The sequence below is a fragment of the Candoia aspera genome, chromosome 7, assembly GCF_035149785.1.
Source record: "Candoia aspera isolate rCanAsp1 chromosome 7, rCanAsp1.hap2, whole genome shotgun sequence".
Lineage (NCBI taxonomy): Eukaryota > Metazoa > Chordata > Lepidosauria > Squamata > Boidae > Candoia > Candoia aspera.
The window spans coordinates 24317796-24561588 of record NC_086159.1 but is presented as its reverse complement, the minus strand read 5'-3'; the positions used below and the strand labels follow the sequence as shown (position 1 = coordinate 24561588).

Genomic DNA, 243793 nt, shown 5'->3' with positions numbered 1-243793 from the left:
ACATTGCATCATCATTTTTCTCAGAAAAATTAAGCACAAACGTAACATTTCACAAGTACCATTACCATGCAAATGCATGTTGAATTTCATTGCTGTTTTAAATCCCAAATCACAACTAGCATGCAGATTTTCCCCTACCCCAAATACTAAATCCTTGGTAATTGCACCTCTTTGGTGTAATCAGAACATTTGGGCAAGATTATACCAGTTTTAAAGAAAGCAGATGAGCAGAACCATTTTCAGATATATGTTTACACAGTGTATATTTCACTATTAAAAACAAAAGAATAGCCAAACTTAACATACTACATTCAATTTTAAATATGTCCATTGGGGAAAAAAATTTAGAGCCATCCCATTTTTTAGGAACCATCTAAAAAAGTTCCCACCACTAACAAATTGTGAAAATATGTTTTCACGTTTTTAACAGTCTTATCATTTTTTTAAAATTTTTGCTAATAAGCAAGTATTCCAGTCCTACATTCCTTAAATGTTTAATACAATGGACTGTGAAACAAGGAAGTATTACAGAAGTTACCCTATCCCCCCAAACAAGAACAGAACAGAACAGAACACTGTGTAATAAAAACCTGATGTGTTGGTTTTGTTAAAGAACTGTTCCATGGCGTTCTTTCAGGGCTTCTGCTCTTTACCAGCGCTTAGCCCATCTTCTGTTGGCATTAGCTACACAATAGCACTTCTGTATCCAGAATGTGAATAACAATTCACAGGACACTGATACCTCTTTGTAGTTCCAAAAGTGCCCAGGAGTCACTTGTACCACAACATCTTGCCCCAAAGAAGATTCAAGTAAGTGGCAGCACCTTTGGCCCATAAGCGCAATGTAGTATTCCAGTAGGAAAAGAATTATATATTTGCTCAAGATAATACAATGGCAACATATCACGCACGGTGTCTCTGATGAAGCTTCAAACCCTTCCAGAACTTTATACAATGGAGCCTTTCGAGGATGATAAATGAATTGACTGGATCCGTGTTGCCAACGTCCTCTGTAAATCTTGTAGAACATTTTGGCCGGATGAATCTCCATTTTTGTCATACAGCAACTGTTTGAAAGCTTCGTTTTCAATTAAAACCATCATATTTTTTAGAAAGTACCCCTCACAAAAAGAAGCTAGTTCTGTGACTCCAAGAAACTGAAGATGGAAAATAAAGGATGGGAAGAGAAAAGAAACACAAATAAATACAAACTGAAATTGTTCACTGAAGCTAATTCTTCAGCCCACAGTGCTTTAGGCTTATTCAACAGTATCCAATATCTCTTGGCAATTTAAGGTAAACCTACATGGATATTACAATCAATCAGTGTGACAAATGTCTCACTTAGAACACACAACATGCACTTTAATCTGTTCTCCTGATACTAATTTCCCAGAAAAATCCATTTTTATCCTTCCTGCTGAATAAGAGTTTCTCCATGATCATAGAGAAAATCTATCAAAGTGGTTGCTAGGGGTCAAAAACTACTCAATAGGACATAATCAATACATCAATCTGGTCAAGTTGTCACTATAGTCAAGAGAGTACTGGCATTTTCCCAGCACACCCTACAATATTTTCATCCTAATAATCATTTACTTGCTATTGTAACTGTTACTGTCAGAACCAGAAACAAGTGATGATCTTGTGTTTTGACTATTGAGAGGGCTTATCTGTTATTTCTCTGGATGGTACCCAAGATATTCTCTACTTTGGTGACTATTTCAACAACTGTTGAGAAAAATGTGGAAGATAAGAGAGAACATAAAAACTATTAAAGATATTTAACACTGGAAATACCATCCTGGATGCAACTTAGAAAAGAATAACTGAGTTGGAAAATATATAAAGACAGTGGTTATATGTCATGTTCATCATTTCAATGTTCTGTATACATCGTAACATTTCGCATGTCACTTTTCTAACCCGTGTTTGCGGGTTGGAAATTTCCAGCCGTGCCAGGCTGTAATCTTCTTACTGCAACTGTGGAATGTATGTTTGGGTTAGTGACTCTGTTCAAGGTTACTTTCTCAGGCCGATGTGGGTAACGGTTGCTAACACCTGGGAGGGGGTGGTTGCTAGGAGGGCGGAAGGGCGGGACTGGTTTGAAAGCAAGGGGTTTTAGTTTGTATTTCGCGCGCTTTTGCTCATTCTCAGCTTTCTCTGTATTTGCACACTATTCTTATAATAAATCAGTTATCTTGAAGCTCTGGCTTGTGAGACTGAGTATTTTGGAGTAGGCAACCATTACATTATAGCTAAAATTGATTAGGAAAATGATATTAAGATTGTTCAGGACAAAGTCCTCAAATCTCATTCTCTGGGCCAGTTTAAATACAACTGGAATATTAGAAGAAGCTGAGAAAGGCCACCCAGTTATTTTTATGGAAGTTCTAATATAGGACTGGCTTTGCCTGAAAATTATCAAGTAGATACTGAAATGTTACACTGTGTTCCAGCTTAAGCCTTGGCCAATCATTGTCAAGTTCCTTAGATTTGCCTTACAGAAGAAAAATTTGCCTTGCAGAGGAAAAATTTACAGAATGTCTGATCTGCTTGAGCAATGACTAAGGAAATTACAAGTCTCATACTATGGTCTTCTCATATTAAATTAAGGAAGGTCAATAGTGTAGACACTCAGTATGGAAAGAAACTTAACCCAATGTGAAATACTGCTAGAGAAAAGAATCTCCAATATTTCATCAGATTTACAACTGTCTTTGTTTGGAAATTAACAGTTGGCACCAAGAAATTATTTTGTAATTACTTACGTGGAAGCTGACAATATATTACTCCTTTAAGCTGCTTTTGAAGAAGAATTAAAAAAAAATCTCTAATTTTGCTATTATGCTTCTTCTATTCAGACTGTTACCTTAATTCCACATTTGCTTGTTATATATGTATCTCCTTTGCTACAGTGAAAGATTATGAATGGCAGTTTCTTATACAGCTGTAGCCTAACTTCCTTTCCCCCCTCCTCCTGTTTCTTTCCCCTCTCCTGCCTTTCTTTTTCTCTCAATCTGTTTTCACTAGAAATTTATGAATGTTTACTAAGCTAATGAGTAGAACTTCCTTCCCTTTCCTCTCCTTATTGGCTAGTTTAAGATTAACAATACCAATCACTGGATTCATTTATTAATTTATATAAGGGATAGCAAGGATGTTTGACTACCATAAGATTTATAGATCTTATTTTTAATTTTATCACTGTATTGCTAATATTTTATTGTTTTATCTCGCTTTTTTTGAGCTTGGTATTTTGGTATGGTCCAGATATGGCATGAATAGATGTGATTTTTTTCCTTGCTCACTGTTTTTAACACTGTACTATTCTTGATGTATTAGACTAGTGGGGGCAAGGGGTTTCTGCTGAAGCTGAATATCCATTAAATGATAAATGGGATTTTTCAACAGCCTACTAACTTAAAATATTTGAGGACAACTTGGGAGTCTTTGTCAGCCTTTCAAGACTGACAAGATCAGGGAACAGATTCCAGAAGAGAACTAGAATTATACTTATTGTTTCAGAATCTTGCAACCCTGACTGTGTTTTTCTTTTCCTCCTCCTTATGCCCCAGGGAGCCAGGAAGAAGCCAATCTGAGTCTTTTCCTAATCTTTCCCTGTTTCCCAGGCTCAAAGCATGTGTTTGCACATGTTGCTGGAACTGTCTCTGAACAGTTGGAGAAACAACTACACTCTGTAGCCTTGCAATGTCTACACTCTTATTATACAAACTTCACTGGCCTGTACATGAAGTTACGCATCCTGTTTTTATTTTGAAGATGGGTAACGTTTCAATACAAACATGGCCTTTCCCATCAGTCCATCCAGCCCTTAACAGCAATATTCCTCTCATATTGATTCTGGGATCCATACCAGAAGCAAAATAGTTCTGTCACTGTTTTCCATTCTTGGAAGCGGAGGAAGTAACAGCATAGCTATGCTATTAGATGTAAACCACAAAGAACTAGAGAATGACTCCCAACCCTGAGGAAATGGAAGAAGACTCAGGAGTATGGCAGAGATGCCTTGAGTAAGACTGTCTGCCTACTTGGGCATTTCATTAAGTACTTCTGGCAAGGGAGCAATTACTCTGAGAAATTATCATTGAAATAGGAAATCCCAATACAGTAATGAAAATTTGGGCCAAATTTGTGTCCAACAGATTTTGTCTGTTAAATCCAAAATCTGCTAAACTAAGGGTTTAACTGTATTAATAATATCTAATGGCTGTCTCCTGTTACATGGAATGTTAAAGGGTTGGTTTTTCTTCCTAAAATTGAACCGGAATGAATAAAAACCAGACTTAATGAAAGAGAATCTGGAAACGGCTTGGGACAGAGTGATAAGAATTATGTTATGGACTGACTCAGAAATGTGTGGAATTACGCTAATGGGAAATATAAAAAGGATGCTTTCTGGAATAATGAAGTGAAAGAAACGATGAATAATAAAAATATACAAGATAATGATTGCTGTAAAAAATGAAGCTGGAAGATACTGTGCCATGTACAGAGAAAGAAAAAGCTTCCCTAACTCAAAGAGAGCAAAGAATGCTTAAGAGAAAACACAAAGCAAGTTTTAATTTCTTTTGCTTTGTGTGTGTTTAAGGGTTATTGCGGGGCGGGGGGGGGGTCCTCTGATAATTAGTGTCCTTACACAGGTTCCATCCTTGTATCTTTGATCCAAATGGGCAACTCTTTCCATCAGAGTTACTGCTATAATATTAGTGGATCAACACTATCTTGTTATCTGCCCAGAATCTTATCCCTTTTACTCTATTTTTTGTGGAAAATTCCTATAAAATGCTGTTTGTGGCTTTACCACCCTTGTGTTTTTATTTTTCCCACCGCTGCTTGTCTTTGCATGTAAATACCTAAAGTTATAAAAGAAGTTTTATGTTTCCCCTTTTCTTATTTTTAATAGATGATTTTTTAAAAGTATAACTTGTGAGATTGATCTAATTCTTCAAAGAAGTGGGGACTGTTTTCCCTAGTCATATACCTGAAAACTAAAAACAGCCAGGAAGTGGCCCTATAGAATTCCTTTTATCATCTATTCTTCCTGCTATTTGCTGGAAGGCAAGATACTCTGGGACCCCTATGTGTCTAGGATTAGGAGAAGGACACCAGGTAAAGGCATTCCCCATGAAAGACAGGTGGTGGCAGTGGTAAACTACCAAGCACTATTCCAAGGGAGGAAGGTGGGCCAGAGTGTATAAATCCAAGGTCTTCTGGGAGATGGGCTTTGAGATCTCCAACCTTTCACTCTATAGGTTCAACTCTGCTACTTACTGCTATATTGAAAAGGGAATGGTGCAATGGATATGTATATATGCATACATTTTAGTGGTTTTTTAAAGCAATCACAGCTGCTTAAAGTCAGCAGCAAGCCTATCTGCATTGAATCCTAACCCTAATCCAAGACCTTGACTGCATTTCTTCAGGATTAAAAGGCCAAATGCCCATATGCATTATGTTATATACAATATTAATAGCCATGTCATATATAGCTACAGTGAGCCAAATCCTACTGCTATTCATTAAAATTTCACTACCCTTCCCTCCCCATCTGCCTAAGCCCAGGTACTAGTCATCAGCTGCCCAGCAGAACACATTTGGGAAGGATGGGAAGAATTTATACAACTGGACCTACCAATGCAATGTTTCAGTGTAATGGCATGGGAAGATGTAACAAAGCACAGGCAAAAATTAGGCCAGGATTTCAGCAATTAGACCTTGACACCTGTCCAAGCATATTTTCTGCTGATGCTGAGCTTGGATACTTGCATCAATGAGTAAGTATGAGCAATAATACTGGGTTACCTTGGCATGATTATAAATATCCACACAATTTTCTGTGTTGATACTTTTTGCACAGATGATCTCACAGTGACGTTGCAGTGCTTCAAGCTGGAAAAATTTAGCAGCAGATAGGAGCTGAAAAAGGAGGAAAAAGATTATTACAGGTTTTGGAAAGTAACAATTTTTGTGGGCACCAAAAGGAATGTTTCTTTTTCAACTTCTTGGTCTGTCTTTGTGCATTTCATAGTATTTCAAACAGTATCTCACGAAACTGAAGAATTTGGGTGCTATATTATTCACTTTTTTCCTGTTCCACAAAGTTACTGGGGAATGTTGTTACATGTTTTTACAGGGCCTTCCATATGTCAAAATCTATGGGTCAAAAAAACCCAAACCAAACCATGAAAAATAAAGATTATATCACCTCCAAACAAACATTTTTATTCAGCCAAATCTAACAATTTAGCATACTTGTAATAACAGTTTTTAGTGTAAGATGCCTCTTACCTCCATAATTTCATTGTTTTTAATGAGAAGTGACTCTGAACCTCCATAGTAGAGATACTGCATAATAAGCTGAAACCAAAGAAATACATAAATTACAAAAATACATTTGTTTCTGAAGTTAACACTAAGGGAAAAGTAATAAATCATTATTATTCCAAAATGGAAAACAGAAAAGAATGAAATAGTTATTAATATATTTTAATATATATTGAAAAGATATCCCATACTTAACTTTATATCTTGGAATAGTTCTTGTTGTTTCAGTTATTTTTAGCCAAGGTTTCTTGGTAAAGGAAATCTACTGGTTGCAAAGCTATAGAATTAACAAATATTTTTCCTCCTAAGAGGATCATATGATCTACTTAGCAGCAGTTTTGTGGGAAGAAATTCAGCATGCAAATGCAGGGCAAGGAAAAGTTTCACCATAATATACAAATACAACACAAGGAAAGCCTTCACCTGCTAAACCTCTGCCAGTCATGCTACTATTAAAGGCAAGATAAATCTGGCAACTCTTTAACATACCACTTCCAGAATAATTTAGGTTTCCCTTGATGTAAAGTCCAGTCGTGTCCAACTCTAGGGGGCGGTGCTCATCTCCGTTTCTAAGCCTTGGAGCTGGCGTTGTCCGTAAGGACCCGTCCGTGGTCATGTGGCTGGCATGACTGCACGGAACGCCGTTACCTTCCCGCCGAAGCTACTCTTAATCTACTCACATTTGCATGTTTTCGAACTGCTTGGTGTGCAGGAGCTGGGACTAGCAACGGGAGCTCACCCCGCCGCGTGGATTCGAACCGCCGACCTTTCGATCGGCAAGCTCAGCAGCTCAGCGGTTTAACCCGCAGCGCCACCGCGTCCCTTAATTAAGGAGCACTTTATTATTCATACTTCTGAAAACCTCAATACAAGAAATTAAAAAAGAAACATGTAATACCAGTAATTGTAGGAGCTCACTTCTGAACAAGAATGTTTGTTTGATTGATTTATTACTACTCAAGGCGGCCAAACAAATTTAAAAAGCAAAATATAAAAACTAAAGACTTAAATTGAAATTAACACTACGACTGGCATAAAACCAATTAAACAATTAAAAGCCTGGTGGAAGAGAGGCATCTTTACATGGTCTTGAAATGCTAGCTGAGTGGGAAGCAAATGCAGGCCCTGAGAGAAGGCATTCCACAACAAGGAAGCAACACAGGAAAAGGCAGAAGGTCTCTTCAAAAGGGCCTCTCTTGCAGTTCTTAACATTCAGATAGGTTCCTGATGGGAGAGATGGTCTCTCCAATCCTTAAGAAGTTTCTAAGAAGCATTTATGGTGGCCAGAGGAGGAATCCTTCAGGATCCTGAGTGAACTACTCTTCTAATTGACCTGAGAATTCAAACTTTGCTAATAATTCCACTTTCTAAACCTTTTTACCATTCCTACACAAATGTTACAATATTTAATTCTATGCCCAGTCTATAAAACAAGTCAATGTCATTCACAAATAGTTTGATTCCAATTAATAACATAATTGAAATGCTGCTATTGGAAAACAGTCATTGGAGTCCGTATTTCAGGAAATTTCTCTTGTACTAATTGTCATTTATACAGAGGTTTCTTGAGACACTTAAAGTTACCTGGAAAATGGGATACTTCACATAGCTGATCTCAATGAAAGTGCTATCAGATGCGGGTTTGCTGGACAACAGGGCTTTAAACCTATGCAAAAACATCCAAATATATTTGCTATTTCAAGACAATTTGTGAAAAAAAATACACCACCAAAAAAAAGGTCTTGGGTAAGAACTGGCCTCTGCACCAGCATGGTATAAAGTTCACATACAAGGATGATACTTATCCATTGCAGACTCACATACTCTTTTTTAATGCAGAAAAAGTAAGTTCCAGGGTCTGTCAGCAGCATCCAAAGCTATGAACTGCTTAACCAGGACATTAGATCACAAGTTGTACTAGCCAGCCTTGTTCAAACAGTCAGCCTTTGTGCTGAGTGGTAATTCTGGCAGCTGTATTTCCAGTTCATCTTGAAGGTAGTAGGCTTAGGAGGGCCAAATTAAATATACAGGACACAATGTTCTTTCCAATGGCCACTTTTCTAGTACTTTTCTGGGCTTTTTAGCTAGTACTGCTGACCAACACCTAAGTTAAAGCAATCAATTCTCTGTCTCCTCCCTCCTCACCTCCACTTCCACCATCCTTTTGCAAGGAGAAGGCAGTCAAGAAGGGAAGCGTTTCAGAGGAGAGGGCTAAGAAAATGGTAATTAGCAATAGCTTCTTGAAGTCATCTCAGGTGCCTTAAGCAACAGTCAACCCCATCTCCTGCCACCCACCTTTCCTACTTCAGAGAATAAAAGCCCATGACAAAGGGGAAAAATTGTGCTTGGCTCCTCAATACCTTACATTCATAGTTGTCAAACAACTTCCATTGCTGGAAGGAAGTGGCAGGGATTCCTGTGGTGCTGTCCAGGAAGATCTACACTCACTCAGCTCCAAGGCTGGTAGGAAAACTGGTGTCTAATCATACATACCACAATGGCTCTACACTCACAATGGCAAGCAAATTTCTCAAACTTTCATTTGGGGATGTATTATAACATTGACTTTTAACATAAGACTTTAGCATTAGAGCAGAAACATAGTTTGGCTGCTGAATGTAACTTCTCTGAGTAGACTACCACTCTTCTGACCGATTTCTATCCTTTGTCCTTATGCTTTGATGTCCCTTTCTGGATTCTATCACACTTTTCTACTAGACAAGTCTATTGCACTGAGATATACAGTAATCACAGGCAATTTCTTCAACCAATGAAGAAATATAATCTTCATTGCAAATTCCTTTTGGGTAGCCTATAAATCTGCCTACCTTATGTAATCTAAAATACCGAGATTAAATTTATGCCATATTCATCTATAAGTATGTATAAATACCTAGGAGACGCAGTAAATAATAATACTCTGTGCGCATAAAATGGTCTTCCTTCCACAAGGAATGTAACATCGGACATCTCTTTATTGTTGAGAAAATGAGGATCTGGAATCACAAAAAAACAACAGACCAAAAAAAAAATCACCCCAAAACAAACAAACAAACAAATAAAAAACAAGAGGAAGGCATTTTAATTGGGAGTAAATTAAAACACCAATATATTTGATCCTGGTTGTAAAGACAATAATTTAAGATGGATATCCCTTTGAAGTTATTTTGAAGAAGTCCTTGGTAGGGCATATACTCTAGTATGGTTGTACAAAGTGCATTCCAAGCCACTGAAATAGATTCTAAAACTATTTTTAAAGGTAACAGACGTGCTTCAGGGCAGTCTAAGATACCTTGTTGCCTGAGACAGAAGGGGAAATTATATGCCCTTTCCAAGTCCATCCATAGCACCCCAGTTAGTCAAGTTATTGTGTTACCTTGGGCAGAAAATCCCACAAGCATCTCTCCCAGGAAATAAAAATAATATAAAAATCATTAACTATTTGCTGACCTTACATGACACCCAAGGTCAGTATTAAGAAAGCAGTTTCCTCACTCTGCCTAGAGGCCTAAACTAACCCTTGTATTTTGCAAAATTTCTGAGCAGAGAGGTAAATATTGTGGTATGTTATTTTTATATTCAAGGTTATATGTTGTTTTATGAGTTTTATTTTTCCTGCATATTTTGGAGGATTATGAACTGCCAAAGTCCTGGGAAGGGGGTGAGGTAGGGTTATACATTCTATATCAATCAATAAGGGATGACTTGTTTTGACATTAAGCTAAGCAGGAAGCTGGCCACTAAATGTAGATAAAACTGTCAGCAAATCACTGTTGTGAATGCAAGTTCTGCTCAGCAGAGTAAATTCTATGTTTTCTCTTAGCTTGATCTCTGGGAGAAAAACAGGCATAAAAGCATTATTAAGGTCCACTGTATATACCCATATTCCAAAGCAGAACAATTGGTAAAGTAAATGATTAGCATTTGGTTTGGAAGGCAAAAGGAAGTCTAGTGCTGGTAAACCTTTCCAAAGGTTATACTGAATGGGATGTATTGTTTGTATTCATCTGCTGACTGTAATTATGTTTTGTGTTTAATTGAGTTTTTAATAGTGGTTTTAGTATGGTTGTATGTTTGTTGTATTTATTTATATTTTTTTATTTTTCCTGTTGTTGTTTTTAATTCTTGTGAGTTGCCCAGAGTCACATTATATGAGATGGGAGGCTATAGAAATAAATTAATAAATAAATAAATTTGACCCTGATTAGGATATCCTGTGATCTCTTCTGATTTTGGATTACATGAAATGTCTATCAAGATTGAGGCATATCTTTTGACATTTGGAACCAAAGACCCCAGACAGCACACTTACCTAAACGAGATGTCTGCTTGCGTTTGATTTCAATAAGCTTGGGAATTGGATAAGGTCCATAGCAATGGGTGAAAATGACAGCTAGTTGTTGACTAATCACTTCATTCTGAAATAAAACAAAATGCAATAAAATAAACACAAAACAAAGTTCTTTCACCCAAATGTTTTATGACTCACTCACAGGAACTGATAGAATATCATATACTTCTGAGGACCTAAAAAAGTGAGCAGATACCCTTTTCCTGATACTTTAACTGTAGTAAGATATTGCCTTAATACACTTTCCTTGAGCAATTTCTTTACTATACTATTAGAAGCTGAATAAGTCAATATTGTGGAGATACCTTATAGGTAATTACTTCTCTCATCAAGCAGAATGATACTCTTGTAAAACCAAATAATGCAAATCTAAATCTTTATGTCTTTCAGCTGAGAATTCAGGGGAAAATTAAGCCAACTTTGGAGAATTTACAGCTCAATCAAACAGTAAATGTCTTGCATACATGTTCATTTTCTGGCAATTCTAGTAAAAAGGGGATTAACAACATACATCCATGCATCGGGCATTGGGGCTGGCTGCCAATGAGAGACACAAAAGGGCTATGCCATTCTTCAAATTGGTAGGGAAAACAGTGCTATGGAGCAGATGAGGACATTCACGTATCACCTGTGACTCCTTAAAGCAGCTGTATCTTCTCCCAGGTCTATGTGTCTGCCCTCCACAGCTGTAGCACAACCCCAGGAAAATATGCATTTGGTTAAGAAGTTGGCAGTGAAGAAGGTAGCCACTTCATCTGGTGGCCTATTTCACTGCTTGACAGGTCCTACAGTCAAGAGATTTCCCCTGACAGGTAGCCTGAACCTATTTCTCTGTAAGTTTTAGCCCACTGGTACTGATCCTATCCTCTGAGGCAATACAGAATAAGTCTATTCCCGCTTCTGTTGGACAGTCCTTCAGATATTTGAAGACTGTTTTCATATCTCCCCTTATCATCTCTTCTGCAGGTTAAATATACCCACTTCCTTAACCATTCCTCATAAGATTTGGTTTCCAGACTCCTCCCTACCATGGTAGCCCTCCTCTGAACTTGATCCAATTTGTCACTGTTCTGTTTTTTGAATGCACGTGCCCAGAACTTTTCACTGTATTCAAAGTGGGTCTAATCAGGACAGAGTAGAGTGGAACAATTATTTCCCTGATCTGGACTGTATGCTCCTTGCACTCCAAGATAGCATTTGACTTTTTTTTTTTCTAGCAGCTGCATCATACTGCTAGCTCATGGTTAAACTTTGGTTGACAAAGACACCCAAGTCTTTTTTACATGTACTATTGCCAAGCTAAGTCTCTCCCATCCTATACTTGTGCCTTTAATTTTTTATACTCACAGAACTTTACATTTCTCTGTGATAAATTCCATCCTATTCGTTTCAGCTTGTTACTCAAGTCTGTCTAGATCTTTTTTCATTTTTTCTCACTCTTCTCTGTCCATCCCTGTCAGCTTTGCATCATCTGCAGACTTAAAAACCATTCTCTCAAACTTCTTCAATCAAGTCATTAAAGAACTATTGAACAGCACAAGCCCAGAACAGAGCCCTGTGGCATTCCATACCATACTACTGTCCAAGCTGAAACTGAGCCATTAATGAGCAGTTTTTGGGTGAGGTCATTTGGCCAACTGTGAGTTCATCTAACAATAGTAGAATCTAGTGCATACTTTACCATTTTATTAAAGAGAATATAATGAGAGACTCTGTCAAACGTCCAGGTAGATGTTCCCCTGATCTACTAAGCTATTAATTGCATTTTAGGTATGTGTTATTATAGCCAGTGGTTTCAAATGATCAACCAGGCTAGTCGAGGAAGTAGGAAAGGCTGCAGCAAGACAGATGAAAATAACTCTCTATTGCTGCTAAAAGTCCATTGAAATTATGAACTTGGAAGCTACAGTAGATCCTTTCTGGTCTGTAAATGAGGTATTCTTACTGCAAGAACTAGAACCCAAATGTAATAACCAACTCAAGCAGTCCGTTTAAATTGCAGTATTGAAAAAAAATGTATCTGGGCTAGCTTTTCACCACACTGTTGTCCTAACTAGCCAATGAAGACTGCCATGGTCATTCCAGAGAAAGATGGCATTTACACATTTGGGTCAACCTGGCATTATTTTTCTACTGCACTTATGTTCTTCTTGCCTTGTGGTTACCTTCCCCAACCCAGTATCTTCAAAACAAATTGTTTTTCAGTTCTTTTAGACTTGCTGACCATGAATTAATGAAGCTGGGGCGAGGCACAGGTTTGAAAAAAGTTGTTCTATTTCTGCCAAGATTAAACTAGTTCTTTCAAAAATGGACAGAAAGGCAGGTTAGGCGTTAAATAAGTACGGACCATCTAATATTAAAATGAATAAATAAATAGATGATGATGATGATGGTATCAGTAGAATCTTTCTAAATATTGTTCCGGTGAATGCTTTCAACCTCTGCACAATTGCTGAGTTTTTATGGGACAACTGCAGTAATGAGAAATGCCTATTATTTTCTTCCTGTTTCTGAGAAACCCATCCATATGTGTATAAAAACAAAATGAGAAATGGAGATTACTAATCAAAAGATCACTGTGATTCCAGGAGTTTCAATTTGTCATAAGCTACACATGATGTGATATCATCTTCATCCAGTATGCATAGAGGAGTATGAAGATAGCCTTGAAGAAGGATTTCAACAGCTTTTAGATAAACACATCTTAGACCTGGAAGTGAAGAGGGATTGGGTAAGAAATTCAAGTTCGCCCCACCTTGATTCTCATTAGTATAAGAGGGGGAGAGAGAATCTCTGCCAGGCTTTCAACTTTCTATTACTATACCCTACATTAATAAAGTAGACTTCCAGTAGTCCTTATTGAGACTGGTCTACCTCAAAGGACTGATCCCATATGGTATTGTTAAACGCAAAAAGAAGGACTGCCCCAAACTTCTCAAACTGCCTTTGGGGAGAATCTCCAGTATCAGTGTTGCATGAAAATTGATTAAAGATTGCTTTGGAAGACTGCTATCAGAAGATTTTAAATCCAAAACATCATTAATACTAGTCAACACTTGTGAGTAGGGAACCTAAGATGTTGGTGATAACAGCCAGAGGCAATATCTGCTTTGAGAAAATAGGTTTTTATTTTGACAAAACTAAGCTATAGCCCTTCCAAAGAGAATACCATTAATCAAACATGATACATAAATGTCCTTCAGTGGTTACTGGGAGTAATGCCAAGACTTGATTTGGAAAGGGTTTTTTTAAATTGGTGTATCAAAAACTCAGGTCCAGGAAAATGTTTATGGGTAACAGATCAGAAGAGGGCACAAAAGTTATAGAATCGATACTTCTTGGTTCCAATTCAGGAAGTTTCAGCAAATATTTCCTCTCCGTAAAAAACAGAAGAGGTCTTTGTGAACCCATTGTTGAAATATGTCATAGGAGAAATTATCTGTAAGGATTTAAATGCAAATCCATCAAATCCAAGGTTAGTTTCTAGATAGCGCCATGCTGCTCAATCATTTTATGTGACACTGGTTAATTGTGAGTTATATTGGCATGCCACACTGGTGTACCTGATGTTTGCCTCTCATATGAAGAATGCAAGATGCACATTTATGGAGATTTCGGGTCTTGGTTATTCTGAACTGTTTAGATAAGAAGTACTGACATTGATGACAAGCAATACTATAGGCGGCAATTGTCATTAGACCACAGAAAAATCTATCTGGGTGAGGGAGAAAGGAGACATGAACAATCTAGATAAAAGTTGATCTAATTTCAAATAATAACAAATCTTCACCAGGCTACTTCCCAAAATTGATGGCATTTTATTTCCTTGAAACAGCTTTTATATATTAACAAGCAAAATCTATTTTTCTCTGGATAATGCATGTTTCAGTATCATACTGTTTTATATTTCAAAGGATATACTATAATTCTATCAAAATAGTGCTATGAAAGAAAATATGCACTTCAATTATCATTTTCCTTTTAAGGAATTAAACCACAGTTGATTTAGACTGCTATATCTTCCAAGTCTGATCTAATACTCTAGTCTAGGAATTTAAAGTTTTTAAAGGTATTTAAGATTTTTTACATATTTTAAGTGTTCTTTTAATCAAATTACTGATTTTAATTTTTTTTATTGTACACAGCCCATTTTTATTCAACAGAACATTGTTTGGGGACTGATTTTTATCATGAGAAAAGAAATGGAAATCATATGATTAAGTAAGTAAATAAATGTTTTAAGAAATCTATTTAAGAATATGTGATATTGAACACAACAATGCATTTCTTGCTGCACTTCAGTGAATGGATCTACTCCAGGAATTGAAAACTTCTGACTTATCGGATTAATCCATTCACAATGTTTTCTCTTTCAATACACTCCTTTCTCCTTCTAGAGAACTCTAACATGAGATGTATTTATTTTTATTCATTTATTTAGAAAACTTATGTGGCTGCCTATCTTATACATGATAATCCTAGGCAGTTCACAACATTCCATACAGTAAAATCAGGATAAATATAACCCACAAACCCCACAACAATATTGCATATCACATCACAGTCCCACAACATCCCACCAACTACATTTACATTTCCACTTCCATCCTAGCCTTGGTGAGATCTCCTGGGGGGAGATCTGAGCACTGCTATACACAGCTGAAAGAAATGTGTACAACACCCTCTTTGTACTATTCCATCTGGCCAGCCAGATAAAGGGCCACTTTCAGCTCATTTGTTTATTAGCCTTTCTTGACTTGAGTGACTCCTCAGCTTTACCACTAGGCTTTGGCTTGTCATCTCTCCAGCCCTTAACTACTTCAGCATTAATCCACTCTTGCAAGAGATGGAGATCATCAGTTCAGGTTTTTTTTAAACTACCAATTCTATCCATACATCCATTTATTTACTTATTTGACTTACATCCCATCTTTATTTTGTACAACTCAAGGTGGCATACATAACACTCCCTCCTCCTACAATGCATTTGGGAGGATGCTTCTAGAAGAAGGAACTTAGTACTACCAATCAAAAAACATCCAGCAGCTGTTCTGTCTTTCCTTTGTTATCATTTTTAAAGTGGAGGTAGCAAGTACAAATTGTGGGAATACAGAAAAAATAAAGAAGCTTCCCTAACAGAGATGTCAGTTGCATCCCACATAAATGTTGAAATTTTGTCCAGTTATTACATGATAGAAGCATTGTCTGGTAACACCCACTAAGTGTCATGTATGCTGGAATAATTTTCAGGGGTTTGCTTGGCACATTGCACTAAGCCATGAGTAATTTCCTAGGCTTTGGCTTCTAATGTAGTGTGAACCCAACCAAGAGCAGCTTACTCAACAAACCATGATTACACAAGCATGGCTTAGCACATGCGAAGCCATTCACAGAGCAGCGTTTCCACGATTCTCACCAACTCGTCCTTTTGTATGATGCATTTGATTATTCATTTTTGGTGTTGTGGTGAATCATTGTTTCCCATTACATTCAAACTGGCAACCAATGGCTTGCTTACCCTCTAAACCAGTATTGCAGATCACAGTTTGAAGCTAATTTGCAATTCCAGTTTCAAGGTGAATTACACAAAGTAACTAACAAAATAAATGTTACCTAATAAGGGATAGGGAGATGATAGCAAGATGAGGCAGCGTAATCCGAAACACAAAAATACACTATTTTCATTAGCTTGTAGTACTTGATGGTTTGCTGCTATAAAGATTGCTCTACCTCAAATTGAAATATTTTAGTCAAAGTCTTACTGTTATACTTGATAACTTTTTCGTTCCATCTGTAATGCTTGTGTTTTGCTGTACAAGCTGTTTGTTTTATAAGCAGAAAAGCCCATTAGAAATAATAATTATTTGAGCTGCAGAATGACAAGTCTGCAGTGTCACCTACCTTACTTGCTTTCAATATTTCAATCATCAAAGGCAACCCTTGTGTGACGAGTTCCTCAGTGTATTCTTCCTCCTGGATAGATTTAAATTCTTTCAACAAGCACTGGATGAGAGGCCTTCTGTGTTGTTGAAAAGCAGTTCGCAAAGACTCTAACCATGTATGAAGAGTCCATGGAACACCTATTTAAAATAAAAAGTATTCTAAAAATTTGTATTGACTGTAAAAATTCAGAATCAGTGTTCTAACATGAAGGCCATATTGGCTTATGAGTGTGATTCTACATATACTGTTTCCTTTTCTGAGAGCCACCATCAGGTCTAATATTATTGTATACCTGTTATAGGCCAATATCACAAGTAGAGAACCCATTGCCAATTTCTATGGCTTTGTGTGTTTTTCCTTCTTGCTACAATCACCAGGTCATCTGCCTTTGTTAAGCAAGCAACCTGTGAAAAGAACTAGGAGGAGGAGTAACAATGTCCTCATGGTGTGTTCTTACTCTCTTGAATCCAAAAAGAGAGGCAAATGAATAAGCTGAGCAACAGTGGCAAGGAGGAAGATGGTTCTGAGACAGCAAGAGAGTGCCCAGCTGAAAGCACCTTGCCTTAAGGACTCCTAAAACTTGGAACCAACATGACTAATCTTCTCTCAGTCCTTGTATATTTATGTCTCCACAACTTTCAGACATGTAACTCTTAGCAATAATGACGCACTGTTCATCCTCTGAAACCCACCAGCAGAACTATAATTAACTCACAGTTCCAGTCTTCTCCAATCTCATCCTCCAGATATGTAGACTTTAACTCCCAGAATTCTCAGCAATGGTCATATTGGCTGGGGCATTCATGGAACTGAAGTCCTCATATCTGGAGGGGACCTGGGCAGGAAGTCTGTTCTACATAATCAAGTCATTGCAAATTTCCAAGTTTATATTGCTATGTTCTTCCATACTGTTTTAAGTGGTAAAGCTCTATTTACCTGAGCAGACATTTCAAAAATAAACTCAGTTTTTAAATGCTTATTAATTTAAATATAATTGTCCATGGAATGTCAAACACTTTCCTTGCATTTTAGAGCCGAGTACAAAATAGCTGGTTTAATTAGAAAAAACACCTTGCAATGACAGTGACAAAACAGCACCATGTCAATGTTCTGAACACATGTACCCAGAAAGCTTTGTTGTTGAGGAAAGATATTTTAGCCCTAATTAAAGGGACAACTAAAGGAAATGACAGGGCTGTGAAATGGCACCCTCCAATATGTTTGCCTGCCTGACATACTGCATTTAATTGTCCCACATCAGAATTGCACCTCTCAAAAAGAAATGGGAGAGTAATTGTAAGGGCATCTACAGTTGCAGAAACTGAGCACCATTTCCACCCATTAAAAAAAGTGAGACTTTCTGCAGTTAAAAAAAAATGAGTACAGGAAGAAGCACTGAGTAAATGTGGGAGAATTAGAAATGGATACTGTATATGGACCCTTTTCTTCCTCCCAATAAACAAGACAGGACAAATTCCATATGGAACACCTAAAGTTGAGGCTTTATATAACCCTTTTGTGCTAGTAAGAACTGCCTACTGCCTGCCAGGATGATTTTTCACACAAGGTGGTTTGCGCTGCTTGGGGCCACACTTCTCACCTCTATCATTGCTTTTGCCAGATCCTCTGTATCAGAGTTTCTCAACCTCAGCAGCTTTAAGATGAGTAGACTTCAACTCCCAGATTCCCCAGCCCAGATGCTGGCTGAGGAATTCTGGAAGTTGAAGCCCACACATCTTAAAGCTGCTGAGGTTGAGAAACGCTGCTCTATATTGCTGCAAAAAAGAGCAGGGTCACTCCTATATTGCTGGAATGTCAGAGTTCGGAATCCTGAATGACCAGGGTTCCAAATGGCATCACGATCCTCCCCATTTTAAGAAGCTTTCCTTTGACAAGTAGGAGGACACCAGGAACAGCAACAGTGGAACTGGAACAACAACATTTAGGGTAGGACTAAACGTGAAGCTCCGTTTTCCTTTCTATCACCAGTTCCCCGTTCACACAAGTAACTCATGAATTGGACTATCTAATAGAAATTCTGAGATGCTGATGTTGAGAGAGCTGATTTTAGAGCAGCAATATGTTCTTTGATATTAATAAGAGAAGATGTCTTATGCTGATCTTCTTTTGGCCTATTTTAATGTCTCAAATTCATTGCAAAAATAACTATAATTTCTGAGAGGCATGCAACTTAGGGTACTTATTGATGTTGTTGGATAATGCATGCTTTTAACAAATGCTATATATGGATATTTCTGAATTGCAGATATGTTGAATCGTATCCTTTGAAAAAGCATTGCTCTGAAAATGGGCACATACTATTTTTCTTCCTTCCAGCTGTCTTCTTTGTTTTTCTTGGACATATTCAGCCTCTGTTTTTGTCCAAGCATCCAGCCTGCCATTCAAGCATTTTTTTTTCATAAGCAGTTCCTAGTCAATTTCATTCCCAGGGTTAAAATCAGCTCCTCTGCTCTTCAAAGAGGAACTGGATTGAACCCGCTTTGCTACTTGCAGAAGGATTCTAGACTCCAAAGTCAAAGTACCCTCCTCCCAGGGATTTACTACCTATAAACACCTTGTTTGTCATCTGTTAGGATAGGCTGGGGCATTTGCTTACAAGCAGGGTGCTATACTACTAAAATTAGTATGGTATTTTTCAAAACATACACATCTATTTATTTTTAACATTTTTAATCAGGAAAGGGATGAGTAGCCAACAGCGCTTCATATGCTGCTGAACTCCTATCTACAGGAGCCACAACCAACATGGTGAGGACAGCTGGGACCTGTAGCTCAGCCACATATTGAGGGCCTCAATTCTTTACCCAATTTATTAGATTCATTTGATTTCTGTCTTTGGAGCAAGTGGGAAGCTAAAATGGATTGTGATCATTTCCATATGCATCCTTTCAAATCAGAGAACCAGCAGCCCTAGTTGGAGCCGAGAGTTCTTTGGGGGCAGAGGGAAGAAATTAACAGTCTACAGCAACTCCGTCTTAATCTACTGGGTGGGACCTAACTGCTTCCCCCCTTGTCATGGTCATGACTGCAAAAGTGCTCCCTGCTGGTCTCGGTTCCTTGGCTAAGAGCAAAATGTACTTTGCTTTGGCCCTGCAAGCCCACAGCAATGTAAGTATTTACAAATTTATGGGGGAGGGGGAGCAGTAGTTTCTCTCATATAACAAATTCAGAATAATTAAAAATATATACAGTACTTGCTGTTTTTAACATTTAAATTTCCCGTATTCCTAGACATGTTTATCAGCTGCCTGATTCCTGCTTTGACAAGAACTCAGGAACAGATCAAAAATTGTCAGTTCAATAGACAAGGGTCTCTTACATCAAACCACCTTTCTGACCAGTCATTTCTCATGAGATAGGAAACCCAAACTGACCTATACTCCTGATGTCAATGGTTACATCTACATATCCATGTTCAGCACTGTGATACATGGCCTCTTTCAGAGCTTTGAGTCTGGCCTTGCTGTTGCGGCTTGCACATAAAGGAGCAGGGGTGCTGTCTGCCAAGTCAGTTCCTTCAGCCAGTATCTCCTCCAGGGACAAGATATCACTCTTCTCCTTCTCTGGCTGAGCAAGTAGCTTACGAAACACATTCCTGTCAATCACAAACCAAAAGAGAGAAAAGGGAAGGGGAGAGGCCACCATATTGGAATTGTTAGCAGTGAAGCAGAAGCTATCTAGCCATCTAGCTAATGCTAATTCTGCTTAATTCATCCAGCTAGATCTTCTAGTAAACAAAGCTATGTTTTCTTTTCAGTACAGTACACATGAGCCTACAGCAGCAAGTCCAAAATTCAAAAACTCCATATCCTGCCCATCAACAGGCTTACATCCATATGATGCCATTAATGTTCAATGCAGTCGCTCCCAATGAACCAATCATTAGAGCAAGCAGTCAAACCCAGCGTGTATCTCTTCCCTTACCTCCCACCTACCTGATATGCTTACATCTTGCTAGCTGCGCATGTTCAGTCCTGTGGGGGATAGAATAAGCAATGTATCCAAAGCAAATGGGCTAATGGGTGTGTGTATCTGTGTGTTTTGGTCAGTTTAGAGGGGGAGGAAGATCTTTATTTTGCTATCTGAAATAATGTATCTATTATGCTATGCAATAAGAGGAGAAACATTTAATACCTCTGATGGTAATTGCAATCCAGAATTCTCCAGGTGTAGACTGGCATAGCTTTTAAAGGGTCGCTAAAATGAGTTTTCACTCAGCATCTGGGTGACTTTATTTGTGACAGATGCATCAGGTTGAAGGCTGACTCTGCCCCTGATCTAACCTCTCTCCCATCTAAACTTCAGGTGAGATGTTATTTCCCAATTTGAACAGAATCTTTCTTTTCATCATCCATCCACCTTATTTTTCTAATGGAATCATAAAGCCATTTGCAAAACAGTTCTGGGGTTGCTGAAATTATGAGAGTTGTAATTCAACTTATCTGGATATCAGTCAGTGGAAGGTAGTGCTTAACTATCTAATTATATCCCAGAGAGATAGGTGCATCCCATTCAAACCTGTAATATATATTGCAATAGCTAATGGCTTCTTTAGCTTAGAGTCAGTTCAGTTTCTGGATTTTTAAAACTAAGGAATATAATGGCATAATGGGAAAAGATCTTGGTAATTGACAAACATTGGAAATGGTGGCAAAGAGAACTGTTCAGTCCTTTGTTACCATAAATCATAGACAGCTGCCTTTCAGTGGGCTTTTTTGCACCCTCAGTTCATGTTTTCCCTTGTCCCTGATACAGAAATACTAACCTTTGCTCTCTAAGAGATAATTCTATACATAATTATTTATCACTCAATGATTTTATCATCAAGGGATGACTTGTATGTACAAGTAAGTATCCAGGTTTAGCAGCACAGACAGAAATTTTGTATGACTTAATGGCATCTTTAAACACTTCATTCATTAAGTGCTTAGCAACAAAGTGATTTACAATCACGTGTGAACTGGTTCATGTCTTTCTGATTCATATATACACATGCTTACTCCATGTCTTAAACTTGTATTATTTTCTCACAAGCTGTCCCTTGTTCTTTCCCCACACTCTGTAATTCACATCAGAAAGTGTGTTACTAGCCTAATGGTGCATTAATTCCTTATACTGCCATGGCTGCTTTCAGAGAAACTGGCAGATCTGTTATTCTGTTTTTCCTTGAGATTCCACCAGATCTTTATACTGAAGGGCTTCTGTACTATTTCCTGAGCAAACTTTGTACATCATAATCCTAACGTTTTATATAAGTTGTACATGTATGAACTGGGAGTGTGTTTGAGACTTCTCTCTATTGCAATGGTCCTGACTCCAGAAATACTTCTGTCTTTGACTTTCACTGAAACCTCATTGAAAGGAGCTCCTGCAAGGCTGGTTCAGGCGATAGAGCAGCAGAGTTACAAAGCTGAAATGATTATCAAGTGGGGGAAAGTCATGGTCTTCAAGATGTTTTTGGCTCCTAACCCATCAATTCCAGACACCACAACCCATGGCCTGGGATGACACAAGTTGCAGTCTGTTAACATCTGGACAGTTCTATCCTGTCCTAGATAGATCCTGGATTGAGATAGACACCTAATTGGCTTGCAGGCCAATTCTGTCTTTGTCCCCAGTCTGGAGGTCTCAAAACTGATATCATTATAAAACAGAAGAGGGTGTCACCAAATTCTTTGGCTATGTTTTGTTTTGTTTTGCTTGGGGGATAGTTTAAGGAGCAAAATGAGTGCCTTACACTTTAAAATACTAATCTTGCCCCTCAAACCTCCCCCAAGTGGGAAATTCAACTTGATTTGGCAGGAGGTTTAAAAAGTAAAATAGATACTTTAAGCATTTAGGGTAAGAATTTGCCTGGACAATAACACTCTTCCTGACTCTTGGCTGTTCTGGTCTGTTTTAATGCCAACTTCCAGCTTGTATCTCATTGCCACTCAACTGCATCTCAACAATGCAACTGTCAGACATACTACCTCTTTACTTCCATTTAGTTTTCATTGATGATAGCCATTCATGGAATGTATCCTTTATCTATTTAACTAAAAATAAAATTTTAATGAAAAACTTGGCAGTGCAAATTTATATATGTGAATCTTAATGTACATGATAAAAATGCAGTTCATAAGTTTTAAACATACCATACAAACAATTGTTTTTACCACTTAACTAAAAGCATGCCAATTATACCTGTGTCCATGTGCAGCAGCCTGGCTAAAGGAGTTCATATCACCTTGGGGAGTCATGGAAATTCCATTCCTGTACATTGTTCCAGTCATAGGATCAGCACCTCGCTCCAAAAGCAGACTAACCAGTTCAAAATTTCCTATAAATCAGTAACAGTGAAAGCCTTTTTAAAAGGCTGCTTCTTATTCTCTTCAATCAAACAATATTAACTAAGGTATTATGATAAGATAATCCTTACCAGCAGCTGCTGCCAGTTGCAAGGGAGTTTCTGAATAGTTTTCCTCACCATGTTCCAAAGAACCTTCTGCTCTGGCTCCTGCATCCAGTAGTAGCTATAAAAGAAATCCGTGTTGTTGATTTAAATTTCTAAACAAGAACTACAATGCTTGTCCAGTGCAGAAAGGCAATTTTCTCCATCCCAGTGCTGAGATCCATTATACTGTGAGCCCCAGAATTCTTAGCCAGAAGCTGCAGTCCCAAAACATCTGGAAGTGCCCAGGCTGAAGCAGCTGCATTCTGCAAAATACATAAATACTAGCTATCGCATATGGGCTGCAAAAATCCAAATGACCAATAGATACCAGCAAAGTGATGTAGAAAGTCTAGTTATTTGCTGCCACGTTGTGTTTTTTTTCTTCTCTTTGACAATGTATGTATCCCCATCATTATCTTTGTGTTTTGCTCTTTTTCTTTTGTTATCAATTAAAAAACAATAACAATAAATAAAAAATTATAACAGTTAGCAAAAGGGAGAGGTTAAAGTGTTTCAGAAATAGAGCATCTTTCAATGTCCCTATATTCTGGGAGGAACAGATACATGAGGATTCTTTCATGAGAATAAACAGCCATTCATGGTATTATCTCAAATTGCCCTAAAGTGGATTGAAAGGACAACATACCAAATGGTACCAACTGAACAATTTTTTCACCACCAGATAAACATCAGCTCAGATTATTATGGCTCTGGAAAGATTGAGGGGACTGAGTATGTTTAAGCTTGAGGAGAAAACGGCTGAAGAATGTGATAGCACTCTTCAAGAACCTGAAGCGGTATCACAGATGTAGGACACAGCCTATCCTCTACCATTGCAACCTTTAATCCATTTAAAAAATCCAACAATTCAGAAACATAACTATCCATTCTAAGACCAATCTTCCACTTATATGCTTATTCATGTTAAGGTGGATGCCAAAGGAACTGTTCCCCCATTCCATGTTGTTGTTTTGTTGTTGCCATCAAAGGAACTGTCCCCCCCCCGCCCCGCTTCCCCCAACAACTCTAATTTTTTCTGGAGTTTTTCCCATCATCCCGTCAATGCAAGCTTTACAATCTATAACATTCCAACAAGGATTCAACGCGTGTAACATTTCAACAAACGTTTAGTTTGTTATAGACTAAGCTATTCTAAGCTAAGCTGCTACTATGTGGTCCAGTGAGGTACGTTATCTATCAGTAGTAGAAAGCTCAATCTAGTAAATGTAACCATTTTAAAATGGATAATGTCCATTTCTTTCTTTATTTTAGAAGTCTTGTGCTAGATCAGAAGATGCCACACTTGTCTAGGAACCGGAAGCACAATGTGCTTATCGCTACATTGCTAAAGGAATCCTGTTATTGAAAGAGAGATCAGCAATAAACAGCACTGAAGGTTGTATCAGTCATAAGCATCTTATGATGGCCTTGCAGTAGGTCTTCCCTATCAGTGCCATCAAAAACAGCATTGCCATTAAGCAATGTGAAACAACAAGTGGCAGACTCTGAGAAGTAACAATCAGCCTTCCAGACATTCTTCTTGAACTTGAAACCTATTCTTTCCTATTATAGGCTAGAACTATTCTGTATTCAGATGCAGTTGAGGGTGCTAGACTGCTGACCTCCAGTGTGGTGGAAGATACTGTTCGGTCACCGACACTGAAGTAATGTCAGGTGTTGGTTTAATTCACTTCTAGATATGCAAAGGAGGCGGGTGGGTGAAAAGCATAGCTGTCCCATGCTTCAGGCACCAAAATGTTTGTGGTTAGTTTTAAGTTACAAAGAGATAAAGGAGAAGAAGAAAGACTGAAATGCATCTAGAATGCAGACACTGAATGTATCAACAAGCATAGCCGTTTGCCACAACAAACTGCCATGCTGACGTTTAACCTACAATTAATCTAAGAACCGCCTTCCAGGATCTCAGCTAAGAGAGAGTGACCAATAACATACCATTTGTAAATTCAGAAACAGGGTATCATAGAGAAATCATTCTCTGCTTCTCCCCAGCAATTGGTAATCAGAGATATATTTTATTGTAAACCGCCCAGAGTCCCCCTCTTTGAGGGGAGATGGGCAGTAATAGAAATTTGAATAATAAATAAATAAATACTGTAGCAACCTTACTTTCCAGTTTTTCTAATAACCACTGATAAACCTATCCTCTATGAAACTGTCTTATCACTTTAAATGTCATCTGAACTTAGAGCTATAATCACAGCTCATAGCCATGAATCCCATTATTCTATTATATACTGCATGAAGAAATTCTAAAGTTTTAATCAATGGAACTCATTGGATGAGGGCTTTTAGAGCCCGAAAACAACTCTATACATTCCCTAAATTCTTACAGCATTATTCTTTTTTTTTATGTCCATTCTTTTTGGCTGTGGATTTTTAAAGCAAGGATGGGCAAAAGGAGGAAAAGAAAGGAAGCTAACGTTTTCTATGACATTACAATACATTGTAAATTTGTCAAAAATGAGCAAAAAGTGCCAATAGGATATTATTGGTATATAACTTCATTTTTAATTGCCCTATTTAAACTTCACAGTGATTTAGCCCTTAATTGTATGCAAGTTTCTTAAGAGTTAATTCTAGCTATCCAATAAGGATTACTTCCTAGTAAATATGCTTAGGATTGAAGCCTTATACTTGTAATTGTATATAACAGAATTATTATATATCTGCAGAGCAAAGAAAGAAGAAACAAAAGGAACCAGTATGAAAATGGCTGCCAAGTATGGGATGATTGCCAATTAAAACCTAAAAATGAGAAATAAACATGAGATGGAGCAAAAGGGAAATACAGTAATACCTGGACTACAGGAATATGTCCATGCAACACAGCAAATGTCAGGGCGGTCCAATGACGGGTCTCAGGGTGGACGGATGGATATTTATGAGGAGTACTGACAACCTATAAACAGATAAAGTAGGTTTCTTTTATATATGACTCTTCAGCAAAAGCTACTGTATGTGTAATCAAAACAAACTTGCCAGAATGCTTGACACATCAAGGTACAGAGAAAAGAAAGAAAGCACGCAAAAGAAACTCTAGCAAATTATTTCTGTACATATTTTTTTCTTTTTATCTAATCAAAATTTTACTTGGCAAGAAAACACACTTCCTTAACCACTTCCCTTGCTTCCTTTTAATGAAAAGGCCTAGCTAGATATGATTATTACAACCAATAAGTATTCATCTGATGATCATTTGCGTACAGCAGTAGCTTCAAATTATATTCTGCAACCATAAACACAGGGAGAGATGTTATTCTCCACCTGATTCCCAAAGTATCACACTCATACAATGTTGGGCAAACTTATGTCCCCCTTTCAACCAAACCAAGTGAATCTGAAGGCTATGTGTTCCTCAGAAATCAGTTAATGGCCTAGCTTAGACACAATTCAGCATTATAAGAATAGGTTTTTGATAGCCTTGGTCTCATACACACCCTTTTCCTCCTATAAAATAGCCACAAAGAGACAGAAGAGTCCCACTTCAACTTTAGAAGAAGTGTGGTTCAGTGTGCTGTCTAAACTATCATGGCTATTGGTACCATCCCCAGGGTTAGGCAGAGCAGAGACAATGAAATGCTCCATTCACTGCTGCCTCTTCTACTCTGCTGTGGTAGCAGATAGAGAGCTGAAAGCCCCATGGCTCTTCTCTCATTCTTCCCAACAATTTTGCCACGCTCCATCTCCAGTCTGAACCCTAAACTATAATTAATTTTAACTTTGGAGCAAGCTAACTTCAGCTTGAAGTTAACATATATCTATAAAGTCAGGATTGTGAATTATATTAACATTAAAGATGGTTTAACATGATGCCTGAACAATCCAAAATAGAAAAGATTCTCTGAAAAGATATTGTTTGGGGGAAAAAGAGCCATCCCCTAGACAATGTGTAAATGTCTCTTTTTCTACTGGACATCCTTAACACAGCACAGGATTTTTAAAACTGACTTAAGCAGATTTAGATTAAGTTCACACTTGAACTAACCCTCTCAATTTTTCTCTGTAGTCTTCACTGCTCCATTACTGGAAGGAAAACACTCCTGTAGCCACATCTTTTACTATCCTGTCAATCATCAGTTGCAAACTGGCCGAACACTGTACTAGCTGTAATTGATTATTTGCTAGAACATGTAAAAAAAGATGTCTACAGATGTCAGCTTCACACAGGCATATTCTTATGTTAGACCACTTAGGAATGTTTTAAGGTTAGGCCAGGAAATTAAAAAGACACCATAATATCTAGTATGTATATTCAAATTTAGTTCTTACACTTGTTCAGTATGAAAATAATTGGATAACAGTAGCAGAAATAATTTATTTTATCTGCACTTCAGCCTATTCCAAGCCAATAAGTAACATCAAAACATCTTTATAATGCAGAGATATCTGAAATTCTGAATGGACAAATTGCGACATCTCACAAATTCACAAAAAAGATATAAGTTGCTGCACCTCACAAAAAAAGATTTTAAGAAAAAAGCCAATCCAAAACCAAATCAACAAAACACATAAAACAAATTATCATGAAGCACAGCTCAGTTTTTAAACATAGTATGAAATCTTGACCACATCAGATAATATTGATTAGATTTTCCTATGTTTCAATAAAGAGCCAGTCCAATATAATAAACTGGGGTAGCACTCTTACCATAAAAAAAGAATAATATTTTTGGCTACACCCCAACTTACTTTTTCAAATTCTAATTTTGCCAGACTGTAACTTTATACCATGTGAACAAAGGTAGAAATTACACATCTATCCCATCACCTTCCAAATAAGACTTAGTTTAATGCTAGAAATACAACTAATTTGACTAAAACAGAAACAAGATATCAGCAGGGTCATATAATAACTTTCCAATTATATTTATAGTGCTTTGGGGGCTAGATCACTTGGATTGAACAAAGAAGTCAAAATGTATGCCAAAATAAAGCTGAAAGGCAGGAAAGTTAACCACTCCTCCATCATCTCTTTATAGTCATAATTTGATTTAAGATATTCTAGGCTTTATTTTCTCCATAAAAACTTCTTCTTATCAATCTGCTTGAAATACTTTAAAAATACTAATCCCTCCAAGTAGATATATCAGTCTTAAAGCAATATTCAAAATCTCTCTTTCTGCATAAGATCATTGGGATTTTTAACCATTTATTTAGATCAATATTAATCTGAGATAAATGGTTGAATATATTTACATTTGCAGTGAAGGATGGTATAATTATTCCAAAAATACTTAGAAGAATTCAAGCACCAAGTAAACCCCCAAATTTTACCAATTTCCACAGAGACATTAGAGGTTACAGGAAGCATGTGACATTCCCATTAATTGAGTAACCTGATAATTTACTGTATCAATAACTTTTAATACAGAATGTTCATAATTAATCAGCATATAATAATTTTCTGATCATGGGTACATGACAAAGGAGATAACCTTTGCCTGCTATTTTCCTGTTGAAGATAATACTGACACACATGGCTGTTCTTTGTGAAGAAAGGAAATTACCAGATTTTAACTAATTTCTGAATACTATGCTTTATGTGACACACAGCTTGGCCCTAAGAGGGTTGTGGGATGAATTAAGCTGAATACTTTTAATTCTAAAAAGACAGGTATTCCAGGGACAGCACAAGATGTCCATAAATAAGTAGGTTGTAGGTTATATTATTGAGGATGGTCTTGTTCAAGTGGTCCAGAGGGGATGTCAAGGGGGGATCAAATGATGAAAGCAGCATCATGCCATCATGACACAAGCTCTGCTCCTTTTGCCCCTGTGTCATGACATCACATGTACTTATATATGAAAGAGACAGAGCTTGCACTGAAATGGTATGAGGTTGTTTTTGTTATATTGACAAAAGCTCAGCATCCTCTGATGTCCCCACTCTTGTTTGAAGGTATCATGCAATCTGCATCCAATTTACAAATGAAAGAAAGGGAGACTCACAGCAGCTTTAAATTTCTTAGTTCTTTACAATAGTTTTTTAAAGCTCATAGTACAATTTTTGTGCTTTTTTACCTGAACACAGTGGGAAACTAGACTGCTTTAGATTTTGGACCAACAAAGAAAGGGTTTCAGGAACCACATACTCTATATTTGTAGAGCATAGGTTGTCCATCCCTTCAATAAGTTTTAGCAACAATTCTACATTTGTATTTAGACATATTTAGACATATAAATTACACATGGACATTTTATGCCCCTTTTTTGGTACAAATAAGTGACCACTTTGTAACTAGAACTTAGTCTCATCCAGCTATTTCTATCCATTCTTTTATAACTAACTTTAAGGAAATGCAAACTCCCAATCAATCCCCTCCATAGCATGGTTTGCCAACAGGCTTTTGGTGGCATGAAGGTGGTAAATGAATGTTGTCCCATTACAGGTATCCTACTGCAGTTAATGGCAAGGTTTGATATCAACATGCTGCTTCAGCATAGACTGAAATGCAATACTACAGAAAGTTTCAAAGGTGATGGATTTTCAGATTGTTATAGCAATTGCTCACGCCAGAGAAAATACATTCTATTTTTAAAAGTCACTCTTCTTCCCATCCCAATCTGACTGCATTTCCCAATGAAGCATTCCACCGGAGCCTCTGTTGTGCAAACATCCTGAAAAACCAATTTCAAATATTTCAACAAATAGCAAACCAGACTGCATCAGTTTTCAATTGCTAACAAACCAGAAATTCAGCAGAGCAACAGAAAAGTCCAGCACTGTGTCCTATTTTTAGAATTTTGCAACTGCATTTACCTTATCTTAATCTACCTTACTTCTCCACTAAAATTTCTGAAAGCGGCAAAGCATGATTAACAACAAAGCATGATTAAATCACCTTCAATCACTCTTTCCTCCTTTCCCTTTATTTGCTTTCAGTATCCTCTTGCATGATGAAAATTATGCTCGTACCCTATTTAATTATCTTCTATTAGCCTTCAATATACATTACTTTAATATTGAGTTTGCCATTTGTCTTCTGTGGTCAAAGCCTATTAGGTAAAGGTTTGGAAAGCCATCAAATATTAATAAATCTCCCATTATTAAGTCTTGCTGTTTTCACTGCACTATCAGCATAAGTCTTCCCTGAAACAAGTTACTACTCATTGCATTGTAGGTAGCCTTGGGCAAGCTAAAAAGTAAAAAAAATGTTGCATCATCTTTTTCACCCCAGCCCAATCATTTTGGACCTTTTAAACTTGAAGAGCCTGCCTTATAAATCTTACAAACTGATTCTTCAAGATCTGTCCCAAATTATACACTGGCAAGTGTAATCAGGAGCTATATGAGTAGAAAGGTGGACAATTGTTGGCAAAGGAGCAGAAATTATGCATCAGTTCATATGGACCTCTTTTATTTATATTGCCAAACAGCCTTGTAAAGAAGCATGCAAAAATTATTAGATTGTAAATAAATGTTACTGATCTACAGGATGCTGTAGGAGAGAGATAGAGAATGATAGATGCAAAGAAAGGAGCATCTCTTCTCTAGCAGCCCATTTCAGCTGGATGTTGGAGACAGGCTGAGCACTCTGCTCCGTTTCCACAGGTCCACTCTCTACCTGCACAAAATGTCATAGTTTCTTTGATTGATTCATTGATTTATAACCCACCTTTTGTTCAGGAGCTCAAGGTGAAGTCCTAGTGACCAGACCAGGGCTTAAATACAAGCTTATATAAAAGAAACATGACACCAGACCATGTGCAAGCAGCTATCAGTCCAGAAAAATATTGTTTGATTCAGACAAATTCTGTAACTTGTTGCAAGGCAACACCTGCTTCTTCCCTCTGTTCCCATAGTTCCACCAGCAAGGTTTTTGTTGGCTTATTTCTCAGGGAACTGATCAAGTTGTGTCTGGACTTAAAATTTCAGTAAAGCATGCAGTCGAAGAGAAGGATCAAAGTGTGCAATCAAAGAGAACCCAATTTAGGCTGGATTGATTTGTATGTCATGCTAAGATGTAAGGTGGCTTGTTTGGGTTTTGGCTTACTATAAACCATCAAAAGAACTTGGTACTTGATAGTGCAATAAATTAAAAAAATTAAATTAAATAAAAAGCTTGGATGACTCTAGCCATGTTATTTAACAAATCAGGACCTAAAATATTATGATTATTAAATAATAATATGAAGTGATACCACAACTGGATGTGATACAGTAGAGGCCTGGGCTTAGCACCAGTAGGAACTAGGCATTGCTGGATAACCATGGCTGCTTTGCTCAATAAGAGCATTTGGTCTAGTGGTTAAGGCACCAGGCTAGAAACCAGGAGACGGTGAGTTCTAGTCCCACCTTAGGCACGAAAGCCGGCTGGGTGACCTTGGGCCAGTCGCACTCTCTCAGCCCAACTCACCTCACAGGGTTGTTGTTGTGGGGAAAATAGGAGAAGAAAGGTCTATTAGGTATGTTCCCTGCCTTAAGTTATTTATAAAAATAATAAAGGCGGGATTAAAAAAATCTAATAAATAAATAAATAAAATAACTGTTGGTTTTCAAGGATTATACTTTTCACCCCTCTGTGTGGGACCACAGTGGCTCAGTGGTTAAGATGCTGAGTCATAGGACCATTAAGGTTGGCAGCTTGGCAGTTCGAAACCTGAGAGTGCGAGCCGCATGACCGAGTGAGCTCCCATCAACTTGTCCCAGCTCCTGCTAACCTAGCAGTTCGGAAGCATGCAAATGCAAGTAGATAAATAGATACCACTTTGGTGGGAAAATAACAGGGACATGAAAGGAGCCCCTTCAGGCGTCCCCTGGGCAACAATGACATCACCGGCAAATCCTTTCAACACAGAAGCGCCTTGGTAGGTGCTTCTGACACGAAAAAAAAATCCCTCTATGTAAGAACCACTGCAAAATAGAGGATGTTCTACATGCACCAGAGGGCAAATGTTCCTGAGGATGGTTCAGAACAAGATTTAACCTGGATTTGACATTTTAGCTGTTCTAATAAAGACATACAGCATTTTAAAACATGAGTGTCCTTGCCTTTGGTTCAGTGTGTCTTTAACCTGCCTTCCCAGAGCAGATGCAATCATAAGAATATACTCACCTCAGCATTTAGATCTGCTCCAGCATCCAGCAACATCTGGACCATGGCCTCATCACCCCGCACACAAGCATACATCAATGGAGTCATACCCTGTGTGGACAACAGTATTCATAATCATTGATTTATAACCCACCTTTATTCAGGAGCTCAAGGTGAAGTTGAAGTGACCAAACCAGGGCTTAAATACAAGCTTATATAAATGAAGCATGACACCAGACCATGTGCAAGCAGCTATCAGTCCACAAGATATTATTTGATTCAGACAAGTTTTATTTAATATTATTTGATTAAGATAAGTTTGCTTTTTTTAATTTAAAAAACAGGGTGTTCATTGGTTCCTTTTAACCAAATATAATTTACACCACTAACCCAATCCCTGCTAAAAGTCCAGTGGCACCTAAACCCACATTTATATAAAACAAAGCCTGATGATTTGGATAGCACAGTGAGAAACGAATACTAGGCATAAAAGGAAGGGACAGCTCAATTTTATATGTGCCTTAACAACAGGACTTTCCCACTAGACCTTGTAGGGAGAAGCTGCTTATAGCCTCACACTTCCAGGAGATGAGGCGGCCAAGGCTAGAAGGTACTGCTTTTCCGAGGCGGTGTTGATATTCTGGAATGATCTTGCTATGGAGGTCATTCACTCTCTCTTTGTGGGCTTTCAAGAAAATGCTGAAAACAGAATTATTCCAGAGGGCATTCTCTTAATTCTTGTGCTACCCCTTACTTTTAATTTTTTTTGTTGTTCTTGTTATTTTTTTCTTTCTTTGCTGAGGTTTTTATGATGTGGCAGTTCATTTTTAAGTGTGCAGTGGATCTTGTTATATTGTGTACTTTGTAAGCTGCCAAGCATCAGATTGGTGTGAGTATAAGTATAAAATAAAATGAAGTAAAATAAAGGTTCAGGGAAGCTTCTCTAAAATTGGGAGAACTGAGCTGGTTGACTGAGCTGTATCCTATACTCCTATACAATGTTTCCTCTATTTTTAAGTCCAGCATATTTAAAACACCTGTTTAGGTATAACTGCTGCCGTTCCAACATCTTTACTGCAGTATCAACATACGTCTCCCTCACTGCAGTGTTATGCTGAGTTCTCAGCATGTGCTGATGCTGCAGTGAACCTTTGGCTGTGTGCATCTTATCTACTTGTTTGATGGCTACATTCTTATTTTCAAATATTCATGTAGGTGAATGTATGAGCATGGATGGATTTTCCTCATGATATTTATACCCCACTTGTCTTACACATAAGACACACCAATAATTCGTGCTGGTTTGGCTAAAAAATGCTGTTTTGACTGTTTTCCACTTGTCACTAAGACATAATATGGCGTAACAGGCTAGGTGGATTTAGACACTGTGGTTTGTACTTCATAGTTTATAGCTTAGTGTTACATCTTCAACAGTTCATACTGGAAAACTACCATGTGAGCCCAGTCACTGCCTCAGGAGCCACTCACCACTCAATCAGCCACCATACGAGTAGATTTCACATGTTCATTTATGCGGCTTCTTGAAGGACTGGGCCATCGGACTGGGAGCTAATCAGCATTCTCTTTTGCATTCTTACTGCAAGTAAAGCTAGATTCGTATTGGCCTTAGTATTATTTGAAAATTACAATTATTATGGAATTGGTTTCCCATTGCCTTCTTCCAGAAGGTTTTTTCCAACTTTCCACTCCTATCTACAGCCCTGGAATTGCCTAGTGATCTCCCATCCAAGCATTAACCAGGTCTGATATTACTCAGCTTTTTCAAGCTCAACCAAGGTTAACTCAGTGCTGCTACCTCAGCTGGATATTAAAATGTTTACCTGAGCCAAAGAACTTATACCCACAGTGGAAGAGTGGACAGGCAAATCCCACTCCATTATGTGTAAAATGTTGATGTGTACATTTCTTTGAGAGGTCCCAATAAAGCATTTCATTAAAAAAAAAAAGGACGGGGTTATACAATGTCATACAAAAGGCACTCATTTAGAAGTATAGTATCAGAACATGAGGAAGAAAGATTTGGGTTCAAATCTTTGTTCAGTCACGAAGTCATCAGTTCTTAATTAACATCACAGGCTTATTGTGATGAAAAATAGAAAGGGGATAACAATGCAGCTAATTTGCATGACTAGCATGATGGGCAGAAAAAAAAAACATACAAGGAGTGTCCATGAGTGTCCATGTCAGGTAATAACCTTGTGAGTGTGAAGTTGGTTTGTGTGTCTGTGCCTATTCATTTCATCAATTTTTTTTTTCCTGTCCGGATGAAGGTTTTAATCTCATAAGCTTTATGGAGTGTGGACTCCACTCTTCTGTTATCTACAAACAATCACAATGTTGGGTATGTATTTTGTAAAGTAGTCCTCCAGCAATTTCATGAGCTTATTTTGACAGGTTAGATTGGAACTTTATACTCTCTGCCAAAACTACTGACTACAATTGGAAGAGTAGAAGCTTTGGTATGCACACCCCTAATATATACTGATTTAATTTGAAATGAAATGCCAGGCAGCTCTGTTGAGAGTTCCTAGCTCTAGGGAAAAGCTGCCCTGTTTGGAGGAAAACTAGATTAACTGACTCTTAGCTACAGAGACTACTAACGGCAAATTTGTATTAATCTGAAATACTGAGTGCAGCTGATCAAGACATCCCTTGTGATTAGTGTTTCTTTGACAATATTAGGCACAAATGTAATCAGGAAGGGATAGTTAATCACTACACAAAAGTGTGAATGAGGAAAAGTAATTGCTTTTTGTTTGTTTTAATTAAAGAGAGGTGCACACATCAAAGAGAGAATAAATGGATGGGGCAAGAAAAAGCCTTTTGCCCACCTTCTGCAAAAAGGCCTCTTTTTTTGGTAGGGCTGAGTTTTCCCAAGTGTTTCTGGGTTCTTACAGTTTTTGTTCTGTTTTTTAGAAATTTTAAAAGCAAATATGAAGGATGATTACAATCTTATTATTTGTTTTTTGGTGAAAAAAGGACAGGAAAACTTGCCCCTGTTATTTGGCAGTTGAGATTCCTGGAGTTCCAGTGGCCACAAAGAAGGGATTCACGAGAGATGTGCAGTTGCTCCCAAGAACTATTTTAAGTAAATATTCCATCTACATTACCAATTACTGATTACTATAGCAAACTCCCCCCATAAGCTCCTATCCAAGTAAAAGGAGCTAATTCTCCTTAAGCAATCTGTTTCAAGCTGTTCTGAAAATTAATATTTAATTTCAAACGTTTTGAAAAAGAAAAGTCTTTTTTTCTACATAGGTTATAATTCTTTGTACCTGTTCACTCATGCTGTTAATTCCATCTGGCCCCAGCAAGGATATGGCCTGCTTGACCAGATCTGTTCGGCCACAGGTCAACATGCGGAACCCTAGGTCTTGCTTGAATTTTGCTTCTGTGGCTACTGCATCCAATTTCCGAGAAGCACAGAAGCAGTCATCAATTCTGTGAACCGAAGAAAATAGTTAGAAAATACTCTCTGAAGAGACTTCTGCCACTCATTTTTCCACTGCCACATTTTGCCTTTGAATGACATCCACTGCTATTGCAACAAACAACCTGAGTAACAAACTGTCAGAGAAGATTTAGATGTAGGAAATCTCACCTCAATACCATAACTATTCCTATCAGGTTCTCCTAGATGGGTTTGCCACATTTTTGCCCCCGAATTTCTTTCCCTTAATATAGAGTTGCAGTTGTGACATTTGATTGTTGCTCAGATTTTAAAGGAGCACAGTAATTATCAGGAAAAAGCAGCAACTCAGATAGATTGGAGCTAACAGACAGAGACTATGGTCAAATAGATTTGGGCTAAAGACAAGGACCCGGGTGAGCTTGTGATGGCTCATGGGCTCTCAGCCCTAAAATACTGGCTCCCAGAGCTGGGAAGAGTCACCCCCCCTTTTTTTTTTGATGAGAAAGAAGTAGAACAATCTGATACAGCAGAAGGTAGGCTTTTGGGTGGCACTTAAGGGATGGGCAGTCATCAGGGGAGAGCCCAAACTCCATCCTGCATTCAGCCAGGCAGCATCTCCAACCTGTGGTTCTCCAGAGATATGCTGTATTCCTCTAATTCATAACCACAGTTCTTCTAGATCGGGCCTCTATTCACATTCCTTACCTAGTAAACATATTAAGTTACATCAAGCCTTGTTAATATAAAGTCTGCCTGTTTGCTGTCGCTTTTGTTTTCCATCTCTTATGGAAAGATGGGAACAGGATGGAAACAGGTAAATGTTCTTTCCAACCTTTTTCCTTCATTACCCTAAACCGCTTATCAGAAAGTCCTTTTTATCCAATGTAGGCAAAACACTTTAAGTCAATTTAAATGTCCCTGTTATGATTGGGTAATAGGTTCATGTGTTGTTACCGAAAGAAAAACCACTTTTGCCCAATTTTGGGTACTTTATCCAGGTGTCATGAGTAAGGATGGCGAGCAGGGGGCTCTCACCCAGACTGTCAAGCGCATGCGTAGCACTGAGGAACTGTTCAGCCATTCAAAGAGACACAGATCGGGACCGCCTTAACCTTTGGGGTTTATATGGCTGGGTTTTCCCACGCTTTCTCAGTTTGTTAGGATTCTTGTTAAGTACTACTAATAAATATTAGAGACCAAGTCCTCGCCTCAGTGTGTTTCCTGGTAATCAGGACACCAGGTTTGGGAAGCACTGTTTATTATACCTATACATAGCTAGATTTTATTATACCAAACATGGGATTCAACTATTATTTTATTGTTCCCTCTTCTTTACAGCATGACTTTGGAAAGCCCTTGATGCAACTTAACTTTACTTTTGCACTTGGTAGGGCCCTCTTGCAGTTCTTCAGACTTCCTATCATTTATCAGGGACTGTAACTTAGGGCAGGCATGGCTTTAACACCATTTTTTCTTTCCCCCTTTTTAGATGCTGTAAAATCATTTTGACTGAAGTGTTCATGTAAAACTGTAACTCTGCAAATCACTTCATAAGCATTTAATTGGCCTAATAAAATCACTGTCTTTAAAGCGATCTGTGTTTCATTTTCTAAAATAGCCATTTTTGAATTTTATCCCTGATCGTTTTCAAAACCAGACAATTTAGAATGTCAGGACTTAGGATTGCTTTCCACCTTAATTTGAATTCCTAGAGTATACATTTTGTGATTTTATATTCTGTTTTTTGCTAAACAGCTACATGATAACAATAGTTCTGTACTAACTTGCCATTTCACAGTCACTGGGCATTCCCATACTACCAGCAATTTTCATCTCGTGAATCCTCACAAAGCCCTTTGAAACCAAATTACAATCATTGTCACTGTAAATCTCTGCCACCCTTGAAATGCAGAACATATCTATATATGAAGGATAGCTATGTTTGGGAAGGTTGATTGCAAAAAATGTAAATAAAAGTGCTGAAGTCTGAGAATGGCTTCCTGGTTGCTCTCTATTAAAAAGCCTCTGTGACTTATAAAGGTAAAATAACAGCATATGTAGGTTATTATTTTTTCAATCATTAAAACCTTAATTGCATGTTAGTATGGTGGAAGGGACTAGGGAGAATAAACAAAATTTCTAAACAATCCATACACATTGGGCACTCCAGCAATAGGATGCTGAACTTCTACTGGGGTGGAGGGATCATGCAGTGGAGGAGGCTGGTTTGAATTCAGATGCTGGGAGATGAGATGAAACAAGACTTCAAACTAATGGGAAAATGGACCACTTGCAAAGGCCACGGAACCCCAGCAATCCAAAGCAAAAGGTAACCAAATTTCAGTACTGTCTTTGCCATAGCAGAGTCAGCTGTGAAAACAGGTCCAGAGCTGATAATAAAGAAGCCCAAAACTTTGTTATAGATGTATACACTGCCTCCAAAACCCAGCTTGAAGCTTTGCCTGATAATTCTGAGAATTTCCATCATACACAAAAATAATTGCTGCGTACATCATTAACCTCTGATACTGAAAAGAGTTAATTTAGAAACATACCCACAATTTTATTAATGATTAGCTGTGGCAGCATAGCCAGTATAATAGCAGATAGAGAAGGACTGAACGAGATCAGGAATGCAGTAAGGGAGATGATATTGGAGGGCCAGAACTAACAATTTGGGTATGTGTCTGTAGGACAGGACAACCTAGGCAAGAAACCTGCAGTTAAGATAACATATAGGTTAATTCTTACTATGACTATAAGTGATCTAAACAGGGAAATTGCAATGGAATGAAAGCAAATCCTTATGTATTGTTAAGAGACAAAATAACCTACAAGATCATGCATATTCCATGCACTGGATTGCTTCCATACTATAATTTCCCAGCTTGGTGCATTGAACACAATTTCTAATAAGTCCAGCCAATCCAGACCACTGCACAAAAAATCCCCCATCAAGGAAATATATTGGTATCTTCTTGTTTCTCCTAGTAGGGCAAAATTGTTTGGTGGAGCAAATTATATTTGGAAAATGGTGTCTGTGGAAGGGCCCCAGTTCACCACTCTTCTATTATACTGATTCAATTCAGGAATTCTTAAAACTGCATTTCAGGCTGGGCAATGAAATTTAAGAATATCTAGACAAATTTCCTATCAAGTACTGTAAGTTTTCAAATCCTCTTCATCCTCTGGAATCATCAGCATCAGAAGGCTGCTGGATTGTCAAGGAGTTTGTTTGCAGCCACATGCTGGGCTGGTATTTTTGTCCTTAATTACTGCAGCTCTCTTGGCTGAAATTAGAGAATTAGTCAAAATTGGGGATGTGGACAAGGACACTCAAGGAGAAAAGCATATGAGGGAGATATTGTAACTAATTTGGTGGAAAACTAGATTGTATTACTGTATTATTAGGCTCTATTCTACTTCTTTGCTCTTTCTAATTTATTTAAATAAAATAAGGTTATAAATGCTTTCTCCAAGTCCCTTTCTTTTTAAAATCCCAGCTTGCTCATCAGGTATCTACCCAAACTATGCTTCCAGGAAGTAACTTGTGGAAGACACAAAGCAATCATGCACATATGTGTTTTACCATAAATATATAGCAGTTATAGTCTATTCTCTTTCCATTCTTGAGTAACCAAACTACAGAACATGCCATCCTTAGAATCTAGAATCCTTACCATGACCTCCAGATGTTTTTACTACTAAATCACTGTGCTATCTGGGGCTTATGACAGCATCATGGTACCTCCCCTATAGATTATTAAACCAATCAACACTTGGGTCTTCTTGGTCAATACCCAAGCATAGACAACTGCCAGCCAATCAGTACTTGGCCACCAGCCGACAACTGTTTTGACCCAACCCCTTGTGCCTAAACATACACTTCTCTTCTCCAAGTTAGAGAAAAAGATGAAAAAAAAAAAGAGAGGTTTTGTGTTGGCATAGTGGCAATTGTGTATTATTTTAAAATATATGGCAGGCAAGGATTGCAACATTTGGACTTCTTTATCAAACCAGCATGCCTACAATAGGATAACAGCTGGGAAGGAAGAGCAAGAAACACAGACTGTCTCTTGAAAGCAAGGCAGTATTACATTCCTGATTGAGGAGTGGCAAATCTCCCTTGAAACAGTTTCCTTTCATTTGTCAGTAAGAACAAAGAAACTTGGAATTTATTGCAATGGCCAGCCTCAGGCTACAACATCATCTGATCAGTGGGAGAGGGGTTCATCTCACTCTAGTAACAGACCTAAATATGAATAAGGGATTTCTGGAACATGAATCAGTGACACCAAGCTCTCATAAGTAATTATATATACTAGGAATGAGCAAAAGGTAACCTATTCTGGCAAATTTCTGGGAAGTCTGGGAAATTGGACTTTCATAGTAACTGGGTGTCATGTTCCCCATTTCAATGTGCATTGTACATCGTAACGTTTTGCATGTCAACTTGCTGATGTGTGTTTCGGTTGGGAGGGGAGGAGGATTCTTCTCCTGGGTTTGTTATCTGTATTCCGCTGTATGGAATGTGTTTGGGTTATTTTGTGTGTTCAAGGTTTTCTTCCCAGGACATCAGCAGAAATTGTTACCAGCACCTGCGGTGGGGAATTTGAAACAGCTGGGCGAGGGGAGGGATTACATTTGCACTGAGGGTTTTTAGTTTGTATTTGGCGCGCTTTTGCTCATTTTCAGCTTTCTCTGTATTTGCATACTATTCTTTAATAAATCAGATATCATTAAGTTCCTGCTTGTGAGTCTGAGTCTATTAGAGTAGGCAATCATTACATAAAGCTGAGAATCTCAAAGTTTTACCGTTAGCCCCTTTCCAGATTTATCTTGTGAGGGAGTAGAGCTAGCGATGACTGAACCTACAACCCAGACCGGTGGAAGCAAGGACACAAGTGATGGGGAACCTGATTCTACAGTTAGGAGAATAGGGAGGGACCCCACTCGAGAAATATCAGAGGTGCAGGAGATTTCGAGTTCCAGCCTGGAGGAAGAGGAGGTTGGAGAAAGAAGAGCACCTGAGCCCACCGGAGAGTCGCCAGGCGAGCTGATCACCCGGGATGAAGCACAGGGACCCCTACCAGGGGCGTCCAAGACGTCCTGGAAGCAGCGGTACCCGCTGTCCCCAATCGTGGTGAGGAGGTACGAGAGAGGGAAAGAGGACTCCCAAACCCCTGAAAGGATAAGACTATTGGAGGCAAAATTCGAGTAGATGGAATATATGCTAAAGAAGCTGTCAATGGACTGGGGGCCCCGGGAAAGGAGTAGAGGGGAATCAAGCACCAGGCATTCGTCCCCTTCTCCCCCCCTCCCCCCTCGGCGGCACCACAGCTGGAAAGGGGCAGGAGACAGCACAGGGCTGAGCCAAAATCTCACAGAGTGAGAATCTCGAGGTCCCCTCCTCGAGAGTGGAGATCTCCAGTAACCAAGAGAAAGACCGACCACCCAGATGTTGCAAGGGGGACGCCTGGGGCGGGAGTGAAAGACTTTGCTGTCAAATTTGATGGAGATCCAACTAAGTTGTCATTCTTCCTTACAAATGCAAGGAATTATATGGATGAATTCGGCCCATATTTCCGTTCCGAAAGGGCCAAGATAAATGCCATTGCCAACAAGTTAAAGGGGCGGGCTGCTGACTGGTATGTCCAGTTAAACGAGGTGGATGCTCCGGAGCTTGATGATTTTGAAGAATTCCTGTGGGCATTGAAGTTACACTTTGTAGACCCATTAGCCAAAGAAAGAGTGAAGAGGGCTCTGAAAGAACTCAGCCAGGGGCCACGGTCTGTAGCAGACTGTGCCCTGAAATTTAAGGCTTTGGCTGGGAAGGTTGATGACTGGTCCCAGTCTACTTTAATAGAGCAATTTAAAGAGGGTCTGAATATGGAGGTCCTGAGGTGGTCGTTGGGCAGGGACGACCCAGATACCTTGTATGAATGGATACATTTGGCAGGGAAGGCTGAACATGCACATGAGACCTTCGCCCACAGCAAGAAGGCGCTAAGACACGTGGCAATTAGCAAGGGATCCCGACCCGCTGCCACGACTGGAAAACCTGGGCACCATGCCTGGGAGAAGGGGAGGGAGTGGCATTATGCCAAAGGCCAGTGCCTCCGGTGTGGGAAGGAGGGCCACAGGGCAGCTGCTTGCCCAAAACCCAGGCCAGACGATCGGTCCAGAAAAGCGGCGGGCAAATCTCCCTCACTGCCCAGGAAAATGAAGGCAGCCAAGGCGGAAACCGAAGTGGAGGAGGTTCCATACTTTGGGGGAGAGGAGGAAAACAATCTAAAAGAGCCGGCGGGAAACGCCAGCCACATGCTCTGAAAAGCGCCTGTGGGCAGGTGGTGGAAGATGGGCATGAAGATGTTTCGGTGAGTGCCAATTGTCCCAAGCTGAATGTGAAGGTAAAGTTAGGCTCCCGCACAAAGACTGTTGAGGTTTGGGCATTAATAGACTCGGGGTGTTCACAATGCTTAATGCACCCCGACGTGGTGGCTGCTTTGGATCTACCCAGCTTTCCCCTGCAGCAGCCCATGGTTTTCACCCAGCTGGATGGTTCAACTGCGGGTGTGTGTGTGTGTCCAGTGACTCATTTCACAGGAACGGTGGCATTGCAATTGGGCAGCCACGTGAGGGGTTACAGTTTGTGGTAGCACCTGTGGGTCATCCCCTAGTCATCTTAGGGATTCCCTGGCTGGTCCAACAAACCCCTACATAAACTGGGAACACAGGACTCTGACTTTTTCGGATGGCTTTTACCAAGCCCCTGCAGCGGACTGAGTTCCTATTGCTGGAGTGGGGAGGGCTGCGGCGGCAAACCCCTGGGTCAGCATACCACCACTGGAAGGCTTACCGGATAAATACCAGGAGTTCGCTGATGTGTTTGGAGAGATGGAAGCGGACCAACTTCCTCCTCATCGAAAAACTGACTGTACGATATAGTTGGTCCCCAACTCACAACTGCCCAAGCCGAAGATTTATGCAATGACTCAAAAAGAGCTTGAGGCACTGCAGGATTTTGTTGATAAAAACTTGGCCAGGGGGTTTATCGAGCCAGCAAACTCTCCAGTCGGAGCCCCCGTGCTGTTCCGTGACAAGAAGGATGGCATGTTAAGACTTTGCACAGACTACAGGGGGTTAAATGCCGTCTCGATATCAAACAAATATCCTTTGCCAATAATAAAAGACATGTTAGCACATCTGTCGAAGGGGAAAATCTTCTCAAAGCTGGATTTGCGGGAAGCCTATTTCCGCATCTGAGAGGGGGATGAATGGAAGACTGCTTTTAATTGTCCATTGGGTTCTTTCCAGTATAAGGTCTTACCTTTTGGGTTGGCGGGAGCACCCGGGGTGTTTATGCAACTGATAAATGAAGTCTTACATGACCATTTGTTCAAAGGTGTACTGGTGTATCTGGATGATGTTTTAATTTACACAGAGACTGAGGAGGAGCACGAACGCCTAATTAGGCAGGTGCTTAACAAGCTTAGGAGTGCCAAACTGTATGCCAAACTGTCAAAATGTGAGTTTCACAAAACTAGACTTGACTAACTGGGGTATAGGATATCTGACCAGGGTACTGAGATGGACCCTGAAAAAATTCAAGCGATATTGGGGTGGGAACGCCCACGTACCAGGAGGCAACTCCAAAGTTTCCTCGGATTTAGCAACTATTAGCGCCAGTTCATCCAGGGGTTTGCTGAAATTGCCTTGCCCCTTACTGATCTACTACGTACCAAGGCGTTGGGGGACACACACAAGGTGAAGGACCCGGGGGCAATACTCAATTGGACTCCTGAATGCCAGGCAGCTTTTGAAAAACTTAAAAGCCTTTTCACTGCTGAACCCATTTTACAGCACCCCGATCCCATGCGACCTTTTGTAGTTCAAGTGGATGCTTCCGGTTTTTCAATTGGGGCGCTCTTACTGCAAAAAGATTCTGACAATCATTTGAAGCCTTGTGCTTATCTCTCCAGGAAGTTTTCTGAAACTGAACGGAGGTGGCATGTTTGGGAAAAGGAGGCTTTTGCAGTCAAGGCAGCTTTAGAAGCATGGCACCACCTCTTAGAGGGGGCTAAATGCCCTTTTGAAGTGTGGACTGACCATAAGAATTTAGAAGCGCTCCACACACCCCGAAAACTCAGTCCTAAACAGATTCGCTGGACTCAATTTTTTAGTCGTTTTGATTTTCAGCTTAAGTTTATTCCAGGGAAAAAAAACTTCCTGGCTGATGCTCTTTCTCGCTTACCCCAAGATTCGGTCCAAGTGACTGAGATAGTGGGTACTGTGTGGACGGAGCCCCAGCTGGGTCTCCAAGCTGTCACTTGCAGCCAAACGCGTGCGCAGCTGCCTCCAGCCTCGCTCTCGCCAGCTGGGAGGAGAGCGCCAATTCCCTCTCAATTGCAACAACAATTTATCCAGGAACTGAAATCCGATACTTGGTTGCAGGCAAATAGAGACAATGTAACTTTTGATAGTGACAGTGGATTAGTTGGAAGCAAAACCGCCTCTATGTGCCTGAGCAGTTGCGAGGGGAAATTTTAAACCGTTCTCATGATGATAAAGTGGCTGGGCATTTTGGGTTTGTCAAGACGTTGCACTTGGTGCGGCAGCAGTTTTGGTGGCCCACTCTAAGGCATGATGTAAAAGAATATGTTGCTTCCTGTCCTGTTTGTGCAATGTCAAAACGAAAAAGGGGTAAGCCGCAAGGCCTCTTGCAGCCAGTTGCGAGCCCATCCCGCCCTTGGGAGGAGATTTCTATGGATTTCATTGTGGACCTTCCTCCTAGTCAGAAGAAGACTGTAATTTGGGTAGTCAAGGATTATTTTTCCAAGCAAGCCCATTTCATTCCATGTGCTTCTATTCCGTCCGCCACACAACTGGCACGCCTTTTTCTAATCCACATCTACCGGATCCACGGTAGCCCCTCTCGTTTGGTCACAGACCGCGGGACACAGTTCACTTCCCAATTTTGGAAATCATTTTTGAAATTGATTGGCACCAAGCAGGCATTGTCCACTGCTTCGCATCCTGAGACTGACGGATCTACAGAGGTTTTAAATTCGACCCTTGAACAATTTTTAAGGGCATTTATAAACTACCAGCAGGACAATTGGGTTGATTTGCTCCCTTTTGCTGAGGTGGCTTACAATAATGCTGTCCATCAGAGCACAGGGCACACCCCTTTTCGTATTGTTTCTGGGAGGGATTTTGTGCCCATTCCTGAGCTGCCACAACCTCCCACCCAGCCTTGTTCTCCTTCTGATTGGGCTGCTCAACTGGCTGATTCCTGGCCAGTGATTCAGCAAGCCTTGGCTGATGCCCAGTCTGCTTACAAATTGCACGCAGACAAACGGAGAGCCCTTCAACCTGATTTTAAAGTGGGAGATCAGGTGTATCTATCCACCAAGTTTATAAAGTCACCAGCCATCCCGAAAGTTGGCCCCGAAATTTGTGGGTCCTTTCCCCATTGTTGGGGTTGTAAATCCTGTCACTTTTAAATTGGATTTACCTCACAATCTGAAACGTTTGCATCCTGTTTTTCATTGCAGCCTGCTCAAGCCTGTCAGCCATTCTCCCCACTGGCATCCTCAGCCTCCCCCGCCTGCTCCGATCATGATTGATGGACAGCAACATTTTGAGGTTAAGGAGGTCCTTGATTCTCGCAGGCTTCATGGCACCCTTCAGTACCTGGTTCGCTGGAAGCATTTCCCCCACCCTGAGTGGGTGTCTGCCCGTGATGTTACCGCTCCTGTTCTAGTTAGACGCTTTCATTTGGCTTACCCTTTGAAGCCTGCTCCCTAATGTTTTGTTTTGGGGGGGGGGCTGTTACAGCACCTGCGGTGGGGAATTTGAAACGGTTTGGGCGAGGGGAGGGATTACGTTTGCACTGAGGGTTTTTAGTTTGTATTTGGCGTGCTTTTGCTCATTCTCAGCTTTCTCTGTATTTGCATACTATTCTTTAATAAATCAGGTATCATTAAGTTCCTGCTTGTGAGTCTGAGTCTATTAGAGTAGGCAATCATTACACTGGGAAAGCCTAATAAAGTATCAATAAGGAGTTTTCAACTTTTTAATTGAAATATAAATAAAATCTGATGTTGGCTATTCACTTAGCTTCAGAGTTCATCACTTATAAGATAGGAATATTAGATAGCTGACTCTGGTTGTTTTTTCAGGGTAGCTATGCTGGGCTTTTCAGAGGTTTTATTATTTATTTATTTATTTATTTTTCTATCCCGCCTTTATTATTTTTATAAATAACTCAAGGCGGTGAACATACCAAATACTCCTTCCTCCTCCTATTTTCCCCACAACACGCCCCCTGTGAGATGAGTTGGGCTGAGAGAGTGACTGGCCCAAGGCCACCCAGCCGGCTTTCATGCCTAAGGTGGGACTAGAACTCTCAGTCTCCTGGTTTCTAGTCTGTTGCCTTAACCAGTAGACCAAACTTTATAGTAACATATGCAATACTATATATGATGGTTTATATTTTTATATACATACACACACAACAGGAATGGCAACCTATGGCCTGCAGTCTCAATGCAAGTTCCAAATGTCTTTCTTGCAAACCCCAGAAACTATGCCACTGAACATTGGCATCAAGTTATTGAGAAATGGCAGCATGATTTCCTGCCATTTTCAGTGGAAAATAAGCATTAAAAATGGTATAAGTCATCTTTTCAGCCTAATATGTTAAAAAAATAAAACAAAGCAGGATTATTCCTCAAAACAGAAATCTACTGACTTGGATCCAGCCTTGCCCACTTCGGTGACATCACAGATTCACTCACTGCAATCCTCAACCTCTTCCTCATTTTTAGTAGAAGGGCAGCTCTCAACTAGAGAACCAGTTTGGTGTAGTGGTTAAGGCACCAGGCTGGAAACTGGGAAACTGTGAGTTCTAGGCTTGTCTTAAGTCAGCTGGGTGACCCTGGGCCAGTCACTCTCTCTCAGCCCTGGGAAGGAGGCAATGGCAAACCACATCCAAGAAAACTGCAGGGACTTGTCCAGACAGTTGTCAGGAGTCAACACTGATTCGAAGGCACCAACAAACAAAACAAAACAAAACAAAACAAAACAAAACAAAACAAAACAAAACAAAACAAAACAAAACACAAAACAAAACCAGCTCTCAACTATCTCAAGGTTATCCACCCCTCATATATAGTGTATAGTGAGATACAATAGATTGTTGCCATTATTGTTTCCCTTACTTTGTACTTAGTTCTCAGTAGGTGACTTAAGGAACATTGAGGTTCCAGTAAACAAACAAACAAACAAAAACACAGCAACACCCTGTGAGGGTTCTTTGTCTTCCAAGGATTGGACACACCACAGCGTAGCAAATCTGTTCAAATGCTTTATTGCAGCACGCACTGTCATGAGTAAGGATGGCGAGCAGGGGGCTCCCTTCCAGACTGTCAAGCGCATGTGTAGCACTGAGGAATTGGTGAGCCATTCCAAGAGGCACAGATTGGGACCGCCTTAACCTTTGGGGTTTATATGTCTGGGTTTTCCCACGCTTCTTCAGTTTGTTAGGATTACTGTTATGTATTAGCAATAAAACATTAGAGACCAGTTTCCTGTCTCAGAGTGTTTCCTGGGAGTCAGGACACGCACCCTCCCCAGCAACAGACTATTGCGCTCCACCCACCTAGGACTTGCAAGGTGATGTTGCTATGTAACTATGTCTTTAATACTCAGTCCTTTAATACTTAGTTCAAGGATAAGTTTGTAAGTCTATAAAGTGGCATTCAACCTTTGCCCCCTTCCAAACGTTCCTACTCTTGTTGGGATGAGGTGCTGCTTCAGTGTAGTTATTCTGCTAGTTGCCACTGAGCTCCCAGTAAAGCTCCAAGCTCCAGGCAGGACTCCCATCAGGATATGCTGCTCATCATGACTTGTGGTCTTGGCAGTTGAATGATAGTCCTCTTGTCTACTTGTAATAGCTGTCAATCTCCAGACGTCGCCTCCGATTCCCTGTCTGAATGCTGTTTCTTATCACCTTTCCTCCTACACACAGCTCCCCACTCTGTCTTAGCACTTGCTTTTGTGAACTAAGAGCCTGGGTGGGGTGAGGCTGCCTCTGGACTTGAAAATGCCAGGGTGTGGGTCAATTATCACAGTTAGCTGAAACGCAGGCTTGGATGCTTGTGAGTCAAGTTGTGAGTGAGTGAATGAATGCATGAGGAAAATGGAGTGAAAAGCGTTTCTGCTCGGCTTCAGCTACTCTTCCCAGTTTCACTCCCTCACACATCCACAATCCAAAAGTGAGCCCACTTTTGGTATATACCATGCCTTATGCTTTAAAACATCATTAGAACTCTTTTTTTTTTTTGCATTGATACAAGAAATGTTGAAATCTGCTGACACATACACAGTAGACAATCCTTTTTTCATACAATGAAGGGAGATCTTGCAATTGACGGTGACACTGCTGACAAAAATATCCATGTTTATTTGGGTTTGAAATCGCTGGTGTCCAAAGGACTGCCATTTCTACTCTGCTCTGAAGCTGTTCAGCAACCAAATGATAATTCCTGCCTTGATAGATTCTTAATGCTAAACACTAGGTCATCCTGTGTAAAAGAGGGGGAAAAATATCTCACAATGCAACATGTATAAACTTCTATGGGTTTTTTTAACTTCCACATATGTGAGAACCATGGCAACAGGCTTCTTTATCAAATGCAACATATAGAATGTACAGTGGCATTATGAAATTACTAGATGCAATGCTACCTTTTATTTATTCTATTAAAAATAAGCAAAATTAATAGCAGCACTCCATCTTTTCAGAGAGAAACATCAGCATGAAAAGCAGAATCTTACAGCAGGAGCTTGGAAGTACAAAATGGGCCATCTACAGCAAGGAAGAGGAAAAAGGCAGTTTTGCAGCCTTTGAAACAGCAGCTCCAAATTTTGCAAACTGGCACAGCAAGACTGAGCTAAATTAGATGAACACTTCAGTCCCTTAGAAGAAAAACAGCATCTGATAACAAAAAGGAAAAGGCAAACAGGAATTCAAAAGAAAGGGCTTAAGGCTTGATCCAGCTAAACATGCAAGCATGTCAGCCTCACAGATTCCAGAACCAGTTTCAGTAGCTATATGGGGAAAAAAATGCAATTATCCATTTTGTGAAATGGTTAAAAATATAGAGGGATTCAGATTTGCGTATGCAATTGACCTCTTGTTCTGTGTTATTACAGCACAGCAATTTCTTCATCAAATAATGCCACTGCTTTGCACAGACTTACTTTAACTGCCGAGGTTCACAGTCAACTCCTGGAAGCAACAGCCGGGCTGCTTGTCGTACATCATCACTATCCACTGAGAAACTGCGACGGTGCCCTGCATGAGCCAGAGCGACTCTTATCCACTCCATCAGAGGAGGAAGCACTATAAACGGCCTGGAAAGCAAAACAGAGAAGCTGGTTTCCCTGTGGCAAAATGTGATCTGTGCATGACTCTCAGATAGCTTTTAACAGTTCAGACAGGGTTAAGCCAAACAGTGGAATAATAATAATAATAATAATAATAATAATAATAATAATAATGGTAGTGGTAGTAGTAATTTATTAAACTTGTATGCCACCCAACTCTCAAAGAGTGTGGTTATTATATATAATATATAATTGGAATTATAAAAAAATATAAAAATACAGGGTTTTTGGCATAGAAATTGGCTTCCTTTCCCTGTGATAACATTACCCAAATGTTTGCACATGAGTCTATGCTTTTTTCCAATCCATCTGTATTTCCTTTGGGATTTGTACATTTTTACTCCATATTAAGAAAGTCACAGTCAAAATAGCTACTCATTTTCTTTAAAGTCAGAGAAGTAGTTTTTATCAAAGCTTCTTTTTCAGATATAAACAAAGAACCAGAGTAATAGGGATAGCCCATTCCTTCTTTTCAACCAGTCTGATGGAAAGGATGCTTAAATCTTATATGATGAAATGTTAACTCTGAAAGGTGTAATGTTAAATGTTGACCAGTGTACTGAATACATGTCTGCCTGATATTAAAAATGCAGTGACCTTGAGAGAGCAAGGCAGGGGATTCCATGATAATTTTTCATGAATAACTGACACCTTTTTTTTTAGGTTGCAATCAAGAGAACGTACATTGGAATAAAATAAATTTCAGAATGACAGCCACCAGTTTCCTTCATCAGGATTCAGCAGGCTCGTGTGCTTTAATTCCAAAACTGCAACCTATCCTGTCCTTTCACTCCCTGATTACAAAGACAGGATCTGAGAGCAGAACAGAAAATACAAACAGAATGCAAAAGAAAGGCTTAGGGCTTGATCCAGCTACTTAAAAGGGAGGCACACACATATCTTGCAATCTCCAAAGAGGCAGCTTATTAAACTTTGCCTATCCAGCCTGTGTCAAAACTTCTCGTGATGTGACATGAGAGTAATTTATGATACACTCTGGGAAAAACAATAAATACTTTACTATGCGATGACAAACTACCTGAATAGTTTGCAGCATAAATTTGCAGTTAGAAATGTCCAGACTAATTATGAGCTGAGTCAATACCTCTTATGAGCAAAATCTCTAATTAATCATGCTGAAGTTTCCTGCTGAAACTTAGCTAGCGAAGGCAAAGGCAATGACAAAAGCAACGGGATTCATTGGTGAGAGCATCATTGTGGCTGTTACGCATTGTAGATATTACAGTATGGGTTACCTAGGAAGGATCCCCTTTCCAGAAATCTTGATGCTTCATTCTGCATTCTCAGCAGCATCACAGCCTGAAGAACCCTTGGAAAAATTTGATTTCCTGGACTTCCAAAAGTTGATCAAAGTACCAGCACTTAGAGTGAATTACAGAATGTTTCTCATCACTCAGAAGTAATTGATATATTACTCTAATAACCAGTATGGGTCTGCCTGGTTAGATTTAGCCTGTGTGTGTGTGAGTGTGTGTGTACATGTGTGTATCTATCTACGTATTTTCTTTTGACCTTAGTAACAGTGCATTTCTGGGACAAAGGCCTCTATGAGATAAATAGTGAAGAATATTTTAAGGTCTTTTATATAAAAACTGTTTCCAAGATATTGGGGAACCAAGAATGGTAGACATGGCAAACTCCATATAGGCCATTGTTTCTCAGCCTCAGCAACCTTAAGATGTGTAGACTTCAACTCCCAGAATCCCCCAGCCAGTACTGATACAGGCAAATATGTATGTATATCACCTGGAGGTTTTGGAAGAAAGGCAGGAAAAAAACCAAAGAAAGAAACATGATGGGAAAAAGTTAGCCAGTGCTACTTTGCCAGTTTAGTTAGTCATCATCACCCAGTTTTTATTTACTTCCTAAGATTATTGTGAAGATAAAGTGGAAGTTGATAAATAGTGCATCTGATAATAAAATAAAATAAAAATGAATTTGCTTTATGGTAATTAAATACTTCTATTTCCCAAGCTTTTTTTAATAGCCTGCTTAAAGCTTTTTAGCCATTTAAAAATAAAATTAAAACAAGGAACTGGGAAACTAAAATAAACAACAAAGTGAAAAGATAGATAACAAGGTTATTGGATTCTGTTTCAATTTTTTAAAAAGAACAATGTGTCCAAACTGTTGTTCTTAATCTGTGCTTGTTGCAATTAAATTGAGATTGCATGTGCACTTTTACACAATGGAGATTTTTGAGAGCTGCATCTGGAGGGCACTAGGTTGGTGAAGACTGCATTTACAAAAGGGTTACCATGGAAGATTTGCTTATTCACAAAAAGACTGCTGTAGTAGGAAAGGCACCAAACTCTCCTTCGCCAGAAGGAGAACTGGCCCCAAAGATGCTATCTACAGTTCCAGAGAAAAATTAAGAGGCCCCAAGACATTCCTGCAAATCAATGAGATGCTAGAGGCTGATGAGGCAAGCCAGCTTCCTATGTAATTTCATTAATTAAAATAATCTTAGAAAAAGTTAAGTGGGACATGGAACCTAGTGGGCACAAAGGAAGGGGTCTAGGCTACAGGCTGCATGAGCTAGACCAGGGTTCCCCAAGTGGTCAATATTGACCCCCAAGGGGCAATGGGACTATCCAAGGGATTGATGATGATGATGATGATGATGATGGTGATGATTATGGTCGATCACACAGTCAGCCAGATATTTAGATTGGATTTGGCATTTTTGTCCACCTACTGAGTCCTTCCCAAGGACCTGGGATAGGCAGATGTTGTAAGCTGTTCCAAGTAAGGCTGCCTTTTGCAATTGACTGATGGTGACTTCATTAATGCCGATGGTGTTCAAGTGGTGCTCCAGAAGTTTTGGGATTGCACCCAGGGTGCCTATCACTATTGGTACTATCTTTGCTTTCGTTGCCACAGTCATTCTTCTATTTGCAGGTCTTTATATTTTGTGATTTTCTCCAGTTTTTCTCTTCTGTTCTGCTGTCTCCAAGTATTATTATTATATTGTTGTTTTGTTGTTGTTGTTCATAGTACTATTATAGTTAAAGTAGTATTTATAAATTATTTTCATATAATAAATGTATGGGGGTCAATGAACAATCTGAAACTTCATGAACAGGTAAATGAGCTGAAGGGTTTGGAGACCCCTGGGCTAAACTCACTCTGCTCCTGTTCAACACCTGTCTCATTCTCACCAATCCATGTGAATAGGTTCCCTTTTCTGTCATTATTTTAAATGATCATATTGCATCTTTTCTCCCTGTTTTTACCTGGTCTTGCCTAAAGCACAGTTAAAGAGATCCCAAATTTTCCAGACTATTCATACTGCACCTCTAAAACTTACATAGCATAGCTGAGTACTATATGTGAGCCCAGCTACTATGGGTCCATGCATTTAAAATAAATCACAGTTTGCCTCAATATATGACCCAACAACTCCCTCTTCCCCATTCCAATTCCTTCCACTGCTTCCCCCTCTCCTGAACATAACGGTTCACATACTGCATTACAAGATACTGTGGTTTCTTTGGATTTGTTTTAGTGTGCTATGAATCGTGCTTACAAATCATGGTTTGGCATGCACCCTGACAAAAATCAGGAAAGTAAGAGCTGATACTGATTGCTGTGTTCTGTAATAGTTAGTATTAGTTAATACTCTTCCAGACTTTCCCACTATGGACTGTCATATTCAACTTCCTATTGTTATTCCTGTCTTCCACACAGCCTTTAAATCAGCTAGACTGCATCTAGAGCCCTGCAAATCACTTCCCATCCCAGAAGGTTTCACTTCCAGAAATGGGGAGTCATTCCCAGACCGTTCAGAGGTACCTACTCAGAGAGGAAAAAGAAAGGATTCACGCAGCACCAGCACATGAGTCAAAAACCATACAATGCAGCCCAAACTTTCATTATCTTCTTCCAAGATTCAGAAATACAAACCGTCTATTTGGGCATACACTGAATAACAAGTCAGTGTGATGCACAGTGTATCCATTCACTATTTCCTGCCATCATTAAGAGATTTGAAATCTTTTTTTATTTTAAAACTTCTTGGACTAATAATGATCCCATAAATTTACAGAGAAGAAAAAAGAAAAAGAAAGATGAGGATGCTGAAGAGTGAAAAATGTAACCCATATGTCTAATATTTTGGAGGTTACTTGAACTTAGGGTTACATCTGTAGTTAATTTAGCAAGACTGAAGCAACAAGATTAAATCAAGTTTTTTATTTTTATTTATAGTTTTAAACTGCAAGGTTTATAACATGTGTACCATCTTTCTTCAAAAGGCTTGGCCCTCCACCATGTAATCTATTTGCAAATCTCAAGCTACCTTTAAAGCCAACATACATTTTGCCCACCTTGTTCTCACCATCTAGAGATCCTAGATGCATGCAGCATGGAGTTAAACTTGCAGAGAGTATCTTCAGTCCATCCTTCCTCTAAGAGGAATGTTTGCAAAGTATAGTCAAAGAAGCCACGTTGGCAACCTCAACAATGCTACCAAATCTGCATCCATTTTTTATGTGCATCGCACCTGGCCACCATCTTAACTTTTTTTTACCATATCCTGTGGATACCTCTGATTCCTAACAAAGCCTGTACTTGTGCAGCCACTTTTCCCTTTCACCCCTCCAAACCTCTTTTTGATTTTCTTCATGCTCTTTTTCACTCTTTTTCTCTCCCCAGGAAGATATTAGGAAAGAGATGGTTGTGGTAGTTAGGTTGTGGTGTGTGTGTTTGAAGGGGACAGCAATAAATCAAACAGCCAGCCTCTCTCTCTTTACCTATCTTTCTATCTATTGTATGGGCACATTTGTGCATATTCAGTAAATTTTCCAAAGAGAAGTTAGCCACTGCCAATATATTCACAGCATAAAAGTGTTGCGTTTGCGTACATCATGTATAGATCAGCTTTCCCCAACCAGGTGCCTGCCAGATGTCTTGGATTTTGGCCATGAAGCCCCAGCACATCTGGAGAGAAAGATGGTATGCGTGTGGCTGTCTGTTTATCTCTCTGTGTGTCTATCACTGTCTTTATCTTCAGAACCCTCTCATGATTTGTTGTTAATTAAATTTTCTCCCAACATTATTGCCCTTTTACTTATGAACTGCTCAACATATTGTTCCCATATTTTACAGTGCATATTAAAGACTGAGAAATATCAATACAATAAATACATTTGAAATATATGTTAAAACATCACATGGTGTTGATCAGCATGCTGTACACACCTCCAGAAATTCCCTACATGTTAACCCTTAGGCTGAAAATTAAAGGTCGGGGGCAAATTGAAGGGCAAATCAATTAAGCCTTGAATAGCAAAGTCAAAGCCTACAGAACAATAGAATATTTTTTTGCGCAAGGACTTGGGGGGTTAAAAAAAAATCTCTAGAGAGAAAGCATTGTATGCTGCCTTGTAAAATTAACACTGATGCAGGAACTACTAAGGTACGTTTTCATTGAGGCATTAATAGGAAAAGAATTCTATAGAACAAGTTAGGTGATAAAAGATCTTGTTGATACAGTTATTTCATAAACGATGGCTCAGGGATCTCAGAAGAAGACTAATAAGCAAACAAAGATCCACTAGGCTTCACAGCTCTTTAAAGAATCTCTAAGACCTTTTGGGGGATCTTCACTATATTATTATTATTAATATGTTAATAATAGTATTTAATATAATAAGAATTAAATTATTATTATGTTGAATTCAAAACCAGAACCCATCATTTAATTTTAGTTATATTGGCCTGATGTGATTATATAAAAGAAAGTGGTTTCAGGTATGAAATAAAAATAAATTAATTTCAGTTAAAATTGAGTGCAAATGGTCCCAGGGAAAGAGCACTTACAACTGTTAATATCTGACCATAAAAAATAGTGTTCCTATTAAATATATTTCATAAAACAGGTTTTCAGTAAATGCATTATGATTGCATTCATTTGCCTTTCAAAAGAATCTATTCAGTGATCCAGGATGCCTGGTTGCCCAGTGGAAATGGTTAGGCTACTTGGCTGAAAGGTTATAATAAGATCTAATGTAATAAAAGTTCAGTTTTGAGGCAGTAGTTTCAACCTTTCTATGAGGATCATAAGTGGGAAAAGTGAAAATAATGGATTCATTGAATGATAAAAACACTTCAGACTACATTTCTAACCATTGTTATTTTTGCTTACATATTAGGAAAAATGATTTTTAAATTGCATGATTTTTATTAATTTTTATTAAGGCTCTGTAAATCCTGTTTGAATGTAGTTTTTTTTTCTTTCCACTATTAAGTGAATGGGAATGAGAAACATGCAAGGGCTAGAAAAAATTAAGAGATTAAATATTCTGAGACCAGTGAATCCATTTAAGGTAAACTGTAAGTGAAATCACAGCCCAAAGGAGAACAGGAAATTCCCACACCAGCATTTTGCCTCAACATCTTTCAAAAAGAAAGAATATGTACAAGCACTGGTGGTTCATTAAGATTGTACTATTCTACTTCTAACCTTTCTATGAGGCCAATGATAGACTGATAACAAATTGCAGAATTAAGAACAAAATTGAGAATAGCTGATTGTAGGAAAATATCACACAAGATTCTAGGTTCTTTTATGAGGAATTCAGCATTAATCCTCAAGGGTTATAAATAGGAGAAGAGTAGTTGGGCTTCAGACTGAACACAACTGGAAAGTTTTAGGCATGCAAACCAAATGCAAGCAGTCCCCTATGATTCCTGGAAAGTTCAGGAGACTTAAGCACTGGAGATAGAAAAGGGTGCAATATAAGCCAATCTATTACCAAGGCAAAAGAGAAACAGAATCATCAACAGATTGGGGGAAAAGGAAACTCAGACAAGGAACATTTTACACGAAACTGAACTTGCTATATCCTTCAGAGGTTATTGGCATTACCAACCAAAAGATGCAGATATGGATCTTTCCCATTCAAGCTTCAGAATTTAAACACAGGAGTAGCTGATATACATTCCTTTCTGGGGTGGAAGAGAAAAACAATCCACATATGGAAAGCAACAGACTAACAGCTGTATTGAACTTTGACACTGGTGATGGGACATCGTCCTGTCTTCTTCCCCTTCCTTCTTTCCTTCCTAATATAAAAGTAAAGAATACAGAACTAAAAATAATTCCTTCTTGCAAACATTCCCCCTACCCCCGAAAAAAAAGAAAAGAAAGAAATGCACTGTTCAAAAAGGGAAGTACTAGCAATAGATCATAGGCTAGAAAGAATATCTCTTTGGAGAAACTAAAAACACAAAAGGAACTTTTGAAGCACTAATAGAAGCCACTTTAGCCCATCACATTTGTGAGGCTGCATGAGAACTGAAACTCAGAAGGAAAGCATTAACTCAGTAGAGTGGAAAGATCTGGGCCTCTCCAATCCTTTGCACTTGAGATTTTCAGTGCTGAAGATCAAGGCACATCTGATCCAGCAGCAGAAGGAATCTTTGCTCATTCTAAGTCAACCACAAGTTCCTGGCAACCATACAGAAAGCTTATTCTGGCTTTGACCACATTACCACTGTTCCTAAAGTGGTTTTCCAGGGAAAGGGAATTTGTCAAATAGGGTTTAAAAAAGAACAGGCCTTCCTCTGGCTTTAATATAGTTCCAATTACTTCATAACTGCTAAAGTAGCAGCAATGTGCATAGAAATATAACTAGATTATGGAATAAGGTCATTGTCTGCCTTTTTTTAAAACTTACCTAGCCAGAATTTGGGGTTTTTTAAATTGGTGTAAAAATAGAGATGGCAATTTGAAAATAAAATATGTGCAGATTAAATGTTCCTACAGATCCACCTTGGACTTCTCACACCACTCCTGTGTCCTATACATTCTTACTATACTTTATTATCATTAAATATATAGTAGATAGTAGTAGCAATGTATTTAAATTCAATATACTGGATTAATATTATTTTTTCTTTTCTTGAGTATTACTCTGAGATTGCTGGGATGACCAATTCGTATAAAGCGTGGAAAATCAGTGTAATCCAGGTTTTCTCAACACAAGCACAGTCTGTGTACTATGTACTGCTGCAGTATGTTTACTGAGGTCTAACCACTTCTTTACTATTTTCTGTTTTTGGAATTCCAGGAGCCAGCAAAGAAGAGGGGAAGTAATTTTATTTCTGGAATGCAACTATACATGGATGAAAAGAAGGACCAGAAAGAATATCCGGTGTGATTAAGCAGTAGTCATGGATTCACCAGAGTTACATGGGTGAGCAAGAAGACGATTCCAGCTGGTTTAAATTTACTAAGCCGAAGCATCATGCAAGGGGGAATCCACCAATTTGACAGTCCCACAAATGACCCAGGGTGAAGTTATATCAGGGCATTCTGGAGCATCTCAAGAAGGAGGCCATAATTTTGATATTCTCACATGCTAAAATAGAAGCCATATCCAGATAAAACGGGGAAAGTGGGGGAACTACTAAGTGATGAAGAAAGTTTCACCTGATAGTTTTCAATAGACCTTTAAAAGGCAAAATAATAGGTACTTTTAAGTGAGAATACTTGCAGAAAACTTATACTTAGAAACAGCTATGCTGGATGAACCAATGTCAGGCTCACTTTGCACGCCTGCCATGAAACTATTGCTACATGCATCAACCAAGGCGAGAGCAAACCCATGTCAGCTTTTGCAGCTTTGCAGACAGAGAGGATCGTTAATCACATTCCTTCACAAGATGCTGGCGCCAAGGATGGACTGATAAGACACCTGGACTCTAATTAAGTCTAAGGAACTGGAAGAGGGGAGATCAGGAGTGAGAACAGGCTTGTTTGGGAGACAGGGAGGGGAGGCTATGTCAGAGGGAATGATTTAATTTGAATGCTTTGGCACCAAAACATTATTCAGAGCTTTGCAACTGTCCTGTGTAATTGGATTTTAATAAATGAATTCTTTAAGCTTCCTAATGGACTTTCTGGAGAACTTCTCAAGATCCTAGTACTGGGGCCATCACAGAAAGCTCTGAATCACCAATCTAATGGCAACCTGCCCTGAGGACACTGCCCTACCTGAGGGAGCAGTACCTTCTGCAGATCCAGTGTTGTCAAGCAACTTTGGGAACTAACTGTACTAGATGAGTGGCAAGATGAAGAACTCATCTCAGTGGCTGGAGGTGTCTCCTCAGAAGGGGTGAGACTTCCCAGTCGCTTATGACAGAGCACACACTGATGGTTTCCGAGATGGAGGATGCAGTGGGAGAGAGTAATGCTGGAGGGAATTGGGGATTTACAACAACCAATGGTGAGCAAAACCACCATGATGGACTTACTGACAGATTTTATGGGGAGTGAGCTGACATCCAACACAAGAGGCTTCCCCACTGAAGAAGCCTATGAGATGTGAGGCAAAATGCCTAGAGAGGACTTCAATCATCCCATGACAAGGCTGCAGAGGTTGGAAGCCTGACCCAAAACCTGATTCTCAGAAGTGGAGTACTGCCCAAACCCCTTGATGCAGGATTCAAAAGTCCGGTGGTCACGTGAGATCAGGCGCAGCGCAGACCCAGAGGCCAGCTGGCATGCAACCATAGAGAGAGGGTCTTGATCCAAATCTAGTGAGTGAATCAGAAGGGTGGAGCGTGAGGTGTCAGAGATTGGGAGTCGCATGTCTGGTTTGTAAGGCACAGTCAAAGAGATGAGTCAACAATTGTGGCAAATAGTCATGGCGACCACCAGGTGGAACATATCTAGAAGCCTGCGGGAAGAATATTTCTCAGATCGCTGGAGCACCACCTCTTTTGGACCCCAGCCTGCAAATTATTTACCAGAGAGCTGGGACAGTGAGCCAGTGGTGGAGGCTTAGGAATACAGGATTTGAAAGTGAAGTTTGGAGGCAACCCGAAGCAGCTGGCTTGGTTCATGAATCAGGTTCGTGGATTCATGAATGAATGAGGGAGAGACTTTCCAGATGATGAGGCTAAGATCCAGTACATGACAGCTCACTTATAAGAGGAAGCAGACGATTGGGCTGTGGACCTGTTCAAAGCAGAGGCTCCAGAGCTGGATGACTTTGATGAATTTATGTTTGTGCTGAGAACTCAATTTGAAGATCCCCTAATCACAATGTGGGCCAGAACCAGTCTGCAAACCCTTTGACAAGGGAACCAGTCGGTATCAGAGTATGCCTCCAAGTTTAAGACGTTAGTGGGCAAAATGACTGATTGGCCAGAGTCGCTGAAAATTGAGTATTTTAGAGCTGGCTTGAAACCTGAAATCTTGGAATGGTCTTTGGCGTTTGACAAACCAAACACATTGAGAGGGTGGATTTGCCTGGCTGGAGAAGTGGAAGAAACCAGTGCACAAGTAAGGTTGCAGCAACATGTTCATGCAGCAGAGAAGCGCACCTCCACTGCTACAGCAAGTGTCAAGAGGAAAGAGACACACCGAGCTTGGGAAAGAGAAAAGGAGCATCATACCTGAAGTGGAGCTTGCTTCAAATGTGGCAAAGAAGGTAGTCACATTGCTGAGTGCCCATTATCCAACACAGTTCCATGAAGGAAAACCCCCAGCCACAAGCCCAAGTTACCAGCTAAAAAAGTCTCCAGTGCCAGTTCACTCGGCACTGAGCTCACGCCAGGTAAGGGGGCACTGAGCTTGTGCCGGCAGGATTATCTGAAGCTGAAGAAAACTCGGCAGATGAAGAATTCCAGATGTCGGGAAACTGGAATTGCCTGTCCTGAATGGCACCCAAGGGCAGGCAGCGGCAACCCAACGCAATGGGCGCCCAGATCCCATGGTGAGTGAACCATGCCCAATTATGCTGGTGGGGACAAAAATCAAATCCCTACGAACTGGCAGGGGTGCAAACTTAGTTGGACTCATAGACTCTGGCTGTACTCGCTATTTAATGCACCCTGCAGTAGTAATGGGACCAAGACTGAGGGTTGGCAGATTAAAACCCCCCGTAACTTTTACCCAGCTTGATGGGTCAGACATGCAAGGGGGTCCTGTACAATTTTATACTGAAATGTGGAGATGAGGATTGGGACTCATAAAGAAACTTTGAAATTCCTAGTGGCCCCTATAGCTCATCAATCCATAATACTTGGGTTAGCATGGCTGAAACAAAGGAATCCCAAGGTGGACTGGGCCATGGGGCAATTGCAGTTCGTGGATGGGGTGTATGGAGGTTGGAAGGAGCCTGAGCCTCCCCCGGACTTAGAAACAATGTCTGGCATGGCAGAACTCCAGAAGCCCAACCTAGCCCCAGGGGAGCCTCAGATCCCACTGCCCTATAAAGATCTAGAGGCAGTGTTTGGGGAAGCTGAATCCAACCAGCTTCCTCCCCATTGAAAATCTGACTGTGCTATTGAGTTGGAACCAGGGGCCTCACTGCCTAAACCCAAGCTATATTCTATGACTCCTAAAGAGATGGCAGCCTTGTGGGAGTTCATCAACAAAAATTTGAAGCGAGGTTTCATCCAACCCGCCACTTCTCCCGTCACAACCAATTTGGCTACAAGCATCATAGATTTGGATCTTGAGATACAGTCAACCAAAAAATAATGAGAGATGAACTTGTTCAATGTCACTTCTGAATATCAACAGGCTTTACTAGCTATCTGCTACTCTCCGAAGCGTATTCTTTTGATAGTGGTTCCTATTCAGGCCCTATTTCCCAAATTACAGTTGCAGAGGTCTATTAAATTTGTAAAAAAAATACGTTTAAGACCAAACTTGTTAAACAACAAACAGAACCTCAACTTTTCCTTTCCAATACAGAGGCACAGCCAAGTGACAAACAAACAAACAAACAAATGCGCATGGCTATGCACACCCAGCATGCATGGCTGGGGAAAGGAAGATCACTCCAAAAGAAACATCTGGGACCAATCTGCAGCATGTAGCCACTGGGTGTCATTTTTGATATATTCTGTATCAGCCACAGAGGGCTTCATGGCAAACAAAAAGTATTTCAGCAAGAAGCAACTGCAACCAAAATAGACCGATTCAAGAAACTTACAGTGCTCAGCCAGCATTTGGTAACTACTAGATTGACCTGAAAGACTAGATTTTCTTTCTAAACGATGTATCCTTAAAATGAGAGGATTGTCTTAGAATTACTAAGAGTATGATTTGTTTAATTAATCCATTTTAAAAGTAACCTTAAAGGCAGGTTTGCCCATCTTTGGGGTAAATATAGTAATTAGGAAACGGCGGGTCCGTTCATCAGAAACCTTACCTTTCTGTCTGTAGTGTGACTTTGGAAGGCTCCACATTGGGGTTCTCCCACTCCATCTGTGGGCAATGCATAAAGTAACAGAGGGTGTACAGGGCCTCCGGTTCCCAGTAGAGCGACCCCTGCCGGTGATGCAGGGGTGTGGTGTTGCTGTGTTGCTTTGCACTGAGCGGCTGCAAGTGATGCATTGCCCGGGACACCAGGTCACCTGAAAAGGAGCAAAAGAGTCACTACCGTGGCTTTTCTTATCCTACTCCAGGTACATTGATACGCATTGGTAGTAAAAAATACAAGCTGAGAGTATAGGAGCAATTGAAAGAAGAGTTATAGCATGAGATTTATTAAGAAGGGGAAATATTCTATTATTACTATTATTATTATTTAAATTTGTATGCCACCCAACTCCCAGCAACTCTGGATGGCTCACAAGTAAAAACATTAAATAAGAAAAAAATACACTAAGAGAATCAAAGATGGCAAAGGTGACAAGAACTGAACAGGAACAATAAAGAAACAAACACACGCAATCCCAGGGGGCATTGCTCACCAAAGTCCTGGGTGAAGAGCCAGGTCCTCAAGCCCATTTGAAACACCAGCAGGGTGGGGGCATCCCTCACCCACCACAAACATAAAAACGACATTTGTTGTTCTCTCCCCCTGTCCCTGATTGCATAATTCACGATATGCAAAGGCACCGATGCAGCATCTCAGCAGGTAACAGCATTGGCTGAATTTGTTTGGGTTTGCAAACTATCTTGTACCTCCCAGAGATACACATGGTGGCCAGTCTCCTGGAGTTCCAGAAGTCCTTTCAGACTCTGTTCCCAGGCCTGAGGTTAGGGTGTCAGTGGAGCCCCTGTAGTGTTTTTGACTGTTTTTGTTGTTTTCATGTCCATACTGTTATGTTTTGTTATTTTTTAATTGTTTTAACTGTACATTCAGTATGTTGTAGCCACCCAGAATCTTTTATAAATATATAAATCTAAATAATATCAACAACACTGCATACTTTGATGGAAGAAAGCAATGGCAATGGCAAACCACCTCCGCATTGCTGCTGGAAAACCTGTACAATTGCGTTCATGTGGTCAGTAAGAGTGCAGTTCAACTCAAGGAAGGCTTTAGATTTCACATTTATTTTGCTTTCCAGCTAGAAAATAATCCTTTTCTCTACAATGAATTAACATGAACTTTTCCCAACTTGATGCCCTCCAGATACTTTGGGAATTCTGGCTATGCAAACCTGGGGAAGTTTGGACTAGGATATTCTGGGAAACATGTTATCTAGACTCTACCTAGATAACATGTCATTTACTGCTACAAAATTATGCTTTATGACAGCCCTCCTCAATTGGAGCTCTTCAAAATGCGTTGGATTTTAATTCCTAGTATTTTCTAGCTGACATAGAAAGATGAGGAATTGCTTTAATATACATACATTGTATATAATGAAAGTAATGATGATTTGATTCTTTATCTGTCATGCTAAATATAATATAATTCAATGATATTTTCAAGTTAAGAGACATAGTTACCCCTAGACAGAACTTCTGTTGGTCCCAAATGCCATCACCTATCTATTGCCAAGGTCTAGTTAAAAAGATATTATTCTGAGGTTGCTTAAATTGCATTATTCTCAATCAATCTGTGATCAGTTAGTTTTTGAATCCAACTGAAAATGTTGTTTTTGCCTTGAAATCCAAATGTCTTGAGACCTAGATACGTAGTTAATTTAGGTTAACCTGTGTGTCATCTCCCCTATGTTATAAATATCTGAATGCCTTGATCTGTGTTCCTCTCCCACATGAAGTAAAAGAAATGAGATATTTTCAGTTGTGATAAATACCATGGACAATGCCTTCAACAAGAAAGTATACCTAGTCATTCTTAATGGTGATGTTGTTTTTTACTCCTGGCCAAGTCATTGTTCTTTAGAGAGGCATTTGAGGCAGAAGAGCCTTTAATGCTGCTGTTTATGGGGTTATGCATTACTGGGCGTCTTGTAGTTGGAAGTACTGATCAAAATTGTTATTTATTGCTGACTGAGGTTTTTTTCCCCCTATGCTCACAGTTCTTGATCATTTTCTTACTTCTAATGTTAGCTGATTACCTTGGAGGATTGGTTTGTTTTTAAGAGAAAGAGTGGGATAAAATAGGAAAACAATAAAATAAAGAATGAAGAATACATATATGGCATTAAGCAAAACATGATAAATCTACCAAATCAATATACTCCTTTACAAAATATGTTCTAAATACTCTTGCCAACTGGAAAAAAAAAACCCTACAGTTTTCTTAGTAGAAAATAATGGCATTATTCATAAAGCACATTTTCTGAGGCAGATAATTTTCTTTAACAAAATGAGCCAGACGCATTCCAACATGCTGCTCCTGGCAAGAAATTCATTCTAGCACCCAATATTTGTTTTGCTTTTGACAGAAAGCATGTGGCCAAGTTCCACCTTTATTTTCTCTGTGTCTGCTAATTGTAGAAAATTAGGATTGCATAACTGAGATTTCTTGAGATTCCTGAAATGTTTAACAAGAACTGTATTCCATGCAACTTGGCACAGGCTTTAGAATAATAGAAACGCTAATACAAATAGCTGCAATTGAAAGAGCTGTGAGGGACCACAAGTTGAGCACCATTGGCAATCGTTCAATATCATGGGTTTGAACCTCAGTCCTATATTGGGTTTGAATCTTGGTCCTGTATCTTCTAATCAGCCTACTGAATGGTAAAAAGTGTTCAGTATCTACATCTCACTCCATGGTTTTTTTTCCTTTCTTTTTTTCTGTGTGACACAGCACACTTCAGAACAAGACATGGACTACAGCCATTCACCAGTTTTATTTTCTGAATGTCTCTGGGATTTTTTAAAGTGGATCTACAGAAATCTTCCCATCCTTATGCCTTCTAGATTGGTTGGAACTGCAGCTCCCAGAAATCGGAGCAAGAATGCCAAATTCTAACCTGAACCTGGTAGCTGCCAGAATAGGGAAGGTGAATCTAATCAACAACAGTCTATATGTAGCTGTAGAACAGACTGATAATGTATACAGAGATTGCTTCTGCTACCTCCTGGTGAAATAAGTGGCAAGGATATGAAAAAGCAGGGAACAGTTATGCACAAAATACAGTCTTAAAACCAAAACCAGGAGTTGACCACTGATCTGGAGGGAAAAAGCAAACAGAGGCTGGGATTCCAGTGTACTATAATTTCTGCTTATGTTACAATATCTTATGACTCAAACCTTTCAATTTAAAAAGTTAATTTTTCTTTTCCTACTGGTAGGAAATGACTATGCTCAGAATGAATCCTACATCCCTTAGAAGTTTGTAATTCCCAATAGGTTGAAGAGCAGGGAGTGGATTCTGTATGCAGCCAATCTGCAAAATTAACTCCAAATGTATGTGTTCCTCACTGCATAACAATCCCCTGAAAGCCTACAGTATTTTAGCAAAGTTGTATCAGACTTTCATAACAATTTAGGAAAAAGATAAGGACATCCTAAGTGTTAATGGTTCTTCCATCAGGACCTGGGCCCAGGTGAGTAAATTCTCAGGTACATTGGTCTCCTGCTGCTGGTAAACACCAGGTCTGTGCACAATAGGCTCACATCTATATATGGTATGGTGACAGGCAAGTGTGCAGATCTGACATGTGTTACTGAGGAAGGGATGTTGCATTATTGGAAACATGCCCAACTAGGTTTCAAGTCCTGCAGCAACCACAAAGTCAAGGCCAGATAGGAGAGTTTTGTGAGACTTTGTAGTAATGGGGAGCTCTGCACCAGACATGAATGGATGCAAGTGTCTGCCCGTGGAATTGGGCTGCATTGACAAGCTAGGTCTGCTACTGATGTATCAACTACTTGCCTGCCCAGCAGTTGCCTTTCTTGAACCTTTGGAACTCATCTCTAAGCTGGTGTTGAAGTTCCCAAGACTGCTAGTCTTCATTACTTCAACCTCCATACTGTGGGGAAGGGATCTAGTGTAGTTCATGGTTTCCACAATGACCTTGGGCTTGTTACAATTGCAGCCCCAACATATATTGGAAGACACCCACTGAACCTGGTCTTTACTTCGTTGCAGAGAAATTGTGATCTGAAAATTGATATTAACATCTGTCCTTTCCCCGATGAGTCGTTTTCATGACCCCTTCCTCATCAAACTGCAGATCACAGAGATCCTAAACTCCACAAGGTGGTGGACCTATTAAAATGATCCACCCCACCATCTAATGAGCCTGGAGGCTTTCCAGAGGGTACTTCTAAAACCTCCCCCATATATTTGGTGGGCAATTCCATCCTGGTCCTGGTTGGTGGAATATGAGGGTAGGCAGAGCACAGGATGATATTGCTCTAGTGAAGCCTCTGCCCACTTGCCAACCCCAAGTGACTCCTAGGTTACTGAGGAACTGAGGGAAAGGAAGTGACTGAAAAGAAATCTACAGCAACTCATCTACAGTGCAAAAATCAGAAGCAGATGTGACTGGCTAAAGTAAGAGTTTGTGTCTGAGCCTACAGAGTGGTGATAAGAGCATCCAAGTGTCAATGCTTCTCCTTGCTTATTGCATCAAGAGATTATCATCCAGCAACACTGTTCAGAGCAATCTGAACCATTTAATGGAAAGATGGGATAAGGCTCCTATAAGTACCAGGGATGAATTCGCAAATTTCTCAGAAGATAAAGTTGCTTGTATCCACTCTTGGTTGGACACTAGTTGGAAGGAATCTACTGTGGTAAGATAATCTTGTGGGTTTGCATTATGCCTCTCCTAGCATCTTCAGGTAGCTAGGTGAGAAGTGAGTGTTTGAATTTGAGAGATAACCAATGTTTTCTGAGGGAGGACATAATATTCCCTGCCTTAAAGTCCTCCCTGATCATGTTTGATAACTTCTGTCTGATTTCTCTTTTTAGGGAAGTACTGGTAGAAAATCAGATGCCATGGATCCAAGACAACATTTATGATTTGAATCCTTTTAAATCAGGAACCAGCTCCTGCAATGAGACAGAAATGCTGTTGGTCAGCTGGTGGATAATCTGCTATAGGACTGGGGAATGACCCCTCTTGGTCCTATTAAACCTCTCAGGAGTGTTCAATGCCATTGACTATAGAATCATTATGGACAGTCTGTAAAGGCTGGGAGTTAGAAGCACTGTGGAGTGGTAGTTCCACTCCCACCTGATTGGGTGGTTCCAATTAGTGGTCATGGAAGCACAGATGTCCATCGGTCAGAGATTTGTGCATTTTGCTAACAAGTAAAAGTAGTATTGTTTCAGACCTAGGTGACTGTGGGTGACATACTACAAATATTTTGTTCTTGTTGTTGTTTTACAGTCTTTATATTGTCTCTTATAGTTTTAATTTGTTTTGTGTTTTGCTGTTATCCAGCCATAAATGAATGAATGAATGAATGAATGAATGAATGAATGAATGAATGAATGTTTCAAGATCATTGGACATGAGTTAATTCTCCTTCAAAACCCTCTAATCAGTCTACTATATTCACAGTGTAGAGTGAAATCTGGATCAAATATTCATTTGGTACTTTTGGAAACTTAGCTTTGGGAAAGTATGGAATGTGTGGTGCTAATTAACTAAATCAACTAATTAATAGAATTTACTAATTAACTGAATCAGATAACCATGTGATTTTCTACATGTTTTTAAACTGAGAAAAAGAGCTGATATGATAAACTTTTTATAAAAGTATGCACAGCATCCAGAAAGAGATAATATTTTCTCTCCCTTTGAATAACTCTAGAACTTGGGTTCACTACTACATACAATTTGTAATTAATCTGCAGATGTTTCACATATCATGCTAAACCATAATGTATCAAATCCATTTCAGGTGTTAAGTTTCTTTTTCTATCCTTTTAACACTAGGCTCTTGACAGTGCATTGTCTGGGGCCCTAAGAGTTCTGGCCCCTATTCTTTCGTTACCTGTATCATGTATTTTTGTTTCTTTTTCCATCATTGTCTTGCTTTTTAACACCAAAGCAATCTCAACAAGGGACCATTTCCTATTATGGGTTGCCTAGCAACAGCAGGTCCTCAATCAAGGATAGAGCATTTACAGAACAAAATTCCAGAGTAGGAAAAGCGAATTATTATTGCTGTATATCTTTCTTGATGCATATCTGTTATTCTGATTACTACATCCAATAATAACAAATGAATGTTAAGCACTAACAAAGGCAGTCTTTGTCATACAGTAGATAAAAGTGGGGTGGGGGGATGGAATTAAATGCAACGGAAAGCTGGCATGAGGAAAAGCTAGAAAACTGGCCCAAATCGAAATACTGAGTGTTTGTAACATGCAGAGAACTAACAGTGAACTGAGAAATAAAGTGGAAAAAGAAGTCTACCCTACAAATTAGAAGCTGCCGTATCCTGTAAAATCTGCCGATCCCATGAGGAAATCTAGAGAGGAGTGTGGACCAGAAGGCAGGCCTTTTTAGCGGTTGCCCCCTAATTCCTGAATACACATCAATTCTTGTCTGACATTTTTTATTCATTGCTTTAAAGGAGATGTTTGCTGTCCACCCAGAATTGCCCTACAAGTTGGGCAGCCAAATGTGTGGATATATATGTACAGCAGTGCTTAAAAGTTTGTGAACCCTTTTGATTTTTCAATATTTCTGCATAAATATAACTTAAAAATGACTCAGGGATGTTATTGGGCTTCCTTGCACAAACTGCCCATTTCAGGTCCTTCCACAATATTTCTGTAAGAGTAAGGTCAAGAATGATTTGGCCATTCCAAAACATAACTTTCTTCCGCTTTAACAATTCTTTGGTCATATGACTTGTGTGTTTTGGGTTGTTGTCTTATTGCATGACCCACTTTCTCTTGAGCTTCAGTTCACAGACAAATACCCTGACATTTTCCTGTGGAATTTGCTGGTACAATTCAGAATTCATAGTACCATTAAGGATGACAAACTGTCCTAGTCCAGAAGCAGCAAAGCAGGCCCAAACCGTGATACTGCCACCATCACATTTCACAGATGGGATAACGTTCTTATGGTGGAACGTTGTGTTTGCCTTTGGACAAACAGAACACTTTTTTTAAAATAAGAATTTTATTAAGTTTCAAGCAAAGATAAAAGCTACAAAAAACAAAGAACTACAAAAAAAGAAAGAAAAAAATTAAAAGGTGTGAAAAACACAAGAGTAAATTTTTTCAAAGTTACAGAAAGATGTGACTTCTGAATTTTAACAGCAAGTATATCCAAAAATCTTCCACAATCAATCCCTTACTCTGTATTAAACCAAAGCTACATTATGTCTATGAATCATTCCACCTTGGCACATTATAAAAATCACTAAGTACAGTTACTCCCTCCCCTTATATTAAAAGAAACAAAAGAAAAAAATGATATAAACCTCCTAAATAACTTCCCCCTCCCCAAAGATAACATCTGTTTAATTATTCCCTTCCTACTACTATTCTATACATTTCTGTCTACTAGAATAAAAATCAAACTAAAAAGCATGTAATTTGTCTGCCATTATACTTAATAATGCAACAGTTTTAATCATCTTAATCATATTGAACCCAAAACCAAACATTTTTATTATACTTTATTAATCTTAATCCAAATCGTTAAAGATAAATGAAATCAGCCAAACCTTAAAAGCAATCCAGATAAATATTCTTAAACCCTTACCCCATTTCAAAATAAACCAGAGCATTTACATATACCCACAAGGCACTCAGAGCCTTTTTTCTTTAAAAAATCGTACAGCCCAACTGCCCCCCTCAAAAACTCTGACTTCTCTTCAGAACACCTCCCATACATAAGGACCCCTTCTTTTTCATGGCATTCCCCCAGAAGACCAATTTCACTTGTGGCTTGCAAAACTCTCTCTCCCTTAAATTTCTCCAACTCCACTATCCAATCTTCATCCAGCATCTCAAAAGAAATCCCAATCTTACTCACAGAAGAAACTTTTCTATCACTGTTGAATTCCTCAGTTTCATCCACGACATCCCCAACCAGATGACACATTTTGGACCTCATATTTTCCACAATGTCTTGAATGTCTTGCAAAAAAACTTGGTAGGAGTCAGACAGAATCTGTTTAAAATCTTGGTGGAAGTCAGAGAAAGTCTGTTTAAAATCTTCCATGTCTCATGCAGTAGATTATGCACCCCCTAGGAGCTTAACCAGTGAAAGTCGAAGATATGAAAAAGCTTCAGAATGTGTTTACACAAGCAAAAGTGAGATATTTATTTTATTTTTATTTATTTATTTAATTTTTATCCCACCTTTATTATTTTTATAATCATGACCATACCTAATACTCCTTCCTCCTTCTATTTTCCGCACAACAGTTGGGCTGAGAGAGGGTCACCCAGCCGGCTTTCATGATTGCCAACAGTTCCCAAGAGAAAGTAGAAACAGAAAGCTGAAGGTTCAAATCAGCCGATTCAACGTGTAGGAAAATGCTAATATCTTCAAATTTAGTACAAAAATAATAACAGGGAGACAATTATTTACTCTCAATCCTCCTTAATATTTGGAGGGAAAATGAAGTCCAAAACTTAAAAAGATTTTTTTTTAAAAATCCCAAAAATAAAAATAAGCACCAAGACAGCCTGCTTCTCCTTGCTGTAGAAAGCCTCTCTTGGGGTTGTTGTTTATTCGTTTAGTCGCTTCCGACTCTTCGTGACTTCATGGACCAGCCCACGCCAGAGCTTCCTGTCGGTCGTCAACACCCCCAGCTCCCCCAGGGACGAGTCCGTCAGCTCTAGAATGTCATCCATCCACCTTGCCCTTGGTCGGCCCCTCTTCCTTTTGCCCTCCACTCTCCCTAGCATCAGCATCTTCTCCAGGGTGTCCTGTCTTCTCATTGTGTGGCCAAAGTATTTCAGTTTTGCCTTTAATATCATTCCCTCAAGTGAGCAGTCTCGCTTTATTTCCTGGAAGATGGACTGGTTTGATGTTCTTGTAGTCCAAGGCACTCTCAGAATTTTCCTCCAACACCACAGTTCCAAAGCATCGATCTTCCTTCTCTCAGCCTTCCTTATGGTCCAGCTCTCGCAGCCATATCTTACTACAGGGAACACCATTGCTTTAACTATGCGGACCTTTGTTGTCAGTGTGATGTCTCTGCTCTTGACTATTTTATCGAGATTTGTCATTGCTCTTCTTCCAAGGATTAAGCGTCTTCTGATTTCCTGACTGCAGTCAGCATCTGCAGTAATCTTCACACCTAGAAATACAAAGTCTTTCACTGCTTCTACATTTTCTCCCTCTATTTGGCAGTTATCAATCAAGCTGGTTGCCATAATCTTGGTTTTTTTGAGGTTTAGCTGCAAGCCAGCTTTTGCACTTCCTTCTTTCACCTTCATCATAAGGCTCCTCAGTTCCTCTTTGCTTTCAGCCATCGAAGTGGTATCACCTGCATATCTGAGATTGTTAATGTTTCTTCCAGCGATTTTAACTCCAGCCTTGGATTCCTCAAGCCCAGCATGTCACATGATGTGTTCTGCATACAAGTTGAATAGGTAGGGTGAGAGTATACAGCCCTGCCGTACTCCTTTCCCAATCTTAAACCAGTCTGTTGTTCCGTGGTCTGTTCTTACTGTTGCTGCTTGGTCATTATACAGATTCTTCAGGAGGCAGACAAGATGACTTGGTATCCCCATACCACTAAAAACTTGCCACAACCATGACTAAATTAATGGTTGCTGAGCAAGGACTACCTGTATATTGCAGGTGGGAAATCAAAATGGCTAGTTATTCAGAATTCTGCCAGAAATGTATTTAAAAAGTGAGCTCCAAGGATAAAAAGAAGGGGAAGTCAGAAGACTGAAGTGCAGGGTGGAGTTAGATGCTAAGAGACATCACAACAAGCAAGCGGTCTAGGAAGCTATTCAAAGCATATTGAGCAGCAATGAAAAAAAGTAAGGTTATCTGAGACATGAAGGTAGAAGTCCTTTGAGCAAACTGGAGGATGAGGGAGCTGGAGCAGCAGAATTACTTGGGTATGGGAGGGCAGCCAAGAGAAAGAAGAAAAGACATACGGAGCTTTGAAGATTGATCTGGTTCCTATAGCAGCCTGGCATACAAAAATGGAGTGGGTAACAAATTACTTTTAATATATTACCCTGCCAGGCAGAGTCAGCTGATTATCTTCTATTGCATTGGACTGTATAAACAAAGGCATGAGACCTCAGTTTGTTACAAAAGAGGCCACGCAGTCAGAGGATGTAAGATGAAGGCAAAGGGCGCTCTCAAATCCTACTGCCTGTTTCCTGCCTCACCCAGGTCTCTATCCACCTGAGCTGACCATTGCAGAGCACAGCAGCAGCTTCCGTTAGAGCATGTCAATTCATCTGACTTTTTAAGAAATGTGGAATCAGCAAATAGGTGTGGCTTGGTATTGGAGGAAGTCCTTCAGTGTAAGTTAGAACAGCACACAGCTGGCTAGAACAGCACAGTTAGAACAGCACACCACTGGCTAGCCAAATACAAATACCCCATTTTGCTTCTGGCTATAAAAGATGTGTGGAAATTATGTACACGCACACATATATAACTTGTGTGCTTTTTAAGGCTCAGTGAAAATGCCCTACTCTCTGTAAGTAGTACATAACTCTTTCCTTGTCTGCCATCTTCCTGTCTCCAAACATACTATATCCAGCTCCATGACCTTGAACCAGAAGGTTCAAAAGGGGGGTCTTTACTAAAGTTTGATTTGATCTTAGTATTCTAGCAAATCAAAAATAAATTTGCACTGTTTTAGTTCATCCCTAGGTTTTATTTTCTTATGTAGCAAAAAGGTTCATCATGGCTCAAAACCTGTCTTATGAACAACTTCACCGAGGGAATACGAACTCAAATTACTTTTTCCTAACAAGTAGGTACCCTCCACAAACCTGTTCTCTGAGTGTATGTGATTATAAACTGGGATGTGGCTGCTCAAAAATCCAAAGGAGAAAAAGGTTAGAGAGTCTTATGTGCACTTACTAAGTTCTGCAATGCTTCCCACACGTGTAGCAAGCAATGACTGCTCGATGGTCCGCAATTCTGATTGGCTAAACATCTGGACATCTCCTGGCTTAATTGACCTTTGCTGTTCTTTGTGAAGATTCAGACTCTCTGGCAGGCAAGGAACACCTGGTGTTAAAGCAGAAAGAAGAGAGGAGGGAAATGTTCAGTGCAATTTTATAATCCAGACCATTGCAGATTTTCAGTTTAAAATACTGAAATATATAATGCTGTCTTACACAAAAACACAGTGGATTGATCAGTTAAGCCCATACTATGTATTCTGATTGCCAGGGACTCTAGGATTTTCCAGCCTATTGTTATAATAATAAAGTTTATTCTTATTCTTTAAGATCTTCAGCTCAACCTCAGCCCTGCTGTCCAGACGTTTCAAGCTAGAGATGCCAGAGACCAAATCTGGCACCTTCTATGGGCAAAGCATGTGCTCTGCCACTAAATCATGACTCCCTCCCAGTCCTAGCCAGCTGTTCCTAAACAGGATAATGCCCAAATGATGACATGTGTGTCATGGTATCACAACACAAGCTCCATGCAAGTACATAAGTGGTGAAGTTTATATTGTGACACACATTTTGTCACTTGTCCCCCTTGATCCTCCCGTGGTCCCCTGTGCTCCCAGTGTATCTCATGGTTTCTCATTGGGTGTGCTTGGCTAAAGAACAGCTCATAAGATTGTCTATCTTCCAAATCACAAACAAAACTGACTATTGCATCCTGAAATACTGTAGCTGTTACATGTAGATATACAAACATGGCTGGGAAATGTGTAAGGACCCTTTTTTTCATAATTGCAAAACAAAACCTAAATATAATAGAGACACTTGCAAAGCAAATTCTACACAAGATAAGTTCCCTCACCTCTTTTTCTCTTAAAATAGTCTTGTCCTGGATCAACAGAAGAACAACACATTTTCTTCTAACTTATAAGCAGTTAGCCTTTCCTTGATGAAAATGCAAACACCTTTGTCTGTGAAAAATAGGCTGTACATATGGCAATGATCTATGTTAATCTCTGAAAATAAAGTAACTGCCGATTCTCTTGCATAGTAACTAGCACCCAGTTACCAAAAGATAACCATTTGGAGATTATGCCAGTCTTGGAAGCAGTTCTGCAGCTAAATATATTTACACCACCACCATCACTACCACCCCTGTTACTGACAGGTTGCAGCAAGCAGAATTATACATCAGAAAGCTGATTCTAATCATTACGTCCAGCCATTCCATATAGTAGATTGGAATGTGTCATGCTCCCAGATCAAACGTTCCCAGAACACCTGATCAGACTCACATGCATGAATGAAGCCAACACATGTCAAGACTTGCGAGTCGGTAGAAGTGGGAGGGGGACAAGCCAGGAGTGTAAAAGCATCTTGTTTGGGCTATCTCTGGCATCCAAGGTCAAGCTGCCGGGCCATTGGAGACATCTGCACAGAACTGAACGAACTGGCATGAGAAGGGGGGCTGCATACCAAAGGAGGGGAGGGAATTGAGTTCATTGGGCTGTTTAACTTAGAGAAAGCGTGGGAACTTCTATTCACAACTTTTTCACTGTACTGCACACTGTACTCCATTAAAGAGATTTCTACTTTAACCATGTATGAATCGAATTTAATGGTAAACTGTGTAGACAGTCATCACAGAATAAACCCTGCCTTCAGGAAAGCTTTATACTGAGAATGAATCCCTATCCATCATTCATATATTCTGCAGGAAACAAGTAAACTTGGTGTAGAGAAGCATACTAAAAAAAACATTCTGAGAAATATTCAAAGATGAACCTAATTGTTATAGTATAAGCTTTTATGGATGTCTCTGGACAATTAATAGAAAAGTTTTTAAGGTGAGATGAGACTTTTCATTGCTTTTGCTACAATGGGCCACCCAACTTCTTCTCTGATAATTGTTTTTTTTAAAGTTCAGCTAACAAGCAAGAAAATCATAGGAAGAGTGATAATGGGCATATTTGTATTACTAACAAACTGAGTTAGAAATAATTATGAGTGCAAGAAACACTACAAAAAAAATTACAATTAAGTAGATTCAATCACAGGAATGTTTAATTGATACATTTTAAAAGAATACAAATATAGAATCCTTGGTTCCTTAGCCCACTGGGCAACATAAAATTATATATTCTATACAGCTCATCCAATCCATAGAGAGTTCCTAAAAACACTTATTTCCAGTCTAGTTCCTATGGTAGATCAACCCAACAATTGTTTCAGTCCCTTGGTCATTAATGACATCACACAATCCAACAACAGAAAATTACAGCGAAGCACTGATTGTGTATGACAGCTCTCTGTTATTCTGTTGGCCACTGACCAACTTCATTAGGAGCCATGCACTTCATGAACTCATCATATGCACTAGCTATTATGAATGCAAAAATTATTACTCGCATGGTATGAATTACATGGCACATAGGTTAGTGGTTTATGCTTCTGGAGGCTGTTCCAAATGGTTAGCTTGTCCTCTTTACAATTAGGCACATGTAAGAAATTGGTCAGCGCACAACTTTCACACAAAGAAACTGATTTCCAATCTGTCAAACAAATAGAAAAACCCAAAATACATATACACACCAAAATGCACGATCAGGAAAAAACAGGATGTTGACAATGACCACATATGACAACAATCTAGTAGACAGTACCAACTTAGGTGACTCACTAAAACTCAGTCCTTTTGGGAAAAAGGAATAGTTGCTTAGACTGAAGGTCAGAAAGGTTGTGCAAGCAATGGGGAAACCCATTTAGGTCTATTTTTCTAATAAATGAGAAAAATGTGAGATACTGTAAACCCTTACTTTCACATGGAGACTGCATGAGAATCCACACAAGCTCTTTCCAGAAAATGTTGACTAAAGATGACCTGTTCAAGCTGAAAACTTAGCAACCCTGGGGGAAGTGATTACTGAATATGCCTACTCTCTATTCCAAGTCTTTGTAATTTCAGCACTATCTTAATGAGCTGTATATTTTTTCTGCTTCAATAACACAGCTTAATCTGACAAAGATGCAGATATTCAGGCTCCCAAACTTAGATTATTTATTTATTCCATTTATATGGCCACCCATCTCAAATTCATGACTCTGGGTGGCTAACAATGTTAAAAGAAAACAGAAAAACAATACAAGAAACAGCAGCCCAGGGAAAACAAACTCATCTGTCATAAATCAACATAACCAATGTACAGGCTCAGCCCCACTTCCTGATCCTCAGGCCCAATGACAAAACCAATCTTTAAGGCCTTACAAAAGGCTGACAGGGTCAGGGCCAATTTGATATCTGGGAGAATCATATACCAAAGGGGAGGGGCGTGCCACGATGAAAAGGTTCTCTTCCTGGGCCCTGCTAGGTAGCATTCCTTAGCAGACAGAACCCAAACATGCCTTGTCTGCCAGACCTAATGGGATGGGTAGACCTAATAGTAGAAAAATGATCCCTCAAATAACCTAGCCCCATGCCATGAAGGCTTTTGTATCTTACAACTAGCAACTTGGAACCTGGAAGCAAAGTGGCAATCAATGCAGCTTGTGGAACAAGAAGCTTATTTTGTTTCACTAGCTATTATTGGCTTGTTTTTACCTGTCTTTCTAAATCAAAGAATCCAACACAACATCTCTATAAACTTTAATAGCAGAATCTGGTATAATTTGTCATTGGAAAATTATGCAATTAAAGTATAACTTTATTACTTAGCACAGCATTTGCTGATCAGTGTCATTCCAGATTACATTACATGCTTGAGCATCATACTTTGGCTCATGACTCTCTCCAAAAGTTCTGCATTATTCCAGTGATATATAAACTAGACTGTTTTAAGATCCAGAAAAGTCTTTGCAGATTACTCCTCTGCAATTACTGTCTTGGGCCATGACCTACACATGCTATCAAAAGAGGTTTTTTGTGTCAGGAAGGATGAGGTTAACTGCTCAGAAATCACACCTGAAAAGAGCCAACTGGAAGGGCAGTGCTGAGGGTCAAAAATATCTCCAACAGCTCTGTTCAGTAACGCCTCCACATTGTCCTCTTAGATATTACTGAGAATGAGTACTTGTATTCTCCCCTTAATGAGCAGATGAATGCACTTACTTGCTTCCCCTTCTGGAAGGTGATACACGGGCCAGGGCCTGCACACTTGTGCCCCCTCTCCATGAACCTAAGTGGAGCAAATGTGTGTGCCAGCAATGAAAATACAAAGAAAACTCTGTCTAAAAAGTTACTGTTGCTACTACTTTGATTTGAGGACCAAAGTTTGCATGTTTGAATGTTTAAGTATGCCTGCTTAGGAGAATCACTCCACGTTCAGATGGATAGAGAACAACATTTTTCTGAATTGGGATATAACCTGGTTCATCCCTTGCCTCCATATGTGATTGGGGTGCCACAAAGTATTCGAAGTGTTCCTGGGTATGCTTGTTTCTTGTGTACTAACAAATTCTATGAACTTAACTTGCAAGATTAGCATACTCACTGGCCATGTGTTGGTTAGTGATAAGCTTTAATAATTAATAGAACAATAGTTTTGACTAGGAATATGGACATGGTTTAACAGAAGAACGTATGTTTTGTAATGTATAATTATAATATATAGATCTTTATTTTAAAAACATTTTGCATGAGGGTGCTATAAATAAATAAATGAATAAATATTATAGACATCTCACAAGATCACCAAATCTTGCATGCTTTCAATATTCTTGCACTGGATTTTAAAGAGAAATATTAGAAATATTCTGAAGAGATTTCTGAATTCTTATCTGAAACTTGAGAGATGGTGGTGTTCATGAGATCTGGAAATTTCACAAGACTTTGGCCATTCAAAAAAAATTGTATTGGAAGAGTTCTTGTGGACATGGTTTTGACAATCCCTGGGTTAAAGATAAATATGTTACATTCATTGAGAATGATGAAGACCCTTAATTTAAGCTGACTACTATAAAAGGTAAAGTAGGAAAAAACAGACAAAAAACCATGCATAATTCCCAGCTTCTTCACCCTATTAGCTTATGGTTGCCAACTCTAAATGAAATCAAACCTGGAAATTCCACCATACCCAGTAAATGTGTTCATATGACACAGCTCTATAGGTATGTGATAAGTATGTAGTCATATACCTGCCAGAAGCTACATTCCCCAAAGAGGCAATGGCCAGATTAATAAAATGAAAACATACATATATACCTATCACACAATTTCACTTTGGAGTAAGCAACATTATACAAAGCACAGAAAAAGAGTGAGAAGCTCTGGGCATAATAAAGGCAGAAAATAAAATAAAATAACCCCTACACTTAATTTACATTAATGTCATCTCTCTCACTAAACCTTTCTATTCTTGCAAATAATTCTTGCTCCCACCACATCCATACTCTACCTCATACACTGTTAAAATTCTCACCTCTCTCTTTTTAAGGATCTCTTCAATTCCATTCAACCATGTCTTTCTCAGTCTTTCTTTCCTCTTGACCCATTCACTCCTCCTTCACAAATTTGTTTTGTGATTCTGCCTTTATTCTCCCTCTGTGACTGAACTACCACATTGTACTTCTTTCATAGCTTTTTTTTTAAATCTGTTCAATCATGTCTGATTCTCAGAGACTGCCAGGACAAGTCCCTGCAGTTTTCTTGGCAAGGGTTTTCAGAAGTGGTTTGCCATTGCCTCCTTCCTAGGGCTGAGAGAGAGTGACGGGCCCAAGGTCACCCAGCTGGCTTTGTGCCTAAGGTGGGACTAGAACTCACAGTCTCCCGGTTTCTGGCCTGGTGCCTTAACCATGACACCAAGCTGGATCTTCTTTCATAATAGTCACTCGCTTTTGTATTCAATCCACATTATTCATCATCCACGAATTCTTGACCTTACCCTTGTTTTACCACAGATATTTCTCAGAATCCAATTCCCACTATATCCACCTTCAGGTTTCTTCTGACATATCCAACTCTCACTTCTATATAACAAATTAGGCAGAAGTATGCTCTTATACACAGACATTTCCATTTCTTTTGACAAACATTAGTTCCTCACAACAGATCACATTCTGCCCATTACCTTTTTACCAGAATTTGTATATCTTAAAATTACTCTGCATTCCACCAAGTTACACAAATTTATCTTTTTGCTCTTATTTTTTTATCATTCACATGTAACTTGTAATTATTAACTCTAATTTCCCTGATAAACACAATTATTAGTTTTTGATACATTAATTTTCAGATCAATATTTATTGTTGTATCATACAATCTATCTAACACTTGTTGCAAATCATTCAGGTTGTCAACCAACAGCAAACATAGCCAGCGCACACAAATACTTAGATATTAAAGTCCGCAACCAACATATCTCTGATGTCACTGCAAGCATTCCTTATATATTTATCTATAAATTCAATAAGCAAAAGGGGATATCACAAATCCTTGTCTTACTGCCTAGTCAATGTTAAACCATTTTCTAAGTATTCGATTTAGGCTCATACATGGTTTATTTGCATTATATGCTACAGTACTCTTATCAATTCAGAAACCAACTTCTACTCCATATTCATGCAAAATATTACATAATTCAAACCTATTCTTTTTATCATACATTTTTTCTAAATCAACTTTCTTACATTCATACATTTCTCAATGAGCAAAAATCCCATATCAAGCATAAAGACACACAGCACTTGTACAGCAAGTTGCAGTAGTGGAAACCCGAAGTGACAAGGGTATGAGTGATGGCCAGAAGTGTGGGGAGTGAAAAAGAAACTCAAGATTCTCTTGCCTTGATTCTCTTTGGTACAAGAGGGAGGGAAAGAGAACCTGTCAGGCTTTCAAGGTTCTGTTATTACAGCCTGTATCAATCAAATATTTTTTTCCTCTGTGGTTTCTGTTACCTGACCTGTTCTGTCCTTGAAAGACTGGCATCCCCACTAACTTTGCATATACACAGATAAAGCATGAGTTTTTTTATAACTATCCAGGAAAAAGACCTTGGGTTCATAGTGAATAGGTCAATGAAGATGTCAACTCTGTACATGCAACTGTGAAAAAGGCAAGCTGCACATTAGGGATCATTAAGAAAGGGACTGAAAATAGAACCACCAACATTGTAATGCCTCCATAGAAATACATGCTTCATCCACACCAGGAATACTGAATATAGTTCTCATCACATTTGGAAAAAGATGTAACAGACTAAACATAATGCAGAAGAGACTAAGCAGGATGATCAGGGCATTCCAACACCAAAAAATGTGGAAACCATTAGCTTGGGGAAAAGGCGACTAACAGAGGACATGATAAAGTTTTATAAAATTATGCAGGGCATGAAGAAGGTGGACAGGGAAAAGGTCCCTGATGCTGACTGGAAGATAAATTAGAGAAATATTCCTTCACACAGCGCATGATAAGTATCAGTAGAATGAATTGGTTGGCTACTGTTGCTGTGAGAAACGTAATTTTGAACTAAGATGGGCCTTCACTTGATACAGCACAATCTTATGATTTCATGTTGAACTAAGGTATACCTTGACTTGATACAATATAATCTTACGTTTTCATGTTTGACATGATAGAGCTTTGATGTATTTGTTCTTTGCTTTGTGATAAAGCTTCCCACCTTGCCGACACAGAAACTGTAGTAGCCTGTTTCCTCTTTAACAACTGTCAGTTATGACAATGAAGCACAATGTTGATAGCAAACCAAACAGTGAAGACAGGTCTTTCCAATAAGGAAGTGACTAAGCATGACTGAGGTTTAGAAATATTAACTGGATGATACTTATGAACTACTGACCTCTTCATTTGGGAAATTCCATGAAATCATCAGAAGTCAAGCTTGACTCAAGGAGGCCACTTTTATCTTACCTTACAATATACAATATTTGATAGTCCTCAGAATTAACAACTCTTTACCAAAAGAAGTGGGGCTGGTCCTCTTTCAATTAGTCTATTACCAGCAGGCAAAACATTTTTAGGCAGATCCTTGATATGTAAATGGGTTTTGCCTGTAGAAGTTTATTTATTTAATTAAATTTCTCCACCACCCATCTCGTGCACTTGGGAAAATGTTGGATGTTTTTGCTGTTTTATGGATGTGTTTTTAATTGTTAGGAACATATATCTATTCCTGCCTGAAAAATCCAGAGGTAGAATTTAAATAATTATTCTTTTACTTATATTTGTAATAACATTGTTGTTTTCATTTTTGTTACTGAGTGCCATTTGTTGCCAGAAGGATGGGATATAAATCCTATAAATAAACAAATAAGTAGGCATTTAATTTTAGTGAAATCTGCCTGTAGAAATATTTTTATATGAACCACTTCAACTGATCTCTGATTAACTTTGCTTATTATTTAACAATGCCTTGGTAGTAAGGTAAGTTTGTGAATAATAAGATGCTTTCCAAAGTGTATCTAGAAATGTTTTGGTTTACAGCAGCCTTTCTCAATCTTCTGACCCTGGAGGAACCCTTGAAATATTTTTCAGGCCTCGGGGAACCCCTGCATATTCAGGCTCAGATATAGGTCAGAAGTTACAAAATTATTATATTTGTTTCATGGGTAGGCCTGTATATATGCACTAACAGCGTTCTTAAATGAAAAATAAAGAATGAAACTTACCTCTTTAATGTGAAGTTGCCCAAATTCGAAATAATTTTTTAAATAAATCATGATCTCCCAGGGAACCCGAAATGCCCTCTTGAGGAGCCCTAGGGTTCCAAAGAACCCTGGTTGAGGAACCCTGGTTTACAGTATGCAAATGTTATAAAAGTTAGTTGAAATTGCCTCAAATTGCTCCAAATGTTCATATTCAGTAATGATGCTCTATGCACGTATTAATAAATATGCACCCCCTATTCTTTTTTATTCTGTCTTTCCTTTTCTTCCAGTGCTTTATTGTTGTTCTGTGCCATGTGTGTTTCTTTTTAGAAATCACATTTCTTCAAGTAATTTGAGGTAGGAGGTGATAAAAATTCCTCACACCAGAGGGTAGTAGATTAAAGCAAAAACTCACTGTTACCAGACCATGACAGCAAATGAGTTCTAAGAACACAATGCTACTGCAGTAGATACTTTTCAGTAGAAATAATTCTCCATAAAGACCACTGGAATAGCTGATCTAAAATAAACGTGTTCTCCTCAAACTATAAAAGAGGATTTGGGGGAGGGGGTTATTTTGTCAATAAAATGTAACAGGTTTTTTTTATTATCCAGTGAAAACTGTATGATAGATCAATAACAAAGAAGTAACTCAGTATTCTGCATAAAAGTTAATTCTATTGCAGAAGTACCTGCACAGGGGAGAGGAGATGTTGAAAGAGGTAGATTACCAGTTGTGGCATTGCAACTGAACCCCCGCCCATTTGTTTATGTGTCAAAATGGCAACATACAAAAGGACAGGGCTTCAGCTGTTTTGTCTCAACTGCCATCTTGCCTTTTTGGACCCACCCACAACCCCAGAGATGCTGCTGCTGTACTGTGAGGGAGATGAAAATTGGAGTTCCAGAACTGAGCACTTTTGCCTGACAGAACATCCCTCTTGTAGAAAGATTATAAAAGCATAGGCAATCTCAGCATGTTCTAACTAATTCAGTTGCAGGTCAAGCAGGTAGTCAAGGAACTAGGGAGAATAGTGTGGTTTAATGGTTAAAAAATTGGTCTAGGAGTGGGATGTCCCAGGTTCAAATCCATCTTCAGTCACAGAAACTCACACAGTGACCCTGGGTCAGTCACTCTCAGTTCAATCTACTTTATAGGGTGGCTATTTTGGAGAAAAAATGAAGGACAGAGTGCTATGTATGCGTCCTTGAGCTGCTGGAGGAAAACCAGGATATAAATATAACAAATTAATAAAAATAAAATAGGCAACAAAATGATCCCACTGTACAATCTGGGATGGCCATGTTCTCTGACTCTATGGAAGATATCGCAGTCCTAATGTTTTACAGTAATTTATTCAGATTACGGTTATGCAGTCATTTGAAGAAGTCTTTAACTGGCTGGGCATTCTGGAGTTCCAATACCTTTGCTACTATTTTTGAACAGATAGATGCCCAGAACAAGACAACAGCAGACATCGACAAAAACTCATTTAATCTATATTTCTTTCAGGATTATGATATAATAATCCAAATACAGCACATGTTCATTGGAGCAAATGAAGAAGGAACTCAGTCTGCATTATGCATGTTCCTGTATGCTTTAACGTCCTCTCAGAAAGAGTACATTAATTCGTTGCAAGCACCAGTTTCTACTTATAGACATATGCTACTCAAACACTCCTTTACATTAAATCTAAACAAACCACTGAGCTACAGGGAAATGTCTGATTGACAGCTCTTTGAAATCTTACATAGGATAAGGAAGTCTGTAACAGTAAACATTTCTATGATTAATAATCCAGCAAATCAGGCACCCTTTATTTCAAATCCTGTTTATTCTAACTAAGCAGCAATTAGAGGAAAGAGATAGATTGCTCCTCGTTAGCATGAAAGCAATATAAATCCATTCATGTATCACTGCAATAAATAACACAATGAAATTTTTAGAACTATGTTTAGTATTTGGGTCAGGCCTAATGCCATGCAGCATTGCATTAGAAAGGAGAAAACTCTCAGTTGAAATATTATCTCACCCACCCACCCCCACACACACACACCTGTTTTTCATGAATGACTGAGTGCAAAAAAAAAATACTGTAATGCAATATATCAGTGGAACAAATGTTAGTTTGTATATTCAGGGCCCAATCTTCCATGTCAAATTTAGATATCATTTTGCCTATCCAGACCCATTTTGTATGAAGGGGTGTTAGGAAAAGTCATCACAATCTGAGTAACAAAACAGTGCAAACGCTTAGGTGACACTGCCCCATTTAAAGCAACTATCACGCTGAATGCCAAAGCAGGATAGTTTGTAGTCTTCTCAAAGGCCAACCTAATTCTGGGTTTTATAGCTATTATTAGACTTGAGGATTTATATAGGGACTATCATAGCAATCATTCTATTTTAATTTTTTCTGCCTAATAATTCCCCTCTAGTTATTTCCATCCTTGTATAGAAAGGCCATCTATATAATTGAAGTTATTCTTAGAACTATCCAAAACACACTGAGGCCTCTTGACACATTTCAACACACAGTTTTTATCTATGATATTGTACCAGGTTGCCGTCATCTTTTGCAGAATTTCAGAGACATGTAATAGAGAGATCCTGAACTTCAACTGCCTTCCTAATTGATCAAAGATACCCCACTAATCCTCCACCAGAAAGCCTCCACCTTTGATGTTGACCCAGGGCAATGACCACATGTGTTCCTTAGAGCTGTCTGCTATTCTGGGGACAGCAAGCCTTCAATTTTCAACTAGAAATTTTGAGAAGGCATCTTGTCTGCTATAAAACAAGATAGATTTTGGGAACGTCCTGCCAGTAGAAAACTTGGGTCTAGTCTTCCCACTGCTACTAACAAAATCTGTTTCCATTTTCATGCTGCCTGGCTCCCACCTCTTCCTCTCCTCCTCCTCCTCCTCCTCCACCACCACCCATCATCCTGCCTTTTCTCTAGGAAGTATGAGACAAGGTATGTTATTAATATAGGTAATAACAGAATAAAAAAATAGTCCAAACAGTTAATCCAGTTTTAGAATTACTCAGGAAACTTCAATTGTCAAATAAGGTAGTTTAAATTTTTCAGAGTTAAGTTTATACCATGAGGTGTATCTTTTTTCTCAGGTTAATACAGAGGTAGTCCCCAGTTTAAGAACAAATTCCATTCATGAGGTCTGTCCTTAAGTTGAATGTTTATGTACGTAAGTTGGAACAGAATTATTGTATAATACCGTATAAGTAGTATTGTGCAATTAACTCGAACCATTGTTCATTTAACTCAAATCATTGTGTATTTAACTCGAATTTGCTATAATAGGCTCCATCCTTAACCATGGGTTGTCCGTAAACCAGGTGTTCTTAAGCCAGGGACTACTTAAATGGCAATTTTTACTATTAGAAGCTTGCCGTCTAGGCCATCTTGAAATTAGCAATCAGACATGCCTCGTAAATTATAGAGTGTTAAGGAAACGGAATAGCCACAAAAAACTGAGTCACAAAATAATTATTTACAAAACAATAAGCCTATGATAGTATTTATAAAATGTTGGTAGAATACACTAAATTAGTCTCAAGAGACTATGGAGACATGGAAGAAAGCATTGGAATGTCCAATACATTAACGTTAATGGAAGACCACTATGGTATCTATATCCCCACAATTTTAATCTTCAAAATTAAGAATAACTCAACAAAAATACTTTATAGGACACATATGCAACTTTTTAGGAAGAAATTGGTGGGTTCAGCTAATGCTGGAAATGTGATGTTCAAAATGCAACACTGATTCATATGTTGTGGTCAGTGCTATAGTGCTTCTCTTTTGGACAAGTGACATGTAGTATCAATACAGGTAGTCCTCACTTAATGACTGTTCATTTAGTGACCATCCAGAGTTATGACAGCATGAAAAAACTGACTTGCGACCATTCCTTGCACTTACAACTGTTGCGGCATTCCCCACGTGATCGCAATTTGGGCGCTTGGCAACCATCGCGCATTTACAACGGTTGCAGCATCCTGCAGTCACGTGATTGCCATTTTCAACCTTCCCAGCCAGCTTCCAATAAGCAAAATCAATAGGGAATTGCGCGATTTGCTTAACAATCATGTGATTTTCTTAACCATGGTGATTCAATTAACAACCGCCACAAAAATGGTCGTAAAAGCAGGTCTGGATTCACTTAACAACCATATCACTTAGTGACCTAAATTCCAGTCCCAGTTGTGGTTGTTGAGTGAGGACTACCTGTAAATGCAGCCCTGATACAATTCATATTTATTGTAACTAACTTCCCAGGACTTCTACTGGTCACATTTGCACTTACATTTGATAAATTCTCTGGTATTTTCAGTTTATTGCTAGAGGATTAAATATCTTGCTTGAAAGTAGCATCCATAAAAAGAGATACATGACTACAACAAAGGTAGCGACATTAACAATGGTAAACATACATTACGCACCATATGTCTTCAAAGCAAATAACGATACAATAGGAAATAAGTAAATCAAATCACTTGGAATTCCACCTCTCCCCATTTCTGTCATGTTTCCCATTTCAATTTCTCTTTTTAAGAATTTTCAAAGCAAAAGCATTAAATAAATAAATAAAAACTCCAGGCAGTTTTGCATTTATGACTACAGTATATACATTTATTTTGAGTTTTTTATGGTATGTATGCTGCTGGTGAATGTTAGAGAGCAGGAGGGATGAAATGAAAATATAAAGAGGATTGACAGCAATTGATTACAATTCCTAGCATAAGTCAAGGAGGCATTCTAGCCAACTCTTTAACATGTGAAAATGAAGCATCATGTATGAATATGCCCTGAGTTTAGTCAAATCCTGGAAGGGCATTCAGGACGAAGAACACAGCAGGGAAGATAGTTCAGTTTTCTACCATCAGCACCATAGTAGAAAGGAAAACTCTCCTTTCTTTGCCACATATTAGAGAAGCTGCTGTTGATACCAACTGCAGCTTCTGTGTCTGTGTGTTGGGATGACAGTTAAGCCTACTTTTCCACTGCAACTATTATTTAGTTAAGGTGGAAAACAGCCACATTCAATTTAATATTCTAATAGCAGAATTTCAGAAATGGTGATTTCTTGATATGGAAAATGTAAACACTGGAGAAAAAAAGATTAGATCAGAGTAAGGCAGCAATCAGGCTTGCACCATTTGCAATGGTTTTTATTTGTTTCCTTCCTTCCCTGTATGCAAATCTCTAAAATGACTCTGAAAAATAGGATATTTCTATGTTTGCTTTTGCAAATCTATGTGGCAATCATCTCTTGTAGCTGATTGCAGATGGGGAACTATCAGGGGAAAAAATGCAAACCTAAGGGCAACCAAATCTATGCAAACTTCAAAAATGAAAGGGGAAAAAAGAAATTTGACTAGGCAGAAGAGAAAATGTATATTTTATATTTAATATTTGGCTGCTAGGCTTAGCTATAACAAATGATCTCTAGATCTGCAAAGGAACATGTCACAAAAATATATATTTATTTCTGGCTGATATAATCACAGGTGGGCATGTGAAGAAACATGCTTTCTTATAACTTGGTCCTTTTCTCTCTGATATCTCTAATATCTAAGTATACCTAGAGGAAAGAAGGAACATATCTAATTTTAGCTTGGTGAATTTCAGCATGTCCTCCCATCTGAATTTATCCATAATCCATGCTCAGCAACTTACCAATGAGACCTGCAGCGCAAAATAACTATGTAGCATGAAACTAAAACATATATTTGAAATAACTTTATTTAAGACATCACTTATGGCAAGATATACAGATCTACAGATATAAAACACAATGAAGCCAGGTTGCATTTCCAGCTATTGCCATTTTCCAAAGATGATGATATTTCTATCCTCAGTAATACTAACCACATGAAGTGCTAAGCTCATTCTTGTATTAGAGAAGTTAAGAAAGAAAGCCTTGGTTGGGTGAACAGGTTTTTTTAATTTACTGTAGGGATGAACACAAAAAATATCTGTGAATAATGGTTAAGCTTTTTGTAAGACATGGTAAGACAGAACTGCAAGGATGTCAAGAGCGTGTGCAAGGTTTCCTCATTATTGGAACATACAGTACTGTACATTACAATTTTCCCAAGATTAGTAATGCAGTGAAGCTGATTTCCTAACAACAACAATGTCTGCTGGAGCAATATTACATTCAGTAGATTCAGTAGCAATGCAGTTGGCCCAAGAAAACAATATTGTTAGTGGCTGAACAGTATGATGACCACAAAAAATGGAAGGAAAGGGAGGCCTTTCTAAGCAAGCAATTAATTTGAAGTGGCTTATTCATTTTAAAAAGTTTCTTCAGTCACACTGGTGTAATTATTGTACTACTCTTCAGTGGCTCCTAGCCCTTAAAAAAAAAAAAAAAAAGCATAGTAGCACTTCTTTTTATCTGCTGCCAGAAAATCTATCATAGTCATCAGTGTTTATTTCAGTTCTGGCATACTTTTTGCACTTTTTGCGATTACATGAAAGCTCATTTAGTCCTTCTAATGGCAGCTTAAAATAAAATATACAGAACAAAAAGATGGATATAATTCAGTACACAAAGCATAAGGAAATAATGATAATCTGAATGTTTCTTGAAGAATTACAAAAATAATGAAAGGGATGCAGTCAAGGATAATGAATCCAAAATGTTATCTATCTCAAAATAAAGAGTGTTCATTAGAAATAACCTAATTTCTTCCTGGCTTGCCACTTTTTTTGCCTAACAATAGAAGTATTACAAAGTTTATTTGCAAATGGAATGTATAAAAGTAGGCACAGAACATAACCATAATTTCCTGCCCAGACATGCTATCTATATTGATCAATTTCCCAAATGAGTGCCCTCCAAATGTTTAGGTTCTACAACTCCCAGCCAGCATGGTGAAATTCAGTCAGTTACAGCCCTGACACGCGAATTAGGCAGCCCTGTTTAAGATTACCCAATCCCTTTTAGGGAAAGAGGATCCAGAAATCTATCTACACGGATGTGCCAAGGAGTTTTCTGGGAATCTGCAGGATAAAATTGCTCAGATCCATTCCAAGTTAGACTCTGAGCATGAGACAGAATCTGTAGAGATGCCTGGGGAACGTACTTACCCAGTTATCTGGGAACAGTTTGACCCTGTTGGGCCTGAGGAAGTGGACAGGATCCTCCAAACTGTAAATGCCACCACTTGCCAACTAGACCCTTGCCCCTCCTGGCTGGTGAAGGCAGCTGGGAGGGGACAGGTGGTTGGGTCCAGACGATGGTAAATACATCCTTCAGAGAGGGGGTGTTTCCAGCAGCCTTTAAGAGGGCACTGGTGCGCCCCCTCCTCAAGAAACCATTGCTGGACCCTAGTGTACTGGACAATTTTTGTCCAGTCTTCCCTTTTTTGGGGAAGGTGGTTGAGAAAGTGGTGGCGTTGCAGCTCCAGAGGATCCTGGATGAAGTGGATTATCTAGACCCCTTTCAGTCAGGTTTCAGGCCTGGTTATGGGACGGAAATGGCATTGGTTGCACTTATGGATGACCTGTGGTGGGAGTGGGATGGAGGCAGTGCATCCATCCTGGCTCTTCTTGACCTCTCAGCGGCTTTCAATACCATCGACCATGGCATCCTTCTGGGCCGGCTCAGGGAGTTGGGGGTGGGTGGCGTAGTTCTGTGCTGGTTCACCTCCTTCCTCCAGAGCCGGTCCCAATCGGTGTTGATAGGGAGCGAGAAATCCAGTCCTTGGCCCCTTCTTTGTGGGGTGCCTCAGGGCTCGGTACTCTCCTTGCTCCTTTTTAACATCTACATGAAACCACTGGGCGAGATCATCCATCACCATGGAATGAGGTATCATCAGTATGCTGATGATACTCAATTATATATCTCCATCCCAGGTGAAGTAAGTGATGCCATGACCACCCTCTCCAGGTGCCTGGGAGCTGTGGGGGCCTGGATGGGGAACAACAGGCTTCAGCTGAACCCTGGTAAGACGGAATGGCTGTGGATTAATGGCTCCTCGGGATCTGGGAAATTGTCATCTTTAATTCTGGATGGGGTTGCACTGCCCCCAAACAGACCCGATGTGTAACTTGGGAGTTCTCTTGGACTCAGGACTCCTGCTTGAAGAGCAGGGGCAGTCATGGTCAGGAGGGCCTTTGCTCAACTTCATGTTGTGTGCCAGTTATGCCCTTTCCTGGACTAAGAGGCCCTTCAAACAGTCACTCATGCCCTGATCAACTCCCATATAGACTACTGTAATGCACTCTACATGGGGCTACCCTTGAAGAATATCCAGAAGCTTCAACTAGTCCAGAACGCAGCCACGTGGGCAATCTTGGGTGTTCCAAGGTTTGTACATGTAACACCTTTACTGCATGAGCTGTCTAAGCCAGGATCCCTGTATGAGAAAAAGCAAAAAGGACTTCCCACATTATTTAATGCTTCCAAGACTTACGTAGGAGGCAGACCAATATGATGTTTTGTCTGGAAGTAGTCACTTCACTAGCATCAGCCCTGCAGTAAGCTCTGAAAGTCTGGCTCATCCAAACAGGGGTTGACAAAAGGATGCAACCCATAAACCTTAGGGTTTTACATACAACTTCAGCTCTCACTGAGTAGACTTCGCTGCGATTCCCCAAACTTCTTGAATGGTCTACTATGTCTATTCTGTCCTGCTGTATTTCTATGACTCTTGATGGACCCTAGACATCTACTGTATGCAGCTTTGGTTCAAAAGGGCAATCTGTTGACTGAAAGTACATTTCTACACTAAAGAACTGAGTAATTTTTAGAGGTTGGAAAGAAGGGGTATAAATAAAGGGAGGAGGAGGGAAGGTCTTTAGTTCCATCTTTTTATCACTGTGGCCCTTGACATTTTTTTAAAAAATAAGTAGCCCTTGGTAGCAGATTTCCTAGGAATTCCAAGCTTTACCCCCACCCCCATGTAGAATATTGTTATAAGATTCTTCATGGTCCCAGGAAAATACAAAGAGCTTGTCCAAATATAGTATAGTAGCTGTGGAATCCTTACTGTTTTCTGCTCCATGGCAAGAAATATTCAGAATATTGAAAAATATTTTAAGACTTTCATCTTCTGAACCTTCATCCATGCTTACAGAGTCTCTCCCTGAGGGACCCCACAGTGCCATCCTGCTGAAAGTTGGTTTGTTTTTAAAAGCATGTGTCTCATTCAGGGGCAACATTCAAAGGAAGCACCATCATATCTGGCACTGCTTGAAATAGTCAACTTGACTCCATGAACTAGCTATGAAGCTGTCTATGCCAATGGCACTATATTTCATAAATTAAATATGTTCTTAATGAAAAAGTGTATTTTGGTTTTATTGCCAATCATTTGCAAAATCCTGCCACTCCTCCTATATTCCCAGGACTCTCTCTCTCCCCCATATCCGTAACTATATATATGAAGATAGGACTATTTTTGTATTATTGTACATCTTTACTATCATTTCCATATTCTTCATAATTCTGTTGTAGGAAGAGAGCCTTCTGGAGCTCTTGACAGTTAGCTTTGAATTTCATCCTCTTGGACAACTAGACATAATCCATAAATTCATTATATTAGTTGACATCCCTGATTGCAAGATCATTATGAATAATTTAAATAAATCAGTCCTATTTCTTTAATAAAAAAACAATACAGTACTTACAGTACTTAGTTTACATAACCATGCAGTTATTTTTGTCCAATCTTCCAGCTTAACTAGCTACCAACCCACAAAGGTAATTTTTGACAATCATTCTACCAAAAGTCAGCCACATGTACAATGAAAGTTTCAAAGGCTGCCATAAAAAAGTTCACGAATCACTGGCAGCCTGTGGCTACAAGTTGCCCATGCATATTCTTTCAAGACTGACAAGTTTGCTTACGGTACCATTTTATTCATCTCAAAATTCTATTGCATTCAAAGGTCCTCAATACTGGTATGTACATAAAATACTTAGCAAATTATAGAAATCTTATCAAAACCTGTTTTGAAAATATATTCTTACCTATCACATTTCTACACTCAAATGATTCTGAAAGGTTAGTAAAGCAAAAATTCCCAACATACATGTGAACTAATCCTTCATGTAGTCACATACACTTGTCTGGCACTGAGCTGGCAAGATCTCAGACATATTTCCCAGATGTTGAACTCAACACAGCTTGACTAGGCTCTAAGCTCACACTTGACTTAAGGTCCTCAGACCCAAAACGTGTTATAAATAGGTAAGAATCTTCCTTGTATACTAGGAAGAATCCTTTGAAATACATGATTGCCCTCTACAATTCTTACATCCTCTCTGATGCTTTTTCTTCCCACTGCTCCCATTGTTTAATGCACTTTTTGCTCTGTGCTTTTTGGACTTGAAATTGGGCAAACATTGGTTGTTGACGTAACTAAAATCTTTACTTTGAGAAACTCTGGCTCTCAGTTCTCACAGCTGTACTTTCCAGAGAACAGTCCAAAATTGAAGAGTTGTTAAGGGCAATCCTCTATTGGAAATATTCTTTATCTGAAAGACCACCAATGATTAGCACCTGGAGAGCAGGCTTAGTGGGCATATAGACAATTTGGTCATAGCCTTTCCCACTACAGGAAAATATATCCTATTTCTATTTAAATTATAGGAATCCTTTTTATATTTGATCTTACCTATAATATAAATCAGCACATGCTAATGTCTTCTTTTTTCCTCCTTTTGGTCTCCTTTTCTGGAAATCCACAGTTGGACATCTTACTTTCTCAGTGACACTCTGAGAGTCTTCTAAATATTTTAATTTGTACCAATCGAAGCAAATATTTGTAGCTCAGTGTTGAACTGTGGAGTACTTGGTGCTCTCCGAGCCTTGTTGTTTTCTTGCAGACGTTTCATTGCCAGACCAAAAGACCAGTACACTCCCTTGCCAGCAATCAACACTCAGATAGGCAAAAATCAACACTAGGATTAACACCAGATGAACCATCAAGCAGCACAATACACCCTAATCAAGGAACTATTAACTCAGGCAATCAACCAAGCAGCAAACAACAGCCCAATCAAAGAACTCCCAAGGAGAGAACAACTCCCCTACCAACACAAGCAGGGCAAGCTACAGTATATAAACTGAGAGCAAGGCCCTCTCCCTCTTTGCACTGAAGATGTTGCCTAGTCTGGCAATGAAATGTCTGCAAGAAAACAACAAGGCTCGGAGAGCACCAAGGACTCCACATTTTAATTTGTAACTTAGCCTTATAACTTCAGATTTTAGTGAAAGCTTGTGTATGGTCTTACAAATTTTCTATATCCACTTAAACATATTTACAGTATTTTCTCCCCCACTTTTGATCACTTCTCAGCTTTCCTTCTGGCACTGACCAGATATATTTGTGATAGACTGTGTGGGATGGTCTATCTCAGGAAACAAATTCTGTATTGCAAAGTGTAGGAATATAAAATATTAACACAGAATAGGGGTTTCTGTGAGCTACTGACTAAACCAAGACAACATCTTTCTCTGCCTTAAGTAGGACAATTGACTAGCTGTTAAAAACTGAAAAATATGCTGAAATGGCAATCTCTCCTTCCATTCTAGGGGTTTAAAAAATGAATTCTTCTAAAGGTGCTTAAAAATGAATTACTATAATGACAAAGCCACCTCATTATATCACATGCTTAAAGGTCAATTTAAGGTTCATTACCATAATGAAGCTTCTATGAACCCTACATATTAGAGTCCAGAACTGTGCACAGAGGTTTGTCTGAAATTTATGAGGATGCTGACTGTGTGACATTTATAAACAGGGGAGCTTTGCCTTTCATTATCATTTCTGTCTCTCTCCTCAATCTCTCTTCTAGAGAGAATTTCTCTAAATCATTTTTCAACATTTTTATCAGCTACTGGTATTCTTGGAATGTTATTTTAATCTCTTTTTAAAGCCAAGCAATGCATCTTGGAATTATATTCTGCAAGGATTTAGTGGAGGGAAAGACTTATCCACAGGATATAGCCAATGTGGTTCTACCTAGGGTCTGCCTAGATTTGATATTAAATAAATAGCTGCATTGAGTGTACTCTTAAAAAGTACTTTTGTTGGAGAAAGATAATTAACAGGATTGGAGAATGTGTAGAGTAGAATTCAGCTGTTTTATTTCCCTCCACCAATATGGAAGAAAATGTCTTTCCTTGAAGCATGGGAAGGAAATCCTCAGCTGTTGTCAGAGGAACATAATTTTGAATAATATTATGATATAATACATATGCTATCTGATCTGCAGTGGAACTGTAGACAGAATCCCACCAGTTGAATTCTACAGGATTCATCATATTTATATTGTGGCCTATGATACAGGTTAAGTTGTTGTCTTGGGTTTACAAATCTGGAACATGTGCTGACTGATTCCCTCTTGTGTTTTACAGTACATATCATCAACAATTGAATCCACACCAGCCACTGACGCCACCAGGATTGATTATTTTCGTACCAGTGAATCTTCAAGATTTGTTTAGCAAACCCTGTAGGAAAAGGAGACAGACTGGCGGACACACAGAATGAAAAGCACTCCTCAAACATACTGTTTCAAGTAATGGGAAGAAGGATGATGTTTTGTTTTGTTTTCCATAATGCTTTTCTCAGTTTTCTTTTGTTTATCAATTTGTTATAAGAAGATGTACCAAGATGTACATCTTCTAATAGTAAAGGAACAATACCGCTTTTCAACTTGTCTACAAGGGAAAACATATTTCATGCTTTCTTTTAAAAATCCAATTATGTTTCCCATTTGTTTAATCTAAAATACTTTCTTCATTAATTCTAGGGTTAATAAAGGAGTCTTAAGGACATCTGGATTCCTTATGGTTTGCAAGGCTATTAATCATTACCAGATAAATTTCACATGTGATCTCCTTCAGTTCTGTAAAATCATGTTATCTTCATCAATCAGACTTACTACTTTTTTTTACTTTTTATAGATTTGGATAGTTATTTAATATTGTACATTTGCTGGAAATAAGTGAGATGATAGGTGGCATATTAACTATAAATAACATACAAATAAATAAATAAACAACCAACCAACCAACCAACCAACCAACCATTGTGTCATGCGCTGCCTACCTCTGAATAACGTTCAGACGCTGGTTTGCAAAGCAGGTTCTGGTTTATTTCAGGGTAGGTACAACGTTGGTAGAAAAAAGCTGAGAGTGACAGGAGCGCGCCGGTGCGGGGTTTAAATACCCCGCGCCGGTCAGCGCCCCCTCGCTCTCGGTCACGTCACCCCCCTTTGTCCCATGCGTTGCCCTGCCATTGGTTGAGGGTTTCCGGGATCGCCCATCCTCAGGTTTCCATTCTTCTGCTGATTGCTTTCAGCTGGGCGATCCCCGTTGTATTGCCGCTGATGGCTTGGGTGGCTCCGTGATTCGTTTAACTATTGTTTGTTAGCCGTTAGTCGTTGTGGGTTGATGGCTACTTAACTTGTGCCCCTTCACTTATTTCCTTGTCATTGTCATGAGTGCCATTGCGCTGATGACTTTAGCTCAACGGCACTCATGACATACTGCCCCCTTTTCGAATAGTGTTCTCCCCCGGTTTTCTTGGTTTTCCCCGTGGAGCTGTCAAAACGCCACATTTTTTTTTTTTTTTTTTTTAAAGTTCCCGCCGGAGTAGTTGTCGCCCCTCCCTTTGCTCCTCCCTCTACCACGTGCCTTCCCAGGGTGTGTCCATGGTGCGCATGCTCGGGTTCTGACCTGGCGTGCGCATGCTCCAACCACACCCTGTTTGTTTGGCTCAGTTCAGCGAGGCGAGAGGCGTGGCTGGTCGGGTGCTGCTCAGCTCCAGGTAGGGCCCTTCTTTTCTTATTTAGAGTGCGTCGCCTTTGTTGTGTCTCCTGGGCGTTGCCCCCAGGTTGCCCTGTTGACTTGCTTGCCACTCCCCCGCGGCCGGGGGGCGGGGGGAGGGTGCTGGCGATCGTTTGTCACCACCCCGTGGGCCCGGGGCGGGGGGAGTGAGTCCCGGGGGGGGAAGGTCCACCCAAGTCGCGGGCTTGGGGGGGGCCCTTTCCCTTGGGGCACGGGAGGCGGGGGGGGGGCCTGCGCGGGGGGGGTTGGTTTTGCTGACCTTGATTGCGGTTTGTCGGGGTATGCCCGGTGAAATGCTCTGGTCAGGTCAGGCGCGTTAACGTTGTGCGCCGCCACCCATTCCGGGTGGGGGAAGTGTTTCCACCTGACCAGATAGTGTAGAGTTCCTCGTTGCTTGCGGGAGTCGAGGATGTCCCTGATCTCGAAGTGGTGTTGCCCGTCGATCATTAGCGGTGCGGGCTGTGGCGTGCTTGGGTGCCATCGGGAGGTGGTTGCCGGTTTTAGGAGGCTGGTATGGAACACCGGGTGGAGTCTCCGGAGGTTGTGTGGCAGGTCCAGGCGTATTGCTACCGGGTTCACTATTTGCGTGACTCGGAACGGCCCGATGTACTTAGTCCCCAGTTTTTTCGAGGGTTGGGTTGACTTTAGGAACTTGGTGGAGAGATAGGCCATATCCCCCGCCTGGAACGTCGGTTGTTGGCGCCGGTGCTTGTCGGCCTGCTCTTTGTAAGCAGCCTGTGCCTCCTTCAGCGCCGCCGTGATTACTGGCCATGCTTCCGCGATCTTCCGTCCCCAGTCGCTGGCGTCCACCTGTGGTTCCGGGGGTTGAGGTAGCTCCGGTATGGGGACGAAGTCGCGCCCCGAGACTACTTCGAACGGGGTTTTCCCCGTGCTCGTGTGGACGGCGTTGTTGTATGCGACTTCGGCGAACGGGAGCAGTTCAGCCCAGTCGTCTTGGTGGTAGTTCGTATATGATCGTATAAATTGCTCTAAGGTGGCATTAAGAACCTCAGTGGCTCCGTCCGTCTGCGGATGCCAAGCCGTAGATAGGGCCTGTTGGGTCCCCGTCAGCTTCAGGAAGGCCCGCCAGAATTTGGAGGTGAACTGTGTGCCCCTGTCGGTCACCACACGTGCGGGACATCCGTGTAGCCTGTACACGTGGATGAGGAAGAGTTTGGCTAGTTGTTGTGAGGATGGGACCGACGTGCAGGGGATGAAGTGGGCCTGCTTTGAGAAGTAGTCCTTCACCACCCAAATGGCCGTTTTCTTCTGGCTGGGTGGGAGGTCCACTATAAAATCCATAGAGATTTCCTCCCATGGGCGGGAGGGTTCTGCCACCTGTTGCAATAGCCCCGCGGGTTTGCCTGGTGCCCGTTTGGCCCTAGCGCACGTTGGGCAGGACGCCACGTAGGTTTTTACGTCTCGCCTGAGCGCGGGCCACCAGAATTGGCGCCGTGTTAGGTGTAGGGTCTTGAGGAACCCAAAGTGTCCCGCTTGCTTGGCGTCGTGTGACCTATGCAAGATCGCCTGGCGTTGCGAGTCCGGGACGTAGATTCTGCCTTCCCCCCATGCCAGGTCTTGCGCCATCGTTACCTTGTCGGGGTTTGCCAGGAACCAGGGGTCGGTTTTGAGGGCGGCGGCGAGGTCCGTGCGCATTCCCCCTGGTAGTTGCGGTTGGCTTCTTTCCGTCGCCGGTTGTCCCGCCATCGGCTGCGCCGTAGCGTCGAGCTGCCTCCGTGCGCCGCTTCGGGTGGTCACGGCCATTCCCAGTTGCGAGGCGGATAGGACCGTCCCAATGGTGTCTGGGGCGGGCTCTTCGTCTTGGGGCAGCCGGGAGAGGGCGTCGGCCAGGAAGTTCTTCTTGCCCGGCATGAACTTCAGCTGGAAATCAAAGCGGCTGAAGAATTGGGCCCATCGGACCTGTTTTGGGCTAAGGCGTCTGGGCGTTCGTAGGGCCTCGAGGTTCCGGTGGTCCGTCCAGACCTCGAATGGTTGGGTGGCTCCCTCGAGTAGGTGACGCCATGTCTCTAGTGCCGATTTCACCGCGAAGGCTTCTTTCTCCCAGACGTGCCATCGCCTCTCTGTCTCGGAGAACTTCCTTGACAGGTAGGCGCATGGTTTCAGGAGCCCCGTGGAGTCTTTTTGTAGCAGGATGGCTCCCAGGGAGAAGTCTGAGGCGTCGGCTTGGACCACGAACGGCCGTTCTGGGTCCGGGTGTGCGAGGATTGGCTCCGTCGTGAACAGCGCTTTCAGCTTGTCGAATGCGGTCTGGCACGCGGGAGTCCAATTCAGCACTGTGCCTGGGTTCTTGGCGCGTCGGGTGTCCCCCACCCCTTTGGTTTTGAGGAGGTCCGTTAAGGGGAGGGCTATCTCAGCGAACCCCCGGGCGAAGGACCGGTAGAAATTCGCGAATCCCAGGAAGCTCTGTAGTTGCCGTCTGTTGCGGGGCCGCTCCCAGTTTAGCACCGCTTCGACTTTTGCGGGGTCCATTTCGATGCCATCCCCGGAGATTCGATACCCCAAATAGTCTAGGCGCTCTTTGTGAAACTCGCACTTTGTAGGCTTTGCATAGAGCTGCGCCCTTCTGAGCTTGTCGAGGACTTGCCTGACTAAGGTTACGTGTTCCTCGTGTGTTTTTGTGTAAATGAGGACGTCGTCGATGTAGACCAGGACCCCTTTAAACAGATGTTCATGCAGTACCTCATTGATGAGCTGCATGAACACCCCAGGGGCCCCCGCGAGTCCGAAGGGCAGTACCTTGTACTGGAAGGCGCCTAGGGGGCAGTTAAACGCCGTCTTCCATTCGTCCCCCTCCCTGATTCGGATGCGATAGTACGCCTCGCGAAGGTCCAATTTGGAAAAGACTTTGCCCGTGGAGAGGTGGGCGAGCATGTCCTTTACCAGGGGTAAGGGGTATTTGTTGGACAGGGAAGCCGCGTTTAGGCCCCGGTAGTCGGTGCAGAGCCGTAGGGTCCCGTCTTTCTTCTCCCGGAATAAGACGGGGGCTCCGACCGGTGAGCATGCTGGCTCTATGAATCCCCTGTCTAGGTTTTTATCGATGAACTCCCGGAGGGTTGCCATCTCCTTCGGGGTCATCGAATAGATCTTTGGTCTAGGTAGGGGGACGTCGGGCAGTAGGTCGATCCGGCAATCCGTCTTGCGGTGGGGGGGTAGTTGGTCTGCCTCTGCCTCTCCGAAGACCTCGGAGAAGTCGGCGTATTGTTCTGGTAGGTCTGCTGTGGTAGCGGCGTTGTCTTGTGTGGTCGCCTCCGCTCGTCCTACCGTGGGGTTGCTTTTGCCAGCTGGTGCTGGTGCTCGATACTCGCCGTCGCCGAATGTGAAGGTGCGGGTCGCCCAGTTGATCCACGGGTTGTTTTTCGCGAGCCATGGCATCCCCAGGACTGCAATGGGCCGTCCGATGGGCGTGACTACGAACGATGTGCGCTCGGTGTGAGTGCCCATTTGCAGGGTGACCGGCTCGGTTTGTAGCGTGGCTGGTTTCCCTCCCGCTGTAGAGCCGTCCAGCTGGTGGAATGCCAGCGGCGTGGGGAGGGGGAAGCAGCGGAGGTCGAGTTTGGCGACTAGGTCGGGGTGGATGAGGTTTTTTGAGCACCCCGAGTCCACTAGTGCCGCGGCCGTGGTGGCTCCGTTGCCGGCAGAGAGTTGGATTGCTGCCATTATTACGGAGCTTTTGTCGTTTCGTTGAGGTGGTCCGCGTTGCTGTCCCACCGCCTGCCTCGCCACGCGTCTCAGAGCAGGCGGGGAGCATTTCCCGCCGGCTGGTCGGGGTCGGTATTGTCCTCTTCCCCCCAGTACGCGTCCCAGCCCTCTTCCGGTGTCGCTGTGGCCACGGTCATTCGGCGGTGAGGGGGCGGCCCCGGGTTGGGTGGTTTGGGGCTAATTTTCGGGGCGGGCTTGGGCGCGCTGGTCGGCGGTCGGTTGGCGAAGCAATCCGCCGTCTTGTGCCCTAATTTGCCACACTTCCCGCAGGGCTCCCGGTTGAACCTCTTTTTTGGGTATATGGGGCCGGCCATCCCCCCGTGTGGTGCGGGTACCTTTTTCCCGACATAGTTTGTGTCTTCCGTGGTTGTCATAAGGAAGGTGCGGTGCGCGTGTTCGGCTCTCCCCGCGAGGTGGATCCACCCGTGTAACGTTTCTGGGTCGTCGCGGTAGAGGGCCCATTGGAGAACGTCGCGGTTGAGCCCCCTTTTGAAGATTTCCAGCAGGGTGGTCTCAGACCAGTCGCAGACCTTTCCCGCGAGGGCTTTGAACTCCAGGGCGTAGTCAGGGACCGTGCGTGTGCCCTGTTTAAGTCTCTGGAGTGCGCTTTTCGCCCGTACTTTAGCTAGGGGGTCTTCGAAGTAGTCTTTCATCTCTTTGATGAAAGCAGGGAAGGTGGCGAGGGCGGGGGAGCTGGACTCGTACAGTTGGACGTACCAGTCCGCCGCCCTGTCTTGGAGTTTGATCGCCACGGCGGCGATCTTGTCGGCCTCGGAGTCATAGGAGTGTCCGTGCCTCCCCATGAATTCCCTAGCGTTGGTAATGAAAAACGAGAGTTTTGAGGGGGTCCCATCGAAGAAGATGGGGAAGTCCTTTGGGGCCCGGGCGTTTTGTGCGGCCCCGCCTCTCGCTTCCCGGGGTGTGGTGTCGGCCGCCTGTGCCGTCTGCTGGCTCTCCGCTGGCCCGTGTGGGTTCGGTGCTTCGCTCGGGGTGTGGGCTTGTGCGGGGACGTCGTTGGGTGGCGTGGGGGGCATAAGCGCCTGGAGCATGGTCCGGAGTTCCGTCAGCTGAGCCCGCATGGCCGCGAGTTCAGCTCGTGCCTCCTCGTCCACAGCCCGCGCCGCCGCTGGGGCCGGTTCCGTTGGCGCGTCCTCGGGGGTGGGTTGCCGGTGGGGTTCATCGTCCCTCCGCCGCGGGTCCGCTTCCTCCTCCGTCTGATGGGTGTCTCCGTCGTCCTCCTCCGTGTTGAGCACCGTGGGGCTGTCGCTCCACGCCCGTTGCTGGGGTGCGATGTGGGGCGCGGGGTCCTCCGCTGGTTTCGGAAGTCGTGCTGCTCCCTCCCGCGGTCGGGTTGCCTCCGTCGCCATCTCCCCTTGGGGTTGGAGCTGAGGCTCGGGTCGGGTGGGGTGGGCGTCCATGGCTCCGGGAGTCCGCGGTGCCTCTGGCCTCGGTCGGTCCTCCTCTGTCTCTTGCCGCGCGGCTCGCCCTCCTTGCCCGCGCCGTTCCGGCCTCATCTTGCTGGTCTTCTCGCCGTCTACTCCTCCCGCGGCTCGTTGTCGTCCGGTGGGGCTCGGCGAGGCTGAGTTTATGACTCTCAGCTTTATGTCATGCGCTGCCTACCTCTGAATAACGTTCAGACGCTGGTTTGCAAAGCAGGTTCTGGTTTATTTCAGGGTAGGTACAACGTTGGTAGAAAAAAGCTGAGAGTGACAGGAGCGCGCCGGTGCGGGGTTTAAATACCCCGCGCCGGTCAGCGCCCCCTCGCTCTCGGTCACGTCACCCCCCTTTGTCCCATGCGTTGCCCTGCCATTGGTTGAGGGTTTCCGGGATCGCCCATCCTCAGGTTTCCATTCTTCTGCTGATTGCTTTCAGCTGGGCGATCCCCGTTGTATTGCCGCTGATGGCTTGGGTGGCTCCGTGATTCGTTTAACTATTGTTTGTTAGCCGTTAGTCGTTGTGGGTTGATGGCTACTTAACTTGTGCCCCTTCACTTATTTCCTTGTCATTGTCATGAGTGCCATTGCGCTGATGACTTTAGCTCAACGGCACTCATGACACATTGTATTACTTTTCCTTCTAAAAGGAAGTTTCTAAGTAGCCAAGAAAATCACAAAAACACATTTACCACTGCATCAAATAACTTCATATACAGTATCAATTCTGAACTACTTAGTTGCTCCATATTCTGCCTAAATAATGGCTTCCTGATCCTTGTGCAAATTGTTCAAATAGGCAGAAGAGGTGGTCTGGTACACACAGGCTTTTAAGGGCTATCCATGATCTTTGTGGTCTGTACCATAAAAAAAGCCTTTGTATAATCAACAAAGCAAAAAACAGGCTTGTTTTTGGAAATCCCTTACTTTTTTTCCTTATCCATGGGATAAGCTTTGAGAGAGACATAAATGAATATAATAGAGGAAGGAACCAGGAAAGTCCCACTGCACAGGTAATGTCTTGGTTATTGTCCTGGCTTAAGCAATGACCACGCCGAGACAAGAAGAAAGTCTCTAGTGTTTTATTTTTCTGCTATAGTAGACAGAAAATCCTACCAAACTGAAGGAGTGTGGGGAAACCCAGACAGATAAACCCCAAAACTCAAGGCGGGTCTGTTCTGGGTTTCTTTGAATGACAGCTCAAAGTCTCTAAATTACGCATGCGTTTTCCCCCCCCGGACAGGGGCCTCCTCCTCCTGCTCACCATCTGTACTCATGCAAGTTATCTTCCTCATGGCTGGCTGGCTGGGGAATTCTGGAAGTTGAAGTCCACACATCTTCAGCTTGCCGAGGTTGAGTAACACTGCTCTAGACTCAGAATGTGAAATTAGAGGGACCTAAGGAACCTTCTTCTAATATCAAAGAGCAAATAATATTACTGCTATTAGCAAAAGAATTACAGTTAACTTCGCAAGTATAAGTCTATGTGTTTCAAAAAGGGACACAACAAGATTACATCCTGTAACATCTAGGATTTTGTTTTCTCTCGAAGTCATAAGAAAGTCAAATAAGAAAGGTGTTATTTCTATATCCTTTCCAAAAAGCCTATTATGTTTTTCTGTATATGAAGCCACATAGATGCTATATACAGTCTGCAGAGTCTCAAAATTAACACTAAGAAATCACTTAAAGGAACAGTTACACATTTCTGCTATATTAATTTCTAAATCTGTCTCCTAGTTTAAGATAACTTATATTTTCTTTCTTTTTACCATATGTAATGCACTCAGCACAAAGGCCTTGAATATACATCTTTTAAACATATAAATAAACAACCTGTATTTAGCTTGTCATGACCTGAACAAAAATTTGCAACAGTGATATTATTAACTGTGTCTGTGCAATTTAGTGATACAACTGCAAAATATAATCTTGAACAGAAGTATGGGTGGTTGAATAAAACTTATAAACCTCTGCTGTGAATTCTTATGCCTAACTTCAATTAAATTAGCCTGACCTATAATCTGCTGATGTAATATTTCTTCCATACTCATGAACTTTTCTAGCCAAAAAAACTTGCAGTTGTACCACTGCATTATAGTCAGTTGCCAGAATTACCTCAACAACTTGATTTTTTTCCAGTTGGAAAATTAATTGTATATTTGAAAATCCACTTCAACCATGTTTAGAACTGATACTTTCCCTTTTTATAGCATGAAAGGACCAGAAACAGTGAATTGGGGGGGGGGGGCAGAGAAAACTTAATGCCACTCTCCTGGAGCACTGTTGTTTCACCTATCTAGAATTACCTATAGTGGTATCAGCCCTTCAAGGTAGTCCAGGCCAGGAAACCAAAACTAAGAATATTAATATTACCTTTACTGTAAGGTTACAGTAACAGAATCTTGCAGGTCTGAAGGCATGTCCCCCCTCCCCTGCCTTTACATTCCAGAGGACTAGGGAGGGTCAATTCTGAGATGCTTTCTCCACCCCTGTTCCAGCTTTGGACTCAGATTTCTCTTATCAGACTGTTGTCTCAGCTGTGGCTCTTCCTCCTGTTTTTCAAGGTCACGGCCCATTACAAATGGAATGCAGAGATCACCTTGAAACATACAGCTATTGAATTGTTGTTGTTGTTTATTCGTTTAGTCGCTTCCGACTCTTCGTGACTTCATGGACCAGCCCACACCAGAGCTTCCTGTCGGTTGTCAACACCCCCAGCAACCCCAGGGACGAATCCGTCACCTCTAGAATATCATCCATCCACCTTGCCCTTGGTCAGCCCCTCTTCCTTTTGCCCTCCACTCTCCCTAGCATCAGCATCTTCTCCAGGGTGTCCTGTCTTCTCATTATGTGGCCAAAGTATTTCAGTTTTGCCTTTAATACCATTCCCTCAAGTGAGCAGTCTGGCTTTATTTCCTGGAGGATGGACTGGTTAGATCTTCTTGCTAATGTTTCCCCAGTTGCTGGAAAACAGACTGAACTATGGTCATGTGCTCCTGTCCAGTTTCTGAGATTTCCAGATATCTAGTTGATGACTGAGGGAAGAAAAGATTTTATTTCAGCACCCTGTGATTCTTTCTATATTCTTATCTTCAATAATTTGGGGTGGTTTAAATCCATGTTCTTAATTTCTCTGGTAACCTTGGTAAATTGTTATATATGTTCTTTCCTATTACCAGTGTTCTGCCTTTATTTCAGAATAATACAAAATGCCATTGCACAGAATATATCTGAGGATTCACAAATCCATTTATTTAGTTTAGGCTTTTTGAGCAGGTAGATAAGAACAGAATTCACTGAAAGACAAGGTTTTTTTTAATGTTTCGATTGTCAGCTTAAAAACACAATACTATTTTTGAAAAATAAAAATATCCATAAGTGAATAATAGAAACAATGCCTTGTTTCTAATAGAGATGTCACAATTATAAATTATGCTTTTAAAGTAGTAACATGGCTTCTTTGTGTTTGCTTAAGCAGAAATTCCATATGTAATGCATTTTTAGAAGAGTAAGCAATTAAAAAAATGGAGCACATTTTATTTTCTTGAGAGCGTGAGTTAACTAAAAACTGAATGCCAACACTTCTGGGTTTTATTTTTATTTGTTTGTTTTGAGAGAGAGAAGTCTTGATTTAACTCACAATTCCCATTCTCTCCTCCAAGCAATAGTAGGGCATTGTATTTAACTTCCTCTCACCTCTTGGCCTTTGGATTAAGATCAAGCATAGTATCTTCATTCAGTGAAATTGGCCAGGAAAAGAGAGAGTGACTGACTCTGGGTCATCCAGTGAGCTTTCTGGGTATGCAGAAATTTAAATCTAGCCTTCCCTGTTCTAGAGCAACATCTAAACCACTTTACTATGCTGGGTTTTTTTTTTTTTGCGGGGGGTATTATTTGATTGTAAAGGCAGTGCTGAAGTTTATAGCATTGCTGACATCTGGCTTATGATGGGCATATGTCTATTTGTGACAGAGAAAAAGAGAAGACAACAAAAGGTAAATTGCGCTCCATTTTTACGGTCTCAGTGTGTGTTTGGTTATTATTATGACAACAAATTCTTCCGTTTCCAGGAGTGATATGGTTATTTTTCTGTTAGTGTCAAATCCTGCCATCCTGCACACAGACTTCCTATATCTTACTGCATGTACTATGTAGTAGTAGTATAATTAAAATACTGGACATGTGAAAGTAGCTACAACTGAGGCAGAAGCAACATAGCCCTTATCTATATATAAGATATGTGCTTCTATACTTTAAATAGCATCCTCACCTTCTGCGCAGCCCATCGAGTCCATAAAATATACACCCAGAACTTAGGAAGCATTTCACACCCTTTGTGAGAGGTGTAATATCATAATCCTTCTAAGTCTATATTTCTGATTCTGTGCATTCCTTCAAGAGAGAGCGAGAACGAGAAATGATGTAATATTCTGTCAAGATTGAGTAAAACACTTACAACTGCAGATTCCTTTAGCAGAAATATCATTTCTGTGCAGCCTATCCATTCTCCCTCTGTGTCAGTGACATTAATGACACTGGAGATAAGAAATACCTCACAGAGATGCTCCAGCTGAACAGAGACTGAATTTAAAACAAAGAAGCAAAATCTACCAGGACTTTCTACTGGCCAAATCCCACTGGGATGATAGATAGAGCACACAGTGATATCAGACTTGTTTTTATCCACAGCCCTATGGACTAAGGGAAGAGAGTTTCCACAAGCTTGCTCTTTTGTTATAATTTATATTCTGGATATTTTTAAGTGTTATTTTAAAAAGGCACTACATATCTTAAAGCTTCATGAACAATTTCCTTTTGATCAGTAGTGTGGATCCTGGACTTGGGTGAAAAATACCAGAAACATCATAGGGGATTTTGAAAACCCTACTGAAAACAGAAGTATTTTTCAACTGTAATGAGGAAAAAATAGTATCACAGAATGATACGCTTTGACTTAGTAGTGGCAAAAAATTGTGTTCAGTTGCAGCAGTTACTCATTATAGCTGTTTCTGGTTCATTAACCCACATTCAAAATTTATGTAGATTCCATCGTTCTGCTTTCAAGTGGTTTCAAAAGGTGCGTGCAGATTTGTGTTAACCGTGCATTTGGAAGGGTTGGGGCCTAAGGACATAGTTCTGATGGGGGAGTGGGTTGTGTGAAATAATTTTTGTGAGGTAGGTAGCTTAGGGAGAAAATAGAAGATTTATTAGCTGGATTCACACAGCATATTAAGCTACAGTTTGCTTAATCACCATTCTCTGACTCAGCTATAAGAAGCAAATCCATAAACATGAAAACATAAGTCATGTCTTAGAAGGCATATTGGCTAGCAACACTCAATATACTAAACCATAATGTGGTTTGTTTGGTTTTGGATTAGCATGTTGAATGAGCTCGGGCTGCTATTTCTCTTGTTCTCAAAGCTGGAGGTATTTTCCCTAGCCAGTACCTGCTAGAAATATTGGACTATCACACTCAGTGTCACAGGCCAATGCATAAGCCAACATATCTAGGACCACTGAACTGGAAAAGGCTGAACTGATCATCAAAGTAATGTAAAATTTGTGCTGACCTAGAAAATGATGCCTATGACAAGTCTATAGATAAACTTTGAAATCAGATGAACTCAGTGTAAATCAATTTAATATAAATAGAAAATGTATTTTCTATATTGAAATAGTTCTTTCTATTTGAAATAAATAAAACTACATATTCCAGACACTTAAAAAATCTGTATTCTCTATACACAGTGATATATGCAGATCTGGTCCTAAAATTGTTTTAACAGGCAAGGCATTTTAGGGAAAAGAAAAATGAACCACTGGTCACCCAGTCATCAAGCACTGAGGAAGGTGTTCTTCATCTAATAGAAGAGAATATTCGTATGTAGCTCAGGGTTGAACTGTGGAGTCCTTGGTGCTCTCTGAGCTTGGCTGTTTGCTTGCAGACGTTTCATTACCCAACTAGGTAACATCATCAGTGCTAGTGAGGGTGGGGATTGCTCCCTGTTTATACACAGTAGCTTGTCCCTGTTTACAGTAGCTTATTTATATACAGTAGCTTTAGTTATATAAACAGGGAGCAAACCTCACACTCACTGGCACTGATGATGTTACCTATTTGGGTAATGAAATGTCTGCAATCAAACAACCAAGCTCAGAGAGCACCAAGGACTCCACCGTGTTCCTTCATTTCTTTAAGTAGACTGTCTCCCTTAGGAGTGAGCTACTGCCTATTTAATATATCTGAAGTTTTATATCTAAATGGGAAATATGGAAACCATCCTGATCCTTAGTGCCTCATTTATTGGCACAGCAACCTGTTGATGATATTTTCTTGAGCTTCACTGTATTAAATTGGAAGCAAATTACTCAAATTCCAGCATGCTGGCACTATCATTGCCATTAGCCAAGACCAAGTTTTGAAACTGTTCACAAAAATAGTTTCCACTGCATTATAAACAGTGCATATTCCAGACTCCATTTTCACAATGTGAATTCAAAGGGTACAAGTGTGCCAATTTGAGTGTGAAGATAAGCAGAGATGGATATTTGATAAAATGGGATTATACACAGATGGTAATAGCCCTAAGGGTATTCTCAGGGGGGTTCTTTTTCCTTTCTTTATACTTTTTCTCTTTTTTGCACCTTTTTCTTTCTTTCCTTTTTTATTTTTTAGTTTGTATTAGCTTTTACTGTTATAACTAAAACTTTTAATAAAAAATATTATTATTAAAAAAAGAAGGTAATGTTTTGAATGGTTTCAGCAGATATTGTACACAAAACAAAGCTGGTCAGCAAGGTATGTGATTACTGCTTGACAGATGGAAGCAGGCAATCATATGTCATAGAACTGATATCAGGGGCTATTATCATGTCCACCTACTCCAAAGGCAAACACATCAATGCATTACTCTCTATTCTGCAACTTACAATACTCAACAAGAACTAAGCATAGGGACTGGTAAACACTTTGCTACACCCCAGAGATCTGAGGTTATACACATTGCCATAAATCCTGTCCTCATCAGCATTAAAGAGAAGCCTCAAAATGGATTCACTTACCTAGATCTTTTTGGTTTAATTGTTTTTAACTGTTTGAATATTGATTGTTTTATAATACATTGTTTTACAATTTAAAATATTTTCAGGTTTGTTTTAAATTGCACCCTAACCTTTACTTCTGTGCCATTCAGCAGCATGCAAAACTCCAAATAAATAAATAAATAAATTAGAGAAAAGAATGTTATGTCTAAATCAGCCAACCAGCTGACAATTCTCATCGAACATGGCCATGTGCTTCATCTTGAGCTTTTCTTTTCTCACTGGAATATTTATTGGTCTGCAATAACACAGCCATTTGGAGGCACAGCCCTCATCACACAGCAAAGGGAACTAATCTAAGATAGAAGACTAACAGGCAGCAGCAACAAATAATTATTCTTAGTAAACAGTTTCTTTTCCTGGAGTAGCACGTGATATGTGTTTGTGTGTGTGTATAAATATATTTGTGTGAAAACTGTCCCATCCTTCAGGGAAAGGAGTTGGAACTTGAAAGGAACACCACCCTACTTTGGAGAGTCAGTAGCATAGCCAAGGATGGAAGTGGCCTTAGGTTGTTGCTGAATGAAGATCTTCATGAAAGGTGTGGATTATCCATTTCACTGCCTTGAGATCCCTCTGGGCAGACAGGTGATATATAAATTGTAGATATAAATGTATATGTATATGTATATGTGTGTGTGTGTGTGTGTGTATGTATGTGTGTGTATATATATATATATATATATATATACACATACACACATACATATTTACATATTAACCTCAGAATCTGACAAACAACCTTTAACTTCTTCAAAGAAGTCTATAACAAGTCCTTCCTTTTAAAGACCCCCAAAACAGACAGTTTGGCTTGTCGTTTTTTTTGGCAGAAGGACTAGTCCTGAAGAAATTTATCACCATGGAACTCCAGTGGCAAAAATGGAAGGGACTACTAATACCATTTGGAAGGCTCAGAGAAGTTGCCTGTGTTACGCCCATCATAATGTACAGTATACCCTTTTCTGCTTTCTACCTTGAACCACAGTGGTGATCCCATCTTCCTCCTCTGGACATTGGAAAGTGATAAATAGGTTAAATAAATAAATAATAACTCTAAACACAGCAGTAACCAGTCCCTCCAAGGAAGGTATAGCTATTTCCAATATCTTATAACTTGTTATCTTAAGTATCATCACTTTCTCCTTTCTTCCCATTTTAAACATGTGTCTGTGTGTGTGTTCTCTAAGCATTCTATTCTATAACGTTAGAGTACAATATCATGTACAATATTTCACTTGATTAATGTTGTGCCCAATCCTAATATACAGATCACAAACAAGCAATACAGATATTAGACATTCATATATCCAAGTCCTGAGTGCCTCATTGTAATGCTTTGCTGCAACTACAAATTCATGGTTAGAAGGAAATTCATGAATGCGTTATTTTAGTGCGCTTTCTATAGGCAAGGTATGTCCTACTTGCTGGGGAACAGGGTGGGGTGTGAGTGGGTAGACATAATTCCCAATATGAGAAGAAACATAAAAACTGATGTTAACGAAACCCATTCAGACTATTCACTGGACCCTGGTTTGGAGGGGCAATTTCAAAGAGAAAGAACACACAGATTTGACTCATTCCCACGGGCTCAGCAATGAGCCACTTGTGGCCCCAAAAGCCCTCCTCTTTGTTTCTGTTGTAAATATTGTACCTGTCCTGCCAAAAATCAGTGGTGGGATTTCCTGCCAATCCTATGCACTTGAGGATGAAATTTCACCCCATGGACTAGTGTAATTCCAAATAAGGAAAGTGAACTCTCCTCTTTTGTCTTCTAGAAACTCCTTTTTCCTGATCTTCTTCAGTATTCTCAAAGTGAAGGTCTGAAGATTAGAGAAAGAATTATCCCTTTTCCCAATTTGTTTTTAAACTTCTTTGATAGCCCTTGATGATTTAGTGGTTTAACTTTTGAAATGTTTTCTGAAAAGTTTGACATTATTAATTTTTTTGATAGGGCAAGGGAGCTTCATCCAATCACTATGAATGGAAGCAGAACAGTGCTGGGCCCAGAATGATCAAAACAGGTATTTGAATATTGACATTAGAATGTTTTGGCTCTAGACATTTTGCTTTCTGGAAAGAAGGACAAGAAGGTTGTATGTATAGAAATAGTTTAAACATGTTTTATTAGATAAGCCACAACTTATCTGAGTTCACAACTTGGTAACACACAACCCAACAAGATCATCTTATGGTTTACTGTAATATGTGAACCTAGCCTTTCTCTTGCAATGATTCACATATGGCCACTAAGCCCTTTTTTGGGGATTGACAGAACTCAAAGAAGTGGGTTCTGGCAGCAAACCACCACAAAACGGAGGTAAGATTTTCTGCAGTCTTGTGCAGAAAAAGACATTAAAAATGCGTAAGGCTTCTTTTACATGTCACACACCTACATACACAAATGCGCACATTAAAAAACCCTCTGAAAAGCAAACTTGTACACTCTGAGATAAATCCTGGCTTTGCTCTCTTTTTAGTGACATCATTGTTGCCCACACTGGCCCCTGACTATCCAAATAAACAAACAAAAAGAGGGATACGCTGAAGAAAGGGGGTCATTTTTTCATGGAAGGTTTTTTTACTTCTGGAACAGGCCGTTCTGAACATTTGGGAGGTACTTTGTGCATTTCCGGAAGTGTGTCTTTCAGGGAAAAAAATCTGCAAAACGAAGAAACCACTTTCTGTTCCAGAAAATGCACAAGCCACCTCCAGAACAGTGACGCTAACCCATTCTGGGGGGAAATGGAATGTTCCAGGACAAAGCACAATGTTGCAAGGGCTTTTCTGTTGCATCTGTTTTATGTACAACAGAAAATGAAGAAGGATAGCCTCAGCCCTGGGTTAGAGTCTTCCATGGCACCTTAATGGGAAGTAGATGCAACAGCACCTATAGTGCTGTCATCCAAATTATGCCATCACTTCCTACTTAACATTCATCTCACTTTGCTGCATAACTGAGCCAACGCTAACTTGGTCCATATATAACAATTTTTCTTATTCACATCTGCACTTAGTTATCTGAGGCAGGAGCTTTCAAACTCTTTCAGGTTGCAGAACCTGTTAGTTTAAAAAATAATAATCCTAGAATCCCTGATCAAGAGGCAATGTTCTAGTGTCAGAAAATTTTCAATATTGGTCCAGGGCTTGTTTAGGAAGGAAAAAAGTGGCATGAAACATACTGGAGTCATCTGCAATCATAAATAAATTGTGCGTTCCTCCATCTGTTTGAGAAAGATTATTTTCCAGTGAAGCAAATGTTGTTGTCCTTTATATTATAGTCATATTGGACAACACAAGAGCAAGCAACTGTCTAACTAAAATCAGATGCTGTTCTCCTGAGCTGACTTGGTCAAATTTAAGGATGCTAGGGAAAATACATTCAGTCAGCCTGTCCTGTCTCTGCTTTTGAAATGTTAACCCTCAGATTCTTGCTGATAGCACAAGAGCAATGACACAGTAGGGTTTTCTTTCTTCCTTTACTTGTTGCACAGAGACTAACTACATAGAATCAGGGTTCAGTTTTCAAAGCAAAGGGAACGTCTTTTCTGCAAGCATCTGGCTGTGACTGTATTCAGTTGAGATGCATCCCAATTACCTACTCCAACAATGCTGCAACAATAGGAAGCTGTTTTTGGAATGATTGAGAGGGATCCAGCTTTTGGTGAGGGAAGGGCAGAGGAGAGAGTGAAGAGATTAGGAAATGCAAGTTTCTTTTGTAGTTTCTAAAGAAGATGAGTCCAATATTTACCCTGAAGGAATAGGAACAATGCACTGTATGAACTATATGTAGGTCAGGTTGGCTGAAATATTAATATGCTATATACAAGCACAACAATAAACCAAATACATTTCCCACAATGATTGGTTTAAATAACAGTAGCTTCAATTTCAGGCAGCAAGAGCTAGTAAAAAGTATAACCTGGAGTAGTTAAATTACTAGAGGCAAATAGTTAATTTAGCTGGGAGAGTAAATGCTAAAAATTAATTTAAATTAAGATAATCTTATAGAGCCTCGTGTGGTGCAGAGTGGTAGGCGGCAGTATTGCAACCGAAACTCTCCCCGCGACCCGAGTTCGATCCCAGCAGAACCTGGATTCTCTCTGGATAGCCGGCTCAGGTCGAATCAGCCTTCCATCCTTCCATGTCAGTAAAATGAGTACCCGGCTTGCTGGGGAAGGTGACGACTGGGGAAGGCAATGGCAAACCACCCCGCTATAGTCTGCCAAGAAAATGTTGCAAAGGCGGCGTCCCGCCAAAATGGTCAGACATGACTCGGTTCTTGCACAGGAGACCATTCACCTTTCACCTTTCACAAGATAATCTGGCTTCTCAATACTGGCACTTACCCCATGGAACACCCTTCCATCAGACATCCAGATAGCCTCATTATTCCATTAATGGAATGAATGAATGAATGAATGAATATATATATATATATATATATATATATATATATATATATATATATATACATATATACACACACATATATATAATTTAAAAATAAAATAAAAACTGGACTGTTCAGGAGGTAGATATCTAAGATCTGTCATCAGTACACTCATTATTAGGTTTACTATTGTTTATAGTAATTTATGAAAGGATTTCACTAAGGATTATGAATTCTGTATTACTTTTATAATTACAGTATTATGTACACTGGTACAAGCCCTTGTGTGTGTGTGTGTATAAATAAAGTAAATTGATAAATAAAACAATGTAGATATACTTCTCAGCAACATCTAGTACAACTTTTACCAATTAATATCCTGCAATAAGCCAACAACTGTTATATCACTCTTGCAATATTTAATTAAGCACTCCTTTTAATTAAAGATAGATTAAAAGTCCTTTAAATAATTGCTTCTCCTTCTGCTACATTCCCCTGGGCTTGGTCAATAATATTGGGAGAACATGCATCAAGGGAATCTTCTAAAGTTCTTATCAGTATTGAGAAATATTAACTGGGATGCGTCTTCTGCGCTTTAACACTGTCATATTGCAAAACAAATACTACTGACCAAACTCTAAACCCAAAGTTTGGGAATGCTGACAATATTAGTAATAATAATAATAATAACAACTGTAATGTACCAGAGGAAAAGTCCTCTTTATTAACTTCTATCTCAACTTCATTCTTCATCTTCAATTCCTTTGTTGATATATAATGCAGACCAGCTAAGCTATTTTCATTACAGGCACTGCACATTTGCTGAAGAAGAAATGTACTGCAAACCAACTCCTTCCAATAATATTTTAATTACTGTACTGCACTGCCCCGTAATCTTTGCACAAAGACTTTTCCAATATGAGAGCAAGAACTGGACACAATGAAGGTGTAGATGCCAATTTCTCAACATTTACCAGAAAGGGCAGTATTTGGGGGGGGAAAACCCTGCACCAGCTAGTGTTCTAAACAGAATCCCAGAGCAAAAAATCTCTCTCTATATCTATCTATCTGTCAATAGCTTAAGAATTTCTGAGGCATACAAAGAAGTTGTCTTTTATTTATTTATTTATTTATTTATTTATTAAATTTATATCACCGCCCATCTCCCCCAATGGGGGACTCTGGGCGGTTTACAATAATAGCATTAAAACATAGCCAGATAAAAATTACATTAAAATATACATAAAAACAAACGTAAAATCCAAGTGGAGATGGATCACTAAGCGGTTCTATGGCGCCAGCCATCCCCAGGTGGAGCTATTACTCTCCCCCTCTCAAGCAAGGAGGCAGAACCAGGTCTTAAGTTTCTTCCGGAAGTCCGAGAGTGAGGAAATCTGTCTCAACTCCGGGGGCAAGATGTTCCCAAGGGCGAGCACCACTGCAGAGAAGGCTCGCCTCCTGGACCCCAGTAGATGAAATTCCTTTGCTGATGGGGTCCGTAGCATGCTCTCCCTGCCTGACCGGGTGGGACAGGTTGATGTTATGGGGACGAGACGGTCCCTCAGGTACTTTTCTATAGTGTGTGTGTGCCTTCAAATCAGTTTTTTACTCCTGGCGACTGCCTGGACTAGTCCCTGCAGTTTTCTTGGCAACTTTTTTCAGAAGTGGTTTGCCATTGCCTTCCTTCTTAGGACTGAGAGTGACTGGCCAAGGCCACCTAGCTGGCTTCATGCCTACGGCAGGACCAGTACTCATGGTCTCCCAGTTTCTAGTCTGATGCTTTAACCACTATACCAAACTGGCTCTCTCTTTTCTATAGTGCTGCCTCAATTATTGCACACCCTTCCCATGTGGCTGAGGTGGAGAACTTGTGTCTCTCTGCATGTTACTGGAGTACTACTCTGGTTACTGATCATACTTACTGAAACTGATAAGTGAATCCAATATTATCAACTGGATGGCCACAGTAGTAACAACCACAGATGTAGTCTTTCTCTTGCTGCCAAACTGAAACTTCTTGTTGATAGGTTATTAATCTTTCCCACTGTTTCAGCTGCTCAGCTGTTTAGTATGTTGATTTGACTATATATTCTTTTCTTTCCTTCTTAGCTGTAAGCTTGTCTTGTGATAAGCTTTCCATCCTTATGCATAAGGATCAAGACTAATTAACCACATTTTAACAATGAATACTTTTCACTTAGACTCAGTGATCTTTTTGCAGAATCTGCTATATCAATTCTTGTCCAGGACAAAAGTTTTCAATTTACTTAGATTTTGAAATGAATACTTATTTCTTTCATCTTTTCTGCCCTTTTGTCACTCACTGCTAGATAATATGTACCACATTGCTTTGCTCAATTAATGTAGCATTGGTTGGATTTGTCCTATTTATTTTGCTATATCACTGCCAAAAAATAGAGGGCAAAGTTGCTGGATTTAGAAAACGTTCTATGCATCTTTTCAGTCAGGATTTACTATAGTTCAACTCCAATATGACATTGCTTTTTATTTGACAGATAATTTACCTCTTTTTGGTCAGCAGATCAAAAGAGCTAGAAAGGGCAAATAGCATTTCACTGTCTTCCAACTCATGATTCTTTGTTATTAATTGTTTTCTATCTTACCTAAATATTTACATTCAGGATAATCTGACACCACCACCTCTCAACCGTTGCTCTGCTTCAGTCACCAACTGATTCTGAGCTATTATCATTCTTACAGTCTATTTTTCTAACTTCTTTCTTCTATTTTTTTTTACTGAAACAGACACCACAGCAAGGATAAAGAAAAAATACAAAATAATAAGAAAAGGAGAAAACATACAAATTAAAACTGTACTGTTTAGATTCCTTAAATTGTTAGGTAAGGTCTGCACATCCCATCTTTACTTTACAAAGGTAGACAAAATAGTTACAACATCTCCCACAGCCAAGATTGGAGGATGGAAATGTAATAGGGTGGAGATTCCAAAATCCAGCCCAATGAGAGCTGAACATAGCAATTCCCATGGAATAGTGATTAAAAGTGTCTGTGAAGGGTTCTCATGTGTGTCAAGAAGGCCATGACTAAGCAATCTAAGCCTCCCCATATGCAACCACAACCATCATCTTCACCTTTTTAGCCCCCCCCCTTCATCCACCCTTGAAAATGATAATTAATTAGAAGGGGTGGAAATAAGTTCATTTATAGATTAATGACACAGCTAGTTGGAAATATGAAATCAAGTATTCTGTACTGAAATATTTTATTACAGCTTCCATTTGAGTCTATTTTCTTTTGCTTTGTGTTTCCGTCCTGCTTTTCCCCCAACATGAGGAGGCTTACAAGAGCATCAGATGCCTGAAGCAACACTTTGTAAGAGTGGGCACTTAAGCTTCAAAAGCAGCAACAGATGAAAGGGATTTTCTTTTACCCAGCATCACCCTGGTCCACATACTCCTGTCATTTTGAGACTTTGTGGAATGAAAGAAAAACGGAAAACCTGATACTGCAGGAAGACAGAGAAGCTCCCAGAAGAGGCTTGCTGGCAGCCAGAAGGTGCAGACAAAGAATGTAGCAGACTTATTAGAACCAAGAGGAGGTCTGGGAAGGCACTGCAGGAGAGAAAAATACTAGTGTGGCAGAATTTACTTAAAGGTACACAGGAATGCAAGGGAGCAGGGCTAGGAGAGGAGAAGAATGGATCAGTGGAAGAAAAATGAAGTACTATCATGTTAAGGCTACATTTTTTATTTCAAAAAGAATATATATGTCTGTGTGAGAGGGAGGGAGGGGGAGAGAGAATATGAGAGAAATTCCTACTTCAGAAGTCACTCATGACCTAGTCACCTCACGCTTGGATTATTGCAATGCACTCTATATGGGGCTACCCTTGAAGACCACCCAGAACCTACAGCTGGTTCAAAATGTGCCCATGTGTTACCACTGCTATGTGAGCTGCATTGGTTGCCAGTTGGCTTTCGAGTGCAATTCAAGATGCTGGTTATTACCCATAAGGTCCTGCATGGCACAGGGCCTGGATACCTGAGAGACCACTTATCTCCAATCGTTTCTGCATCCCCCCAGAGATAAGGATGGCGCCCTCTCTCCTAGGGTTCCCAAAAGCCTTGAAAACCTGCCTTTGGTCCCACGCCTGGGGTTGATGTTTGTCATTGTTTAATGGCCCCCGTTTTGTTTTGTAGGTTTTGTTAGCTGTGCATTTTAGCCTGTTGATTTCATGTTTCTAGCTGTTTTTATGTTTCTTAGTTTTGTACACTGCCCAGAGTCCACTGGAGTTGGGAGGCCAATACATTTAAATAAATAAGCAAACAACAACAACAACAACACTTCTGCCATATATTCACTAAGTGTCTTCTGGTGAATGAAATCCCCACTGAAGCATGAAGCTCAAATACAATCCTTGGGTCAGTCACTTTTCCCCAGTCAACTCTACCTCAAAGATGTGCTGTGAAGATAATGTGATGCCATCCTGAACATTTGAGGGAAGGTGGGGAGAAGGAAATGTAACAAATATCAGCACTCCAAAAATGAGACTATGTTGGATCTAGAATCAGTAGTTCCTAATCTTATTTTCCCAATTGCCTTGGACTTTATATCTCACTATATTCAATCACAGGTGGATATGACAATTGTGGATACTGGGAACTGTACTCCAGCAGCTGAGAACTCAAATTTGGATACCACTGATACCACTAGATAATCTCAGTCATCTAAGAATGTCTGGAGCTGAGTTGCCATCTTTATTTTGGCCAAGAAGATGCACAGGCACTTGAATCCAGAAAAAGTGCTTTTGAATATCTAATGCATCTTAAATAAATGAGACTAGTATTAACACAAGCAATATTGACACAAATAAACAACATCTAAATGGACTGCTATTTAACATGAATCAGAGAGACGCCTAAGATTCTTAGGCAGGTGCTGATTGAACGCAAAAATGCTCATGACAAGGATTTCTGCAATGTCTTCCATATTTTCAATAAAGCTCAAGCATTATTCTGCCAAAATGCACCAGTGACTAGGATAGGATGAGAAACAAACTTGTCTACTCTGCCACCAGCCAAGCTAAAATTCAAATGTAGACTAATTAACTTTCATTTAAATATCACCTCTATTCCATCTTTATGTTTTTTTTAAAAAATGAGATGAAATGCTAGGTCAGATAGCATTGAAATCAGCTAGCCAGGCAGTTGGCCTGAACATTTCTCCCTGTAGGCTTTGCCTCACAGGAGATTCCTGTCCTCTTCCCCTTCTGTTCTAGTGCCTCACTCCACCCCTTCCCTGAGAGACCGGCTATTAAGCACACTGCATTGTAAACAGTGAGATGAAATGACTTTGTGCAGTTAAGCAATGAGGAGCAGCAAGAAGCTAGCAAATGCATGTCACTCCTTCCCCATCTCTGATTCCAGAGATGAAAGCTGAATTTTCTGCTTGATTAATGGAACTCTGCTCTTTTAGCATAAGAGGAAAAGCTTTCTTCTTGAGGGCAGAACACAATAGCTCCCAGGCTTAAAATATTCTAAGATGACCCATGTTTTCACACACTGCAGGTGAATTTTCTCCTAGCGTGTTATGTAACTATGATTTTTAAATCTTGGGTTATGGTTTAGCATATTGTACAAACCCAGTTAATTATTATTTATTCAATAAACCAGAAGTCAACAGGTCAATAACCGTTTCAAGGTCTGGGCACTGCCATCCAATGGTACACATATTTACAAATACAGGTAGTCCTCATTTAGCAACCACAATTGGAACCGGCAACTCAATTGTTAAACAAAGAGGTTGCTAAGTGAAAAAGTGACTGTGCTTATGATTTTACTTCAGCTTTCCTTTGCTTTACAGGCCTGCGAAGGTCATAAATGAGAGGATTGGTGATAAAGTTACTTTTTCATCACTGTCGTAACTGTGAATGGTCGCTAACCAAGGCAGTTGCTAAGCAAGGTCTATGTGTATCATATTTACAGAAATGGGCAATACCTTACAAGATTTCCTCAGTCTCACCACTGAGATCTCCATATCATCTTTTCACATGAGAACACTGAAATCATGTCAAGATCTTGCAAGATTTGAAGATCTGACAAGATGTCAACTAAATGTATAAATGAATACTTGTGGGGTTTCTTTGAAGCACTGTGGACCTAGACTACAAACCATGATTAAACAATTCTGTGGTTTTAGTGCAATATGCAAATCAACCATTTTTTAAAATAATTTGGTATTAGTTTCTGTGTTACTCCAAAACCTCAACATTTCTTTGTAGCTTTAGTCTAAAACCAATATAATTCTATTCCAAGTTAAGAAAATCTTTACAGTTCTAACAATAGTGAATGCACCAACATTTATAGAGGGAATCAGACCATTAGCTGATTAAACGCTATAGATCATACTGCCTTTGACACACTCAGAACATTATGAGTACACTGTGTCAAGAAAGATTCCAACATAACCAGTGTCTCTGAAATTGCTATAGCTACAGTTAATAAAACTTCATGTTAAATCGTTTTTCAAGTTTGAAATGCCAACAGGCAAAGAATTTATGGCAGCCTTTAAAACTGTCTTTTTCAGAAATGAGTTATTGGCACTGACATTCACAAAACAAAACCAAAGCAGAAGGCATTGTTCTAAGCCAGAAAAGTATATAGATGACACACACACTCCAGTATATTTACATAATCAGAACAGTTTTAGCATAAACTTTATTTAAAGGTAAAGTCTCCTTCAAGTTAAGTTCAACTCCTAGTGACTTTATGTTTTTTTTAAAGAACTTTATTGATTTTCAAAGTATAGCTAAAATACAAAATATAGAGTATAGATAGAACAAAGTACAGGACTAAAGAAAACATAAAAACTAAAAGTGCAGAACTAGATAGAAAGTGGAAAAAGAAAGTGACTTCCGACCTTCTCCAATACAGATATAAACGCATTTTATACAGATATCATCTCTTACCATTAGTTAAACCTTAGTAACATTATTTCTATAAAATCAAACCATTTAATCATCAAAATCCAAAATCAAAGCTTCATTTTTTTCAGATACAAGCAAATAAGCTAAAAGTGGTTGCCAAGTAGAAACAAATCCAGACACGGTATTTTTTCTTATCGACGCTGTTAGCTTAGCCATTTGGGCCAGTTCCATTAATTTAATCATCCATTCCTCCACTGTAGGGATTTGTGAGTCTTTCCATCTTTCTGCATATAAAAGTCTTGCTGCTGTTATCATATATAAAAGCAAAGTTCCATGTTGTTTCTCGAGCTGTTTCTCCATCGATCCCAAGAGAAACAATTCTGGTTTCTTTTGTAAGTCCACTTTAAGAATCTTTTGAATATTAACACATATTTTAACCCAGAATTTTTCAGCCTTCTCACAAGTCCACCAAAAGTCCTAATGACTTTATGGATGCATCTGGCTAAACGGCTTGCAACCAGCGATAACCTACTTTTATTACAGATATTATAAAAACCCTAAATAACAAAGTAAACCAGTGATTGCAAAACTCTAGGTTGCATCCCCAGATACAAATCCTGTATCTATTTCCCTACTCGTACGTCATAATACACTGAAAGCCACTTGTTTCTCAGCGGGAGAAGTAATTGGTACCTCTACATTGTTATTGTACCAGACCAATCTGGTCTCCAGCCATTTGCTTCTGACCACGCTCTTGCCCTCACACTACCCATGTAGTTTTCTTGGCAGCAATATAGAAAGGGTTTCTGGGCAGGCATCTTTTAAACTTTAAACTTTCAGACAGACAGACAGACATCGTATGGCATAGCAGTTCATGCTGCTTTTTTTTTCTTGCTGGGAAATCCTTGTGAGGTCCAGCAGCCAGATGTGTAGACTATTTAGCCATGACAAATCACATTGCCTGGGGTGCACCACGAGGAGGCTAGTCTACATTGCACCGAGTAGGGCTGAGAGAGAGGGACTGGCCCAAGGTCACCCAGCCGGCTTTCATACCTAAGGCAGGACTAGAACTCACAGACTCCTGGTTTCTAGCCCAGCACCTTAACCACTAGACCAAACTGGCTAACTTTAAACTTTCAGACTTATAAAAAAAGGTATTTATTTAAGCAATATAAAAAGAAACTGCATACAGCTCCATTTCATTCATATTTATTTACCATATCAATTTATATAGCCACCATCTCACAACTGCAAGAGATGCTTTGGTAAGCAAACAATTCCACTCAGTCCATTTAAAAAAATAAAATGAATCCATATGCTTAGTCATTGACTTGCTATTATTTTGATTGCTTGTTAAGTATCTCTTAAACTGATCGATGATTATGTGCAATCTAGTTGGTGTTGACTCTTACTGAACACTTACATAGATTTTCTCCGGGAGGATCTGTCCCCAACCTAGTCCTTCAGATCTTCTAGATCTGGTCATTTGTGCCTCAAGTGAGAACTCAGAATTGATTTGTTTGATGGGTTTCCGGTGAAGGAGTATGGCGGCTGGTCGAGCCTTGTAACAGCTCGGAAAAATTAATATCTACCATGCGGAGGTTGAGAGTTCTGCGGAGTCGGAGAGAGACGGGCAGACCTCATAGGCAGCGCTAGAAAAGGAGCGCTGCTGGCAAAAGACTCCAGCGGCTTCGGAGCGGCAGGCGAAAGCTTTGCTTTCTATTTCAATACTTCACTTTTGCCGCAACAACAAAGCAGCCAGGAAGCCTGGAGGCACATCTGTAGAACCCGCGTGGGTAGCCTAGCTATCTAGGCAATTCTGCAGCCCCCTTCATCTCTAGTAAAAGAAATAACAACTTTTGACTACAAAAGTGAAAAAGAAGAAACTTTCTAAGCGGAGGGGAAAAAAAACTGTTCTATACTTTGGAGACAAAAAAACTTTACTGCCAGTCCTCACTTAAAAGGAACTGAATTAATTAACTAATTTCTAATGCCATATTGGACTATATGGCAGATGTTTATAAGATTATTTTGAATTGTATGCTCTGTATGTTTTGATATAAATATTATACATTGTTTTATATAGATAAATATAACATTAGGTGTAGTGATTAAGATAGGTAAATAAAGATTTTTATAAGAACAAAATGAACACAAGGAGACAGAATAGGAGAGGCTCAGAAGCCGGGGAAGGAGAATGGCTGAAAGCCATGTCTGAAGATTTTATGCAAAAAACAATTCAAAATATTACTCAAAATTTAACGCAACTATTAGAGGAGAAAATAGATGGCTTTGAAAAAAGGTTAGATCATAAGTTAGAGATAATGGACAATAGAATAAAAACAGACATTCAAGAGGTAAGAGAAAGAGTGGAGAAATTAGAAGTAGAAAACGATACAGAATTAGACCAATTAACTGTGTTAGAGTTAAAAGAAAAAGAACATTGTGTTAGACTTAGAGGTGTACCTGAAAAAAAAGAGGCGGAAATAAGAGAAATAGTGGTTCAAATGCTTGCAAGTTTAATTGAATGGGAGGAAGAAAGGCTAGAAGAAGATATAGAAAAAATATTCAGAGTTAACTCGAAATATGCAAAAATTAACTGGAAACCAGGAGATATAATAATTGAATTTGCTAGGAAAAAGACAAAAGAATTGATAATACAGGCCGCCTGGGGGGAAAAAATTAATGTCAAAGGAGAGGAGATTTTGATATTGAAAGACATACCACTGAGAATATTAAAAAAAAGAAGAGATTATTTCTTTCTCACTGAGGTCCTTAAACGAAATAAAATCCCCTTTAGGTGGGAAGTATTGGAAGGAGTGAATGTCACATTCCAACAACAAAGATATAAACTGAAAACTATTTTTAAGGCTCAGGAATTTCTCAGAAAATATAAGAAAGATTTAGAATCAGAAACAGATAGAAGGGAAAGGCCAGAAAGTAAAGAAAGTAAAGTGAAATGTTTAATTATAGAGGAACAAAGTGCAGAGGAACTAGCTTCAAGTTCTAAAGAATTTGCAATACTCCTTTCCAATGAGTGAATTAAAATGCCTTTCCTGGAATATAAATGGAGCCATACCCCAGCTAAAAGGAAAAAAGTTTTTCACTATTTATACAAATTAAAACAAGATATAATATGTCTTCAAGAAACTCATATTGCGAAAAAAGATAGTAAATATCTGGTAAATAACAAATTAGGAAATGAATTTATAGCAGCAAATGAAAAAAAAATAAATGGAATTGCAATATATGTAAAGCCCCATCTAAATCCTAAATTAATAAGTGTTGATAAAAATGGGAGATATTTAATAATAGAATTAGAACTACAAAACTCTAAAGCAATATTGGTTGGAGTATATGCCCCTAATGATAATCAGAATAAATTCTATCAAAATTTATTAAATGAACTTTCCGAATTATCTTATAACAATTGGATTATGATGGGAGATTGGAACGGAGTTACCTTACCAATTATTGACAGAAAATTTGAACAACAAATAAAAAAAAATCAAGGAAAATTGTCCCAATCTTTTTTTGATATGTCAGAAAATTTGGCTATTGTAGATGCCTGGAGATATAAAAATGGTACGGCTAGAGATTATACATTTTATTCAGACAGATTCAAATCGTTCTCCAGGATTGATATGATATGGGTATCTAAAAATTTGGCAAATAAAATTTTAAATGTATCAATTTTCCCCCAATCCTTCTCAGACCATAATCCAGTTCAATTGGCTATAAAACTCCACCCAAAAAGTTATAGGTGGAGATTAAATGAAATTTTGTTGAGAAATAAAGAACTTGTAGAAGATTGCCAAAAGAAATTAAAAGAATTCTTTGAATGGAATTTAAATAATGAAGTGAGTATCGGGACAGTATGGGATACTAGCAAGGCATATATGAGAGGATATTTTATGTATTTAAATAGTTGCTTAAAGAGGAAAACACAACAAAAAATTCAAACAGTTCTTGATCAAATTAAGATAAAAGAAAAAAATCTTCAAATAAGACCATCAGATGAAGGTATAAACCATCAAATAAAAATTTTACAGCAGCAATTAAAAATACTTACAACAGATGAAATTGAAAGAAAATTGAGATATATTAAACAAAGAAATTTTGAATATGCTAATAAAGCTGGAAAATGGCTAGCATACAAATTAAGAAAAGAAAAGGAAAAAAAATTATTACTAAAATTCGAGAAAATGGGAAAGAATTAGTTGACAATGAAAAAATTAAAAAGGCATTTCATGATTTCTTTACAAGTCTATATAAGAAACAAGAAATTTCAATTGATAAAATTGAGAACTATTTATTAAAACAAAATTTAAAGAAATTAACTAAAGACCAAAAAGCATTAATTAATAATCCCATCACAACCCAGGAAATTATAGAGGCAATTAGAAAATTGCCTCTATAGGCAAAGTTCCAGGTCCAGACAGATTTTCAGCAGGTTATTATAAATATTTTCAAGATCTAATTTTGTTACCACTTAAAGATTTAATGAATGCGATTCTGTTAGGAAATCCAATACCAAAATCTTGGTCAGAGGCAAATATCATACTAATCCCAAAAGAAAAACAAGACCCGTCACTATGCAAAAATTATAGACTTATTTCGTTATTAAACAATGACTATAAAATATTTACTTTGATTTTAACTGAAAGACTAAAAACAATACTTCAAGAAATAATTAATTATGATCAAAATGGTTTTTTACCCCAAAGATACATCAAAAACAATATAAGGACGGTTTTAAATATAATAGAATATGCTCTATTTCATAATGAAAAACAGATTATGTTGTTATTTTTAGATGCTGAAAAAGCTTTTGACAACCTAAATTGGAATTTTATGCTTAAGACTTTAGAATTTATGGATTTTGGCAATATATTTATAAAAGCAATAAAATCAATTTATACATTTCAAAAAGCCAGAATTGTGATCAATGAAGAGATAACACAAGAATGTCAAATAGAAAAAGGAACAAGGCAAGGCTGTCCGCTATCTCCTTTATTATTTATATTGGTATTGGAGGTTCTAACAGAAGCTATCAGAAAGGATCATTGAATTGAAGAGATAAAGATTAAACAAGAAACATATAAATTAAGAGCCTTTGTGGATGATTTAGTTATCACTTTACAAAACCCGTTAATATCAATTGATTACTTATTAAAGACTCTACAAGAATATGGAGAATTAGCTGGTTTTAAAATAAATAATCAAAAAACGAAGATGATAAATTTAAATATGCCACAAAATAATCAGAATGTATTAGAAATTAAATCAGGATTTAATAGTGTTAAAAAAGTTAGATATCTAGGGATAGAGATTTCAGCCAATACTAGTGATTTATTCCAAAATAATTATGTTAAAATATGGAAGGAAATTAAACAAGATTTATTGAGGTGGGAAAAATTAAATTTATCACTTATGGGACAAATCTCTGCAATTAAGTTGAATATTCTGCCGAAGATGCTATTTTTATTTCAAACTATTCCAATATTTATAACTGATAAAATTTTTAAATTATGGCAAAAAGATCTTTTAAAATTAATTTGGCAAGGGAAAAGACCAAGAATTAAATTTAAATTACTACAAGAAGATAAGGAAAGAGGAGGCTTGGGTCTTCAGGCTATATTATGAGGCATGTGGTCTATTATGGTTAAAAGAATGGATCACCCTACAAGATCATAAATTACTAAATTTAGAAGGACATGATTTAAAATTTGGATGGCACGGCTTTTTATGGTATAACAAATTGAAAGTAAATAAAACATTTAACAATCATTGTATTAGACTGTCTATTCTTAAAATTTGGGAAAAATATAAATCTATTTTAACATTGACAATACCACTATGGATTTCCCCACAAGAAGCTTTTGTAAGGCGAGAAACAATAGGTAACCATAAGTGGCTAAAATATTCGGATTTAATAAAATTTGAAGGGACCAAATTTACAATGAAAATGTCATGAGTATGGATGGCGAGCCGGAGGGGGCCCCTATCCAGGGGGAAAACGCATGCGTAGTACTGAGGAATTAAGCAGCCATTCAAAGAGACACAGATCAGGCCTGCCTTAGCCTTTGGGGTTTATATGTCTGGGTTTTTCCCACGCTTATTCAGTTTGTTAGGATTCTGTTTATGTAGCAGTAATAAGCATTAGAGAACTACTCCTCGTCTCAGCATGTGTCTAGGACAGAAAACAAGAGAAGAACTAGAAAATGAAGGATATTCATGTCAATGGTTTACATATATTCAATTAAAAGAACAATTTAAAATAGATGCCAAAAGTTACAAATTTACAAAAAAACTATCTTGGTGGGATGAACAAATCTATTTAGAGACCACATGATCTCTAAAATATATAAAATGTTATTACAAATGAGAATACTAAATGTACAAATTAAGCAATGTATGAACAAATGGGAAAATTTTTTTGGATATAATATTGAATACGATGTTTGGGAAAGAATGTGGACTAAGGGATTAAAATTTACATGAAATTATAACTTAAAAGAAAATTTTTATAAAATGATGTACATGTGGTATACTACCCCTGAAAAATTATCGAAAATGTTTCGAAATACGTCAAATGTTTGTTGGAAATGTAAAAAAGAAATTGGAACTTTATACCATATGTGGTGGACCTGTAAAAAAGCGAAAAAAATTTGGTCATCTATACATAATATAATTTGTAAAATGTTGGCAGTTAACATTGATAAATTACCGGAACTCTATTTATTCGGCTTTATGAACAAAGATTTGGAAAAAAAACTACCGAAAACTTCTACTGTATTTGATTACTTTGGCCCAAATTATCTACACTGCAAAGTGGAAAGAAAAATTAATCCCATCTGTGGAAGAATGGATATTTAAATCCCTAAACTTGGCACAAATGGCAAAACTAATAGACCAATTAAACGATAAAAATATGGAAGATTTTCAAAAGGACTGGACACCCTTTTTTAAATATGTGGAATGGACGCAAAAAGTTAATATGAATATATAGTATGTAAATAGCAAATTACTTTAATTGTTTAATCTCTTATTAGAATTAATGAAGGCAATCTAGAGAATTAAGGAAAAAAAAATAACACGCTAGGATGCTAAGCTGTACCGTCTAGAAAGTTGGAAACCCTAATCTTTCTATCTATTTATTTATTTATTTATTTATTTATCATTTTATCCCCCCCCTTTTATTATTTTTATTTATTTTTTTTCATTTATTTTTTCATTTATTTTTTTTCCCCTCTCTCTTCTTCTCTTCTTCTCTTTTTTTTCTTCTCTCTTCTTCTCTTTTTTGTATTGTAAGATATTATTGTTTGTATGTAATTTTATGTTTATTTAAATAAATTAATAAAGTTAACAGATAATAAAAATTGACTATATGAATTAATAATAAAAAAAAGAATTGATTTGTTTGATGATCCATTTGTTTGTTTTCTTGGCTGTCCAAGGTATTCTTAGGGTCCTTCTCAAAAATCAAAGTTCAAAAACATCAATAGTCTTCCTATCCAGGTACTTCAGAGTCCAACTTTCACTTCCATAGAGTGTCATGGGGAAAACCACTGCCTGCACAATTCTGATCTTTGCACATCTTGGCATCTGTGTACTTTTTCCAAGTCCTTTATGGCTACTCTACCATGTGTTAGTCTGCAGTGTACCACTCAGACTATTTATCTATCTTGCCAACTATTATTTACTATAGTTTTTCCTAGCCCATTGTTTTCCAAATATTTTAGGCCTCAGCCCCTCCTAATTCCCACACTTTCATGGATAACTGCCCAGAATTCCCCAATGGGAGGAGATGGGCAGGGATAAATTGGATGGATGGATAGATGGATGGATGGATGGATGGATGGATAAATAAATAAATAAATGTTAGTCTATTCTATTTAATTGCAGTTCTGCAGAATAGCAGATGAGACCTTTTCTGATTCAGTACTTTCTACCTGACCCTTTATCAGAAAATGTCAGGCTTCTCTGCATTCCACCCATGAGCTATGTGCCCTTCTTTTATGGCAGTCTTCCCCAGCTTGGTTGCCTTCAGATGTACTGAGATGACTAGCTCTGAGAATCTGGGATGTTTTCATTCCAAGTTGAAGAAGGCAGCCTTATTGAAATCTCTTCTTCTGGTGTTCTAGTGCCAAGTCAACATGCCCCTGCAAGTATTTAACATGTAGGGTTCAGAATTTGTAATGAATGTCCCCTTGCTGTCTATATATTTATCTTATCTACTTATTTCCTGTGTTATTGTTATTTATTTAACTTATTTTGTAATGGATTGAGCATTGTAGTTACAATGAAGGTATGAGGTACATATTCTCAGAAATTAATTAATAATTTCTTTCTTCTCTTGCCTTTGCTAGGATAGAATTTGTAAAATTGCAGTTCCAAATATATGTGTTTTCTTCTGCATTAATGGGAGAAAGGTATCAATTCTTTTAAAATATTCTATAATAGCTATCCAGGGTGTTTTTAGGGACATACTACCTTCTGCAGGAGATCATGCAAGGAGTTGTGGAGGCAGAGAACTCAGGAAATGTAATGGGATATGTGAATGTAAGCCATCCCTTTGGCTGAGAGATTAAGACCAACTCTGCCCTTAATTGTCTCTTGTTACTGAGAAAGTCAGATCCAGAAATGCACATTTAAGTTGGTTAAGGATTCATTGCACTTGATCAGTTAGAGTTTCATACATTTCAGTATTCTAAACTGCTGTTATAGAATAGGCTGCCTCCTTTTTTTTAATGGGAGATTAATGCAGGAAAAACATACCTTATAAGTGTGGTGTTGTCAAATTTTATGTGTAAACTTTTAACAAAAGCAATCATATCAGGGTTGTAAAACTTATTTTACACATTAAGCTTTTAACTAGGGCAATCATATCATGATTGTAAAAATCTGGATAACCACAAGATGGCAGCATAGAGTTTAAGTTTTCTGTATTAGTGCCAGGTAGTGGCTGGACACAGTTTTACAACTCAAATACTGTATAGTATCTCCCAAGGTAGATTTTCAAGATGTTGTTCAGAATATATTCATCAGATTGAGCCTACCTATTCAACATTTATTATTCAACACAATCTAACCAACCAGGAGATGAATAGCATGTCTTCAACATACATGGCTAGAAATAGATCATTTGGGCTTTTTACTTGGATGTTGATGGGCAAGCCCTCTTCTTCCTTTTTTATTCTCATCAGTCTTACAGAATGTAATGGAGAATAAGTAAGCATTTCTTGGGGGGTGGGATGGGACTGACTGTTGCTTTGCCAGATAAAGGAAAATGCTCCATCTCTGAATCAGAAGATCTGAAAGTACTTAGTGGCTAAGCTCACCTTCCTAAAGTCCTGTGGTGAATGATAATAGCACTGTCCAGTTTTCACAAATTGTGCCATCATACAAACGGAATTACATGGACGATGTTTTGGGGGTAATTAAAAGCCAAATTCTATTTATTTAGGTTTTTCTGCATGGGATCAATTTATCATTGTGCAATGCTACCCCCTGCAAGGATTTGTCATATCTTTGGTCACAGATATAAACTTTTCTGTGTCCAATAATTTATTCTTTATTTTTTTAAAGGCAAGGGATTATAAATCCACTTATAAATTAACTCTGTAAATCAGCCAAATCCTCTCTACTGAAATCTTTTGGGGATAATTTGAAACCTTATAAATTTAAAGCTGAAAAAAAGAAAAACTACTAAGCAGTTCACCTTACTGCAGAATCTACTCATGCATATTAAATTGGACAATTCCATGAAATAAATCACACAGGTTTTCAAGTTAATCAAACAATCACTACAAATTTGATGGGAGCAACCTGCCAGAAAACACAACACTATAAATAGATATATAAATTACATACAATTGTGTCTATTATCAAAATCAACCAACAAAACAGCAAAATCTGTAACCATGATGTAGTTAGGTAATTTTGGACATTAGACTTAATAGCAGAGCTCCTTGAAACCAGATCACTGTTTATAAGCACTTTAAAAAACTATTCTTTGTCTTAGGAAAGCAACAATAAAAATCCTACAGTAGTGGTCAGCTTTAAAGGCAACATCTCATTTATAACCTCAAAAGTTAATAGTTAATTAAGGTGAGTATGTACATGACTTTCACTTAAAGTTTAACTATGCTGATCGCCAGACATTTCACAGTGCTGCCCACTTTGCATCTATGGTCCTCCCCTGAAACCTTAATTGCAAACCTTAATTTTTCCTGCATTAATCTCCCATTAAAAAAAAGGAGGCAGCCTATTCTATAACAGCAGTTTAGAATACTGAAATGTATGAAACTCTAACTGATCAAGTGCAATGAATCCTTAACCAACTTAAATGTGCATTTCTGGATCTGACTTTCTCAGTAACAAGAGACAATTAAGGGCAGAGTTGGTCTTAATCTGAAACCTTAATTGCAACCACCCTGTCATCCTGCTTTGAAGTCTTCCAATCCTTTAGCACAGGCTGAGACATTTGAGAGGCAACATAGACCCAGAGAAATGAAAGTATTCCATCAACTCCCAGACATTGTCCAAGTAAACCTTACCATACTCCTGTCTTGTTTCATCATGCCTGTGTCCTAGTCAAGATCGGCAGTTGTCAAGACCCATCTTCCCAAAGGGAAGAACCACTGATAACTGCTCTTCCTCCTCACCTGTATGGCCACAGTAATGGGAAGCACAAACATGAATGACATCAGTCTCCTCACTGTACCCAGTGCAACAAGGAAGTTGTTGGCAGCAGCAGGCCCTGTTTCTTGGCAAGAAACTATTGCCATGAGTAGGAGGAAGCACAGCTTTCCTTTCAGAAAATCCAAAAGGAGTCTCTAGAAAACCTCAGCTGCATTTGCTCCTCTACCTCATAGCCATTTGCTCACTTAAGCATCTCTATGAGCTGGAGCAGGGAATGGCAGGAGATAAGACCTCTAAAATAAAGAAGGGGCTTTTGTGGCTATTATCAGCTTGTTCAGCTGCCCTGCAGTATCAAAAGTGGGTTATCAGTACATTAAATAAAAGCTATTCCAAGAACAAGATACTAAAAACAAACCTAAATTCTGAACATCCTGAACACCAATTAAAAGCCAGAAGATGGATAGCATATGACAACACAGAATTTCAGTAGACTGTATGCACCTGCTAATTGTTGGGATTCAGGCAACAGTATGTTGACTTACAAAATAGTCTCCACAGTAGAGACTCTAACTTGCTTAGACTAGCACAGGTATGGCTGAGGTAAAACTAGACCACACAGAAGCTTCAGTGGGTCCAGAATGCGGTGGCGCGAGCAGTTAATGGGCATGCCTTGGAATGCCGATGTAATACCTCTGCTTTGTAAGATGCACTGGTTGCCAGTTTGCTTTCAGGTGTGATTCAAGGTGCTGGTTGTTACCTATAAAGCCCTGCATGGGATAGGGCCTGGTTACTTGAGGAACCACCTATCTCCTATAACATCTGCCTGGCCAATTCGATCCTGCAGAGAAGCGAGCCTTCTCTGTAGCAGTGCCTACCCTCTGGAACAAGATTCCCCCTGAGATCCAGATGGCCCCTACTCTACTGTTGTTTAGAAGAGCAACATATGTTTCATTGATTTTATTGTAATTTCTTTGTTTGATTGTTGTAAGCCACCCACAGTTTGAGAGTTGGGTAGCATACACATTCATCATTATTATTATTATTATTATTATTATTATTATTATTTACTATTATATAGCAGGGAAGGCTTTATATGGTTCAGGTGTGGTTAAAGCTGTTAATTTAATCTTCTCCTTATCTATTTTACTAAAAAAGCATTATCAAGTCTTAAAAAGTAAGGGCAGCAAATAGCAAAGAACATGTATCAATGAAGGACATGAAAGAAACATAGGTAAGGACAGTGTATACGAAACTAAGAGAAAAGCTAAGGAGGTAATAGATGTGAATGAAGTGTTCTTGTGGGGTGGAGTTGATAAACACGTGCAGGGAAGTGAATGTGTGGGTTTAATGATGCGTGAAAGAAAAAATGTATGCCAGAAACTGTGAATTGGTATTGTCTAGATTGTTATAGATGCATATGAAAGTAGAAATCCATAAACTGATGACAGTTCCATGTTAGTCTCCAGGGAACAGTGAGAATGGAAGAACCAGATAGGAGTGTTGGAAAAAAGTGTGTAACGTTCTGAATAAAAGCAATCCAAGGAAAAAGATTATTCTGCGAAGTGACATGAATGTATCTGTCAGAATGCGACAAGAGGGTACAGCAAAGTGCTTGGGCTATTTAAATACCCAATTGAAAATGAAAATGGTGACTCTTTGATGAGTATCTGCTTAGAAGAAGGTCTGCTTTGAATCTGAGATTGAGACTGATCTATTAATATGTATGCATGACAAAGAAATGAATATAAATCTAAAAGCATAATTAATTTGATTATTTACAATGAAAAATCAAGAGAATCAGTGAAGGATAAATGGATTAGAGTTTTTTTAATACTGGAGAGATCATTTTTTTGTTGTCTCAAGAGTGGATCTTGGGAAAAATAGACAGGGACAAAAAGGGAAAAAAGGAAATAAAAGAAAGAACTTAAAGAAAAAGTAAAAAAAACAGCAGGAAGATGGACCTCCAGGGGAGGTACGGTGAACTGAAGATGGCTCTGCAAAAGCAAAGCCAACAACTGCAGCAAAGACCAAGGAACCGGTGAGTAGACCGGTCCCTTGGAACCTCTCTGGATAAGGAGAGGGTGGGAGATCACCCATGTGTGTTCTGGATGGCTGTCCTTGTGAGGAGACTGCAGGACAGTGGTTTTCCACAGGCTTGAGCACTGGGAGATGACAGCCATGTTGCTTACAACTGTGGCAGAGACTTTTAAAGGACACTAAGTTTGCAAACCTCGCTTTCTAATCACATTTGGAACTTGCTCATTAACTATTTCTAAGCTATTAGAGACCTTCAGAACAAGAAGTTTGAAAATGCTATGTGAGCCTGCCTTCAATCCTGAATGAAAGAAAATTTTAATCACGAGCCTACGAATTTAAAGAATCTGAAATAAACAGCAAAAAGCTAAATAAGGTTTTGATCTTAGAAAGTTATAAATGGACTAAGGGTCCAGATAAATTGGAAAACTGTTACGGACACTGCTGAAGAAGGACAGGGGGGCCCCCTCCAGGGAGAAAAACACATGAGCAGTACTGATTCTCTTTGCCTCCCTATCAAAAGATCCAGAAAGGAACTGCCTTAGCCTTCTGAGTTTTTCTGGTAGGAATTGCTGGCACTTTCTCAGTTTAGTAGGATTTTGCATTGTAGAGCAGAACAATAAACACTAGAGCTAAGCATCTGATCTCAGCGTGGTTCATCGCTCTATATCCTGACATCAATCCTGCTAAACTGAGGGCCCCCCTCTCCTTCATCAGCAATGTCCACAGCAAAAACTGAAACTTTTACAGTAAGATTTTGAAATTGATTATAAAGTACAAGCAGCTTCTCATGGGAAATAGATCCTGTTTTGGTTTTTACAAGATATATTATATATATAAGCAATTTTATGGTTTCCAAAACTGGGCACTAGAGGGGACTAAAGATTTTAGGTAGAGAAAAGATATACAGGCCTGTAACATGATGCAAAACGATATGACAATAAAAATACTGAAGGAGACTTTTGAAGAATGGAATCAGAAAATAGTAGCCATAATATCAACAATGTCAATAATGATCTGCTTCTATGGATAGACTATGTCCAAAAGGTGTTATTGATGAAATGTCAGATATAGAACATATTTTATCTGACAAGATAGAGATAGTATCAAAAGTGGATTTACAAGTGACAGGTCAAGAGAATGATTTAGAAAAGAATGTTTCATTGGATCTACAAAAGAAACCGGCTAAGGCTTTAAAATTGAAAAGGGAAATACAAATGACAAACCAAGAGAGTGACCTGGATAATTTTCCTATACTGGATTTACAAAAGAGGCTTGTTAAAGTTTTGAAGAATTTTGTGAAAAGGGACAAAGAAAAAAATGAAGAGATCAAGTTCTATGACATTATTTGAAGGGACTAAAGATTAACATTGTTAGAAGTAAAAGGAAGGAATATAAAGTTGGTTTATTTGATCAAGGTTAAAATAGGTATGTTATCATCTCTGGTAACAATGGACTTTTGCTAACAGGACTGAAATGACGATGCTTTATGGATTTGTTTATAGATAAGAGATGGGATATGGGAAGAAGAGATCATTTGTTGTAATTTAAGAGAAGATGACAAGTCACTAAAATTTGTTATACTTGTGATGAAGGTGGGAAGTCACTTCTTTATATATTTCTTTTCTTTTTCTTTACTATATTCTTATTTTTTCTTTCTTTTCTATATCTCTATTTCTCTATTTTCCCTTTTTTCTTTCTTTTCTGCACCTTCTTTTTATTTATTCCTTCTTTTTATTCTTTTTTTTTAGTTTGTATTAGTTTTTACTGTTGTAATTATAATCTTTAATAAAATTACTATTAAAAAAGAAAAAAAGTTAATGTTACAAAATGGGACAGACATGTGTGGACTTATGCTAATGCAAAGCATGAAAAGGATGCTTGGTGGAATGAAATAAAATAGGCTGTGGATAGGGAATATAATATATGAGAAAATGTATGAGAATGCTACAAAATGAGGTTGAGGGAAACATACTGTGTAACGTGTACAGAAAGAAAAAAATAGTTAGTTGCAAAGAATATAGACAAAGACAGCAGATGACAGTTACGATCCAAAGAAGCAGAGTAAATGTAGAGCATTTTTTATGAAAATGACACACTGTTTTGGAAATGGGTAAAGAGGGCCAGACAAGGAGCCTCTAGCAGAATGAATGGCATTCAAAATAAAAGTGATGAATAATTTGGGATGAAACTAAAGTGAGGAAATGCTGGAAGGGGTAACTTAGAGATGTCTGGGGGAATGATAGTGATGTATCAAATAGTGGAATTGAAATGAATGCTATAAATCATGCACATCTAACCTTTAGGCTTCCCTGGGCCACACTGAGTAAAGAGGAATTGTCTTGGGGCACACATAAAATATATAATATAGTTAATGTATGTAAGTAATAAAACTTCATTTTTAAAAATATTTTTCATTATAAATTTTTTAAAAAGAGGGCAACATAAAACTAGTGGGATAGTTGACCTTGTTTTTGTGAAACTAATGCATCAATCTTCAGCAAAGGATCGTTACCTTGTCGTGGTGCTGGAGCTTGAGCACCTCAATGATGCCATGAGCTAAACCGTGAAGGGCCACCCAAGACGGGAAGGTCATGACAGAGAGGTCAGACTAAATGCGATCCCTGGGGAAGGTAATGGCAACCCACCCCAGTATTCTTGCTGTGAAAACTAAATGGATCAGTACAACCAGAGATATGTCGGTATACCATCGGAAGATGAGACCCCCAGTTCGGAAGATGGTCAAAATGCTACTGGGGAGGAACAGAGGATGAGTTCAACTAGCCCCAGACATGATGACGCAGCTAGCTCAAAGCCGAAAGGACGGCTAGCGGACGACGGTGCTGGTGGTGAACGGCGAATCCGATGTTCTAAGGATCAACACACCATTGGAACCTGGAATGTAAGATCTATGAGCCAGGGCAAATTGGATGTGGTTACTGGTGAGATGTCAAGATTAAAGATAGACATTCTGGGTGTCACTGAACTGAAATGGACTGGAATGGGCCACTTCACATTAAATGACCACCAAATCTACTACTGTGGACAAGAAGACCACAGAAGAAATGGACTAGCCTTCATAATTAATAGTAAAGTGGCTAAAGCAGTGCTTGGATACAATCCAAAAAATGACAGAATGATCTCAATTCGAATTCAGGGCAAGCCATCTAACATCACAGTGATCCAAATATACGCCCCAACCACAGATGCTGAAGAAGCTGAAATAGAGCAGTTCTATGAGGATCTGCAGCACCTACCGGACAACACGCCTAAAAGAGATATTATTTTCATCACGGGAGACTGGAATGCTAAGGTGGGCAGTCAAATGACACCTGGAATTACAGGTAAGCATGGCCTGGGAGAACAAAACGAAGCAGGACATAGGCTGATAGAATTTTGCCAAGACAACTCACTCAGCATAACAAACACTCTCTTCCAGCAACCTAAGAGACGGCTTTATACATGGACTTCACCAGATGGACAACACCGAAACCAGATTGACTACATCCTTTGCAGCCAAAGGTGGCGGACATCTATACAGTCGGTAAAAACAAGACCTGGAGCTGACTGTACTTCAGATCACGAACTTCTTCTTGCACAATTTAGGATCAGACTAAAGAGATTAGGGAAGACCCACAGATCAGCTAGATATGAGCTCACTAACATTCCTAAGGAATATGCAGTGGAGGTGAAGAATAGATTTAAGGGACTGGACTTAGTAGATAGGGTCCCGGAAGAACTATGGACAGAAGTCCGCAACATTGTTCAAGAGGTGGCAACAAAATACATCCCAAAGACAGAGAAAACCAAGAAGGCAAAATGGCTGTCTGCGGAGACACTAGAAGTAGCCCAAGAAAGAAGGAAAGCAAAAGGCAACATTGACAGGGGGAGATATGCCCAATTCAATGCAAAATTCCAGAGGTTAGCCAGAAGAGATAAGGAATTATTTTTAAACAAGCAATGCACAGAAGTGGAAGAAGACAATAGAATAGGAAGGACAAGAGACCTCTTCCAGAAAATTAGAAACATTGGAGGTAAATTCCAGGCCAAAATGGGTATGATCAAAAACAAAGATGGCAAGGACCTAACAGAAGAAGAAGAGATCAAGAAAAGCTGGCAAGAACATACGGAAGACCTGTATAGGAAGGATAACAATATCAGGGATAGCTTTGACGGTGTGGTCAGTGAGCTAGAGCCAGACATCCTGAAGAGTGAGGTTGAATGGGCCTTAAGAAGCATTGCTAATAACAAGGCAGTAGGAGATGACGGCATCCCAGCTGAACTGTTCAAAATCTTGCAAGATGATGCGGTCAAGGTAATGCATACTATATGCCAGCAAATTTGGAAAACACAAGAATGGCCATCAGATTGGAAAAAATCAACTTATATCCCCATACCAAAAAAGGGAAACACTAAAGAATGTTCAAACTATCGAACAGTGGCACTCATTTCACATGCCAGTAAGGTAATGCTCAAGATCCTGCAAGGTAGGCTTCAGCAATTCATGGAGTGAGAATTGCCAGATGTACAAGCTGGGTTTAGAAAAGGCAGAGGAACTAGGGACCAAATTGCCAATATCCGCTGGATAATGGAAAAAGCCAGGGAGTTTCAGAAAAACATCTATTTCTGTTTTATCGACTATTCTAAAGCCTTTGACTGTGTGGACCATAACAAATTGTGGCAAGTTCTTAGTGGTATGGGGATACCAAGTCATCTTGTCTGCCTCCTGAAGAATCTGTATAATGATCAAGCAGCAACAGTAAGAACAGACCACGGAACAACGGACTGGTTTAAGATTGGGAAAGGAGTACGGCAGGGCTGTATACTCTCACCCTACCTATTCAACTTGTACGCAGAACACATCATGCAACATGCTGGGCTTGAGGAATCCAAGGCTGGAGTTAAAATCGCTGGAAGAAACATTAACAATCTCAGATATGCAGATGATACCACTTTGATGGCTGAAAGTGAAGAGGAACTGAGGAGCCTTATGATGAAGGTGAAAGAAGGAAGTGCAAAAGCTGGCTTGCAGCTAAACCTCAAAAAAACCAAGATTATGGCAACCAGCTTGATTGATAACTGGCAAATAGAGGGAGAAAACGTAGAGGCAGTGAAAAACGTTGTATTTCTAGGTGCAAAGATTACTGCAGATGCTGACTGCAGTCAGGAAATCAGAAGACGCTTAATCCTTGGGAGAAGAGCAATGACAAATCTCAATAAAATAGTTAAGAGCAGAGACATCACACTGACAACAAAGGTCTGCATAGTTAAAGCAATGGTGTTCCTCGTAGTAAGATATGGCTGCGAGAGCTGGACCATAAGGAAGGCTGAGAGAAGGAAGATCGATGCTTTGGAACTGTGGTGTTGGAGGAAAATTCTGAGAGTGCCTTGGACTGCAAGAAGATCAAACCAGTCCATCCTCCAGGAAATAAAGCCAGACTGCTCACTTGAGGGAATGGTATTAAAGGCAAAACTGAAATACTTTGGCCACATCATGAGAAGACAGGACACCCTGGAGAAGATGCTGATGCTAGGGAGAGTGGAAGACAAAAGGAAGAGGGGCCGACCAAGGGCAAGATGGATGGATGATATTCTAGAGGTGACGGACTCGTCCCTGGGGGAGATAGGGGTGTTGACGACTGACCGGAAGCTCTGGCGTGGTCTGGTCCATGAAGTCACGAAAAGTCGGAAGCGACTAACCGAATAAACAACAAAAAATGCATCAATGTCTGGTTCGATGAAAGTGGTTGCAATTCTCAGTGAGTTCTCAAGGTGCTCATCAGAAATTTTAATTCTAATTTTACTCTTTGTGTGCTTTATCCTTGGGGTTGCATTACTAGCTGATCGGGGCTGCATGTGGCCTGTGGGCCGCAGGTTGGACACACCTGCTATAAATAGTAGTGCCCAAACTGATGAAAAGGAAGTCATAAATGCTGTGAAAATGTTGAAAAATTGTAATGTTGAAAGTGTGGATGATATATCTGAAGTAACATTGAAATAAGATATACTTCACTTATAGAGTGGCTGTGTGACTTTTTTTACACAGGAGAAACCTTTACCTTTACTTTATGAAGTTGAAACAAGCTTGACAATTAGAAGAATGTCATGCTTGTTTCCCTACACAAAAGAAAAGGTAACAAAAATAAATGCAAAAACTACAGAAGGTTTAGTTTACTGAGTGTGCCTGGGAAGATGTTTGGCAGAATTTTGACTGAAAGAGTGCAAGAGAAGACAATGAACAAAATTTGAACAGTGCAGTTGAACTTTATGGCAGACAGGGATTATGTAAACTAGATGTTTAATCTTTAGCAAAGTTATTGAGTAATATGTGAAGGTGATAAAGAAAGCTTATTACATAATTTGCTAATTTAGAAAAAAACATAGTAACATGTATAGGCTTGAATTATGAAATGTTTTGCATTACTATGGAGTTGAAAGTTAGGTGCTGAATGAGATAAGAGTGACAATGGAAGTGATTAGCAAATGGTTCAATATTGAGCAGTAAGGCAAGGATGTGTGATGTCCCCTTAGTTATTTAATGTAATTATCCATAAGGAATGCTTGTAGTTATATCAGAGGTGTGTCAGTTACAGATATAAACGTATGCATACTTTTGTACATAGACTATGCCATATTGTTGACTGAGAGCCTGAATTATTTGTAACAAATTTCACATCGATTGCATTATGTTATAAGAAGTATTCATCATAAAATGAATGCATCAAAGTCCAAGTCTGTTGTTTTTGGCAGGGAAAAGGGACAAACAATTGCAAGTTCAATATAAATGGTACAAAACTGGGGCAAAGAGAAGAATCTGTGTAGATGGTTTACTTTGGTTTAATTCTACTATTAGTGGGACTGCCTTTCTCCCATTGTCTCTACTCTCCCCAACTGATCTAACAGGTTCCTTCTGTTAAATAATGTCATCTTGTTGGTCTTAGTAGTTGTGCCTTCTTTATGGCAGTGTCTCCCTGTGGAACAGCTGCCTCCAGAGATCCAAATGCTCCCAGCCTTTTTAGTGTTTCACAAAGCATTAAAGACCTGACTGTTCTCCCAGGTGTTTGATCCAGGAGGGTAAGTTCATTCTGCCAGCTAATGTTATTTTATTATAAGTTGAAATTGCTGTTTGTGATCTCAGATATTTATGATTTGGATTGTTTAAATTAAAGTTTTTAGTATTGTACACTGCTCAGAGTCACTGCCATGAGATGAGGGGCCATATAAATTGTAAAAAGATCAGAATAGTGCAGACAATGGTATTCCCTCTGATGCAAAAGTTGGACTTTGAAGAAGCGTGATAGAAAGAGTATTGATGCTTTTTAAATTTGATGTTGGCGAAAACTCCTCAGAATACACGGACAGCCAAGAAAACAAACAAATGGATCATTGAACAAATCAATCCTGAGTTCTCACCCAAGGCATAAATGACCAGGCTCAAATTATCCTTCTTCTGACACATTATATAAAGATCTAGCTCTCTGGAACAGGCTCTAATGAAAGAGAAGAGAACGTCCAGCAGCAAGGTGGATGGACTCAGTTACAGTGGCGATGAGTGTACTGTTGGAAGGCCTGAAGGACCAAGTTAGGGACCAATCATAATGGAAAAAAATCTGTGTTGTCACTAAGAGCTGACACTAACTTGACAGCACATAATCAATTAATGTATGTATGAATAATTAAATAAATAAATAAAAATTTTATTTAGAGTGTGCAAATGTTGGTACAGTAGTGGGGAGAATGTGGTTTGTTGCAAGGAAAGCGTTATTTGTCAAAAGAATCAAAAGGGGCTCTGTATAAGAGTGTGCTTCTAACCACTTTGTCGTATGGAAATAGGGTCGGATATGTCAGGAGAAATGAAAACATGAGTTGAATGCAGTGGGAACTGGGCACTTAAGAAGTGTGTATGATAAAACAAGAAGAAATGGAGTCAAGAATGAATGCTTGCTAAATGGATGTAGATGAAATATGAAACACCCTTCCTCCTGAGATCTGATAGGCCCCTATCCTCCTTGCCTTCAAGACCTTGATTTTCCCACAAGCATTAGGATAGCGTGAAGCTGGAGCCTAGAAAAGTTCTTTGTGCATGTGTGGGGATATTGTTGTTACTATTGTTTGTGAGCCTCCCAGGGTAATGTTGCATAAGATGGGCAGCAACTGTATATTAAATAAGTAAGCAAGTAAGTAAGTAAATAAATAAATAAATAAATATCCAATATGGAAGAACTGCACTGAAGTGATTTAGTCATTCAGAGACAATGAAGGAAAACTGAATTGCAAAGCACATATATGAAGAATGAGTGAAGGGGTTGTGAGGAAGGGGAAGACCAAGAAAGTTGTGGTTGAATGGAGTTGCTGAGATCCTGAAAAAGAGAGGTGAGAAGTTGAATGGGCAAAGGTAATGTATGAAGTATATAGGATAGAGACATATGGAGATGTTTTGGTGTAAGCTACTTTGGCTATGCTTCATTTTCTTTTTCTCATCTCATAACTTTAATTTCTTTGGCATACTATTTATTCTTTTTCTACACTCTTTCTTACCCCAAAAAAGAATTATATGATGGCTGGACATGTATCTATGTATAAATGCATTCATGGCCTCAAAACAGCCATTGGATCACAATTAGTGCCTCCAGGGGTTGAAGATTAAATAATTCTAAAAGCTCAGAGTACCAAACTTTCAAAAGATTGTGTGATCTTATAAGATTTTATTTCAGAAGTGGTGCATGGGTTCTCGTGTGAGACTGTGTCATCGTACCCATGGTGAGAAAATGTTGCTGACTCCTGTGATGATATCTCAATGCAAATGACAGCACTGCTTAGCACACCACAGAGATGGTACAGACAGTAGCAAGGTCTTCCGAGGTTAGAGCATAACCTATAAAATGTGTGCCTGACAAATGACATTATACCACTCTGCAACCATAGCTTTAGTAGAGAAAGATGGTTTCTACTGAGCCATGTTACCAAGATCCAACTTGCTCCCTCAAATCTAATGCTGCAATAATGTGTCATCAATTTTTTTCAGCAATGGATGACTCACTAAAATACTCCCTCAGTATACTCTTCCCAAGAAGATAGGTTTCTCAGCATTCTTTCTCTATAGTTACTTGAGCACTGTGCTTGAAAAGCAATCTGTGAAGCCGTTGTTGGTTAAAAGAAATAAAAGAAGGAAGTCAAATGCATCCTTATTATGTCTTCAAGAAAACTAGCTTTTTACATTATATATGTCTCTTTTCAGTGTACGTCTGAATATCCATTTCTTTCCCTAAATTAAATTATCATTTAATATTGAAGCATTAATGAGGACATTTATGTGTGGCTAAAAATATTGGTATTACAGCTTCTTTTAACTGAACCAGATCAGAACATTATTTTGCTGTTACATATTTCAGCATCTCAGAGTTCTGAAAGGCCAAACCTCAACTTTTTAGGTGAAAACTTGGCAGAAAGTGCCATGTGTTCTTCTTTTGCCATATAGAAGGGGTCTTAGTTGCATATGAAACTGTCTGGCCCAAGTCAAAGAGCCATGATCAATCCAGCACAAGAACTGGTAATCAGGGACATCGGCAGGGAAGGTGTGTGTCAAAATGGCAGCCACAACCATGGGATTGAAGCCCTACTCCTTTTTTTATGTCTGTTGATGCCATCTTCCCTTTTTTGACCCTCCTCCCCAGACACCCTGGGTTTATGAATAATGAGGAGAAAGAGCTGAAAAGTATGAATGCAAAACCTAAAACCACTTTCTTGAAAAGCCACGCTTGTTGAAGACAGTGGAAATTACAGTCTTACATAGAGTGCAGCAGTTCAGGGAAAACTGACCTAAAGTATTTATATTTTCACACTGAATTATTCTGTAAGTCAGTTTTAACTTTCAAGAATTCATGACATTATTTTCTTTGAACTCTTAAGCATTTTTCTTCTTCAGGGATAAAGTATTAAAATTCAGTTGTCCCACTGATTCCTCGCAACCTCCTAAGACTTGAATAAAGAAACCTTATTTGAAAAATATGTAACTTATTAAATGACTGATCCTTTTGGTTCCCAGTACAGAGAAGGCTTTTACAAGGTTTTCAGTATTGTCTCTCATAATTATATAAAAAGCATATTTGCTAGCAATTCTTTACCTATGCAAGAACAAATCAAAATTAAGATTTTCATAATTCCCTCAATAGAGAAACTGTAATCTCAATATAAAAAAGAACCAGTTTGGTGTAGCGGTTAAGACATCAGGCTAGAAACCAAGAGACCATGAGTTCTAGTCCCACCTTAGGCACAAAGCCAGCTGGGTGACCTTGGGCCAGACACTCTGTCTCAGCCCTAGGAAGGAAGCAATGGCAAACCACTTCCCAGAAACTTTGCCAAGAAAACTGCAGGGACTTGTCCAGGCAATTTCAGGAGTCAACACAGACTCGAAGGTGTATGTATGTATGTATGTATATCCTGTAAAACCCCCTACATGGGGGCATGACTTAATGTCACATCTGTATCTCTATGCTCTGAGAGCTTATGGAAGTTGGACTGCATACACCATTCTGAGAGAGCTTCTGGATCCCTTCCTGCAGCTAAGTTTGGTGTAGTGGTTAAGGCGTAATATATTTCACCTAGGGAATTCCTCCTCCAACTGGCTTTCCCTCCAACCCAAGGAAGGCCCATCTTATTTGCCAGTGGCCTCCCTCCGTCATTTATTGCTGGGGAGGGGAAAGGAAGCAAAACATAGGGGCGACTTCTATAATAATGAGTTTCACATTAGAATCCAAGAATCTGGCAGCTAATGGGACAAATACTGAGCCAAGAATTTTCAGAGTGCTGAAAATCAGATTTTCAGGGGTTCCTTTTGAGGAGAAGGAGACAGAAGCTGCCTTTCCTTGTTTTAGCTCATCACCTCTTCTTTTAACTTTCAGATGTATTGTACGTAGACGCAGAACTACAGTTCAAGCGCACTAAGAACAGTTGAAGAACTTTTCCTGAGTAGAACTGCAATGTATTATCAATTATATAATAAAATTCAAAGGTTCACCAATTACTACAGCGGATTTTAAAATAAGCATTGCTAAAAGTAAGAGGTAGGCAGAACATAAAATTATGCTGGCTACAATATTTGCAAATATAATCTAAAACGAATGCTTCTGCCATATGATATCATTTTACATATGCAAATATAACTAACAGTTTATGAATGATTAATTATTTTAGGGAAATGCTGAACAATGATCAACCAGGAATTATAGGAATAACCACAGAAAGTGTTAGGGCACCCAAAAGGTTAAAAAGGTTATTATCACATAAGCTTTTGTGGATCATAGCTCATTTCATGAGATGCTTTTGCTGCATTAAATTCTATTTAAATTGACTGCTGCAAAGAATTGCTACTTCTTATCCTTAAAATCAGATTATTTAAGAACTCTATAACTGAAACGCAAGTAAAGGCAGATCTGGTTGTCATTCAGAATCGCCACTCCATTAAGTATTGTCAGTCTTCCTACCACTGAGCATTGCCAAACTTCCTGCCTCACCCACTATATGAACAGTCAAAACATCTGCAGAAGAAATGACCAAGATCTGCCACAACTATGGTACATCTTGTTGGGAGCATTTGAAATGGAGACCTCCACAGAAGGGCTTTTAATGAGACCTGTCAAAAGACATACGGCAATTTCCCCTCTTCTTTTTGTTATAAAGACAAAGGCAAAGGGAATATTCAAGAGAATCATAATCTGGACTCCCCATAATTTTCTGTATGGGACAGGTTGATTGCACAACCAACATCATGGAAGGACCTAATCAACCGATCCGCACCAGCCCTTTCTTTCAATAGAGTAAGTTAACTGCCCAGGAAAAGCTTATTTCAAGCACCAGGCAGATATCCTCTGCTGATGGATAAATTGTGTTTGAAGGATGAGAGATGCAGAGTATTTTTCTTCAAACACTGCTAATAATGGCACAGCAGTCAATTTGCTAAAGGTGTTGACTGAATATATCCCCATCTGTTTACAATCACATAATCCCCATCCTCCATACCACTTTCCTACTATTAAACAAGCCAGAAAGAGGCATCAAATTTTACACAAGATAATTTGTTTCCACAAAATGACCCAGGAGCATTATTCATGATGAAGCTCAATACCAATTAAATTTTTGCTAAGTGTGACAAGCTGAACATTCTCCCAGAAAAAAGAACTTTAAAGAAAAGTGAATTTGTTTGTAGGATAATTCCCCAGAAAACAGGAAGTTATAAATACCAAATAAAGAAAGTAGTATGTTATTTACTCAGGAAAAGAGAATAATACTAATTTCTGTAACACTGCTACCATGCAGAGTGTTTTTTTCAAGCATATTCTTAATCATAGAGCCCTGGGAAATGCACTTAAGGTTATTTTCTAGCCTTACTTTGGAAATAAAGATTGGTGGGAAAATAATTTGGGGGTTTATCTAGTTTTTCAGTTGCCTGATGCTCACACAGAATTATTTATCTCTTTAAAATATGACCCTTCCCACTATTGGGCCCTACAGAATATTGTAGAATATTATATGTCTTAATATGAACAAGGGTCTACATTCGCTTTGTTTTATGAGGTTTCCAACTTGAAATCTTAAACTAAAGCCTTGGTTTTAACCCTGATCCACCTCCCTCACATTGTCCTTTAAAATACTTTTTCTCCTTTCCTCTGCATTTATTTTTTGTGATGATGCAATGTGCTTAATGTAGAGGAGGCCCCATTCGGAATTATGAAACAAATGGTAAGCACATTCACAAAATGGCTATTGCAGTAAGCATAGCCAATCCAATTTAATAGAAAACAAACAATTCCCCAGGATATTGTCATTTGAGTAGGGTCTTTATTGGACCGACCAGCATTCACAAACATATAGGACCAAAGCAAGAGGTGGTGCTTTATTTTGCAGCTTGCAAGCTCCCTATCTATTTTTAATTTAAGTGAACATTTATTTTTGAATAGTTTGCTACGTCAAACTTGCTTTGGACATTCAGGTAGCCTTAATAAGGGCCACAGGACTACCAGACAAGATGATTTAAAAGATATCAGATAAAAGCACTCTAGCATTTTTCATAGGTTTCAATCTTGTACGGCTAGTATTAAAGAGGCACATTATGCATTTTCATTCACATTCCCCATTACCAGCGATTTCATTACCAGTGATGACAGCAGTGAAAAGTTTCAAAGAAACAATAATTATCTGGATTAGAAGGAGAGATCGTTAAAATTTTATGAGTTTTTGTAATTCTTGCTTGTACATGAAGGACATCATTCTCAAGGAAGCCCTTTTCCTATTCAACTCATGTTCTACCTCACTCTTAAACTATATTTTTCTGCTATCCCCATATCATTCTCAAACAATTTTATTGCTCTATTGACAGTTGCAAACATCTGAAAGCCCAAGCTTTGCTTTAGGGGGAGAAAAGAATTAATTTTTTATATAATAGTTCTCACTTTCCAGGGATGTCTCCAAATACTTTCTAACCATTCTGTAAATTTCCCCAACAAAAGATGTGGCTGCTATCCTTGGCTTCTGACTCCAATGGGAAGACATGAATAATATTCATATAACCATATTTTTGCACACATCAACAAAATCTACTGGGACATCATGCCATTGAAGTCAAGAGTGGCTCATTCCTGAGTAAATGCACATAGAATTGTTCTTGTATCACACAAGAGCACACCCACGTTTTAAAATGTTATTTGAGAAGTAATAAATTGCAGGAATACTTGAAGAACTGGTTTCTCAACCGTAATTAGAAATTTGTTGAATGGTCACCTCTTCATGTTCCTATATAAGGATTATGTACCTGGGAAGTATAGACCTCGATTCAGAATTTTCTAGAGCTCACAGAATTGTTTGGTGGGAAATCTGCCTCTACACGTATCACATGACTAAGTGTGTTTCTACAGAGCCCCTTCAGTTCCTAAGATACAGTAGATTCAAAGGACTTGTTAGATCATCTGAAACCAAGCAGAACAGGAGAGCAGATTGTGTGAATCTACATATGACCTCTTGAAAAGCTGCAGTTATAGGTAAGTAAATACCTCTTTTATTCATATATGTTATTCATATATGAGTGAATAGCAAGCTGCTTTCCTGGAGGAGGATCTACTTCCAAAGGCTGCATTTCTCTGGGAGTGGAGATTCAGTCTATAATACTGAATGAAGGTGGAGGGTGAAACCACATGGGAGCCCAGCAGAACTCAGTAAAGAAATACCATGGAGGAAAGCTGCTGATGCTGCCATTGTGCTTATGGAGTGATTGAGAATCAGTGGGGTACAGTTATTTGACCAGTTTGCAGCAAAGCTCAATGTTGCCACATATTTGGAAAAATCTGGGGTCTTGGATGGCCTGGGATAAATGCTGATCATGGTGAAATGGTGCTAGGTAAAAACAGCACAGTGGACATCCAAGAAATGAAACTGTATTTCCAATACTGTTGAAGGATTGGAAAAAAAGCAATATAATCTCTTGATTTAGACTGACTTTGTGAGGAAGTAAATATCTAGGTGAAGGATTACTCTGAACATATAAAACATAAGGAAAGGAGAATCATTTGTAAGGTACACAATATTTCAGCTTGGCATGACCAGATGAGCTAATTCTACTTTATTGTAAAGCTACATTAACAGAATCTTGCAGGTCTGAAAGTACAAATCTCCCGCCGTCCCTTTTTACAGCCTGATAAGCTAGGGAGGTTCCTTTCTGAGTTTCTTTCTCTTCCCATTATGCAGCTGCGGGCTCCTCCCCCACTTATCTGATTGTTCTTTTGGCAGCATCTCTCTTCCTCATCTCCCAAGGCCGTTCCCACATACTGTTACACATAGTTCCAAAAGTAACTAATCACCTTTTTTGTGGAAGGAAGTAAACCCTCTGGAGATGCCAGAGAAGTAACAGAGCAATCTGGTGCCAGGTTAGCCTAAAACTCAGTGTGGTAACCCTTTCCTGTGAAATTATCAATAAAATCTGAAGCTCATTAGTTATGGAAGATCTCATACCTTGAAAGCAAGTCAGGAAGCCTCTGAACAAAATCATGTAGCAGAAGATCAAGGTCAAAGATCCTATATAAAACCTTGACGCTGGTTCCTATGGTTTTGTTGCAGTGGATGTCTAGGTAGTACTGATGTTGTTGAGAGCCCATGATGAGCATAGCATAAAAATGGCAGCCCCCAGTTGCATGTTGTGATATGAAGCTTATGAACCCTGTTCAAGGTTACTCTTATTCACCCCAATTGAAGGGAAGGTCTTCAATTCTAGATTTAGCTTTCAATGTCAGTCCAACACAGAAGATACAGGGCAATGGAAAATGCTGTAACCTTAGCTGCCAAGTCATTTGTATGATGAACTATATTTAATTCCTGCTTGGCAAGATATGCTGCTTCTGTCTGAAGAGCTTGAACCATTTCTTCTTGTCCTCTTAGAAATGAAATGAGAATAGGGATACTTTTTCCCCACAAAAATTGATGTTGTGCTATACATACCTGATAACAGGCAATATGAAGGAAGAGCATTCCAGAGAACACAACTTACATCTGAGAATATTCAATTTCCTGCCCTCCTTGTCTATCTATGGGTGTAGAATATTATTGACAATGGGAACCTAATTGTGTACCATCTGCAAGCTCCAGAAGTTCCCAAACATGACTCTGTGCAATTGCACAACCCATGTGTATAAATCACAATGAAGAATAAGTATTTTATTAAGCCATCTTTGATTACTTACATTTTCTACCTGTCTCAGCCTGCAATGCCAGATTTCTTTGCTTAGAATATGAGATCTCTAAAGCATCTATCAGTATCTTTCATCCATTAATCTATCTAATATTTATATAAAGCCATCAGAAGTGTTTATCCACTGGCACAGGAGAAGCTATCATCACTATGCTGATAATACACAATTATACATCTCCACCCGCAGCTTGCAATGTTCTGTCTCAGTGCTTGGAAGCTGTTAGGATCTAGATGGGAAAAAGGTTCAGGCTCAATCCCAGCATTTTACACTTGGGATTATTGTACCCTACATGGGACTACCCTTGAAGACACGGAAAGTTACAGCTGGTCCACGGTGCAGTGGCCCACACAGTAAGGGGTTTGACTCAGTATAGCCAAGTTACACAATTACTTCAGGAACTCTACTGATTAACAGTTGGCTTACAGGTGAAATTAAGGATGTTGGCTTATGACTTTATGACTCAGGACCTTTCAAGACTGCCTTCTCCAAGTGGAATCTGCCCATCAAGTTAGATCTAGCAGGAGAAGCTTGCTGTGGATCTCAGTCCCTAGGAAATGTCATCACCAGGGACACCAAGGGTGAGCTTTCTCTGTAATGTCCCCTCAGTTTTGGAACAGTGTATCCCCAGAGATAGGGGAAACCCTATCCCTGATAATTGTTCTAGGAGGCAATTAAGCCTTCCAGAGAGCCTTTGAGAATGGTTTGGAGAAGTAAATGGCATCCAAAGATGTGAAGCCTGATGGATGTGGAGGAATGTGAAAGGCCTGATGGATGTGGAGGAATGTCAGAAAGGTGATTATGCTTAAAGTCATTTTTTGACTGGAGCGGCAGATAAGCTATAATAAGTAAGCAAGCAACCAAATAAATAAAAAAAATCTTTTAGAAGCATTTTTAGCAGCTCTGTTTCATTTTGATCATTCCTTGAGGTCTCTCAGCCACAGGCTTTCTGCAAGATAGACAGTTGCAGCATAAGACCTTTCCTTAGACTGTATCTTGAAGACAAAGCAGCCAAGACTTTCCCCCATAATTTTACAGGAACAAATTAAGATCACGTCAGTGTCTCCCCGGAGAGGAAATTGGGCATGTATCTCCCAGCAGATACCTTCTAGGCAATTCTGTCAAAATAGCCTCCTGCTAATGTACCTGAGCCAGCTTATATCACTCAGTCATCCAGCTAGCAAGTTAGAAATGCATATTTCTGGCTTCCCAGTGCAAGGAAAATAGAGAACTGCTCCATTTTCATCAGCAAAAGGAAATGTCCAGCAGCTCATTTCCAAGAGCCTTTCCCATGACTGGTCCTCACACTTACAACCATTGCAGCTTCCCTGCAGTCATGTGATCATGATTTGGGCACTTGGCAACCGGTTTGAATTAATGACTCACACTGTCCCGTGGTCACGTGATTGGCATTTTCAACCTTCTCAGCTAGCTTCTGGCAAGCAAAATAAATGGGGAACCACATAATTCACCTAACGACCACATGGTTTGCTTAACACCCGCAGTGATTCACTTAACGCCCACTGCAAAAAAGTCTTAAAATCATGTCAGATTCACTTAATGACTGCTTTGCTTAGCCACCAAAATTCCAGTCTGAGTTGTGGTTGTTAAGCAAGGACTATCTGTATTGCCAAACTTCCATCACTTTTCATTCCTGGCTATTCCTAGGTATGCTAGGAATTGTAGTCCATCATCTGGAATGTTACAGGTCTCTTTTCCTCAATAAGGCATATAGAAAAGATGATAAAAGGTGTTTTGCATTACTACAGAGCCATTAAAGACTATGATAGCATGAGAGCCAGTTTGGTCTAGCTGTTAAAGTGCTGGGCTAGAAACCAGGAGACTGTGAGTTCTAGTCCCATCTTAGGCATGAAAGCCAGCTGGGTGACCTTGGTTGTGAAAGCAGTGAAAGACTTTGTATTTCTAGGTGCGAAGATTACTGCAGATGCTGACTGCAGTCAGGAAATCAGAAGACGCTTAATCCTTGGGAGAAGAGCAATGACAAATCTCGATAAAACAGTTAAGTGCAGAGACATCACACTGACAACAAAGGTCCGTATTGTTAAAGCAATGGTGTTCCCCGTAGTAACATATGGCTGCGAGAGCTGGACCATAAGGAAGGCTGAGAGAAGGAAGATTGATGCTTTTGAACTGTGGTGTTGGAAGAAAATTCTGAGAGTGCCTTGGACTGCCAGAAGATCAAAGCAGTCCATCTTCCAGGAAATTAAGCCAGACTGCTCACTTGAGGGAATGGTATTAAAGGCAAAACTGAAATACTTTGGCCACATCATGAGAAGACAGGACACCTGGAGAAGATGCTGATGCTAGGGAGAGTGGAAGGCAAAAGGAAGAGGGGCCGACCAAGGGCAGGGTGGATGGATGATATTCTAGAGCTGACGGACTCGTCCCTGGGGGAGCTGGGGGTGTTGACGACCGACAGGAAGCTCTGGCGTGGGCTGGTCCATGAAGTCACGAAGAGTTGGAAGTGACTAAACGAATAAACAACAAACAAGACTGCATATTTTAAAAATGATTCAGCAGCAGGGCCCCTGGAGAACACAAGAGTGGCACTTCTTTTCTATTCAGTAAAGTAGCCCAACTTTTTTCAAGGTTCTGTGTAAAACCAAAACCTATTGAAGGAATCTACTAATTAGAGTTAATGTAATTCTTTAAAAAGTGGCAGCTTTTTAAGGCTCATAAGGAAGACTGAAATAGTTGATCGCCTTAATAAACCACCAAGAGGTACTGTGGTTGTGCAAGGCATTCAACACTTCCAAACCATCTTGAAATGTATTACAACCATACTATTTTCTCCTGGATCCTCTATTCTATATATTTTTAGGTTAAGCTACTATTCTTGCTTGGTAATTATTTTTGCGGTTCTTCTTATTGTTTCTATGATTTTCACACTACTGTTTTCCATGCCAAAAAATTATTCACTGGAAAGGAAAAGAACTGGGTTACAGTACATCTGCTTTTGCAGACTGAAAACTGCAGATTTTACAATTTTTCATTTGTCCCTTGTCTTTTTGGAGCAAAATTATATATACAAAGTAGTTCTCTTTGATAATTTAAATGGGTGATTTTTATGCATTTTGCAAAATGTAAGATGTAGTCATAGCTAAATCTGTATTGCAGACTTCCACTCAGAATAGAAGGATACTATGTTTGTTTTGGAGCATAAATTTTACACGATTGTTATTTAATCTTTCGATTTCTCTTTAATCTTTTTCTCATAAATGAAAGATGATTAAACCAATTGTCTATGGATAAATCACCAGTTCTCAGCTCCAAACACTTCCATTATTAGATGTCTTCTATACAAAGAAACTCTTTTAAGCTATATACTGTATATAATCTTCTACTTTATAGATGATTATTCTGAAAGTGGCCTCACTAAAATCAATGCCATCACTCCAAATTAAATGCTTTAATTATTGCACATTCAGTGTTTGAGTATTTAAGATGTCCAGTTACTTCCTTAAAGAGCATAAGAATGTCCACATGTAACAGTTGATCTAAATCTGTTCAGCCATTTCTGTGTTTTTTCTTCAACCAAAAAAAATAACATCCTTTCCCCATTTTCAGTTTCGACATGTGACAGTAGTCAGTAATATATTAGAAATAAGTTCATAATCAGGTCTAGCCCAAGCTAGTCGCTACCCAAGATGGCAGACAAGATGGAACCCCACGTCACAACATGCTCAGACTAGCAACTGAGTCTTGTTTTCAGACTTACATTGAGCCACTGCCTGTTAATGCACCTGGGGAAAACAGGTCAGCTTAAGAGAGGTAGGACAGGCTAAATGCCCAAGCAGTTCTGTCCTCTGACATCTTCCTGTCCCTCAGTACTACCTAGTATTTGCTACCTAGGGAAACTACTTCACTTCAGCCTATATAAGCTTGGCTCTGACTCATAGTGACTCATGCTTCCTTTAATCCTGACACAGAAACTTTCTAAATGCTACCTTCTTCAAAAGGACCACAGGGGCAAGGAAACACTGATGAGGATAATGAGACCACAGCTGACAGTTTCAAATCCTTAATCACACAAATAGTTTATTTCTTAAATGTATTCTGAGATTAGGGCAGTAGCTATCCTTCAAATCAATACTATTTGCAGAATGGAATTAATAGGCTGCAGTCATATCATTCAAGCAGTATTTGTAGCACTTCATCTATGCCTGAAACCAACCCTCTGCTTCAGGAAAGCTTTAGTGCTTGGGCACATAAGTGTCTGTGTATAAGAGACAATCACACTTGTGATTGCCATTTGAAACAGGCAACAAGAAGGACATGTCATTAGGAATTCAGACAGAGACTTGTCCTACAATTAATTTTTGGTCACACGGACCATAATTGAACTAAGGGGCTTACAAGGCAATAGCATAGTTATACAGCTAGTGTCTGCATGGCTGATAGAAAAACTGTAGGCTTTCTATCCCATTCCTCTCAATTTGAGCAAAAGGAGAAAGATTCTGTCAATGCTCACACCCAACTTCAGCCTTCTAGAAACACAAGCAAAGATCTCCTTCATTCCCTCCCTCTTCCCAGGGTTAGCATCAGTAAAGATCAGTCAAGAGTTCCCCCTTAGGCACCTCAGCTGCTCAATACTATTTGCAAGAGTCTTAGTTCACATGCAGGAGTGAACAGCTGAACCGCATCAAAGGAGCATTTTCAACAGAGCTTGTGTTACTACTATTTACAAGGGAGGATGGAGAACAAAATGTGGTGAATACCTGAAAGCATGTAAGAAAGGGGACATTCTTTTGATATGAAAGTGCGCCAGGGTCTTCAGCTGTTAATTTTTCAAAAACTGCCTTTCTACAGGCTACTGGAGAAAACAAACAAACATTCTGGATTCTATTCTTTGGTACTCCTTTTCATTTAATTCCAAGTTATGCACAGTTAATCCCAGAAATCCTCCCCCCAACTCAAAAGTAGGAGTAGCAGTACCAGCACAACCATATGTGACTGGGAAGACCAACGTTTAAAGAAAAAGATCTGACGCTAATGAAGTATAGTTTTACCAGGACATAAGAGTTGAGTCAAGTTCAAGACATATATGCTAACAAAATGTGATGTCAGGTTCTGTTCCTTTTCAGATATGGTCATTTAATTTCTGCTAGGTTCTCTCCTATAATATCTTAAATTCTTTGCTGTTCATTTACACAGATAGCACATTTCTGTTCTCCATCATTTCTTACAAGTATGTATGGCTCGTCAGTATCTTCTTCCTATGTATTTTAAAAATCCCATTCTTAACTTTTTGCATACCTCTGCTTCCAAAGCATTATTTTTTGCAGTTTGTATCATTAATTGCCACTCTGAATGCCTGTGCATTGAAATGCAGATGTCTCAGAAGATTTATAGCATTTTGACAATTTAGTGTGGCACAAGGAACTACCATAGCTGAAATTATAGCTACTGAGAACTAAGTATTGTTTTAAAATGTCCATCCTTGCCAGCTAAATTCAAGATTCTTTAAAGTGAGTCTTATTTTTTAAAATTGCAAAGAACACAGTCTAAAAATTGCCAAGGTCTAAAAATCGTAGTTTTATGTGTTTAAGTGTTGGAATCAAATGCTGGTTGCTGATGGTTGATAAGGAGATACTTTAATCCAGGGTTTCTCGACCAGGGTTCCATGGAACCCTAGGGTTCCACGAGAGGTCACTAGGGGTTCCCTGGGACAGCACCATTTATTTAAAAAATTATTGCATATATTTCAAGCAACTTCATATTAAAGAGATAAGTTTCATTCTTTGTTTTTAGTTTAAGAACACTGTTAATGCATATATAAAGGCCTACACATGAAATGAATATAATTTCGTAACTTCTGGCCTATATTTCAGCCTGAATGTACAGGGGTTCCCCGAGGCCTGAAAAATATTTCAAGGGTTCCTCCAGTGTCAAAAGGTTGAGAAAGGCTTTAATCTAACTGATTTGTAATGAAAAGATTAGATATGGACCTATTTACAAGAGTCAGAGCTCAGCAGCAACAGGACCCATATGCCAGGGCCAGGATGGATGACCTCCAGAGGGACCCGCAAGACACCACCTCCCCCTTTAATGTGGAGGCAGGAATCCTCTGGCATAGCAGGCAATTATACATTCTCCCCTCATTGAGGGAAGAAGTACTGAGACTTTGCCATGACCATCAAACAGTAGGCCACGGAGGTATTTTCAAAACTCTCCATAGAGCTCTGAGACACTACTGGTGGCCTAAGATGACTGCAGATATAAAGGGTTACGTTGCTTCTTGTCATACCTGTAGACGAGCCAAGCCTCTCCCAGGGAAGCCCACAGGACTCTTGCAACCCCTACCCACCCCCAGTAGGCCTTGGGATACAATCTCCATGGATTTCATCACTGATTTACCCCCGGTCCAGGGGCTGACTTCCATACTAGTGGTGGTGGACCTTTTCACTAAAATGGCACATTTTATTTCTTGCAAGGGCCTCCCATCTGCGCAAGCCACAGCGCAGTTGTTCATGGACCATGTTTTTAGGTATAGAGGCACGGTAAATCACTTGGTGAGTGACAGAGGCCCTCAGTTCACTTCCAGGTTCTGGAGGGCCCTTTTCCACTCATTAGGGGTCCAGATCCACCTATCATCATCACATCATCCAGCTAGTAATGGGCAAGCTGAGAAAATTAACCAATGGTTACAGCAGTATCTCAGGTGTTACACCACTTATCAGCAAGACAATTGGCCAGCCCTGCTCCCCATGGCAGAATTTACTTATAACTACTCTGTGCAATCCTTGACCAAGATGTCCCCTTTCCAGGCACTCTACGGGGTTAACCCTTGGGTGTTGCCCACCTCCTCCCAGCAGGGAACTGTTCCAGCGGTGGCTGATTTTCTTAAAGAGCAACAAGCCGCACAGGAGTTGTTAAAGGAGCAGCTGAACAGGGCAAAGAGTGCTTACAAGAGAGCTGCAGATGCTCACAGACAAGAGGGGCCAGCGATTGCAGGAGACAGAGTGTGGCTCTCTACCAAGTTTTTGACTTCTACCAGACCCTCCAAGAAGTTGGACTCTAAGTTTGTTGGCCCTTTCACTGTGGTACAGCAGATAAATCCAGTGGCTTATCGCTTAAAGCTCCCAGCATCCATGAAAATCCATCCAGTCTTTCACAGAGCCTTGCTAGCCAAAGACCCTTCCCCAAGTACCTTACAATCGCAAATGCCCCCCCCCACCTCCAGTAATTGTGGAGGGGGAAGAGGAATACGAAGTCGATGAAATTCTAGACTCTAGGAGGAGGGGAAGGGGCATCCAATATTTCATACACTGGAAAGGGTACCCTGAGGAAGAGCGCACGTGGGAAAATGCCAGAGATGTGCATGCACCAGCGCTGGTTCAACGATTCCATCAGCTTTTCCCTCACAAACCCAAGCCTCACACTCTACCAGAGATTCCTCACTTGACTGAGCAAGCAGAGGAATCCCAAGCAGAGGAGTTCGTAAGTTGGCAACCTCCACCCCGCCAGAGGCTCTGAGGCCAGAGAGAGAGGAGGAGGGAGAGCCGCAGCCCTCCACCTCAGGCTTGCATTTCCCAAGGGGGAGGGGGGAAGAATCTTCTAATTATCTAGCTATTTTCCAGCAGCAGCCACCTGGGCCAGAAGCATTATCAGACCTGGAGAGCAGCACTGATTCGTCCTTGGAGGAGTTTTCCTTTGAAGAATTTCCATCGTTGCCCAGTTGCCATGGGAGCTTGGAGGGGGAGATGGACTCTCAAGAGACCTCTGGAAGGGAGGGGGCTGAAATGGAATGTGAATCTGGAGGGGAGGGTGATGTCATGAGTACTGATGGTGAGCAGGAGGGGGCCCCTATCCAGGGGGGAAAACGCATGCATAGTACTGAGGAGTTGAGCAGCCATTCAAAGAGACACAGATCAGACCCGCCTTAACTTTTGGGGTTTATCAGTCTGGGTTTTTCCCACACTTCTTCAGTTTGTTAGGATTTTCTGTCTAATGTAGCAGTAATAAAACACTAGAGACCTATTCCTTGTCTCAGCATGGTTCCTGGCTGTTAGGACATTTGTGGCATGTCAACATTAATGATACTCAGTCAGTGTGAAACTGCTGGGGAAAAAAAATTATAGCATGTATGGATTTCCAATAAGGCAAGGGAGTTGATTAATCAAAGAGGTACCTCAAGATCATTACAGTGATGCATAACAATTGCCAGTGATGGGTTTGCATTTTTCATGCTGTTCTTTATATATTATAAAATGCCCTATGTCCATATAATTGCCACATAATGCAGAAGATGAGGCTAACCTTTCTCTCTTACATATACTAGTTTTCTACAGGCTTCTGCTTTGGTGGTGGGGAGGAAGGATTTTAAAAATGTGATGGTCCTACTGAATTCTGAAGTCCATTCTGGCCAGGAATTATGGAAACCGAAGTCCAACACATCTGGGGAGCACCAGATTGTAAAAGGTTGCTAAAGTATGACCTCTTATTTCACTGCTTTCACACAGAGAAATTGCTGGTGGTCATTTAGTCATCTCAGTTTTCTGTTTGAATCCCAGCAGGGAAGAATTTTAGGGTCTGGCAGTTTAACAAGGACAATCTTGAATCTCAGAACAAAATGTTTGAACATCATTGTTCTTGGCATATATTTAGAATTAAATATATTCTTGTTTTCGGTGATAAATAACTTGGAAGACATGGCAAAAAAATTCCCATTTACTGCATGCTTATTTAATGTTGGCATATCTACCCTATTAATTATATTTTTAAAAGCATCCTCAGTACATTTAAGAAATTGTGCGATCTAAACATATTAACGTATATTTTTGCTCCCAGTTCTAAAAAGCCAAATCTATGTACTTCAAAATGCATTTAAATCATCCTGAAACTGTAACTAGCAATGTATAATTTATGCCATCAAAAAAGATGGATCTTTGAATGAGAGAGGTGATATAAGTGACCTGAATCTGTATATTGATACATCAGATATCTTTTTCCTGCTTATTCAAATGTGTGGTCATAGGATGCTGTTAATAATGTTACATGTTCCTTTTTAGTTTGCTACTCCTACTCCTCCTTCTAATTTAGCTTATAAACTAGACATTTCTAATTTATAAGCTAATTACAAAGTTTTGATATTTTCAGATGTTACCTTATACTCACTTGATCAGTCCATGATGATCAAACAGTCAAGCAAAGTAAGAAAATGCACTGCAGTCAATGCCAAGAGTTTCATTTTCATTAATAAAGAACCAAAGTGCCTTCCATAGTGCCTTATTAGAGTAATTATAGTTTGTGTTGCGTTTCTAAAGGGGATTTATACTTCCAAATTCTTACACTGAGTAGGCAAATACTTTTATTGTTAATTTCCTCCTAGATTACAGAAGATTGATTAATAGATCAGTTTTGTAGGAGAAACTGGTGGCACATACTTCACTAATAAATATGGCAATTAGTACTGAGGCATCTTAAAGACTAAGAAATACATTATTATGTAAGGTGTTTACAGAGCTGAAAGCCCCTATATGAGTTCCACAAGGAAAATCATGTAAGGTAGGTCACTCCAATCAAGTGTTTACCCACCCCGATTTCACCCATGCTCACACAACTGTAGGCAGCTTGATTCTCATGCCTCCCTGGAAGAAAATCTTTCTTTGGAAGATGGCTGCTTCATGGTAGCTCCATGGATGGAAAAGTTTCAACTGACCTCCTCCTCCTCCTCCCCTCACGTTCTTTCAAGAACATCTTCAACTCAGCATAACAAATAATGTGTTTTATCATATGAGGTCACTTTCAGACTACAATTTGTGTGATATAATCATTGATTATGAAAACTTGACAAGAAATCCTACAGTGCCCTCCAGATGTTGCAGTCCAGCATATCTGGAGAACACCAGCTTGAGGAAGATTTTTTACCCTATCATTTGTATAATTTTGATGAATTTAATAAGGCTCATGAGGGAAATCAGCTGGATGTAAAATTCTTATAGAATTTCATGCCAGAAATGGTCTTTGAAGGTTGTGTATTTCCTCTCAATGAAGGCAGCTAGGATCACATCCAAAGGTTTGAACACATTTCAGACAGAGCTTTAATGGATATTCAGTATTACACTGACTAAAGCCCAAATGTTGCCTTTAGATGCCCCAGACTTGTATACTCTTACATCCACATTATCTGTTCTTCCCATGCTGAATTCTCAGAATCTTTCTCAAGGATCTCAGGATAACTGAATAATCAAAAACACCCTTCAGCTTTGGCAGAACCAGCAAAGTGCCATTGCTTTATAAACCTAAAACTCTCATACCCAACTCATTCAGTGTGACCTTGATTTTAGCAATAATATCCATGGTTAACTGAATGACAATATTTATTATACTGATACATGCAAGATAGGTTTTTAACACAAATTTCAAAAAATTAAAGATGTACCTTTTACCAACTTATTTGAAAGTGTCTCCAGATTCCATAACTTTCATAAAGGTAAGGTCATTAATAGCTATTTGAAAAAAAAAGCTATATAGTATTTCTAGTAACAGAAGCTGTGTGCTTTCAATTCCAACTGATAGAAATTATGAGCAGAAAGATGCTAACATCTCACAGTCTACTGTGGACTTCCTATGGCATCTGGCTGCCAACTGGTGAACAAACTGCTGGAATAGATGGGTCCCTGGTCTGATCTAGCTTCTTACATTCATCTCCCCTTGGTCCCAGGCTTTTGTTTACTATTGCTCCCTGACAGGAAATGCACTTTCTCATTTTGAAAAGTGGAATTTAATTCCACAGTTTAGAACTGGGTAAACTGTATTTGAATACTCCAGTGTTAAAACTCAAAGTGGGAACAGGATTTTCATATTCCCTTTGCTGAAGAATGCTGAAGGAAAAGTGATGCAGAACCTGCCATTTGTTTTAACTCTCTTGAGTATCTAGCACTCCAGAATGAATTGACGGCAAGATTTTTTATCTCTCGATCAAGGCATAATAAGCATTGCAATTTGCACAACAGAGAAATTCTTGTCCTAAAAACAACAATCTATTTTCATTGTAGCAATTTATGCAGTTTTTGACTGCCTTCCTAAAATGCTGTTGCTGGTCCAAATTAATACATTATTTTAGTAAAGAGCCTGGAAATGTGGTGACCGTTTTATTTGATTCTTAAATCACTTACAAATATTGTAACAATCTTTGATTCTGCCCTTTGATCTCAAGAATGCAGTTGTATATTCAGTAGCACTCAGACAGATTTCACAGAACATTTCAGAGCTGCTTTTTTTTCTTCTTCTGTCTTCTCCTTTCAGACCAGAAGATAGCAACAGTCAACTATTTCTGTCCTGTTGTCAAGAAAATTGCATGATTGTGTTGATGTAGTCACCAGAAATTGAGCTTGACTAGAGGGTGTGTTCAAACTTTTTTTATACAAGATGATAACGTAACATAATCTTTCCTAATCAGGTTTTGTCTATATGCATTGAACTTCAGCTCCCAGTAACCCCAGCCAGCATGGTCTATGCTGGTTGAAGATTATAATGGTAGAAACCCAAGATATCAGGAGATCATCAGGATGGGGTAGGCAGATATAAAAATAGAATGTTTTAAAATCTGATTCATACGACTTTCCCATATTTTCTCTGTGTGGTGCTACCTACCATTTAGAAAGGTGCAAATGTCAAGCAGAATATCTTGCCTACTTCTATCGTATTCACCTGCATAGTATGACATTCATTCCTACGACACAGGCAGCATCAGTGGAACCCTATTGCTAAAAATGGGTATGCATGAATAATGGGGAGTACCAGACAGAAGAAAATAAGTCCATAAGCCCATATGTGTATCTGTCCATTTCCTAAGAGGAAACTTTTTTCCTTTTAAGAAAAATGCATCTTATATTTTTTATTTCTAATCCTTCCTGGTTAAATATGAAACATAAGGCTACATCACATGGCTAGATAATTGGACTAAATTCCTATTCTCAGGATCACAGTCATGCAGATTAGGGACACCAGGGCTTGTAATTTAGCACATCCATTTCCCTTTCTTTCAAGTCTCCCATTTGTACTTTAGTTTGCTTTTCCTTTAGAACAGTGAGACATAAAATTGCTTTTTGTTTAAAGAAACATAGAGCAATTCTGTACAGCATCCCCTCTTACTCACTGCAGTAGTTTTATTGCCCCTGCATGAGTGTCCTCACAGCTTGTAAGAGCTGGTTCCCAGGCTGGTAAGAATTCAGGAGGCCATTATGTAAACAGCCAGCTGCAAGCTTCTCCATTAAAGGTGAAGAAACCCACCTCCAGATTGGATCACAGGCAGACCGAAATAAAGTCAGGAAGTCTCTGCCCTGACGTGCACAGGAGTGTATTGGTTGAACAATGGAATGTATTTTAGTCTCCGGAATTCTTGTAGCTCCATCCACTGATCTCAATAAATCTTGCTACAAAGAACTCCATGAGCATCATGCTTGGAAAACAATTGCTTTCAGTTTCAGGCAGCTGCCAAAGAGCCTGACACTGCTGCTGCTTGGGTCAGAAGAGAATGAGAAGGGAGAGAGCAGCGAGAAGGCTGCCTAGCTCATCAATGGAGAAGCAGAACAACCAGTGCTCCAGCCACCCCCTTACCCCCACTCCTCTCCTCATTTCTTCACTGCATTTGCTTTTGCAGAAAGGAGGGGATGGTCATGCAAGGGAAGCAGCAATGCTGTTCCTTTGTTTACTCCTAAACACCAAGGGAGTGATGGCCATTCCCTCTGATACCATCTGCCAGGAATCAGGACAGGCAAGATGTCCCACCAGTGGGAAACTGCCAGCCTTTCAGCTACAAAGGAAAGGCTGCAAACTTTCCCACCATTTACTTTTTCTCTACCCAGTTTTTTTTTTTAAAGTAGAATCCTAGATAATGTTTACTACAATTTACTTCGGAAGTGGCAGGCAGTAAATACAAGTCTGCACTTTGCAGAGCCATAAGAAGATTGGTTGGTTTAGGTTTTGTGTGTTGTATGGAATCAGCTATGGGTAGTCCTCAGTTAATGACCACTTGTTCAGCAACTATTTGAAGTTATGATGGCGCTGTAAGAGTGATGGTCACAACTGGTCCTCGAGTTCCAGCTGTCCCAGCACCCCTGTGGTCATGTGATCATGATCTGAGCACTTGGCAACCGACTTGCAGTTACGACAGTTGTAGCATCCCACAGTCACATGACTGTGATTTGCAATCTTCCCTGCCAGCTTTCCACAAGCAAAGTCAATGGACAAGCCAGCAGAGAAGGTTGCAAGTTGCTCTGGTAAGTCTCCCCCACCCATGCACCCTCCCCCAACCCTCTGCACTTGCACCATGCCTTGCTGGTCACCCACACCCCCTCGCACACCCTCTCAAGCCTTGCTGCACTCACGCTGTGCCTGTCCAGCCATTTGTGCACCCTCCCTGAGCCTTGCCGAGCTTGTCCCATGCCTCCCTGCCAACCTCCGCACCCTTCCCAAGCCTCACTGGGCTCATACCACATAAGTCTGTTCATAAATCACTATGTAACACTATTTAATTTTTGAATTCTTAATATTGGTTTTAGTACCGAAGTTAAAGTGCCACGATATCATGCACATAGACCTTTAGATCTCTTTCGCCTAGCTAAATTTGATAGTCTCACTGTAATATTCCTCTTTTCTGTAATCATATCAGAACTACACTGGAGAAATAGAGTGTCACAACTTTATCTGTAGAAAAGACAAGAAAAAAAAAAAGCAACAGCCAGGGTAGTAGTATAAGTATTTAATATTTGCGCACTGCTTTTCAAGTGTTCAAAGCATTCCACAATCATCATAAAATTGCAATCCCATAAGATCCTGGTTATTATTATTATTCCCTATATTTCACTAAGAGCCTCGTGTGGCGCAGAGTGGTAGGTGGCAGCATTGCAACCAAAACTCTCTGCACAACCCGAGTTCGATCCCAGCGGAAGCTGGATTCTCTCTGGGTAGCCGGCTCAGGTCGACTCGGCCTTCCATCCTTCTGGGGTCGGTAAAATGAGTACCTGGCTTGCTGGGGAAGGTGACGAGTGGGGAAGGCAATGGCAAACCACCCTGCTATAGTCTGCCAAGAAAACATCGCAAAAGTGGCATCCCCCCAAAAGGTCAGACATGACTCGGTGCTTGCACAGGGGACCTTTCACCTTTCACACATATTTCACTAGAGCATAATTGCAGGAAAAGTACCTGACAAGGACTTGTTCTTCTGATTCGTATTTGAACACTAAACTGAAAGAAAAGCAGAAATGTTATGGCATGATCCATAACATATATCAGTCTTAAGCTGGAGCACCTTACTTTGGTGATGTCACCAAAACCTTCCTACCATGTGGCTTAAATGGATCAGCCCACCTGCAAAAGTGCTTCTTCTCCCTGAAAAAGCTGGAGCTACCACTCAATCACCATTCATTTCAGCAAAGCCTGGGGCGAGGTTTTCACACAAATACTTCTGGAGATAATTACATTACACAGCAGACTTGGTGGAAAGCAATTCACTATGCCATTTAATTATTCATAGACATATGTTTAAAGTTTACAGAGCTGGGCTGTAATAAATCCTATTTTACTACAATGTGTCTTAGGAACATGTATGAAACCTACTGTGAATTCACATGACTATAGCCAACAGGGTGTTGCAATGTGCAGAGAAATTTTCCATTAACAGGGGGTATGTGCAAACATTAGCATAGCAAGTAAAGAAAAAAGCATTCAATAAAGACATGGAACCATTCTGTAAAACCACATCATTCTGAGCTCAATGTAAAGTTATCAAACCAAAATACAGGCACCTCTGAACCACACAGAAAAGAAACCTTGGAAAGCTTAAGAGGAGAAGGGACCCTTAACACTGGGAATGATCCTCAACATTGGAAATCTAGTAAAAGTGTAGCACAAGCTCCTAAACTATCAACAACAGAACCAGTATTAAGGGTGAAATACTGGTTGAATTTTTCCCATTAGGATCTATTCTATTCCACTGGACTCATGCTTAATTCATTTTTATTCATATTAATTTATGACATCTCACGATGGTTCTATTCCACTAGTCTTGGCCTCTGATTTAGACTTATTCAATGTTTTCTTATTTATTTACTATTCCACTTTTATTATTTTTATAAAAAACTCAAGGCGGAGAACATACCAAATACTCCTTCCTCCTCCTATTTTCCCCACAACAACAATCCTGTGAGGTGAGTTGGGCTGAGAGAGTGTGACTGGCCCAAGGTCACCCAGCCGGCTTTCATGCCTAAGGTGGGACCAGAACTCTCAGTCCCCTGGTTTCTAGCCTGTTGCCTTAACCACTAGACCAAACTGGCTCTACTATTCTATTTGTGTATGTGTTACTGTATAAAGAGCACTTTAATATTGTATGTTGCTAGATGCAGCAGGTGGTAAATATACAAAGTAAAATAGTAAAGAAATCATTATATTCAGCTTCCTAGTATAACTGCTAATTCAAGGAGACAAGAAGGAAAGAATTTCCATCAGGCATTATTCATCATCCAATTCCAGATGTCAGTTATTTCATAAACTCACACTCAGGAGTCATTCTTGCTTTTATTTTTAAAAATTACTTTAAACTGATGAGCTTATGGATGAAAATAATTGGATCAATTTTCTATCTGTGGTGTGTGTGTGTGTGTTTGTGTGAGAGAGAGAGAAAATTGTAGTCCTTGAAGAGGATCTGTTTGGTACAGAAAACAAAAGTTAGAACCAATGCAGTGAATGAAAGGAAAAGAAATATGACAAGAATTATTGGTCCATATGCATGTTTTATCCAAAAATAAATTTTTCATAGACAATAATTCCTGATATTTGCTTTACTTTCATAATCCCTACCTAAATTTCCAGTGTGATCTACACAGAACAGGCCTCCAAACTACCAATATTGGCTAGGGATAATGAAAGAACACCCACTGAAGACTCCAAAAACTATGTCTCGCTTCAACCTGAGGACCTTGCTTTCAAATTCTGACTAAATTATTCATTACTTAAGATGGCTTTGGTAAACCTCTACCACTCATTTAAAACTCTTCACGCACAAAATGCAAATACAAGTGGATACACGCAGACTTCAGTTCCCCAAAGCCAGTCCAGCCATCCAACCTCACCAAAGTTCTTTCCAAATTGTAATCTTTAGTATGATAGAAATTAGTAAATACACAGAAAGTAAATCTGTTAGTGGTATTCAATTAATTTCATTTATATTCCACTTCAATTAAATTAAACCAGAATTAGATTTTGTTCTTCCTTACCTTCAACACATTGCTCAAAGATCAAGTGCAGCTCTCAGCACAACCAAGTTGTACATCACAATCTTAAACCAGAGTTGGTTGTTGGGTAGTCAAGAGAGGGCCTTTCACATTTAGCTCCAAGGAGATTTGGCTAGCATGCTATGCATCATTTTGCACAGCTTTGCAGAATTAATAACACTTTCTGTTTACAATACATTCCTATTTATTATGCAAAAAATTATTCATCTTATTATACTTCATGTATTTTCATTATTTGTACTTTGCTTTGAGTATTCATTGACTGGAAGGGCAATGTCAAATTATTTTAAATAATTGAATACTTTCCTTTGTGCTAAAAAAATGTACAGATAACAAAAACATGTAAAAGCAGGGAGAGGAAAGTTACCTTGAGATAATTAAAAATACACTTATTAATCCTACAAATCTCCCGTGAGGCAAACCAACGTCCCTTCTACTGATTCTGTGCTCTGAGTCTGAAAGTGAACATCAGTTATTGTACTTGGCTTTGTTTTGTATTGATTTTAGAAGGAAGTAGAACATTTCAATAATTGATTGATGTGTGAATTGATTTAATAAAATTATCTCTTGGTTTTCAGTGTAAAAGATTTTCAGGATGAATTATAAATCAACAATAAAATTAAATTCACGGAATAATCAAAATAACATCAGCATAATTCCAGCCATAATTAAAAGCATGTTGAAAGTCTGGTGCCATCAAAGTAGGTGTGAAAAGGAATTTAGAACTGACCTTGAGGAAGGTGAGACAGAGCCATTATGAGGAAGGAAGAAGCAAGCTGTTAAGGGGGGACTTGCTGAAAAGTACACAGTCCTAAAATAGAGGGAAGTGTGAGAAAGAAACTCAAGATAACCCACCTTGATTTTGTTTGGTATAAGTTGGGACAGAAAGACTCTTGGACAGGCTTCAAGATTCTGTTATTCAACCTCACTACAATATAGAGCATTCCTGGAATTTCTGTCATTCCAGTTTCTTGACCTGATCTACCTCGAAGGGATGATAAGGCAGCAGGCAAGTTTCCCTTAAAAGAGACTAGTGTAAAATGCAGAAATCTGGGTTTTCTGTTTTCCTATAAAGACCAGGCAGTAGCATGACAGCATATATAAGATTATTTTATTTTACTCTGAATGAACTCATCTGGAATATATACTGTAATCTGCAGAATATAGATGCAGAAATATTAAGAATTCTATTCTCTATAAACACCTAGTGAAAGAGTAGGAAACTAAACGCCAATTACATTTTAATCGCCTACTTTAAAAAATGGTCAAATGGTTTATAGGTTAACTGATCCAGTTAAGACTTCAGAGAAGTCCAAGAAAGGAAATCAATTTTAAAATACGGATGAAGCAGATTAATGTACAATTTTGCCCCTGATTCAGACTATAAAGAAGATAAGTATACTTCTTGCTTATGTAGGAGGAGATTAATGTACAATTTTGCCCCTGATTCAGACTATAAAGAAGATAAGTATACTTCTTGCTTATGTAGGAGGAGAGCTATGTTAAGTCTATGGTGGCAAAAAATCAGGAGTCTGATATCACCTTATCTGACTAACAAATGTTATTAAAAGACAGAAGCTTTTGTGAGCTGCAGCTCACTTCATCACATGCTAGTCTGATGTAAGATTTAAACTGGGGTGGAGGGAAAAAGGGAGAAAGAGGGGAAGACAGGTTGATGATGCAGATACAGGTAACAACAGATTGCAAGTATCTTATCAATTAACAACTGTAATGTGTTAAAAACCCACTGTGTTTGTTGAGACCTTCTAAGATTGCCTTAGACCTTTTGATGCATGTGACTTCAACAACTTCTCACTCAATGGTGCTGTAATGTCCTGTTTTTCTAGAACAGTCACTCTGAGGTTTGTTATGGAGTATCCTTGAAATGCTCAGATATTATTTTGCCTTTGTTTTGAGTCCTGATATCAATCTTGCGTCCATTAAAATTTTTATGCAAAGTTTATCTGTTTGTCCTACGTAGAATCTAGAGTGGCATTGGTGGCAGATGATGGCACATATCACATTGGAGGAACAGCATGCAAAGAAACTCCAATATTGTATGTGAGTACTTGTGGGAGCCTGTGATGGTATTGTTGGTATAGATGTAGGGGCAAAGTAGACATCTGGGATTCTTACAAGGTCTGGTTCTCATGTTGGCATCATCGTCCTATTATTTCTTGTTGCTTGTAAGAATCTACTTCAGGTTGAGTGGTTGTCTTTATGCAAATATGGACCTGCCACCTAGTGCCTGAGAAAGTGTGTTAGCTAGTATGGGCTGTAGCTTATTAATAATGCACTTGAGTGGCTGGAGCTGTGAGCTGTAGGTGATAATCAGTAATGGTCCATTGCTCTGTTTCTGTGGTCTGTCTTTTAATAGATCCTTGTTGGGAACTCATCTGGCTCTACTATATTTTGATCTTTTGGGTGGGTAGTTCAGAATGCCTGGTTTAATTCCATCAGTTTAGCATCTTTGTCAAGTGGGTCAGAACAAATTTTATTTATTTTACTTATTATTAAGTTTATGCACCACCCATTTCACTATAAAAGTAACTCTGGGTGGCTTACAAATAAAATGCAGTTGTAATACAGAGCTATAGCTATAGATTATACATTTGGTGGTGCATTCTGGGTGGAAGCTAGAAGCATGTAGGTATGCATGACAATCCATACATTACCTGTATGACATTATGTTTATGTTTATGTGTCCATTGTGTAGCTTTATGATGACATCAAGGAAGTCGACTTGTTCTGTAGATAGGTCTAGGCTGAGATTGATGGTGAGGTGGAAGCTGTTGAAGTGGAAGTTATTGAAGTCATGATGGAATTTGATGAGAGATTCATTTCCATGAAGTTGATGACTTTGGAACAGGTCAACAATAGCACATTAGTATTGGAATAACAAATTCAGAAATAGAGAAGCCAAGATACAAATAAATGGATGAGAACTATGGCAAAGCTTGAACAGCCCAGCCAACATGGCAGGCAAAAATGCTATTATATAACAAGTACAAGTAGTTTTTTTGTTGTTGTTTTACGTTCAAGATGTACTGCTTAAATTGCATTTGCTGCTTTTATCATGTCCCCCATGTAATTGCATGATTGATTCATTTATGGAATAAAAAAATCCATGCCTAAAAACAGCATCTTCAGGTCACCTTGACTTGAGAAAGAAACTACTAAACCACAAACTGCAGTAATTGAAACTGAACAGACTGAAGAATCCCTGAGAAAAAAAAGAGTAATTTTTTATGACAACAGTCATAAACCTTCCAAATATATTTGAATTACAGCTTCTGGAAATCCCAGCGAGTATGTTGAGAACTGTGGTCCTGATACCTCTGAAGGGCATCAAGTTGGGGAAGACTGGTATTAAACATGAGCAGCTCAGGTAATCCCTACTATATTTCTCCATAATTCAGCTCATAAGCCTGATGTTCAGGTGTAATCAGAAGCAGAATCAAGAACCTTCCCCCGACCTCCGCCAGCTATTCTCTCCAGTGACTGACATCAAAGATATTCTCAAAATAGGGCATTTGTAGGATAGGAGCTAGAAAATAGAAATAACTGAGGCACACATGCCGCCTTCTTTTGATAGGAATAGAGTCACCAACACGTGTAGGAACTCAGTATGTAACAGTTAGCCAAGAATAATTTCATATAACTTCCATCGTGCTTTGTTTCCTACCAGAGAATCCACAGTAGTATCAATAAGAGATTCCCCAGCAATCTCCTACCAAGGAATCTAATCAGTCCCAGCCTCACTTAGTTTCAGCCAAGTGACTCTTTGTTTCTATTTGGGACCAAAGAATCAAAGGTAACTGGGCAAATGCCATTGCACTGCTGTATTTAATGCCAATTTATTCCAACAATTCTTGCACTGGGGTGTACAGCTAGCATCTTTTCTAAGACTGCTCCCTGTTGCATCAGATTAAAAGAACTTTGTTTGGCAGTCAGCATCATCTATAATAGACCCATATTTTTCCACAAAACTGGGGATAGGCAAGTGAGGAAGTTTATTTTTACACTGTATTTGTTTAATGTTTAAGCCCCAATCTCTGAGGTGGTGGCATTTCTATTGTTTCCCATTATCAGTCCCTTGCCTCTCCAATCCCAATAAAAAAGGCCCTTGATAGCAAATTTGCTCTTTAAACAATGTAGTTATATTTGGATGTTTCCTGGAAAATAAAACCCTCTCATGGAAGAACCACAAGTTATGGTGCACAAATCTACATTTTGACAGTCCCTCCCTCACACTAATTACTCTGAAACTTCATCCAGCAGCTCTATGCATATTTAATAGTATCAGGAGCCTTCCCTGTGTGCGCTATTTTGTGTGACAATCATCAGCTGCAACAGCAAATTATTACCTTCATCAAACAAATCTTCTGTGGAATATATTCACAGGGCTGAAGTTCTTGATTTGTCTGGGGGCCTCCCTCTCTCCCACTGAAGTCAGGTTCTGTGCATTTTGCTATCGTCAATATTCTGCCTGAGCTTCCTTCAGTGTTGTACTACCAGGAGAAGATCATTGCTCTGTTTGAGATGGATCCTCAAGGGAGGATTTGGTTGCTTTACATCGCCCTGCAAGAGCTTTAGACCAAACTGCATCCAATGCTGCTCCCAGGATCAGAATGGTTTCTCCAATGACATGCTTAATTTCATACCTAATTATGGGTTGTTGTTGTTTTGCCAGGTACAGAACAAATCTCTAAAGGTACTAAATGGCTTTTCTTCTAAAAGTCCATATTAGTAACATGGCTCAGATACACAATTTCTAATGGCTATTCAACTACCCTGCTTCCCATTTTAAAAACTGTAGCTACAAAGGTTTCAACCCATATGCTCTGCTGTACAGAGGAATCATTCTCTTCTTATTGCCCAGGACACTAACAAGAAACAACAAGTACAATATTTATTAACTGTTCTCAAACGGTACTTCCCTGTAGCCATCATTGGCACTCCTAAACCTTCACAATCAGAATCTCTGCTGCAATTCTTGCAGTGCCAAAACCAGCTCAGGTGCTCAACAGTGTTCCCTCCAGCTGATCAACAGAGGTATGCAAAAATCAGCAGATACTCAACACTCCAACTCTGCACTGCATTTTTTTCATAGTGATTTTTAAAAAATGACCATGGCCTCCTTAAAAAAAAAAAAAAAGATGAAAGGGTACCAGAGTACCATAGCTCCTTAACTCCAGCAGGAAGGAGAAAAAGCTGAGGAATCAGAGGGTGGGATGATGTAGAAGTATGCACCAGTAGAAAGCTACTTTCCTCTAAGCTTTCGTGATTCAGTTGCAGAACTGCATTTGCTGTCAGAACTTCATCCAGGACACAGCATTTGTACTCTAAAAATGTTTTCCAAGCTCAAGAGCCAACAGCAGAAGTCAGACATTGCTTTTACTTGCAGATATCAAAAGCCCTCATAACAAAGATGAGCTACTGCAGAATCAAGCAATCAAACCCTTTATTTATAACAGTCCCAGGGTTTAAACCTTATGTCTCTTTCTCCCACTCTTATGAAATAATGGACTTCTTGCCATTCATTTCTCAACCTTGAATATGAATGGCACAAATTTATCTGGACCCTTGATCGACTTATAACTTTCTTTGATCAAAATCTTATTTAGCTTTTTGCTGTTTATTTCAAATCCTGTTAAGTTCTTCAGCTTGTAATTAATTTTTCTTTTGTTCAGAGGTGAAGGTAAACTCACCCAATGGAGATTTTTAAAACCTGTCATTCTGAAGGTCTCTAATAGCTTTAGAATAGTTAATACTGTAGGTCAGTGTTTTTCAACCTTGGCAACTTTAAGATGTGTCAACTTCAGCTCCCAGAATTCCTCAGCCAGCATACTTCAACTTCTGGGAGTTGAAGGCCACACATCTTAAAGTTGCCAAGGTTGAGAAACACTGCTGTAGGCAATTTCCAAAAGTGATTAGAAAGTGAGGTTTGCAACCTTAATGTCCTTTAAAAGCCTCCACTGCAGTTGTGAGCAAGATGGCTCATCCCATCGTCTCCTGGCACTCAAACCTGTGGAAAACTGCTGTCCTACAATCTCCTCGTGAGAAGCAGCTGTCCAGAGCACATGTGGGCAATCTCCCATCCTCTCATTATCTGGAGAGGTTCCAAGGAACTGGTCTACTCATCGGTTCCTTGGTCTTTGCTGCAGTCGTCGGCTCCACTTTTGCAGAGCCATCTTCAGTTCGCCATACCTCCCCTGGAAGGTATGGAGCCTTGCATTTGCTGCAATTTTTGCTGTGTTGCTGCTAAGCGAAAATTAACTGGCCTACCTGCCCAATGGCAATAACCACATGTGATCACATGGACACAAGCCAATCTGGATGTAGACAGCCCCTGTGTTTTCACAGCAGCTTGCTATAACCAACTTTTCACTACTGGTAGGTTGCTGTGTAAAACACCTGGAAAAAATGAAATTCAGATATGGATCTGTAAAGGAAAGTCCCTGAGTTGAGGGCAAAGTCTCCTCAAAGATTCTGTTTTACTTAGATCCATTCCACAATTTGGTCTTCTAATTAACCTTGATCAGGGAATGATCTGTAAGATGCTCAACACCAGTGTGCACGCACTATGGTCAATTTCTTCCCACATTAATCCCACTAATTTCCATAACTAAGAATGATAAAGGAAGGCCAATTATGAAATATTTCATTTTTCCTTTCTTTAGAGTGGAAAACACTGGTAAGGAATAATGAAATTGGTTCCTGGATGTTGAAGAAGAAGGCCCAGAGAAGTTGTTTCATGCTGCTGTCAGCAACAAATGAAACACATTTAATCTTTTTTAATTTATTTGCCATTGTTCAAACAAGATACACCTCAGAAAGGTTTTCAAAAGTGAGGGAATGCAATTAAAACCTCAGGCAATAATAAAATATAGTAGATAACAAATAAATTAAAATACTTATTCATCCAGATGGGCGAAAAAACTTTCAGCCAGCTTTCTAATGGTGCATATTTTACATTCCTACCTGAAGCAAATTCCATTGTATTTAGTGTGATTTTTGAATAACCATATCCATGATTCTGTTATAGTCCTCCTAGAAGGGAAGACACCAACAAGAGTCAGATGCCTGCCTATTGGAGGACCACAGAACAGAACAATATCAGATAATATGTAAATATCAGCAGTGAAGGTCTGAATTTAAATACTTCCTCAGTAATTGCTGGAAGCCTGGAGCAAATTGTTCTTTCTTGGCCTAACCTGTTTTACAGCTTCTTGTAAACTAAACATTATAAAATATTCTGAATGCTAAAATGTACTCTGTACATACATAACAGAGATACCATAGTCTGTCTGCTAATGCTGAAACTATCACACTCAAAATATGGCATGCCCAAAATACCAGGAAAAAAAAAAGCAATATATTAATTCAGCTTCCCCCAGTTTCACATCCCTCAAATGTATTGGGCTTTAAGTCCATTCTTAGCCAACATGACCAATAATCCCACCAGACAGTAATTCTAAGAACCACCAGCCAGCATGTCTGAAAGATACAGTTTATTTATTTGCAATGTTTATAACCCACTTTTCACTGAAGAAAACCAACAATTTCCACATTCTTTCAAATTACTTCTAATAAGCTCCAACATCAGATCTCAGGACTATAGCCCCATATTAACCATTTGAAGATGCAACTTTTTGACATCTGTTTTGACTGCACCCTCTTTGCTAGCTAGCTGTTTGTTTGTTTGAAGTATAGGCTGCCTGACTCCATCATGACTCAATGGCTTCTGATTTACTCTCTCAAAGCCAAATCCCTCCTCATCCAAACATCTGATTAATTATGTAATATTACTGTACAAATAAATCCTTTTCAAAAATTAGGACAACCTCTACTAAGATACATCAAAGCCTTTGATTCTGGCATGACACAAAACCAAGAATTTGAGTTTGCTTTGTTGCTCCACTCATTGTGTGTCTGATGGAGACCTCCAATAATCTCTTCATACCAAAAGGTAACAGCTTTGCTGTTTACATGATCACCTTTTTCTGAGATGAAGGAGAGAGGAATTAGGTCTCTCCCTTCTTCTCTTTCAGTTTAGCCTCTGCTTTCCTATTAATGTAAAAGCAAAATTAAAGTGTTTCGGGCAGCAAATCTACCTAGAAAACCTGCAGGACTGCATCTCTCTGCTGGAGTTAGCCCAATATTTTCATCATGCCAAGAGAAGCAGCTGGTTATCCCTCATTTTTGGAGATGGGGGGTGGGTGGGAGCTGAAGCCAAGAAGCATTGTTTTTCTATAATCAGGCCAGGCCTCTGGAATGGCCTCCCACTGGAAGTCCAATTGACCCCAACTTTAGTCGCCCTCTGGAAGCAGCTGAAATGGTGCTTTTCTGGTGGGCATTTGGGGGTCAATCCCAGATGCTGTTTGGGTTGCTGGTTTCTGTATTCTTCTTTTTCATTATTATGTATTGTTCTGTTATATGCTGTGAGCCACAAAGAGCCTATTCATGTTTCTGGTGGGATGTAAATGTGATAAATGAGTAAATAAAAAAACACTTTCAGAAAATGCAGCCAGCTTTAGCCCAACTTCTCATTGTTTCACTATGGTCACAGCCCACATTTGGTAGTATCTCATTTCAGATTCCCCAGGTGACAACTGGGGAAGGCAACAGCAAACCACCCCACTATAGTCTGCCAAGAAAATGTCATGAAAGTGGCGTCCCGCCAAAGGGTCAGGCATGACTCGGTGTTTGCACAGGGGATCTTTCACACACACATTTCAGTTTAAATATATTTAATGCTCTTACTCTTCAGTGTCTTATTTCATGAAATATATAAGCATTCTTTACAGGTTCATTGGCATTTTGTAATACACACACACAAAATGAGAAAAGAATTTTCCTGCTTATGTGCCACTATTTTATGCTAAAATAACCAATTCAAGAAGATGGTACTGGACTACACAAGCCAACAAACTGACTTCCTTTCTTTTGAAAGAAAGGCCAAATCTGCAGTAAAATTAACCATTCAGCTCTTCAAAAGAGCACATGGAAGTCAAATCCACTTCATTATTTTGTCAACAGCTCATCTTGTGTGGCATTTAAAAATTCTGGACCAATAATCTTTCTCTAGGATTGTGTACTTCTCTGAATATACAATGAATCTTTGTATGCCATTCAAATATTCTTGCTTTAAGTTATCTGTCTTCAGCAAAGGATTGTTACCTTGTCATGGTGCTGGAGCTTGAGCACCTCAGTGATGCCATGAGCTAAACCATGAAGGGCAACCCAAGACAGAAAGGTCATGCTAGAGAGGTCAGACTAAATGCGATCCCTGGGGAAGGTAATGGCAACCCACCCCAGTATTCTTGCCGTGAAAACTAAATGGAACAGTACAACCAGAGATATGTTGGTATACCATCGGAAAATGAGACTCCCAGGTCGGAAGATGGTCAAAATGCTACTGGGGAGGAACAGAGGATGAGTTCAACTAGCCCCAGATGTGATGACGCAGCTAGCTCAAAGCCGAAAGGACGGCTAGTGGCCGACGGTTCTGGTGGTGAATGGCAAATCCGATGTTCTAAGGATCAACACACCATTGGAGCCTGGAATGTAAGATCTATGAGCCAGGGCAAATTGGATGTGGTTATTGGGGAGATGTCAAGATTAAAGATAGACATTTTCGGCGTCAGTGAACTGAAATGGACTGGAATGGGCCACTTCACATCAAATGACCATCAGATCTACTACTGTGGACAAGAGGACCACAGAAGAAATGGAGTAGCCTTCATAATTAATAGTAAAGTGGCTAAAGCAGTGCTCAGATACAATCCAAAAAACGATAGAATGATCTCAATTTGAATTCAGGGCAAGCCATCTAACATCACAGTGATCCAAATATACGCCCCAACCACAGATGCTGAAGAAGCTGAAGTAGAGCAGTTCTATGAGGATCTGCAGCACCTACTGGACAACATGCCTAAAAGAGATGTTATTTTCATCACGGGAGACTGGAATGCTAAGGTGGGCAGTCAGATGACACCTGGAATTACAGGTAAGCATGGCCTGGGAGAACAAAACAAAGCAGGACATAGGCTGATAGAATTTTGCCAAGACAACTCACTCTGCATAACAAACACTCTCTTCCAACAACCTAAGAGACAGCTTTATACATGGACTTCACCAGATGGACAACACTGAAATCAGATTGACTACATCCTTTGCAGCCAAAGGTGGTGGACATCTATACAGTCGATAAAAACAAGACCTGGAGCTGACTGTAGTTCAGATCACGAACTTCTTCTTGCACAATTCAGGATCAGACTAAAGAGATTAGGGAAGACCCACAGATCAGCTAGATATGAGCTCACTAATATTCCTAAGGAATATGCAGTGGAGGTGAAGAATAGATTTAAGGGACTGGACTTAGTAGATAGGGTCCTGGAAGAACTATGGACAGAAGTTCGCAACATTGTCCAGGAGGCGGCAACAAAATACATCCCAAAGACAGAGAAAACCAAGAAGGCAAAATGGCTGTCTGCGGAGACACTAGAAGTAGCCCAAGAAAGAAGGAAAGCAAAAGGCAACATTGACAGGGGGAGATATGCCCAATTAAATGCAAAATTCCAGAGGTTAGCCAGAAGAGATAAGGAATTATTTTTAAACAAGCAATGCGCAGAAGTGGAAGAAGACAATAGAATAGGAAGGACAAGAGACCTCTTCCAGAAAATTAGAAACATCGGAGGTATATTCCAGGCCAAAATGGGTATGATCAAAAACAAAGATGGCAAGGACCTAACAGAAGAAGAAGAGATCAAGAAAAGCTGGCAAGAACATACGGAAGACCTGTATAGGAAGGATAACAATATCAGGGATAGCTTTGACGGTGTGGTCAGGGAGCTAGAGCCAGACATCCTGAAGAGTGAGGTTGAATGGGCATTAAGAAGCATTGCTAACAACAAGGCAGCAGGAGATGACGGCATCCCAGCTGAACTGTTCAAAATCTTGCGAGATGATGCGGTCAAGGTAATGCATGCTATATGCCAGCAAATTTGGAAAACACAAGAATGGCCATCAGACTGGAAAAAATCAGCTTATATCCCCATACCAAAAAAGGGAAACACTAAAGAATGTTCAAACTATCGAACAGTGGCACTCATTTCACATGCCAGTAAGGTAATGCTCAAGATCCTGCAAGGTAGACTTCAGCAATTCAGGGACCGAGATGTACAAGCTGGGTTTAGAAAAGGCAGAGGAACTAGGGACCAAATTGCCAATATCCGATGGATAATGGAAAAAGCCAGGGAGTTTCAGAAAAACATCTATTTCTGTTTTATTGACTATTCTAAAGGCTTTGACTGTGTGGACTGTAACAAATCGTGGCATGTTCTTAGTGGTATGGGGATACCAAGTCATCTTGTCTGCCTCCTGAGGAATCTGTATAACGACCAAGTAGCAACGGTAAGAACAGATGACAGAACAACGGACTGGTTTAAGATTGGGGACAGAGTATGGCAGGGTTGTATACTCTCACCCTACCTATTCAACCTGTATGCAGAACACATCATGCAACATGCTGGGCTTGAGGAATCCAAGGCTGGAGTTAAAATCGCTGGAAGAAACATTAACAATCTCAGATATGCAGATGATACCACTTTGATGGCTGAAAGTGAAGAGGAACTGAGGAGCCTTATGATGAAGGTGAAAGAAGAAAGTGCAAAAGCTGGCTTGCAGCTAAACCTCAAAAAAACCAAGATTATGGCAACCAACTTGATTGATAACTGGCAAAGAGGGAGAAAATGTAGAGGCAGTGAAAGACTTTGTATTTCTAGGTACGAAGATTACTGCAGATGCTGACTGCAGTCAGGAAATCAGAAGACGCTTAATCCTTGGGAGAAGAGCAATGACAAATCTCAATAAAATAGTCAAGAGCAGAGACATCACACTGACAACAAAGGTCCACATAGTTAAAGCAATGGTGTTTCCCATAGTAACATATGGCTGCGAGAGCTGGACCATAAGGAAAGCTGAGAGAAGGAAGATCAATGCTTTGGAACTGTGGTGTTGGAGGAAAATTCTGAGAGTGCCTTGGATTGCCAGAAGATCAAACCAGTCATCCTCCAGGAAATAAAGCCAGACTGCTCACTTGAGGGAACGATATTAAAGGCAAAACTGAAATACTTTGGCCACATCATGAGAAGACAGGACACCCTGGAGAAGATGCTGATGCTAGGGAGAGTGGAAGGCAAAAGGAAGAGGGGCCGACTAAGGGCAAGATGGATGGATGATATTCTAGAGGTGACGGACTCGTCCCTGGGGGAGCTGGGGGTGTTGACGACCAACAGGAAGCTCTGGCGTGGGCTGGTCCATGAAGTCACGAAGAGTTGGAAGTGACTGAATGAATAAACAACAACAACAACAAAGTTATCTGTGATGTATGAAGAAATGTTTTAGTAAGTGATGTTATGCCTCTGATACTGAGTGTTTTCTTTAAACAAAGTTTTCATTATTTTCAAAACTATTTACTGAGCTTTGGGAAGATGTTTTTTGCTTTCAGAGAATAATGAGCAGGCCTTCATTGCACTGACATTTAGAATATTTCTTTCTTCAAATGTTTTGAACCCTCTAAAGCCATCGATTGAGATTTGTACATGAATGTAATTAAATTCTGCATTAGGTTCTAAAACAGCTTCCTCCAGCTTGGCGTCTTCCAGATATGTTCAGACCACAATATCCAATGCCTATTGAGGGTGCCAAATTGGAGAAGGCTAACAATGTATATGTATGTGTGTATGTATGCTGCTAGCAGTGTGGAATTGCCTTCCATATATATAGACACACACACACACACACACACTCACACACATATTATTGCACTGACATAAAGAAGCTATACAACTTTTAAAAAGGAAAAAATTGGAATTGGATACACCATCACCATTAATTAACCCTCTCCTTTGTCCCCATCTCTAATGGCAGGTAAATTTTATGGATGAACTAGATTGATACATCAAGTCCTACTTCTGTGAAGAACTTGGGTGGCCGGCACATTTTCTTCCAATTCCCTGAAATATGGTTAGAAAGAAACTTAATGTTGGAGAGAGAAGGACTTCAGTCCCCAGATTTGGCATTTTTCCATTCAGCATAATGTCCAACCTATCTGGTAACTTCACATTTTCATTTCTTTGTCCTTTTCATTTCTTTGTCCTTTTCCCACAACAGTGTTATTGTCCCTACTAAGTGGAAGAGCTGCTCTTGAGGAATTGCTTATAAATTTCTCCTTTCCTGAGAACATACTGAGAAGCTACCCATCCAATTTCTCTGGCAATAATCTGATGAACGTTTTTGGAAAGCCATATGTGCTCTATGGTGGACTATTTCTAAAATACTTTCTCTGCCTGTTTGGTGGTGGTTGCTTTTCTTAGGAATGTACTGCCAAGAGTTCACTGTCTTGGTGAAAGAAAGAAAAATTATCTGGCTAGCAGGGTGTGTGAGGAATGTTAGTCAGATGATGATGATAAAAGATTACTAAGTCACTTAATGAGGAACTGTGTTTTGATGGCATGCACAGAGAAACTTTCTAACTAACTAAATCTCATATTGGTAGCTTCATTTGAGATAAAATTTTAATCTCATTTGCTGTATCAATGTGTTGTTTATTCATTCAGTCGCTTCCGACTCTTCGTGACTTCATGGACCAGCCCACGCCAGAGCTTCCTGTTGGTCGTCAACATCCCCAGCTCCCCCAGAGACGAGTCCGTCACCTCTAGAATATCATCCATCCACCTTGCCCTTGGTCGGCCCCTCTTCCTTTTGCCCTCCACTCTCCCTAGCATCATCGTCTTCTCCAGGGTGTCCTGTCTTCTCATTATGTGGCCAAAGTATTTCAGTTTTGCCTTTAATATCATTCCCTCAAGTGAGCAGTCTGGCTTTATTTCCTGGAGGATGGACTGGTTTGATCTTCTTGCAGTCCAAGGCACTCTCAGAATTTTCCTCCAACACCACAGTTCAAAAGCATTGATCTTCCTTCTCTCAGCCTTCCTTATGGTCCAGCTCTCGCAGCCATATGTTACTATGGGGAACACCATTGCTTTAACTATGCGGACCTTTGTTGTCCATGTGATGTCTCTGCTCTTAACTATTTTATCGAGATTTGTCATTGCTCTTCTCCCAAGGATTAAGCGTCTTCTAATTTCCTGACTGCAGTCAGCATCTGCAGTAATCTTTGCACCTAGAAATACAAAGTCTTTCACTGCTTCTACATTTTCTCCCTCTATTTGCCAGTTATCAATCAAGCTGGTTGCCATAATCTTGGTTTTTTTGAGGTTTAGCTGTAAGCCAGCTTTTGCACTTTCTTCTTTCACCTTCATCATAAGGCTCCTCAGTTCCTCTTCGCTTTCAGCCATCAAAGTGGTATCATCTGCATATCTGAGATTGTTAATGTTTCTTCCAGCGATTTGAACTCCAGCCTTGGATTCCCCAAGCCCAGCATGTTGCATGATGTGTTCTGCGTACAAGTTGAATAGGTAGGGTGAGAGTATACAGCCCTGCCGTACTCCCTTCCCAATCTTAAACCAGTCCGTTGTTCCGTGGTCTGTTCTTACTTTTGCTGCTTGGTCGTTATACAGATACTTCAGGAGGCAGACAAGATGACTTGGTATCCCCATGCCGCTAAGAACTTGCCACAATTTGTTATGGTCAACACAGTCAAAGGCTTTAGAATAGTCAATAAAACAGAAATAGATGTTTTTCTGAAACTCCCTGGCTTTTTCCATTATCCATCGGATATTGGCAATTTGGTCCCTAGTTCCTCTGCCTTTTCTAAACCCAGCTTGTACATCTGGCAATTCTGGCTCCATGAATTGCTGAAGTCTACCTTGCAGGATCTTGAGCATTACCTTACTGGCAGGTGAAATGAGTGCCACTGTTCGATAGTTTGAACATTCTTTAGTGTTTCCCTTTTTTGGTATGGGGATATAAGTTGATTTTTTCCAATCTGATGGCCATTCTTGTGTTTTCCAAATTTGCTGGCATATAGCATGCATTACCTTGACAGCATCATCTCGCAAGATTTTGAACAGTTCAGCTGGGATGCTGTCGTCTCCTGCTGCCTTGTTATTAGCAATGCTTCTTAAGGCCCACTCAACCTCACTCTTCAGGATGTCTGGCTCTATCTCACTGACCACACCATCAAAGCTATCCCCGATATTGTTATCCTTCCTATACAGGTCTTCCATATATTCTTGCCACCTTTTCTTGATCTCTTCTTCTTCTGTTAGGTCCTTGCCATCTTTGTTTTTGATCATACCCATTTTGGCCTGGAATATTCCTCCGATGTTTCTAATTTTCTGGAAGAGGTCTCTTGTCCTTCCTATTCTATTGTCTTCTTCCACTTCTGCGCATTGCTTGTTTAAAAATAATTCCTTATCTCTTCTGGCTAACCTCTGGAATTTTGCATTTAATTGGGCATATCTCCCCCTGTCAATGTTGCCTTTTGCTTTCCTTCTTTCTTGGGCTACTTCTAGTGTCTCCGCAGACAGCCATTTTGCCTTCTTGGTTTTCTCTGTCTTTGGGATGTATTTTGTTGCCGCCTCCTGAACAATGTTGCGGACTTCTGTCCATAGTTCTTCCGGGACCCTATCTACTAAGTCCAATCCCTTAAATCTATTCTTCACCTCCACTGCATATTCCTTAGGAATATTAGTGAGCTCATATCTAGCTGATCTGTGGGTCTTCCCTAATCTCTTTAGTCTGATCCTAAATTGTGCAAGAAGAAGTTCATGATCTGAACTACAGTCAGCTCCAGGTCTTGTTTTTACCGACTGTATAGATGTCCACCACCTTTGGCTGCAAAGGATGTAGTCAATCTAATTTCGGTGTTGTCCATCTGGTGAAGTCCATGTATAAAGCCGTCTCTTAGGTTGCTGGAAGAGGGTATTTGTTATGCACATTGAGTTGTCTTGGCAAAATTCTACCAGCCTGTGTCCTGCTTTGTTTTGTTCTCCCAGGCGTCATCTGACTGCCCACCTTAGCATTCCAGTCTCCCATGATGAAAATAACATCTCTTTTAGGCGTGTCGTCCAGTAGGTGCTGCAGATTCTCATAGAACTGCTCTACTTCAGCTTCTTCAGCATCTGTGGTTGGGGCGTATATTTGGATCACTGTGATGTTAGATGGCTTGCCCTGAATTCAAATTGAGATCATTCTATCATTTTTTGGATTGTATCCAAGCACTGCTTTAGCCACTTTACTCTTAATTATGAAGGCTACTCCATTTCTTCTGTGGTCCTCTTGTCCACAGTAGTAGATTTGGTGGTCATTTGATGTGAAGTGGCCCATTCCAGTCCATTTCAGTTCACTGACACCCAGAATGTCTATCTTTAATCTTGACATCTCACCAATAACCACATCCAATTTGCCCTGGCTCATAGATCTTACATTCCAGGCTCCAATGGTGTGTTGATCCTTAGAACATCGGATTCGCTGTTCACCACCAGCACCGTCGGCCTCTAGCCATCCTTTCGGCTTTGAGCTAGCTGCGTCATCACATCTGGGGCTAGTTGAACTCATCCTCTGTTCCTCCCCAGTAGCATTTTGACCACCTTCCAACCTGTGGGTCTCATCTTCCGATGGTATACCGACATATCTCTGGTTGTACTGATCCATTTAGTTTTCACAGCAAGAATACTGGGGTGGGTTGCCATTACCTTCCCCAGGGATCGCGTTTATTCTGACCTCTCTGTCATGACCTTCCCGTCTTGGGTGTCCCTTCACAGTTTAGCTCATGGCATCATTGAGGTGCTCAAGCTCCAGCACCACGACAAGGTAATGATCCTTTGCTGAAGGCTGTATCAATAAAGGCCCAGAAATCACTGTAAAATCACACATATACAGGACTCTAAGGAAGTAATCTTTCACTATTTTAAAAAACTTTAATAACTTATTATTGTATATAAAAATGGAACTAAGAAGTAAGTAGAACAGCCGGTTTGAGTATTTGCCCTCAAGGGATAACACACTTTATATTTTAGCTTTGTAAGGGAAAAAAGCAGATTATTCATAGGCTAGTGTGAAGATCAAAACATTTCAATTCTGCCAGTGAGGCCTGGAGCAGGATAAGACATAGACAAGCACCAGGAAATTCCATGAATGTGGAGGTAAGGAAGAGACAAACAGAGACCCAGCCTGCCTATGATACTGGGAGACTTCATCCCAATATTTTAAAACAGCAAGTGGGGAACAGACTACCTTAGCTATGGACTGTTTCCCACCTGTTATTTTTCCAAGGGAAATTTGTTTTTGTTCAAGTGGCAATTTCGCACCTGGGTCATATAGCAGTTACAAGAGGGAAATTTGCACCAGGACCACAGCATGTTAAACCCTCTCTCTATCCTGGCAAGGCTCCAAATCTACTCTCCCAGACAAGGGGGGAGGGTGGAAGCCATTGAGCTCAGTAGTTCAAAAAGATTGTTTAAAATCACCCATGAGTCATCTGCTCAACATCATGTCTAAGTCTGGCCCCAATTATCTTGAGCAATATGCTCAGGCAAATTTTCTGTGACTACAGTGTTCTGATGTGAAGACAAAACATGTACAGAATGTTTACTTACTATGAGATGCTTTATGGCCAAAGTGCAAACAACCTAGCATATTATTAGAGCCAAAACACATTTTAATTTCTGGAATGTGATTCAAAAAAATACCAAAATGTACTTTTGGCAAAATGCACAAGATAAGAAAAAAATATAATTTTCAACAAACGATGATGCTACCAATATGTTTGACTGATACTGGTTTGAAATTCAAGAATTGTGAACCCTTTACTGAATTTATGTTCAAAACATACAGTGCCATTTATTACTTTGTTGTTTGTGAACTGCTGATAGTTAATCTGAATTAAGTACTTGGAAATGGGTAAGTATTAAAATTTTAGATGACTGGGTCAGATTAATAATTTCGTGTGTGGAACTATTTTATACTATGTTCCATTATAAATGCCACAACATCACTTCCTTTGATTATTTATTTATTTGTTTATTAATCATATTTATATGGCCACCCATCTCACACAAAGCAACGCTAAGGGGCATAGCCAATGTTTTCAAATCAACAGAATTATTTAAAAAAAAGACTTTTCAAGAATGCAAGAACATGTTTGATACTTAAAGAAACCAGATTCCTTAATTTAATTAGTTGACAGAGAAATCCTTTTATAACTTGAGTTCAGTATTTTAAAAAACTGATGGAGTTACCCAAAACCTTGGGATCATTACAGCAGAAGGAATGACTGCAGAGATTTTGTTTACTAAGCAAGATTTCAAAGAGAAAAGTATTGAAATTTTGAACATGTATGAAACAGAAAATTCACCTAGTTTAGCTGTTCAGGTAATCAAAGAATATCCCAGAACTTAAGAATTCACAGAAAAGTGGCTTTGGCTCTTCACAAAATTTATGAGATTATCATATATTATTCTTTTAACAATCCATAATTTTTTAAAAAGATACTACAAATTTCAAGTCCTTAAAATATTCAGAATCATTATGCTTCCATCACATCTGTCAGCAAAACAGAAAACAAAAAAGGAACAGGTTTCAACTTTTCTAGAGCATCCCCTTCCATTTATGTAATATTATAAATCAGTGCAGGCTGTATTCTGCTTTGGTGAATGAAGGGGCATACTGTAAGTCACCAAGGGCAACCTTTTGTCCATAATGCCAATGCATAAATGCACAGGCTTCTTCATTTGTAATTCGAGATCAAAATTTGCTCCTTTCATTAGATAAACATAAACTGAAATGGGACTGAACTTCACCCTGAAATACAAGACATTGGATTAATGTGGCATGACACTAAGTGAACATGCAGAGGCAGCCCTTAAACAGTGCACCAAGGACCTGGATGCCCAATCAGACCTGACTGTCATACCCAAAGATGTGTTTCTTGGGTGGTCATTCACCATTTTTCAAGCCAGCTAGATACTACACCAAATAATGTTCTGCAATTCAGAAAAGCGTAACCCTGGCAAGATTCAATGTGCTCCCAACTGCTGTTCTTGAGGAGAAATTATGGGGTGTCCCATTTGAACAAAGACTTTGCCCTGTAGTGACGGAGTTCCTGAAACATTAACCCACACCAGATCCATTTTATTTACAGCTGTTACTATCCAATCAATGTGATTTTATTTCTGTTAATGTAGCTAAGATTTGTTTTACTATTTGTAAAATATGTCATACCTTGATCACACCAGTTTTATAATTATTGTCTCACATTTTGTTTTCTTTTTGTTTCTGAACTGGTCTATGATTATAATAAAGTATCAATCTGTCTAGAGGGGGTGTGGTGGCTCAGACGCCAGGCTTGTCAACCAGAAGGTTGCAAGTTCGGCGGTTCGAGACCCAAGCACCGTGTGACAGAGTGAGCTCCCGCACTCATCCCGGCTCTTGCCAGCCTAGCAATTCGAAAGCATGCAAATGCAAGTAGATAAATAGGTACCACTTCAGCAGGAAGAAAACAGTGTTTCGTGACTGTCATGCTGGCCACGTGACCGTGGAAGTGTCGTTGGACAACACTGGCTCTTCGGCCATGAAATGGAGATGAGCACCACCCCCTAGAGTCAGACACAACTAAACAGGAACCTTTACCTTTATCTATCTGTCTATCCATCGAACTATGTAAATGTAATATTATAGTACAGGAAAGCAAAGAACTGATGGGATAACTGGGCCTAATTCAAACTATTACTGCAGCAGTATTCATTCAGATTAGCTGCTCTAAACCTTCAGATGGATTGTACCATCCATACCAGGAGAGGAAAAGGAGACTTCCAAATGCATGTGGGCACACACGCACACAAAATTATTGAGCCCAACTCCCGTTAAGCAGAGTTCCAATCACTTTTCAACAACTAATATCAGCCTGTCTTTGAAGTGAAGTTTTGCAGTTACATTATGTAATAATGCAGAAAACTGGTTGAAATTAGTTGTTCAGGACAGCCCATGAAAATCATGTTTGGATTCACTTTTTCAAGAATCTTGTGTATACAGATACTTCTTGCCTTCCATTCTTTGATATTGACATCTTCCTGCTTAAGTTTAGCTACTTTTTTGGCCTTTTTGGTGGACTCTGGGGTCACAGCCAAATGTTGAGGGAATACATCTGGTCTAGAGGCCCCAGATTATAAATCTTATCGTAGACCTTCAATGATATAGAAATGTTATTAATGGAAAACAGATATATCACTGGGTTTTTTTTCCTCTTCTAAGAAAGTTCTTCAAAACTGAGACTAGAATTTAAATTATACCTTCATGGCTATCTGAATAAAATATATCTACCTCCAATCCATGAATAGATTACATGTATTAATTCATAAAACTATTCCATCCCATTTACATCTCAGTCTGCACATTTAAGACACAAGTTTTTTTTTCTTATAATAACCAATTTGTATGTAATTCCCTCTAAAAGAATGTATTTTCAGGCAGTGTAAACATTTTGTTTACATTTTTGAGTGAGAAATGTACTGCAAAATTTGGAAAAGCAAAACCCAAAAGGTACCTGCATTCCAGCCAGCCTATTAGTGTGGAAAACACAAATTAGATTTCCTTGTTGAAAACTGCAAACCAAAAGAAATCTGCCACCCCATCCATATTCAGCACAGTATGAATAATACAATATCAACACTAGTTTATAGTGAACTCTTGAAAGCAGCTGGTAAATTAGCCACAAACACTAAATTTACAGACAGGTTCTATAAGAATGTGGTATTTCTAACAGAAAATAAGGTAGTGCTCAACAGGAAAAAAATAGACATGTCAGGAAATGAAAAGATTTCCGATAATTTACATTTCTAAAGAAAAGATGTTACTTTTCATACCTCTTTCACTTTCACCGCTTCACAGTAACTGCCATTAAACTGTGGGGTACTCTTTTGTTCAGATTACAAAGGTCATTACCCAATCAAGCAGTTTGCTTTGAGTAAGAGGGAACTTTAGATCCTTGCTATCCAGATAATAAAAGAATGAAGGGCTCTTGCTATAATAAAAATATTTCAGAAAATTATTAGAGAAAGCCATAAACATTTGAAGAATCAGCACTTCAAAATTAATCTGCTTTTTCCTTTTTACTGTGGACATATTGCAGTAACTTACAGGCACAACAGCATTAAACAGCTTAATTATTTATTTTCTGGGCTTTTTTCTTCAAAAAGAATGCTGAATATTAATAGTGGCAGCCTAGAAATATCTCACAATCCTACCCAGACAGCTACTTCCAGAGGAGAAGATTGAGGGCACTGACACACACTGCTCAGAGACACAGGGATTCTTCCCTTAGTGTATTTTGGGGTGGGGGTGTAGATTTGTTTTCCTAATTAAAATGACTATCAGTGCCTTCCAGAGTCCTGTAAAAATTTGACTTCTAAGTGGAATCCAACTTTTCCCCATGTCTATTTGCCTGCTTAATCACCATGAGCTTCAGCTGACGACAATGACTACAGTGCTTCTGAAATAGGATTATATACCTGTCTTCCATCAGCGGAATCTGCAAATATTGAATTTAGGTTTGAGGTTAATGCATTATAGCTGGATCAACTTTTAAAATCCAAGAACCTTCTCAAATAGCTTTGTTCTTTTTTTATTCTTGTTCTATAATAGAACACCTTGAAGAGATGCATTAAAACATATTTCATACTTGTTATTTTTTTTCAGTTGATAGGATAACTTAAAGGCTCACCCTACTGAACCAGAATATCTAATATTGTCAAGCATTTTAAATGTTTGCCTTATAAAGCCTTGTTGAAATCTGCTTTGCAAATCAAAGTATTGTCAAGGATGCCATATTTCCACATGATGAACAGGAGGAGGACTGAATAATAGTACTGTAAATTCTGCTGGCTAGAATTTCTGAGACGTGTCCTTTTAAATTACTCTGCTTTTCCCCAAGTCTTCCCCACTTTTTGCAGTATTTCTACACACAACCCAAGTACAGACAAGGAAGAGTACACTATCTTTACTAGGATAGAGAGATCCAGAAACTACAACCCATTATAAAATGAGGAGGACAAAGAGGTTGTTGACATGATTAAGGAGATTTTTGAAAACCCATACAAATGAAGCTAGCTCACAGGAATCATGTTCAACCATAGCTGAAAATGAACCAGTCTTTAGTTCAAAGAAATTATTTGATGCAATTTCAGACAGTATTTTCTGTACAATCAGATATTCATCCAATCACATTTCCCTCACTTTCTCCTCATTCCAAAAATGTGACACAAGTCTACTTCACACGTTTCCCTACAAGATTAAAAATGTTCATTATCAAATGTTGCATTTAGGGGAAAATATTTTGGAAAACAATATGAATGCTCCAATTATTTTACGTAATTACCTGCCTCCCAAAAAAGGTGTGACTAATTTTCAGTAATGTGTGGGCATGTCTTCTGAATTTAAGAGGGCACTGCTGGTGATTGTGACAGAAGATGAAAACAGCAAACTAAGTCTCATGAAAAACTGTAGGCATTCTTTAGATAAGAACAATTAAGAACGATAATTTATTGCAAGGGTGAACATGCAAGAGAAACTTTTATCAGAAGGATCATTAATTATTTTTACAATGAAAAAGCAAGGTAATATTGTAGAGTTTTAAGCCAAATGTCTGGAAATGGATTCCCCCCTTAAAATTTTTAAAAATCACAATGACAGGATAATTTGTTGAATAGGACCACCCATAAAGGAAGGGAAGGGAAGGGAAAGGCTCTAGAAGAATGCACAAATAAGAATCTTCTTCTTAATGGAAACAGTCATTTTGTACTCACACATGACCAAATGACGCACATTAACAAATCTTTTCAACAGAGTACAGCATGGCAGATGCAGCATAGATCATGTCATAGGGATAAACTGTTGCCCCTGAGAATTGAGTTTTTTTATTGGTGCTCCTGGCAACTTTGCTTTAAGCAGCAATGAAAATTGAGAGACTACAAAACCCACTCTCCAAAATTGAGCTTAGAATGGCCAATACTTTGTATACTGTTCATACAGTATTGAAAATTCATACAGAACCAAGGAACAAAACCTTCACTGTACCTATGATGCCATGCACAGCATTCCTAAGTAAGGATCACTGATCAAACCCAGACCTACTTAACCTCGGAAAGGACCTTTCAGAAGGCTTCAGTCCATGTCTAATAGGTTGCGATTCTGCTTTCAACGTTCTCTTTTCTGTATCACCAGTCTAAAAAATTACTTGAACTCAGCACTGTTCCAGAATTTCCATTTTTTTCCTTTGCCATCACTAACAATTCCAAAATCACCATAAATTCTAAAAACAAAATGACATAAAGGTTAAGCAGATTTCAATTCTGTAAATATGTGTAATTTATTTGAAGGACTTCAAATGAAACTGAAGGTTGCAAACCTTTATGAGCAAATGTGGAGGATTCCTAAACAAAGAAAGCACACAGACACAAACACACACACACAGACAAAACCACTAGATAATATTTTGAAGAAAGGATAAGAGTAAATGAAACTGCAACAGAAGTACACAACTCTTTTGAGTTATATAACAAATTATTTTGATAAAGACATGAAGAAGACATGTATTTCACACATCTAAACAAGAATTTGAATGTGAAGCAAGTATGTCTTCTCTTTCTGTATATTCTTACTATTGCAAAGACCACAGCTACCTTCTTGCCCATTAGTTATTAAATTACATAAATTTGGCAACTAACCAAACTGTTCATATGGAAATGTACTATTATAGGTAGATATAATTGATGGCTGTTTTCAAAACCACCTAAATAACCCAATGTACACATTACATTTAACAAGCACTGAGATTACAAGCCCCTAAAAGGATATGAAAAACTTTGTTTTCATGTGACAGTTTTAAAATAACATATATGCGTTGGAAACAATATGTTCAGGAGGAAGCCACAATTTGTTTTTTAATAAATGTAACCCAAACAAACCCTCAGTGTTTGGGATGTTATTATTACAGTAAAAAGCAGACTTCTGGGCAAACAATATGTGAGTATGTATAAGAGTGTGTGAAATAGAGAAGGAGGGAGGGAGGGAGGGAGGGAGGGAGGGAGGGAGGGAGGGAGATCTTAGTTCTTTTTGTTCTATTTGTTTGACATTCAACAACCAACCACAATTTAAAACAAGTAGGGAGAAAAATCTGATATATAAATCTTCTTATATAAAATGTATGTATTTGTAGTTTGCCCCATAACAAATGAATGAAACCACCAATAAAATTTATCTAGTGAGTATTCTGGTATTTAGTGGGTTACATGTGACATTTTATATTTGAAGAGTATTTGCAGAGTATTCTTAAATTAGTATAAATAAGAAAATCATAAAAAGAAAACCTCGGATAAATTCCAGAAATGACCCATTCCTGCACAAAGCAAATGAAATCCCAGAGAAAGTCCTTACCACAATCTCTTCTTACTTTTGAGAACCTCACTGTGGCTTGGGCCAACCTTACGATCAGCTTCAAGGGAAGCAGCCCCCAATTGCCCTACCCGTGTAGCTGTGAAAGCACCGCCTTGAAGAAATTAAACAGAGAACTGTCCGTTCTAAGGGTTGGCAGAAGACATTCTGCTGCTTGGCAAAGGACTCACTCTTTTCAATACAAAAGGTGAAATGACCTGCAGTTAAATTTTATTTTGCGAACATTCTTCACAACACCTAAGGACAGGAGTCAAGCTTAGCAGCACAGGATAAATTTTATATCACCCACAATTCTGACCATTTCTTGTTCCCCAACATCTGCTGCCTGAGATAACAGTCTCACTTTGCATAATAATAGGACTAACCTGGCATGTTCTATTGCTAAACACCGAGAGACATCAGTGGAAGAGAGGCGCCCTTATCACTTCTTAATTCTACCCCCTCCCAGTCACCATCTGTCTTTTACAGCTCCACTTGCTACTGGTATGACCAAAAAGACTTTGCTGGTTCCTTGTAGCAGAGACTGTTCTGAAGATATCTTGGGCCCCACCTTAGAGGCCACAGGTCCAACTCTCTATGTTTGCACTGGAAAGCAACCTCAAGCACTCTGGATTTCCTCTTAGAAGCCTTAAAAACGTTTTTCAGCTGTAATCAAAAACTTCTGAGATTATATAAAGTGGCCTTAAATGACTTTATATCAGGGAGAAGATATGTTCAAAATCTATCCCAACTTTCCTGGTTTAAATATAACATTTATTTTTCTTCCATGTTCTTTTGGAGAGGTCTATTGAATGGAAAATGATGTAATATAATTAATAACTAGCTCTTATATACAAATTTCAGTCTAGACATCACTCTCAACTTATAATGGCTAAAATGTGATGGGTAGTGGAAGGTACAAATATCAGGACAATCCCCCTTACAAAGCATCACATAGTTTGCAAAGTTTCATGTTGTGTGCCAGGTGTACCACTTCCCGGACCATGAAGCTCTATTTAGTGTCACTTATGCCCTGGTCACCTCCAGAATGGATTTCTGTTATGTGTTCTACATGGAGCTGCCCTTGAAGAGCACCCAGAAGCTTCAGCTTGTGCAGAATGCAGCTGCGCATACAGTTGTGTGTGCTTCTAGGATGGCACATGTTACACCTCTGCTCTGCAAGCAGCACTGGTTGTCAGCTTGCTTCTGGGTACAATGCAAGGTGCTGGTTTTGACCTTTAAAGGCCTTAAAGGCATGGGACCAGGTTATTTGAGGGACTGTCTCTTCCTGGTTACATCTACCCATCCCATCAGGTCCAGCAGAAAAGGTATGCTCCAGGTCCAATCTGCTAAGGAGCTCTATCTGGCAAGACTCAGTAGACATGCCTTTTCTGCTGTAGCCCCTCCCCTCTGGAACATCTTTCCCCCCGAGGTAAGTTTAGCCCCATCTCTGTTAGCCTTCCGGAAAGCCTTGAAAAAATGGTTCTTCCATCAACCCTGGAGATCCCATGGCACGCCTGCAAAGTGGTTGAATGAGGCTAAATGAGGATTGTCCTCCTGCTATCTTTGGGTTATTTTATGTTTTTATTCCTTTATGTTTTTATGTTTTATTTTTGTTGTTATTTATGTCTGATGTTTTTTATGTTGCGATGTGGTTTAATTGTTATTCTGCTTGTAAGTCGCCCATATTTAGTGCTAAATCTATAGAAAAATTAGGATCAGCTGAACTTGTTTACAGATCTGTCTGCAACTGGGTATCCTACTACATCAAGTTTCTCAACCACAGGTAAGTTAATAAATGCCTTCATATTGCTACCTTAAGAAAAGAAATCCCACACACCTAACATTGATAACATCAGTTGAGGTAGTTACCCTCCTTCTTCTTTTCCACAGGCAATTTGATAGATAAGATTCAAAAATACATTTGGGCAGTTTAGACTAAGAAACGTTAAATCACACACAAATGCAGATTATTATCTAACATTCCCTTAGGGAGAGGGGAATTGTTTCGAACTATGGTTGTCCTCCTTTTGAACTTAGTAGTAGAGTCTAACAATACTTCAAAAACAGGAGATAACTGTGCTTGCTTTAACAAACATGATGTATACATTGATGAAATAGTATAATTCTGTTAAATCTCCAAAGACATAAATCCATGTCTAAGGTACCAACAGCCTCTTTCTACTTGTTCATCTTCAGGCAGCAGAGATTGTCCTGTTCAGACTATGAGATGGCCAGGCAGAATTACAAAAGGAATTTCTATATTAACAACCAATTACAACAGAAAAGAGTCCTTATTAATAGCAATATAATTCAGTCGAGTCCACCCAGGCAGTGGAGGAACACAGGGCAAGGCTACCAGGTCAAGAGTAGAAGGAGATTGTGGCAACACAGCAAGACAGAACTCGGCTAACTTTCTCAGTGAAACAGGAAGACTGGGTGTGGCTAGGGCACGTGGCAAGTTGGTAGCTTGAGGTGTGATTGCAGGACACGGCACGGAGGCAAGGCTAGGCTTGGTGATGGAGGCTAGGCAAGACTCTGCTGGAGTGACAAGACAAGGCTCGGGTCTGGAGACAAGGCTGAACTCAGCTGGATCGGCAAGACAAGGGTTGGAACTGGAGACAAGGCTGAACTCAGCTGGATCGGCAAGACAAGGCTTGGAACTGGAAGCAAGGCTGGACTTGGCTGGACCGGCAAGACGAGGCTTGGAACTGGATGCATGGCTGGACTCGGCTGGATCAGAGTGCGAAGGAGATAGGTCCGTGTCAGTATAGGAAACTGGCACTGATTCCATGTCGGCTACAGGCAAGGCTCCATTTCCTGGCAAGGATTCTCCTGTCAAAGCTGTTAGTGCAGTAGAACAGTTGTCTCTGGCAGTTTGCTCCTGGTGCTGGTGCCTTTTTATGTGATCCTTTTTGTGCCATTTCTCTTCTGTAGCCAATTGGGCTGCCTTTTGCTTTGCATGCTTCTCTGCTGTCCTCTCTTGCACACTAACTGGAGAATTCAAACCTCCCTCCAGATTCTGCCCAATCAGCATTTCCAAATTCTCCTGCTCTGCTGAGTCACTACTAGTTTCTATTTTCCCTTCTGGCTCAAGATAAATTTCATTTTCAGAGTCAAGGTCAGATTTAAACCTCACAGAGATTGCTAACTTCCCAATAATACCCAAAGTCAACCTGCACTGGGATTTCAATATAATTTTAAAGAAAATATTGCAAGATAAAATGAGATACCATCCTACACTAATACTATCCTCTCAGGAACAGTTCTCATATTATACACAGACTAGTGATGCCCACATAATAACATTGTTAATGCACACACAACCTGGTAGATGCAGAGAAAAGGCTTTTCTGGTTTGGTATGGAAGAGGCTTGCATGGCCTCATCTCCTTCCCCCCTAATCTGGTAAAGCTGCCTTTTGTTCAGTGTAGAACTGAAAAGGAAATAAATTCCCTAAGAAAAATAAATCCACTGATTGTAATACATGTTCAAAAACAGCTGATCCCATGAATAGGAAGGTGGTTGTTACAGAGCTCAGAGCTGGGGGAGAAGAGAGCGCATTCCAGGCTGATAAACGTTCTCACAGCTTGCTTAGTGTGAAGAATGTGGGGGGGCCGAGGAAGAAGGTTAGACTGGCAGTGCCCTAGATTCCCAAGAGTATTTTTCCCTTTAGCTCAGTTAGGGAACCTTTAGTCTGGCAAGATTCTGTATAAGACAGAAACAATAAAGAAACTAGAATTGCATCTCAGACTCAGCATGGTTTCTTCGCCTATTCCATGACAGTGGTAAAAGGTATTAAGAGTTCCACAACTGTATGATTCAAACAGAACTACTGAAATAACATGGTGTATGCCGTTCAGAACAAAAACTAGACCTAATTAGTGTTATGGCAAGGAGTGTTTTGAAAAGGAACTGCAGATTTAAATCTGCAACTTGTGACATGCTAAGTCAAATGTTGCATAGCAGAGGTGCAACTTCGCTTTTAAGGGGCTTAAATGCAATCACTGCTACAGTCCTGTTTATACAGCAAATAAATAAATAAATGAAATAACAGGGATTTCAAGGCTACCAATGCCATACAGACCTCTAGAGATTTGTACCGGCCTGTTTCAAACCACTCCTTATAGAATCATTTGTAAAGCTTAAAAGCACAGTCAAATTATTAAAAGTATAGGCTACTAGCTGCAATGCTTACCTTACCTCAAAGGCTTTAAGAAGACTTAACAGCAGGAACACAAAAATAAATAGCATGTACAGTAATTGTTCTACAATGGGACTGCACTGTAACTGTTTGCCTTTCCTGTATTAACATTTTGAGGCCGGATCTCTACTTGACTACCTGTTACTCTTTATTTCCTTCATTCCAGCATAGTACTGGGAAACTATTTGACCATCTTCTTCTACAAAAGAACTGACATTTATACACTGCTTTAGTATCCTATTATTGAACTCTGTCAAATTCTGCAGCCTCCCTCTAAGTGGGTTGCCATTGGCATAAAGTCTCTCCTTAAATATGCCTCTTCAGAAAAAGTATAATTATTACTTTAAAGCAGTGGTTCTCAAAGTGTGGTCTGTGGACCCTGGGTTGGGGAGACCCTTTCAGGGGGTCACCAAAGTCAAATAAATATTTTAAAATGTCTACATTTTTATTTCTAATACAAGAAATATTGATAGATATAACTCACATAAACCAAACACTTTGGGGTCCTCATTCATTTTTAAGAATGCAAAGGGGTCCTGTCATGAGTACTGATGGTGAGCAGGAAGGGGCCCCTATCCGGGGGAAAACGCATGCGTAGTTTAGAAGCTTTGAATTTCCGTTCAAAGAAACTCAGAGCAGACTTGATCTTTGGGTTTAATCTGTGAGGGTTTTCCCATGGCCTTTCAGTTTGGCAGGATTTTCTGTCTAGTAGAGTAGAACAATAAACACTAGAGACTCAAGCTACCATCTCAGTATGGTTCTTTGTTCTAAGACAGAACAGGTCCTGAGACCAGAATGTTTGAGAACCACTGCTGTAAAGGAAAGTATTAATAAATACAGTATTAATAAATAAAGTATTAATAATACAGGGATGATGATTTTGCCATAGTAAAACAACATCTCAATATTCCTTAAAAAGCTCAGACACAAACTCATATATACATGCATTTACAGATTCTACAAATGCATGTGAGGTAATGAAATGAAATAAAATACTCTGATGCCCATCTCTCTTTCCTATATCTTGATTTGAAATAAAGTGTCCTGAGGTGCCATTTCTAAGGAAAGGAGGAGGTAGGCAGGCCTTTGGATTCAAAAGTAACAAGGTGCTTCAGAGCATGAAGGGGTGCTCCCATCTGCAACTATTTAAAGCAGTGATTGTCAACCTTGGCAACTCTAAGATGTGTGGACTTCAATATGCTGGCCAGGGAATTCTGGGAGTTGAAGTCCACACATCTTAGAGTTGCCAAGGTTGACAATCACTGCTTTAAAGCAACTGTCCCACAATCCTACAAAAAGACACTTTTGGTTTAAAGAGTTGCCAACAAGTATCTTGTGTGTGCCTCTACACACTCCAAAGCACCTTTTTGCCTTCAAATCTAAAGCGCTGCTCAGCCCAAAAGGAGAGCTGAAGACATGGACAACATCAAGAGGTCACCCAAGAATTTGTGCCCCTCGGTAGATCTTGTTGTTGGCAGCTGCTGCCAGGCAAAGGGTGAAAAGTGGGAATTTCCAGTCTGTTGTGCAGCCACAGGAAACGCATGGTGGCTTCTCTTCACAAGTGTGGAAGTTAAAGTTAGTGACAAGAGAAGCCCCTTTAGTTCAAAGATGAACAAAGGATCAGAGCTGCAGGATTTAGCAACGTTACCATACAGGGAAAATAAATTTCTTATCAATGTAATAACCTAATCAGTAATATGAAGGATGCCCAGCATAAAATCAGAACTAAGTATAACATATTGTGTTGTCAGGTATTCATATTTAACTCTTATCCTGTTCACTAATCCATTGCACTACTTTTATTGTTTTACTGTTTGAGTGTAGTAAAGTGCTTTGTGATCTACAAAGAGAACTCAGTCTAAAAATAGAGGAAGTGAATAAACATCCTTCTCCTACCTTCAGGAATTGGGGGAAACTGTCCTTCCTTTTTGTTTGTTTGTTTATGAGGGACCTATAGCTTTACTGGGGCAGATTACAATGCTCTGGTCTTCTTATCACTCCCAGGCAGAGGTGACCACAGTCAGAGGCCAAAAGGTCAAAATGATGGCTGTAACTGTGCCCTTGAAGCCCCACATTCATATAGAAAAGGGGTCTCCATTTTTATTTTATTTTATTGCCGCTCCGCTGCAGCCACCCCTGCCCTCCAGTTGTTCCAGATGCCTGGGAAATGCAAACTGCACTTCACAAATTGTTGTCAATCTGCTTCACACTTCTGTTTCGTGGGCTTCTGTCAGCCTTACACGGTAGACCAGACAGGAAACACGACTAGATGAGCTAATCCTACTTTATTGTAAGGCTACATTAACAGAATCCTGCTAGTCTGCAGGTACAATTCTCCCTCTGTCTCTTTCACCCCTGAGAAATTAGGGAGGGTCCCTTATGAGCCTTTTGCCCTGCCCACTAACCAGCTGTGGGCTCTTATCTGACCGTTCCCTAGGCAGCATCTCTTCGCTCCATCTCTCATGGTCTTTCCCACATACCATTACAGCCTCAGACAGTTCCAGCAGCTTTGCTGTTACTCTCTTTTTTCTGGAGTGGCAAACTGAATACTGAAGAGCGCATCAGCAACCATTGGTATGACTGTTTCTTTCCCTCATGTATCTGTTTATGTCTCTTAAATTTTTCTAGAGCAATGGTCATTTTTTATAGTTTGGTATTTTTCACCAGAATTTTAATCTTAAATTAATTAAATTTTAATTTTAATTTTAATTTTAATTTTAATTTTAATTTTAATTTTAATTTTAATTTTAATTTTAATTTTAATTTTAATTTTAATTAAATTAAATTAAATTAAATTAAATTAAATTAAATTAAATTAAATTAAATTAAATTAAATTAAATTTTAATTTAAACTCTTCAGAGATTAAAATCCAGGAAAAATTTCCTTAAGTCAAGAGAAGATTTTGATGAATTTAAAAGTAGAGTGGACCTATGGAAAGCTACAAAGAACCAACACTGGATGGAACCAGCAGAGGAGCTGGCACCTGGGTCTGGCGAAAGTTGGGAAGTATGGAAATCGTTGAACAGACTGCGCACGGGCATAACAAGATCCAGAGATACTCTGAACAAATGGGGCTATCCATTGGCCTCTGCCTTTTTTGACTGTGGAGACATACAGACAACAACACATACGTACATTTGTCCTTTGTGCCCTGATCAATGCACATTTGAGCACTTCATGACAGCGCGACAGAACGCAATTAATGTTGCCAGTTTCTGGGCAAGATCTGTTTAACTTTTATATATTTTAACTTTTATATTTTATATTTTAAATTCTATGCCTTATTTTAATTGTGATGCTTCTGACACAAATAAATAAAATAAAACTAGAATTCATGTGAATAGTTATGCTTCTTTACTTGTCCAGGCTTTTGCTTCAGAATAACATCTCTGCGGTATTAGTTTGGATAAGCATGCCTTCTTCTTCCTCGTCTACTGCTAAGTTTGATTTTTAACAGATTCTTTCTAAGGGATCAGTTATGCTGGGAAATGCAAGAGATCACTTCTGAATAAACATGCAGAGGGCTGGAACCTCTTGATCACTGATCCCACCCATCTGACTCTAGAATTTGGCTCTTGAGCTGAACAATATTCCTCATCCTTTCATAAATATAATAATAAGCAACAAGCTTTCACAAGCAATCCTGACACCAGCCAACGGGCACCATTTCCTGAGTTCCTACCTACTTGAGCCTACTCCTATTTTTTCTTCCCAGGTACCACTTTCAGACAATATTCCAATAACTTACTTGTTTGGGAATAAGTACCACTGAACTCAGTGGGACTTACTGTTTAATTGTCTTGTAAAATCTTCCAGTCTTGGAAAATAACACTTCGTATGATGTCCTTTCTGGGAGACATGTGCAATGAAGACAATTTTGGAAAAGGAAGCTTTGGAAGCCCTGATGGAAAGGCCATTTTTTCCAACTGAAAATTCAACTAAATGTGCATATACATACATTTTCCAATCTTTCCAATATCTAGCAATATTCTAGGCTCAAGAATACTACAAGCAGTTGCAGATAAAGTTAAAATTAGTGGGGGGGGATTTATCTTCTCTTCTTCTAAAAGGACATCTTGTGCTGTACATCTTGGAACAATTGCACTTTTATTATGTTGCAGAAGAGCTTTTAGTTCTCCAATCGTTAAGTATGGGATGGGGCAGAGAAAGACAGAGTAAGCATTGTAGCCAATCTTCTGTGCTTTGGGATGGAGGGAAGAGAGAGAATGAGAGCAGACTGACTTTGTTTAGGGAGGGTCGTATGTACCGACTTAGGTGTTGCAGTTCCACTATGGAAGGGAAAGAAGGAACACTGGAAATGGTTGTTGGAACAAGATGTTGCCCAACTGCAAAACCTCAGCTGTGCTGTCTGCTTTGTTCTGTTAGTCCTCTTGGACATGAAGGCTGTGTCCCGCCAATACTGTGCTAAGGAAAAACCTATAATATAACTGCTGCGCCAATCAATTCTTCCTTTTTAGGGAACAGGGCACTGTTGTTACACAAAGCAGTCACCTCCAAAGCTACTGCCCTGCAAATCTTCTAGCATTACGCAAAGAGTATGAAGTGAGAAAAGACAGTATTTGCAAATATAAATAGGATCTCTTCATCTTTCTGCTAGCCTTGAAGAGCAAGTATCTTGAATCACAACTGAGGGGTAAATATGCAATTCTCACAGATGAGCTACGATTCATCATCTTCATAAGATTAAGGAAAATAATTGGTAACAGATAAGTGACGGAATGGCTGTCTGAAGGTAATGAGCCAAATTCTCCTGCAGTGAACTCAAATAAAATAAATGACATACCTACATGATACAATGGATGAACCAGACCCAGATACAATTAGCTAGTTGCCATTCTTTCACTTCTTCTAGCTTTATGGCATCCATTTGATTCATATTAATATAACGTTATTTAGTTTATCATTCTCCATCTGAAATCTTCAAGACTGAAGGTTTCATTTTCATTTTATTTTATTTTTTAGTAAATAAAAAATAAAAAGATCTACTGAAGCAGGTACAATCCCCAGACAGGGCTGGGAAAACTTAGAACGTAACCGCCAGTCAGTAACAACACTGGGCTAAAACTAAAAATAATTGAACTCAATACTGGACAATTTCCTCGTGTGTGTGTGTGTGTGTGTGTGTGTGTGTTTGAAGAAAAGGTACAGTATTGTCTCAGACTATCAGTTATCATTCCAGAAATCCGCAGAGACACAGGAGCTTAGGTATAGAGACTAAATGTAATACACTGAAAGAAATTATTTTTTAAGTATATATTCAGAAAAACAACACAGCAACATGTCAGAGGAAACAGTACACTATCAGAGAAATTAGGAAGAATGTAATGAGCAATGGGCAGTGCAAATGTATATATGAAGAAATATTTGATTTGCCACTTTGAAAAAAAAGAAAGGCAGGATGACATTTAGAATATTAAGATCCTACTGAGATTCTAATAATGCTTTTGACATTGCTCCTGATGAGCTTTGTTCAGTTCCATTGTCACTGAACTAAACTCCACCGAACCGAATGGGATTTACTTTTCATATGAAGCATATAAAGAATTATCCTGGTGGGCCGCAATCCTATACCCACTTACTAGCAAGTGAAGCAACTATATTACAGTGGGATTTATTTCTGAATAAACCTGCTTAGAATTTCACTATAAAGGAACCTCTTAGCTATACGGTGCAATTCTATATATGTTTATTCAGAAAACCTGCTGAGATCCAGAGAATATGTTCCCAGCAGTTCAAGACATCTATCTATATTCTGGTAGAGTTGGTTGCAAAGGCCCTGACAATATATTCTACTTTTAAGCGTGATGCCTATATTGCACCTATATTGCATTGCTAATGGAAACAACTTCAAAATCAAATGCCCTGTTGATTACCTTAGAACCTGAGGTGTTACAGTGTAATCTTAATTCCATGAAGTTGCTTCCTTGAAGCGGTTAGGATTTGGCAAATATGTCTCTCTACTGGCTTCCGTATTCTGGAATGAACTCAGCTGGAGGGCAACTCTATTATGATAGAAGACTTGATCATGCCTGCAGAAGCTAATTGGATAAAAAGCTATTTCTGTGTTAGTGTCCCCCCTCCCCCAGCAATTAATAAAGGCCAGATTCACACACAATTATACCCTAAACCAAGGTTAACAAAGACAAGTGTTACACTGACATAATATTCTTGCCCAAAAAATATATTATGGCAATGTGACAGCCTGGTTCCCACAACATGTGAAGACAATGGCTGATTTCAAGCAACATACTGGATCACAACCACTTAAACCCATTTAAGCTTAGTTTAGAGCATGATATGAACCCAGCACAAAGGGACAAAATGGGGGTGGAAGATACAGTATGTCTGTGATGATGCCATCCAATTCCTCCAGGAATGATCCAGTCCAGGCCCAGTTCCTACCTCCCACCATAGGCAACAGGTGAAAACATTATAACACATGCACACCATACTTGCTGGGTTAAAAGAAAAAAAAGCACTACTCTCATCTTGCAGTGACCAGAACTAGCTGGCAGGATTTTGACTGAGTCAGTAAATGTATTTCATCATTTTCTACCCCTCCCATGATGACCACATTTAGGATTATTCCAGATGTTTCTCTGTACTCTTGCAACTAAAAGTGGAAGACAGGATTGTTCATACTGAATTTTCTAGGTCAACCACCTCTTAAGACTTTAAAAAGACCCTAAACACCTATCTGCCTTGCCTACTTAGGCATAAATATCCAGAGAAGGGCATCTACAAAGGATGTTAGGGTGTGGCAGATACATACATACATACATACATACATACATACATACCATGACTTACTGACTGGATTCACATATATTAAATTAGCTTTAATTAACTATTAAATAGTTAAATTGAATAACCACAACTAGCTAGAGTCACACATGTTAAAACTATTGGTTTACAAACACACTAAACACACTTTGCACAACACACTAAACCAAAACTGAAGAAATATTATGGATGCACTGTGTACTATGCAAATCTAGTCCGCAAGTCAGCAAGATTAGATGTTTACATAAAATGAAGAAAGTTGTAGTTCTCAACGAGTTGTAAGTTAAGCAAACACCATGCAATTGCAGCAAGTATTTTCCTCTAACTTCCAGCTGAGCATGAGCTCAGAATCATGAAAATAAATCCCTTGCTATCTTAGATATTGTCTGGTTAATATTCCTCTGGGATCTTACCTATATAACTTCAGAGCATAAGAACATAAGAACCAGAGGGAGTGCTTGGTAGAGCTTTTACTCAGTGCCTTCATTAACAGTCAAGAGGATAAAGTAGACTGTTCTTTGATCAGGTTTACAGATAAAGCTAAGCTATAGGGATCTGCTGGTGCAGTGGCACAGAAACTAAAAAGACAAACTGGCCTGAAAATCTAAAGGAATTGGGCAAATTCAAATAGCATCAGATTTCATTAGATAAATGTACAATAACACACTTAAAGAAAACAGATCATAACACAAGGGTAAAATGTAAGGCTTTTGCTTAGACAACTGAACTGAAAGGGAGAATTGGGGAGGGCAGTAAATGAAGAACAAACTGGAATGGAACATGCTGTGCTGCTGCAGCAGTGAAGCAAAAGCTTGTCTGGAATGTATAAAATGAGGCGCTTGCAGGAGTGTGCTAAGAAATGCACAGCTTCGGGTTACAGTACAGAGTATTAGGCATGCATACGAGTGCAATTCTGCTGCTTAAAGTGCAGAGTAAGACGGTGTCCCCTTACTTTACTGCTGGCAATGGGATAGCATCCTCCACCACTTGAAAGAAGCTGGCTAGTTTAAGGGGAGCCAGACAAGCCAATAACATAAACAGGACTGTCTTCTAGCACTCTCTATTGCTCACCCATTGCTTCATTTGCGCTGTTCACTGTTCATTTAGCTGCTGCAGTGCAGTAGTGATGGCACCAGCATGCATCACATGAAACAAAGCCACTCATACCCATGCTATATGCCATGGTTGCTGGAATATATTATACAGGCTGCCTGCCTCTCTGTATGGATGTTCTTCCAGTGGTACTATTTGTGGCATGTAAAACTGAAGCGACTCAACCAAAGGGTTGGACCACTTAGACCTGCAGCAAACAAACATTAGTGGAAAGGGGGGATTGACTCTAGAAGAAGGGAATAGTTAGAAGACAGCTCCGGAAGAACTGCTGCCTGAAGTGGCTACTTCATTCTGCCCAACAGTACAGCCAGTCCACAGGTGGCCTCTTTAAAAGAACAGACACAGAGTTGATTTCAGAACAGAATATTTAAAATATTCCTATTTTATAACAGGTTAGGGTGGGTTCTTTAAAAAGAAGTATTGTACTGCGGGTCACAGAATATATCACTTTGTATTTTTTTAAAAAAGGTTTAATTCTCAAAAAACACCCCATGATCAGTCAGAATGTTAAAAGAAATAATGTGTCATATATTTAGAAATCACGGAGATGATTAGAAGAAGCTTGCACTCTATCTACCCTGTGACAGCCAACTGCTAATCTACGCAGCTAGAGTCTGCATCCACATATCATTCTTCTGTTTACCTTGGATAGTTGATAACAGAAATATTGACTGCGCTGCCAAAGCTTGACATTAGAAATTATAACTCCAGGATTCATTTCTGCAACTCCTGTAATTTAGGAGATATAATTATTCTGTACAACAGCCAGACATGTCTTGATATAATAATTGTTAAGTCAAAAGACAACAATGTAGGATCACTGATTTTTATTGGAAAAGGGTTTAAAAATACTTAAGCAGATCAGGTTTACCTACACCTGTGTGGTCATTTATTTTCCTTCTTTGCACAGATTCTTTGTCCTTTGTTCAAAAATCATGGTGATGAAAGAGGCCATTTAGAACATCATGTCCAAAACCCTACTCCCTGCATGAATCCAAAGGAAAGCACGTATTCCCAATTGACTGCTGTCCAGCCTGTATTTGAACACCTCCAGCGAAAGGAAGCCCACCATATCACTGGATAGTTGGCTCCATGGACAAACTCTTCTGTTATGAATTTTTTCCTAATATTTAACTGGAATGTAATAAGGTACTTTGACAAATCTTTTACCAAAATTAAGACAGGTCTACATCATTCCCATAACATACTAACAAAATTTGCTGATAAAAAAAGATAAGGTTTGTATGAAAAAAAATTGTTCTTGGTAAATCTATGTTGGCTTAGTGTTTTCAAGGTACTTACATATTGCTTTGTGATCTACTCTAGAACCTTCCCAGGTATCAATGTCAAATTGACTAGTCTGTATTAACTTAGATGCTCCCCTCCACCCGCTTTTATAGGGACATTTGCCCGGCTCCAGTTTTTGGGTATTTCACTCATTCTCCAGGAATTCTTAAAGATCTTAATAAAGTTTCAACCAGATTATCAGCAGATCCTTCAGTATCATAGGATATATGGTCCTTGAGATTAAATTCATATTTCTGTCAATCCTCAGCTTCCATACTGATCTTCACAAACATCTTCTTATTGGAGCAGAACCAAGATAGAACCGGAGTATCTCTACCTTTTCTTTGTTATCTGTTAGCATTGCTATCTTCACTGAGCAACTATTACACAGATTCTTTTCTTTTTATTTTGAATCACTCTGAGACTCCTGAGAACAATAAAAAGTGGCTTTTTATTGTTGTTCTTAGCATCCTTTGTCAACCTCAGCTCATTCTAAGCTTTAACTGTCATAAAACAATTCCGGACTATTTCTGTGTACCCTTTACTGTCCTGTCCCTCTTTCCACCTAGCTATGTCAATTTACAAGATCAAGACATGGAAAATTCCTCGTCTCTTGTCAGTGTTTCCCATGTCCTTGAACAAATTAAAGATACAGGTTATCACTTTCACAATCAAACCATTGTGGAAATCACCCATCTATTTACTTTGTGGCCCACAGTCTGCACACCTGTTCAAGTCTTGGGTGACTCAGAGCAAAAATGACTAGAAAGTAACCGTGGACATGTTTTAATGATCATGTACCATATGTTCCATATATTGGACATACAGCTTAAAGCAGATCTTTTATCAGTGAACTATTCAGTATGATCTGGAACGTAACTGGTTTCTTTCAGAGTTCTCTCTTCCCACATGCTCTGCATCCTTGATGCACATGGCAAGTTTTGCACTAGACTAGGCTAATAATGGATCAACATATTATGGGGAACTTAGCCATTGCCTTAGTACATTAGATGAACTAGGCAATCAAACTAAGACACCACACATTTTGTTTGTTATGTGAATAATGCAATGTTATGTGAATACAGCAATTGTGTTTTTTAGCCAGGGGTAAGCATGTCGGGTGAATACAGCTAATAAGTCTCAGTGAGTAAGGAAAGGCACCATGGAAGTTGTAATTCAAAACATTTGAAAGGCACTAGGGCACTTTTTCTTCTTTCTAGATGTTCCTGAAATTCTAGGATAAGTAGTTGATCTTGTCTGCAAATTTACTCAGAATTCAGTTGAATATTTTTATCCTACTTATTTAAAGTTGATACAGATTCAATAAAAGTTTGAGAAATTTTGTTCTTCCATCATTAGTCATTCACTAGTAATCTGGAGAGGACAAAATAGTAAAAATTGCTAACTTTATTTTAGATTGCTGGACTATAGTTCGTACTCTCTGTTCATTGTGTTTAATAGTTTTCATATTGTGGCAGAAAACTAGATGCAAGGGAGTACTCTTGTAGTCTTTTAATAAAAGTTGTAGCAGAGGTAATAAAAAACTAAGAAATCCTAAAACAAGAAATGAAATGGAACTTACAAGTAAAAACAGATCTATCAGATTAATAGCCTGGAAAGCAATGGAGGCAACTGTCAGCCTTACTAGGTAGACCACACAGCAAACACAACCGGATGAGCTAATTCTACTTTATTGTAATGGTACATTGGCAGAAACTTGTAAGTCTGAAAGTACTTCCCTTCCCCCATCCCTTTTACAGCCCAAAAAACTAGGGAGAGTCTCTTCTGAGCCTCTTGCCCTGCCCACATTCCTGCTGCGGGCTAAGCTTCCTTTTATCTAACCGTTCCCTTGGCTGCCTCTCATTGCCCTGTCTCCCAAGGTCATTCCCATATACCATTACAGCAACACTGGCTAGTTGGATCCAGTGAATGTGATGCAGCTTCCAGTCTTTTTATTTGAAAAGAAGCCATCACACTGCTAATCCAATAATTGTAAAATTAAATAGAGAAATTCCCAGATTCAACAGGGGGTGCCTTAATGAACTGTAACTTCTACAAGGGAACATCAAAGTGAAGTGTCATCAGGAATTAAAGAGTTTCTTCCAGACTAATCTAACTTCTGAAATTTCCCTAGCCACAGTATGAGAGGCTAGCAAAGCATTCCTAAGAGGCTTGTTTATCTCTCTAGCATCAAACAGAGAGAAAGCTGTGTAAAAATGGAAAGATATATTACTGAGTGATTTGAAACAACTAGAAATAAGTCATAAATCAAATCCAAATTCGGACTTGGAAAAAAGATAAAAACAATACAGAACCAGGTTGATTTATTGGAAGTTGATGAAACTGTCAGTGCTTCAAAGTAGGCCAGGCCAGAAAACAGAATCCACAGGTCTGATTGGAACTATACTTTACTGAGAGAGGCTAAGTAACAGAATCTTGAAAACCTGACTGAGTTTTCCCCTCCCTCCCTCCTATACTCTAGCAAATTAGGGAAAAATCAAGTGAGCTTCTTTCTTGTGCTTTTGCTGTTTCCTAGGCTTAAAGCATGATTTTATTTATGTAACTATCATTTCTGCCTAGCTTCTCCAAAGTCATCACCATGGTTATTTATGGAAACCTATAAAAAACTGAATTTTACTAAACAGAAATCCAAACCAGACAAATTGTTAGCTTGCCATTTATGGAAAGGCCATAACAAAAGAATTGTTACTTCTGTTTGGATGGAACTGAATGTTTCTACAATGAAGGATATGATACACCACTTTGTTAATTATTATTTGAAAGTATAAATAGGAACCTGGTTCAGAAAAAATGGATGAATACTTAAATGGAACACCGCTTTAAAAATACAGAGATCAGCAAAAAGGAGTTCTTAATCAACCTATAACAGAAGACAAAACTAAAGGAGCAATTTAAAAACTGAAATTGAACAACGCTCCAGGACCTGATGATATTTTTGCAATTTACTATTAAACTTTCCAAGAAATTCTGACCAAACCTTTAAGCCAAGTATTGAATGAAATCCATGTACATGAAGAATTTCCTTCTTCATTGAAAGTTTTTAAAGAAGGAACGAGAGCCAGTTTGGCGTAGTGGTTAAGGCATCAGGCTACAGAATTGGAGACTGTGAGTTCTAATCCTACATAAGGCACAAAGCCAGCTGGGTGACCTTGGGCCAGTCACCTTCTTTCAGCCCTAGGAAGCAGGCAATGGCAAACCACTTCTGAAAAATCTTACCAAGAAAACTGCAGGGACTTGTCCAGGCAGTCTCCAAGAATTGAACACGACTGAATGGGAAAAAAAATAAAGAAGAAAGAATTCAACTCATTCTATTATAGACCTATTTCTTTATTGAGTGTAGACTACAAACTGTTATAGCAATTCAGGCAAAGAGACTAAATGGCCTTCTAAATAATACTGTATGATACATCCTGACCCAGATGGGTTTTATTCCAAAGCAATATATGAGAAATCAGACATATCTTAAATGCTTTCGACAAGACAAACCAGAAGAACAAAAAAATTGACCATACTTTTCCTTGATGTTGAAAAAGCCTGTGACAATTTTGGATGGCCTTTCATGTTCACAGTTCTGAAGAAAATGGGTTGTGGCTCTAATTTTTTTGTATGGATACAAAAAGCCAAAATTCTAGTGAATGGCCTTATCTCACAGCAGTGCACTATGCTGTTTTTTCCTTCTTTATTTCTATTAACTCTAGAACCACTGGCAATTCAAATACGTCAAGAAAATAGAATTTGAGGAGTTAAATAAACTACACAAGAACATTAATTGAAATTACTTGCTGATAATATTGTACTCACAAATTCTCCGCCAAAAGAATGTTTAACCTTTTTGATAGAATGCATACAGCAATAAAGTTCGGTGTCAGGCTACCAAATGAATGAAGAGAAAACTCAAATAGAGGATGAAAAAAATACAATGTGCCTATCAAGCAACAAGCTCAACATGTCTGCTGAGAAAGCAAAATAGGAATTTTTTTTTTAACAAAAAATAATAAAGGTTTGTTTAAGAATCATTCTTACCAACCTGGAAGAAACATCAGCAGACATTTCTAGATGGAAAAAGTTGTATCTGTCTAGGCTAGGGAGAACTGCAGCTCTCAGAATGAATATCCTACCACAACTAAACTTTCTTTTTTAAATGATTCCAGTATTTATTTAGAATAAGTTATTAAATATTTGGCACAGAGAAACCAGCTCCCCCAATTTAATGTGTAGGTTTCAATATATATCAGAGGGTGCTCCTTCTTTGCCAATGGATGTTTTCAGTTAATATCAACAAATTAAATAAGCAAAAAGCAGAAAATTGAAGCATGGCAAGGTCCCTACATCTCCTAGAAAATGGAGAACAAGATATTTCAGATGGTGCATCTTGTCTTCCAGACTCCGATGACATTCCTTCCTTGAGAGAACGTAAGTCTTTTTTTGTGTTTGTGTTTGGGGGACTGGGGCTTGGAAACAAGCCTTTCCTCTGACGGCCCTCACCCTCAGGGATGTTTTGTCCCCTGGGCAGTTGAAACATTGCTCTTATGCAAAGATTTTGGAGAGTGAATGTTAATATTATTCCTGAAGTACATGTGTTCTCCAGTGAGTTTTATGAGAGATTTTTGTGTTGTTATTATTTTGCCTCAGATACTGACTACTGATCTGTTGGTTTGGTAATCACTGATGTCTGCAGGTAGCGGTAAAAAAAAGTCCAGATGGTGGCTGCAACTGCCTGCCACTTTCATATGCAAGTCAATATTGTGATGTAAGTAAAAAGGGGGCAGGACTTCACGTAGTCACAGCTGCCATCTTGACTTTTTTGATCCCCCTCACAGATGCCTGCTCCTATTTTCCACTTCTAAAACTGGATCCAAGTGTTTCTTCCCCCCACCCCTCCATATCTCACATGGGATACTGCACGAATACCTCTGCCAGGCCACTCTTTTCAAAAGCAGAGGACTCCTTTAACTGCAAAGCCAGCACCCTTTGTCCTAACCAGGTTTTCCCCTGAAAGTTTCTAAACAAAAAATGCAAAAACACATTCACTATACAGGTAAATTTATCCAAGATAAACCACATCACACAACCTGCAAACAAAACTTGCAAACACTATTGACTTTGGGATATCATCTATCTTTTACCCAGTTGAGAATGAAAGCATAATAATATTTGCATCATATGTAAAATATTTTATAAACTATGTTGAAAAACAAATCTTCATTCATACCTTTATCTATCCCATCTTCCCTCTCTCTGGCCTATGATCAAAGTTGCCAAATGACATAACTAAAAAAATGTGTATGTTCATAGCACACTTAACAGCAGAAAACAAGTTAAAACTATGGTATGGTGACAAATGTTACTGTCTGCTAATCTCTGTAGGCTGGACTGATGAGAAATACAGAGGAACAAGGGCTGGTTTAAAAAAGAAAAAAAGCAACCCTTCCTATGATAAGACTCAGCTTTTGTCTAGAAGTGCCAGAATCTCCTTGGGATCAATTCGATGAATCAGAGTTAGGTTAGGTATTAGTAATTCTCCACACCCAAGCTTACATATTGTTCAAGAGGACAAAAAGACTGAACAGGGTCAGGTGCTAGATAAAGAGAAAGGCTTACATTTCCAGCAAATGTTTCCTCTAAGGAGCTTGTCCTGAGGGTACACTGAGATTTTCACAATTGGAAATCAGCAAGGACACTAATAGCAACTGGAAGGACAGATTGTATAGAATGGCTTTAGGGATGGATGTCTGTGAGTCAGTCTTAATTCCTGGTGACTGCCTGGACAAGTCCATCCAGTCTTATTGGCAAGATTTCGGAAGTGGTTTGCCCTTGCCTCCTACCTAGGGCTGAAAGAGGGAGAGGTCCTCCAGCTGGCTTCATGCCTAAGGCAGGATCAGAACTCATGGTTTCCCCGTTTCTAGCCTGGTGCCTTAACCACTACACCAACTGGCTCTTAGAATGGCACTACTTGTTGGCATATCCAGAATTATCGGTAACCCATACAGTGTGCATGATATATAGCCCTATGTTTTTGACAATGCCACAAACAAGCACCAAAATTAGTCAGTGTCCTCTATTAGTCTTTAGAAAATCTCAGTGAAGATAAAACCAATCACAATAGTGGCTAAGAACACAAAATTCCTCTGTATATTAATAAAGCAGAATTACAGTCATAAGAAATCAGATTACATTGAAATCATCTTTAAGAATGGATAACATCCTCTACTTAAAGTAGAAAAGTATTTATCTCAGAAGAGTCAGGAAAATTAATGAATTATGGTTGAAAGAAACCTGGGCCATTCACTTTGCTTGCCAGATTTCCACAGCAGTGCACTGTTGCAAAGCTAAAACTGGGAAAGTTATCTACTTAAAATTTGCAAAACTTCCATTAAGTAGAAAAAAATTGGATTAAAATGCCAGAAAAATATTTTCCACTGTGGCATCTGAATCAGTCCTTCATCTTTAGAGAAATTAGTTGTACAATATCTTGACTGACGTTGTTGTTTCCCCCAAGTCCAAGGGATTCTTGGAGTTGGTCAGTAGCCTTGGTGACATTCTGGTATCATCTTGTAAAGGACTACAGGATGCAGCTTTTATTTTTGTTTGATTTAGCTTCAGAATTAACTGCAAGAAGCAACGATTCTTCCTCCTGCAGTTCTTGCTTGCAAAAAACAACTGAAGCAAGTAGTGTTTAATTTCCATTTGGTTTCCATTACCCACTCTGCTCCAGCACTCAGGAATCTGGTTTTTCTCCTAGTGCAAAACAGTACAATAAATTGCCACAATAAAGTAACTGGTCCAAGGTTTCCCAGTATCAAGAGAGTAGTAGCATATTACAATGCTTTCCATTAATTGCACAGATAGCCTAATTTTACATTTAAGTAATTATTTAGCAGAGGCACCGTTGCATAGAGGCGACACACAACCATCTGAATCAGAGGTCCTTGTGGTTGATAAGATTGATGAGGTCAGAGATTGCACCAGACCAAGCACCCAAAGACCGAGCTTGTTTATTGGATGTGTGCAAAAACATAAAGTAGGGAATCACTGTTTTTAAGTAGGCAAGGCTAGCAAAGCCTGGGAGCCCAAATCTGAATGGTCATTCCAGAGTATGAAAGCGCACACAGGCGTTGTGCACGAACTAAAGGAACTGGGCTTGAATCACAATGCTATACCCAGAGTGCGTATAACAACAGAGTAGAAAAACCACACTAGCATGAAATGTGATTATTTTATAATCAATTAAAAATTAATTATTTATTTTATTTTAATGTGATAGATATATGGTCACCCAACTGACATCAGGCTCTTAACAATAAATACAGTAAACATAGTCACCCAGCTGACTTTGTGCCTAAGGCAGCCTAAAACTCCTGGTTTCTAGCCTGGTGCCTTAACCACTGCACCAAACTGGCTCTCATAATAATGATGATGAAGAATTAAAAACAAATGTGCATGCATGGAGCAAAACCCAACAACAATAGCTGCCTCAGCCAAACAGACTTGGCCAATACCTGGGTCCAATGTTTGGTGGATTAGCATAAGAAATAAACATAGGCAGATATCTATAAAGCCTAAGCTCACCCAAGCATTGTCACGCCCTTCAGCAACCTTCCAGGAACCTTTCCCTGATTCAGTTTAACCCACGTGACCATAATTAAACATTGATGCTTTTCTCATTTCAAATGTGGATACCACCTACCACAAACGTGATTGCTGGCCCCTATTGCCTTATGACTATCTCCTGATTTTTTTCTGCTATGATAAGGTAAGTAACTGCTTGGCAGTCAGTGAGTTCATGCACTGCACAAATCATAGATTGATTACTTTGATTTTGACAGAGCGTAATGTGGGATATCAGCACTGTTTTTTGTAAATCAGGCTTACTCAACGAATTAAACAAAACAAGTAGTCCCACCAGTCTGGATTATTTTCCTTTCCTTTCTTTGCTGCCCTTTTCAACATCTTCAGCCTCCAGTAGAACTGACTGAAAGACTGGTGAATTCCCACCAGCAGCAACGTTTTCCTCCCTCTCTTCCCCCTTCCTTCCAGGCTTTGATAAAATTGACAGAGGTAGGAGAACTTCGCTATACCTCAAATCAATGCAAAGGTTTTCAAAACTGTCAGGCGGTTAGCAACCCAGGCCATCCAAGGGCTGTGCCTCATCTGTCAGCCCTATACGGTAAACCAGACTAAGAAACCAGTGCTGTATAGGTCTAAAACTGTCCTAACAGCCAGGAACCACGCTGAGACGAGGAGTAGGTCTCTAGTGCTTTATTACTGCTACATTAGACAGAAAATCCTAACAAACTGAAGAAGCGTGGGAAAAACCCAGACAGATAAACCCCAAAAATCAAGGTGGGTCTGACCTGTGTCTCTTTGAATGGCTGCTTAATTCCTCAGTACCACGCAAGCGTTTTCCCTGCTGGATAGGGGCCCCCTCCTGCTCACCATCAGTACTCATGACAAAAACGACTTTCATTGGAACAGCTATTGTAACAGAATCTTGCAAGTCTGAATGTGCTTTCCCCCTCCCCACTTTATATTCAAGGGAGGGGCTTGACTGAGATGTTTTCTCAAATTAATTTCTTGGAGCAGGCTCAAGCCCCGCTTGTCTGATTGTGGCTTTCCTAATGGCTCTTTCTCCGGTCCTCCAAGGCCATTCCCTGTTTCCTCTACATCTGTCCTTGCAGGAGGAAGCACCTTATGATGGGTGGCTAGCACACTTGGATTGCTTGGAACGGCAACAGAGACTGAACACCAGGACTCCCCAGGGAAGAGCCCAGGAAGAGCTACTCTTGAAAAGGGGTGGGGAGTGAAACTAGGCAAGAGCACCTCGATTCTGGCCAGGTCACCTTAGGAAGCACTCAGGAGTATGCTGGAGCTGGTACAAGAACCACTGCTGGGAGTACAAACACCATCAAAGAAAAGCCCTGGCAATGGATGCCAACCTTGCATCAGCAGCTTGGGGAAAGCCACCCCCATCCAGTCAGAGTAAAAGTGAATGCAATCCCCCCTTACATTTTCTCCTTATCCCCAAAAGGGCTGCAACCCGTCAGTTGAGAATCCTTATATTAATGGACAACTACGCCTGCTAATGCTGAAATATGATTGTGCTATATATGACCATGATCATGAAACTTGGAAAGGAATCAGAAAAAATGGCTAGACCACACCTGTGACCAAATACCACTACTGTATGAAGAAAACTGGTCAAAATGCCCCCCCCCAAACTACTCCCCTGAAGTGTAAAATTCTGTGGCTGACTTTGCATAACATATTTAACTGTTAATTAAGGTTAGAGAGCTCTGGAAATGCCAAAGATGGCTTATTTGACCTAGTCAATTAACCTCTAGATGATTAAATTTAACCCATAATATTCAGTCATGCAGAGTTAAACTAACCCAGTTCTGTTGAAACAATACCTTACCCCAGTGTTTCTCAACCTTGGTAGCAAGGCTGGCTGGGGAATTCTGGGATTTGAAGTCCACACATCTTAAAGTCGCCAAGGTTGAGTAACACTGCCTTACCCAATCAGCTTACCTGATTAGCATCCCTAACCCTCCAAGAAGAACTGCAGAAAAACAGCAGCTGAAAAAGCAAGACTCTCCCTTACAGAACTCACTGCCAAGGCTTGGCAGCACAGAAATACCTCCAAAATACTAATGGGTTGCATGATTTGCCAAGCCACGCCTAAGGCTGCCTGCCTAGACCAGCGTATCTCAAACTCAGCAACTTGCCTATACCAGTGTTTCTCAACCTCAGCAACTTTAAGATGTGTGGACTTCAACTTCCAGAATTCTTATGCTTAAATTTGCTGAAGTTCAGAAATATTGGCCTAGACAATGGAATGGTAAAAGTAATGTCATGAAGCCTTGTCAGTATTTTTCTGAAGCAAGGATTCATTGGATGTAGGCACTTCCTGGAGAAAATGGGTGGGAACTGTGTTCTCCAAATGGTGATACTTGACCTTAAATGGTCACATACACATTGCACATTAAATGGTTAATCTGACTGGGAGCTGCCACATCAGCTGGTAAGGAGAACTGGCTGGATTGGTGGCTGATAAGGTTAAAATGTTCTAGGAAGAGGGCCCATAAGAAAACTGTCATAAAAATCATCTCATTTTGGAAATGGAAACCCAAAATATCAAGCAAAAATTTTTGGCCTTTAAGTATCACTCTTGTGGATCAAGCAACAAAGACAGCAATAATGTGAGATCACTTCAATTATCAAAATTAAAACGATGTCTGTTCTTATTCTAAGATACAGCTGCTTATATGATTAGAGAATGTCCCTGAGTCAACAATCTCTTTTAGGTGCCAATATATACGTAGAATATCCCCATCAATTCCAATGGAGAAAGAAGATCTGAGTACACACCAAAAAAAAAAGCATCTATCTTTTCCATCTATCTCCCAGAAACACAGCTCAGGGCTGTGGTTAAAATGCCAAACTAGACCTGGGGAGAGCATCATTCAAAGCCCCACTTGATCAGAAGACTGACTACATCTCGGCTAATGCATCTCATAAGAACCTTATGACCCCTAGCAGGGTCTCAGAAAAGTGCCTTCTCTGCTGTAGCTCCCGCCCTTTGGAACATCCTTCCCCCAGAGGTGAGACAAGCCCCCTCGTTCCTGGACTTTCGCAAAAGATTAAAGACCTGGTTCTGTCTGCAGGCTTGGAATGGGAGGGCAAATAATTACACCTGGGGATGGCTAGCGCCATGTAGTAATCCGGAGGGACCTACCACACTGAAGGTCTGATTAAGATCTCTTCACCATGTAGATTTTATTATATTTATATTTTTATTGTATTTTTAATTGTAATGGTTTTATGTTTTAATCTTGTTTTATTGTAAGCCGCCCAGAGTCCCCCCATTGAGGAGAGATGGGCGGTGAATAAATTTATAAATAAATAAATAAAATAAGAACCTTATGAGGATAACGAGAGGATAACAAGGTGGGACTGAAACTATGTATTCTGCTTTTCTGTTAAGTAACTCAGTGCTGATCGAAATATAATTAATAAAATAACATTATACTGAGTGAACACCATGCATGACTGTTTCTTTATCTACTTGTTTGTTTGCTGACCAGCATAGCCCAAAGAGATATCAACATCAGTGCAAACTATATAGTGATTGAGGGGAAGAAAGGCATGTAAGCAGCTGATTTTCATACCTGACATGCACACCAGAGACCAAATATGGTATGAGTCAGACCAGCAGAGACTAGTAGAGATTGGCATAACCTCAAAAGGACTACATCCTCCAGAATTAAAACGGAGGTCACGCAAATGTTAACAACAGATAAACAAATAGTCTGACTAATATTAGGCCATTTTCTTCATTCCAATATGGAAAATCCAGTTCCACTTATAGCCTGATGTGATTTATTCCACGTACTGTAATTTCTTGCATATGTGCTTTGCATGTCAAATGAACAGAGGTACGTTTCATTCTTTTTTAGGCTGTGCAAAGCAGCTTTGATGTACCCAAACTCTAATATCATGTCTCCCCTCAGTTTTCTTCATTCTGGATTCAAGACCTCAAGTTCCTTCAGCTTGTCCTCCTAGGGCTTGCCTCTGTTTCATCTTTGTTGTCTTCCCCTGAACCTGTTCTAACGTGTCAATAACCCACTAGAAATCCGGTGCCCAGAACAGTACACAGTGCTCTAGATATGGCCCCACAGTGTAGAGTAGATGGAAGGACTTAGATAAAATGCCTCATTTAATGCAATCCAGAACTGCATTATATTCCAACCACCACCACCACTAATATTCCTTCTTCTTCTGGGCAGAAGCCTAATAAATGCTAAGGAAGGTATCTATGGATACTTAATAATGTTAAACTTGTCTTGCCAAATAACAACCATCACAATTACATTTGTACTTGTGGACACAATAATACTGTGTAGCCTATTTGGGATAAGGATAGCATCTGTGGTTGGTAAGGCCAAACATCACTGAGGGCCATACGCCCGCATAGTGCCTAACATGTAATTCATTTTGAATCAATTTCCCACCTCCCAACAGAACAAAAGCCTATTTGCATTAAAAGGTGGAGGAGATAAAGAGTTGTCCTGAGCCTCTTCTCCAGGCTGAAAGAGAAGATTTTTCCCAAACAACATCAGAAACACCTTTGTGGCAGGCATCTATCTCCCAAGAAGAAGGGCATTAGGAGCTTGTAGGAAAGCACCTTCTTTCTCCTTCACTCTTCTAGCTGTAGGGACAGGAAAAGAAAGACAAAGGAAACAATATGGGGAGAGAAAGAGGGCTAAAGTGTCAGATTCCCATGAAGACTATGATTGACTATTAGAACTTTCAGTCTTGCTTGCAGTTGTAGCATTCCTACCATAGTTGAGATAGGTAGCAGGAACTTGTCGTGGTTTGGGAGGGAGAAGACGCTGGGGATGTCTGGCTATAGCATAGCATCGCATCAGCGTTCTCTCTCCCTCTTGGATACTGCACAGCTGGAAGCAGAAACCACTGCAGGCTATAGAAGATGATCAGTGCCTCCCTTCTGACTTTGGGTCTCATGTTCTCATTTGCTAAATAGTTAGGCACAGTTGAGCTATACATGCTTCTTAGCTTTGATCAGGAATGAGATGAGCACATGGTTTATATCTCACTAATTCATTTGGTCTGCCTTGCACAGACTTAACTGTGAAATCTCTTAATGTGATACTTGTTGGCAGAGTGCTAGAAAGCCTTTGGCCCAGGAGAGATCAGAAAAGTCACACACCAGGCATTTCTATAAAAATAATTTTATTTACAGAAAACAAACATATTTAAAGGCTGTTTGCTGAGAGGAGAGATTTCCAGTTTGCTTTTCTGGTTTAATGTCCTCATCAGGCAAAAGATCACCATCAGCAAGTCCTTGCTGTTCTCTTGTGGTGGTCAGATCAACTGGAGAGCTAGAATTTAATCTCCCCCAGTTTTGTTCAGCAAAAGAAGCGCTTTTGCTAATTATCAATTTCTCTCCCACTATGAACCTGTAGCTCCTCTGGCTTTGTTCATAGCCAACAAAAATGGCTTTCTTTGTTGTGGGGCCTCCTTTCCTTCTCTGCTGTTTTGGAATATGTACCTAAGCAGTACTACCAAACACTCTAAGATGGTTTACCTTTGGTTTCACACCATAAAACAAATGGAATGGAGTATCCTGAATCACAGAGTTATACAATCTGTTTTGTACATAACAGGCAGTAGATATTGCCTCTCCCCAATACTTAAAAGATAATTGTGAATCTTTAAGCATGCATTCCATCACATTTTGCAAGGTTCTGCCCTTTCTGTCAGCAACACCATTTTGCTGAGGGGTGTAAGAGTTAGAAAGAATTTGTTCTATCCCCTTTTCCACTAGGAACCTTTTGAATTTGTGAGAAAGGTACTCTCCTCCTCTATCACATTGGAGTGCAGATACAGGCCTAGGGAATTTTCTATTTGCCCATGTCACAAAACTTTTAAATTTCTCAAATGCCTCATCTTTATGTTTTAAGATGTAGATAAATGTGTATCTTGAGAAATCATCAATGATGGTCATTGCATACCTTGCTTGTTCAAGACTTAGAGCAAAAGGACCAATAATGTCAGAGTGTACAATTTCCAAAGGTCTAGTTGTAACTCTGTCACTGTGCTTACTCACAGGAGCTTTTAGTGTTTTGCATTCTTTGCAAACTACATAATCTAAGTATTTGTCACAGGGTTTTATCTTTAGGTCAGCACACAGCTGTGGCATTTGTGCTATATACTTGAAATTAGCATGACCAAATCTCCTGTGCATCAGGTGTACACATTGGTCATGATATGGAGTGTTGCCAACTGCAGCCTTGCAGCTTGGCTTCCTTGCATTTTGCACAATGTACAAGGAGTGTTTTAATATACCGGTAGCACACAATTTCCCATTCTTACATATCTCACAACCATTTTTCTTAAATGTTATGACATACCCTGTTGCAGCCAACTGTGCCACAGACAAAAGGTTTGATTGTAAATTTAGCACATACAACACACCTTTTACAGTTTCTCCCAAGCAGGATAAATACAAGTCACCTGTCCCATAATTTTGGCCACAGACTCATCAGCCAAAGATACACTTTGTCTTTCAGTTTTAGACAGTGACACAAAAGAGCTTTTACAATTACATAAATGACAATTGGCCCCAGAATCTAACACCCATACATCAGAATTACCCTTCTCAGCAACCTGTGCAATTTGGGTTGTCTGAAGAGCTTTCTTCTGTGTTGTCGTTGTGTTCTTCTTCTCTGTCTTTCTACTCTTGGGTCTCAAGGCACAGTCTTTCTGCAAATGTCCAGCTGAACCACAAGTGAAGCATCGCTGGCTGGTTAGTGCTGTGGCCTCAGTTTCCTTTCCCTTCTTTTCCCTTGTTTTCTGGTCCTGCAGCTTTCCAGAAGAGATGGGGGGGGGATCTTTCCTCTCTCTTCTCCCATTCAGCGAGTAAGCGCTGTGTAACATACGATGGGGTGAGGTCTGCTTCAGGCATAGCCTCCAGGGTACAAATCAGCATGTCCCACGTTTCGTTCAGTGAGGACAGGAAGATATAGAATTTTGTGAGAGGTGTAAATTCCATTACTCTCTCCTGCAACTCAACAAACAGCTGCTGAATATAATGCAGGTGCTCAGGAAGGCTATCTCCTTCTGCAAGGTAGGCTTTGTACAGCCTTTTTGTCAGGGTAACTTTACTCCTGCTGTTGCCTTTACATACAAGTCTCTCAAAGAGTCCCAAAGTTGCTTTGCAGACTGCATACCTCGCACATGGACTAGCTGATTGTCCTCAACTCCCAGGATAATGGTGGCTCTAGCCTGCTCATCCTGTCTCAGCCATTCAGCACTGGGATTTTGGGGGGGTTGCTCACCAATTGGCAGCCAAAGATTATCTCTGCGAAGATACATCTCCATCTTCAGGGCCCAATTCAAATAGTTGGTCTCTGATAGGCACTCCAGAGGCATCGCTAAGGGCTGGGAGGTAGCCATGGCTTCTTCCTTCTTTTGCAAGTCACCTCAGCTGGCTTCTTTGTCCTGTAGACTGGCAGTTGCTGGAAAATCTCCAGGCGGCTCCAAAGAAAATCTTCACAGGTCTTTGCTACCTGCCTTTAAATTGTGCATGAGGTGTGGAGCTGATCTCTCTATTCTCTCTGGGTTTTACTGGGCTTACTGGGCTGCTTACTGGGCTCATAACCTGTTGGCAGAGTGCTAGAAAGCCTTTGGCCCAGGAGAGATCAGAAACGTCACACACCAGGCATTTCTATAAAAATAATTTTATTTACAGCAAACAAACATATTTAAAGGCTGTTTGCTGAGAGGAGAGATTTCTCTCAGCTGCATATTCTCTGCAAGCCTACACAGAAGGGAAACTGAAACTAAAACAAGTTCAGGCAAGTTCCTCCCTTAGGCAATGCAACCATTAACACGTGAAAAGGAGACAATTAAATTCAACCTCTTCACCTGGCCAAAATTATTAGTTACCATAGTAACCTTAATCTGTAGTAGAAAACGTATTAACAATATTTATACCTCAGGGTGGCATCAAGAATTAGATTTTTAAATTTAACTGGGCAAAACTCATGCTGACTGCCCTAAGATACCTTTTTCGTTCCTAACTTGAGTAAAGAAATGACTTGGAATGCTTTTGTAACACAATAGCTTATAATGATACTTTTCTAAACTGCACTTTGAAAACAGATCAGTCACATTCAAAGAGAATCCAAGTGTCACAAATCTTTTGGAGGGAAAGGTTTTTTTCTTCCTTTGATGCTGAAATAAAAGCTGATTTTTAGTTTTTTAATTTATTTTGAAAGCACATGTGACACTTTTAGCTACATCATGTAGGATAGTTTTTTTTCCCCCTCTGTTTGGTAGACAACAACTTCTCAGCACAAACACAGAGGCTTTCCGAGGATCATATGCTTATTTTCTCACTTAAGTTTCTTCTTCCAACTATAAAAACAGATTGATTGAATGAATGAAATAAAGTGAGGAAAGTGGTCATGAAAATAATACAGGAATGGATAGTAGGTGGAAATCTCTGAAGAGGTGTTTTCCTGTGATGAGGGTTTGTGCAAGGCACCCCTTCAAAGTTACTTTGCAAAACAATATAACCCCTCCTTCCCACTTCTAAAGGGGAAGTGAAACTGCTGCATTGCTTCACTTCATGTTGCTCCCAGCCTCACATCCAGGAATTTCAGTAGCTAGAAGAGACTTCTGTACTGGTATTGTGCATGGACAAAAACATCTTCTGCCTCTTCTAGCCAGCTTCTGAAAGCATTAGAAGAAGCTTCTGGGCAAATGCTGGGCACGTCCCAAAGCCTCTTTTGGCTACTGGAACTGTTGGACAGGAAGCCTAGTATCTTCTGGAGGAGAATTATATTGTGTCCTTATCTCTACAAATAGAATTATGCTGCTCCTGTGACAGAGAAAACCTTCCATCTAAGTCCTTCCATCTACTCTACACTGTGGGGCCATATCTAGAATACTGTGTACAGTTCTGGGCACCATATTTCTAGAGGGTTATTGACATGTTAGAACAGGTTCAGGGGAAGACAACAAAGATGATACAGAGGCATGCCCTAGGAGGACAAGCTGAAGGAACTTGAGGTCTTGAATCCAGAAAAAAGAAAACTGAGGGGAGACATATTAGTGTTTGGGTATATAAAAGGGTGCCATAAGGAAGATTATCAGGAACTATTCTCCACTGCCACAGAAACAAGGACCAGAAATAATAGGCACATGATGCAGGTACTTAGATGGCAAGGTTTGTACAACAATGGAACAATCTACCTATGGAGCTGTGGGTTCTCCATTTCTGGAGGCCTGGACAGCCACCTCTTGAGGACTGATTTCCTGCACACTGCAGAAGGCTGGAAAACATGATTGTTATGTTCTCTTCTGAATCCACAATTCTGTGATTCTATCTGCAAAACAAGTGTCAACCTCTAAAATTACAAGAATGCCTGTGACCTCATACAGGATTTACAATTTGACAGGAATTGTTCCTACCTTTCCACAACTAAGCTAGGGTGGTAGAGAATGTTCTAGGGGGTTAAAACCCCTCTCTTTTCATTGTTCTTTTATATTTCGTTTTTGTTTCACAAACATCCATTTTATACCTTTTAGCTTTGTGGTACCCTGAAAAGCTTAGCAAGCTCTCAGCAAAGTTGCCCAATGCCACCCAGCTTACTTTCCAACCTCCTCTGCATTGCATTGCAAGTGGCTCAGCAGGTTTTTGTTTATTTTAATTGCTACTCATCCACCTTTTTATTTCTTAGTTCTTTAAAAGCAGAGAAGTAACATTACAGTATCTTTAAACAAAGCCAGATATGGTTGAATAGAGATTGAAATTTATTGTTTTTGTTGTTACCATTATTACTACTATTTTACTTCTCCATCTGCTATCATCATGGCTTAGTATTATAGAAAGAGGTTTAGAAAGAGCTTTTACATTTTCTGTTTATTTAAGTCACACGAGGAGTTATCCAAGAGGATCCTGTTTTAGTAAACTTGTCTAGGATTCAATATCTACCTTATTTCCTTTGAAATGAACAGTCAAAGCAGCTTACAATTAAAAAAATAAACAAAACATTATCCCTATTGGACCCTGAAGAAGCAAGATGGGAAGAGTATTGATGCTTTTGAACTTTGGTGTTGGAGAAGACTCCTGAGAATACCATGGACAGCCAAGAAAACAAACAAATGGATCATCGAACACATTAACCCAGAGTTCTCACTCAAGGCACAAATGACCAGGCTCAAATTATCCTACTTCTGACACATCATGCAATAACCCTGGCTCTCTGGAAAAAGGCTCTATTGTTAGGAATAGTGGAAGGAAAGAGAAGAAGACAACAACCAGCAGCAAGGTGGCTAGACTCAATTATAGTGGTGACAAGTACACAATTGAAAGACCTGAAAGACCTGGTTAGAGACAGATCATAATGGAGAAAACTTATCTATGTGGTCTCTAAGCGTTGACAATGACTTGATGTCACATAATTAATCAATCAATTTTCTTTTGGGGGAAATACTGGGTCTATTTCTGAACATGTTGTAGATTGTAAAATCACCTTGTATCTAGGCATACTTTGGAAACATATACTCATGCATACAAAAATGTCAGTGACATTCCTTTCTTTTCATCTTCTGTGTGTTTCAATCCAATCTTCCTCAGTCTGGTGCCCTCCCATTGAGTTAGGACTGCAACTTCCAGAAATCCCACGCAGCATGGTCAATGAGAACTCTGGGTATTGTAATTGTAGTCTGAAGGTTAGTTAAGTTAGAAAAAGTTGCAACCGCCAAAATAGTAAAGATTGCTGAATGGGTCTAAGTTCCATACATACAATAATATTTGTGATGTTACTATATGGTCTACTGAAAATTACAAAAAAAAAGACTTTTTACAGCTTTATTTTAAGATAGCCAGCTTCAGAAGACTGGCCAACTTGAGTTATTGAATTATAATGCAGCAGATATTATAGAGACTCTAGAGCGTCCTCTATCTATCCTCATATTGTAAAGTATCCATGGCATACTGATTCTGTCTACATACAAACTATCTGACCAGCTGGAGTCCGTTCCTTTGGATGTCACCAACTTTTGTCATACTGCCTCCAAAATTAGGCAGGAGCTGACACCCCTTGACTGCTGTCATTTGCTGACTGAAACAAAGACATCAACCGATGGATGATAAAGGGCTCTGTTGCTACGTACACACTGACAAGTAGATTTACACTTCCCTCTGGACCATATGAAGTTTTAAATTTAGGATTTAGTGCCACTAATATAATATGTTTTCCCAGACTCCAACTTTTAGCTTTTGGTTAGGGTCATTTAAAAGGTTGGTTTTAAATGATATTATGATTTTAGCTTTAGGAATACAGCTTTAGGATTAATATTATTCCTTTAGAATATTATATATTCATATCTAGGGTATCACCTGAGATGATTTCTTTGATATGTTTGTTTGTTCGACTGCCTCTGTTTTATAGTGGTCACTGACCAAAATAAAGATTGACTGACTGACTGACTTGAACACAGCAGATAAAGAACTGCCCTCAATAATGTGGACTTAAGGACAAAGTTTCAGGGCACATCCAGACATCCAGTTTAACATGCTTTCCTCCAGTCCATGAGACAGCACAAAAGTATAGCATAGTTTGCTCTGTCCTGACAGCAAAACTCCATTCCATCTCCATCACAAATCCAGCGGATGACATGCTGACAACTCTAAAGTAGAGTCTGTAAGAAAAGCACCCTCGGTAATATGTGGTGGACCTGGGGTGTGTGCAAGGAGGCATGTTAGGGCAGATGGTTAGATCCATAAATGGGGGCTTTCCACCTCTCTTGTTTTATCAAGTAGCCCCAACCCCACGCAAAGATTATGGATTCTATCTTTCACACAGATGCTTTCTCTTGCTTGCTTTGCTTACTCTATCACTCTTATTCACTAGTTACCTTTCTCATGTTCTGTCTCACTCATTCTCTTGTCCTCTCTGACTCTCTCCCTGCATTCACTCCCTGGTCTTTCCCTCTCACGCTCCTTCTCGCTTTCTCATCCACTCGTCTCTCTTGCAGTCTCTCACTTGGTAGGCCTTTCTGCCTTCCCTGTCTTCCTCTCTCACCTTCTCTCATGCCATCACTCTCTTGCATGCACTCTCTATTCAATCACTCGCTTTATCATGCTTGCTCTCCCTTGTTGGTCTATAACTTATATGAAACAGAAGGTTTGAGGGGTTTTTAAATTTTATTTTAAGGGTGGGATATAGGTTTATAACTTTGAAAAGTAACAGAAGCAGCTACAAGAGCTTTACACAGCTTTCAGGTATGTTACTATCCTAAGCCAAATTCCAATATATCCTTAGGAAGCAAACTATCCCAAAGCAAATGCACATGTATCAGAGTGGCACTTAAATTCCCTTCTCTGGATGACTTTTCAGTCTGAAAAGCCCGAAGAGACATGTCTTTCCACTCTCCAAAAGAATATGTTTATCAACAAGGGAAGAAAAAAACCATCCCAAACAGTAAAAATTAACAGATGGCATTTGTTTACAGAAAGAAAACTAAGTGTTGAACCATGTCCCCAAAGTACAGGGGTTTTTTCTTTATTTTTGTGTTTATTCTGCAATAGAATTTACATAAAAATATAACAGGGAGGGTGGGAGGGCAGGATTTTGTGTGATCTATTTTAGCTAATATTTCACAAATAAATCAAGAATCTTGAGGATTCATGTGAGGGAGAACCATTTCATAGGTTATTACAGGTTGAGCAATACAATGGGATACATTCAAGCATTGAATAACGCAGAAAATGGAATTTCCCCATCTCCTTTCTTCCACTGCTGGCATCTGGGCCCCCCAAAACTACTCTCCCTGTACGATCAGGAAGTATTTTTGAACAATGCACAACAAGCCCACATATTGTACAGAAGAACATGGGGGATCAGTTGAATCCTACTTCAATAAAGGCAATAAAATAGCATCCTCCCTCATACCTTAGAAGCATACCCTGAACTACAAATGCTCGCTGTCATCTCAGAAAAATGCTGTGATATCGTGGCAATGTATGTAATGTGGGCAGAGCAACACATGTGCACATGTCAGGACTCTCCTTCACAGCATTATCTGTGATGGCAATGAGCAACCATTGCCGCTCAGAAATTTTAGCTCAGGTGGTAGAGCCCTGGGGTTGTCTCCCCCAACTTCTGCTCTTTTATGTGACTGCTTTATTTACAATGGGGTAATTAATGAGGGAAGGGAATAATTAACCAAATATGGGCAGTATCAGTGGGATTTTCTTTCTCAAATCAAACAGCATTTGGGGGTGGCCTTGATCATAGCCAAATCACTGATAGTTTGTCCCTTTGTTTCAAGCATATCACAGTTCAAACCCTATTTATTTATTCCATTTGTAAACCATCACGATCATACTGATTTTTGGCAGATAATGACAACCACAGAGTGCAATTATGCAGTAAAACATACATTGTAAAACATTTAGTTAAAACTTAGTAAATAATAGCATCCCAACAATATAATTCCAACATAAATATATAACTTACAGATCATAATAACTATTATATAGATAGCATCTATCAAATTCCAAATTCTCTCCAGAAGAGTTCCTTTTTTAAAAGCTTCCAGAAGGATGGTAACATGGGTGCCACAATAATATCTAGATGGAGCTGTTCCACGAGGTGGGCACTTCCACCAAAAAAACTGCCTATAAGCCTCAGCTCCTCACTTCAGAAAAGTAGAGAACCAACAGCAGCTTCTCCAGGAAGGCATTTCAGTGAGGAATTGCACAAGACACCTCACCCACGAATTTTACCCACTGTCTTTGCTCTTGGACTAGGTCTCATAAATGAATAGATGCAATAACCAATTTAGACTATGCACAGGACATGCAAGCAAGAACCAGATCTTCCACACTGCTGAAAGTGCATTCTTACTTCACTACAGATCGGTTCGATCCAAATAAGGTCATTTAAGTTCAACTGCATCTCAAGGAAATTGCTCCTTTGCTAGCCATTCCTTGGGGCTCCAGTAGCAGCAGAATGAAACCATTATGATCACTCTATTAATCTCAGAAGATTAAAGAATGGAAAATATGAGCAAAGAACAAAGAACAGAACAGGTAAAAGTCACTCATCCCCCAGAAGCAAAAAAATCTAATTGCAAGGTTTTCCACTATTGGATTGAGTAAGAACAGTAATCACCACTATTCTGCTTTTCTTTTCCTATGTTGCAAAACAGGGGTGTACTACTTACAAAATACTATGCATATTAGCTCAGAGTAAACTCATCAGAACAATTTCAACTTAAGCATGTGCTTACTTCAGGTCCCCTATGTAGGAAAGGTCAAGAGAAAATCTTAGCCAGAAAACACCTGCAAAATCTGTTGGGATCTAGTGCACTCAGCTTTCTGAGACAGAGATCCTGGGAAGCAACTTAAAATGTCATCAAAATCAAATAGTCTCTACTTCTACGCAAATGAAGGATGATAGCCATCTATCTAATAACTAAACAGAAATTAATCACTGCCATAATTAGCAGCACAATTTGGATGCTGCTCACCATGCAGAAACCACAGTTACAGCAATTATTTAAAAATAAAATCAAACTAATTCCAAGGATTTATAAACTCTACCAAAATAAAAATTCATGTCTGGCTGGCTATAAACTCTGCCATGTTGGCTGAAGAAAGCTGAAGAACTTAAAAGAGAGCTGCTGCAAAAACAGTTGTGTATCATTTTAAATTCTGGACCTGAGTAAGAACACCCTTTAGGTAGGGGCTTCTATCAGTAATAAGAAAGCAGTTTCTTTTGTAGTCCAAGAAGAGTGAAACTAGAAAAAAATTTCATTTCTTTATCCAGAAGTAAGTCCCACTGATCTTAAAGGACTTTGTCATACTGTAAACTAATGTGTAATGGATTGCTGCATTAAAGTACTCTCCAGCGTTAAGGTTCTCCAAGTTACTGTAAATGCATACTTATAATGAACAGGAACAGTACTATATTTACACAGAAAGAAGACCCCCTGACAAATGGAAGACTAAGCAAACATATGCAGAATAACTGCATACTCAAAAATCCCATTCTAAAGGTTAATTATTGGGGACAAACCTAGAATTAGCTTCACCCTGTTTGTTTTGTTTTGCTTTTACAATTTTTTTTACATTCAAGCTTAGCTTAGCAACAGCCTAACACAGCCTCATATCATAGTCTTGACTCCCAAACACTTAGACCAAATTAATTCTAATTTCCAGAAAAAATACTTAGATCTAAATAAAGTTACCCTTCAGACTGCACTATGCAATACATCAAATCTGGACGCAAAAACTGTCTTTATTCTTAGGCTATTTTTAACTACTCATAACTGCTGAAACAATATGACTTAGAATACATCAAGAAAAGTAATATAATGCCCAAAGCCTACAAGTGTTGATAATGTCTTGAGGTTATCAGGGCTGGAACAAGGCAGATATAAGCACACATGGCAAGGTAGTGATGCCTTGCCTGGGATTTTATGTAGTGACAATGACTTGGGCAGTGACTTAACTGCTTCCTTCTAAAGTGGAGCTTGCCTAGAATTAAGTGACTGTTAAGGAACTATGCCAACACAATGTAATTAGGTTCCGAAGTTAAGGCATTTTGCAGATCCAGTTAAAGAATTAAATAAAGTTCTTATTTAGCCTAGAGCTGATTTCTTGCCAGCCTCCTTATTTTTGCTGTATCCACAGCATCACATTCCTTAGATTCCAATTTAATGCCTCTCAAATTCTGGGAATTTGGGGAGTTAAAGTGCAACCCATCTAGAGGACACTAGGCTAGGGAAGTCTTTAGATTCACAGGATGGGTTCCCACATTATATTAACCCATAATGTGAATTGTTTGTTTTGGGGATAGGGCTTTCTGTGGCATGAACTTTACTACTGGTCCATGCCCCACTTGACTCATTCATTCATGCAGCTCCGAGTAACATGTGGCTGGATTTAGGAGATTATTAATCCTTCAGTAAGGGAGGGAGCGGTGCCAGCAATCTTGAAGGAGGTGATGGTATGCAGCCTTCTGAAGAAGCCATATCTTGACTGAGCCACTTTGGACATAGATGATCACCAACCTTCCCTTTCTAGGTTGCTGTTTCTGACCTATGCACAGGTCTGAACCATGACTGCAGGAGGTCCAGAAAATCTGTTTCTTCTTGCTTCCTCTGTGGGTGGTCCTCACTGCTTTGTTAGGGAAGGTTTTTGAGAAGGTGGTAAAGAATAGATACAGAGGAACCTAGACTAAAAAGAGATTTTTTGGACCCACTGCAATTGTGGTTCAGGCCTTGGTACAGGATAGAAATTGTTTTGGTAGCCCTGTGGATGACCTCTGTAAGGACCTGAACAGAAGGAATGTGCCCCTCCTCCTCCTTTCAGGCCTCTTGGTAGCCATCATTCCATCAACAGCAATATCTTCCTGGAGAGCCTGAAGGCTTGCAGTGATTCCACTCCTTCCTAATAGGGAAGTTCCAATCAGTATGCATGGGGGAAGAGCAGTTATGCCTGTTGTTGCTTGAATGTAGTATTCCATATGGTTCAGTCTTCTCCTGGATATTTAATTCTATCCTAGTGCCCTATCGCAGAAAAATAGAATGTAAATAAAAATAATAAATGGATAATTAATTACAGAAGTAGCAGGCCTCAGTTTCTCCCAGACTGTTTGATCCTTGCCTCAGAGAATTGAATGGGAGCCCTGACAGCAGAACCACGGATGGGAAATCTGAGGTTCAAAGGTCACATGTAACCTCAAATTCCTTTTTTGCAACTCCTAGAATCCCTTCTGAATCCAATCCCTGAAAATTGTAGCACAATTTCTCATCCTTCTGAGATAGTATAATATAAGCCCTAAAATATGCTTAACTTCATTGAAAAACAAAGTTCCTCTCAAAACCTAGGAGAAAAAATTGCGCCACTCAGACGCACCCATTTTGTATCATTGCTTTACCTGCTGCAATCCTTGGCTCTCCAAAAAATATTAAGGGCATCCTCTAGGTACAGAAAGTTTGCCTGCTCTGCGTTTTACTGATGACCACCATGTTCCTAGTTGCACAGGGAACATCTATTAGGTATGATGGACAGGTGAGAGCTATTTACACATAACAGAGTGTCAAGGAGCTCTAAATGCATTTCAACAATGGGGGAAGTGGCAGGGGTAAGAAAAAGATGGGTAGGGTTATACTTAGGTTTTGCTACTGAGCTTGTAGATCTGCTTTCCCCAACATGGTGCCCTTTGGCTATACTGGACTCAAACTTCAATAATCCCCAATCACATAGGAACCTATTATACTTCCTGGGAGATCTAGGATGCTGAAGTCTCATATATTCTTGAGGATTATGGGAAATGAAGTCCAACGCACCTAGAATGCACTGGTTAGGTTAGGATTAGACTGTTAAACTGTGCACAAAACATAATCCCTCACTGAAATATATCCAATATTACAAAACACATAGGAACCAAAAGGACCAAATGCAAAAGCAGGTATTAAATATAAACGTCATTCAAACAATAATGTTCTCTTTTGATTCTGGCTTTACCTATGAGGTTGTAAGAGAGCATGGATCTCCCACAGAAGGAGACATAATAATACAGAGTTGAATGCCCTTGAACATTAACAAGCTACTGCAGCTTTGCTCCATTTTTATCTATGCTGTGCATACATCTGTGTATGTACATTGCCAACAATGTAAGGCATTTTTCCTTTTGAAGATCGCCAGACTTGACAGTGGGGAGGGGGAGACCCCATTTTTTGGATACCTTACTGCTTTAAAAAAGAAAACAAAAGAAACTATCCAAGGGAAGCTGATGATCTTGGCTGTACCTTCCGCCTTCAGCTTTTGGTAAACAAGCAGAGACATGAATGCAGCTTCCCCAGCAAAAGACTGCATCTCAGAGGTCTGATCAGGCAGGCTCTGGCTGGCCAAACCACTGCATGTATAACAAAGTTTTATTTCTTCTCTCTCTCTCTCTCTCTCTCTCTCTCTCTCTCTCACAGAGCTTCAGTTACACTTCTGCCATTTCCTGTGGAAAAATGAAAGCTTTTGAAGCATGTGTGTATACATTATAGGCAGCTCAAACATACACAAAGCCATTACAAGAATGGTCACAAAGAGATAGAAAGATAAAGCAAAACAACTCAGCCAAAGAATCAGTTAGGAAGTTCAGGGCAGAGGTTATGGTAAATAAGTCCACAGATGCCCCTTGATCAATTTTCAGGGCCTTAATGTCCCCTCTTACCATTGTTGGTTTTTGGCATCTTTATTCCCAGATACACATACCAAAAGCAAGAGCCAGGAATATTTAAAAAAAACAAAAACAAAAAACCTCTCTCTCCCCATCAGTTTCCTCAGTCTTTTAATATGCATATTTTAGTATATGCATGAGAGCCAGATTGGTGTAGTGGTTAAAGCTAGAAACCAGGAGATTGTGGGTTCTAGCCCTGCCTTAAACGTGAAGCCAGCTGGGTGACCTTAGGCCAGTCACTCTCTCTCAGCTCTAGGAAGAAGACAATGGCAAGCCACTTCTGAAAAACTTGCCAGGAATATTGTAGGGACTTGTCCAGGCAGTCGCCAGGAGTCAACATTGACTTGAAGGCAAAACAAACAAAAACAAAAACACAAGTATATGCATAGAATAACCCCGCTCTCTACTTTTTTTCTTTTTTCTTCACTCCCCAGCCCCATCCAGTTGACTTGCATTATTAATACCTTATGGATATTCTAAGACTTAATGCTTTGCACATGAGTATCTGGGACTCAATGGGGAAGAAAGAAGATGATAGACTAAAAGAAGGTGAAAAGTCATGAGAGGGATGGGCATCAATCATACAGGCCCTTCATGTTCTTCTGAAATTGGGTAAAGACCAAATCAAGAAAACGAATGACTTGGAATTCAGAAGACAACCATGCAAAGGATTATTTTAAATGCATGATTCCCTCCATCCAACAAAATAAAGCCTACTTAACTTTAGCAGTCTTAAAAGAAGAAGGACTTGGAAATCCAAACTATCAAAGGCAAAAAGTGCCTCAAGCATAAACCTGAAGCAAGTCAGAAACCTGCATGGTAAACCACTAAAAAAAAAACAAAGAGGGAGGGAAGGAAACAAAGAAGAAGATGGGATTGATTTTTTTTTGAGATTTTGCTAATGGATACTGATTGTTATTTATGCATGCATATGAAAGTCTGTAATGCAGTTCTGAATATCCAGGGATCCAGATTTTAGAATCCACAGAGGACTACATCCGCATTTCACTCGCCATGTGCATTTTGTATCAAGAGAAGCACTTTGCATGAAATACAGTACTAGCCTTTCATCTGTCACCATAGCAAGAGTTGCACATTTGCAAGATTAGGCAAGTCTAGGAGCATTACCTTTCAAACAAGTTGGTGCAGGAACATGGCTACCATTATAGAAGGACCAGAAAAATAGTCCAAAAATGTCAAAACAGGACTTTGGGGCAGAAGTCCAGAGATCAATTCAGGAAAATAAGTAGGAAAGTTCTCAAATACAGGACTGCTGGTTTACCTCCTACTGTTTAGAATCTAAGCATCCCTTCTAGTTGAAGCAAACAAGTCCACAGTTCAAAACCAAACAGTGAATAGAACAGTGTCTCTCAACCTTGGCAACTTGATGGTGTGTAAACTTCAACTCCCAGAACTCCCTGGCCAGCTGTGCTGGCCAGGGAATTCTGTGAGTTGAAGTCCACACATCTTCACTCTGCCAAGGTTGAGAAACACTGGAATAGAAAGATCATGAACATATTTGCAAAAAGAGTGAATCAGCTGGCAATAAGGAGGAACCTATGACAGTTAATGCTGTTTTTGAAACCACTTGTGCAAAGGCTCCAATAAGCTGAAGTTCAGTCCTTACAGTGCTGAGGCTAAGGAGTCCTACTTTTTTGTAATGTGCAAAACTTGATGCTCTCCTGTTTAGTCATGGCACATCTGGAAGACATGCAAACTACATGGGATACTCTGCAATAGGAATGCTCATCTCCACAACTGGTGCTTCTGTGACATACCAAACTTTGTGGAGTAGAGAGAAGGTTGATTCATTCTGACACACAGGTTTGACGATGGATGGATTTTAACAATGCAAATAAAATGATGCAAGGAATATAGGAAGAAGTAGTTAAGTAGATGAAAAACGTGCTGTCCTCAGAGATGGATAAGTGAGCAGAGGTAGAGACAGTTGCACAGATTCCCAGTAATCGATTGCATATGTTTCAAGACAAATACCATTTTTGTTCCATGGGGAAAAAAGTACTGCTTTCTTCCCCCCCCCCTGAGAAAATCACTGCCCAAAATCTCTGCAAATGGGCACCAAATGCAATTGGTTACAATTGTTCTCAGTACTACAAGGGTACAATGTTTCTTAGTGTGGGCTAAAATGTGGTCAATTAGTTTGCGGTTCTGGATGCCATGCATCCCAACTTGTATTTTTAATTTATAATAGAGTGTGTTGTTCCAATCCAACCAACTGAATGTGTTCAGCAAACCATGGTTCAATTAACCATGGGTTAACATATAGTATAAATACAGTCAATATCTGTGCCACAGTCAGGAAATAAATAACCTTACAGGGCTGATAGGTGTGTAGTTCTTACTACTACAGGATATTACAAGACATAATCTCCCCCCCCCCCAAAGCAATCCAGTCACACTCAGCCTGGGGATGCTGAAAGGCAACAGATGCACCCTTCAAACCTTTCGTCAGCATTGACTGAAAGATCTGTAGCCACAACCTACAGCCCTCAGCCCCTCCCAAACCCAAATCATGGGAGGATGCAGAATTCAGCCTCCCCTAGGATCCTGCGGGGACAGACTTCTCCAACCTAACCACATCACACAGCTGTCCACTAAAAATGGCTACAAAGTACAGCTGCCTCCAACACTTCTCAGAACATCAGACAGAAGCTGCAGCCTTCTCCAGCGCTTCACGGGAGATAGGCCATCATTCTGTAACTTGACAGAATCAGGAGCAGAAATTCAGTAGGTGAGGCCCAGTTATTATGGTACGCAGAAAAATAAGTGGCAACCTTTGGAATACAATTCACTTTACAGGTAAGAATAAATCAACGACAGTCAGTTTGTTGTACCAATAAGGATATGAGGCCATCAGAAGCACCAATGAGAAGTAATATCATTACAATTCCACACTCCAAAATATCCCTAGAACTGTACAACTGTACAGAACTGAATTTCACCAAAGCAGCCAGACTTATTTGGAAGCCAATATCTCCAAGTTCATCAGTGACAATACCCAAGCAGAATTAGCATGAGTGCCCTACAGCAGCATCCTTAATTGAAAGTTTCCATAAACAGGTGTCCATCTCATTAAATACATCTAGCCTATGCACTTTCTGCTGGCCAACACCTACAACGAGCTACAAGTGCCATCTTCCCTTGCCATGCTGGCTAGGGATGATAGGGTTTACAGTCCAACAGATCTGAAGAACAAGAATTAGGTCTTGGGCTCATCAGTCTCAGAGATTATCAGGATTCCTGCTGGTTTCACTGCCACAGGCCCAGGTGCTTATCCCTGTGAGTATTAATAGTAGTTACTCCGGAGTAAGCATGCACAGAGCTGACAGCTGAACTCCAGAGAGGCAAGGCATTCTGATGACCTTCCCTTCCTAACAGGTTTCATCTTTTTCTATCCGACCCACCTAAATGTTCGCAATAAAACAGGGCGCAGGCATCTTTTCCCTCCCTCGACGCTCGGGGGTGCAGAGAGCACCCTCGTCTCTGCCGGATGGCCCGGCGCGCCAAGCCTGCAGACTTCCCCTGCCCTCCTCCCGCCACAACAGGTGGGCAGGGCCCCCGAGCAGCTCCCGCCTGACTCACCGCTGGCGTTTTTCCCGCAGATGAGGTGCTGGTAGGGCTGCAGCAGCCCCCACAGCTCCGAGTCGTTGTTGACCGTCTGCTCCAGAGACTCGAGCGTAAACTTTGCCGCTTCGTTAGCCGCCAGGCTGCTGCCGCCGCCGTTCGTCTCTCGCTCCTTGTTGGTGGCGGTAGCGGCAGGGGGCAGACTGGCGGCGGCGGCGGCACAGGTCCCGCCAGAGCCGGCGCTCGAGCACGGACCCCTGTGGTGGAGCTGAGCCTGTTGCGGCTGCGGCGGGGGGTTGCTCTGGTGGGACTGCGCCTGATGGTGCGGCTGCTGGTTCGGCGCCGAGGCGGCGAGCTGCAGGACTCTGGCGTAAACCTCTCGGAAGAGGTTCTCCGTGCAGGCGGTCAGGTAGATCGCGGCGTGCTCGTGGATGCGCACGGCAACCCGGCTGTCCACCATCCAGCGGTAGAACTTGCCCACCGAGAAGGTGAGGCCGCAGCGGGCCGACTTGCCACGGCTGAAGCGGTCGCCGCCGCTGCTGCTCATGTTGTAGAGGGACAGGGCGCTGAGGGCGGCCGCCGTGCAGCTGGCGGCCAGGCTCCAGCCCAGGACGATCTCCATGGCGCTCTGGACTTCGTACTTGGTGCATTTGGCGAAGCGCAGGCTCAGCCTCTGAGCCTCCCTGGCCAGCCGGATGAGCGCCCGGCTGACCAAGGTGGAAAGTCTGGCCAAGGCATCTTTGCAGGGGGGGCCGCCGCCATCGCCGCCGCCGCCGCTGCTGCTGCTGACCGTGGTGGAGCTGGCGGCGCTACTGGAGCTGGCGACGGGGGCCACCCCCAGCCCTCTGGCCTCTTTGCGCGGCAGGAGGAGGACGGCTTCCACCTCGTCGAGGCTCCAGGGAACCTCCTCAAGGTCAGGCAACAGCCTGGAGCAGTGCTGCCCGGAGCAGTCCAGCACCTCGGAGTCTTCCACCAGGACAGTGTTGACGGTGTCAAAGCTGTTGTGCCGACTGTGCATGGAGTCAGTTAGACGCTGCTGCCAGCTGTTTCCTCCATAGGGGTAAGCCGAGTGGGGGGAATCGGAGCAGCACAGGGACAAGTTGGAGGACCTGACGGAGTCTGCAGCACCACCATACCCCGAGTCCAGCGTCAGATCTTCCAGCGTCCTCACCACCGTCTTACCTCTCCTTGCCATCACTGCACTTCATGCTGCACCAGCAGGAAACTTTAAAAAGAGAAAGCCGTCGGCGTCGCCCCGAAAGCCGCCGCTCCTCTCTCGCGTGCTTGAACTTCGCAGCCCCCACGTCCGGCCTGCCTTTCCGGCAAGTCCGCCCGGCGAGCGCTATCCCTCGAGGCGATCCACATTGGCAGAAGAACGTGCGGCGAAGAAGCCCCGCGAAACGCCCCTCGGCTTCTTCCCAATCCGGAAAAGCGGCAGCCACCCTCCGCTCTCCCCCGACTCCGGCACCGCACTACCCCGCACGCAGAAGCCAGCCAAAGGAGGCAGGGGAGGGGGGCAGAGAGGAGGCGTGGTTATGCAAAACACCTCAAAAAGGAACCAATGGGAACGCTTTCATTGCTACCCTCTCTGGCTTGCCCGCCCCGGGCAGCTGCGACGGCGGCGAAGTGTCACTTTTTTTCTCCCGTTCTCGGTCCCTCTTTAAAAAAATCCATATTTCTCCAGCAGGCTCCGTCTCTGCTCTCCTAAATTCGCTGTTTTCGGGAATGGGAAAAGGGTTTTAATCTCGCCATCCTGGCCTGGCGATTTGTTTTGTATTAATCTACCGCTGGGGTCGGGCAGGCGGGCGAGGAAAATCGAAAACCCGCAGGATCGTATAGTAATCCAAAATAGATCGGGGGTTGATTCGATGCCCCGGAGAACGAACGGCGGTGATTTTCGCCGGGAAGATCTGCCTTGAAACATTCCAGGCTTCGCATATATTTTTACGCAGCAAGTGGGGAGAAAAAAACACTCGAAACAACAGCAAAATTGAGGCAGAAAAGAGCAGCAGCGATGACTGCGGTTAAGTTGCTGCAAATTTCTGGTTCTCCTTCACTCGGCTTTACAGGCTGGAGGTGATAGGTTGTCGCCAACCGTCGGATCCTGGGATTTGCGGGAGGCGGGGGGGGGCTTCTCTGCAGGTGCGGAGCTGCGATCTCCCCCAGGTTCTTTGCCTCTCATTTAATTGCATGTATGTCGCGCGAGGGCAGGGAGGGGACGGCAGTGGCAGATCGGAGCACATGTCCTCCGGTGCGATCGAGCGAGTCCAGGTGATATCGCACCATCTGTCTGAAAATTTACCAAGGATTTGGCTTATGTGAGACGTTCGTCGCTAGCTCAGAAGAAGTGGAGGATCGATCCCTTTGGAAGGCACTGCTTTTAAGTGGTGAGTCAAAGGGAATCACCTCTGATCTTTCGGGGTACCCAGTGTGATCTTCAACCCCTTTATTTCAGGCTACAATACAACCGAACTCTTTGAAGGTCCAGGAGCTCAAAATCAAGGATGTACTGAACCCCCTTCTGATATTCCTGGTAGTACAGTCTCCCTCAGGCACAGAAAGAGATTTGGCCATTTGGAAATAGTTATGAAGACTACTGTGCCAACCAGTTTTCTCCAACCTGGTGATTTGCAGGACTTCGGGTCTCCTAAGCCTCAACCAACCTTGGCCTTATTGCCATCACATCTGACTCCCAGCTCAGTGCAGGAATCCAAATGAAAGCATTCCAGACAGGTGGCTCTCTCACCTTTGCTTGAACACAACCAGTGAAGAAGAGCCCACCACGCCTCTGGGTAATTGATTCCATTGTGAAACTGCTCTTACCGTTAGCAATATGCCATCCTGTGGCTAAGATCCATTATTCCGTATACTGAAATCTTGAACAACAGAGAACAACTCTTTGACTTCCTTTGATGTAACATTCTTTCAGGTATTTGAAGAGTGCTATTTTCCTTTCTTCCCCAATTCCCACCTTAGTCTATGCTTCTCAAGCCTAAGTACACATAGCTCTTCCCAGCCCCTTTCATAAGGTTGCGTTTCTCTTACTTTTCATTATTAATTTACAGCCAGAGACCAAAAAATAGTATAGAAGACAAAACCAGTTACAGAAGATTAATGATAATACTCTGACACTATTAAAAAAATTAAACCTTGCTAATGTAAATGTTCTTCTGTGCATGAGTCCTTCCTTGCGGGGGAGATGGGTGGTGATAAATTTGACATACATACATACATACATACATACATATAAATAAATGTATAGCAGAATTCTATAGAGTAATTGGGGAGTGTGAAGGGACTATGGAAGAGGTCCTTCAGACAGTAGGATGGAATTTTAGATCTGTCATTCTGTTTAGCCAGCTCAAGTACTGGCTTGGTTTCTAGTCTTCTGGCACATCCTTCTCTGAACTTGTTCTAGTTTCTCTGAATACTTAATAGGGCTCCAAAAAGCAGATGCAGTTCTCAGTGTGGGATCTTACCAAAGCAGAACAAAATGCAACAATGACTTCCTGTGATTTGGAAGCCATATTTCTGTAGATTGCATTTGTCTTCCTTTCAACCACACCATACAGCTGACTCATACTGAGTTTGTAATCAACTACCATCCCTCAATCTTTTTCACAAGCCATGATGAAACTAGTATCCGTCTCTGTTAAATGTCATTCTCTATTTTCAGCCCATTTTTATAACCTATCAAAATCATTGTGGGTTTTATTTCTCTCTTCTATGGGTATTAGCCATGCATGGGGTGATGGAAGCTGTAGAATAGCATAGATACATCATGCTGAGGGCACTGAGTTGCAAAAGGTTAATCCAGAACTAGAAATAGTGTGCTTGACTGTACTGCCATTGACACTGTTCTGCAGTGTGGATCAATGTGATGCCGCTTTTCGTTGGCTATTCATTCATTCATTATTATAAATGCCAGCATACATTTATACGTTTAGTACACCAGATAAACAATAACAGGTTCAAATTACCTAACAATATGAATCCAATACATCCAACTTAAACAACATTAATAAATAATAAATTAAGAAGAAAGGCTTGCCTATAAAAGTGAATCTTCAGATTTCTCTTAGAATCAGTTAAAAGAGTGGAAAGTACCTCAAGAAGGAAAGCAATTTCAATGGATAGAGTCTGCATCTGCAAAGACCCTGGCCTATAGGCATCCACAGAAACTCCCTGTTCATCTCAAAACGACAAAAACAGCATTGCACAGTTTCAGTGCAAGTTCCACCCCTTTTGAGTGTGTGTGTGCAACATCACGATGCATATACAAAGAAGTGGGGCTAATGAATTATGGAATTCCATTAAATCAGAAGCCCCCATGCCCCTAGAGGAAAGAGACAGAGCCACTCCCTAACCCAGAACACCATCCTTCATCAGAAAACCAGGACCAGCAGGTGCCCTACTTGGTGAGTGGAAGCAGGTATCAATTGCCACAAGCCCATGGAAGTCATAACAGTTATGAACCCCTGAGCTATCCCTGTGTCATGGTATGTGGGAATGACCTTGGGAGACCGGGCAAAGAGATGCTGCCTAGGGAACAGTCAAGTAAGAGGGATGATAGCCCATAGCTGCATAGTGGGCAGAGCAAGAGGCTCAGAAGTGACCCTCCCTAAATCACTGGGCTGTAAAGATGACAGTGGGAGAATTGCACTTTCAGACTTGCAAGATTCTGTTAATGTAGCCTTATAATAAAGTAAGATTAGCTCATCTGGTTGTGTTTCATGTCTGGTCTACCTGGGAAGTCTGACACCCTGAGGGACTGGTCTCAGCATGATGCTACATTCCTTAAATATTAGCAACCTAGGGACATTCCACACCAAGTCCAAGACAACCTCTGTCAACTTAGGTAGATGTTGTTAGGCAGTGACACATTTTCTATTCCAACCAGATTTCCAACCTCTCACCTCATCCAGCTCACACTCAGAAATAAGTTTAATCTATGGCTCCTAAATTGCTTATTCCTTTCCTAATATTGTCCTCCAGGTATGACTGAAGACACCACAACTCAGAAAGATGATATGAAAGAATGCCGTGTTTGATTATATCAAAACCTGATGATTCCAAACAACACAAAGCATGATATCTTCCCTGCAATGAGACATTTAGCACAATTGACACTCACAATATAATCCCAGCTGTAGCCAATTTCAAAAGCCAAAATGGGCAAGAATCCTAGGAGCAGGTGTTGCAAGCAGTTTGCCTAGAAACATGCATATGCTGCAGAAGCTGAAAGGTATCCATAAGAACAGGATCAGACAGTAAGTTGGCTCCTTTGATTCTATTCAAATCAAAACATTGGCCTCAGAGCAAATGGAGGTGATCTTTTTCTATAAAGTATAAGACCAATCATCATATTTCAACACAGTGGACCGAAATGATTCCACCTTATATTTGTATTAAACAGATCCCCATCAGAAAAAGAACTAACTTGGCTGACATTGATCAGGTGCCATGCGGGCAGAGAAACAGGTAATCTGATCGGCATCACTCCAGAGAGAAGACTGAGTGGGGGTAATGGGAATGAAGTGGCTCTTGATAAAGCATGGGCTGGTGGAGGATGGGTGAGAATTCACTAAGGTGTGTGTGTGTGTGTAAACTGAACCTTTCTATCCATATGACACTCAAGAAGTCTTACAGAAGTTAATAATATAAATTACAAAAAAAACACAGTGCTATTAAAATTAGAGGTGAAATTAAAATCAGCTTATCAAAATACATTCAATTTTAATTTTCCTGAATACTGGCAGAGTGGGAGACAAATGTGCCCTCTTTGCGAAGTATGTTCCATAGAAGTGAATAAAGCACAGAAGCTTTAGGGTAGAAACAGAAGAGTAGAACTGAAAGGGGTCTTCGGAGCGATAAATTCTGCCTCATACAGAGTCAGTCCATTGGACCACCTTCCTCAATGTTATCTACATTCACTGGCAGCTGTTCCTCAGGATTTTAGACAGGAGATGATCTTGGCCCAGCTTAAAGATAGTAAAAGTTGAAACTAGGAGATGATGCTAAAATGTCAACTCCCTGCTTGATTTAGAAAAACCAGAATGAGAGCTGGGAAGTTACCTAAGGAGATCAACATCTTCATTAGATAGTTAAAAATGCTCTTATTAGCAAGAAACTTCTGGTTTTCAAATTTAAAAAACCCCTCCGTCTTTTGTAAACTACCCTCTGCAGCATTAAAGAACAACTGTTTGTCCTCTTTCATGTGACAGCCCTTCAGGTATTTCAAGAGGACTGTCTAGTTTCTCTTCCCTCCTTACTATCCATACCAATTGCATCAAACTTTTTTTGAAACACTAATTTTCAGTGCAACTGTTCTATATTCTCAGTTAGGATGATATAGTATAGAGAACAACATAACCACTTTAACAAATAATGTCCTAGTCAAACCATTTTAGAAACAGTTATTGTTCCAAATATATTTGAGGCTTCAATAGCAGTTATTGCTATTTACTTCTGAACCACGGATTATTAGATTTCCATGTTGTGGGTTGAGACTACGTAGAGATGAGGAATAATGACCTAATTTGTCACACTAGCTTTTGCACTAGAAATGTGAACAGACTTTGCATATTGTCATATCTTTGGCTGATAGCTAAAGTATATTGGGCAAGAAGTAGAAAAAATAACACAATTCTGGAATTGGTTGACTGACCAATGTTGATTGAACAAAACTCCCAAATAGAAAAAAGAAATGTTCCACTGAAATCAGCCTCGTACAGTGTTTCCAGAATTGTTACACAAAAATGTGATGTCTTTATGTTCACATTTATATCTCCAAACTGATTGGTTGAAGTTTCCCACTATTCCCAGCAAGGACTGCCCAGTAGCTGTTAGTTGACTACTAGAGTTATGGTTATCTCTCATGCTAAACATATTCCCAAGTTCATGGTTTCACTCTTGGTAGAAGGTTCAAGTGTGAGCACACTCCTCAAGAAACCATAACAACATGACAGCCACCCCAACCACTCAAGCAGAGACAGGGTGTGGGGATACCTGTCTGCATCTTCATTCAGTTAACTTAAATTTGTTAGTCATTCAGTTGTTTCCAGCTATTTATAACCCAGTGGACATTATTTCACCAGGATTGTTTTCTTTGTAAGCTTGTCAGCTCCTACTTACGTCATCTGTGACAGTTATCTAGTCATCTTTTTGCTATCTAGCTGGTGATAGTATCAATCTCTTTTTCAATTGCCCTCAATTTTTTCCAAGCATCAGGCATACGAGTTTAATAAAGTATTAGTATTAGTATTATCTCCAATAATTCTTCCCTTTATATTTTGAGTTTAACTGTTAGCTTCAATATTAGTGCTTCCACTGAGCAGACCAGTTTTACTTCATCTAGTATAAAATTGCTTGTTCTTCTTGCAGTCCAAGGCAGGGCTGCAACTAGGGTCTGTGTCACCCAGGGCAAACATGGATTCCGCACCCATTTTGGTGCCCCCCAGCACTCATTTTAGCGCCCCACCAGTGCGGCGCCCGGGGCACTTGCCCCGGTTGCCTCCCCTTAGTTGCAGCCCTGGTCCAAGGCATTCTCGACAATTTTCTGCAGCACACAATTCAAAGGCATCAATTTCCTTTTGCTTAGTTTTCTGGTGGTTTAGCTTTCACAGGCATATATTGCTGTGGCCTTGGCAATATATATCTTTGCTGTCAATGTGATGTCTCTGCACTTTAATATTTTGCTCAGATTTGTCACAGACTTTCTCTCAACTAGCAATCATGTCCTTCTTATCTCTCCAGTCATCATTCTTGTGAATTTTTATGCCCAGAAAGATAAAGTCTGTTATTACTACAACTTCTTCTCTGCCTATTTCTTTTAGGTTGGCCTTACCTTTTGACATAAATTTCCTTTTTTAAAAATATTGAGCAGCAGATTGGCTTTTGCACTTCCTTCTTTTAACTTCAATAAGAGACTCCTTAAATCTCTCTCACTTCTAACCATCAAAATGGTACCATCAGTTGATAGGAGGTTATTGATGTTTCTCTCAGTAACTTTAATTCTAGTTACTATTTCTTCTGCTCCAAAATTTCTTAGGATATATTCTGATAAGTGAAATAACTAACGCAGCCTTGGTGCACTCCTTTCTCAATGTTGAACCATTATGTTCCAAATCCACTTAGATTCTTGGCCATCATACATATTCTTCTAGGCCAGTGTTTCTCAACCTTGGCAACTTTAAGATAGGTGAACTTCAACTCCCAGAATTCCCCAGTCAGCAAGGCTAGCTGGGGAATTCTGGAAGTTGAAGTCCACCTATCTTAAAGTTGCCAAGGTTGAGAAACACTGTTCTAGGCAGATGTGGGGGCTTGGTACACCCATGTTTTTAAGTGCTATCCAGAATTTGTTGTGGTCTATGTAGTTAAATGTTGTTGTATAATCAATAAAGCAAAAACTCCCTTGCCTTTTCTTTTAGCCACTGCACATGATCAAACTGCCTCTGCTGAATCCAGATTGTATGTCTGGCATTTCTAACTTCATGTAATGTTGAAGTCTGGACTGTAAAATATTGAGCATGTGAGGTAAATGCAATTATTCAGTAGTATGAATGTTATTTAGCACTGCCCTTTTTTGGTATTGAAATATGGATGGATCTTTTGCAGTCCCTTGGTCACTCCTGTGTTTTTCATATGCTCATATAAACTTACCCAATTTTTAACTTTGAACATATAAGCAGCATGTAATGCTTATTTTGTAATGCAGCACTTCCCTAAATGTTGCAATATGATTCATTTACAGAAGAAAATTTACCCCCCAAAAGTGTGCAGAAATGCATGTATTAGGATACACACATGCACAGACACACACAAAAAAACGATATGAAAGTAATATACCTTTAGGGAAACCGATAGACCAAAAAAGTGCATATCAAATATGTATAGGACAAGAAATTTGGATTTTGCATGAAAAGTTTTATTTTAAAAACCCTCAACTACATATTGATTTCCCTGGATACTACTTGATGAGTATTTGATTTAGACTGACTTAATTACAGAACTTAAAGTACTTAAAGTAATGCAGCAGGCTGTTTTAAATATTGAGGTATTTATGATGTCTCCCAGATATGTTGCTAATTGCTTTCTTATTTGTTAAATCTGTTTTCATGTTGTATTTATTGCTCTCTGTGAAAGTATTATTTTGCCTGCTTAATAGACTTAACCAGATAACCCCATTTTGAGTGTAAAGCCTTGTTTTTCTCCTAAACTGACATTGTTCTGAAGAGCAGTTAGGTTTTGATGATCAATCAGATGCTTTTCTGTTCCAATATCTTAGATGATTCCTACTTAAGGTATAGCACAGTCTGCTTATGTACTTGCTTCCGTATCTATTTATTGAATCCATGGATTGTTGCAAAATTACAGTGAATCTTCAGTGCACTCTCATTTCTAAGATGTCTCGGTATCAATGGAGTAGAATATCTTAATTTTAGTCTTTAACCATCATGGTTAAAGGAAAATTTGGGGACAATGAGATTAACCATCATGACAGAAGAACAGACAATGTACTGTATAAATGCTGTAAGGTGGAGTATTTAAAAAAATGGGAGGCAAAATAAGTGAAACCCAAATCTGTATTGTGCTGTCTAAAAAGCGTAAAGAATAACCTGTGGCAACAAAAACTGTAAAATTGGATAAGTGGAGACTAATAATAGGTATGATTTGTGTTTGATTCTGATTGGCCCTAGCTGGCCATCAATATTCAGCAGATTTTGGATATTGCTGTACAAAACTGGCAACATTAAGTATTATTGGGGGTTGGAGAAAGAGTGGTATGGAGATATAAAGTTGGTCTTTACAGCCTCATAGGCTGGTAAACAGCAGGACAATAAGGGTATTGGGATGTCTCTGTAAAATGGGAAGAGGAGGATGGGCTTGGTAGTTTTGACTTGCCCATCATTGCAGAGGTACAGACAGAGTGACCCACTATGCCTTTCAGGAAAAGGGATCTTCTGAACTGTCCTTCTAATGCAGCTAAGGGGAGGGCCTTACAGTGAACAAGAGAGAAAGTCCTTCTGTGGCTGGCAGATTCTAGCTGCATAAAAATGCAGCTGGGGATACCATGTACTTTCAGCTTTCAGAGATGGAAGATGTGGAGTCTTGCTTTGATCTGAGTCCCTGATACATTGTTTAATGAGTGGAAAGGCCATCTCAGTATCTGTCAGGCTCTGCCTGCTACCCAGTAAAAACACAGACGCTAGTGTAGGCTTAGGTTCTGGTTTTATTTGAGTATAGGATGCATGCCCTTAGAAAAGCTGAGAGTGAGTGGAGCGCGCCGGAACGGGATTTAAATAGCCCGCGCCGGTCAGCGCTCCACCCCTTCTTACTCCGGGTGTGCCCCGAGCCCCATTGGTTCCGTTGCCGGTAGGTGAGGGGTCGTGGAGCCCCTCCTGTGCCTCGGGCGTTTCCTTGACTGTTTTCCCGGCTGGTGATGGTTCATTGCCGGGCGATCAGGTTCGTAATCTTTTGACAGCTTGGGCGCGCCTCGTGGTCTGGTCTTGTCAATTACCTTCTTTGCAACATTGTATCTCTCTCTTCCGCGCCTCTGGCTAGAGTCGATACTTTGTTGCCAGCACCTGTTGCTCTCTTTTGTTAGCTAGTTGCCTTTTCCCTTAATCCGCCCAGTACCCATTTCCCTGTATTGTTATGTGAGCTGTTGTGATGTCACAAGCATCGCAACGGTGATCATGACAGTATCTATCACTGAGCATTTATCTCAAGGAATGGTCAGTCCTGCAGATGTTACCATTTTAGCTCCCTCTTTGCTACCTTCATTGACCAAGTGTAATCAACTATTAGTTAACCTGAGGCATCTTCCTCACTTGCCCCTCACCATGATAGGAACATGCCCCAGCAACCTTTTTTCCCCCTTCTGGGTCCTTATGACATTGCCAACATCTTGTCCCCAGTCCATAACCTAAAGCAGTTTAAAGTCATCCTTGGTAGTTTCAGTTTTAAAGTACTGAAACCACCTCTTTTCCAGACACAATTTTTGCTGTGGATATATGCTGGCACCCTTCATTGACCATTTGGTTACACGATCAGTAGCTGGGATTTGGCCAGCTCCTATTGGCCTCAAGAGCAGTGTTTCTCAACCTTGGCAACTTTAAGATGCATGGTTGTTGTTGTGGGGAAAATAGGAGGAGGAAGAAGTATTAGGTATGTCCGCCACCTTGAGTTATTTATAAAAAATAATTAAGGCAGGATGATAAATAAATAAATAAATATTAACGATGCCATTCTGAATTTTGTGTGGTTCTCATCTCTTGGGTTTGCCAGTTACATAAGACTTAACAACAGGCAACTTGACAAGGGGTTAAACCCACAATATCCATCTAAAATTGCCCCATTCCCATGTTAGGAAGACTGATTAGCGATTATTTTTCTGCCAGTAGGTGATGCTTGATGGGAGAGGAAATGAAGCTTGATAATCAAATTGGCCTTAACTTAACTTTGTCTGCAGCAGTAAGGGCAGCAGGATTCACTTGTCTTGTTACAGTGGCAGAATAGGGGTACAGGTAGTTCTTGCTTAACGACCACACTTGGGACCAGAACTTTGGTTGCTAAATGAAGCAGTCATTAAGGGTATCTGACCTGATTTCATGACTTTTTTGCACTGGTTGTTAAGTGAATCACCATGGGTGTTAAGCAAACTACATGGTTGTTAAGTGAGTCACATTGATTTTGCTTGCCAGAAGCTGGCTGGAAAGGCTGAAAATGGCAATCACATGACTAAGGGACACTGCGACAGTCATAAATGCGAACTGGTTGCCAAGCGCCCAAATTGCAATCACGTGACTGCATGGATGTTGTGACAGTTGTAAGTGTGAGGACCGGTCGTAAGTTTTTTTTTCAGCATTGTCTTAAGTCTGAACCATCACTAAATGAATGGTTGTTAAGCAAGGATTACCTGTATGGCAATGTGGACTACACGGTTCTTATTAGCACAATTTTCTGCCAATTCAAAGAACAATGGGTAGCATTTTAACTCAATTGTAAGGAAGGGCTCTAACCCTCTCTTCTGACCAGCATAAAAATAGCTAAGCTTAAAAAACAGATTTGTTGAAGGATAGCAATTGCTTGTTCCACTTGGTGTTTAGGGTATGGTGGAATATTTTTCCATCTTGATATCCATGACAATGTGTTAGGCGTGTTAAAAAGTTTTTCATAAATTCCTATTTAGTCTTTGAGGTATGCAAGGAATAGAATAGTATCTTTTTTCCTGACTACTGAACCAGGTGACTTCAGATGTGTAACAGTCAAGCTTGACTTCTGGTGACTATATGGATATATCCATGAAAGAATATAATATCATAATACCATATCATATAATAATACAAATGAAATTGATAATTCAAAGCACTCCTGAATTGATTCACATACCCTTATAGAAAATAGGCAAAGATCTTTTCTATTACCTGTTATCTGCTCCATTTAACTGAAGATTTCAGGGACTGATTATTTTGCATGCAAAGCATGTGCTCTACTTCCATACTATGATCCCTCTCCTAGGACTGTTGCCTAGAAACAGCACATCCATTTCTTGTTCTGCTACCTTGTCTTTCCATAATTACCAAAATCATTCTTCCCACCCAGCCAGGGTCAGAAACTCCAGCTGGATTTCAGGTGCCCCATATGACTTTTGTGCACTCTCAGCAAGATAAAGAGAAGAGGTTCTAAGGAAGCTTGGGAGAAGGACCTGAGAAATAGCAGTGCGGTGTGGATGGGGAATACTGACTGACTGAGGAAAGTGGTGCCAGGAAAGGCTTCAGAGGCGATGATAGAGCAAATCTCTCCCTTCTTGATCAAAGGAACTAAGAGGCTTAGAGTCAATCTTAGCTCAGTTATAGAGTGTCTGGCATTTTCATTTCATAATAAAATGAAGAGATTTGATGAAGGGTCAACAATCTAAAAACCCAATGGTTTGATTCTATAAATGTCAGGGTGAATCATTTAATCTTACCTATCCATTAGTTGTAATGTATAGCAGATTACTATATTGATGAACCTTAGCACTGAAGGACAATCCAACTTTATAGCCCATTGCAACGTTTCCCATAATGGCCACACACACCAGGCCTGCGCTGGTCTCTCATTAGTTCATGTGGGATATATCGTCTGCCAAATCAGCTTCCATATAGATGTTACTTATAGAAGCTTCAACTCTTCAGATCCTAAATCAGACCTACAGTTTCCCAAAATCTGATAAAGGGAAACTGCTAGTAAGTATGAAGGAAGGTAATATTAAATCTTTGAGAGAAAATATAGTAACAAGAAGGAATATTGAAATGCAATTCTCATTCCCGTTCTGCTTCTTTCCTCAGTTTCTCTTGCAATAAAATACGTGCGTAACTTCCAAATTTTCTTTTGTCAGGGACTCCTTTCCCCCAGTTTGTCTGCTGTAAAAATCCTTTTGTGTCGGAATATTTGAAGATTTATTCCTGATGTACACACAGATCACACGGGTATCTGGCCAGGCATCTTAGACCTCCATTTGTTAACGAGAAAGTCATCCCTACATCACCCTCCTCTTTGGGGAAGCAGACAAAAATGTGTAAACTACTTTTTTGATTCTGTCATGCTTGTGCTTTGATTGAGAAACTCCTGAGTCCTTCATAACACAGTCTGGAAAACACCAAAGTAAAAGGACAGC

General features: G+C 39.8%; 1 protein-coding gene across 1 annotated transcript; it reads right to left on the bottom strand.

The window, feature by feature from the left end:
* Positions 1-246: 246 nt before the first annotated feature.
* On the bottom strand, positions 247-231590 carry ABTB3 (ankyrin repeat and BTB domain containing 3). The gene is made up of 18 exons (XM_063308491.1): positions 230149-231590; positions 72232-72381; positions 61241-61445; positions 48861-49013; positions 35455-35620; positions 32177-32266; positions 25918-26019; positions 23085-23178; positions 22850-22985; positions 20599-20637; positions 20038-20258; positions 16601-16779; positions 10661-10766; positions 9242-9344; positions 7933-8014; positions 6313-6381; positions 5827-5940; positions 247-1157 (listed from the first exon to the last, which is right to left on the bottom strand). The coding sequence occupies exons 1-18, from the start codon at positions 231323-231325 to the stop codon at positions 948-950; spliced, it is 3396 nt and encodes a 1131-aa protein (XP_063164561.1). The 5' UTR covers positions 231326-231590; the 3' UTR covers positions 247-947.
* Between the last annotated feature and the right edge of the window lie 12203 nt (positions 231591-243793).

Coding starts and splice junctions, on each gene's coding strand:
- ABTB3 (XM_063308491.1), bottom strand. CDS start 231,325: ATGGCAAGGAGAGGTAAGACGGTGGTGAGGACGCTGGAAGATCTGACG. Junction 35,621..48,860: donor TGTGAACCTCGGCAGTTAAA/GTAAGTCTGTGC, acceptor TTCGGTTCACAG/AATTGATGACTGCTTCTGTG. Junction 23,179..25,917: donor GACATATTCCTGTAGTCCAG/GTATTACTGTAT, acceptor TTTCTTTTATAG/CTACTACTGGATGCAGGAGC.